The sequence below is a fragment of the Melospiza melodia genome, chromosome 4 (assembly GCF_035770615.1).
Source record: "Melospiza melodia melodia isolate bMelMel2 chromosome 4, bMelMel2.pri, whole genome shotgun sequence".
NCBI classification, from domain to species: domain Eukaryota; kingdom Metazoa; phylum Chordata; class Aves; order Passeriformes; family Passerellidae; genus Melospiza; species Melospiza melodia.
In genome coordinates this window covers 70594043-70816880 of record NC_086197.1, presented here as the reverse complement: position 1 = coordinate 70816880, position 222838 = coordinate 70594043, and the positions used below count along the sequence as shown (strand labels likewise).

The 222838-nt window shown below is 41.6% G+C and overlaps 1 protein-coding gene and 1 long non-coding RNA gene across 2 annotated transcripts; one reads left to right on the top strand and one right to left on the bottom strand.

Annotated features, from left to right (window-relative positions):
• Positions 1–86935: 86935 nt before the first annotated feature.
• Positions 86936–106247, bottom strand: LOC134418084 (uncharacterized). The gene is made up of 3 exons (XR_010027683.1): positions 106141–106247; positions 98787–98962; positions 86936–89694 (listed from the first exon to the last, which is right to left on the bottom strand). It is a non-coding gene; the product is annotated as an uncharacterized LOC134418084 (long non-coding RNA).
• A 3703-nt stretch (positions 106248–109950) lies between these two features.
• On the top strand, positions 109951–220994 carry HMGA2 (high mobility group AT-hook 2). The gene is made up of 5 exons (XM_063155119.1): positions 109951–110755; positions 113583–113669; positions 121760–121810; positions 197971–198003; positions 217787–220994. The coding sequence occupies exons 1-5, from the start codon at positions 110645–110647 to the stop codon at positions 217832–217834; spliced, it is 330 nt and encodes a 109-aa protein (XP_063011189.1). The 5' UTR covers positions 109951–110644; the 3' UTR covers positions 217835–220994.
• The last annotated feature ends 1844 nt before the right edge of the window (positions 220995–222838 follow it).

Sequence of the window (222838 nt, the reverse complement as noted above, 5' to 3'; positions counted from 1 at the left end):
TGGACAGCACACACTTCAACTGCTTGGTTGGTCCCACATGGCTCTGATTTCCAACTCTGCACAAGCAACAGCCACCAGGCCTGGAAGGCAATTACAAATTCTGTCAAATGCTGCCAGTTGCAAGGCAGCGTTCTGCTGAGAGCGTGGCCTGGTACTGATCACTACAGGCTCTAAGCCCAGCCTTTTTTTTCTTTTGCTTCAATTACAGGGCCTTGAAAGCATCTTGTGTTTCCAGTTGCGATTGTCATCACACTTCAATGCAGCATGTGCCATGGCACGTGTGTGAGCACAGCTGGGTTTCTACACAAAACCAAAGATATTTTGCTCTACAGGCCTGTGCATACAGTCCCACAATCTGCTAACAGCCAAATGTGTTGGGCTACCATTTCCAGTGGAGGATCAAAGAGTGTATTTAAGTGTTTCTAATTCAACATCCAAGTAACTACAGAAAGTCGCAGGCAATGGGGGTGGCACGGGAGTGGAGGAAAGGAGGTGTTAGAAGAGCATCTTTGCTGGGTGCACATGTGCAAATGTGGCTGCATGTGTTCTCCTGCCGGGTGTGGGACTCACTCTGTGGGTACTGCAGCCAGGGAGAGGGGTGTTCCTCCTGACCAGACCAACCCTCCATTCCTGCTGTGTGCCCCGGGGCCCAGCCACACACAGGAGAGCCCATGCTGCCTGGCTGGAGAGCAGCAGGGATCCCAGGTGCCAGAGACTGAACTGGTTAATAGCTTAAACATTGCTAAAATCACCAAAATACTTTTGTCCACCTTAGCAAACTCCAAGAAACAGCTGCTCATCTACGGAAGCTCACCCCTCCCTGAATATGCCTACTGATTTGGACTGCAAAAGGACCTTGATAAGATAAGGGGGTACTATTGTCCAGTCATCCAGGTCAAACGAGAATGTATCCAGAAGTGTAAGAGATTGAATTGCTAACATTTGACCACCTGCAGTGACCGCCCAGGTGTGGCAAGAGATTGATGCTCATAGCTCAAACAATCTGCGTGCTTTGCTCCCGATGCAGAGCGCTCTCCCAGCTGCAGAAGGGCAGCCACACCTGAGCTTACAGACTGGGTTTCAAGATTAGGGGAGAGGATTTTAAGAGGCAGATCCTGATAGGTGGGATAGTCCTTCTTATCATTCCAGCGTCCTCCCTTACATAATGACTCAGCTGTGAAAACTCTCCTGGGAGCCCCAGGACATCCACACATAGCCTGAGCTGTTCATCTCGGATGATGGACCGTAATGGGTCCCTGATTGATTCAATGGTGTGAGAGACAGCTGGAACGTCTTAGAAGGTGTCAAAGGCTCATTAAGTGTTCCTGATTCATTATTACATCATCCAGGGGAGGTACTGGGGATGTTTCCACCTAGCCCCTGAGCAATTTAAGCCCTATGAAAGCACTCTTTTGTGGATTCTTTTTTCCTACCACTTAATGCTTGCAGTCTGCAACCACTGATAAGACCAATGGGATGCCATCAGAATCTTTGGAGTGGTGATATCTTTTTTTCTACTTGATCTGTTTCTCTGTCACTCTCTCTCTCTTTGCCTTCCCCTTACCTCTCTCTACCACTCATTTACTTTTAAATAAAATCCATGCTATTGACTTCAGCATATGGTTTACATCTTAATTCAATCAGAGTCATCTCACAATTTTAAAAATCCGATTGTAATACCGGGAAAGGGCAATTTGTCTCCAAAGGACATAATCTCTGCAGCACTCACATGCAGGCAGGGTGGGCAAGCCCTGAACCTGCCACACTTCTTGGTGCCCCACACAAGTGTGGGCAGGTTTGTCTGGGTGATGACCTGCCTTGGCTGGGGACTGGTTTGTGCATAGGCAACGAAAGAGAATATTTCTCATCATATGGGGGGAAAAACCTCTCCTTCTTGCTACATGGCTTCTCTCCATTCAATCCAGAAAGGTTTTGCAGACGCCAGAAAGGCTCAAGGCAGAGTAGCAACCTGCCATTTAGGAGAGAGAGGCTGGAAGCTTTTTTCTGCTCATCTTTCAATCTTTCCTTTTTATGGCTTTGTAGCAGGAGAAGGAAAATATGCTTCCCTTCAAGTAAACAACAACAGATAAAACACCTGAAAACAATAACCTGAGCAGATAAAAAAGCATTACATGGAACAGCCTAGAAATAGCTCCAGGTCTGTCCCTGCCCTAGCAAGTATGTTACATGGGGAGGTAATGATGCTAAACATGTCCTATTTGTTGTGTTATCCTTTCACATCTATAAAACAAAGCACATGTAATGACTGACTCCTTGGCTGATGTGTTGATTTTTTATAATACATTAAAGACTGTATTAAAATGACTACATACCACAGCAAAATCTATGGAATGTATTTGCTGGTATAACTTATCTGAAAGCCTAAAGATTAATCAAACTCCCCAAATTCAAGAGTATCAGAGTGGCATGTTTCAGTGGTCCAGTGCTGACTGGTCCTGATCCCAGCTCCAGCTGCAGGTGTGTCCTGCAGAAGGGAATTTTGGCTCCTGAGTTACTGAGATGTTTTGGTGCAGGTGCTGACCTGGCACAAACTGCTGCAGGTTGAGCACTGCCACCAAAGCTGGAACAGGCAGTCTGGTGTGGGGACACCCACAGTGCAGGGCAGCTGTGGCTGGGGTTATCCTTGCTGTTATCCACTGTCAGCCCTTGATGGATGTGGCTACTCCTGAGCGGGGCTGTTCACCTCTGGTGTTCTTGAAAAGATTTAATGTGCTATCCCTGGTTTAGCTGAGCACACAGCACCTGCCTTAACTTGGATTTTACTTTGTTCATGCTATGCTTGTGGTGTTCTTTTAAAAAGTTTTCTTTTTTGATGCATGAGCAGAATAGAAATTTTCCAGGTCAGAAGGATTTACTTTTGTCTTTCTTAATATCTTTTGAAAATAAAATGTATCTCTTCTCATCTAGGGTTAACCTCATCTTATGTAATAGCCCTGTTTCCTGGTAGTGATGCAGAACAAGGGAGAATGCTATGGAATAATTCTTTCCATTCAGGAGTTATAAGCTGATTTCATTGTTGGTAGAAGATACAGGACTGTAACAATTATCATAACTTTAACCACTTTTCCACACTCTGTGGATTTTCCTCTGATCTAGGATATGCCTAGCTGGAAAGTTACAGCTAGCTACTGTACCTGTCAGATTGTATTTCAGCAAACAAGTTGTACCAGATTTATGCTGTCCTGGTAAATGATACTTTTTGCACACAAAATAGAATACTCACATCAGTCAAAAGCTCAGACTCACCCCTTTTTGTCCAGGTAGCAGAACTTGACCAGAAGCTACAAAGAGAGTTAGAAGGTGGTCAGTCACTGAAATGTTGGAGCTTTCTCTCCTTAGCACACCACTAGGTGTAAGTAAGTGGGTGATATCTTCTCATGTTCATTCTGACTTACTAATAATTTGAATTAAATAATCAGAAATACGTGAAATTGACACTGAAGAGCTGGTGGCTGTCTGTAGGTGTCAGTGAGCTGTTTTGAAAGCAGTGTGTTTGCAACAGTGATACACCCTCTTTCCTCTGGGCTCTAGAAAAGAGCCTGGGGACCTGTGCTACCCACACAGGCAGAGGTGACTCTGCCCCACAGTTCTGCAGCCCTAGCATGAACTGCTGAAAAAGTGGGAGGATAGCTTGTAGTCAGGATGGGATTAATCCAATTCAGGATAATTGCCTGCTTAGCCACACTGAAGCCAGTGTCCATTAAAATACAACCAAAACATCTTCAGCAATCTGGACTTGAGGATCTGGACTCCTTCAGAAGTAGAACCGCAGAATCATTCTGATTCGAAAAGATCACTAAGATCATTGAGGCTAACCCTTAGCCTAGCACTGCTAAGCCCCCACTAAACCGGGTCCCTAAATGACAAATCTACTGATATTTTAGTACCTCCAGAGATGGTGACTCAAGGACTTCCCTGGACAAGAGGGAAGCAGCTTTGTTCCTCTGCCTGGAGATGCCTGGCTGTGTAGGCAGCCTCTCTGCCCTCCTGCACATAGGCATTTATGATCAGAAAAACATGACATTTCATAGAAATGGTACCAGGTAGTGCCCTGCCCAGCTTCATCTATTGGCAAAGGTGATGGTGTCCTGGGCTGGACCAAGGGCTCCTCCTTCAGTTTCCCCACCCACTTGTGGTGGGGAGACTGCCCAACAACCACACCTAGTTTCCTGATTGGTTTTGTTGTGACTGTGAAAAATTAGCTGTGATTAAATAAAATTTTATCTTAGGATCATGCATTAGCAGAGGTTGAATGATTAGAAAAAAACTAATTTTCTTTATCCCACTGTGCTGAATGCTGATATGCCAGAGACTACCAGGAGACATTTCATTTTCAGTTTTTCTCTTGGAGGTGTTGAAGAAAGGCCGGGTACCGCACCAAGAAGACTGGGAACAGACGTGCAAGGTGTGTTTGTGAACTTGTGAGGGGTGTGTGTGGGATGTGAGGGAGAACAGTGTGGGTGTGGGTGTGAGGCACATACACCTTGACCAGGAACGGTGCATTTCTCTGCAAAAGGACATCAGTGCAGTGCAGTGCAGAGAGCAGGGTTGCAGTGGGGCAAGGGGCCACAGCCCAGGACTGTGACTGGGGGTGTGGGAGGCCACGCTGCCCCTTGGTGCAGGAGGAGCATTTCTCAGCGGCAGCGCTGCCGTTCGTGCCCTCTCCTCCACATCCTCAGGCTCCTTTTCGTCTCACATTGTGCAGCTGGACCCACAGGAGCCAGCTTTGTAAAGATGCACATTTACCAATCAGCTGTAAATTAGGCACCCGCTTAGGATAGGATCATAAGTACTAAATAAATGACTTCTCAGTCAGTTCTCTTAAAGCAAGTTAGTTAACCTAGGATATTTTAAACCAAGTATTTATTGGTTAATGACCAGGTTTGGGTTGCTCCAGGCACCATCAATTGCTGAAGCAGAAAAAAAACCCAACAAACCTTCAAAGATACGAGTCATGAGAAGAGCTGGGATATATCAGTAACACGTAGTTGACAATATTTCCTGCATCGGTTCACAAGCCGCCAGCATGTCCCTGGTGAGCTATACACAGTCCATCGTGCTCTCAGGGGGCACATGTGTGCTGTCAGTCATTGGCAGCATAGCAGGGAAACCAACAATGAAACAAAAGCCTCAGCACACCCAGTGGAGGTTGCAGGGTGCTGGAAAACTCCTTGAACAGCTGAAATGCTGCCACTGAGCAGATGATCCAGAAATTAAATTAGAAACTGGGATGCAGAAGGCTGGCTGCTTTTTGTGTGAAATTCTGTGCTACCCCTGGAAGGACCCCCCTCTGTGACCTACAGAAAGGGGACTTTTGGTAAGAGAAAAAACTGTGGGGTTATGTTGGCATTTGAGATTTTAAACAGAGATTTGGGAGAGAAAAATTCAAACTCCACCTAAATACATTGAACTAGAACATATTTCTGGAGAGAGAAAGAATAAGCAGGAAATTTGAACTTTTTAATACAGTAACATTGTAATGAACTCCACTTTAAAAAAACCTTACTATTTGCAAAGGTTAGGGTTTTTTCCCTACAGTGACATGCAGTGAACACATAATATTGCAGAGGTTATGTACTGACTGATATAACATAGACGTTACGTGCCATTGGAAAAAACATATTTTTATTCTTTTTTTGAAGCTTGCTTTTGCTGAACAAAAACTGCAATGAGGAAGGTTTGAAGTGGTCTCCAAAACTACCCATGCTTGCCCTCCTTGAGCCAGCCACCTTGCAGGATGCCCTTGGATCTCATGGCAGTGAACAGCTGTGCTGCAGCACAGCAGCTAACCCCTCTGAGAGACTTACCAGAAAGCAGATCCTTTTTTGGGATAATCCTCCTGTTAAAATAATCAGGATTGCATCTCCTGTGTAACACGAAGAAATACTGGTAGAAAGTTCCACCATTTTTCTTCTAGAAGACACAAAAAATGAGTTAACAAGATTTTAAAGTATTCATAACAGATATCCTGCATGGTTCCTTCAAGTTCCTTCAGTACAGCACATTAATATCAACACAAACAGACTGTGGGATTTCTCTTCTTACTGGGGTTATATTGTGTCATTCCTCTCCAAGACTTGTCCTTCTCTTCAGTAATGTACCTACTCATGTTTCTGCTGATAGAGAGCTTAAAACGTTTCTCCTAAGCCCTCAAAACCCACAGGCTGAACATGGCCACATCAATACCAACAGTGCCCCACATGAAAGCCCACAGGTGTTTGACTCCACTGCGAACAAAAGCTTATTCACAGAAATATTCATGAGAAAGTAAGCAGTAAGGTTCATCTCCACCTTTTAAATGTAGACTGACGGCAGATATGAAAATGGCTTTTGTTTTCAATTTCATTCCATATGATTCTTGAGTGGTTGCAGGATCAAGCTATTTGTATCCAAAAGGGGACATTCTTTCTGTAAATATGAAACACCCAAGTATTTGCAAAACTTAAATTTTAAGAGAAGTGAATAATTCTGATTTTACTACCTTTTCAGCTGTCCTGGGAATGTAGACCAGCCTGCACTAATGAGTTCCATTTCAGGAGTCCTTTTTGTTTTGAAAAGCAGATGCAGAAATTCAGCCTATATCCTTTCCAGATAAGAGAAGGAAGCATGTTCTTATGCACACCAATATAACACTCAGTCAGTAATTTGCATATGGATACTTTACATGCACATTTAATGCCTGTGTCATCACTGGTGTATTTGATGTTGGACATTCAATACTTAGTTACCACCTGAAGTGCATTTATCTTTGCCCTGTATCATTATTTTCAACCTCATTCTAATTGGAATCCTATGAATATGATTGTTAAAATCTTTATTATATTAAACTCCAGAGGAAAATGCAGTTGGCTCAGGTTTGAGACACTTGGTTCTGCAGAGATAATGAGAACAGTCCTATCTAAATTCAACTGGATTAAGATAAAGATATTTCAGTCAATTGAATCCAACATCTAAAACTGGACCTCTGACAAGAAAATGTGTACAATTTTATGAAGTTGGCTATTTAATGTAAAGGAAAATCTATTCACAATTTAGCATGAATGGGAAGAGCCCTTTATGTCAGAGTCACACTCTGCCTGGATTATGCTTACAGCCTCCAGATCCTCACACCACATCAACTCCTCCCCATCCAGTGCCCACCTTCCCCTCTTTCTCCACTGTTTCTCTAGCTGGGGCCAGAGGGAGCTTCCAAACTTCCCCTTCTCACCTGAAGGTTCATTTTGAGGCTTTCTGTGATGGGAGAAGGAGAGGGAGAAACATGGATGCTGAAGGGTGGTGGGAACCTGTCAATCATGATGCTGACCATGGCTCTGGGGGCCTTGGGCATCCTGGGGAAGGTGCAGAATGAGGAGAAATGCACTTATGCAGGATACTGTGAATTCCCCCCCACCCCGAGTCCTTGGGGACACACAGAGAGGCTGTGTGGGCCTGCTCAGGCTGAGAAGGCTGGGGTATTCCTTGGTTATCCCATGCACTGGTACAATCTCTATCTGCACAGAGAATCAAGAAAGGAGTGAAGAAAACACAAGGTGATGACTGTCAACCTGATGGAAAGAAGAAAGGAAGGATGATGGAAGGATGCTACTGTGACACTACCCAGGATGACCAGCCAGACTCAGAGTTCTAATCAGACAGTGACTTTCATGGCAGGAATGTTGGGTGTTAGAGCCAGCTGCAGCAGTACACTGGACTGGTGAAGCAAGCAGGGAGTGGCACAGAAGGGAAAACACAGTAGTGCCAGAGGTTGGTGCCAGCTCCAGAAGGACCTTTCTGCTATTACCCTCAGTCAGTCAGGAGTAACTATACCATGTGAAAATGTGGAATGCTGTCTGCTCCTCTATCACTTGTCTAGGATCCAGCCAAACTTCTGGGCGGCTGCAAGCAGTGACCCTGCAGAAGACTCAGACATCCCTGTCTCTGCAGTTTCTGAGTCTAGACCCACACCAGCCTCATTCCCCTGGCTAAGTGCTGACCTCTGAGGAGTTGCATACATCTTTCCCTGGAGAAGGTCCATCAGCCAGTCCCAGTGCTTTGCTGAAGCAGATAATGGTGTCTGGAAAGACCTTCATTATCTCTTATGCTGTCTGGAGGCTGAGGCTCCCTCCCAGCCTGGCCTCTGAACTGCACTTGGCACTGTCTGCTCACAGCCACATCTGCCATCCTCTGCCTCACAAATCCCTCTCTCGAAATTATTGTTTGCTTTCTTTGGTTTTTTGTCTTCTTCTAAAAAGTGAGGTGACATAAATTTGCTCTCATAATATGCATCAGGTGAAGACTGTCTGTGTTACAATGTGCTCACTTCACATGAGACATGGTAATAGTTTTTATGTAAAATGAAACCCATGGGAGAGGGAGACCTGCATCCCCCTTCCATCCCCAGGGGCTGGCAGGCTCCAGAGCCAAGGGCTGGCTGAGGTGGACCCTGTGGACTTGCGCTCTGAGGACAGTGAGAGGACATGTTCACTGGTGAGCAGACATACACATGCTGTGTCCCAAAACACCTTCAATTGGCAGGGTGTGTGCAGCCCTGAGAAGAGTCTGGCAGCTGCAGCCCTGCCTGCCACTGGCCCTGATCCTGGTGAAGGTGATACGGGGCCCATCTCCTCTCTCTGCTTACACCAAACATGTCTTGAGCAGTCAGACTCCTCTTCCCAGGTCTGCTGGACCACAGCTCCCATAACCTGTGGACCTGCTGGAGGGGGGCACTGTGGAGATGATCAGAGGGTTGGAACATCTCTTCTATGAAGACAGGCTGAGAGAGCTGGGGTTGTTCAGCCTGGAGAGGAGAAGGCTCTGGAGAGACCTTCCAAAACATAAAGAGGTCTACAAGAAAGTTCGGAGGCAGATTTTCCAAAAGGGCTGTAGTGACAGGATGAGAGGTAATGGCTTCCAGCTGTAAGTGGGTAGGTTTGGATTGGATAAAAGGAATAAATTCTTTACTTGTGAGGGTGGTGAGGCACTGGAATAGGTTGCTCAGAGAAGCCTGTGTGTGCCCCATCCCTGGCAGTGTCTGAGGCCGGGTTCATTGTGGCTTTGAGTGGCCTGGTGGAAGGTATACCTCTGCATGGAAAGGGGATTAGACAATCTCTAAAGGCCCTGCCAATTCCAACCATTCCGTGATTCTATGACCAGCTGCAGCCAGGACACCTAAAGTGGAAGCCTCCAGCAACCCGTCTAAGGCCACAGGGGAATTGCTTTGCACAACTTTAAAAAGCAGATGCCCAGCCATCTCCCAGTCCCAAAAGCTCACTAGACAAACAGTGCCAAGAAACAACCCCACTTTTTTCTGCCTCTCATCCAGGACCTCAACAATCTTCATGCCATGATGAAATCCTGACCAAAACTGAAGTCGGTAGATGAGCCATGAAATTCAGTGGGACCAGAATGCCACTAAAGAATATGCAGATTTTAGTCATGCACACTGCTAAAATATTATTGAATCTGACTAACTTCATGCACCAGTTGGGGGTGACCTGCTGAGAAAGCAGATCTGTGGAGAAAGACCTGGAGGCTGTGGTGGACAAGCTGTGTGGCTGTCCATGGCTCATCAGGAAGGATAATGGTATCCTGGAATGCATTAGGAAGGGCATTCCCAGCAGGTCCAGGGAGGAGATCCTGCCGCTCTACCAGCCCTGGTGAGGCCACATCTGGAGTGCAGTGTCCAGTTCTGGGCTCCTCAGTACAAGAGAGACACGGTGCTCTGGAGCAGGTCCAGCATAAGGAAACAAAGATGAGTAAGGAACTGGAGCATCTCTCATATGGGGACAGGCTGAGGGAACTGGGCCTGTTAATCCTTGAGAAGAGACAACTGGGACCTCATCAATATCTATCAGGATCTGAAGGGAGGGTGTCAGTGGAATGGACCCATGCTCTTCTCAGTGGTTCCAAGCAATAGCACAAGAGGCAATGGGCAGAAACTGATGCACAGGAAGTTCCACCTGAACATGAGGAAGGATTTCTTTACCTTGCTGGTGACCAAGCACTGGAACAGGTTGCCCAGGGAAGTTGTGGAGTCTCCCTCACTGGAGATATTCAGGACCTGTCTGGATGCAGGCCTGTGCAATGTGCTCTGGGATGACCCTGCTTGAGCAGGGAGGTCGGACCAGGTCCCTTCCAACTTTACCCATTCTGTGATTCTGTGACAATGTGATTCTCTGATTGTCTGCTCAGAGAGCATTGTCATTTGCAGTTACTAATGCCCACAGCCACTATCAGCACCCCTTCCTTTCCATTATTTCTTGCCATGTGACTTTATTCCTGTAACGCTGCTCCACACTGAAATCTCCCTAATCCGTTTCAGGCGGGCGATGGGTACCGACACCCTCTCGCATTGCTTGGTTGTGCTAGTTCCCAAGGATTACAAATGAGGGCCATCTGTAGTCCCTACTATTTGTGGAGTTGAAAAGGAGCTTAACTTAATGTATTTTGGCAGAGTAATAGGGAAACATCAATCACTGGGTGACATGTTAGTTCATATGCACCAATAGGCTCATGTTTGTAGCTCGACACATTAAGTGGATCTGTTTCTTTAAAGATGAGTCCATCACTTGCAGACAGACATTTGGAGCTCTAGCATACAGGACACTTTTAAGAGATACTTGATAAAGAGCTTGAAAATGTGAGTAGTGACACGAAGCTAAACTCTGTCTCATTTTCTTCAGATTCCCTGTTAGTATGAGCCTCATAAAGTTGAAATTGGGGTCACTTGGACAGTTATTTTAGTTAAAACAGATGGAGTTGTGGTGGCTGCTCCTAAAGAAGCAATTTTTACCATAAGTTACCATACACTATCTCTGGGATTAATATATTTTCCTGTACTACATCATTTGGGACTGTGTGGTAATTACTAGACCAATGCTGATTTTTTTAATGGCAGCCATGCTAGTAATTTACTTTTAAGAAACCCTATTCTGAGATAGTTCACAGCAGTGAAAAAAACAGCATTTTCCTTGAAAATGCCAAAATCAAACTGTTTCTTAATTTATTACAGGAGAAAAATTGAGAATCCTCTGAATTACTATTTTCTCCATGTAACAAAATATTCTGCATGAAGAAGGATTATTAGACCCCCTGAACTTCCCTTGCAAGTAGAGCACAGCTGTGCGAACAATTCACAATGTATTATTTATTGGATGAAGTTCAGTACTTTTTTGACTTGTGAACTCTTAAGGAGCAGGTCAGGACTTTCTTGTTATTGATTCTTACGCAAAAATTTTCAGTAATTTCTTCAGGAATTCCATCTTCAAATGGTTCATGAAAAATGTATTCCCATGACTTACATTCCAAATTAATTTTGTATCAGGTCAGCAGCATAACACAGGTGAGGCGATTATTGTCCTTTGAAATCACAACACATAAGATCATGGATTAATTCCCATTTTCTGTAGTGGATATGCAATTTCTAAAGAAGCAAAGTCCTCAACATACGTAAGACCTGATTAGTCGAGGAGCAGAGTTGCTACTTGTTATCACTACTTTTATTCACATTTATTAGCCTGCAGAGCGACCAGGCCTGGGGCCCCATCCAGCAGATGCAGAAAGGAGGCGGAGGAAAGCCATTTCCCAAAGAGCTTACGGCTGCAACCAGGACCACAGGTGAGGAGGTGAGGAAGGAATGATAGCAGGAAACATCATGTTAAGCTATTATGATTTTGAAAGGTGGTAACATAAGAGGGGGTAAGTTACAAAGGGAGAAAAATGGAAAGAAGAAAGGGTGCATCAGAGGCAGCGGCATGGGGTAAGAGGACCAGATGTGCTGTGAAGCTTAGGTAAAGAGGTCACGATGAAAAGGAATGGGTGATTTCTCTTCCCACGTAAGCATCAGCCTTTACTTGCCAAAATCAGGCGTGCAATAGGAGCTGCCTCTTTAAGCGTTGTTGTCATCTGGAGATCTGGAAAGGGAAAACCCATCAGCTCCCAGTGCTGCCAGGAACAGCCCAGGCAGGTGCTGCGGGAAGTGCCCCACAGCTTCGCTAATGCATCTCAGGCACGATTCAAAAAGCCTCGGCCTTCATTACTCTTGCAGTTCCTTGAGCAAAGCATGCTATTTGTACTGAATAGTGCCAAGTCTTGCAATGAGAAAAAGATGTAGATTAGCCCAGAGAATTCAAGCTTACTTTGGTTTAAAGCAGAAAAGAAAGGAGCCACATTTGTGATTGAAACTCAGTCAGCTCTCGATCACCTGGGAACAGTGCATCCAGATTGGAGATTAGCTGTGCCCTGATGAAATATTCCCAGCTATCTCCCCACCCTCTTCCCCCTCGATGTTCATTCCTCATCATAACTTCATTTTTCAAAGGTAAATATACTAAATATGTTCTTACAGTCCAATTTACATATGTTCTGTATTAGTCTATTGAGAATAACATCAAGAGTTGACTGGACATGTTAAAAATGCAGACAACTTCAGTGGACGGTACCAGTGACTTTTTTCCTCAGTGCACATGAAGGTGAAGTCTAGAAATAAACCACAACTGATTTTGATTAGCTGGCTGAAAAGCACTTATTAGCCTTCCACATGCCCAAATGTCAGCTAAGAAATCACTTCTCACTGAGGCAGGCTCACAGCACTGTGACTTCTGGGCCCACCATAGGAGGGTGATGGGATGCACTTTTACAGTTCATTTCTTTGTGGTTTTCTTCCATAAGTCCTTTTGCAATGGGCACGCAGTACAAAGCAGGCAACTGCTAACCTGCATCTGGTGAACCCCAGGGAGGTGATGCTGATGGTCTTTGAAGCTACCACAGGCAGATAACCACGGCGAGGAACCTCACCAGCTGGGTGAGTGACAATGGTAGCAGTAATCACGTCCTCTCACCAGGATGCTGAGTCAGGACAAGGGGCACAGCAGGAATCAAAAAGACTGAAGCAGATCACTATCCTAACATCTGCGCTGGTGGAGGCCTGGTAAGGTCTGAGGGTGAGTGGTGTGGGGTGGTCTGCTGAGAGCCAGCCTAGCAGTCAGCATAGGAAAGCTAGCCAAAACAAGCAAGCTGCGAATACAAATTGGAAAAGGAGGTATGTCTTTAACTGAAGGCCTGTTTGCAAGGCAGGCAAACTCAAACTGCTTTAAATCAGCTGAATCACAGTTATTTTTATGTGGGAATTAATAAGACACCAGATACTTAGCAAGAATACATTTTTGGGTGCGGTGATGTCAGGTCAATCAGAAATCTATAAAAAATGTCAAACCTGATAATAGGAAGAAGCTGCTGTAGGTCCTAGTAACATAGGTAATTGATAAAATTGTAGCAGTACAATGTGTCTTTTAATGGTCCGTCAAAACGGCAGCATTCCTGGCTTTTTAAAAATTGTGTTTTATTGGTTTTGGAGAAGATCTGGAAACACTCTCTGAGTTGGGCTGAGATTTAATAATGGAGTTACTGCTGCATGCTTGGGCTGTCATGGGACTGAAATGTCAAGGATTAAGTGTGTCTGCTCCTTCTGCTCTTCTGTTGGGTTCTGTCCCACACTGCACTGGGACAGCCTTGGAGACAGTGCATCCAGTGCAGTGAAAAGTTGCTGGTTATAAAAGGACATCATCTGACTGCTGCATAAAACCATGTACAATATACTTTCCAATTAGTTTAAAAATATATTTATTAAGTGTCCCGGTTTTGACCTTTCACCAGTCTTGCAAGGCTATCCTTCATTAGCATTGCAGGAATTAATAATAAGATTAGTTAATGCTGAGTAATGCTGTGAAACTCACTTTCTGCTGGCCACTTCCTCTGGCTCCTCCTTGAGTGCTCAGCTCCCCAGCCAGGGCTGGGAAGGGCACCATGCTTTAACCCGTGGGCTGGCAGCTGAGGATCCCACTGCCCTGCTTTCTCTCTTCTCTGACTGGGAGAGAAACTTTTCAGTGTTGGGCTGACACCCTCACCCTTTTACCAGATCCTGTACTAGCCCCAGGAGTTGCTTCATAGAATAGGAGTGTCTGCTGCCTTTTATGGACCATTAATTTTCATCAGTTCTACAGAGGTTCTACAGTGAGGTCCGTGAGGAAGTGCTGTAGGGTTGTATGAGTCCCAGTTGTTGTTTCCCTGCAGAGGAGCTGGGCCTCAGTTTGATCCACACAAATCTCAGGCTTCATCAGAAATACTTGTTATTATTTGGTTTCCAGCTTTCAAAATATGCCATGTGATTACACAAAGTTGTCATCTGTGATGTGTTTCTTCATTCTCATCCTTGTCTTCTTACTATGCATCCCCTTTCTTGACAGCAAAAGTTGTGCTTAAGAATCCAGGGGAATAAGTCTCTCTAGATGAGAGGCTATTGAAATTACTTGAAATTTATTTCTCATCATTTTTTTTCTTAAGGAAAAAAGGACACAGCTTCCCCAAACACTGGGAAAAATCAGACTTGTCAGTTTAACTTCACTAAAGGGAAAAGACTGAAACTCCTTTAAGGAATCAAATAGGGAACACTTGGAAAAGCAGAGCTTGATTAAAGACAGCTAACATCAATTCAGGGAAAGGAGATCATGCCTAACTAATTTGTTGGAATTCTTTGAGGAAATTACTGCCCTGGTGAGGAAGGGGAAAGGATATTATAGACTCCGTTTTTCAGAAAGCATTTGACAACATTCTCCACTGTTGGTTAAAATGTCTAAGGTCTGAAGTCATGGAATAGAAGGACAATGAGCATATTGGACTGAAAACTGGCAAAAGAGAAGGAAAGAAAGGGTAACTATGAATGGGAGCCTTTCATTTTAAGGAGGGGGATGTAGGAAGGATCAGAGAAGAAACCACATTTGGAATTTGAGAACAAGACTTCCTTAGGTTAATGAAGACACTCCTGAAGCTTGGGAAATACAATTAATAATGAGGAACCATGCAGACAGATTGAGAAAGAAATGGTTTGTTTTACCACAGTATCTTGGAGAGCAGGTAGAAAGAGGAAGACTTTCCTGACTGCTCCACTAAAACAAATCTCACAAATCTTCAATGGTAATATTTGTTAAATTCCACAGACACAGGAAAAGACACAGAATTCCACACTGCAGATACTAAAGATGATCCATCTTTCCCTTCTTCATGTTAATGATTGCTCTCAGGCACTTAAGTCTTGTATTATTAAGAATGATCTTACCATGCGCAATTGTATGCAAGCATTATTTTTTACGGTCTTCTTGTAAGGCAAAGACTCCAGGTTCATCCTATCTCATTAAATAGCACAGAAAAATGATTCTGCTTTTGAGTCTTTCATCTAGGGAAAAACCAGCTGCTACTAACTACTGCTAAGGGCTTCTGAGTTATTATGGGCAGGAGCACTTCTCTCTCCTGATTACATTGTGCTTGGACAGGAAGCAATAGCTGAAGTGTTGTGATTACAAAACTGCTTCTGATGGCTTTAATGTACATGGGAGAATGTACCTTCTTCTATCTGTGAAAGCTTTAAGTTAGGAAGTTTTTGTCATGCACAGAGAATTTATTTCATTAATAGAATCTTACAAGCCTCCATTTTTCTACAGAAATTGATTTAGTGTGTGCCCTTGGAAGCAGCATTGTTTTCCCCTGTTTCCTCTCTTTCCACTTTGAAGTACAAAAGGCACTAGTGAATTTTGCTTGGTTTGGTTTGGATTTTTACATACTTATCTGACCAGAAGGAAGCAGGATATGCAGCAGTGGAACTACACCAGGAAAATACATAAATTCATCAGCATGTCTTACTGTTTGTCTTCTTGGGCAGATCTTCTTCCCCTTGTCTGCATCTGTCTGGGGATATTTATATACGTGTAGAATGGAATTTGTCGCCAAAAGAAGTATTTCCCTGCTCTTCCCCTCCCTCCCTGGCTCCAATTCTCACTTGTTTGAAGCACTGAACGCTCCTGACTCCTGCCATTCTAGTGGCTGCATGATAATTTTTTGTACCTTTGTATTTTTTGTGTTTACTCATTTTCAGAAATAGTCCTTTCATTCTTCCCTCTGATTTGAAGGACAATTAACTTCCACAAGCTCCAAGATGACCCTTCTGTCCTGCACACGAGAACAGTTTTCATTGTCACTCAGATCAGGAATAGCAGAAGTCAGAAGCATGACCCTTTTTGACACCAAAATACAGCTTTTGTTTTTTTGCAATACAGTGGATCTCTCGATGTTGGTTCCCTTACAAGCCAAAGAAGGAACCACATGTAGGAAATAGTAGTATCAGAAAGTAGAAATAGAAGGCACATATTTTATTTTAACTCTGGGCCTTTTGCTGATAGTACAAAAGCTGGCCTAGAGAAATTCTCAACATTAAGCCTGTAATCTTTGAAACACCATCTTGCCTCAGTCTTTCCTCTTACATTAATTTTTTTCTGATGCTTTTTTGGCAGCCTTTGTAGTACTTTCCCCTAATACGATACTGCAATTCTGAGCATCTTCTGGGGAGGGGGAAACCTTTTCAACAATTCTAATCTACTCTAAGCAGATCTCCCTAAGCTATTTCTTTCTAATTTCTGCTTTGTCAAAAGGTCTCTTCTCTGTGCCCTTGGGCTGATTATTAATAGACATGATAACAAATGTATAATCCTACTCTAATTATTCTTTATTTTCAGGCAAGGGAGGGGGGGAGAATTGTGTATTTTTGAATGTTAACTCTTGTCCCTCCTCTTATCTGGTTAATTGGACTGTGGCAATATCTGACTGGATATCCTGCCCAGAGGTGATTTAAAAATGGCAAATGTCAAGAATATTTTTTTACTTAATGCTGGAATGTGGGCCTTCTTATATAAATTATGGTGGTTGCTCTTGTCTCAGTGACATAGGTATTTCTTTAGCACATGTTCTTGGATAAACACCTACACAGCTATAAGAACTAGGACTATGTGATTTCACTACAACAAAGAAAATAATCTTCTACCAGCCTTATGGCCCTGTAAAGCCCATTGGTAGCTGGCCAGTTTTGAAGATGTCACCATCATGCTTACTTCTTGCAATTAGCTCTGAAGTGCTCTGCCTGGCATCTTTTCAAAACAAGTCTTGGAAAGTGCACAGAGTAATGCTTTCTTTCTGGAGCCCTCTGAGCCCTCCTAACTGCACAGCTGCCAATTGCCCCTACAGGGTTCTTGGGCTTTTTTCCCCCTTTTTCTTCCTCATTTTCAGCAACGTTTGTCCTAGCCTAGAAGTGCTCACCTCTGCCCATCCCAGCCTCAGCTGTGAGATGTGGGGCAGGGAAGAGCAATTTTGGGACAGGGGCTGGCATGGGGCGAGCAGTTGTTCCCTGAGCTCAGGGATTAGTGCCCATGGTGTTGACAACCTGTAAAAGTCAAAGTTCTTGAGCTGAGCAAACTAATAAGCAGTGAACATGGAAAGACAAAACAAGAAAGAAGGAGTAGTGATTAAAGAGGTGGCAAGGCCACTTTTGTAATGAGGGTATCATCAGCCAGGAAAGATTTTCCACTGTGGGAGAGGCCATTTCTTGGCTCTCTGGAGGTCAGATAGCGAAAGGATGATCTATTCTTTCAGGGCAGTGGCCTTGGAAGGGATTCCTGTATGATGAGGACCCAAGGGCAGTGGATAAGAGCAAGTACTTTCATAGGCCTTTAGGGGCAGCTGTTGCTTGAACTCAGAAACACTTCAGCTCTGCTGACACAGGCAGAGGGCTGGAACCAGGGCTCTCCAGGTCTGACAGCAGACAGGCAACTGACATTGAAACAGTAATTGTGGCAGGAGTTTAAGACACAGATTTGATTTCTCCTGTCAGAGGTCATTGCTAAATAATTTGGCAGCTTTTAGTTTAATTGCACCAAGAAGTATTTTTACAAGACTCTGGTATCTTTCATGACACTAGAGGTAGTTTGTTGCTGTCAGGGTACCTCCTCTTCAGCAGAGGAGGCCTGTATCTCTTGTTTCAGGTTTGTATGGTTTCTCGGTTTTGTATCAAATTCAACAAGGAGAAAAACCTTGCAGTGACTTAAAGGAGATCACACTGATCCATTTTGCTTGCAGTGGAGAAGGTGACTGCATTGTGCTTGGTCAAGCAGGATAGTTCTTGGCACTGCCAGAGTACTCATGTTATCCCAGCTCTTGTGGATGAGGTAGATTTATTATTTTGCCTGTATTCAATAAACTTCTGTTAATCCTGTCCAAATAAATTCAGAGAGCTTTGAGTGCAATGTAATATTAGATAGATACAGAGCATTCCCTTTTTCATCAGGGAATCTGAGAGCTCTCTGTTACGATTTCAGAGAATTAAAGCTTCACAGTATTTCCAAATTATACCTGGAGGAATTATTTCCCTTAAGCTGAGTGAGCAGAAAGATGGATGTCCCTTCCTCATGCTAGGCTTGGGATAATGGACCCAGTGACTTGGCAGCTGGGGCTCCAATAAGAGTCTCCTTGTTCTTGTGTCCACTGGCTCTGCGGTGGCGACTGGCCCTGGGCACCTCTGATGTGCCCTGAGAGATGCACAGTGTACTTGAGAGCACCAGTCAAAACCTGGAAAAGGGATCTGGAAAGAAATAGGCGACACTAACAAAATGGTAGGAGCTGCTGTATTTTGTGAGTTGTTTTAAATAAAGAATCCATTTTAATCCTACTGGCTTTTTGCCTGCTTGCTTCATTCAAAATAAAACACACACTCCAGAAAATGATTTTACACAGCCCAGCCAAGTTTCTGGTAAAGGCTCCAGACATCCATAATTCATGAGCAAGGAAGGGTGTGGATATTTTGTGGGAACCAGATCCTCTGTGAACAAGATAATTTTCATTTGCTGATTATGCTGTGTAAACAATATGCTTTTAGGATTCAGAGGTACAGAACCGTGCATCTAGCAAAGTCAAATTGTTGTTTCATATGCTGGAAACAAAATAATTAACCTGAAGCCTCTGAGTTAACAACAAATATTAAAAGGAGGAGTATGTTGTCCTTCTAAGGTTACTTCCCCAAGTTTTAATTTCTGCTACATATCTTTTAGCTGTTGAACGATCCAGATGCTGTTCAGCTTGCAAAATACTCACACTTTTCATTGCTGTGGATACTATGGCAAGCATAGTTTGAGTGTTTTAAACCATTCAGAGTGTTTATAGCTGAGAAATGGCAGTAAATAAATTGAAATGTCTGACCAATTTATGCTTGACACAATGGTATTGTGAAAAGGACACAGTGGATAGCCACCAGTTTGCCTCATGCTCATAGGTTTTGATTCCATATGCTAAAACCTTATCCCAAAGGTACATAAGTGATACATAAAATCCCTATCATCTGTAGAATATGATAGATCTTTTTATTGTATGTAACTAGTTCTCAAGAGCATAACTAATTGCAAGCATGGTTGTCAAGTGTGCTGCATTTATACTTTCAAAGCTCTACATGTTGGATCCACAAAAGCACTTGAATACAATTTTTTGCCCTTACTCTCATAGGCATTTAAATATCAAAACATACTTCCCAAAGCTTATTTCCCAGTTCTCACCTAAACATAAAGCTGTCAGGATCTGTCACCATTGAAACTGCCCTTCATGTTTCTCCTGCCATTCTCAGAGGATGCCTCTAACTAATATGCATAACTGAAGGTCCTTCTCCACAAAGCTGCTTCCCATCAGGTCAGACCCCAGCCTGTGCTGATGCAGGGGTTTATTCTTTCCCAGGTGTAGGATCTGCATTTCCCTTTGATGAATTTCAGATGGTTTTTCTCTGCCCATCTCTCCAGCCTGTCAGGATCCTTCTGGAGGGCTCACAGCACTCTGGGGTATTGGCCAGTCCTCCCAGCTCTGTGTAGTCCATGAACTTGCTGCTGAGGAGGCCTCTGTTCCTTCATCCAAGTCATTAATGAATACATTAAACAGCACTGGGCCCAGTATTGAACCTTGGGGGACACCACTTGTGACTGGACTCCAACCAGACCCTGTGCCACTGACTGCAACCATCTGGGATCTGCTGTTCAGCCCATTCTCAATCCACCTCACTGTCCACTCATCCAGTCCACACTTCCTGAGTTTGCCCATAAGGATATTTTGAGAGATGCTGTCAAAAGCCTTGCTGAAGTTGAGATAGACAACACTCACTGCTCTCCCCTCATCCACCCAGGAGTTGTTTCATTGTAGAAGATCACCAGGCTGGTCAAACATGGTTTATCTTGAGTGAATCTGTGCTCACCACTTCTGATCACCTTCTTGTCATCCCTGTGGATAAAGATGGTTTCCAGAATGAAGCACTCTATAACCTTTCCATGACATTTCCAGGGATTCAGGTGAGGCTGGCCAGCAGTTCCCTGAGTCATCCTTCTTGCCCTTTTGAAGACCAGGGTGACATTTGCTTTCTTCCAGTCCTCAGGCACCTCTCCTGATCTCCATGACATTCCAAAGATGTTGTGAGTGGCCTCACTGTGGTGTCCAGCAGCTCTTTCAGCACTCATGGGTATATCCTGTCAGGGCCTGTGGATATTGAGCTTGCCTGGGTGTTCCCTAAGACATTCCTCCTTGACCAAAGGCAAGTCCTCACCTTGTGCTGGTTTAAGAGGACTCTGAATCTCTGTCCTTTAGACCTAATTACCTTTTTTTCTAGAAACTGTATCCAGATGTGGAGGCCACTCCACTCCTTATGGAAATGTGTGAAATGGAGCAATAGACTTGATTAATTCCTGGGCCTATATAGAAACTAACCATGACAGAAGGCAAAAGTTATTTTGGTGCCACCTGGTTTATTGAGAATAACCACAGTGCATAATGGCTTGCTGTGGTGAAAGACACCATGACAGGCTGCCAGTTTTGTTGGAGCTCTACGCTTTTAGCTTCCCTGGTGTCCTTGGGGATACTGGGGAGATTACAGCAGTAATCCTTGAGTGCTATCCTAAGAAACCAAAGGACAGTGGGAAGAGTGAGGCTGTGGGAGATGACAGCTGAGCTCCAGAGGAGGGTAGCATCAAACTGGGATCTCACTGTGCAGTGGCTTCCTTGGCCAATGAAGGGTGTCTGGCAATGTGCATTTATGAACACAAGGACTCTGCATCCTACAGCAAGAGAGATTTATACTTTTCCCATGGTGTGGAGGCTTCCCTTCCTCTTTCATGGTAGGACAAGCAGTAAAAGCTACCTGACCAAGGAGAACTAGAGTGTTCAGAAAAACACATCTACAATGGGACCTTTCCAAGTCCAGCATTTTTAGAGCTGGATGTGCAGAAAAAGCATTAAACAAGGACAAATACAGCCATGTATGAAAGGTGTATTTTTTATCCAGCCGGCACTAGGAGCTCTGTGGCTGGCACTCAGGGATATTAGAACCACATGACAAACCTAACCTACTTCTGTAAGAGTCAACAGCCATTTATTCAAACAGAATAAGAAAATTAGCTGCAGCTCTCTCCAGTCTGAAGCCATTGTATTCACCAGCAAACTCCTGAGTGAGGGAGATAAATTGAAACAGAAAAGAGACCAAGGGAAAAAAATCCTATACCTTACACAGACATGCATATTGAGCAGAAGTGGAGATTTAAATCATACTTGATGTCTGTGGTGCTTTATTACAGACTGGCTAATGGGAAAATGAAAGAAATAAGGTGCCCAATTCATTGGCCCAGCTGCAAGTAAAGGACTTACCCACACCTGAGGGAACAGGAAATTCATTTTTAAGACTGCATTGGGGATCATTCAGCTGGTTTTAACCCCAGTCCTTTGGGTATTTAAACTGCTCCTAGACTGGACATTAGAACTTTTAAGGAAAAGACAAATCTCAAATTTTCAGGCAGCAGACAAGAAGTGCCTGAATTTTCACAAGATAGAGATACATGCTGTACCTGGAAATATGTATATGCTGGCACCAAGGTGAAATACACCTGCACAAATGGGAAAATTGTATGGAGTGATCTATTTTGCATTCAGAAGTGTGAAATTTCCAGCTTGCCTTTATATCAGTATGCTTGATAAGTGTGTTGCAGAGGTTTGGGACAAAGAGCTGTGCACAGCACCAGTGTACAGGGTCAGAAGTAGGAAGCTGGCTCTCAACCCTTGTGCCCTGGCCTGACCTAGAGCTGACTTGACCCTCATGAAACTCAGGAAGTTGTTGTTATCAGTTGTCAGAGGTCTCCCACTGGCAATTGATAATCTGTGCCCTCCATGGGGGCAGGTGTTGAGACTGGGGGCAGAAGCTTGGCCAGAATTACACGTAGGAGGGAGCCAGGATGCCTGGATGTGACCGCTTGCTTCAAATATTTGCTTCAGTCTCTGTTTCTCCAGCTCTCACTTTTATAGCACAAATCCCCAAAGTCCCTGCTCCATATTTATTCCTTCCTTGGCAAAACCATGATCAAATTAGTGGAAGTTTTGACTAAGGAGAAGTCAAATTTATACCCTGGTCCTTGGCCACCTGAGGATATATATGTGCTGGTGTGAGGAAGGGGAGGGGGGTAAGGGGACAAAAGGATCATTCATGGCTACTCCCAGCCTTGGACCCACACTCCTGCAAGGAGACTGGTCCTGCCAGCAGCCTCCATGTCATTGTGAGCACAGACACACAGATTACCCTGAAGCCAGCAGCCTCAGTGCTTTGGCCAAGATGATTGACACAGACGTGGTGTCAAGGTCTATCTGTCTGAAACCAATCCTCTCCATCACCATACAAAGGGGGTGGCTCTGGAGGCAGCCATCTTCCCAAAGCTGCTTCCTGTTGTTTCCCTGCCTTGTAGCACCATGTACAAGTGACAGCCTTCAAAGAATGAGACTGTGACAGGGTATCACCCTGTGGCTACTGGGGACTGATGGTCCAGCCTCACAGGCCAGCCCCACAGTGCCTGCCAGCCATCTCTCACTCCCAAAGCTGGCTCTGTCAGTACCCACCATCTGGGTGTAATAAAGGCTTAAAACCCCTATGGCACACCCTGTGGCACAGTGGTTATATCCCCTGTTAAGTGAAATTGAAAGAGAAACAAGGAAAGTCTCTTCTGTCTGAGCTGAAGCCACATTTCCTCCTGGCCATTGAGGCAAAGAGGAGTCATTTATAAGCTGAAATTCTGCTTGCAACTGAAATCTGTGTTTTTTAAGCCTGGGAGCATGGGTTTCTAGGAAGTGTGTTAAAAGTGATGAAGCAAAGCGTGTTCATACGCGATGCTGCCATCTACACACGCGTCATTTCTAAAACGGCCTGCACATCTGCTGGAAAACATTTGTGAATGAATCTGCAGATTGCAATGAGCTAAATGAACTCCCAGCCTTTGTTAGCACGAGGCTGGGCTGCTCGGGGCTGGCTGTAAGAAGTGCTTTGTGCATTGAGCTGTGCTTGGGCCAGCTGATGGATCCCAGCATTCTCAGTATGGTGGCAAGCAGTGCATCACTGCATCAACCCGTACAGCACTGATGGGTCCCAATACACAACCCTCACACAAATATTTCAACATGTTTGGAGACAAAATCTAGTCAATATATGAAGTCATTTCACCGCAGTGTGTAGCCATTAGGAAAAAAAATCCTACTAGCTTAATTTTGGAGGTTAAAAATAGCATATATGTGTGTGTGTATGTAAGATCAGTAGAAACAGAAATGAAAAAGACAGAAGCAAGAGTATATGCTGTTTGCACTTCTGAGCCACCTGGAGCTGGTCCCCAGCTGGGTGGGGGGGCTGATTTTCCTTTTCCTTGGACAAGCACCCTTTGTTTAATGTGATTGGATCAGGGACAGAGGGCTTGTCAGTCCCCCAGTTGCACCCCTCTTCTCTCCATGGGCACAAAGCACAAGCTCATGTACTACTTCACAGGGGTGGCCCAGCATGGACATGTACCCACTGAGTCCTTAAAAATAAGCCAAAGCAGGACAGTGACTACCAGGGTGGTGGGAGTAGCAGCGCAGTGTCAGCGGGGCGTCTGCATGTGCAGGTGTGCAATCACTTGTGATCCACAGAGCAGAAGCACAGCTTTGCCCCTGCTCTCTTGTGGGGTGCCCTGGCACCCTGACCTGCATGCTGCATGCTGGAGCATGGCCCATGGCTCCACCACCAGCCAGTATCTTCCTGTGGGAATAGCACAGAGTCCTCCAAGCAATAAATTTCCTAGAGGGAGATTACACTTTTTGGCAGCCTAGTTTTTGATGTTACATCTACTCTGCAGCACTCTGCTTTCACTTATTGTGCGCAGTGTGTGATGTGGATTTTCATATAACATTGGTGCGCTCAGTTTGGAGTTGTGCAGCACCAGATGCTGCCCGTGGGCCCTCACATCTGGTGGAGGTATAGGGGCGAGGTCTGTGGGGCTGCTTTCCCACAGATGCACTCAAGCTCTCACAGGGTGTGAAACCCCTCCTAAGGTCAAGATTGTTTTATGAGCCACCTCTTGATCCCATCTGTAACCCTCCAGCCCTCACTGCAGCATTCAGATTCGCTCATGACTAAAATAATACTGCAGTAATATTGCTGTGTTTATTCCTGCCTTTAATGTGATGGCTGTCTGCATGTGTAATGGCACCCAAAGTGTTTCTCTGATCTCAGGGCTCTGCAAATATTTAAGCCAACAAGGAGAATAAAATATTTTTCTTATCAAAAGCTTGCCTTTCTCATGCATTGTGCTGGTGTGTCAAAGGCAGACATGAAAATCCTTCCTTTTTCTGGTTTCTGTCTGCTCTTCACCCCACTCCTTCTGTCAGTTTCCTTCCCCCCTTCTTTCCCCCTCCCCATCTTCCTGTCCTGACTTCAGCCTCTCAGCCCTATCCAGCCTCATGCTCCCTTCTCAGTGAAGCAGGGAGGCATGGGGAAGAAGATGTCCTGGCTCCTGCTCTGACACATTCCTCAGTCAGCCAGTGTACAAAAGTTGTGTGGATCCTTGCTCCCATGTACCAGAAGTTTTCTCCAAACCTGTGGGCAGGAGGACTGCCAAACTTTGGCTACAGATTAGGGAGGGAAGGGAAGGGTCATCTAAAGCTGTCCTCCCCTGTCACTACTCAGAACAGTGGTGTCAACTCTGCACCAAATATCTGCTCCTGGCAAGGTAAGAGAAAAAGGATGCTCAGCTGTGGCTTTTTATTCATCTTCCAAAGTCCACATTGTGAATGCCAAAAACCATTGTGCTCTATTGGAAAAATGAGGAAAAGGGACCTGTGCCCCTGCCCAGACCTCTTAGATGAGCACATATTTCTAGGCTCCAGTTCATGTGAGCAGTGTTTAAGTTTTCAGTGTATAGCCACAATGCACTCAGAAGAGGCATATTTATGCTGCTGTACAAAGCGCATTCAGTCATTCCATCATTTAACAGGCAGAACTAACAGATTGCTGTTGTCTTTCATTAACAGAGGGTAAAGTTTGGGTTGAGGTCTGTAATCTTTGACTGCAAATCACTTTTACCAAGCATGATTTGGGAAAAGGGACCACTGCATCAAGGGTGGAAAAATTTGCTTCTCCCCTAAAAGGCTACCAGGTCTGTGAATTTTTATTTTGCAAATTAAATGTAGGAGTAAGTCACAGAGCTTTTTCTACACTAAAGTCAGGAGCATATGGGGACAATCCCCTGCAGAGCATAGGGTGATTTTCCATCCCTGCTGATGTGATAATTTTTTTACTTCAGGTCCTGCAAGAAGAGCTTTCTCACCTCCTGGAATAGAAGATTTTTACCAGCTACATCTTCTCAGAAACACATATCCCACCAAAATGACAAAAATAGATGTTAAAATCCCCAACTGTTACTGTAATTTCTCTGTTATACAAAAGGCCTAGCAAATGTGATACTTGTATGCACTTTAAAGATTGAGTGTGAATAAACATTTGGAATGTTTCTACATGAGGAAAAAGGTGAACTCTGGTTTTCCAAAGCAACTTGACAGCTGAGTTCCTCTGATTTCCAGTGAGACATTTGAACATCCTTGAGACAAAGACTTGGAGTTCAGCTGTTCTTATGCAAACCTCATCCACCTCATGCCTCCATGATGGCACATTGAGTCAGACCCTCTCCACAGTAACCAAAGCAGCTCTGGTGAATTTCATCTACTGGCTGTGCTGGGCAAATTGCAACCTCCTGTAGAGCAGCTGTAAGATACAGCTCAGGAAAGAAGACTCTGGAGAGTTTCTCCTTTCTCAGCTCCTTTACAGTTCTGGGGAACCTCCAGAACAGGACAAAGATCCTCTTTCAACGAGAGAATGGTATGCTGACCCGGACCACCTCAGCACAGACAATCTGAGGGGCTGGATTTTTTCTCCCTCCCCTAGCTCTTGGCCATGTGCTAATGTGCTAGCTTCCTTCCACATTTCTCCCTAGTGGATATTTCATGTGAGATTTACTATCTCCTTTTAGTTATGCGCCGAGGCTCCATTTTCCTGAGGAATTTCCAAAGAAATTTGAAGTAATATTAGTGAATTCCCTTAATGCATTATTCTCTTGCACACGGAAATTCTTGGAGTCTCAGGCAGATCAAGCTTTCTGAGGTTTGCTTGCTTCTGGTGACCTAGTTCAGGTTTTGTCAGAGGGACTGAAGTTTCCTTCCCTCCCTTACAGTGGCAAAGTGGGTAGCTAATCTTTGGGGAAATACCTTTGATAGTTTTTCAGTTCCTTGTGCTGTTGTTTAGTCTGTCTGGCAGTCAACACCACAACCTGAGTCCTACTGTTAAATCCATCTACATTGCAAGCATAGTGCTGCTACTCCTTTGCTGTGGTAACATCTTTCAAAAATTCCCCAAAACTTCCTTTCTGTTGTAGACTGTCAGCAGTAGAGGAAATCTCTAACTGCTGCTGCTCATACAAAGAGTTTGGAAGTCTCCATAAAATACTGCTGTTGATTCTTTATGGGGTTGAAGCTTGGCCTTGAGTGCCTGTGTATGCACGTCTCATGTTTACTGCAGGGAAAATCATCTGACAGTAAAAGATACGACTGGTGTGAAAACAGCTCTTCAGTATCACAGAAGGGAAGCTTCAGCATAGAGATTTTTCTTCAGGATGGTAAAATACTTCACAGGGTAGAAGCAAAATGCATGTGGGTGCATTGCTGTGTTCTTTTTGGGAAGCACATTCAAGGAAGAATCAATTTGCAAACAGAATTCTTATAGGAAGGCAGAAAACACAGAGCCAGAGGCTCATTTGGTGAAAACTGTCCCTGCTCCACCAAAAGCAGCATTGGTTTACACCATCTGAGAAAGACAAGGTAGATGCTGGAGAAAACACATACCTGCCTTCTAAAGGGGGATACTCTTGCCTTCTCGGGGCTTGGTTCATATTAGGAATCTCCCTAAACTTCGCTCCCATGGAAGAAATAATTCAGAACTCATTATTTCTTTAATCAGACACTAAAATCCCTGTTTATTTAAAGCTCGGCAGAGATAATCGGAAGTAATAATCATGTGTAATACAAATGAAGACATTCCTCCCTTATTAGTAGGAGCCGATCTAAACCAGTTGTTCTCCAACTGAACTCAGCTGGACTAAGATGAGTTTTCTGTACTTGTAGTGATTGTTATTCTGTCACTAAAGGGATAATGGGAGGAGATACTCTGTTTTACAAGGCAATAATTATATTTGCAGGAAATGAAACATTCTGAGTCTGAGTCATTAATTGTATTTACAATGGAATGAACCATGAGGAAAAAAATCTGAGTCATTTATCTCAGCAAAAGGAGTGGATTATTCCTGCAGATGAGGCATTATTTCTATTCTAAGGGAAGGGAAATTAAAACATGTACTATGAATAAAAACTATAGTCACTCCCTCCAATCGTGTTCTACCCTCAGATGCATTTCTCTGGGCTAAACCTGTACATGCTTCCACTCCTTAACAAAAATGAGGAACCTTTCCAGCAGCTCTCCCAGTTGCATCCTCTGTTGCACAGAATGAACAGAATCTTTCCTTTCTTTTCCCTTTGTACTCCTAGCTGTCAAAAGCCAAGCTGAGCTGGCAGCTTCAGTGCTGAGTGACCATAGCACCCAAGATACTCAGGAGAGCACTAATTTGTTCATGACTCTGGCTGGCACTTCAGGGAGGCAAGGAGAAGGTGAGATCAGATGGAGCCAACATTTGTATAAGTAAATATGGGAACATTCAGACTGATTTGTTGTTCCAGAGATATACAGAGGGACACCAGAGAGACATATTCAAATGCTCGTAGGGAAGGCTATCCTCTTCACACTCTTCACAAATACTGCCATTGCTAACGATGTTGCAGTATCATCTTGGAAACTGTAGCATTTCAGCTGCTACCCCAGAAAAATGGGATATGTATTTCTTAAGGAGATAAAATACCTCAGAAGTAAACACAGAGAGAGAGAGATTACAGAAAAGTGCAAAATAAAAAGCTGATACAAACCTTTATGAAGAAAGGCAAATCTTCCGTTGGAAAATTTGTTTTAGTAGAATCAAATAATCATACCATCATCTGCAAATGGCTGAAATTACAGGACACATGCCACCACTGTGGTTCAGATAATCCATGGACAACAAGGACGGTGTAGAAACCATTTTCCATGTCTGCTGCATCTGCAGAAGAGGACCTGCATCACAACGTAGAGCATACATGGTCACATCTCTCTTCTACTATTTATTTTGTAGTTAATACCATGCATTTCACACACCAAGTAACATATTTGTCAAAAAGTCCTGAAGGAAAGATCATCATCTTAATTAGCCTAAGTTCTGCAACGGAAAGGGGGAAAACCTATGCACATTATATTGGTACGTCTTTTAACAGCTTCATGGAGATTCCCTTTGCACTGGTGCCTTAAGTTTTAGCTTTCATATTTTTCAGATTCTGTACTGCTTTAGTGTGTGACTCTGATCTTCATATAAAGTGTTAGCAAGTTCTCTTCACAGTTTAGTTAGACAAAACAAACCTTTTCCAGCCTGAGAACCAAGGACACAGTTGCAGCTTCCAGCCCCGAAAGTGTAAACAACAGGGAATTGAGGAGAGAAATCTGGGAGGATGGGATTTCCTAATCTGAAGCTGTAATTGGGCAATTAACCCCAATATGTAAATGGACCAAAACTTATAAAAGTGTAAAAACTCATGATCAGTCATCCATCATGCATCCATCCAGGGTCCATCTTGGGTAGAGCCATGGCTGGACTCTTGTACTGCTCAGGGTGTATCTTTTAAAGGTATTTTAATAAATGCCTACTTTATTTCTTTAACACTGTATAGCCTCTGTTCCAGGTAGCCTCTCTAGGTATCAGCACCACAGCTGGAAGGAGGAGATATCAGTGATGCACTTTATTCATCTTGCCTGATAACTGCCAAGTGGGGGAGGTGCTGGAGAGCAGCACTGCACAAAGGGACTGGGGGCCCTGTTGATGGCAGGTTGAACATGAGTCAGCAGTGCCCTGGCAGCCAGAAGGGCCAAGAGTGTCCTGGGGTGCATCAGGCACAGCATCACCAGCCAGGGTGAAGGGAGGATTGTCCCACTCTGCTCTGCATTGGTGTGGCCTCACCTTGAGCGCTGTGTGCAGTTTTGGGAGCCACAAAATAAAAGACATTAAGATATTGGAGAGTGTCCAAAGGAGGCCCATGAAGATGGTGAAGGGTTTGGAGGAGAAGCTGTATGAGGAGCCACTGAGGTCACTTGGTCTGTTCATCCTGGAGGAGAGGATACTGAGGGGAGACCTCGTTATAGTCTTGAATTTCCTCATGAGGGAAAGCAGAGGGGCAGGTACTGATCTCTTCACTCTTGTGACCAGGGACAGAATTCAAGGAAACAGTATGAAGCTGAGTCAGGGGAGGTTTAGGGTGGATATCAGGGTGGGGACTGGAATAGGCTCCCCAGGGAAGTGGTCACAGCCCCAAGCCTGACAGAGTTCAAGAAGTGTTTGGACAATGCTCTCAGGGACATGATGTGATTCTTGGGGTTTCCTGCACAGGGCCAGGAGTTGGACTCAATGATCCTGATGAGCCCCTTCCAACTCAATTATTCTATGATTCTATGTCTACATCAGACATCACATGGAGCAGTAGGAGCAGCTCTGTAATGCAAAGCCTTGTGTGCACAGGGCCTGACATTCCCGTCTTTTATTTTGGACTAACTCTAGTCTGCTCCTCTGGACTGAATGCCCATCAGCAGTTGGAGCACATTTGATGGTCCTCTGGAGATTGTTTCCTGGCTTAGTTTCATCCAAAAGGAATTCAGTGTGTGCACTCTGAGAGGGCAATACAAGGCGTGTAAAACTGTGGCAATTAAGAGATTCACTTCAGAAGTAGCATCTAGATCCAGCTTGAAACACTGATGTAGCTGCAAACCAGGAAACCAGCTTCCCTATATAAATTTCATCTCCAAGAACCTCTCCTGTAGTTTTCTAAAAAGCAAAACCTGATAATAACCTCTGAAAGGCAAATGTGCCTGCAACATTTTGGTTTGGAGTCATGAAGAAAACAGGAGTTTCTCAAGAACTTTGCATCACCTTTTCCCCTTTTCTTCATACAGATTAACATGCAATCAGCCTCAACATCCTGATCCCGGCAATGCAAAAGGGAATAATAGCAATGTGTGCTTTTACAAAGATTAATAATACATCTTGCACATGTAGTGGATTACCTAAAACTCAGACATTCACAGGCAACTTGCACGATTGCACATGCATGAGGTTTACTTACCTGGTGAGCTCAAAGGATCTGAAAACAAAAAGGGTTTCCCAATTAAGCATTCGCGTACAGAAATATTGGCAATGCTAGCTAGTGCTACATTCAGTGGAAGGAGAGTTCATTTACAGATCCTATGTAAATTTTGGGATGCTTGGCTCATTTTATGTCAAGTACTCGCATCCATTCTCCATACATTTCCATCTCCAACTTCACACTATTGCAGAACTGTCTATGGCATACATGGGGAAGAGCATAATGCACAGGTGGCTGTGCAGCTGGTAAGCTATATAGACTGTTCATGCCATTATATATTGCCTACATTACACCTAACAGTATGGAGTATGCCATCACCTCACCACCCAGCAAAATCCTGGCCCACAATTATTGCCTGCTTCTTACTGCATCTTTAAAGGAAGCCTTTCTATAAGCTTACTACACTTTGCTTATGCTATAGAAAAGTCGTTCCTTCAGTTGATCAGGAGCAGTGAGCATGGATTCACTCAAGGCAAACCATGTTTGACCAGCCTGGTGACCTTCTACAATGAAACAGCTCCTGGGTGGATGAGGGGAGAGCAGTGAGTGTTGTCTACCTCAACTTCAGCAAGGCTTTTGACAGCATCTCTCAAAATATCCTTATGGGCAAACTCAAGAAATGTGGACTGGATGAGTGGACAGTGAGGTGGATTGAGAATGGGCTGAACAGCAGATCCCAGATGGTTGCAGTCAGTGGCACAGGGTCTGGTTGGAGGGAAGTCACAAGTGGTGTCCCCCAAGGTTCAATACTGGGCCCAGTGCTGTTTAATGTATTCATTAATGACTTGGATGAAGGAGCAGAGGCCTCCTCAGCAGCAAGTTCATGGACTACACAGAGCTGGGAGGACTGGCCAATACCCCAGAGTGCTGTGAGCCCTCCAGAAGGATCTTGGCAGCTGCAGACACACCGTGTGTAGGGATGAAGTGCGGGCAATGCTCCTCCCTGCTGAGGCGACTCCTGGCAGGCACCTCTCTGACTTTTTAACCTCTATTCCTTTAAATGGCAGTCCTGAGGGTAGTACAAGAGGCGTTTCAGGTGTGCAGCCTTCCTGAGCACAAGGGCTCCCTGTTCTTTCCACAGGAGCAGGATTTGTGAAGAATGGTATGTAAGAGGCCTCAGCAAATTTTCTTTCCTTTAGGACCTCCCTCTGCTGGCAGGTTTTTTTCAGGGTTGGGGTACTCCCCATCTGTCTTGACCATCCCTTGAAGCAATGCTGAGCACCTGCTATGTCCATTAACTTCAGAGGGAGTTGCAGGTACTCAACACTTCTCAGTGGTGACTCATCCATGGGCACTGTGGGCACTTAGCACCTCACAGCTGGTGTGTTGGGGATCAGGCCCTCAGAGAGGCTCCAGGAAAGTCCATGACAAACTGTAGGACACATGTACTTCTGTTAAAGAAACTAAAAATTGGACTTTTCCAAAAAATACATTCCCAACCAAGACTCAAGGGATGTTGAAGTACTAAGGAGCTTGTAGTACTTTCTTGAAATTCACACTATTCTGTTGACATAAAAAAGGTCTCTTGTGTACAAATTTTAAGAGACTTGACTGTGCTCTTCAGAAGAAGAAAATACACAATACCATAAGTAAACATATAAATCAGTCAGAGAGCCTAGAGATTAAGGATTGGGTTCATAAAGCTTTATGTCCCATATATGGAAAGTGCCAAAAGTTGCTCTTAATGACTTTGGAAAAGGTATGTGCTTTTTCTGTAGTCCTAGTTCTTTTTCCTCTTGTTAGCAAAAGGTTTCATTCTGCACTTGAAAAACTCACATGCCAGGAAAGCGAGAAAAAAAGATGGGTGGAATTTAACCAAAAAATAATAAAAATAATTCGTGGTTCAAGTGCTCAGCCTAAGCTATATTTATTCAGTTGACATTTTTTCCAAAAAGACCAATGTGTAAATTAATGCACACATAGGCAGGTCTGAATTATACCCTGGTCATTTATAATATGCAAGGTTTTATGTGACTTTTTACTCCCTTGTTCAATAAAACAATAAGTAGTTATGCAGCAGCCAGAGTAGCCAGTGATTCACTTACTTCCACAGGATGCCAAGAATCTTCTTAAGGGAAAACACTCACCAATCTGTAATGAAAGCCTTTTGTACTTTCTGTGGTGCTTCAAGGCTTAACAGAATTCCCAAAAACAAAAGATGAATGAGATATAGTAGCAAGCACCACAGAGGCCAGGTTTAGCCCGGAGGTGACCACATGCAACACAATTTCTCTGAAGCGTCACAGCAAGAGTGCTTTGCCTACATTGTGGTAAATACAGTCCAATGCTGCTTGGCTGCCAGATTTGTTCAAATCTGCTCCTTTGGCTGATTTTGTTAATGTCACAGAAACCATAAAGAAAAAGCTTAACTCTGATGTGTTCGTTAAAGTGTGCTCTATGTGCATGCCTTCCTCTGTGAGAGACGCAAAGTTTCTCACTGTGTGTGTTTTAATGGATGGTAAAAAAGGAAAATCCTGAAACCAGGAGAGTGGGAAATTTGTGGTGAGATTTGCTTCTCACCACAATCAAAAAACAAGAGGTCCTCAATGAACTGTCTGGACAGAACAAGACTTAAACCAAACAGATCTCTCCACCCAATTGCACAGTGTGCTGACACAAGGATGTCATGGTGACTTAATGGATATGTAGGTTCAAACCAAGGTTAGAACAAATCCATGGACGTCTGTTGATGGTTACTCCATGATGACTGTCCAGATGGACATTCCAGGTCAGGCTGATTGGGGCCCTGTACAACCTGGTGTAGCTGAAGATGCCACTGGTCATAGAAGGTGGTCAGACAAGATGACATGTAAAGGTCCTTTCCAATCCAAAATATTCTTTGGTTCTATGAAACCTGCAGATAAAGATGCTCCTCAAACACTGCCTGGAATTGCAGAGATTTAATTTCTTATGATGCCACAAAGTATCCTTTGCTGGCCTTTTCCAGGTGAGCTAATCAGCAGTGTGATGCACTGCAGCAGTTCTCTTAGTCTTACACAACAAATTCAGGGCAGGTGTGGCTTAAAATTCTGACTTTAGTTTATGGCAGCAGTGTCAAAACTGATTCCAGTCAGACAGTAAAATCTTCATAATTCAATAAAGAATTAATTTCAAATAATGGAAAATGCTAGATTTTCTTCCATGTAGATACCCAAACAATATCCAGTAGACAGTGTGAACTTTTGGACATTGCTGCAGTGTTTTCTCTGAATAATCACAGGTCTTGGCTGCGGCTGAAGACACTGAGAGAAGGATGTACTGAAGAAAGTTGCTGTCATTATCGTTACACCAAACAAAACCTGAACTTTATGTATTTAGGGGGACTGAAGAGACAGATAAGTGTAAAGATACTACCAGACACCACCTGCTCACCCTGAAGACCAAGATAAACAGCCAGTCAGTCTCTACCCACTTACTCTTCTGTGTGTCTGTGAGGGTCTACAATCATTTGTACTGATGTCTAATGCTGCATGCAGGACAGGATGGCTTTCCAGTCTCCTGTTTTCTTGCATTCTTCTAGAAGTGCACATTCCTAGGGGAATGAACCCAGACTAAGGAATTCTTTAATATTTTTGGACTCCACATATTTCCAAATGGACCTGGAAAATAAACCAACCTTTGGGTGATAAATCAAAGATTAATTTATGTCAGAAAACAAAAAAAATCTCCTCCGATCATACATGCAAACAGTAACTTATCACACATTAAATTCTAGATGTCAGAAAGTAGCCGTCACAACCCAAGCATGCTGCAACTCCCTTGGAGAGCTGAGTGATAAATCTGTATCTTTTGCATGAGATGAAGCATTATCATGCCCTGTGGATTGACTGGCTCTGTATTCATGAAAGGCAAATAAGGAGGCAGTGACCCTGGAAAAATCTCGTACTGGTCATTAACAAACAGCCGGTAACATACCTGTAAGACTTGTTTAATGCTTACTGATAAATGCTAATATATATTGCTAGCAAATTCTCTGAAAGGGATCCAGACCTTGAATGGACTATTTCCTGTAGAGACAGTCTGACTGGGATTTTCATTCATAGGCCTTTGAGGTTATTCCAATACGTCTGACAGTGCTATACACACCAGAGCTTCATTCTTCCCTCTCCTACACCATGTATATCAGAAATAACTTCCAGACACAAAGAATTCTCACTAAGGAAGTGTTGAGATGTTGGTATGAAAAAGTGTATTTTGTAAAAATATTTTTTTTCTCAGGGTTTTCACTTGTTTCATATTATTTTTAATAGAAAGTGCATTTGTTTAAAAATGTTTCTGCTTTTCATGCTTATGGTAAAATATTTTGAAATTAGAATTTTGTCTATAAGCCAAAAAAAATTAAAGAAAAATCTGTTTAAGAAACTGAGCAATGTTCTGGGTTCTTTCTTAAACTTTTGGCAAGGAATCTTGAAATCAATTAAGTATTTTCTTGTTTCAATTGACTTTTCAAATTGTCTCATAAAGTCTTTAGGCTTGCTGAAATAAAAACCAGTCTTAATGGTACCACATAAATAACACTGCAGTTACCGCATGGATTTGCATATGACTCATCTCCTACCTCCCAACATAATAGCAATTCCCTGTTGTCCCCACTAGTGATTTTGGAGTTTCACAGAGAATGGGAGAGGCAAGTGGACTCATGGTATTAGAGGTTTTGGCCTTCAAGGCAAGCAGATTTTTTGGGGTTTTTTGGGTTTTTTTTGGTATGGAGGATAGACCCAAAGTGACAATTTAACCATTTAAACTGTATTTCATGCAGGCTCTGTACCCATCTTATTAGATAGCATTTGTTGGACTGCCCATCAGGCTTTGGCCCATGGTCGCCTCTTCCAGCCTCTTGGAACTCCCCTCCTGCTCAAACCTGGGTCAGCAGAGAGTTCAGACCTGGATGTTCAGGGTTTTGTCCTGTTAGGTTTTGAAAACTTCCAGCTACAGAGATTTTGAGGCTTCTCTGGGCAGTCTCTTCCAGTGCTTGACTCTACTGACAAATGGATTTAACTTTCTCATCTGTCTAGGAAAGGGCTATCATAAACTGATCCATTAATAAGGGAAATATTTGATTTATGAATGCTATACCATACCCTGTAGCCTCTCAGTTTCTGGGAAACCATTGATGTTCAAGGGAGATATGGAACATTTGCATTACATTCTTCAGAGGAAATGGCTGAGAAGCATCTTGGAACTTGATCCTTTGTTGGACTTCACAGGTATCTGGGGTGTGAAGCAGGGCACAGGACTGAAGCTGGGACATAAAAGTGGCTGTTGCATTCCTTACTTTTTTGGGCAGGGGGAGTGCTTGACAGCTGCAGCCCTTCTAATAAGTCTCCAGTTTAGGAAATACAGTGATTCTTCCAGTTCAAGGGATAGTGATTCAGATGCTGTTACATCATTTAGTCTTTCTTTGGAGTCAATACCTTCATGAGAAGCTGTAAATTGTTTCCTGATAATGTAAGATTAAAATCTTCAAGCTACCTTGCTTATGTTGGACTTCTTGGCTGCTAGTGATGTATCTGATCACGGACAGTTGCTTCATCAGCCAGGGATATTGCTGTTTTAATTGAAGCAGCTCTCTGGTGGTTCCTTTCAGAGTACTGGAACATGCTCCTGGTGATGGTTACTTGGTCTCTTCACTGAGGACTCTGAAATATGGGTCATCTTTGCTGTCTGTGTTCTTTATATAGCCAGATGGGGAGAACATTACACAATATAAGGTAGAGTATATTTGTATTTCATGGGGACACTGCAAATTCAGTCTAAGCTATGGAGTAATGTCTGAATGTTACTTCATTTTGGCTGCATTTGGGATGTCTTGTCCTCAGCTTTGGAAAGACAGAAATACTGATGCTGGATATACTGTCCTCTTGGCTAGAAGGGGCTTATCCGGAGACTGTGAATAGCTTAATAATACTGGCATAATTTTAGATATCTCCATGCACTTGGAAAGCCTTGAGCTGGCTATAGAGCCAAAACATGATTTCCAGCTATGTGATTTGCTAAGTCCCCCATTTATCACATGATAGTGACCCCAGCCTTACAACTTGCTAACAGTTCTGTCCTGTTACAATACTCAATCTAATTGTGTCTTTTGAAAATATATATTGGATACCTTTTAAGACACAGTGAAACTTACATGAGCCTTTGTACCATGTGAATTTACAGCCTAAAAGTAGCCTGATTATATTCAGGCATATGAATCAATTTGTCCATTTGGTAGATTTTTCAGTCACAAGCCCTTTGGCCAAGATCTGTAACATTCCAAGAGCCCAGAACTGTGTGATTTCCTGTTTCTGAAGTCTAGCTTGGTTTTTTCCTGCTTACATCAAGAAAGGCTTAAAATGTGAGGGGTTTTTTTTCTTTCCCAGGGATGAAATTGCTACAATCACTATTGCTGTTCAATAATTTATTTTTATTTCTTTTATTTATACTTCTGCTTTAGCTTCTTTTGTTGGGAGGGAGGGTGGGGATTGGAGTGTCCCTTAATTGCAACAAAATTGGTGTGGGAACTATTACTGAGTGTCCTTCTGGGTTTTGGAGAGGCTATGTTTGCACTGCTTTTTAATACTGTTACTTTAATTCTTATGAATGTTTAACATTCACTCCTAAGTATTAAGTCTGGCTTTGTCTTGCACCTATGGATGGGGTAAGAGGGGGAGCTCTATATACTTTGGTGATTTCTCAGGATATACTTGTTCTAGCCTGACTGGAACTTGTGAGTTTTACTATAGTGGCATTTATTGCACCTTCTTTTCTCTCTTTCATGGAACCTTTTTCCTAGACCAGTTTTTGTTGGGTTTTTTTTTCGAATCATTCACTGATACCTGCATCATCTCCTGAAAAAAAAAGCATGTTACCATTGTTACCTATTCACCAGCCTGAGCAAAGTCTATCTGCTATTCCCTCATAGATCATGACCCCTGACCTTTTCATCAATTGTGTTTCTGGATTTTAGGTGGCCCTGGTTTATCACTAGCTCTTCTGAATCAAGGAGCCCAGAACAAAACAGACTCCATAAGTTATGGGCTTGGAGTCAGTGGGACTGCTGGTATGACTAAGTGCTCACCAACATGAGCCAGGATCTCATGCCTGAGTTCTGAGTTGTGAAAAGGGGAATGCTTTATGTCACTGATTTACTCAGGTTCCCTTGGAACATGTCCAAACATAGCAATTTGCTTTTTTGCACAAAGCATCCTGTCATGCACTCATGATTAATTTATATACCGTCACTGCCTGGTCTCTTTGTTACTGCTCTCTAGCTGGGGTTCCCTCATCGGGTACAGTGTTTCTGCAGGTATTATTTCCCCCTAGCCTCCTGTCAACTAGTGTAATAACTACAAATAAGTAATATTGCCCATATTGGCAATCCTGAAAGAAAACTTGGGTTTTGTTTTTCCTTGGAACCCTTCTCGGCATGCAGAGGTCAAGTTTATGTGTTCAAACACATTTAATGGGAAGGCAGTGGAGCACAGCATGGAGTGGTGGCAGCAGGGGAATTTCTCCCAGGTACTTAGGAAGTTGAATATTGATTCCTCTGCTGAAAACTACCCCCTTTACCACCCAGTGTTTCACTAGGGCTCTGCCATGATAACGCACAGGCTTACAACCTGCAAAAACACTGCTGACATCAGGCCAAAACAGCCTACAGGGAAGGAGCAGTCAGAGTTTTGTTGGTGACTTCAACATGAATGGGAGCGGGCCTTTCTCTACACAAGTGATTTTCTTTTCCAAGTGACATATTCCCCATGTGCTATTTTGCTTTAAATATAATACAATGCTCCCAGTTGCTACAAGTAGCACCACTCTGAATGGAAAGTGCTGTTAGTCGTGTTTATTTTGGCCACAATGGTTGTGTTCCGTCGTACTACCGCTCTCCAGGACTTGTGTATGTATTATTCCTGGACTCATTACGTGTAAGCACCAGGGGAGGTGCAGGGGCCAAATGTGATCCACAGATGTCCAGGATTTCCCCAGCGCCTCCCTCTGCTCCACCGCCGACCCGCATTGCTGGCTGAGGAAAGCCATGCCGGTCCCTTGGGCCGCTGCCATCCTCCCCACGGCTCTGCGCCGGGCCCTTGTGTGCAGATCAGAAGTGGCCATCAGCTGCCTGGCAGGTCACCAACCCCGTGCTCGGTTGAGCAATATTTGGGAGCTCTTGGATGTTGTTTATTGCAATTACCACTGGGCAAGCCCTGCGGAGTTTGGTTTGTTTGAGCGACTACAATCAAAGCTGCGGGGTTCAGCTTTCAGAGGTTAGCGCTTGAGCAACCTCTCTACATTTACTTGAAGGTTCAGGATCTATTAAAAGGAACCATTCTGCTCTTTTGTCTCCTCTAAGCTGTATCACATTTGGCAGGAGTGAAAGTACAATGGTTTCTTTGTATGTAATATATTGCCTAAAAAAAGGTATGCGATTGGAATGAGAGAGGTGCTGGCTGCCGTTACTGCCTGACTGGAGTGGGATGTATTTTCTCTCATGTAGACCCATTGTGCAATCCATAGAAATGGTACAAATCAATTGACACATTGCACATAAAAATAAATTTTGTACTTACAATTCTTTGCTTACATGGCAGATAGCATCCTGGTAAAAAGAAAGTGCTCTACAAATCCAGTGTATGTGTCATTATCTAATGTGACTGTCTTTCTAATTTTTTTTTCTATCACATTTCTTCTTATATTCTGGATACTGAAAATCAAAATCAAAACCTGACTTTTTAAAAATAGCCTTGTGAGAGGTCCTAGTCCTTGGGGCTGAGAAGACCATCCCCATTTCCTTCCAAATTATTTTTTAAATTAATCTTTATCACCAAGAAACAGTTGATTTCAAAACTTTAAAAAGCTGTTTCTCATAAAATGCACATTCCACAACATGTCTCAAAAATCTTGACTGTGAAGGTCAGTTGAGCAAACATTTCCTTTTCTTTTGTTTCATGTTGCATTTTCATACACAATCATAGGACACAGGATACTGAGACTGGGAAAATAGATTTAGTGTCATCTTCAATATTCAGGGATCTTACTTATAAAGTAAAGATGGAGTATGGGACAGAACTCTATTACCTAACATTGTTGAAGCTGGACATTAACTCATATTAAAAAACAACCATTTGAAACATTACCCTTTTCAGTATATAAATTCCCATTAATTATAAATACAAAAAAATATTGTACATGATTTGTTTCTTCATTTCTTGAAAACAATTCTTCTACAGAAGCTGTAAGCTGTAGGTCACAAATTTTGTCAAGGTAGACTTCAAAACTTCTGCAGTAGTTGAATCATGACCATCCTACTCAAAACTGAAACCATCTTTTCCTTTTATGCTGAGCACAAGAATATTATTTCTCAACATGGATCTTACTAAAATTTTACCAACTACACCAATTCAGAAAGCAGAGAGGATGCATTATGGCTAAACGTAGAACACATGTGTGTGTGTGTGTATATATATATATATATATATTATAAATTACAATAATCAGAAGTACAACCTCTTCTAAATAATAAAGTCAAAGCAGGGATCTTACATAACCTATGAACTAAGCTTTAGCTTCTTGTCTTTATCTTATCCAGCTTCTTCTGCCTAGAATTTAGTATCTCAAGACCACATGCTTTGAACTGTATCTGTAATATCTCTATTTGTCTTCTAGAAAATTTCTAGCCATTTTGCAAGAAGGGAAGCAAAAATATCAATTCATTTTATGGAAATAAGAGGCATGTCTCATTGAACACATTTCTTTTACAGCTTTTTTTTGGGAACTTCAGCATTTCACATAATGACATAAGCTTTATGATCATATCTTGGGTGTATATTGATTATAATTTGTTATTTCTGAGTTAATGAGACCATACATTTTCTTTTCTCAATGTGCACATTTGGGCTCCTCTCTCACCTTTGATATCTTCCTGGAAACTTCATTCACCTTTAAAATTCAATTATTTCACTCCCAAGTTTCTCAAGGATTTGTTCCTAGAATAACTTGTATCTGATCTGACACATGGACTGAAATAAAATTTTCCAGGTAATAGAACTTTTGTGACCGTAGCAAATGATCCATGCATTTTCTACTCAATAATTAAGACTTTCTAAATTCTATCAGTATCAGTTTCTTTGGATTTTCCCATCTGTGTTGCCATATCACCCCTCACTGAGCTCTGGTTTCATTACATTGCATTGCATACTTCATGGTTGCAAGGTCGCAGCTCGCCCATGACAGCATGTATTCAAGGGCTGTGGCTCTTTTTAATGTCTTCGGGTTGTCAAACAAAAAGAGCATAGAGTGATCCATAATAGCAGTCAATATTCTGTTCTGCAGATGACTCTGACTGCAGATATAATTATCTCTGCCAGTCTATAGGCTATCTTCCAGCAAAACCTTCATGAGCATTGTGTCACCTATGTACTGCAAATATAAATATAACCATCCTTCATTGGATAAGTTAGGTTTTTATCTATCCCAGCAACAGGCCACATTCCTAGAAACTTACTGGAAATACCCTTTACTACTAGGCTTTCTTTTTATTTGTTGATTTTGAGTAAGAGACTTAACCGACACACACACACACACATCCCCTTTTTCTTTCATGTATATGTACATATATATAGCTATATATAAGAAGGTGTGTCTTTTTATACTGAGTATTACAACAGGAGCAGGTTTCTGATAGTTCACTGTTAGCTCTCCTCAGTGGATACATTAACACACCCTTCCAATGGTCCTGCCTGTCTAGTTGCTACCTAGTCAGTTACATTCAGCATCTCTTCATATGACAAGTACTGACTCCTTAATTCCCTAGGGAAAAATGCATCCCCAAGCAGGAACTCCCTTACCATGAAAGCAAGCTCCATGTGCTGGTATGGGGCTAAGTCCTGCTGCTTCTCCAGCAGCCTGGCTGACTGCTCCTCAACGCTTGGTTTTCAAGACACCATCCACCTTTCTTGCCTGCCACTCAAGGAGTTCTCATCCCTTCTTTCTGTGTTTGTGAGTATGGTGCCTGTGGAGACATGCTTTGAGCTCCTGTAGGGAGAATGGGCAGAGATGGACAAGAACAGTTCCAGCCTGATCTTGCCAGCTCCAAGGTGTGAAGCTCTGCACACCTCCATTCCCTTCCAAGCACATCGTGCAGCTGCTACTAGGCTGACCAGAGAGCACTGGCTCCTCCCTAGTATGGTCTCAGCATTGCTGGCAAAGGGAGCTGCTGTCTCAGGGAGCTCAGGCTGCTCCATGTCTTGTGGGTAAGTTCCTGCATGTGGCAGAGGAGCGACCAGACTTTGCTGAGCACCTGGGATGGGTGCAGGTCCCAGCTGCCCATACTTTGGAACAGCTTCTTGGGTTAGTCTGTGGTTCTGCTCCTCTCTGTCCTGTGGATTTTCCATGAGTTCCTTGTGCAAAAGGAGGGGAGAGGCCAGAGAAGCTGGAGTTTCTGACCCCAGTGCAATTAGCCCTGGGGGCCAAGGGGCTGCCAACTGGCATCTTATTTGTCTCATCCTTGTCAGGATTCTTGGCTGAGGCAGGAAAGCAGGGGTTATATAAGCAAAGTGCAAAAGCAATTGTTTTCTGGGCAATGAACAGATCAGGTGAAGGCTATTTCCTTTCTCCCATCCTGCTGCGTTGCAGACCCTTTCAGACAGAACAAGTGGCTGCACAAAAGCCAGGGGCCAGCTACATATTTTAGTATTGTGTGGATCTAATTCTTTAATCCTGTGCCATTCCAATCCAAGTGATCACTGACTGACTGAAAGGAAAAATCCTAAAGTATAGATTTTAAAAGTGCAGAAATGGAATCACTTGAACCATGTCTGATTAAAAAGAAGGAGACCAGACATTCAACAACAAGTGGATCAAATTTAGCTGGTTGTAGGATTGACATATCTCCGGTGTCGTCTGCAACTAGAACCAAATACTAATTGCCTGATGCTATTAAACACCTCATCCACTGTGACTTAGGGCTCTCCCTGTGCATGACTTCGGAAAAACAAGCCTGCCTTTATGCTTATCCCAGTTTTGTGATTTTCAGTGGACCTATTTTTCTGATGCTAATGGGGGTAATGTACTTTGTTGCTACTGTTTTGCAAACTGCTTTTGATGAAGCACACAGAGGAAGCTTTCACACAGTTTGGATTCACTAATTGGAAAAAGACTTGAGACAAATCTGAATGGCACCATGTTTCTCCATGTCATCACAAAGCTGTTGATATGCTTCAAAAGACCACAAGGAATGGTGGTGACATACTTCATTTCAGAACTTTCAGAACATGGGAGAAAACAGGAAGATTCTAATAAAAATGCTAAGTACAATATATTATCTTGCCAACAAGAACTTGCCCTGTAAAGGCATTATTCAGAACAAGATGAAAATATGAAGAATATGACCACAGTTTTTTCAACCTTTTTTTTTTCTGAAGTGGGAATATTATCCCAAGATTTTTAAATGGTTGGGAATCAAGTCAAATTCACAGATTCTGATGTCCTGCTTGATTTTTCTATTTGGGGATAAGATAAGGACTTGAGTAAACTGCACAGCAAGTCCCTTCACATTTTTGTGCCTATTTTCTCCCATAGCCTTTGACTTGTTGGTAGAACAAAAGTTTTTTGCCAGCAATGGCTCTGTGCTCCCACTACATTTACAATTCCGAGTGATCTTATTCACATTTCATGATGCCAAGTAATTTCACCTACTGTAGTTCAGCAGGGTGTCTGCTCACAAGCATTTGTGTAGTTCACACAAGTAGAACTTTGACACATAAAAAAGTTAAGGATGAGATTATGTCTTAGTGCAAAAATGAAGAATTCTGTTCCGTTCCAATCCCTTAGTACAAAAGGTTGCTCTTAAAGCAAAGGGGAGCTTTGGCAAAGATTCATCTGGATCATGAAACACAGCAACACCCCTGTGGAAGCATCAGTACCAAGGAGTCTTTAGAGACAGAGAAGGTGATGGAGAGCTGTAAAGAGAAGGCAGCCACAACTGCAAGGATTTTAGCAGCCTCTCAACACCTTGAATCTATTGAGAAAGCTGCTACTGCTTGTTGGGAACACACCAGGTGCCATGGAAATTATGCCAGATTAGCTCTACCATCCCCAGAACAGTCCAGCAGTGAAAGGGTACAGAAAAAGTAGGTAAAAAAAGCTTTTGTCAGCTGTGCATTGTGCTGCTTAGATGATGGGTCTTGCTATCCAAGCACACGCAATATTCAAAAAATAATCTAAGGAAGCAATAAATTTTCAATATCCCCCAAAAGCCCAAGATTTAACAAATGTATGGTCTAGTTCTCCTCTTTTAATGCTTCCTGTGTGGCTGCAGTGAGGCTCTTGGACTTTCTCCCAAGCACAGCCTGCATCAGGTAGACATCAAATAGAAAACAACATAAAGAACAAAGCCATTACATAGTTAAAAATGCCCTTGAACTTACTCTGCAGGCACAGAAAGCCACCTGCTTTCTCACTTCCATTGTTGCACACATATTATGGGGGGACTTTCAACTCATGTAGAGTCTGATCCTGAAATCCTATACAGGAAGCTCAGCTGCTCAGCCCTGTCCAGAGTTGCATGCAGAGAGCTGTCATCTGGGAGCCTCTTATAGAAAATGTTGGCATGTGCTCTGGGGGACAGTGTGCCTCAGGACAGCTTTTAGTTTCAGTCAGCCCTGTCACACTGAGATGGGTTTGTAGTACAGCCTTTGTCTGAGAAGTGACAAAAATGACACTTCTTAGGAAAAATAACACTTCTTTCCCCAGGAAGTCTGCTCCCTATTAGGCACTACTTTAGAAATTGGCGTAAATCTCATTGCAATATTGCCTTCTCAGAAAGTTGTGGGAAATTATTTGGGTCCTTTACATATTCAGCTGACTGAAGGTATAGGAGCTACGCTGCAACACAGGCACAAGTCCAGGTACAAAGAAAGCCCAAAGTCTGAGCTCTGTAACCCAGAGAAAACCCCAGGCATTGGGAGAGAAAACACAAGGTCTAAGGCCTTTCCAAAGCTGATAGTCAGAAAATCATAGAATGGCTTGGGTTGAGAGGAACCTTAAAGATCGTGGAGTTCCAACCACCCTGCCATGGGCAGCAATGCCGCCCACTAAACCAGGTTGCTCAAAGCCCCATCCAACCTTACCCTGAACACTTCCAGGGATGGAGCATCCACAACCTCTCTGGGCAACCTGTTCCTGTTCCTCACCACCCTCACAGTGACGAATTATTCCTAAGCACATGCACCAGGGCCTAGCTGCAGCCATTGCACTCACAAGCAGACCTTCAGCTTTTGTATGAGCAAGGCTGCCTGCATAGTGCCTGAATCCATCCACAAACTCCTGCAGGGTTCACCTGGTGTAGCAGCTCAGGTGACCAGGAGGCAGCACTGCAGTGTCAGATCTGTCACCTACAGGCACTGCCCCCCGTGCTGTGGGGCAGAGGAGAGGGGGCTGGAGCTCATCCCTTGTGCAGGTCCCTGTACAGTGCTGGCCTTGCAGCACAGCTCTGCAGCCACAGGGACAATTCCTTACATTTGTGTAACCCCATGAAACACACTGGAGTTTTCATAGGTGTAACTGAGGCACAGCTTGGCCCTCATAATCTTTATTACTGATGCTGACGATGATGATGATGTGTGAGAAGGAAATAGCACAAAGTTGACCTTCACAGCCTAGGGGGAATTTGCAGAGCTGGCAGACATAAAACCCCTCAGCTTTTCACTTGTGAACTGAGCAAATTTGTTCTGGGAATCATTAATACATACATTAATACATAATGCCATTTTGAAGCTGGTGTTTTGAGTAGAACTGCACGTTTGATTATCCAAATCCTTCTGTCATCCCCACAAAATTCTGTAACAGGGCTGGGACTAAAGGAAATCAACTGTACTTCAGAAATTACAAGCAGCCAGCCTGAAGTATCTACTATTAGGCGTTTTCAATTCATAATGTGGTTCTACTCTCCTAGAATTCATTAGGTAACCTAGATCCTGAGATCCCATTCCTGAGTTCATTAATTCTGAATGTTTCCTGGAAGTGCTGTAAGCTCTTGACTCCATCTAATGGGACCTGAAAGAGGTCAGCGTTGGCCCACACCTGTCCCTTACAGCTCTTCAAAACATTATGAGTCTGTTCCCTTTCCTTGAAGGGATATAATGACAGACCTAATGATTCCAAAGGAAAAGTGAAAATACCAGACCTGAAGTTAAAACTGAATGAATTCATGATCACTTGCACAAGCCTCCAGTTAACTTATGCTCCAAGTAAGTGCTGGACATGAACTGGCAAAAGACTGTAATCTCAGCCAGGTGTAACAATTTAGAGATCAGTTGCAAGGCTTTTACTCATGTGCCTAATCTTAGCACATCTTTACTGTTGAAGCTTTTTCCATCCCCTTCTGTCATACGTTCTTCTCAGATGAAGACCTTACAGCAGATAGGAGAGGACAGCAACTCATCCAAATACATCATTCAGACTGGAATTTCACACAGCATTTGCACTTTTTTGCACATGAGCTCTACGAGCACTGAAGGGCTTTGATGTGCTTGGAGCACAAGCTCTCAGTTCTGGTGCTCACTCTCCTTCATTACAGCTCTGCAGACACATCCGCTCGGCTCACGGAGAGGAAATCACATGACACTTTAATTTACCGAGGTTATTGTACTCACTCCATACTCAGGCTAAAATTAAATGGAGGGGAAAAGCCTGGGCTGATACTTTGCTACAGATGAATGGTTAAAATCACTAAATGTTGGGAAATGCCAAAGTAAGGTTCTAATAGCAAACTGTAATTTAGCTGCACATCCTCTGTATTTTGGAGTCTGGATTGAGCCCAAATGTAAAATAATAATACTTTTGGCATTTAAATAATGAAAACAGGAATGGAAATCTGTCCCTGTGTGGCTGACTGAATATTCTCCTTGACAGTGCAAAGCCAAGGCGGGTGCATGAGTTCTGCCAATGCCGCCTGCACTTCCCCTCCCTCGCAGCTGGGAAGCAAAGACTGCCAGAGCCCCAGCGCCTGTTCACCATGTAGAGCATGGCACTTCACTTTACTCTGTTGTTCTCACATGGGATCTTGCCTTGGTTACTATGGGTTTACCCTTTAATTACACCCTATTTTTGAAGAGTGTGTTTCTCTTCAAGCCCATGAACAGCCCTGCTGAATCATAACTTTCTTGCAAGTGAGAGATCACATCTATCAGCACCATGCACCTGGATGCTGTCACTTTTTCTATTTGTATGGTTTGATATAGAAAAATGTTTTATAAACAAACTAATTGCAGTCAGCTCACAGAAAGAAGTTCAAAATTAATATTTCAGCTGGTTTTGCTCTAGTAGTGCTCAGAAAATCACTTATCGTGGGAAAGTGCTGCTTCCTTTTCTCTACTGTTCCCATAAGTAAAAAAAACCTGAACAGATAATTCCCCTATTTTAAAACTAATTGCAGTGACTGAGAATGGACAGTTTCCGCCCAAAATTGATTTTTCAGAAGTGTGTAAGACTGTGAAACAATGGAGCTATGATGGAAAATGTTTATGAATTTCAACTGAAGAGTCCACTGCTATAACACTTTGTAAGGCATTACACTTTGAAAGATCAAAGAGCAAAACAGAGCTGAAAATATATTACTGTCTTGTAAAATGGGCTTGTAAGTCTTAAACATGAACACTTAATGTTGGTCTCTGGGAAAAGAAAGAAAGAAAAAAAGGCAACACAGAAAATATAATTAAGATAATAAATGAAAGGCCTTTCTTTTAATCGTTTCTATAACTACCTTAAATATCTGCTGGAAATGATTATATCAGCAGAGGCTGGACTATATTAAAATAATGAAGAGTGAAGTTTTCACTGTGTTCCCATTTAATCATCACCTCACAACTTCACATTTTAATGTCTGACCTTAGGATATCCTCTTCCACTATCACATTAAGAATGTTGAAAGGAAACAGGAAGGGCCACAAGGGCTGTAGTTTCCTCAAAAGAACAGTGGCTATCAGCCTAATGGATTCTGAGTTCCTCAGACAAAGAGGAGTAGCAACTCAGCCCACAGTCATAGTTATCAAATGTTCACAGAATACAAGCCTTCCCTCTAACTTAGAGAGTTGATTTCAATGAGGGTACTACCTTTTCTTGCATTAGGAAAGAAATTTTCTCAAAGGAAAAAATTCAGTTGCAAGGTGGGACACAGTATACAAATAATCTGATTAAATGCAAAAGACATCACCACACAAAACAATAACAAAGTAGGAAAGAAGACCTGACAGAACATCAGGAATTGTGTTTGGTACATTGTGTCTCATCTGTAATTCAAATTCTAGAATTCAGTAAACTCTTGAAGTCATTAGGAAGGTATATAGCAGGTTTCTGGATGCCATTTTGTAGGGAGAAGCTCAACATTGCAAACTCAAGTACAGGGGAAAAGTCAGACACCAGCTGATTCCTAAAGGAATTTGTATCATTTCAAGAGGGGCAGGGGAAAAAGAATTATAATGAAGGAAAACAGAAGATGAGTTATAAATCATAGCATCCTTTCAGCAAGCAGATTGACATTAAAACTGCATGTTCATGTAGGGAGTGGAAAGGGTGAGGAGGAGACTGTCCATCCTTATATACATCACATGGGGCCAAATGGCTGCAAATTCTTTGATATTGTCTTAAAGCAGTTCCAAATGTGAGAACTGTGCTTGTTTCATGGGATCCTAAATGGATCCCACTTTCTAATATAACCTACAGGAAATCAGTTTAATGTGGTTTTCTCAGTGAGAAATAGACAAGGATCCATCTAGGGAAAAGAATATTCAAGGAGTAATTTTGCTTTCAACAGCCTCTAAGTTTGGCTGCTTGTGGAAAGTGCAAGGCAAATGAACCTGGAGGGACGCACGTTCTGCAAACAGAAGGAGCTACAGTGTGAACTACGGATCGCAGTTCCCAGGTCCTGTCATTTTTAAATGGATTTTTCTTTGGTAATATCAGGATGTTTGTACTGCATTCATGGAACTCCCTCTGGTGTATGACTTAACACATGAAATTTCTTGCCTTACTCTTTTCCAAACAGCCTATGTAGCCCAGTGCGTGGAGAGGCTGCTTTCATGACAGCACTGAAGATGTTTCTACTACAAATAGAAAGAATGACCCCTTGACAGATCATGGCCACAGTAGGGTTGGAAACTAGGGAAAGACATATCTGTATGATGTGACCATTAGTCCAAAGCAGCAAATGTCACTTCAGGGTTGGGTCTGTGGCCTCACCAGCAAAGATGACAAGCATCCCTAGTTCCGCTTCTTTAAAAAGGACCTTTCTCTGAAAGACCTACCAAAATTTAGCCTTGAAACCACGATATTAAGGAACTAACTGGCTTTTTATTCCTTATCTTTTCTTCTCAAAATTTTTCTCTCTGTTCATCTTATATTCAGTGCCCTAAAAAAGAAAAGGAAAACACCATAAAAACCTCAATCTCATTCATCCCCAACCATGAATGACGAAAATCATATGGAAAGAAAATGTATGTTGATGGTAAGGATTGGAAAACACATGGCCTTGCAATAAAAAACTTTGTTGTGGTAGGGTAAAGGATGGATGGATGGATGGATGGATGGATGGATGGATGGATGGATGGATGGATGGATGGATGGGCGGGCAACTGGCTTTTGTTGTTTCTTGATAGGCAAGTGACTCAATATCCAGCTGTTCATTTTCTTTTCTTTATTCTTTTCCCTTCCCTTCCTTCTTCCCATCCTTCTTTTCCCTCCTGGCTTTTTCTCTATTTTTTTTTTAATTCTTTCTTTTCTGGGAGTGTGTGATATGGTTTTTCTTAGGTGTACGTTAGAAGATTAATTGAGCAAGGGATTCCTTTATTTTCCAGATAACAGTTTTCAGTGCTCCAGTCCACACAATTTTCATACTCAGTATGACAAAGCTCCCCTAAAAAATGTCTGGAGACAAGTACCAGGCAGAAGGCCTCCTTTTGGTGCTCTCTCCTTTGATACTACCTTTCTTTGCATACCATACAGAAGGAAGGGAGGAGGGAAAGTACAGGGTTATTTCAAAAGCACCCACTAATTAAAACTGAGAGTCCATTTTCTTCTGCTTACTCTGGAAGCTGACTGTAAATAAACTAACAGCAGATCAATCTACCAGATTGAAATTTCCCTTCAGTTCGCATGCTGACATAAAATATCAGAAAACTGATATTATTTACATACTGTATTGTGTAAAAGAGTGACCTTGCTTTCCCTCCTTCCATATTACATACTGCAGATGTCCATAACAAAGGATGTGTTGCAGGGACTGAAGGGTGTGTGAAGAAATTAGGTTTATTTTTATTTTGCTAATAAGCCTTTGGTATTAAGGCAGCTTTTATCTCAGCAGTTTTAGTTGACTAAAAGCTAGCTCTTCAGCTCTGTTTCATCAAGGGTACCTCTAAGGAGTGATTCATCTCCTGTACCTTAGTAATACTGCTTTCTGATGGGCCTTCCTTTAGCAGTGCCCTGTCTCTAGCCTTTGATCATAGATGGTCTGAACTTGGGTACCTAGTTTTTTTGATGGCTAAAGTGAAATGAGTCTTAATCCTCTGAGTCTTTCTCAGTTTCAATGCCTAAACCATAAAAACCCCTTCTTCCTACATCAATAGTCCATTATGTGACAACATATACTGTGCACCCTCAAAATCATTGGACTGAGTTATGCCAGCTCAAAACTGATCTTCTCAGAGGACTTAAACTACAACCTGAGAACCCCAGCCTCAAAAGGGATCTGGGTACCTGACTCCCATAGAGGATGACATCTGAGTCCTACCACTCAGGGCAAATTAGAAGTTCTATTTCCTAAGAGGAAACTGTTCTCAATTTTAAAAAATCAAACCAAATAGTTTTTATAGTGTCTGGGACATACTATTTCACTCTAAATTTTCTCAAAAGGCCTATCCAATTTGCTTGAAGTAGTTCAATCCAACACTGGAAACGTGCATTCCAAAAAGGTGATGTTTAACATAGTTCTAAATATCTGAAAATGAGCTTTGAGGATGAAAGCATATGTGTAACTTCATCTGGGGGAACCAGCATGGAGTCTCATAGGAAAAACAAACTTAATGATATTTTATGCTAGACTTTTAATGGCTCTGTATGGATTCACAGCTGCCTGATGTAAATGCAACACAAATACCATACACTTCACATTTAGCTGTTAGAGATAACCATGAAGGGAGAGCTCATTCATAATTTCACTTTATTTTAGTACTTCCGAAGTTTGAAATCATTCTCAATTCATTAAAAGGAAAACATTCACTTTCAGATTAATGATCCCCATGCCCTTTCTCTCATTCACAGAAGTATTCACATTAAAATCATGTGCACCCTGTTGTTACATGACTGACATTCTTTTAACAGAGCGGTAATGTCCTGGCGAGGCCAGCTGCTGAACATAATGGCAAAATTTTCAGACAGGGCATGAGGATAGCTCGGTTAAAGAGAGGTGATGCTGCCAAGAAAGGATGAGTGCCCAGAGTCTCAGCAAAGAATCTTTTAAATCCCATACTGAACTCCAGCCAATGTGATGGAGTAATTTAATTTCTAAAATATTGTTGGTTATTTTGACCAGTCTTTTGCTAACATGGGGTATACCAATATAATTACATTAATGGTATTTTCAGCACTAATTTTGATTTTCCATGGGTTTTTTTTTCTACAGACAACAAAGTGTTTGGTTCCACTGAGTAAGTCCTGGTCCCTGCCTTGTGCTCCAACAGGCTGCTGGTACATAAAGATATTGCATGCAGTAATGTACATACATTACATACAGTAATTGCAGCACTAGTGGGGCTCCAACAGCTCTTATCACTGACAGGACTGGAGATCCTCTCTGACAGGACTGAAGCTGTTTCCAAAGGTAGGAAATCATTACAAATATTTCCTACTCTAACCAACAAAACTCCATTTTGGCTCCTATAAAATAATGTTCAGCCTTTCACAGAGGCATTTGGAGGATTAGTTGGTGTCTCTCTGTTCATCACTGCAAATGTAACACACTATGTAAGTGTTATTATTGGGAGCTGACATTTGTGAACTACAGCATGTATTTTGAATTCTATTATTAAACCAAGGAAAATCAAGGAAGCAAGAACTGACCATGTGTAAAAAACACTTGAAGACCTCTTTCTTGTAACTGTTTATCTAAATTTTTAAAACCCTGTTTACATTGTAGTAACAGCTGTGTTTAAAGGGGACATGACAGAGCAGACTAATTTGTAAAGCTAAACTTGATTTTGAAGTAAAAAAAAGCTAATGTTTGAAAAAACACTTCAAAAGAAGACAAAAATTATTAAAATAGACATAACCATTTGTTTAAACCATGACTTTCTCAAGAAAAACCAGGCTAATGTAAACTGGCCTATGCATAGTCCAAGCAGCTGTTCTGTGTAGCTGTTACACAAAACCCCTGCTGTTGGAGGGAGGGGATAAAATTAAGACAAAACAGGTCATTCTCAAATGAAGGATCCAAACTAAAGGCTGGATTACAAGCCAAATGCACATACACTGATGAGACTTGCCCCAACCTGTCAGAAGAAAGAAGCCAACTTCTTCTTGACCTACTTCCTTCAAGTGTGTTTTAGCCATGTATATCACATTTAATGTGTTTGGGTTTGTCCACACCTTCAGCAAACCCAGAGCCAGCACTGGCTGAGTTTAAATCAAATTGCTCAATTTCCTATTGTAGGCAAAGGATTTCTTAGGGGTTTTATAGAATTTCTTTATGGGATGCTTAAATGCTACTGAGGTAAATGAGATCTATATATGTCATGGGAACTACTAGGGAGAGATTTTCTGTGTAGTTTGGGCAGTGGGAAACATTTTAATCACCTGTGCTGTAATCATGCTATTTCTAAGAAAAAAGCACTTTGTAAAGAGGAAGATGTCACATGCCCAAGCACTAGTCATACACCATTAAATCTATCTTTAAAATCTCATTAGATTTTCATAAAATGTTTTCTGTATGCTTGATTCATCCGAGGTTTTGTAAGCTGTATTATCTTTGTGGAACACAGCTGAACTGAGTGAGTCAATGTGAGATGACTCAAAGGGGTCCTAAGTTAACTTTAGAGTCCTCTAAAAATCAAAAGTAAAAACTGGAAACAGAGAACAAACCGCACAACAAATCAGTGAAGGGGTAGAGAGCAGAAAAATAGAGGGTTCATGGTAACCTGCTCCACTGAGGAGAACATGTTAATTTGCTTCTGGATCCAACACAGACAGTAACTGCAATAACCCAGCCTGGACAGGATGGACACAAACATCCAAGTGCTCAGTCTCACTCTGCTCACCAAGTTTTGGTCTTCTTCATGGGTTTTTGCCAGGTCCCATTTAAGGGGAACTGATGTCTCCCCAGTGAGGCTCCCCTGTCATGGGTCTAGGACAGCATTTACTCTGGACAGCAGTTGGCAGTTTCTGTGCAGACCTGTGACCTTCACCTTTATCAAAGCCAGGAGACAGGGAAGTGCACACAGAGTTCAGATAACTGTGTTCAAGGTGCTTGTGGCAGGACAAGTGATGACATCCCTCACAGCCTCAGTGACTGACAGTTGATGATCAGTTCTTGCCACTGCATAACTCTCAGCAGACTCTCTAGTCTGTGCTAATCAGTGACCATAGATGTCTAAGATGCAATTGCATTGCCAGTTTGGCCTCCATCCCTGGCAGCCTCCCTTAGCAGGAGCTGCTGTTGACTTGCTAGAGATGTTTTAAAATGGTTTTGAGAATTCAAACCCAAGGACAATGGGAATGAGAGGGAAGTTCAGTTTTCAGTTGCTTCTGTTTCCAAATATGCTCATTTCTTGAGTTTTAATCTAGTAACAAAGGGATCGACACTGAGATGTCAGTGCTTGCCTTAAAATTCTTTCATTGGAGCTCTCTGCTTATGTTTTCAGCATGTTTAATGGTTCCTAGACCTTCTCTGTCATGGCACTCCAGCTACACTGTGAGGCATTACTTTTCATCGTGGACAGAATTTCCTGAATGGAAATGTGGTTCCTCTGGTAATGCAGGTGATAAATACTCTGGCAGGAACAAAGGCATGCAAAAGGTATGATCTAGTAGTGTCCTCTAACCACTTGGATGCAAAACCAAGCCTGGCTGGCTGCTCCATTTTCCCATCTTTGGTCGCACATGATGCTTAAAAGGCACATTTTAGTTTTTCACCTATGAAAACTATGGAAAATTATGGCATTGGATTGTATTGGAAAACAGCAACTGAAAGAGATTTGCATTGTCTAGGCAGTGCAGAGGAGCACAGTGGAAACACAAAGTTCTTATCTGCAGGCAGGTACTATTTTCTCATGACATCTTTCCACAACACTTAGCAGAATGAGCTCCACTCCTCTGGGTATCTGGGAAATGCCACAGTGTAAATAATGCTAACAGGCTATGGGCACACGGAAATGAGAAACATTTTCCCCATTCGCAGGGTCTGCTGTGGCTCAGTGTAATCTGCTTCTCAGGGAGACTGTGGCTATTTTTAAGGCAAAATGATGTTTTTCTTGGTCTTGTGTTCCAGCTAAAGACAGTGTAATGGAAAGGTGATAGATTATATACTCAGTTACTGGACACCCACTGCAAAGCTCTCAGCAAGTTCAATCTTTGTATAGAATACCAAGGGAAATGTTTTCTAACATTTGCATTTATTTACTGTTGTATTTATTTACTGCTTGGTCAAGAAAATAATTGTATTATTAACTAGTCCTCTGGATTCTCATTCTCTTTTTCACAGAATGAAAATGACACATTTCATTTTAAAGTTTACTTTAAATTTAAAATAACTTATAAAGATGAACCTGCAGTTTGAGGATACCCTTATCGGTTCATCATGTCAGCGCAATACTTGAGTGGGCAAGAGCTAAAAGAATACTATATATGCATACATACATACACACACATGCACACACACCCCTCCAAACAGATAACTGACTATAACTCACTAATTTCAGTATACTAAGCACAGTTTCATCTATAGTGACAAATTCTCCTTCCAGCGGCACTAATCAATTGATACTTATCTCACTGGCTGAGCTTATAAATATAAATATAAATATAAATATAAATATAAATATAAATATAAATATAAATATAAATATAAATATAAATATAAATATAAATATAAATATAAATATATAAATATCCCTATAAATATATAATGCAACATATTTTTCTTTGGGTTAAGTGAACATATATGAATACTTGACTTGCATTAATTCTTTATTTCATTTTTACATTAATTTCTAAGACTAAAAAGAGTCTTCTCAGCATGAGAAGTGATGTCATTTGACTTTAGAACTGACCCCAAATAGGAAATGGAGTACTTGTGGCATGATACTTAATGCAGTGTGTCTCATTTTCCAGGTGCATACATCTGGTCTTTAATGGCCATTTTATCAGGACTGCATCATTTCATCTCAGTCCTTTCACCACAAATATTTGATTGTAATAAGATCTGACTGTGGGATGTGTCATCTGCAGCGCTGAATATAGAGAACTGCTTGGGCTTACTATTTCTATCTGTTTCCATGTGCTGTTAGGGGCGACAATTTTTTCGTGGCAAAACATTGCTGACAAGATATTGAGCAATGAGATTTGCATGACCAAATATCCTGTGAGTAGTGCAGTGGTTAGGGTAGGAAACAGAGAGTCAGGATGGCCTGGCTCTGTTCCCATTTTACATACTGACTCACTTCATGACCCTGGGGCAAATCGCTTAGGCTGGAATTTACAAGGGGGCTGAGATGCACTGCTCCCAGGGAAAGCCAAGCAGAGCTGGGTGCCTGACTCCTTTGTCATTTAGAAAACATCATGTCTCAGCTGTTTGGCATCTCTGTTTGCCCACATTAATACAGGAACAAGGTTTACAAAGATATTTGGGTCTTCTGGAAGAAATTGTTTAATAAGGAAATCATAATCATGGCATAAATATGCAGTCTTTACCAACACATCCTATTTGGTAGGTAAAAGCAGATAAACAAGTAATTTCCTTTGGTCCTTGAGACAAGTAATGTAGTTTGTTTCTCTACTCTTAAGACAATGAGTTTAAAAGACTTACAGATTATCATTTTTCCAAAAGTATTTTGCCGACAAACCAGCAGCTACAGGACCTTCATAACAGCAGAGTAGCAGCTCTTGGTCCTCCACAGGCTCTTTGTCCATGCAGGCTCAAGGAAGCATGACTTTTTCTCTACTCTGTCACTAGACTCAGTCTAGGATCCAAAACTGTTCTTCCCCACCTTACTAAAACACGACCAAAAATTTACCCAAGCCCTCACATCCTGCATTGTCCTCCCTATCCCGCTAGGGAGCACCTAGGGGTACTCTTGCTGTTCACCCCACCAAACATTTTAGTCTGCATCTTTCCATCACCTCCCACTTTGCACTCTCTTCTCTTATTGCCCTGCCCTGCTTTTATGTTCTATGAGGAGATTCAGGTGCTGGCATTTGTGGGGCTTTTACAGCAGCCACTAAGGCAATAAGGTATTCCTTATCTGCTTCTGGATGCACAACAATCAGAGTGTGAATGCACTCATGTCAGACTGCACATTTGCAAAAATTGTATCAACCTACACTGCTGGAAGGTGTCTGCAGACCTCACTCTAAAGCAGCTTGCACATCACCAGGAAATCATGATGTGAGAAGGCCCCTGGTAAGCCACTGGGTTTGAGTGGGCACACTTCTACATAATGCTTTTTCCCTCTTAGGAGAAAAGCAAAATGTAGTAATATAGGATATTTTTACACACAGGGTGAATTTATATGGGACCTTTTCACACACAGGGTGAATTTCAATCAATGCTTTTATTTGGAAATAGAGAAAAAGAAAAGAGATCTCTTCAAAGCATTGTAGTTTAAAATTTCCCTTCATAGAGAAGTGCAGGGTTTGAGATAGCCTCATTTTTTAAATATTGGGGATATTTCTAAATTTCTGTTGGAAAATGTGAAAATGCACTCAAGAATGGCCATTTTCTAATTGGAAATTGTGATTGTAATGAAACCTTTACATAGTTGGTCAGCTGCAATTGAAAATGTATGGTGGACTCAATTTGGCACTGAGCTTGTCTAATTTCAGGATATCATTTCTGAAAAAGAACAAAACTTATCGAGGCACAAGTCTTCTGTGAAGGCAATGAGTCACTTCAGTTGACACCAACAAAGGGGTAAACAGACAAGTTGTGAGCTTGCCTACCTATGGCATCTGGTGCTTGTTTAGGTATGGAAGATGTCTTCTCTAGTGTTAAGCTGTGATTCTGGAAAGTGACAGGTCTACTTTAAGCCTTCTGTCATAGCTGCCAGCCCTGTGTATGGGCACCATGGTGTAAGAGGGCACTGGACACCATGTTTATGGCCACAGCCACTTGGTCCTCTATCCTGGAGTCCTGCCTGTCTTGGGAGCAAGGTAAAATGGTGTTGAGTCCTGCTCAGCAGTGGCTGGGAGATTGAGTGTTTGTGCATGCATGGCATTGCTCAGCCTTGGGAGAGATGCAAAGAGAAAGGAAAACATTAGGGTGAACAGCAAAGAAAAAAATGGAAACAAGGAAGTTTGGCTCAGCACTGAAAGCCCTTCACATGAAGCCAGCCAGGAGTGCAGAAGGGGAGAGATAATGAGGTGCAGGAGGTGGAATTTGGCACTGAAATAACTTTTAGCTCACATAGAGTGAATTTCCTTTTATCACTAGTAGCCTGGGTCATGAAGACTCAGAGGAAACTATCCCATTCCAAATGTTTGATACTGAATGTATCTGGCTGCCTGCTACTTCCACATGTGAGTGAATCCAGTTTGTATATTTATTTAATAACACGACTTGGCCCTGCTCTTCGCTCTCACACCAAAACCTGGAGTACAACCTAAGCACATCTTTCTGTCTCTCCAGCTGCTGACCTACACACTGCTGAACAGTCTTCGGGCACATGCTGGAGCAGTCTAGAGGCTGCTGTCATTTGTGCCAACCCTTGGTATTTCCAAGAGGCTACTACTGCATCAGGGTCATGCAGGTACCAAGGTGCTTTCAGACTCACCCTTATCATGACATTTGCACTGAGATGGCAGCAAGAAACATCACTGTGCCTCCCAACAACACTCAGGGAACTCCTCCACTCAGTCTCCCACTGCCAGCTAGGCCTGTTTTACTGCAAGCTTAGAGAAACAGAGCCGTACAAATTTGCTTTACATCAAAGATGATTTGGCCTCATCTCAAAGGTCATTTTTTATAATCTCTGCTTTCTCTGGTTACCCTGCCCATCAGCATTACTAGGCTCATGAACTCATGACCAAAGAGAAGCTGAAGCTCACTCTCACCCCCCTCGTTCGCATGCTGCCTGTATCGCACCCCGTCCAACAGCTCACTCCTTTGGCTTTGAAGAAGACTCAGATCAAGTAGTATGAGGGAGGCAACTGGGACGATAAATTATTAGCACTGCAGCTGTGAGGCATAGAAGCTGAGAAAACAGTTGTGAGTACAAAGAAAAAAGGGGGTGACTGTGTGTATTCTGCAGATAAGATTAATCCAGAATGCTACAAATTCTACAAATCTCTTGATACAGTGAACTCATCTCCTCTGGCAAAGATTTGATGGAAAGGGAAGCATTCTTTCTACTGGAACATACATATATATACACACACATACATATTTATACATACATATATATACAATTTTATTTTATTTGCTATACACATACATCTGTTTGCTGCTTCTATATTTGCTTGCTTGCAAATCACAGTGGGCTTCTTCTGAAATAATTTTTGCTGTCTACAAGTAAAAACATTTAAAAAATAAAAAAAGAGTTATCATTATTTATGTCTTTGGAGAACAGCATTAAGACAGCATTTTTCTGACAAGGATAACAAGCAGCAAATTAAGAAATGGGAAAACCTTATTAAATTCAAGACTTAGCAAAACCTCCAGTGTGCATGGAGAATTTGCGTTGCTGCTGACAACTGTCACAAATGCTTTTCCCCCACAATTGTACTTCGTTTTTTATAGGCTTCTGAGTTTGTGTATTTGTTTCAACCTGTTGTGTTTATTACAGCAAAGGGATGGGTTTGGCTGCTTTTTAATACTAGTAATGTAGCTACAAGACAAGTAGCTCAGTGGAGCTGGTTCTCTCCATACACCCTTTTGCGTGTGTGTGCATTTATTCTGTTTCTTTCTATACAGAGACAATCCCTCTGTTGCCCAGAGCAGCTGCGGATATCTCTGGAAGTGTTCAAAGCCGGGCTGGATGGAGCTCTGAGCAACCTGGTCTAGTGGAGGGTGTCCCTGCCCATGGCAGTGGGATTGGAACTAGATGATCTTTAAGGCCCCTACCAACCCAAAGCACCCCGTGACTCCGAGATTCTGTGTCACAGCCGTGCCCTGCTGTGCCCACCCACACAAACGCGGAATGTAATGCGGGCACATACATCCGTACCCTTCCACTCTCCGGAGCAGACGTTTCCTACCAAGCCGCTCCCGCCTCACTGCTATCGGTCCTAACCAACACCGGGAGCGAAGCAGGCAGAACCCGCAGGTCCCAGCCCGTGGTGCGGGGGGATCGGAGCGCGGTTCGTACAGGCCCGCGTGTGTGGGGCAGCGGCGGCCGCCAGGGGGCCTCGGGCCGAGCGGCGGCGGGGGCAGCGGCCGTGCCGGGCAGCGCCCTCAGCGCCGCGGCCCCGCCGGCCCGGGCCGCCCGCAGCCCCGCCGCCCTGCCAGCGCCGCACCCGCACCTTGTTCCGCAAGTGACCCCGGCTGCCGCTCCGGGAGCCCGGCACCCAGCCCCGGAGTTGCGGTGCGCGGTCCTGCCGAGGCTCCCTAGACATAATCAAGAGCCCGAGGAGGGGCGCCCTGACCCCCCGCCCCGCCACGGCCCCCGGGGTCGAGCCGAGCTCCCCGGAACCCCGGCCCCGTGGGCGAGTTCCGGTTACCGATCGGTCAGACTGAAAGACAATGTTTCTCCCAGCTAAAATAAAGCACCAGCTACTCCCTCCCCAGGAAAAGTATTTTTATTGAGTGGTATTCCACATCAGTATGAAGACACTGGCAGCACTGTACAAAGAAGTTCCTATACATCAGTCCGTCAAATAGTCTAAACAACTACACTCGAAGTTTTCCAGCTTTGCCCAGTCAATGACCACAGACCTATTTGGAAAGCAATCATTAGCAGGGGCAGCACTGTAATCCTGCCTCCCTGCTCTTCTCTTCCTCGGAGCTCCCTTGGGGGACATGTACATGTTAGTGGCCTTGTGACATGCACTGCTGGGAGGTTAAGTGTGTGTTTAACATGTGGTTATCGCACCCGGAGAACCCATGACACAGCGCACAGGATTGGGTTTTATGGCTTCAAAGTGTCACGGCTATGTCACAGTCACAGAAAATTTCTGCAGCACTTGAGAAATTGCACTCAGTTGATTTATCACTATGAAGTTTATAAGTAAAGCGCATAATATTAGTATGTAACTCAATAAAAGTCTTCCATGCATGTCTTTTTCATGGGAACCTTAGGACTGTTAGATTGCAAGTGAAGAATTACAACGGCAAAGACCTAGGCCTGTGTCTCAGTTTTCTTATTGATACACACAGGATAAATCTACAAGACTTATCTTCCAAACAGATTTATGTGGAGACAAAATGTATGGATTTGGAAAATGCACTTGTATTTTCAGAAAGTGGTAAAAAAGTGTGACATAATGTATTGGAAAAAAGTCTATAAAACAATATGCTGATGTATGTCACCTAATTAAAGCTGACAAATTTTGCATGTGTCAACATATTTAATCAATGGGTTATCAGCTATCCTGAAATGTAAAACCAGCATAAACGCAACTTTTCCCTAAGTGATATCATACAGATACTGGTAGTAACAATACAATTAGATTCATTGGCTTTACAAGGTATTTAGTGGTGATAAAAACAAAGAAAAAAGTAAAGTTTTGGGGTGGAGTTATAAAGTGGCTGCTGGATCTGTTCATAGCAAACTTTCCATTTTGGAAGCTATCCTGCATATACATTATAACCCTAATGATTATTTGTGTACAGGTATTCAGACTTGAAAATGACAGGTGATACTGTCTAATGGATTTGGGGTTTTATTCTGCAGGATAAATGGGGATGTGTTTGAAAGTGTGTGTGCAGGTGCACACACATGCACGTCTATGTGAGCCAGTAACACTGAGATGGTTCTTGAAGCTTCTAATGAGGACGAATTCCACAAATGGGTTTTTCATTAGCTATGATTGTCACATGGACTCTAATCTTTCTTAGGCAGAAGAAATTCATTGGCCTAGGCCATGTCTAGTTCCCGAGAAAATCAATCCTTTCATGTACACCTTCTGGCTTCTGCTCACACATTCTTGAATTAATTCTTCCCCTCAGAAATGCTGACAATCATATGAATGTATCAAAAAGCTGGAGGTCCCCTCATTTGGAAAAATAGTGAAACGTACAATAGTTTGGGTTGGAAAGGACCTTCAAAGTCCAACCCTCTGGAATGAGCAGGGACAGTTTCCACTAGATCAGGTTGCTTAGAGCCCCATCCAGCCTGACCTTGAATATTTCCAGGGATATGGCATCCACTACTTCACTGGGCAAACTGTGCCAGTTTTTCACCACCCACACTGTAGAAAATATCCCTCTTATATCTAGTCTGAATCTACTCTTTTAGTTTAGAACAACCAGCCTTGTCCTGTCACAACAGGCCCTACTTAAAAAATTTCCCCCATCTGTCTTGTATGCCCCCTTTAGATACAAAAGCTGGAAAGTTGCTCTAAGGTCTCCCTGGAGCCTTCTCTTCCTCAGTCTGAGCAATCTCAACTCTCTCAGCCTGTGTTCATAGAAGAGGTGTTCCAGCCCTCTGATCATTTTTGGGGCCCTATGTGTAGCTGATAGTCTTGATTTTGGCACCCTTTTTTTTTTTTTTTTATGATATGTAGCTCTATATCAGAATGATATCTACTGTAATTCAAAATTCTTAACCTGCAGCAGACTCACTTCATCCAATATGAAGTAAAGATAACAGAGACCTCCCTGTTTCCTACTGCTTGGCTGCAGATATTGTATCCATTATTTCTCTACCCTCTCTAGACTGTATGTCTAGACATACACAGCAGAAAATCCCCTTTTGAATGTATTGGACAGCATTTGGTGTGGCTTCTGCAAAATGAAATTTGGCCAAAATTGTTCAGTGTAATCAATATCTTGACACTTCACTGGGATTGTCACAAAGCCTCTGATTTCATCACCCCTCAATGAATGTGGTTGCAGCAAGTTTTCTTAATACCCAATAAAATTCCTTTACAGACATGAAAAAGCTCTCTTCCCTCTGGCCGATACCAGGAATTTGTGGGTAGGGCTTTGCAGACTTGCAATATAAAAATGAAGCCTATAGACAAAACAACAAGATATGTTAAAAACTTATAATAACATGGTCAAAAACCACATAGCTCCGCTAAAAGGCAATTGTGGAATTTAAACAGCAAAATGCTTGTGCAAGAAGGTGCTTGAGTCATAGGGAGATACCTTATTTTGTATAATTACTTGTAGCACACCTGAATACTTTTAGCACAATCTCACAATTTAAATAGTTGCATTTCTCCAAACAGCAGCATAGATTAGCAAACAGATTAGTGTGTTTATTCAGCTTTCCAACAAAGTGTTCTCTGAAGTCAGTGGACTCACTTTCCATACCATCCTGTTTTTCATGAAATTATAGGTATGTGATCCAGAGCAGCATAGTTTTACCTGAATGAAAACATCAGTATATGGACTTTTTTTTTAAACTGTTTTTCATGTTTGCCCTTTTGTTTTTCTTTCTTTGTCAGCATCTTTTCTTACATCCTTCCTTGGTAAAGCAGTTGCTAAAATCCTAAATGACCGTAATAAAACTGAGCCCAGGTTCACATCTTTCCTAACAGACTAATTCCAGTTAGTGACTTCATGGTAATTTGTCAGGAGCTGTAGCACAACAGATAGGAACCATCCTCCATGCACGTACACACACCAGTCTGCCTGTGAAGCTGGCAGCAAAGCTGCCTGCTCTGCCTGCTCCTTCCCGTGAGCCCAAATCTCTGTCCTTCCAATGTCCTGCTCAGCTGTTGTGGCCTTAAGCCTGACTAGAGATAAAACAATGCATAGCTGCTTGCTCAGCCTCCCTCTCTTCCCCCCTCCTCTCTGGTGGAATGGGGAGGAGAACTGAATCAGTAAAATGCATTTTACAATTAAACAATTATTGCCTTTGCCTTAGAGGAAGTGGACTAGCAGCCACAGGTATCCAGGCAAAATCCATGAAAAGGTGTACACTATAAGTCAAAAAAGTTGTCTTCAGGAAAATATTATGCATTTCCTTATGATGACTTCAGCAAACCAGAAAAAGGGTTCTCCAGCTGAGTCTCTGTTGGAGCTTTGCTGTTATGGCTCTACTGGGAAGTCTCTATAGCCAGCTCTAGTCCTAGTTTAACACTCCACTAATCTAAAGGGCTTCCCAGCCATTCATCCTCCTGATGCTCTGGAGACACAGAGAGTTCAGCAGCATTACTCAAGCAGTGCAATATGAGACACGGAGGAGAAGGAGGATAAGCTGACCAAGACCCACAGGCAGCCCATGGCAGACCCCAAAGTAGATCTGCTCTCAGTTTCTGCTTGCTCTTTTTAGACCTTTCTTTTCTTTGGCGCACCCACAAACTCATCCTGTGGTTTGTGAACCTTAACAAGCCTTTCAATAAAGCTTGTCTGGGTTTTGGATTGGTAAAGAAATTTGAAACCAAGGCAAGGCTTTGTATTGGTGTGAGCTGTGCTGTGAAAATTTCACATGGCTGTTTTTCACCCAACTTGTTCAGCCATAATGGCAAGTCACAGTGGGCCACAAAGCTACACATCTCACTGAACAGCCCAGTTTATATGAAGGTGGTGAGAGTGGTGGGTATGGAAAATGGGTTTTCAAGAGTTTATGGAAGTTACCACTTCCTTTGGGAATACACATTCCTCACAAAATCTATTCCCCTTCCCAGCCATATATACCCTTTGTTTTTACTGCAGTGTACCCAATAATTTGGTACTGTGTATTTGTTAACGGACTCTTCATGCACAGTTTGAACTACTCATAAAGTCCTGCTTTCCACAATCTATATGGAGAAATATGGAGTAACTAGGTTAACTGAATTCAGGGGAAGGCAATTTTAAGTCTTTCATTAAGTTTTAAACAAGAAAGGATAAAAGGCTCAAACAACAGTGGTTTTAATATGTCTCTGCTACTGCACTCTTGAAACCAGTTTGCAAGTCAGTTGTGAACATGTCTGAGACACCTTTGCTATTTTCATGGAGACAACTATCCTGTTAATTTTCATCCCAAATGTCAACATATATTGCAAAAAGTGCACAGGCTGTGCAAACTCTTGTTCAGCACAGTAGTCGTTATTTATTCCCTTGGGGCATTTTACTGCTACCACTAAAGTCTATGGATTATTAGATTAGTGGGAGCAGAGTTAAGACTTGTACAGGAGACCAGGACCTATGCTGCTGTTCTGGAGGAACCATAGCTTCTTAGACCATTTGTGTTGTGTTTTAAGAAACAAAACCCAGTGTCAAACTGCCATTTAAAATTTTATTGTGACTACCCAAGCTGTGCTGAAATGGAAGGTAAGTCATCTGCCTCAGTCACAGAGTTGCTGCAGTTTTCATTTTCACAGTGCAGTGGAGGTGGTTGGCAGACATCTGCTTTCAGATATAACTGTGCTGACCAAAGAATCCACCATCTCTGCCTGCTTCACATTTCCCCCCATCTGTTTAGCACTCCCCAGTTCTACCAGTGGAAGAACTTGAAGGGGAGTTTAGGCAACACACTGCAGACAACAGCTGCTGGGAAGGCCCAATCCATTTCCACCAGCCATCTGACTTGAAGGAGACTGAATCTCACTGCTGTTCTCTTTTGCCTAGCTACCTTGGTTGGTCTTATAAAAAACAAAAACAAATACCCCACTTCATGCTATAGAGCATGGCTTATCTTCTTATTCATGGCTACAAAAATGTTATATACAGGTAGGTAGGTGAGTGGCAGGTGAGCAGAAAGATAGATAGATAGATAGATAGATAGATAGATAGATAGATAGATAGATAGATAGATAGATAGATAGATAGATAGAGTAATGCATACATAAATACATACATACTTTTTTTTGCTGTTCTTTAAAGATACAAACATAAACCAAAAGCTACTGCACAGTTACACAAGCAATCCCATTTCCTCACACTGTCGACATTTCTCTTGATCTGCATCTAAACATCCCAGAAGAGGTTGGGACTTTTTTGTACAAGGAAGCATGTCCATTTTCTCCATCTCTGTCTTTCAATTTACTGAATGATTCACATTCCATTGCTTCTCTAGAATACAGCAATAGGAAGAAATAACTGTTACAGGGAGTCAAAATAATCACTGGAGATGTGTTTATGTGTGTTGAGATGATTCTGGCATGAAACCCATTGATCTGACCACCCCTTTTGTCCTGTTTTCATTCTTCTTGAAATGTGTAATGCATGGTTAGCACATTCTGCTTCACGTTTCTTGCTCCCTTGTTTTATCTCCTTCCTTGTATGAACATAGCAGTTACAAAAAAAAATTCACCACTCGTACCCATGTTTGCTGATAATTTTACTCCTTTTAGATCTTCCTTTGACAGACACTTTTTGATGGGCATCTTCTGGGTAGCTCTGCCTAAACTGAACATTCTGCTACATAAAATGAAAACCACAACCAACAGCAGAGGGAGATTCCATCAGCCCAGCAGGTCAGATAGATTTTTTCTTAAGTCTTACCAACTTTCTGACTCCAGAAACATATTTTTATTTTCTAAGGATATCTGTAACACTGGTTACAGATATCAGTTCAACTCTGAATATTCTGTCAGTGCACAATTCCCACTCTTTCAAGTGAAAAGACATCTGAAAAAAAAATATGTAAAATAATAAATTAATAGTAAGTTATTGCAAGGCGTGTTCAGAAATGGTAGCATTAACCACAATAAATTCTAAGTGGGTTTCTTTTCTTCTTACAAAAAAAATCAAGGTCACACATAAATTGACTTAGTGCGCACATAGATTATGTCTCAAATTTTGTTTGAGTTATGATTTTAATGTGATTTTTGTGACTTACAATGCCAGAGCTGACTGCGATGGACAAGGACATAGAGGCTTGTCTAAACCTTTGTAAGTGTGCTGAAAGTTTCTTTTGTTTAACACACAAGCTAACTTTTTGATTAGATAAAGACCAAAAAAAACCCCTATGCCAGAGAAGATGGCAATCAAATGTGGAAATCTTCATTGTATAGAGCACCCTGGGGTTTGTTAAATATCTGCAGATCTGCTTGTTGTAAGTGACAATGTTTATTCTTGCAAGTGAATTCCAAGATAGCCTGGCTTCCTTCGGGTTTAATCTCAGCCTTTTTTTGTTTCTCTGATTAGTTGGAAACTGTAGCAGGTCACCCTGGCTCTTTGAAGAATGAAGGGTCTCATTCCAGGGTGAGGCCCAACGAATTTGTGAATGAATGAAAAGTTAATTGAGGAAAAGGGTAGAGCATACTTCAGTCATAGTTAATTTAAGCAAAGCTGATAAGTTGGTAAATAGAAACACCAGTGTATTCTTTCAGCTAGAATTTTTGCTCTTACTGATATCTTAGGTGCTGTTTCTCTGGCCCTTTTAAAGATTGGTCCTTGTCATAGACACTTTATTATCTAATCTTCTGCCCAATGAGAGATTCTGTAGTGTTGAGTAATTACAAATAGATTGAGCTCTGTTGGAAAGTGCATTTGCAAAAATAAAAGGAAAGCCATGCACTGCAAATGTGACTTTTTTACTTTATCTTAAGAGGATTTTTTTTTAAAGCTAGTAAATACTGTGGGAAAAAAAGACATTAAAACATCGTAATTTTTTAGGAAGGTGAAGGAAACTTGAATCCTTCTGGGTTTTTGTTGTATTTGAAATATCTTTTGTAATCACTTCAGAATTGTGGTAAAATACAAAAAGTGGCTTAATAAAAGCCAGCTATTGGACATAAAATTGTCATTTTAAAACAAAAAAATGCAGAAAGTTTATATGCAAGCAAATGAAAGGCATTCTTTCTTCACAAGTAGAGAAGTTGAAGAAAAAGCTGTTTTACTAGAGGAACTCTGCTTAAGGAAAAGGTATAACTGTGAACCATGGCATGAAAAAAGTGCAGCGAAGATAAAAGCAGGGGACATAGGCAGGAGCTTTTATAGTCTCTATGGCAACATTTTTTAGGAGTCAGAGAAGCTGCAGCAAACAGCTGGAGATGGAATCATACATTTCTTCAATTTTAAATACACTTTGGACCTTCTGCCCACCCATCTCAGAGCACCTTGCTCATGCTAATTCATGCTAATGAATTTAGCCTCCGACAGTCCTCAGAAGATGAGTGCTATTCTCACTGGGTAGTTTGGGAAAATGGAGCCGGAAAAGGTAAAATTATTTGCCATATGTTATGCAAGAAGACAACAAAAGAGTTAAAAATTAAAAGATGCTCTTAAAGACCGAATATTGGGAATATTGCCCTGGCAAATCTGAGTGGCAAATATGCTTCAGTGCAGCCATGAGTGCCAGAAGCTGGGGACTGGATGGAATTTCATGAGCTACACCCATGTTACACACTAAGGTGATGTGAGTGACCTCCATCACTTCATAACTGTTCATGTGCACTAGCTAATCTGCAACAAAAATTTGGGCGGGGGGGCTCCACTCAAGTAAAAACATTACAGCCACCAATTCTTTTACTAAAAGAGGAGACATTTGAGCCATTAAAAATCCACATGACAATGGTAAAGATTAAAGGCACAAGCCCACTGCTTATCTCTACACAATAGCTACATGACAAGCAATCTAATTGAATTAATGTATATTCATACAATAGCCCTTGCAACATGATCTAAAGATGCTTACAGTGATGGAATTATTTTCTGGGACAAGAAAACAGGCCTGAGTTCCTAAGCCTAGTTAGGCAGCAGGTCAAGACATGCAGAGCTCAGGAGGGGGAGGGGGAGGAGGAGGAGGGAAGAACCAGTGCCTCCATCTCTGCTCAACTCCATCCAACATCTCAGGTAGTGAGTCTCCAACTGCACCTTACCACAAGTATGAATTACTAAAAGCCTTCAATATACCCTATTTACCAAGTTAATCAGTTTAATTCTGTGCTTGAAGAATGCTGGGCACAGAAGACACTGTCTGTGCCATCAAGTACGTATTTGTCCTACAAAAATAGAAACAAGAGTTGCACTCTTTCTGCTGATACCAAGATATCATTGTCAGCAAAATAATCAGAAACTGATTAAATAAGTAGTTGAAGTTTTAGTTAGAGAGGCAACTTCTGGCAGCCTTAGGTCTTGTTCAGTTTCAATAATCATGGTCAGTCCCTTGCATAGCCACAGCTAACTAGTGTTGATTTTAATCATTTTCACCATGGATACAAAGTACAAAGGTTTGTGTAAAAATATGCTGGTTAAAACAGGAGTGAGCCAACTTCAAAAGCCTTTTCAAAACTGCATACATGAGTCCAGAGGGGGAGAAAAAAGGCACCCAAGGGTTGCACGCTGTAGTGTTTTCTTTTTAAGCCCCTGACTCGAGAGTGCAATCCAAATCACTTTTAACTATGATGTCTGCTGCTGCTGCTTCTGCTCCGGGGAAGCAATTGCTTCCCTGGGGACCCCACACAGCCTGTCAGCTCAGTGGGGAGCTGCCAGAGGTCAGCAGAGCATCCTGTAACCCTGGGGAGGCTGCTCTGCCCTCTCGCTGACTCCAGAAACAAAAGGAGGTCTTCCCTTCACCTGGAGGTTGGTTACTAAGCCAGGGCACCAGTATGTTATGGTTAACACAGTGGAGGTTAGATCATTTACCTAAGGCTGGGACACTTAGGTTTAATCCCTTCCTTACTGTGACAGGATTTATGACCATCTCCTGCCATCCAGCCTCCAGCCTAGGATCAAGAGCCATCAGGGAAAGACTTCAGCTTCCTCGCTGTGGGGTGGGCAGAGCCCTGGTTACTAAATGGGACCAGCTGTTGTGGTAATGAGCCCACGAGACTTTTATACCTGTCAGACCTACCCCTTCCTCTGCTGTTTTGGTTTTGGAGGTCAGTAGGGGTGTGGTACATGTGTGCCAGCCAGGCAGAGTCCTCCTGAGAAGCAGCTGGTTAAATTTACCTTCCCACTGTGTGGCTGGGACCCTGTATGCCTCCACAGAGGTCAGCATGGGGGACAGCCCCACAGATGGGGGGACCAGGCTCAGGTTGAGCAGCCTGGAGCAGTGCCCCAGCTGTCTCCCCTTCCCCGACCCCCTCCTTGGCCCCCAGTGACTCAAAATGAGAAACTCAGGAAACACAGATTTGGGGAGTGGAAGAAAGGCACATGGAGAGAAGATGCTTAGCTGTGTTTGACGCTGCCTTTTGCTTGCCTTTGGAAAAGAAAGAATCTTTCAAGCTTTTTTAAATTCCGCATTTTCTTTCTCCTTTTAAAGGTTTAATCCATATTTCCATAGCTTGTCTGCTATCCACTGCACAGGTGTGCTCTTTCTCTATGTCTGGAAAAAAAGTATTTTATTTATTATATCTTAAGACACTCAACTTTTAATTTACAAGAATTCATTTCCCTCCAGTTTTGTTTCCCTTCTGAACTGCCTTCCTCCACCCTGTCCCCTAGCACCACATTCTCTCCTGTGACAAATACCCACTGTGGCAAGGAGTGATGCTTACCCTGGGTCAAAACCAGCTCCATTCCCCTCTCCCCTTTGCTCCTCTCCGCTCCTCTCCTTACAGGGCTACATCAAGCAGGAGCAGGAAGCAAGGCAGTGGGGGCAAGGGATGTGCAAGGAAAGGACAGCTCGACCCTTGGTGCATAATTCAAAGACCCCACAAAGCATCCAGCTCAATATAAACTTTGACCTTTTCCCTTTCTCTGCTGTGCTACTCAACAGGCACTTACCAAACCCAAGCTGGTGAAATAACAGCTTTTTTAGTGTGCGTTTTGTTTTGGTTTTACTAATGATTAAGCTACGCCAGAGGAAAAGTCAGCCTTTTCGATCTTTCATAAAGCCAGCAAATACTTCCATGTTACCAGTTCATCTGTGTGAAAAATATTTAGAGGGTTCTATTTAAAACTAAATAAAAATAAAATAAAAATCGGTGACCAAGTTTCCTTCCACCCTCAAAAATAATAAGCCATGCCTTCCATTAACTCTTCTTTAAAAGTTTTCTTTTTCTTAGGAATAGAAATCTGTAACTGTCCCTGTGGAATACACTTTTAATAACAGCTACCTCTTGGGGGTTTGTTTTTAATTACATATTCATTACATACTAAAAAAAATAGTAGTTTAAATTAGTGGAGTTCTTTAATTACTTTAATTTATTTTATTTTTTAGGTATTTTAAAAGTCAATGGGATATGCTTTTTTATGTCTCCTAGTCAGTTAAGGAAAACAAATGCCTTTCCTAGTTGACAATCTTTAAACTTCAGTGATTTTGTTATTTTAACATCTCTTAAATGTAAAGAATTTTTCAGAATGCCAATTCTCCTATGAATAAACTTAATTAAGATGTACATTTAAATGAAAGAGATAATTAATTCACACCATTCCATTTGCTTATTACTTGACAATCAGGGTGTATTAAATGCTCAGATGTGTGAAAAGAAAACATGGAGAAGGAGGCAGAAATAAAACAATCAGCATCAAAATATCATTTTCTGTCACCATTTTCCTATGTTCCTATAATAAAACTGTCAACCGCATGAAGTTATTTTCTGCTTTTTAGGAGCATGGATTATCCTCACTTTCCAGTGAATAATTTCACTGACACTGTAAATTTTTGTTTGTGCTCTTTTTTCTTTTTAATTTTAGAAGTCATGGTAGTTATGACTATTTCTATATTTAAACAGCCCCCTCACCCACACCCCTGAATCGCTGCCTGGACAATCAGTAACTTTTTCCAGTAAATTCTGTAAAACAAGTCACTGTTTCCTTTGTTTGAAAGGTGATTTTTAGAACCATTTACTTACAAACAGGGATAATACACATTTAATCATTATAAGTTTCTTCACAAAAAAATCTAAGCCATTTTGGATTTTAAATGGAATATGGCTTGTTTCAACGCAAACAAGTCATATTTGTGGAAAGACTCATTCTTATGAAACCCCTCTGTTCTTGTTTAGGGGGCTGTGTTGATTGGGGTGCAAACACGCTCTGCTGAAGCCAGGCAGCACTGTCTGTCTGTCTGTTCTGCTGTCTGTTCCTCCAGACATATTCCCATATCTGCTACCACCACACATGTTGGTGTTGCCAGTACCTCAGGCCCCCCTTGGCTCTGCCCAGAGGCACCTTCAGCAATGCAAGTGGGCACAGTGCTGCTTGCCTGGCTCCCACCTACTCACCAGCTGCTCGCAGGTCTCACACCAGTGCTCTCCCTGCCTCCCCAGAGAAAATCAAAAGCTTTCCAGAGGCTGGAGTCGTGGCCTGTGTCTCTGCCAAAGCCTCACTCTCAACCTTCCTAGACTTGCAGATGAGGGAAGCAAGCCGCAGAAGCTGAAAAAGCCAAGAGCAAAGCATCACTATTGGCCAGAACATCATGGAGAAGCAGAAAATGTCACTTTGGTGTTTGGTAGGTTGCTTGTTTTGGGGAAAGAGAGAGAGAGAAAGAGGTTTGGGCACACCCCTCCTGCTCCCCCCTCCACCCGGGGAAAGTAATGGCGGGTGATAAGAAATCTGAGCTTCTGGACATCTCCTCCTTCAACTCCAAAGGCAATGGGTAACCCCTCCCTGGCTGGCTTTTCAGGGAAAGGCAGGTCAGATTACTGGAAAGTGTGGTCTTGGTAATAGCCTAAACATCTACGTAAAGCCTCCTTTATGAAGCTGTTCTTAGGAAGTTGAGAGAAGTAGCTAAGCTGAAGAGCCTTTGAGGTACAGGCTGTCTTTGGCAGTGTGAACACAGCTGATCTGTACTTGATTGCATGACTGGCTAGGAAATTTTGACTGCAAAGACAGCGTGACTGTCGAGAAAAAAACCACATGAGTAAAGGACAAAGGCTATTTTGGGCATAACAGCTAGTCATTCTGAACACTAAGGAAATACATACACACACATCACAAAACATTACATATATGGAGATGCTATGATAGCTCAGACTGTCTCATAATTTCCACTGAAAAGTTTCAAGGATTTCATCATTCATGCATATGCATACACATTTACCTTGGGGTAAAACCAGACATAGAGCATACCTTAAAAAATGGGAAGAGCTGAAAAGGCCTAATAGTCAAACCAAGTAGTTTGATGCAAAGATGCTATTTTATTAGCAAAATTTCTAAGAAAAAGTGGCTGGTAGTAAAATAACACACTTTTTTTCTGCATCGGGTCCTGCATTTGGGTCACAGCGATCCCATGCTGCAGACTTAGGGAAGAGTGGCTTGAGAGCTGCTCAGCTGAAAGGAACTTGTGGGTGCTGGTTAACAGCTGGCTGGATATGAGCCAGCAGTGTGCCCATGTGGTACACAGCATCCTGGCCTGGATCAAGAACAGCATGGTCAGCAGGATGAGGGCAGTTATTGTCCCCCTGTCCCCAGCACGGGGGAGCCTGCACCTTGAGTGCTCTGCTGTGCAGAGAACTGATGTGCAGGAGCGTGTGCAGAGCTGGTGAAGGGTCTAGAAAGGAGGACCCACTCATATGAGGAGTGGCTGAGGGAGCTGGGCCAAGCCTGGAGAAAAGGAGGCTCAGGGGAGATCGCCTTGCCCTCTCTAACTACCTGGCAAGAGGTTGCAGCAAGGTATGTCTCAAGTGAAAGAATGAGAGGAAATGGCCCTAAGTTGTGACTGGGGAGGTTCAGATTAAATATTAGAAAACAAACTTTCACTGAAAGAGTGGTCAGGCACTGGAATAGTTGTTCAGGGAGGTGGTGGAGTCACTGTCTCTGGAAGTGTTCAAGAGGCATCTGAATGAGGCACTCATGTTGGGGGGTTATGGTTTAGGGGTGAGTATGGAAGTGCTCGGTTGGTGGTTGAACTACATGATCTTGAAGGTCTCCTCCAATCTTGATTCTGTGATCTATACTTTCAGAGACCATAAATACATTGCATTCTTTTGGCATTCCACCTCCCAATGGGATTTTGAAACCATTTACAAATGTTAATTATTTCACAGCTGCTGTCAGGTAAAGTATAAATTATTCCATTTGACACATGAGGAAACCAAAGGCCAAAGAGACTCAGCTTTGTGGGGAAACTAATGGCATAAAATGATACAAGTCCCAGAATCAGTAATTCTCTAACTTCTTTCTTTCAAACATCACCTCTTTCTTTAGGTGCAGGTATAAGTTTCTTTGCCATTGCAGCAGCAAAAAAAGAAAGGCAAAATAATTTGATTTTTACTGTGATTTAGAAAGACACTACAATAAATTTCTACTATATTGCCTTTGAGACAGCTGTACTCAAGGCTTTTGTCTGTGCAGTGATTGATTTGTCATAACAAAATAGATATATTGCCACCCTGGAAAACTTGAACTTTACTCTTGAAGGTAGACAGAGTAATGGATAAGAGGTGACAAAGTTGCACAGGTTGCAAAGTATTAAGTCAGTATCTGTCCTGGGAGGGAAGGACTGTTAGTCAGTCAGTAGTTAGGCAGTACCAAATTACTTAAGAAAAATAAATTAATTAAAAATTAAGAAAAAATCAAGCCCAACACAATCTTCCCACCCCAGGGGATTTCTTTAAAGCCATTAGGATGCATTTCTCTTACTTTTTCATGCTTTTTTCTTTGCTCCCTTATCTCTACATGTAAGTAGAAGATCATTAAACTCCTGGAGCTAGAGCTTCAGAAAAAATGCACAAGTAATGGAAAATACTAAACATTAGTTTCACATTTGATGGGCTTGCATCCTCTGATGCTGCTTAAATAATTTCACTTCTATCAAGCTTGTAACCTCACTTCAAACTTTTGTGACCCCACTTCTGGTCATGACTTTTAGTTTCTGACCTGCTGCTGGAGATACTGAATTTGAGTTTGAATTTGGAAAAACTGATTTATTTCAAACACTGTGTGCAGAGCTGCTAACCCCCTGTCTCCCCAACAAATAAAAACATCAAGAGTCATACTCCAAGAAACTTGTGGAAAATTTTTAAGTATGGTCATTCAGAGCTTTTTCTTTGGGCCCACCTTTCTGTTTTAACACCTCCTACCCTTCTGCAGGGTGCATGCGTGATAATGACAGCCCTACCCTGCTCATTCATAGTGAGCAAAGTGATGGTGACGTCCTCTGGAAAAGCTGTTGTAAAAAACAAGTGAGACACAGAAATCATGTGCTGACACTGTTGAGAAACCACAGCTTTTCCTTAATGTATACATTCCTGGTTATTGATGCCAGTCTGGCCCAGTCCACATCTTCCTCTTTCTCTGGATGAGTCTGCAGCAATTCCCTTCACATGGAAGCTGTGTCCAGTCCCCTGCTCCCTGAAAATGTTGGGGAGGGAGCATAGGGCTCAGAAAAGCGGCTACCCCCACTCCCAGCTCCTAAATTTGAGGTGAGTTTACTTCCTACATCTTTCCATACAGCCAGCCATGTGTTATACCTGCAGACCTTTTGTCTCCAATTTTCTTGAACAGTGCTGGGATCAAAACTGGGCTGGTGGATGTGAAGAGAAAGTAAGCCAGACTGAGAATGGGTTTTTGCAGAAGGAGGATCTGTCTCTGTAGGAGAAAGGGTTGTGCTGTTTAGAATGATACAATGGTTTGAGTTGGAAGGGACTTTAGATATCATGTAATTCCAAGCCACCTGCCATGGACAGAGACATATTTCACTACACCACATTGCTCAAAGCACCATCCAACCTGGCCTTGCCTACTTCCAGGGATGGGGCATCCACAGCTTCTTTGAGCAACCTGTTCCAGTGCCTCACAACCCACACAGTAAAGAATTTCCTCCTAATATCTAACCTAAACCCACCCACTTTCAGTTTAAAGCCATTCCCCCTTGTCCTGTCACTACAGGGCCATGTGAAAAGCTCCTCTCCAGCTTTCTTGTAGTCCTCTTTAGGTACTAGAAAGCTGCTGTGAGGTCTTCTTGGAGTCTTCTCCAGGCTAAACAGCACCAACTGTGCCAGAGTGTGTTCATAGGAGAGGGGCTCCAGCCCCTGAGCATCTCCATGGCCCTCCTTGCTCCAAAGTCTATGTCCTGGTTATGCTGGAGGCCCCAGAGCTGGATGCAGTACTCCAGGTGCGTCTCACAAGAAGGAGGCACAGGAGGAGAATCACCTCCCTTGCCCTGTTGGTTTCTCGGTTTCTCTCCTTCCCTGAGCAGTGGCAGAGGTGCAGTGGGGTAGGACATTTGAGCTAATTAGAACCCAATTTGCCTTGACCCACCAGGTGCTAAGGCTGAAGTTTTCAGTTCTAATGGTTTTCCAAATAGGTTGGAGGATTTCAGAGCTTTTTAAGGGTTTTAAAAGGAAAATACAGTTTTTTGGTGTCAGTTCCATGACTGATCGTTCTTTTTCTCCTACCTGCCAAAGGTACCCAGCTTGTTTCTTTAATGGACCAGGTATGCTCCTGCTCCTGCTCCTATGCTCCTGCTCACCACTCACTACTTCACAAGAGGAGGGTGACACAGTAAGAGGCATAAGTTAACAAGAGTTAAAGAAACAGCAGCAGCTAACATAGCTGCTCAGTAATGAATGCAGCTAGGATAAATTATGTTTGGAGGAAGGAGAGGTGGATAATTAATTTTGGAGGCTGCAGAGATGGAGGAATTTTGCTCATGAAAATGAATCTGTATTTATACAAGAGAGTCTATAATTTTGTTTTGGTGTAGGGGATGGAAGCATTCCTGGAAATAACTGGAATCCATCATAATAGTGTCTAAGTTTTCAGCTTGCTCTGTCACTGCCATGGGTAAAGCCGGGAGTTGGAATTGTGGCTGTAGGATATAGAAACTGAGGTAGAAATTAATTATTCTTTCCCCAAGGTTGTAGGACTGTGTACAGAAGCACTGCCCTGGGATTTGGGGCAAGTGGCAAAGCCCAGTTTGGTAATTATTTCTTGTAACAGTGCTATGAAGAATTTCGTAAACACAACTCTGACATTATTTCAGGGATTTCATTTTGAGTTGTAGATACCAGATCTGATCACTACCTGGTCCTTGTGTTACATGCAGTTAGTTTTTCTGACTTGCTTCATCTATCATGTAACAGCTGTTTCTTTGTTTTGCTGATTAAAGAAATATTTGTGGAATGGAAATGACTTAAATATGGAAACAAAGCCTGTGATGCTAACTCTGTGGCCAGACCATGTCAATGGAATTGTAAGTTTGCTCTGAAAAGTCTCCCCTTGCTTTTCCCTAGCTATTTCACAGTTGCTCTATATGTTAACATGTTCCACACAGGGGTCAGCAGTAGTTAACCATAATGAGGTAATTACAAGGTACATTGAGTACAGATGTATGTTAAGGGACATACATTAAGGATGTAGACTAATGGTGTTGTGGTGACAGCATGTTCAAGTCTTTTGGTAATGTTCTGTACATTGAATATCTTTAATATCTCTTCTTTTATTAAAGTAGTTTTTATGAGCTTCTTTTTCTGACTACTGTGTTTATTTCTATATGTATATTTACATCTGTGTGTGGAAACTAACAGCAGATCAAGGATACCAATCTAATGACTCAAAACAGGTAATATATGTGTTTATATTTTTTTGGTCCAAACTTTCTTGACAGATTTAAAATTACCCCATTACCATTAAATGAGAAAATATAATTTTGTTATCTTTGTGTGATTTTGAAAAGCATAGCTGCAGAATTGGTGAAGAGGAAGCAAATTGCTCAACTGAAATAGCTGCATTGGCCCCACAGAAGAGGAGTAATATGTGAAAGGACTTGAGAATGAAGAAAAAAACATGTTTTACCTTAACTGAGGTAGTGTGACTCCTGTCAGGAGACACTCTGCAGCAAGCTGCTCAGCATGGGCTCTAAAACTTGCATCACCCTTGCTAAACTCTACCTTGGGTGGTTGATGTGTGCTGAGCAAGGTCCTGCTATGCTATGTACTAGTAGCAACACCCAAGCTGGGGATTTGGTACCAGTCCCCGAGCTACTGTGACACAGACCTCGAAACTCTGCAGCCAAAGGCACAAAGGGCAAATTTTGAATCTTCTTTTGGAAAGAATGAAGAACCCCACTGCGGGCAAAGGATCTCAAATTTGAGCACTGAGGTGAAGTAGTTGCACTCTGGGTCTTGGGATGGCTCAGTATTTATCAAAAATCTTATTCCACAAAGATGCTGCATAACTTTATTAATATTTCCCTAGCAATAAGATATTATGATAAAATATTAAGAGAAAAATCTCATTAACATATTCTGCATTCAATGTGAGGTTTGAATAGCATGTAGTTATCAATACAGGAAGCTCCATGCTTGAGAAGGACAGCAAAACTATTGAAGAGTTTAACAAAAATCATCTTATGTTTTGAAAGAAACTGCAGGAGGAAAAAAAAGTATGTTAGTGTTTAATTAAAAGACCATCACCAAGATGGAAGATGAATTTTGAATAAGCTGGCACCCTTGACTTAGGTATTTTCCAAACTGTATGCTTCTATTTTACAACTCGATTAACTTGGGGTACTTCTCTCTTCAGTGATGTAGGTATTTAATACACATTACATATGATATATATTTTATAATATACATTGTGTATTATGTCCTACTGAAAGTTAAAACAACCATTATACATCTTCACACAAACCAACTTAATAGATTTTGTGTGTGACTTGGTTACCTGTTGTGACATACACACAGATGTACCAGTGCACACACATATCAGGGAGGCAGAGTAATGCTTACATAAATGCACACATTCAAAGTGGGACTGTTATTTACCTTGCTAATGTAATGAATAGCATGAGAATACTGGTTTTGTAACACTTAAGGGACATTATGAAATTAAACCTGCTTAATATTACATATGTTGAAACGGTCAACCAAAAAACAAACCCAAAAGGGAACAGGTAGTTCTCCACCACGTAAGGACAGGACTTTTACAACCGAAAGGAACAGAAACAGTTTCTTTTTAAATGGCAGCTTCCTTCTCAAGGCAACCCCAAGCGCCCTAAGGGTTTGGGTGCAGCGCAGGGGAGAGCGGAGGGACCCCGCTTCCCGACACAGCGGTGTCCGGCGGGGCAGCTCCAGCCGGCCCAGGGAACACCTGGAAGCAGCGACCGAAGCGTTTGCAGGACGGCAGCGTTCCCAGGAGCCGCTGCCCACCAGCACTACCTTAGGGATTTATTTACTTCCCCGACACCCCATCCCGCTTCCGCTCGCCGCACACCTCAGGCGCTGCCGCGCTCCCGCTGCCGGCCCCTCCTTCGGTCAGGCCCGCTCAGCGCCGGGTGGTCCGGCCGGGGACCGGGGCGGTGGCGACCCGCACGGCTCGGGCAGCCCCCACCGCTTCCCCCTAGGGCAGCGTGCGGGCGGGGGGCGCTGAGTCAGCGCTCCCGGGGTCGCCTGGGGAGGGGGCGCGGCCGCCGCCCACGTGGGACGCTCCGCGCCCCAGACAGGGAGCGGGGGCACGGGGGGACCTCCCCACGTCACCTGGGCATGGGCCCGGTCCTCCCCCGGGGCGGGTTTGTGTGTGACACCGCGACCGCCGGCCCCGCCACCCCCTCACCCGCGTCCTGTCCCCCGAGCAGGCGGAATTCGCCGGCCGGGGGTGAAGCGAGGGGTGGAGGGAGGGTGGGTGAGCCCTTGGTGGCTGTGCAGCAGCGGGGGGCCATCGATCTTGTTTAGGAGCTGGTGCGCAGCTAACACTTCCTGCGGTAATTTGTGACCGTGGCTATTGATTGTCCGCGTCCCGTGCGCCCGCCGCCCCGACGCCGCGCAGTCTGGGGAGGAGGGGCCCGGCCGGCCGGGAGGGGGAGGAAATCCCCCGCCGCAGCCGCCTTCTTTGGGGGTCCCTGCGCCCTGCCGCCGCTTCCCTTTCTCCTTTTTTTTTTTTTTTTTTTTTTTTTTTTTTTTTTTTTATGAATGGACTGGATGCCCGGTGACACATTAACCGCGTTTTTTCTTCTTGGAAAAAGCCAGCCGGCGTGCCATGGGTTCAAACCGAGTTTAAGCAGCAGTTCTCTCCGCTCCTGGCGGGCCAGGGAGGGAAGAGAAGCCCGTGTCCCCGGTCCCCGTCCCCCCGCGGGCCGGGCCGGGCTGGCAGGTCCTGTGAGAGGGGGGCAGAGGGGGCGCTGAGCGCTCCCCGAGGCTGGCCGATCTCGCTGGCCGGGAGGCTCCAGTCCCGGCGGGTGGCGGGCACAGGGGAGAGCCGCCACAAGGGCCCGGGGGCCAGCTGGAGGAGCTTCGGGGCTGGGGGATCCCCCAAGGCGCCCGGGGAGGGGCATCCCCGAGGGCTGTGCCAAGGCAAGGTCTAGAACCTCCGGCCCTGGGCTGGACGGAGCCGGCTCCGCTCGCCTCGGTAAGGCATTTAACATCTTTGCTTTGCCCTTTAGAATTGTGCCGGCGCCCCCGCCCTCATCCCCCTCCCGGTTTATAGACTGTCCCAGCGGTAGCCTCCCTCTCTCTCTCTCACACACACACGCGTTTACCAGGCACAAAGGTACAGGTTTGCCGCGCTCTCCGGCACGGCTCTGGCCGCAGCCTCTCCCGGCGCCGCGGGCGCGCTGCCGGGCGCTGTGAGCCCGCCGGGTCGGTACCCAGTGCCCGCCGGCCTGCGCCGAGACCCCAGCGCCGCAGCAACCCGAGAAGGAGGCTCTTGCTTTGCCTCTCGCAAAACTTTGCCACTTATCCATGTTTTTTAATTTATCTATGCTATAAATGCGCCTCCCCCCCACAGAACTCCCAATACTCAACACCGACTTTTTTTCCCTATTTCCTTTCCAAGACCGAGACTGTGCTACTCGCCCTTTAGTTGCTTCGTTCTTAAACAACGTGATTCAATTTTGTAATCTGCCCCCCAGCTTTCCTAAGTGACGCGGGGCGGGGGCTGCATGTTTTATGAATGGTGGCAAGGAGGAGCATAAGGGACAGCGGTGATCTCGCTGCTGTCGAGCTGGCTGCCCCGATCGTGGGAAAGTGGCTGCACGTAAAGCAGCAGATTCTTTGTCCCTGTTGTTCTTCTGTAATCGATCTCACTTCAAGTCGAGGGGTGGAAAACTTCAAAGGCAGATCAGGCTGTTGGAGGTCGGGGCAAGAGCACAATCAGCTCGTAATGCACCCACTTTGCCTCCTCCCCCTCTTACTCCTCCTCCTGCAGGAGCCGGGGGGTTGGATGGGGTGGGGGTGAGGGGAACAGCCAGCCCTCCGATCTGTAAAGTACGTCCAATCAATAAATAAAATGCAGACTTTGTGGAAGGACTGAGAGGGAGCGAGGGAAGGAAGAGAGTTGTGAGCGTTAGTACACCCAAGTCAAACTTACAGAATCCTAACTGCACTTTTTCTACTTTTTCTGTCTATCCTGTCTATAGATGGAATAGTTTCTGGCTTTTTTTTTTTTTTTTTTTTTTTTTTGTGCCTCTCTAGGTCAATTTTAGGACTGTACGGTTTGCTGGGTAAGTTACTGTAGAAGAACAAAAATCTCTTCGCTGCAGCTGAGGGTTGTAGCCCAGCGCAATCTCTACTGCCGCACGCAGTTTTAGCAGCGGAGGGAGGGGGGAGCCCGGCTGGTGCCAGGACAAAACAACTGCGCTGCGGACATCTGCCATTCAGAGCCAGCTGCGGCTGCGACTCCGGGCACATCTGCCAACACGTGTGAAGGACATCTAGGAAGGGATATCCGAAGTCACGGAAATACACCCTTGCACTGAGGCGCGTTACGTTAGAATGCCCATTTGACAGACGAGAGTAAAAAACTTGCCTAGAGTGGTTTATGAAATTTCCTAAAAAAAAATGTTTGGAATAGGATGTCAAAAAATTGCACACAATCAAATCTAGATCCACCCCCATACACCTCCCTATCACCTTTAACTTTTAAGTACTGTGAGAAAGTTGAATTTAACCTTTTGAGATCAATGATTTTGTTACTTTGTACTGTTTTCTGATATGCCTTGTGTAAGCATTTAAATACACTTTGATTCAAACATATTATTTTTCTCTCCTAGCTAACTGCAAAATTGGAAATTACAGAATTTGATGGGTAACTTTTTAGTAAAGTCTGGATTCTTCCTCTAGCTCCAGTTTGTGCCCATGTCCAGTACAAAAACACCTAAGAAATTGCTAACCAGGACTCTCTCAGAGCCTATTTTGGGATTCCCTTGCCATAAAAACCCCCTTGGTAATATACAGCAGTAGCTGAAGCAAGCTATTTTAAATGCTAGGTTGTGGCAGCAACAGGAATTTCAGGTAATCCTGGAGCTGCTGTAGCTTGTGACAGAAACTTGATTAGCCTCAGACAGAGAAATGAAAACTGCAACTCAGTTTGGCCCCTTCAGTAAGTTAGGTTTCAGTTTATATATGCTAAGGACAGGGGTTTAGTCATTCTCTGAGTTTTTGAGTAATAGTTCAGGGATTTTTAATAAGTAATACTATTTTAGCATCTTCCACAGTCAGAATAACCCTTCGGATATCTTTCCACTCATAGTCAGCTTCAAGTATTGCAGTAGTAAAACAGCAACTTATTATATTGCACCCACACAGTACAGGTGAAGCTTATAGCAACACCCTGTGCTTGTATAGGGACATTATAAAGGTCATTCCCACTCAGCTGATTGCAGCCTTTCAGTTATTCACCCTTTACATTGTAACTTTTGGGTTTCTTTCCCAGAATTAAGTTTTTGGGGGCTATTTCAGAAAAAAATACCCAGCTCTGTTTAAATACAAAGAAAATTTGAAAACTGTGAAAGCACTTGCTTTACATTGTAACCATATTCTCAACAGGGTTGGCTTTTCAGTCTTGTAGGGTAGAGAGTTAAAAGTAGGAAGGAATCTCATTCAATTAGAAACAAGTATTTTTAGTGAAATAGTTGTGCTTGGTGTGATCACTGAGGCTGGATTTTTATCAAATGAATGGGTTATTTAAAAAAAAAATTCCTTACATCCAATTAACCCAGCCCATGCAGGCTAAGAGAACTATCGTTGCATTGTACATTTGCACATGGAATAGGAACCATATTATAGGAATAGGGCTACCATACATCTGACTTTTTTTCCCTTTGGATGACAGCTCTCCTTCCCCTCACCCGCCCTCTGGGTCCCATCTGGATAACCTTTTCATAATTGCACTCTGTGTTTTAAAATCTCTGCCAGAGTGGGAACTGGGACTTTTTGTTGTGTTTTCTCTCTCCCTCTTTTTTTCTTCTTTCTGCTTTGTTTTGCTACAGGGAGGACTAGGCAAGGGCTTGGCCCTGTGTGTGGTATCTAATGAGAGTGGTAACAGAGGGGAGAGGCAAGCAAAGCAATAGCAGCAACATAGAGGCACTAAGTGGAGCAGCCTGCTATTCCAAACCTCAGAAAGGAGTTTGGAGTTCACACTTAGGAGAAAGGATGCTCTAGGTTCAGAGAAAAAGGAGAATAATGCTAGTGCTTGAAGGGGTTTTGGGTACCAAGGAAGTTTGGAGTAGTGTTCCACTGGTCTGGGAAGTGTATGGGGAAAGATACAAGAGGTTGAGGTTTGACAACCCTCTCAAACTTACAGTTTGACAATTTGTGAGTCAGGAAAATTTAGGATTATCTCCCTGGGTACTTCTAACAAGGACTTTGGCTTGTGGTAGAGAACACGTTCAGGGCTATTGAAATCATCTCCCACCATGCAGGCAGTAGTGGTGGGTGTATCATATAGAACTTCTACAAATACACTGCAGAAACAGGGACAACCCACCAGTACTGTGATACTACTAAACCTGCCAGACAGGTCAGTAAGGTCTGAAGGGCTGTAAATGGGAATTATGCTCTGCTTCTAGCTCTTTCTCCCTCCTTCCTGGCCTTCTTTTGCAGACTCTTGCTTACCAGTCAGTCTTTCTGGAGGAGTAGGATTTATTCCTTGGAGACTCCTATGACAAAGGCTGAAGTTCAAGTTATGCTGAAGGTGCTCAGAATGGATATTTGCACACCTTATACCTCTGTCCACATGCCCAGCATTCCTGCTCTGGCACTTTGCATAGTGTGGCATAATTTGAGTATAATTTTGCAAGATATATTCACAATAATGCAAGATTCCAATAAGATCATGCACATATTCCAGCTAATAATGTTAAAGTTTTATCAGCATGTTTGGATACATGCTGAATCATAATTCTGGAAACACCTGTCCTTTGTCCATTTCTCAAGGTACACTTAAATCTGAGCCTGAAGTTCCATCAGCATAGGGATTTCCCCCCCTTTTTCATGTTGCTGTTGAATTCGGACATACTCCATGCTCCGTACCACACTGCTGTTACAGAGGAATTGGTATTTCTATTTTGCAGATGTGATACCAAAGTGAAGAAAAGCTCTGAGTAAAGCTTGATAAACGTGCACATTTTGAAATGAAATCTCAGGGTCCCCCAACTCTAAAATACCTTCCTGCCTCCCTCTCCTGTTTACATTGAATGCAGATTTACCATGGGATCTGAGCTCTCCATTACCATGGTGTGATACAACATGATCTCTTCTATCACATGACAGAGAAGAAGAAGCTGCAGTACAGAGCATCATTCCTGAGTTCCCATGCACTCAGCCTTGCACCAAAGCTGTTCCATGTGTGTTTTGTGGATCTTTTTAATACAGGAATGTCTTTTTTTTCCCTATTGTAGGTAATTAGGCCTATAAGGCACTTCTTACCTTCTTACCTGTTCTGTGACAGTGGTTGCAGGCAAAGCTGTTTAGTTCTCAGGGAATAAGCTAAACATATTTAGTATAGCTGGTCAAAGAAGTTCAGTGGTCCCCTTGAAAGTCACCTTAATAGACTATTTTTGTCATTTAAAAGTCTCTGGTGTAGCTGGGAAGTGAATCCAGACTTCCTCAGTTTTCCTCCAGCTTGCTAAACATTTGCTCTGCTTCACACTTAGCAATACCACCCATTCTGTTTCCCTCCTTTTTTTTTTATTTAATCTCTCCCTTTAGCACTTTTCTACTCCTTTTACTCTTCATATTCAGTTTTCTTTTACTTTTCAACTTCAACTTAAAATGCTCTGTTTAAAAAGGTAGGGGCCAGATCCTCAGAGCCAGCCAAACCACACATGGTGCAGGCCCAGGGTCTAAGGAGGGGGAAAGTGGCTCTAAGCCATTTTTCATCTCCCTGGATTCTAGGTTGAATTGATGCCAAAGTGGCCCCTGGCATAACTGAGAGCAGGAATGCTCTAAATTACACTAGTTAGAACAGTTCCCAAGGGCCTATCCTATGCCACTTGCTCCTTTCCGCCTTGGCCACCTATGAAGGCCTCCTACACTGCCTTATTTTGTGCAGGGATTTCCTACATCAGGGAATGCCCAGCTGCCCTGTTATGGTACAAAGGTGATAGAGAATCATTCCCTAAGAATTTCCAGAATAAATAAAGCAATTCTGTTAAAGAAAATTACAGAAATAACATAGCATTAGAATTTGTCATCTTAATGACTTTGCTTGAACATCACATTTTTCCTTCAATGTGCATTTGACTGGGAAAGGACTTGTTTTGAATTAGTCTGTAAAATCTTTAAGGAGGGGGCTTTTTAGGTTGAAAAAAGAATGGTCTGGAGAACAATACTGAAAATGTTTTATACCATCAGAAAGATCAGCACCTTTTTTTTTATGTAAGAATATTGTATGTAGTTCAAGTCTTGCAATTTCCCATAATGGGAAGACTGAAGTGAGACTGGAATTATTGAAACATATCCATCAGAAGACAAATAAGAGGGGTTATAATAAAAAAAACGCCAAACAATTGTAAATATAATCTCATATTAGTCTGGGAGCCCTCTTTTTGCAAGACCAAATTTGCAATGAAATTTTCATGGCAAACTGAAAATCAGCCCGAGAAAATGTTTTCTTACCCAAGGAGGATAAGACTGTGACACTTGAGACTTCTCCACAATCTTGAAGCGAAGAATAAAGCATAATATTCCAAGTGAGATAAACACAACAACAAAACCATCACCTGTTCTAGTTAATGGTTTTCAAGATGAATAAATTGAGTAGAGAATAAAACCTGCTACTTCATCCTTCATTATGACTTACAGTTAAAGACAGATTTTTTTAGGGGTTAGAGTGCAATTTCATGAGGGCAGACTATCCCACAGCTACCTAGAAAGGATTTGTAGCAGCTAAGTGACAGAACCAGTTGACATAACTTCTTGGGCTAGGCAGGTCTCAAGTATAGTTCTGCACAGCAAAAAGAGGGAGATGTAGGGAGATCCAAATCCTTCTTTGGGCTCACTGAGTGCCCTCCCATTATAAACAACTGTAAAGTTGATCACAACAAATATAGTCAGAAATCAATACTGGGACACAGTGGAATGTCAGTTGAAAAACAGGAAGACAGTGTTAGACCTGAACAGAATATCTGCAAAATGTGTGGGAGAGTTTCAGTTTTTGAAGTGGCTGAAGGCTTGAAGTAACCTCTGAATTTTAATTACCAATGAACAATATCTTGCCTTCCTCTTGAAAGTGTTGTTCTTCATGCCCACATCTTCAACTTTTAAGACTGTAAATTTTCAAAAGGACTGTGGTGTGGTCTGAAGTTGGCAGTTTGAACACAAAGCTTTATTAATGTGCTCTTGTACAAAGCAACTAGAATTTGAGCTAAAAGGTTTGAAGTGGCTTTGGAAGGACTAATGTATATTCTGAGCTGCCTCAGCGGATTCTGACAGCCAGCAGGATTCTGTCTGTTTCTTGTGCTGTTACATGTATCTTCCACCTGTATTTTGAGCACTGAGTACCAAAGCTGGGGTTCTGGCGCCTACCCTGTGAATGTTTCACTCCCTGGTGAATCAGGAAGGCATACAGCCTCCTCACATGGAAAGAGCACTTGGAAAGTTGAGGAATAGAGGTAGTGAAATTTTCCTCAGTGTTTTCACGGGATTCCTTTTTTTAAGAAATGGATTTATGGGTGGAGATGTGAATTTTGAATTCCCTTTGCTTTCTTACCTCATCTAAGCATTGTGAAGATTTACAGGGTAGGAAATTCCTCTTGGATGTAAGAACTGTTAGTAGGAAAGATTGTCTTTCTGCCCTTTCTGTGCACTACTGCTTCAATCAAAGAGTGTTTCCTGGAAGTCCTAGGAACAGACACAGTAATAGCACATGTGAAGGAATATCTGTGCAGTGAATTACCATGCCAGACGTCTCCTTCTGAGCATGAAGAGAAGGACTTGTCTGAGTGAAGGGATCCTCTCCTATACTTCTTTATTCAGAACAAATTACTCCAATCACCTGAGAAATAAAAGATTTCCTTTTTTCTTGTCAAATACAGGAGATCTCATTCTTTGAGTTCTCGAGCTTCCAGTACTGTTTTTTGTTAACAAGTGCAGAATTGCAATTTTTTTGGCCAGGCTCCTAAAGGATGTGTTTTGGCAGACAGACCAGATGTCCTTTGAAGAAATTAGAGGTAGATCCCACACATAGGACTTTTCCCTTGGTTTCACTTCACATGAGTGGTCTTGTGACCTCAGGCTTTGTTGCATTGCATTTTGCTTCACATTGTCAACTTTGAGAAATCAGCAAGATGCTTCCTTGCCTAGTGGATTGATTTTCTAGCTATCAAGCTACAGACAGCACCACACAGCCAGTGTACCAGCTTCTTGTGGGTCAGTCAGTGCTCAGTTTTAATTCAGGGAGATTTTATGGACCTGACAAGCTATTTAGAACATGCACATGCTGAAAGTTTAGCAAAATCACGCCTACTAAACTTGCCTTCTTTCACAGGGCAGTTTGTGAAGAACTGCAAAACACACAGGTAGCACATTACAGTGTCAAGGCAGGCTTCTGAACTTACTGCTGCCACTGACCCATAAGAACACTAAGAGACTTGAATAGCTTCTTTTTTTTGCAGATACCTTAAATGATCATGTGATGGGACTTTCAAATACCAAAGTAATTTTGTCATGCTTTGGGGCAATCTTAAGAAAATTGATAATGTTTGATGACATCTGTGCCAAGCTATCTGCACACAGTGTGTTAAATCTGCAGTAAGAAATGGTCTTACTGGAGATCTTATCCCCCTACACACAATTTAGTCTACAATATATTTGACAAATAGACACAATTCTGATTTTGTAAGGGCAGAAACTGAGTCTGTACAATTAGAGCAAAGTCTTGAGGGCTGTCCCTAGCACAGTCCAGGAAGAACTTAGATTTAACTTTAACTACAGATTCAGAAAAATGGTGTGAGTTTAACTATCTTGAGAAAAACCGATTTAGAAGGGAAGGCATGAAGTGGTCGAAACTAGCGTTCATTAAATTGAGGCTGATGATATCTCTGAACTGGATTCTTCTTTGGATGTCTAGTTCAGCTGTAGGTATGTAGACAAGGACTATAAAGACAAGTAGGTCTTAAAACCAGTATATCACCCATGTTTATTGCATGTCTCAGAGGGAGATGGAATAGCATTGAATGAGTTGTCTTCATCTTACAAATTCAAATTCACAAAATGAAATAAAACGCTTTGCATTCTAAAATCAAAATTAGTTACATAGATTGGAGAAGGGAACATTCATTCAGCAGGAGACTCCAATATAATATTTTGATGTGTGTTTACAGCCAGAGCAAGAATGAGATATTAAAGCTTTTACTGAGCAGAATTTTCCCTGAAAGCTGTTATTGACAGTATCAGAATACTCAAAATTTTTTATAGAGTCCAGACAGGATCACATGATTTGTAAGTCTAAAAGTAATGAGATTTTTGGATTATGTCCTACTGGAAGAAATAACTTTATTCTTTTTACATTTATGACTTTGAGCAGTCCAACTGGACTGAAAGATGGCAGTGGGAATACTCATGGGATGAGAAAGAGTTGTGATCAGAACCACACACAGAGCTGCCACTATTTGCAAGGACTTTGCCCACGTCTCACATGGAAGTATCGCAGATAAGAACTTGAATGCAGTTATAGCTGTATGTGAAAGCTTGAGGAGTATCTTCATGCAGTCTTTGAGTTGTGCTGGTGTGGTTTGTCCTTTGCCTTTATATGCACCAAATTCAGCCACAACTTATTTTAGATATAAAAGCATTACATATTTAGTAGTCAATTTGAAAATATTAGACTTCTCAATTATTATTACATAAAAGATTTTTGAAGAGGCTAATCACCATTATGGACTGATTTTATAAAATCAGCTAATTTTCAGCTACAAAACAGCTCCCAAACTACAACTGGCTTCCAACTCTTAAAATGGCCTAACAAATGTTCTTGAAATGTGCTGAGAGCAATTTGTACTTACTGGGAAGTCTGGTGTAAAAATCATATATGTCTGACAGGCAGTTAAACCTCTGTGGGATGGGAGAAAATCCTGTTTTAATGGAATTCCTCGGAAGTATCCTATAGCACTGTTCTATTCAGTTTTCATACAGCTTTGCTTTGCTTCCTTTTTCCTCGTTCTTCTGAACCCCTAGTGCTGAGACTGCTTCCAGACATTTATCCTCACACTCACTTAGTCTCAAGGGAAATTATGCTTGTGGTTGGTCCACATATATTTCTCATTTAATACCAATTTTCTTACCCTGCACCATCTTCGTCTTCATTGCATCATTCTCAGAAAATTACTGTCCCCCATTTTCTCAATGCATTTATCAGCCTTGATATTCTTTGCTAGTCTGTGGGAACCACAATTCCTCCCATAGTGGTGTTGCTTCAGATACACAAGCAGTCTGTATTCCACCCTCATTCAGATTCTGTCCAGATGCATCCACCCTAATCTTTTGCTTATCTAATGCAGGTCCTTTGGGCAAAGTCTGAAATGAGGCTAAGAACTCAATGACTGGAAAGGTGCCAGCATGCCTTCCATTCTGTAGTAATTTATCACAGATTTTAGAAATGAAATTTTCCAGCATATAATTATAGAGATGGACAGTATCCATTTATTAGAAGTCCCATGCTCTGGTCTATCAGTTACAGGTGTTGCTGGCTAATGCTATTAAAACATGCACCTGTTATTGCCATTTTTCATGCTATGCCTTTTCACTAGTAATTCCAGTCCCCTTCTCAGGCCCTTGTGAAATGATACTCAAACAAAGCCACAAGTGGTGCAGTTTGACTTTGCTCCACAGCCTGTGTACAGCTGAATGCTCATGTAGGTTTATTTTCTCTGTTCATTACAGCAACTCTCCTTTTAGCAGCTTTAGAGGGTTGCCTGTTCTTGCTCACTGCTAATCAAATGAGGATCGTGCTTTCAAAAGAAATGAGCAGAACATAAGAGTCAGCATATTCAGGTGTCTCCCAGTTTTCTGATGGCTTTGAGGGAATGGCCATGAGAAACTGAAAGGCCAGAGCTGGAAAGTGGAAGATGCAGAAAGGGTAAAAAATTGTTATTTGGAAAAACTGTTGATTGTGGCTTTTCCCATGATTACCATGTGTAGGCAATGAGAAGAGTGTACTTCCTGACAATATGGTTATTTTCAAAAAAATTCACAAACTGACCAATTTAGCAATTTTCAAGTAAACATAAAGAAATCTGAAAAGAGGACACTAACATAATACCTTCTGTAAGAAGAAAGCACTATACAAAGTAACTTTTTTCTTTATAATCCTTGGCTGTGAACTGCAGGCTGTTCAGCGCCACAGCACATCTGTACATGTGTAGACACTTTGGTATAATCCATGACAAAAATCATGCAAATGTGCTTGTTTTTTAAGGTTCTACCCTTCCACTAAGGTATGTTAAGCAATTAAAGTGAAGCCACTGATTGTTTATAAGTTTATTGTTGGTGGCTTTTGTGGAACACATTAAGTATATAGATTACAGAGCATGATTTTTTTTTCTTTAATTGTATGAAGGTCTCAAGTGGATGAATGTGGCTTAAATTAATATGATCTCACTTATTGCCTTTCAAAAGTTTTTCTAGTCTAGGCAGTCTCTTGTCACTGTGGCAAAGTGGGATACACTACAGGTATGTCAATTACCAGAGTATGAAGAGAATATAAACAGAGATTAAGATTCAATAAATTTAACACACATAGAAAAATATTGCGGTCTGCCTGCTGTAATTTTTACAAAATAGGGAGAAAGGGGAAAGATTCTGGGTCTGTAATTTTGGTAAATCCACTATTTTTAGAAGTCTTCCAGCTGTCGCATCCACTTGAGACAGCTAAAACCACAAACAAGAAAAGAAGAAGCAAAATCAGTAAATATTTTAAATGTGAATGGGTGGCTTCTTTACCTTGACAAGAATAATTTTTGCTCCTCTAAATCTTCCCAATTGCTTCACATTTTGCCAAATGTTTTTAAGATCTTCATAGGTCCTCACAAAAGTTCTTTAGGAACTGCTTCTGACTTATTTTTTGTCTTAAGAACTGAACCTTCAAGGTGCTTATCATCCTCAAATTCTGCTGAGACCAGGGATTGGTTACTCTTAGGTTCTTGAAAGACTGGGCCCTATAAGAAAACTTCTTTGATTAGTTAAACTGGTGCTCTACAAGTTGCTGAATTGTCTCCCATTTTGCTTTCTGCCAATTTCAGTACAGGATCACTCTTTACAAATTGGTAGGACCACATTCAGAGCCTTGAAAGAAATTATCTGGTTGCCATGACTGGTAGATTTGATTTTAAAATAATATATCTAGCCAAATAGCTGGCAGACTCTCAAAAGCATTCGTCCTTTTCCAGCAATGGCTTCTGGTTCAAAAATCTCAGTTATCTGCTTTCAGTTTTATGTATATTGATGTTATTTTTTACTCAGTCAATATTTTATTCAGTCAATATTTTATTATTTTAAGAGGAAGTCTGGGTAATTAAAACTATCATGGCTTCATGATCATTAGTGGTGAAACACATCTGTTGACAAGAATTTGTCTCCTTTTTTCACTATTTCAGCTGTTTCAGAAATGCTGATGCTTTTCTTCTGTGACATCAGTGTAGTAGTCTACTACTGTAGTCTGTTAATAAGGGCTGGCTGAAAGTGTCAGATACTCACAATTAAATTGGGCAGGCCCAACTGAAACCACAAACTGCTGCCTGCTTTTTCTGCTTCTTGGCCCTTTTTCTGGAATATAGAAATTCTCAACTATTTCATCTTCCAAAATATTTAGTTACAGCACAGGAGCAAATGTAATATGCTGTGCTGTAATTAGTTTTTATTTCAATATCAATGCAGCACACAGCTTTGAAAAGCAATCTTTTTCATATTAACCTGGCTAGCAGTAGTCACCTTGGACTGCTGGGTTTGGAAACAGTACTCACTTTCACACTGACTGGTAACAAGTGGTCACTACCTTTTTCTCTGTAGTGGCTGCTATGTAAAAAGAGAGTGTTTTCAACCATTCAGGAATGGGAATGCCTGGTTATATGGCCATGTCTACTGCACGATCTTCTGCCTAAATATTCTGGATAATTTATGATTCTTTTGAGGAAACATTTCTGGACTAAACCTTTTCTTTAAAACTATGTGAATTAAACTAGGACAATTTTGCAAAGCTCATATTGGTTAAATGATGGTCTTGTTGACATTTCTGCGGTTTTGCTGGCAGAGCTATTCCTTAAAAGCAGATTAGAATAGAAATTATTTTTTTCCTCTGTTATTGAACCTATTAGAGCTTTGGAGGCTTGATTGTTATGTTTTATATTCTATAATCAACATATTCTTGGCAGGGAATTATCCTGATTAGATTCCTGGGACACATCTGTGATCTGTCCAAAGAACAAGATGAGCTGGCTGTCAAACTGACTCAGCAACCATGCTCATTCTGGACCCTCAGGTCTGCCTGTAAATGTAACCCCATTTCTGCTCTTATATTCCAGTTTCTGTTCGTGGGGCTGAGCATGCTATAGAGACACTCTATGAATGTTTTGAGCTGCAGGATAGAGAGGACAACATCTGGCAGTGTGGAATGATGCTGTGGGTGGATAATGGAACTCTCAATACTTGGTTTGGGGCCTCCTTTTTGCCTTACATCATAAGCATAAGGTGGGTATTTTCACCTTGCTCAGCAGCTAGCAGAGCTACCTGGTTGTACCACAAACCAGACAGGAGGGGTAACAATTTGGCAGTGCTGACAAGAGAAAGGGTAGAGGGAATGAATTTTGGCTGTGACCATCCCTTTCACACAAAGCTGGTAAATGTTAACAAACCATTCAGTGTCAGGGAAAAGCAGAAACATGCTGTAACATAGGTCATCTGACAGCTGGCCATATGCTCTGAGCAGTGATTTCACTTGGCAAGTATGAATAGACCTGTTTCTGGGAACTATTTGGGAATTCATTAAATTAGAATTGATTAGTAGATTTTATCCTTCTTAAACAGAATGTCCCTTCTTAGTCCTTGCATGTTAATGCTTGAGCTGGTCACTAACTGAGATGGAAGTTCCCCATTGGCTTCAGAAGAAGGGGGATGGAAAAAATATTGCAGCTGGATAAAACTCCATTTTATGCATTTAAAACTTAGAGTTTTAAGTTCAAGGCTTGTCTGTGTTTGTTTTCCACAGAACCTAGTGAGAGTGGTTTGCCAGGTGGCTTTCTCTAGGTTTTCGAAAGCACATGCATTTTCTCTCCTTTTCTTCCTCAATAGAGAGTGTCTTCTGTGGATGTAGTGGATTTAATTTTTTAAGTCTTGTTCACGTACTGATACTTCATAGATGGCTGTTCTTTAAATCTCTGATAGTAACATGATATTATGTATTGGGATTCTCATCAGAAGGAATATGCAGACAATATGGTCACTACTGTAACACCCCTTTATTTAAGCCACAATTGCAATTTATAAAATCATTGCAAAATAATAAAAAAATATGGTTGTAAGATAAATACCTTAGATACAGTCCCTAGAAACCACATCTCACTTTAATTGAGAGCAGATGCAATATTGCAGAAGCCTAGGGAATGTTGCAGTTTATATTCTCCCTCCCTGACTCCTGCTAGGGGAGCACAATACATTTTGACTAACATACATCCTGGAAAGTTTGCATGCAAATTTTTTTCTTAAATATAGACCAAAATGAATTTAAAATGTCCTTGCACTCAGAAATGGTGATTAATAGATGCTATTTTCCTATTTCCTTTGTTTCCAATGAAACATTGCCCATACTTTGGGTTGTGCCTTTAAGATTTCCAATTGAATAGGGCATCTCAAGGGAACTCAAGGGAGCACTTGCTTTGCCAAAAATTCACAAGCACAAATAGCAGTGAATTGGGAAATGTATGTCTTTTATCTGGTTCATCTTCTAGTTCAAAGATTTTGTTTGGGCTAGCCTTTCATGTTACTTCTTTATCATTACTTCTGGAAAAAAAAAAACCCCATGAAGTCATACAGTGCTCCCAGAACTCATATCTCTATTGAAACAGGCATTAGAAAAAAGAAATAGTAAGAACCTGGTATTTTTCAGTCCCACTTGTTTAACTGATGAGAGACTATAATATATCCTTAGCTTGAAAATACTCCTGTGTGCATTTTTGGAGACAGAAACCAGGTACTAAGGAACAGAGGGACAAATAGCTTAATAGTCCAGGTGCACAACTTGCGCTTTTAAGTCATTCTCTCACCCACACCCATATAAACCATTTTATTCTTCTGAAAGGCAAGTCAAATGCACAACCCAATATAACCATTTTAACAGCATCAAAACTGCCTTTGTGTAGCTCTCCTCTCGCTAGCTTTAAGGATTGCCTAAAGCAAATGCAGTTCTCTGGGGGAACTATCAAGGTTTAGAAACCTTCATAACAGTTGCCAACCAAACACATTCAATTCCTGCTCAGTCAGCTGATTTGAGATAGATTTTATAGTGTAACTGTTTTGAAGAAAAGTGCCGACAACAAGATAGCATCTGCAAGCAGGATACTGCACATCATACAGAATAATGTTAAGGATTGTGTTTACAGGCTAATCCTTGTTCTGTGTATTGAACTAGCAATTTGGAGTGTGGGCCACACTTACTTTATTTATTAAAAAGTCATTGCTCCTCCTTACAAGATTTTTATAAATCCTAGTAAATTATCTCTCCGGATGATTCTGGGAGGCACATCACTGGCATTAATTTATTTTTATTTTCTGTGGAGAAAATGAGGCACAGCAGCTGTACCTCTCACCCATGATCTTCTAGATAATCTGAAAAAGTAAAAGCAAATAAGTCCAGATCCCACTTACTTGAAGCCTCTCTGTTTTCCACGTTAATATTCTGTCTTGCTCTTTAATATTTCAGATTAGTATAGTGTGTAGGAAAAGAGTTCATAATGAGATAGTCTTCCATGGAATTTTTCCAGGGTTCCACCTAGACATGGCATTTTTATTTATATTTTTACAGAAGGAAAAGGTCTCCCTTTCCCTTCCCCAGACCTCACAAAAGTTTCTCTGATGAAGAGATGGGACAACTTGGGAGGTCTGTGTGAAGAACTGCATTTTGCTGGATACACTCCTGCTGTTAGCAAATTGCTCCAATGGGAGGACTAGCCAACTAACTCAGTCAACCTACTAAAATGGATTCCCTATTTTATAGAGATAGATCCTCTCAGTTAACTCATCTGTAGGATTGTAAAAATGAGGGACAGAGAGACAGAGCACCTACTACATAGGAGGAGTAAACAAAAGCTAATGGGAAAGGTTTTGTTAGCTACCAACAAAGACTGGTAATTACCTGTTTGCTGTTTGCTCTACCTCGGTTTTCATGCTTTCCCTGTCTCTCCTCAGATTCTGATTTTGATTCTCTAAACAGAAACCAGTTCAAAAAGTTCCACAGGGAGCAAAGAAAGAACTCCTTGCAGATTACTGCCAGTATTGTCAAAGAGAAAAAAAAGTACATGCAAACCCCACAAAGTATTCTCAGGAGACCCTCATCAGTGTTTGCGTTTTACCTGAGTTCTGTGAAATATGAATCCACTGCTCTTCACTGCTACCTGTACAAGTCAGAAACTGCCCAGGCAACTGGAAAACTTGGTCCTAAGTTACAGGCTTTGACTGGATGTTTCCTTCTGTCAGCTTTGGCAGACTATGAAAGTATACTGACTTTTGGAACAGCAAGTTCATCACAGGACAACCACACTCTTTCTTTAGAAAGAGCAATGTGTAATTATAGTTGTGTGGCTTTTTTTTCCTTTATTGTAGCTTGTCAAAGTGACTGATAGTTTGAGCAAATCTAAATTCTGAGCTATAAATGCAAGAAAGCGGGGCACAGATGGGTAATTCTTTGGAAGGTCTGTCAGATGGGAGATCCAGCTAAGGCAAATGGCAAGATAGGAACTGTTTATTGTGTCTTTTTACAGGCTGTATGCAGTAGTGAATAATGCTGGGAAGACAAATATGATGCTTACTCTCTCAGTGTAACTGAAGGTTACTCAAATGTGCATGGATTTTGCAATATGACTAATGTGGTAAACAGCTAGGTAAAGGAACTGATTGTTGTAAGTTTCAGACCATGAACTTAGCAAGCACAAATAAAGCAACCATATGGTTAATCCATATATATTCAGTGTAAAACAGTAAACAAAGACTGAGAGCTGTAGAAATACAAACCCTCATCTTGTGAAGCTGAACTTATTCTATTGGAAGTTATCAGTGGTTGATCTAAACAATTAAGCACAAGGAACATTATATGCCAGTAAACTGACATGAAGCTTCCTTCTGTTTGGGTTTGTAATCCTTCATCAGTCAGTGACCTTTTGGGGGATGGGACTGTACTCCACATCAATATGCATGTTGCTTAGTTACTTTCTGATAATTTTAAAGCCATGGTACAGCAGTTCTTGTCAATGTTTCCAGCAACATCACTGACATCACTGAAAAATGGCAGCCTATGATGCTAGTATATGATTGTTAGCTCTGTAATGAGTACAGCTATCCAGGGCTGGAGTGGGATAGAAGAGACTAGTCAATGTTTCATCTCAACAGCAAAACAAGAAAGAAGGAAAAAAACCCCACTGGTATTTTCTGTATTCTTTCTCTAAGGGTTGTGCAATGGGAAAATGTAAATAAGAATCTAAGGTCAAGCATGACTTCATTCCAGTGGTAAGGAAGTTCCACTTGCTGTTTTCAGTACAGGTGCTGTGGTCTAGGTAAGGACTAGTTGACATTAACTTAGAAATATGAATGGTCTTGACAGACAAGATGACCACTCAGTATTTCTCTCTCTGTGCTTGTTTTAAATTATTTACTTCATTTCTAGCCCTGTTAAAGGATAGCCCTGTGCATCTGAAAAAGCAAAGTTTATGGCTTTCCCCTGGCACAGAAAGAGGTGTCCTATTTTTTTCAGTTAGATGCAGCTGAGGAGAGCTTTCCAGGGCCATACGTCTGTAAGGACAATTAGTTTGTATTTGTAGTGGCTCCATGTCCTTTTCAAAGCTAGGCTAAAATGGAACACTGGAATGAGTGAGGCTCCCCAGCAGACCAAGTTCATGGCTCTGTGGCAGGCTGCAGGATACCTATGGTACTGAAAAGTGCCTAGATCTGAAAGCAGATCAAATGTCAACCTGATCCATATGTGCAAGCTTGAACTGGTGTGTGGATACCCACATGTACCAAATAACAATCAGCAAAATTAGACAAAGTCCAAGGATAGATAATTGAACAATAGACTTGTTATCCATCTTTCCATCTGCTGTGATATGCAGACATGTTAGTGAATTGTCTTTTCAGTTCATATGTCTGTCTCTAATTATATTAGTATAACTCCAAATGGTCTAGAAAGAGATGGAGTGCAAGGAGCCTACAGTTGTCACCACAAACTCACTTTATGTCCCATCAGAATGCACACCTAGTTTCCCCTGGAAACAAAATTAAAATAACTATGTCCTCTGAGACCAGGCACAAATATCTTCATAAGGGACTTCTACAAGAATATTCTATTTGGTATTCCATGCAAATTTGTAGAAACACTTAACTCAGAGTTCGAATGTCTCAGACTTTTACTCTGTTTTGGTTTCACAGCGCTTGTCAGATAATAGTGCTAGACATTACCATAAGAAGGACAGCACTGCTCTTCCATTAGGCATAAATCTGAGGCAAATCCATTGGTGTCAGAAGTTTTAGCCTAGATTTAGTTTAGTATACACAAGAACAGAATCTGTATCATAAGTCTTATTTTTCTTTTGATATAATCCAGCGTATCCGGAAATAAGAAAGCCATATCAAGCCCCAAATCAAGTTTTTAAAGATATCAGCTTTCTTTTACAGTCTGGGTGGCCCTCACCATGTCTGGGAAAACATGAACCCAATGGCCCTGGTAACGCATCACCTGCTTTTTTCCAGACTGCTGTAATCAATTTGTCTTTATCCACCACATTACCAAAAGACACTATTAAAATTCGTATCTGTGTGTTCTCCCCAGAGGGTAAACCATCAGAGATCCCCAGGGTTTTGGAGGTTTTGTGGAGATGCAGAAGGCTTTAATTATGCTTAAAATAAGATCAAGTTTCTTCCCTACAGTAATTTCAGATACTTCTACCAGATTCCTGTAGGGCTATTTTGCACTCTGAAAACTTGATCAATTATCAGCCTCACAAATTACATCTTTTGTTTACATTTTTCTAGAACATCAAAGAGTGTTGCTTTATAACAGTGTTCCCAGGCTTAAATAATGATGTTTCAGTTTTTTGCTTAAAGACTTATGATGATCTCTCCTGTAGACTCTGGAATGGTTTCGGCCTGAAGGATCTTACTTGCATTTAGGATTATTTTTAAGATACTTGGTATTCTCTAAGAGTTGAATCCTGAGGTTTTTCCTCAGGCAAAACTGTTAAAACAAATGGAGTTCTACCAAAGGAGTGGAAGAATAAGAATCAAGTTAAAACTTTAAATTTTGGCCCCAAGATGTTAATATCTTCTAAACTGTCAGGAGAGGAAGTATTTTTTAATCTAAGGAATTTATTCCACTGTTCTAAAACCCTTGGCAATGCAAGTGAAGGAAGGAGACTCAGTTCTTCTTGCAGATGCCTCTCTCTGCAAAAGAGATAAGACAAACATGCAAAAGAACATATCTTCGGGCTACCATTCCTCTGATTGAATTTGAGGCATCTTCTTTAAAAATAATATCTCAGGAACATGAGCAGCATTCCAGAAATAAATAAAAGTGTAAAACTCATTGGAAAGGGGAAACACGTGTTAATACTAAACATGAAATGAGACGTGTAATGAAGGATTTGCTTTCAGAGCAGAGCTGCCAGTAACTCTGCACCTGTGTCTGTCTACCTGTTTACTATGTGTACTTGTCCATCATATCTCAGAGTATTGTTCTGTGGAAATCCATGAGAACACATGATTGTTGTTTCCAAAAGGCAATTCTTAGTCTTCAAACACTGTAAAATTTCTTAGAGGAAATTAGCACATAAACGTGGTTTGGCTTGTCTTAATATTCCATTTTAATAACTTCCTACATCTCCTTTTAATTACTTTTTGAAACATCATATTTCTTGTATCTAATAAGTGTTTCTTCAGTGCGTATTGTTCTATTGTTTTCAATGTGAAAAAAAAGTACGTTCTATTACTGGAGTTCCTACCCATGAACACCGACCACTTGAATCCCATTTTGCCTCATTCATACTGTTTCCCACACTCTCCTGCTCTGTTTACTACAGGGTTCTGTATTTCTCCACCTGCCCTCTAAAGTCTTAAGTGACAGCTAAATTGGGAGCATCCATATGCACTGTTCTAAGAGTATCTAATTAAGCCTGAACATACGCCCTGTGAGTGTTGATTATCCTCTGGTCTTCCTCCTCCTTTTTGCTGGGAACAGTCCCACATTTGACTTTCTCTACCAGACAAACAGAGGAGTTTTGCAGCACATTTGGAAGGTGTTCTGAATGACCAGCCAATCATCTGAAATTATTAGATAAAGGGCTATCAAATACACCTGAATTCTGCCAAACTTTCCTTCTTTTGGAATATTCTGTAGACCTCCCTTAGCTATTTGTAGGAGCCTAATTATTTTCTAGATTTTGTTCTTTCGAGTATGGTTGAAATTAGTGGATTGTTTCCTTAGAAGGACAGGCTTAATATCATTGCTAGTGGAGTGCCATCTATTTTTTAGGATGTAGTGGAGTTTCTTTTAAAAGCATACAATTCTGAGAAGGTTGTTCTTCCCACAGAACAAAATCAGTTATCAAATCATGACATCAGAATCAAATTATCTTTCCCAAATATCCCTGTATTCTGCTGTCTTCCCCACACTATCCCTGTATTGAGATTACAGAGTCCCTGCAAACTTAGCAGAGCCATGCAGCTTGCCCTAAATGTTAATGTAATGCAATACAAATAGCACTTACCTTCAAAACTAAGATGGTTTCAGTTGATTTCTCTGATGACTGCAGCAGTGGCAGAATGTTGCAAAAATAGTCTGGTAGTCACTTTAGGATCAAAACTCAGATGAATTTCAACTCCTTATTCCTTGTTTCATTCGTTTCCCTCTTGATTCTACTTTTCAAATCTATACAGCCTGATACTGCAAAACAAAATTCAAAGTGTCAATATATGCAGCCTGCTGATGAGACTCTAAAAAGAACTGGAGTATTCTGCATTCTGTCCATCAAAGTACATAATCTCCTTCTTAATTTTAGGCATGTGAGTAACTCCACTGAAAAGAACAGAATTACCTACTCAGCTGGGTCCTGGCCAAAGCACTGAGCCTACGAAGTATTGAATTCTCAGTGAAAATAAGCTGTCTTGGTTGGAGTGAGAGAGACTTTTGGAAATAGGAGAGTATTATATTTCATGCAGCTCTGTTATTCCATTATTTAGTTATGCCAATTAATGCATGAATGTTCCATCAATTTTTAATTATTTTTTTTACTTCACACAAAGTTCATGCATTTAGGAAAGTGTTCAATCTGTCAAACAGTATAATTCCAGATAATTATATTCTGTTTTAAAGGACATACACCCTTGCAATAAACCAACATTCAAACATCTGGCATCTAGATTTTTGGGATTTCTTTACAATTTACACTCCAAGAACCCTGCTCAATTCAATGGAAGCATCTGTACTGATGTTACTGCACAAATATTACCTTATATGTTGTCAGAAATCAAAATACAGTTACTACTTCTCCAATTCTAATATGGATGTAGCACCTATTCTAACCTTTGGTAAATATAAGATACTCTGTTATAAAATAATTCTATATGAAATTGTGACTTTTAGGCTTCTATTTAAAACATTGATTACTAGACTGACAGAAGTTTAAACCTTTTGCTTTGAGGATGAAGAAAAAAATCTAACTTTCTGTTTTTTAAATTCAGAGTTCATATTTTTGTAGAGATATTTATCTTTACAGACTATACATTTAGACACTAAAGATTGTGTATGTCGAGTATATTTTACCAGTTCTTGTTTGGAGTGGCTTGCTTTTGGCTATTTTGTAAAATATAAAAATGTGGACCAAAATCAAGTAAATATATCCTGGAAACACCTTCCCACATTAAAACATTTATCTTTTTCCATAAATATGGAATATTGTCTTTCAGTGGGTAGGATAAACAATATTCTGCCTCAATCTATGTAAAATTTCTGGTGTCCGTTTTAACCCATCAGGTAATGTAGAATTTAATTCTACAGGTGAGCTAAGAATCAATATGGCATTATTTGTTATACATATTCAGTCACACAGAAATATACCCAGGAACTGCCAGTGGTCTTGTGTGTATTAAATTGCTATATAGAAAAGCTATTTTGGATAATATGAAGAGGATTATATTGTGTTAATATGTGGGAATTTTTTCCTTCCATCAGTAAGCAAAATAGTTAGGTAGAAGGATCCATGGTACTAAGTACTACTTTAAAAGTGCAAGAAAAAGTCCTTGAAAAATATTGTTAATAAATTCCAAGTTGTCTCATAAGTGGGATAAATGACACAATTTTCTGCATTATGGACAAGATAATTTTCTGTGAAAGATTTCTTCAAAGCCAGCCCTGGAGCTAGTCCAGGAGGGCAGTCTGTTCAGGAAAACAAACCTGAAGAAGAGAGAATTATGAAACATATAACTGGTGCACCACCTCTTGCCCTTTCTACCCATACACTGGAGTCAGTTCTGCATCAAAGGAAAAAAAAATCCTAAGGAAAGTAAATAACTGCTTTTGCTTTGGGAAGTTCTGGAGATTTTAATGCCTTTTGCTGTTGAAAGCAGAGGAAGGAATGATGCTCCAAGGACAGACTACAAAGTTTGGCCTAATAAATGTGAATGGATATACAGGGCTTGATTGTTCTTTCACACCAATGAAACTCCACAGACTGAAATGAGGCACACTAATTACACAATATACTTCTGTAAATGGTTTGTAACTCTGGAGTGAGTGAACTGCAATATAACCTAAGGCACAATGTGCATGTGCAGCCTGGCCCCTCAGGCCTGGTGTTAATAGTAACACAGCTTGTCATCATGTGTTTTTAAATTTTTAAATCTAAATAAAATATAACACTGCATGTAATAAGTACTTTAAATGGCAGATGTGTAATAAACATCTCTATTTATGACAGACTTAAGCAGCAAAACATAATGAGGTGTGGTTCTGGTACAAATTTTGCTTCAGGTTCACTTTGTACTTTTAACCACCTTCATTAATTACACAGCTAAGATCGTGCCCTGGAGAGCTTTAATTTTCTTGTGATTATATAATGGTCTCTTACTGATATCATTATACAAAAAAATAAATAAGAGATTAGGAATGTTTTCAGACAGAGCTTTTAAGTATAAAGATTTGTTAAACATATTTTTACCAAATCTGAGCGACAACTGAAAATATCTAAAGATGTTTCTTTGCCTTAGGTAACCATGCAACTTTTCCTCTGTGTTTGCACTACCCTTTCTCATATGTATGATTTTTGAATGACTGCCATTACCCTTTTTTCTGTATACCAGAAATGTCTTCATCTTCATAATGGCCCTGGAAGATAGGGAATACTCACATCTGTGTTTTCCTGATAGGGCACAGATTTTCATTCTTGCTTGGCTAAGTGGGAGGTAGGTATCCAAACACTTCCAAGTTGTTGTGTATATGTGGTTTGCCCTAGGTCAGGCAAGAATGAACAGGAATTGTCTCCATTTCCTGAGTTCCCAACTGATGCTATAAGCCCTGGACCTTCCTTTGCACTCCATATATGCACATAGGGGAGGTGGACAAAAAGCAACGCAATTATCAAGCACAACAGGCTTGAAACATGATGACTGTACACTGTAGGAAATAGGTTCTCATCCTCTGGAGTGCCAGCTTTTGTGGCAGGTGGGACAATTTATCAGGCCCACAGCCTGTTCCCATAGCCTCCTTCCCTGGGTACAGCTCTGGAGCGTGTAAGGAACGGGCTGTGTGTCAGATGAATTGTTCTGGCAGCAGCCACAGCTCCCACTCGGCCCCAGCCTTTGCTGATGGCTGCTTGGCTGCTCTCCCATCGCACAAGGGTTGCACGTCTGGGATGTGACAGCAAAATGACCCTGGGCTGGGAGCAGCTGCCATTGCTGGAAGCACTGGGGTGCAGCCGGCCCTGTCGTGGCTCCTGAGCCATGCAGGGAGCAAAGGCAGTGAGGCACAGGCCAAAGGGCTCTCTCTGCTGCTGGGGCTGCAGCTCGCTCCCCGCAGCCCTGTTCACTGGGCACTCAGAACTGGGTGCAACCTGACTGCGCCGGTGTGCAGGGAAGCCGGAGCAGCTGGAGCCTGGGCATGGAGCTCCTGTGCATGGAGCTCCTGCGCTGTCCTGCTCCCGCTGCAGCCCATGATGCAGCACACCTGGCTGGAACCACAGGCACCTGTGTGTTGTGCAAGGTTTTGGTTAGAAAGACTACACGTAGTGACCAGTATACGCTGCACCTCTAGATGGGGACGGGTGTCACACAGCTGGCAACCCCAAATCTTCAGCTGCTTCTCTGTTGCCACTCCACTGGCCAGTCTGTGTCTTTCTGTTCCATACTAGTTTCCCTCCTCCAGGCTTCATTTTGTTGACAAATTTGTTTTGTTCTAGCCATATTATAGTGGTTTTAAGGCTTCAGTGGGCAACATAAGATCTTAAGGGTCTTAGTTTTAACACACATTCACAAAATATCCATTAATTTAACTGAGAATGCTGAATTTACCACCTTTTGGAATACGTACTAAGAATTTACTGTAGTGTAAATAATTTACTCCATACTTTGTGAAAGTAAGTATAGTGGAAAATTATATTTAGCCTCTAATTTCTAAACTAAAACAGCAATATTCTTCTCTGGTGTAATATATTTTCCAGTCATGTGATGAAGAGAAGCATTTTTTTCAGCTGAGCTCACTTAAAGTTCAAAAGATAAATATATCACAATGACAAATTGCAAAATGCTATTCATACATTTAGGTAAAAATGGTTCCCTCATTTGTTTGTATTTCACATAAACTGTATTACTGTTATTTCCAAAGAAAATAGAGCACAAAATAATTCCGATTAAGAATACAAGTATTGTTAATGGACCGAAGCAGAAATTTATCTTAGCTTGTGGGGGGGAGGGGACAGGACGGACGTAGAAACTAAGTACACTGTCTTTGGGTGAGATTAATTCCAGCAGAAAATGATATCCTAATCTCCAGCCCAGGGCCCTAAAGGGTGGGACAAGAGTGGAGTTTTCTGCATCTGTTACGTTCTGTTCAGGGAGGTTGAGAACCTCTCCACATGGGAAAGAGGTCTGAATTTACAGCACTGACAGGCTGTTTTAAGACTTGTCCACAATGAGAAGTTGAAAGAAGTTTGAGAGCAAATTTGCTCCACTCTTGAGACTCCATAGTGGGTCTGGGAGGATGCCCAGCCTGCTGTGAGCATGAACTGGTTTATCTGATGGGCTATGAGGTAGGGCACACTTGCTGGGCACAAAATCAGTCCATGCCTGTCTGTTTGTCACTTAAATGCATCCTCTACATGTGGAGTAACAGTCAAGAGTCAAACACCCACTGCAGCAGGGCTACTGATTTCAATTTTGTCCTGGAAGAGGCATTTCTCAGTTACCTCCTCTTAAGTTCTAGCCACACATTGGGACACTGTGACTTTTTGGAGTGTTTTGGTTAAAGCTTATGGTTTGGCAAATGATGCTTTTCCTGATTTTTCCTTAGATCGCTTATTTATCCATATAACCTGCTGAAGACCCTACAGAGAACGTGCAGGTCTTCAGCAGGCAATGAGCTTTTGGTATAATGGGGTAGGACTTTCTCCATGCAGCTTACCATTGACTGACACAGTATGACTTAGGTCAAAGGATCTACATTTAGAATACAAGTAAAAATGAGTAAGTGTGACAACAATAAACCTGATCTGTAAAATTATATAGCAACAAAAGTGGAATGAATGATATATTGGTAGAGTATCTATAATAGAGGAACATGTTGGGATCAGAAATACTACTTATCACACATAGAAGGTAATGAACTGAAGGTCTATAATGTCAGTGCTCAATTATTTTTATCACTTTTATGTTATCAGTTCAGAAATCCCTTACGGAATTGGTATACCCTGATTTCTCTTTCCAAGCAATTCTAAACACCCTGTCTTGCTTCCAACACATATGCATGTTCTCTCTTTCTCACACACACACACAAAGGATTCTATAACAACAGGACCATTATAGAGAATGATCTAAAACATGTGGACTGCAGCCAATATTTAGATATGGTATAGTAAATTCTGGAAGGTATAAAAAGGAAATAACTGAACTCATTGCAGAGAAAAATGAGCTAGTCTTAAGTAGTTTTAATCACTAAGTTTCATATAAAGCCATATGCAATATTGAAGGGAAAAGGAATAGGGGTAAGGGAGAAGAGAAATCCAATTCCACTGGGATTTGGGATGGGAGTTGTTTAGCATTTTTGTAAGAACCCTTCAGGAGATTAACGAAAACCATTTGAGCAAACATATAAACATGTTTATCAAGCTGTAAGACAACTGTGATCTTACAGCCTTACCATGCATCCCCACAGCTCAACGTGAGCTGAAGTGTAGTCAGTATGCGGCTGCTCCTTCCTTTCACAGACAGCTGTCACACCTGCTTTGCAGGCAGTTCAGTTACTGTGCCCACTCCCTTTGTCCAAAGGGATCTCTGGGAGCGAGAAACAGCCATCACAGCAGTTATCAGGAATGAAGGAAGAGTGAGCCACTTCCTTTCCCCTTTCTCAAAATACTCAGCTGTATCCAAGTTTCTGCCAGATCAGTTTTGTTCAGCATCCCAACACTCTGAGCTAAGCTCTGGTGCTCACCACTACAGCTGGGAGGCTGTGGATTGCATCTCCTCTGGGGCTGCCCCTTTGCCATTTCCCTGGGTGGGTGTGTTGAGCCTCTGCAGATATTCACAGGCACATGCAGTTGCCCAGAATTCTGCAAATAGCTGTGTTCTGTATTTGCATAAGATGTCATGCATGAATTGAAACCTGCTTGTCATTAATCAGAGCTAGAGTTTTTCACTGAGATTTTTGCTGAGCCTAGGTTTCAACATTTTCACACTTGCAAACTGCACTTAAGTAAACCTGACTGCCAGCATCTGTCTGATAAATATTGGTTCAAAAGTGTAACAAATGCCAAACAACACTTCCATGTTTTAGTTAGTGTTGGACATGTATGTAGAAAAAGGATAGAGAGGGGCTTTTTAGAAGTATTAGTCTTACTCAGCAGAGGGCGAAACACCCATTTCACCAGCCTGTTTCATAACTGCTTCCTAAAGTACATGAAAATAAGTGGGACTGATTCTGCCAACTCTGCTTATTCAAAATAGAACTTTACTCCCTCAGAAATCAGTTTGAGTCTTCATGGTGCTACTCTGCACCAAAAAGGCTTTACTTGTTAAGCGGGGAAAAAGCAAAATTCCTAGTGAACTGTAATTCCAGCCATAAATTAAAGAACTGGATCTGCATAAAGAAATTAAATCCAAAAACAAATTACAAAGTTTCCACACATGAAAGCCCAAATTTGAATTACTGAGTGTATGAATCAATGAAGAGACTAACAGAAAACTGACTCTTCCAACACACATCTTCAAGTCCAGAGCCAGTAAGAGCTAATGAGCAGAGGCATTTCTATGCGGGTGATAGGAACACTAGTTTTCTGACGTGAAGTACTGAGTACTTAATACACAAATGCAAAAAGCACCTTCTGGTCTGAAAGAAATCCCATTATGAATGGCAACAGCATGGGTGCATAGCTGTTGAGGTGCAGTGGAAGTGTGTTTTGGCCCATTAGGTGGCTGTGTTGCATTTTGAAGCAGTTTCTAGGTTGGAGAATTGTTACCAAATAATCCCACGTGGACTGATTCCACTGCAGCTGCACCAGAGTTAGCAACAATGGGAACCTTAGTATAGACAGCTTTCAGTTCCAGCAGCCGTTTTCAGCACTGTATCAGTTAACCCTGCTCTGAGGAGGGTTAATTGACACAGTACTGCAAATGGCTGACTAGATGAAAACTCATATATTATGCCTCCCAACATCTCTAACAATTGTGCAGCTGCATTCATATTGGCAATGGTGGGAATTTGGAGGAGGGAAGAAATTCCCCAGTGCAGACAAAGCCTGAGAGCCTTAATATTCTTTTCCGGGTCTTTTTTGTCAGTCACAGTCATGCTTCCCTAAAACATTCTCAGAGCCATCTCCAGGTTGCTGATTATGAAGCAACAGCCACGGTTGGTCCTACCAGCTGGATGAAAAGAGTGGAAGAATGGTGATACAGCCTGGCCCATCTCATAGGTGCACTCAGGGTTCATGTGCCTGCTCTTCTCTCTCTTCCATCCCGAGAGGCAGCACATTCTACAAGAACCAGGGAAAATCACAAATTAACTTTTCCCACAAATGTAGACAGTGTTTGCAAGATGTACTTCTCCTGCACTGCCTGGTTCTCTAGCAGCACAGTATCAGTATTCCCAGGTCCCTGAGTACCCCTTTAACTACATAAGTGTCTTTGGCCTCTCTGGTTAGCCACAGAAGTGGAATACCTACACTAAATACAACCCATCAGACATGGCAGCCTGTAGCCCTGGTAGGCCAAGGCTGTTCCTCTAAGGAGTTTTCTGAGGCAGTGCAGAGCTGTAAGCTTCTTGAAATATGGAGGAAACAGTCAAAAAAATTCTTCTGAATTTTACCATCTGCTCTCCCATTCCTGGCAAGAGATCTCTTTCAAAGTTAAAAAATTGCTGCTTTCTCTGAGCTAAGGCCTTAAACTTACTAACACTGCCCCTTTTTGAGTAGTTTGCACTCCAAGAGAACGAAGGTGGAGGAAATAGGACCTGCTAGAGCAGAACATAGGGGTGTCCTGACTCTGCCCTCCTATGTATGTACACAGTGAGCAGGCATTATGAAGTTGGGGACACACTTCCTATCACACATTTGGCATCACAGACCTTCAGCAGCAACTTGTAAAAAATAAAGAAGTTCTCTCCTTGTGTAAAAGCACTACCAGACTGGTGGAGTTAGTTGTACTTATGTATGGACTATGTTAGGTTGCTATCTATAGGTGACATCTCCCTGTGACCATATAGCATGGTTTCTTCTGCATCCCTCAGCTTCTGAGAAAGGAAACAGATGAAGAAGTGAGCAAGGGAAGCTATTTATTGCTGCTATTTATAATCTCCAAGGCCTATTTAACCTGTATTTTTCTGTCTTTCTAAAAGATACTTTCTTGCAACCTTGGTTCTGATGCAAAATTTTACTGCAGCTATTAGAATGCACAATTTAAAAAATCTCCCCTGAGAAGAGAGGCCAGTGAAACCTCTACAAGCCATCACGCTGATTACAGAATAACAAATGGCCTCTTTATAAGTGTTCTGGGTTAGGTAGCAAAATCTGCACATTCTTTTTCATTGTCTTCTTCTTAATTTCCTAGGAAATTACTCTGATTTCTTTGGATATATCCTGAGTTTAAGACTCATGGAGACTAGAAATCAGGCTAGATTTTATGTCTATAAATTTCCTATACTATTATGAATGGTTCTAGAAAACAAAAAAATATAACCACTGATAATTAATACTTCTGTTAATAGACTAAAGCTTAAATCCCAGACCAAAGTTGGTGGAAAGTAGGTCATGTCTACTCCAGTGACTTTGCAGTAGTCCCTTTGATTAATTATAAAGTTGTATTCACTGGTGTTTGTGTTGAATATTGTGCAAATACAGCTATACTGTCAGAGAATGGATTGGAACAGTGGAAAGAACCGCTACCACATCTGTTTTGGGAAGGAACCTGGAAAAAAATGAAGAGCTGTTTCTGGCTCCTCAGCTTCCATCATTCACTTGAGGAAGTCAGGCTTTCTAGGTTCTGGATGTTGTGTTGCTTACCTGGGTTAAGGTACTCTGTATGTAAATTACATAAGAACAAGTTTTTTGATGAGTCTAGTCAGCTCTGTATCCACAGAGTTGCCATAAGGCAATGTCAGTATCAAGGAACTGATTTATTGTCTAAGCACTTTTATTTAAGGAGGGAATCAGGATAGTTTCAAATAAATGAAAGACACATAGTTGTTTATAGATAGTTTAGATACTGGATACTGATTCTTACGATGGTCAATTTGTAGTCAGACTGTAGAAAAACCCAAACTCCGTTGTGCTGGGCACAGTGCAAGCATCAAGGATTTTCTTGTCCAGAACAGCTTTAAAACAGTGAGCTTAGGAATACTGATCTCATGTGAAAATTATTTGCTTATGGCTGTATGTAAAAACTCTTTGAACGATAGCATTTTTACTAGAACTGCTCAAGGGAAGACTAGTGGTACAATTAATAGTCTATATAGGATGATTCTGTAGAGACGGATTTACCAGTTGCATGTAACACTTTCTTCCAGAGAAATGGACACAGGAATATGCTTTAAAGAGATTAATGGATGTTATAAAAGTTATGTGTTGCTGCACTTTAAAGACTCCACAACCTCCACTTGGAATCCTGATCACATACAGCAGCTTACTCTTTTGATGTACAGAATAGATGTAGGACTCTGTGGATTTCTTCATGGTGTGATGGGAACCGAATATTTTACAAAATGCAGTGGGACTACAAGGCTTTTCTGATAGCTGTTAGATTGAACAGGTGGACTGTGTCTATCTTCCATAGCTGGTTGCTTTTGGGGATGGGAGTGAAGCAGGCTTTGGGATTCTTGTGATTGGATTAAGAACACTTTGGCAATATTTTCAGCCTTAAGAAGTGTTCTAGGATTACTCTTTCTTTAGCCCATCTGTCTGCAGTGTACTTTTTCTATTCCATAGAAAATAACTCAGCTGTCTCCTCAGCACAGTCCTTGCTGGTCAATGACTGCATGTGTTTGATTGTAGTAAGTTTCTGCCTGTTCCCTTATTATTTATCGGTGGACATCAGAATTTATAAGGTGCCAAGAAAACTGGCTGTATTTCGATAGTTTGCATAAGGAGTGTTGCAGCAGTATCTCTGCCCTCTTCAGTATTATATACGATAAAGCAACTTTTCATTCTGAGCGCTCTCCTGCGCTTGTCCAGCCAGCCCCGAGTAGGGGAGAAAGGATGTCACCAGACAGTTACTACAGGGGTGGCTGTCAGCCAAAGGGCAAGACCTTGTGAGAGGAGTGGGGCTGGAGGAAATGCCCAAGCTGCGCATGAAGCCCAGGTGTGAACATTTTTGGGGGGGACGCACAGACAGGGGGGTCCTCCCTGGCCATCTCCTTGTGGCCACAGTGGAGGGGCGCCTAACCATGGCTCGCACGGGAGGGACCGAACACCGGCGGAGGGAGCGGGCTGTGCTGGACGTCCTGCCTACGGGCTCTGCGAAGAGGCGCAGCCCGCGGCCCCGCCATGCTCGTAGGAAGAACAATGTCGGGGCCGGGCTCTCCGCAAGGTCATTCCCCGTGCCGTCACCCTCCCGGCAGGGCAGCTCCGACCCGCCGTCGGGTTGGTTATACCGCCCACATCTTACCGCGGCGGCGGCCGTCCCGCGAGGCGCGCAGCCCGCGCCGCGATGGCAGCGCCCGCACCGCCGGCGAAGGAGCGGCGCTCCCGGCGGCCGGAGCGCGGCGGGCGCGTCCCGGGGCGGCCCCGGCCCGGCCGCCTTTGTTCGGCGGGGCGCGCACGTGCAGCGGCCGGCAGCCCCGCGCGGTGGCGGCGGGCCGGTGCGGGCGGCGGGCCCGGCCTGGCCCTTTAAAGCCGCGGCGGCGGCGCGGCCGGGCCGGTGCGGGACACGTGAGGCGGCGGCGCGTTCTGCCGCCGCTGCCCCGGCTGCCGTGCTGCTCGTGTTTTATCTGGCCGACCGCCAGCCCCCCATCGCCGCGTTTTCGCTCTGCCTCCTCCTCTCTCTCTCTCTTTTTTTTTTTTTTTTTTTTTTTTTTTTTTCCCTACAGCCCCCTCCTGGTTTTTCCACCCACGGGTAAAGGTGGCTTTTCTTTTCTTTTCTTTTCTTTTCTTTTCTTTTCTTTTCTTTTCCTTCGTTTTTGTTGTTGGTTTTGGGTTTTTTTCCCTCCCTTAACCCTCATCCTAGTTTAGTCCGTGGGCAGGACTCGCATAATAATATTTCCAGTCCCAGGAGCTCGCATCACAGACACGAACCCAGGACCGCCCCCCCCTTTTTTTTCCCTCCCAATCTCCCAAATCGTTTTATTATTATTATTTTTAAATGATCGCTCCTTTTGCGCGCTGCTCCCGCTGCTGCCGAAATCCCCGTCTTCCCAGGGTGCATGCTTCTGGCAAGACTGTGCAGTGTTCTCAGTCCATTTTCAGTGTGTCTTATCTTAATTTGTCCTGATCCGATCTAAGCGCGATAGCCACCACTTGCTTTCAATTTGTAGGGCTTTTTTCCCTCTTCTTGGTTTGCTCCCGACTACCCTCGGACTATTTCCCTCTCTCCTTGCATTTCCAGGGCTGCAATTTACTCTGCCTTTCCTTTTTTTTTTTTTTTTTTTTTTTTTTTTTTTTTTTTTTAACCTCTCCTCTTTTGAATTGCTTCATGTTACTAACCATTCCTAAATTGTAAGAGAGATTCATTCCCCCTCCTCTTCCACCACCACCAACACCACTACCACCATCACCTCCTCCTCCTCCTCCTCCCCTTCTCTTCTCCTTTTTGGCAGCACCAGGACGTCCGGTGTGGTGGTGGCAGCGAGCAGCAAAAGCAGCAAGAGCTCGTTTTGATTCCCCCCCTTCAAGGTGCTTTGGAGAGACTGGTTTCAGGCTGAGCAGCAGAAGTCACGATGAGTGCACAAGGTGAGGGACCCGGTCAGCCTTCCACTGCTGCCCAGGAGCAACCTGCAACCGCAGAGCCTCAGAAGAGAGGACGAGGCAGACCCAGGAAACAACCACAAGTCAGTATCGTGTAGATACGTAGAGCCGCAGATGTATAGTGTTATAGGCATGTACATGTACGTATTGTGCTGCAAGGAGTCCTGGCGACGGGGCGGGGGGGGCTTTGTTGTGCGCTGCTCCCGGCGAGGCGGTGCAGACGCGTAGCGAGGGGCTCCGGCGGGCGCCCCGGCGGGGGAACCCCGGAGTCCGGAGCGACGCGGCGCTGCCTGCCCGTGGCTGAACCGCGGAGCCTCCTCGGGACTTTCACTATTGTGCAGGGAGCGAGCTGGGGCTTTTCAATGTAAATGGGGAACATGGAGCAGCGCGGCTCCGACCAACCAGCGCTCGCTGGGTCATTTCGAGCTGATTTTGAAATTGCGAAAGCGAGGAGCAGGGATCGGGGCTCTCCTGTCTCCCTCCTCTCTGAGCCCTCGCTATATCTCAATCTGTGTGCGCGCGTGTGTGTGCATGTGTCGGGTCCCACCGGGCGCTGCTGCCGCCTCCGATCTTGACCAGCCCAGCCCCTGAACTGCCCCTAGATGCTGGGGCTGGGGGAGAGGACGGTGACTAGAGAGTCGCATAGGCTTTTTTTTTCGTCTTTTTCCTCCCCCCCCACCCCCGGATTCCCCCCCTTCCCCACCTCCCCCCCTCGCCCCCCTCATCGTATGGAGAGAGGTGCCCCCGTTGCCGATGGAGATGGGGGAGGTAGCCGGAGGGGGCTTGCCCTGTATTTGCAACACCTTTTGCCTTTGCTCCGGCGCTTTCCCAAGGCAGGTGGAGGCGACGGGAGCGCTGCCGTGTCTGGACGCGGGGACCGTAGCCCGGTGCTCCTTTCCACCCACACCCACAGCCTCCACCTGGGTCCCGACACGAACGCGCTGGGCTCCCCTTTTTGACTCGCAAGATACGAATTCGCGCTAAGGTCGCTAGATCCGTGTGTTACTCCCACCCCCACCCCCATCCCTTCCTTTCCCGAAGTGCCATTGTCGCATCGCCCGGAGCTGCCCAGCCGCGCTCAGCCCCTGCCGCCGGGCGAGGGGCCCGGGGGAGCCCCCGCGCTCTGCAGCCCCTCCGCCGGCGCCGCCGAAGGAGCATTTTGCCTGCGGATGCAACTAATTAATCCCGCAGCTCGGCGGGGGCAGCGCGGAGCCGCCCGCAGCCTTTTCCCTGCCTCCCTCGCAAGTCACGATTGAGAAGCAGGGCTGTCCGTGGAGCTCATTTTAAAGCGAGCGTCCGCGGGCTTTAAACGTGTTTACTTCCCATTCATTTGGCATCTGCCCCACTGCCACGAGAGCCTTCGAGGGGCTCGAAACGCGGAGAGCGCTGAGCAGCAGAGCCCCGAGCCGGGGGAAACCCGGCTGCTTTGCTTCCTTCCCCTCCCCCGCCCCGATATGGTCCTGTAAATTTCACAGAAAGTACTTTTTTTGGGAAGCCATAAAAGCAGAGCTCCCCGTTACCTCGCTGTGCCCCTGGTGACACTCGCTGCCATCGGTCCGGTGACTGCGGGCTCTGTACCCCTTCTGCTTCACCCCCTGATTGCCCTCGACCAGCCCCGGCAGCCAGCACCCACCGACCCTGCTGGCTTGTGCCCGGGCTTTTTCTTTTTCTTTTTCTTTTTCTTTTTCTTTTTCTTTTTCTTTTTCTTTTTCTTTTTCTTTTTCTTTTTCTTTTTCTTTTTCTTTTTCTTTTTCTTTTTCTTTTTCTTTTTCTTTTTCTTTTTCTTTTTCTTTTTCTTTTTCTTTTTCTTTTTCTTTTTTCTTTTTTCTTTTTTCTTTTTCTATATTATATTTTCTTTTTTTTCCCTAATTTTTTTTTCCTCCTGTAGCATTTAAATGTGTGGAAATGAAAGAAAAACGCGTCTCCTTCAACGTGCTCAGCCAGATGTGCAGTGCCTGCGGGGCTCGCCACTGAGCTGCAGCACTTGGGGAGTCCCCTTGCCAGCCTCCCTTTAACCTACCCGGGAATTATGAAAGCTGAAGGGCTTTAAACTGGTTTAAGTTAACAAACTGCACTTAATTAGTTCTACTGCATCCTGTAATATGAACGAAATGTATAATATTCAAGACTAGAAGAGTTTTATAGTGTTTATGATTCACTGAATAAATATTTGGAATCTGAATTCTTAGTAATTCATACCCAGTTTTAAGGACTGGTTATTTACTGGCAGGCAAAGGAACTAGTTAAGAAAATAGCTAAAATAGTCAGTGTCGACTCATTTTCGAGTTGGGGTTTTGTTTCAAATTTTTCTTTGTTGAGTTTTTTTAGGCTTATAAGTGTTCTATACGAAGAAACATTTAAATTTGCATGTTAATACGAATCAGTTTTCTTTAGAATAGGTGTGAATATAATGCCGACTGCAGAACAACAAAAACAAATTGCCCCCTTGAGAGAGTAGTCTCATCTTACTTAACAATATTCTGGTAGTTAACTTTTTCCCCCCAAAAAGCTTGTGCTAGAAACTACATGTGATAATTGTATCTTGCTATAATGCAATGCAATTGAAATTAAATGTGTAACTGTTATTTTTTAAATAACTGCTCTTATATGAGGGAAATCATAACCATCTTTAAAAAATGTGTTTCCTGCTATAACTTATGTGTTAGAATATTCACACTTTCCCAAGTTTTTCTATGTAATTGCAAGAGAAGTAAACTTATTTATTGTGCAAAATATATTTTTCCTTTACCTGGAGTTGCTAAATTGTTTATGTTGTATTATTAATATTATGTTATTTAATAACACTGTTAATTCATATGTTTTAAGCAACTTCTCAGTTTAATTTATCCTTCAGAACATCTGGGTTAGTTGTGGCCTCGTTGCTACAATAGCATGTTTTCCTGTATTTAGGAACCAACTGGTGAACCATCTCCTAAAAGACCAAGAGGAAGACCCAAAGGAAGCAAAAACAAGAGTCCCTCTAAAGCAGCTCAGAAGGTGAGATTAATAAAGAGAAAAAATTAGTAATGCTGCTTTTTTTTTATCAACTGGTAGCAAAAAATCCAATAATTTAGGTTGTGAAGTGTGGGATTGGAACTCTTTTGATAATGGAAGCTACATAAAGCATGAATTTCACATTTTTAAAATTAGAATTAACATCAAGACCCTAAGTACAGAACTTATAAGGGCATCTTTTTTAGTAGTCTAGAGATCAGTGAAATAACAATTTCATGAGGAACCATGAGATGTCCTGTATCTAGTAAGGAAGTCAAGGATATTATTTTCTTCATTATGATTTTTGTAAGAGGAAGATTAATTTCTTGCCCACTTACAGTTGTTACTACTACAGACCAAATCTGTATATTAAAGCTAAGTGCTTTGTCAAACATAAGTTAATTAGGAGTAAATCCAATTATGTGTTGATGGAAATAAGTGCATATATTGAAATTTACAGCTTTAAAATGTGATGGTAAAGTAAACTTCCAGTTACAGTAAAAGCCTGTTATATCTTGTTTAGTAATCAGTTTCAAAGAGACTTTTACTGGAAGTGCTTTTAGTCTTCTGAACCACTGTTTCTGCTTGGTGATGGGACCAAACTTTATTCTGGTGGTTCTGACTGCCTTCAGCTACAGGAGAAGCTCCCTGAAGTCATTGCATTTAGTGCATGGATTTTACATCACAAATACAACATGAAAATTTGTCTAAATTTTATTTTAATTGGGGAAAGCACCCCATTAAAAAGCTGTGTTATCAAGGCAAATCATGCTTACCCTTCTGTAGGAAATATTTTAGTGAAGGCAAATTGTTGTGTATGAGCTTGAAAACAAATATGGGAGATTTGTTTATGTTGTTGGTTCTACAGGAGTTAGCACTAGTTTACAGATACTAAATCACTAAAGCTTACAAAATCTGGGAGTGAGCTGTAGTGCTAAAGTGTATCAGTATCTTTTAAGGAGGTGGGTGACAAAACGTGTGGAAGGTATTTGTGTCCTTATCTAATTATGGTTCATTTTTCAGTATGCCTATGGTACTGACCATATTAAGTTTGATAGTTTTCAGTGTTATAAATTACTATAGCAACTACTGATAAATATTAAATCATTAAAAGGTGACTATGGTTTCATGTCTGTTTTGTTTAAAGTGTTTTCAACATTTGTTTGAGGTACTTTTCCAACTGTCTTTAAATTCAAAATTTTAGTTGGTTTTATTTTTTTTTCTTTATGGGCTGGAAAAAAAGCAGCATGTTCTGTCAAGAAATCCATGAATTAGTAAAAAATGCTTTACAAGTTTAGTATTAAAAATCTTTCAAAGCCATTCTGCAAGGTATGTGCTTAAAATGTTGATTTTTTTTTTCTTTATACATTAAAGTATAAACACAGTAAAAGCATTTCTCAGATTCATGTTAAAATAGTTTATATGTCACTCTTCAAAAGAGAGGGAGAAGTTTTTTATTAGTCTAGCAAATCCAAATGTGAGCTTTAGTATTTTAAATATTACTCCTAGGAGTGTTGGCTTTCCTAGGAAAACATTTGTAGTAAGATAAAATTTTAAATGATTTGTAGAAATGTTTTTAAAAGATGCCTCTGAAAGGAGTATTGCCATTATTTCATTTACATAAGTGATTTGGAAATGAGTATAAATAGAAAATAATTTAAAAACATTCATATATGTGTAGGTTTATCAAATCAAGAATTTTCCAGATGATTCTGGTACAAAGTTATGCTTTCCCAGTCTAATTTACAAACTGAGTAATTTCATTGTAACATTCTGATTTTCAGAATGCATCAAGTTACTGCTCTAATTAAAGCTTTTGGGTGTTGCTAATGTAAAAAATTGACCAAAGACCACATGTCTCTTTTTGTAATAGAAAAAAACCCTTTGAGGGGTATGTAATTACAGGTCTTACTGGTTTCTAGGTTTATAGATAAAGTATGTAAGTGTTTGATAAATCCTCTAAAACATAAAACACTTATAAAGCCTCACTAGAAGAATGAGACTGGTATCACATTTCAAATAAATATTTTAGCCCCTTTTCCAAATTGATAATTAGGCCTCTCTAAAATAGATCAGCTTTTCACCATGTATCTCAAAGTATCTTTTAATGCAATATTATTTCCAGTATTTTTTCTAACTGTAATATGGATGGGAATGTTTTGGCACTGCAAGAAAGCTTCATTTGGTGGTGAGGGTATCACCTCTAAAAGGAGTGAACTATATGTTCAGTTTTGTGGTACACATATTTACACATACATATGCATACATGCATTCATTAAGACTTGCTCCAGCCTGTCTCAACTCCCAGAAAGAGCACTGGGTATCTTAGCTTAAGCCTCTCTACATGTGAACCTGGGCACTATACACCCAGCTGGAATGGGCTGGAATTTCTAAAGAATAGTGCGTGCCCTGTGTGTCTCAAAGGGAGCTCATTGAAATGCTTCAGAGTGTTCACAACATGTTAGATAAACGGCAACCAGGAGAACCCACCGAGCAGCCATGAGAAGGCACTCATGATTAATTGATTGGGTGTTCTCTTGCAAAGCATTACACATCACAATTAAAAATGTATTGCACAAACTGGCAGTGAGATAAAAATACTCCAGAACTGGGGCTTCGTTTTGTTACATGTCAAAAAGGAAATACCCTTAAATCACTTGATGGACAATTTTCCCTGGAATTGTGGTTGTGTTGTATATTTAAAATTTCTTGGTTCACAGTATTTTAAAAAAAATTTGGTTTGGTTTTTTGTTTTTTGGTTTGTTGGTGTTTTTTTTTTTTTCTTTTTTTTTTTTAGCTTTAAGAGCTTGTGTTTGGTCTTAGTAAACTGGCCTTGGGGCATCTGAAAACAAACTGTGCTTGTTAGGAAATTAGCAATGTGAAACTTGACAATGCATACAAAATGTTGCAAAACTAACTGAACAACTAATAATGTGGCAATTACTCTAATTTTGGGTAATATACTTTCTTTCTTCCTTAAAGCCTTGCATATCACACATGCCTAAATTTTTATAAACTAGACGGAGAAATAAACTGTGTTTTATAGAAGGCCAAACCATTTCTCCATTGTTTAATTTTCACAAACAGGAGGAACACAATGTGTTACCAAATAGATAAAAAGAGGTAGAGACAAAAAACTCCTGATCACCTTGCACTTGAGTCCCCATAATTAGGTTGTTATTATGCAGTCTGCATCTTTAAACAAGTTATTCTGTCATTAATTTAAAAATATTTTTAAAAAATGACAATATGTGAATTTGGTTTGGGTTTTTTTTCTCTGTAAAGCACAACTATTTTTTTCAGGAAGATCATAGTGGGGAATCTTCCTTTTTAATTTCCTGGGTGTTTTGTGGTTGAATTTTATTTGTTTGGTGAGCTCTGTTCTGAGCCCATCACATTTCCCTTTCTAGGGCTTGTTTTTTTTTGTTTTGTTTTTTTTTTTTTGTTCCTATAGTTTGGCTTGACAAAAATACTGTGTAGGCATAAATACTTTCCTGTCTGGGAGCAGGAAACACATTTCTGACATTAGAAAAAAGAGTAGTAGCTATTATATGATTGTCGTTACAGGAATTGTCAAGGGATGTCCCAGGAATATACAATGGTATAAATTCTTCAGTAAAATTTACCTTCTGCTAAAATACGTTGAGTTTTGTTGTAGTTATTGGTATAGTGAGATTCACTGAAAATGCCTACAGGGCTTGTTGCATCATCCTCTGAAAACTAAAGCTTATGGTCCTGTGTGTTTCTACACTTGCTATTGTCTCTACCTTACATGGCCAGGTTGGTATGTAGAAAGGCATGCCCCTGGGTTAAGCAGTCCAAAGGTAAAAGAAAAAAAAAACAACAAACCAGAAAAGTGCATGTGATGAGGACTCTGCCCTGAATTGGGTCACGAAAATCTAGTTGGCTTCTCCATGCTTCATTCATTTTCATCAACACCACTCATTACAAGCTTAAAGGGAAAACAAGATCAAATTTATCAAGTGATTGTTATTGCTCTGAAAAAATAAGAGACCTCAAAATCAAATGTTTTGACCAAGATAGGAAAAGCAGAAGACTGATTTTTGTTTAGCTTTAAAAAGGATAAAACAGGACATGGAAAGTGTGATGTTTTTGTACTTAGTCAATGCCTAAAGATTTTTTAGGAGTATTTTTTGACTAAATAACTTGTGTGGTTTTTTTGAGAGGGATATATTCCTGGGCTAGGTCTTTTGGCAACAGTGATCTTCCTCCTGCGAGCTATCACTTATTTTACCTGACTTACAGCTCTGACACACTTTATCTGAGATCTCCAGCAGATCATTTTGCAAAGTAGATAGAGTTCTTCAAATCTGGATTCTGTTGCATTTGAGGTCTTCCTTGACAATGCATGGATGCCCAAAGAGCACTTTATAGCCGTTCAATTATTTATACTTGTCTTGTCTTGTTCATTGCTTTCAGTAGTACAGCCTTGGTTTCTGGCTGGGTACAGCACATTTTTGTAATAGGGAGGCAGAGATCCTAGAGTCCTAGAGTTGCTGAGAGAAGCTGTTTGGAAGCAGGGTTTGATGGCCCTGTGGTACAGGGCTTAAGTGAATTGCACAGCTTCCTGGGGACTGTTAGCTCACTTCCAGATGGCAGTGACTGAATTATGATCTTTCTCACCTGTGATAAATAAAAACCACTTCCCATGTAGATCATGCTTTTAAATGTGAGAAAGTGTAGTTCTGTTCCTCAAATGTGACATTGCAAAAATGGTGTGTTCATATTATTGTTTATAAGAAATTTCCTATTTTTAATGAAATACACTTTGTGTTTGATAACATACCTGACCCTTGTTTAAGCTTTGGTGATTTCATGTTTTAGCTGTAAAAAGCAAGGTCATGCCTCATAGCATAGTAGCACCAAATGTTAAAAACCCCCATACCAAACACCATCTCTGGGTGGCCTGGAGCTCTGTCAGGATTTGCCCCTAGCTTCAGAGGCGACGCTTCAATTAAAGCCAAGAGCCAACAGACTGGAGTGTTTCTGATGGTGCAAAAATCTGTTCAAGGGGAAAGGCAATGTGCTTTCATGGAGAAGCAATGGATTACCTAGCTTATACACAGTAAAACATTTCTTCCAGGCTTCAGTTAAAAGAAAGTCTAATGCTATTGGAGAAAATACAGCACTTAGCTAAAATACAGTATTTTAGCAAAATGCAGGCTGAAAAAAGAGGGAAGGAAGTGGAATATTTTTCTGAACTTCATGTATTTATCATTACCACTGTGCTGCTACTGCTCCTTTCATTTATTCTCAATCTGTTTTGTCTTGCTCTTCTCTTGAAAAGGAGATTAAAACTTCCACTTTGGAGGTTCTTGTCATTCATTTTCTGCAGTTTAATCTGTGAAAACCTTGCTGTTTACTTACAGAATCTCTCTGTACCAAAACATCACCTTTGGCATGCCTGGCTGTTTGCTCAGCTCACCTCTGGGAAAGATTTGGTTTTGATAAGAGCTATGGAAATGTTTTTCTTCTAACATGAGGTGGAAGTCATATACTGCAGGAATATAGTGCCTTTCAATCTGCACAGTCCCCAAGCACTTGACAAACCATTACCCAAACTAGCCAGCAGGAACACTGGCCACTTCTGACATGGACCTTTGGTGGTGGTAGAGCTCAGCACTGCTGAGCTGCATGGGAAGCGGCCACCCTGTGTGACAGTTTATGGCAGGAAGCAAAGATTAGTTATTCAAAGAAATCTCTCATGTTCATGATAATTTGAAGCTAAAATTTGTGTCAGGTTTGTAGGGACTTTAATTATTAGACCAAAGTACTTTTTTACTCAAAAAGTTAATTATTTTTTTAATAGAGTTTTGGAAAAGGATCTTTCCTTCAGATGCAGTAATACACACAAGAAAATAAATAGCCTTAGTGCTCTGATAACATGTCAAGTGTTGATTAGTTAAGACCAATTATAACTGATATTTCTTTTTAAGATTTATGCCCTGTGTTTCATGCAGTAAACATAGAAGCAGGTTATCAACACTAAACCATATCTGGTTTTTTGCATCCTTCAGGTTACAAGGTATAAAGAAATTGACCGCTTAAAGGAAACAAAACTCTGAAATAGACAGCTACAGGATATAGTAAATGCACTTTAACAAGTATTCTCTTAAGAGGGTTTCACCTTACATGTAACACCGGTATAAACTATTAAAGCTCAAGTTTACTCTTTTAACAAGTCTGAGTGATAATTTTGCCCTTCAGGAGTGTGAATTTTATTTTTCACAGCTTTCTTATTGTGAGGTATTTATTTCAAAGTAATTGCATTTAACTCACAGGGCAGTTTTTTTTGTAGAGATTCCTCCACTAGTTCCTCAGCTCAAGTTCTCTTTTAGAGAGATCGGATTTGCACAGCATTGGGTTACAGCATATGTTACAGTGATTGACCAGCAAGTGATTTATTTAATGGCACAGTTAATTTCTAAGGGCAAATCAAATATACATACAGTTAACTGGGGGGGAAAACCAAAGGAACACAATTCATGTATACTGAAAGTCTTCTTTCTTGGGGACCTTGTATCTGGCAAATCTTGCCCTGACTACAGGTGGTGACAAAATCTTGAGTGGAACAGGATAATTTACCCGGTGGAGTGTATGGATGAACCTAGCCTAGCTAGAGAGAATAACCGGGAATTTTCATTTTAAACTCTGTAAATTTTTTAGTGTACTACTAAGTACTGTTATTAGTGGTAGTATTCACAATGTCACTCAGTGGAATTAATGGAAGAGCTTATAAAAGGACCCATATTTCCTTTAAGCTGAGCTCCAGGAGCAACTGCTGGGCTTACATAAATACAGCGGTCACTTCTAGGGCCTCTTCCACTTTGTTCCCTTAAACCTGGACAGGGAAGGTGTGTTTTGGGCCATAGAAGGTTTACTTATAGCCTAAAGGTGTGCTTTTACCTGGAAAACTTCATGTGAAAAGTAGAGAAATTGTTTCCCAATAAGAACATAGACATGTTCATGGTGATATTTTGTCCTAATTACTTTCATGCATGAACATAATGAGACTAAAAAATGAATTGTAGCTGCTGTAAACTGCTTTGATCAAACTTGAAACAGGCTGTATTTTTAGTTTAGTATCTTCAAGTACTTTTTGATGGCATATGAAAGACTAGATTTGATGTTCTTGGAGGTTCCCAGGTTTCCCAATTGCCCTGTGTCCCCACCATCAGCCTGCATGTTGGGTGACTGGCCAGGGCACCTCGGCTCTGCAGAGGGCCCTGAGCAGCTGGGGCTGTGTGGGCACACTCCTTCATGCCCCTGACACAGTGTGGATCAGGGCTGGGGACACCCTTGGGTGCAGCCGGGGCTGTGTGGGCACACTCTGCCACGGTCCTGACACAGCCCTAGCTCTGCAGAGGGCCCTGGGCAGCTGGGGCTGTGTGGGCACACTCCGCCATGGCCCTGCCTCACACTCCCTGGCTCTGCAGAGGGCCCTGAGCAGCTGGGGCTGTGTGGGCACACTCCTCCATGGTCCTGACACAGCCCTAGCTCTGCAGAGGGCCCTGGGCAGCTGGGGCTGTGTGGGCACACTCCGCCATGGCCCTGCCTCACACTCCCTGGCTCTGCAGAGGGCCCTGGGCAGCCGTGGCTGTGTGGGCACACTCCTCCGTGGCCCTGCCTGACACAGGGTGGCTCTGCAGAGGGCCCTGGGCAGCTGGGGCTGTGTGGGCACACTCCGCCATGGCCCTGACACAGGGTGGCTCTGCAGAGGGCCCTGGGCAGCCGGGGCTGTGTGGGCACACTCCTCCATGGCCCTGCCTGACACAGGGTGGCTCTGCAGAGGGCCCTGGGCAGCTGGGGCTGTGTGGGCACACTCCGCCATGGCCCTGACACAATGTGGATCAGGGCTGGGGACACACTTGGGTGCAGGTGAGGCGCTGCCTAGGAAATGTCAGAGAAAAGGAGCATAGTCACACATTCTGCCAGAAAACACACGGCTTAGCTGGGGGGCCTGGTGCCACCCAAGAGGTATGGTTGTAGCTAATGTTACAGGAAAGGAGTTCCTAGTTACTGAGGCTGTTAAGTAATGCTGAGGTATAAAATATGTTGTGTTTCTTTTACAGAAAGCAGAAGCCACTGGTGAAAAGCGACCTAGAGGCCGGCCCAGAAAATGGGTAGGTATTTCACTTCCAGATTTATTTGCTGTGTTATGAAGCATGTTATAAATGTAAAGCACGTTATAAAGTCCGTTCCTTTAGAGAACAGTAATTTCATTTGTAAGAAAAGCATCTATCTTCTGTGTCTCTTTGTTCTGGTGGATTGACTAAAGGGTTAAGAGAGCAAAGAAGTTGATCACTGCTTCCTACCTTTAGACTCTGGTAGTTTGCTCAAGACACTTTACAATTGAATGTTTGCTTGAGTGAATATTTATGCCTATCTTATCAGCATGAAAAGAGGCTCAACTCTTCCTTCAAAAGAGAGTAACAATGAGATAACTTGTTCAGTAATTGAGTAACAAAGGTTATAAAGGGGCACTATGGGACATCAGAGGGGTGATAAGACTCAGATGTAGGGTACAGGAGATAAAGTTTAAAAACCAAAATGCTTTTGTTGTACATTGCCTGGAAACATGCATATTTTCCTTAAATCCAGTGAGAAAGAGCACAGATGAACAGCAGGAGACTTGCACTGTAGAACTTAGTTTTTCCACTCACAGTCATTTTCATGCCTCATATAATTGTAGTGACTGGTAATATATTTCATTAAAAGTTTCCACCTTTCCTGACCCCATTTAGTCTTTAGAAGTGTCTATCAGAAGTGTGTTTTTATTCTTTGGCAATGGAAGTATTTCATTCTTAGGTACTTGAAATTTTGTATCCTCACTGATGTTTACAGCTAATGAGCTTGGTGCACCTCTCCTCTGCATGTTTTTCACTTGTGTATGGGCTTTCCCATGGGGTGTCACTTGGAAAATGGGATTGAATATTAGATGATAAAAAGGTGTGGCTGTGTACTTCATCACAAGTTAATATTTCTGATCTCCTTTTTCCAGTTTCCTTTCCCTGCTCAACATTTTTCTTTAAACTTCCGTTTCAAATCCACCCCCACCATCTCAATTTCAAACCCTAATTTCACTCTGTATTCTCTTTCCTCTTATTAGCCCCCCTCCATTTTGTTCAGTTCTTTTGCATAGCTGTTAAAAGAGTTGTACAATATGCTTGCAAAATCTCAAACAGCACAAGAAGGTACTGAAAACTACAGCTAAGGTTCCCCAGAGTATTAGCCACTAAACACGGGAAAGCTGGCTTTAGCAGTCTCTTTAAGAACTAGTTCTAGTGCATTTTCCAGTGAATGTTCCACAAGATATTTCTTTGGAGAAAACAAACCACTGCATACTAGATGAGTGGTTTATACCTGTAGTTTTTAGGTCAGGCACTTTTCAGGTACATGAGGAAGCTTACTGGCATTGAAAAAGTGACTTATGGAATGTATCTGTGCTGGTGATCTCATAAGCAGCTTGGGGAAGGCAAATGCCAGATGCAGTAAAACGTGGGTCAGTTTCTCTCTGCTTCCTCCCATTTGGCTTGAACCTTGCATATCTGGATGCTGAGTATTGCTTGCTTGATCCTCACCTTGGGTGCAATCCCTGGGAAACAGCAAAAATACTTGGTTTATGAGAGTAATTAATTTATAATAGTCAAGCCATCCCCTCTGAGTTAGCAATGTGTGACAGGTGAATAGTTGAAGAGTTTGGGGAAAAGGGAAAAGGCATCAACTTGACACACTAGAAACGTTTTCTCTTCCAAGTACTCATTGTCAGAAACTAAACTAAAGTGAGTTTTCAGTAAAAAAGGGCTAATACAGCACCTTTGGCAGCTTGTAGAATGTTTCCCTTCTGTGTTTGTGTTTTTATGGGGAAGAAAGAATAGGCAGTATCAGTGGAGCATTCAGTATGGAATGGGCTATTTGTCAAGTCAAGAATCTGATTTTCAGAAGTGGGAATTACTGAAATGAGTTGTATGCATTACTTTATTATGAGACTAATACTTTCAAGACTCACTCTTTAAAAAAAAAATTAATGCATATTTTGCAACTCAGTATTACTTTGCTGTTGCACCTGTTGAAAGCGTAGTCTTTTTTACTTTGTTATTCTGATGATACTATTGTTTCTTGTAATTTTTAGAGATAATTCTCCAAATCTGCAGCTTGCATTGAGATAATGGCATGTTTGATTCTCATGGTCTGAAGAGTTTGTCCCCCTTCTCTTTTTTCTCTCCAGTTTAAATTGAGTTCATGGGCTCCTTCTAGCTCGTAGTTGAACTCAGGGGAGGAGTCTGCCTGAAAGCAGCTGAGATGGTACAGCATCATCTTTTGTTTAGACCTCCAACATGTAGTCAGAAAATGTCCCATTTTATCACGCATATTTCAGTTTAATCCTTAATGATTATATATTTCCTTAATCCAATTTATTTATATGTCAGGCCTTACTGATGATGGTTTTAGTATCTGTGCAAGTAAGGAGCGTGTAGGGTTTTTTTGTTGGAGAGGGCAGAATTCTACATTTTCATAAGTTTATAACCCTTTTTTTGGGAGTCTAGAGGTTCTGTGTCATATGTTGTTCATCAAATTGTAAAATATTATTTCTGCTGTTTCCTTCAATATGCACATGCAGAGACATACAAGCTAACAGACCACTGTAGAATTCCGGTAGCTGGTCTTTCTGCTGGTTCAAATTAAGTATTTAATGTTTGTGATTCACAGTGTATTTATTTATATATTAATTTTTAGAAGAGAAGTAAATCTTTTTTGACTAGTATAAAACTGAGAGGGGGAGGGAGAGCCCAAGTGAAGAGGGCAAAAAGCCCAGTATATCACAAATGTATGAGACATCAGATGATCTTTTTAATGCAATAATGTGTACTTTACAAAGCTGTCAAGGGAAAGGAGACCCTATAGAATAGATAGTCAAGATTAAACAAAATCTTCTGAAAATAAAATATTCAACTACATAGAAAAGCTTTCTAAATGTGGAGGGCTAATTGAATGAAAGTCCTGAAGATAACAAGGTCAAACAGGTGGGAAATGAGCATAGTTGAAATCAGAAACATAGTGCTTGCTGCTGTAAAACTCACCTTCACTGGAGGTTGCTGCACCCGTGTGAACACATTGAAGGCTGTGAGTCTATTACCTATTAACCCTCTTCATGGGGGCCTCAGTACTCCTTAATTTTAGAGGTTTTATTTCACAGACATATTCTAAGCTCCTTGGATGCATCTGCATTAGTGTGTTAGGTCAAATCAGGAGTATGCTTCGGAAGTGCAGCTCCTGATTTTCCCCACTTACTGTATGCATTGTGTAGCAGTATGCAGTGTCGAGATCATTGGTAGGACTCCTTTCAAATGGAACCAAATTGGAAGATGTGCTGTAGAAGTGCAGTCTGTTAGACATTCAAGCCACAGGACTAGGCTAGAGTGAAACAAAAACCTCTTGAAAGGTGTGTGGTTTGGACCTTAGGTCCTCAGCACCATCCTGCGGTCCATATTGTAGACATAGCCTTTGATGCTTAAAAAAAAGCCTATGAAGCAACCTGGTTTTTATTTGCAGAATTATTTTATGTAGCACAGGCATAAAGTCAAATTCACATTCGCAGGAGTCAGTGAAAGGTTTGTCATTAACTTCATCAGGGGCACGTGTTTGCCATTGAAGCCTGGTGCTGCTGCTCATGGACTCAGAGACTGTTTTGCTCATGGCTTCATGTAGTCCTTTGTAAAGATCAAAGGTTTTTTATTTTATTCATTTCATTTGTGTATGCCTATAATTTGACTGAAAGGAAGGGACTGAAGGTATATGAGTAGAGCAGTGGACTACGTAATCAATTGTTTTGCTGTTTGTTCCAAAGAGCTGCATTGGAAGGCCCTAAAAATTCCATAGTCTTCTAGTGCTCTCAGGCATCAGTTTAATGGAGGAATCTGAAATCCAGTTTGGAAGTTGATGCAGAAAAGGGTATTCATTTTTAATTTCCATTGTTTCTGTTGAGTCTTTAGGTAGAATTTTTTTTGCATTTCCAAATTGTTTGACTTGAACCATAGACTCTCTGCATAGAATGGCAGAATTGTTCCAGGGGAACAATCCAGAGCTTTTTACTGCCTTGAGCAGGACTTTGGTGAGGAGAAGAGATGGCTGATTCCATGCCATGTAGTTGTTCTAAAAGATGGATAGATGCAATTCTAGAATTTGTGTGATTGTAACAGCAGAAGATGGTTGGTGACCTTCTGAGCAGGGATATGTGGGATGTATGTGAAGCATCTGCTTGTGTGTCTCATCACTGAAGCCTAAGTAAGAACTGTGACTTGTTCAGAAAACTTCCAACAATTTTGTTTGCTTCTAGACAGTATAGAGAGCATATTTCAGTTTGGTAGGAGATAAGAGATTATAAGAAATTCATTTCCTTAAGCAGATTTTTAATCTGATCCTAGTCATGATCATCTAGACAAGCTGAGAGAGAAGGGGCTGTTAAGCCTGGGGAAGGCTTCAGACAGACCATAGAGCAGCCTCCCAGTAAGCAGAGAGAGCCACAAGAAAAATGGAGATGGACTTCTTACAAGGACCTGTAGTGACAGGGCAAGGGGAAATGGCTTTAAACTGGAAGAGAGTGGTTTAGGTTAGATAGTAAGAGGAAATTGCTTACTGTGAGGGTGGTGAGACACTGGAACAATTGTTCAGAGAAATTGTGAATGTCCCACCCCTGGGAGTGCTCAAGGCCAAGGTAGAAGAGGCTTTGAGCAACCTGGTCTAGTGAAAGGTGTGTTAGCTTATGGCAGGGTGTTGGAACTATGTGATCTTTCAGGTCCCTTCCAACCCAAACCATTTGATTATTATATGATTGATGATTATAGTACTTTTTTAATAAGGGAAGAGTTTCATTTTATACAGAATGCCAATTTAAGCAGTGCCAAACCACATTTAAAAAAAAAAATACAAAACTGCTTTTTTATAGTAAATTTTCCTTCTGATTATTTCCAGTTCAGTTCTGACATAGCTGAGATACAAAACCTTGAACATGGAATTGGTGAGATTTTTCTATGCCAGCAGTTCCTGTGTCAGGGGAAGAATTTCTAGTGCTCATTAAGATTTTGAAAATGAGGTTCTTAATTTTGAAGAAATACATACCAAAAAAATCCCATTGCCTCAGAGGACCTATCAATGTTTTGAGGCTATTTCTTGCCCCTATTAGCTCATTTGGTCAGAGCATGATTTTAGTAACACCAAGGCTGTGGCTTCAATGCCCATACAGACATTCACTTGAACTTGGACCTGATGATCCCTGTGGATCCCATTCAACTCAAAATATCCTGTGAATATGTGAACACTGAGCCTTTCCACACCTAAGTCAAGTTTCTAAGTCAAGTTTCTGCCTGATAGTGACATACTCTGTGATGTGAAGTCATTTGACTAGTTTTTCTTACTTCTTATGCAGACAGTCTTTTTTGTCTCATATGAAGTCATGGTCTAGGAGATGCTTAAATTCATGCAATCTTATTCACTGGGTGATAGAGAGAGAGAAGAATGTTCTGAGATCATAGTCCATCCTGCTCCAAAGAAGGCTTTGTTATAGCAGTGGTGAATTCTCAGCTGGAGATATTAATCTTTTGATGCTATTGAAGACAACCTAGACAATAAAATAAGACATATAATTGGCTCTTAGGTAGCAAAAGGTTAGTGTGAGACTTTCCCCTCTCTGATGTGGTGCTTACTAGTGTATCCCTAAGCTAGGCTAGAGATTCTGCTGTTAAGAGAACATGTGTTTGTTTAAATGAAGTACTACTGGGTCCATTTGGAGCAAGAAATGGCTGAGATAAAATTCATATTTTGTATATTGGATGATGAATGAAAAGGTTAGTATTTATGTAATTACAGAAGATAGCACAGATAAAAATTCTGTTTCTTGTTCTTGGAAGAATAATATAATTTCAGTTATTTTGATTCTTTACAACTTTTGACTACTATATCTGTGGTGTTACTGCTTCGTGTGAAGCACATAGTGAAAATTTACATAAACTGCGGTTACTTTAATTTCCAAACAACCTTAGCTTCCTTCTGGAGGTCATAGGTACTGTTTTATAACTTGGTAATATAAAATACCTTCTTTCTTGAACATGTTCTACATCTGTGTGGGCAAGAACATCACCTGAGAGTGTTCATTGTTTCAGTGGTCTAAAGAGCCTGAAGGCATTTTATAATTATGAAAAAGGACTATTGACCTATCCTTAATTCCTAAACTTAGGAAGTGGATTGAGGGCATGAATGAAAAGCCTTAAAATCTTGATACCTATACACTTACTTTCCAGTTCAGATGACCTGTAAAAGAAATAATCTCTCAACTCATGAACATTTTGAAAAAAAAAGTGATTGTTAAACTTTTCTCCTCCGTCTCACAGATGCTCTTTTTGTTTTTCCTTTTGCCAATTTTTGGTTTTTTGCTTTTTTTACTTTTCAACTCAACATTTCACGAAAGCAATAAAATCCTTGTACCAAATGCATCAAAAAAATCACTAAAAATACATTATGTCTCCCCAGCGTTCAGACAGATATGTGTCTTCATTTCTTTGGACATTTGTCTAAGCAAATGATGTCCTTCCTTGGAATTTCAGAGTCCTGTTCTTTGTTGGTATAAATGGATGTGGCAACATTTATTTGAAAAATACCACAACAGAAAATTTAGCCATGATATTTGTTTTCTAAAATGCATTTATATTAGCAAACTGATATTTCACTCATTCTCTAATTCACTTCCACTTCTTTTAAGGTATATTGGAAGATATCATCTCAGCTGAAAAAGAATTTTGATTTCATCTGACATTTCAGACTACTTAAGGGAAAAATCTTTTGTTCTATATGAGGTCCAAAGAGGGAATTTTATCAGGTAAAAAAATGCACCAGGTAAAATCAGAGCATTTCTAGGGAAAGGCAAACTGAAATTCTTAGCAATTCCCTTTTTATGATCTCAGATAACAGGTGTTCAAGAACGTTAAAAATCAGTTTTCCGTTTGGCTGTGTACTTTGGCTTTAGAAGCCCCACTGCCCATTTTACGTACGAGGAAACTCAGCACTGAGGTTGTTTGTGGCAAGATCAGGAGGCATTTTTGTGCCTGCAGTGTTTGAATTCTTAGGGTTTTTTACTAGCTCAGTTATCAGCAACCATGCATCCAAATACCTGACAGAAAATCAGGTAAAGAAAAGTACAGGCACTCATTCTTGCTCGTGCACTTCCATTTTCACCATTGAAAATGTTATGAATGCAGAAAGAGAAGCTGGGCCTCACCTCCATTGAAAGTGTACTCCACAAGGTTAATTGCCTTGCCCAAGGAAATCTGTAGGAGAGCCAGGAATAGAACTCGGATTTCCTGGCAGCCTGCCCTGTGCCTTCAGCTCAAGGCCATCCTCCTCCAGTAAAGCTTGCTTGAGCGTGCATTGGATGAGGCAGGAAGGGAAACATTTCACTTTTCAATCCTGAATTTTAAACCAATAGATTTTTTTTACGTGTTTCTATAAATTCAGGTGGGACAATTTCAGTATCTCTGGTGTATGTCTAGCTGGTGAGTAGTGAGGGGTAGTGCGGAGTAGGAGTAAGGTATTTAAAATGTATATATATCATCCCTCCAGATATTTGAAAGACGTGTAGATGTGGACCTTGGGGACATGGTCTAGTGGTGGGCTTGGCAGTGCTGGCTTAATGGTTGAACTTGATGATCTTAGAATTCTTTTCCAACTGAAATGACTCTGTGATTCTGTGATTCCATATACAGGATAGAATGAAGAGATTCTGGACTCTGAAGGGTTTTGAACCAATCCCACAAACAAGCCTGAAGGATATTAGATGCATAATGATGATATTTTTTCATCTTTGTACCTTGCTTGATTACTTAGAAGTCTAATACTGATTGATTAAATGACAGACATAGTCACAAAAATGAGGTGTCTGGTTCCTTGAATATTTGAAATATGGTTACTTTCCTTTTGAGCATTAGCCAGTCGTGAGTCATTCCATGTCACCTCATCTATTTCCATTCCCTGTCCTCTTGAAAGATAGTGCTGCAGAAGGAATGAAAACTCATGTTTTAATGTGTGATCCAGAAGAGAAGATTTGGAGTCAAGACTCCTAGGTTTTCTTAAAATTTTTGACTAATTGTGCCTCTCCTTTAACACAATTTATTTAATTTAATTCTGCTTTATACTACAAGCCCCCATAGTGCAATAGCCCTACAGGAAGATATAAAATTTCTTCTCTGCAATAAAAGGCCATCTTATAAATGGCACTCAGTCCCTGTGTGAGTGAGTTTACTCCTGTCAATTAAAAGTTACCATAATAATTAAAGGCAGGTAATACTTTCAGCTTTGTCTGCATTCTGTACAGATCCAAGCAGGCAATTTGGATGCCAAAGGAATGCCATGTTGATCCTCTTTTGGAAGAGTTTGGGGGAGACTGATACTGTGATAATTAATATTTAGAGATTATTTTCAGGTGTTTGAATGAAAGTCATTATATGCTTTTAAGTGCAAGTATTGTTATTTCCTCTTTCTTAATCCTGACTCTAAGCCTCACTTCAAATTACAGTTCAGTATTACATTTAAGGTATGAGGCTAGATTTTCAACAAGAAGATGGGCTTCCTCCATTAAATAGCTGCAAAATATCCTCACCAGGAATCGTCTTCTAATTCTGTAGCACGCAACACTTAGTGAAGAAAACTATTTTCTCTTTTTCTTTTCTGTTTTGAATTTCTTTTGTGGTAGTTCCCATTTAAAATATAAATGAAGCATAGTTTACAATAGCATTTACAAGTCCCTAAGTGAGATATTCATCAGACTGCACAGGAAAACCGAAATAAAAGTAGAGGGACAAGACTCTGACATTTGAAAATTGTGCCTTCACAAGCTGAATTGCTTGAATAGTCAGATTGGGATATGTAGTTTGATGAATCAAAGATGCAATAGTGACACTGCTGCTAGAAGAGGAAGAAATCTTTTCAGGTCCAAGAGAATCCAGATATTTTCAGTCTTGGGGAAAATGGGAAACATGGAGGCCTGGGAAGATGACAGTCTGAGTGAAAAAGCCATATGTTGAGATGCATGTAGTTGTGGAGTGGAGGTTTATAATGCTGTCAGCACTGTTTGTTTTGCATTTCTGTGTTGCTCTCTGATCAGAATGGTTCTGGTTGCACAGAAGATGCTAGTTAGCCTTGCTGTTACTCTAGGCTGTTCATAGGATATGATTTCCTTCTTTGCAATACAGTGAGACAAGGAGGCTGCTTCTTGGTTGTTTTGATGTTGCAGTGATTTCATTTCATTTCATTTCAGGAAGGAAGGAAGTCTTGCTTCTGCTCAAGGGCAGCTACCAGCCACCCTGTGCTGATGGGAGGGGAATGTGTATTTATCTCTCAAATGCAGGCATCTCTGGGTTTCATCCTTTTTCTTTCATGGCACAACATTGCAGGGAATCCATGTCACCCAAGCTACAGCCTGTGTCACTAGCATTTTAGGTTCTATCATCTGTTCCCTTCCACGACAGGCTCCTAGAATATTTAAGAAGTCTATGTATTATCTCCAGAGATATTAAGAAAACATACAGATGTGGTCCTTAGGGACATAGTTTAGTGGTGGACTTGGCAGTACAGGATTAATGGTTGGACTCAAGGATAAAAGTCTTTCCCATCCTAAGTGTTGAAAACTGCCCTAATTAGCACTCAAAAATTGTGTAGCATTTTCTCTGCATGGCATTTCAGCTTCAAGAGAAGGGTTGGAGAACACTTCTCATCCAGGAGAACACAGGAGCTTGTGGTTGGGACAATTATATGGGAGGTGTGGATGTAAATCTTCATCACATTTGCTAATAGGTAGACCCCCTGTGAATGGTCTTGCTCACAGATGCTGATGCCCAGGCTGCACCTGAGCACTGTGAACAGTGCTATGCTCTGTCTGGGTAATTTGTAGCTCTGAAGGCTTCCAGGGATGGAGCTAGATTTTGGATGGCTGTTGGCTGAAACTTGAAATGGAGTGGAGTTTTAGTGGGGAGGTCAGGCTAGCTGCCTTAGATTATCAGTTTTGCACATGTTCACCTAATTAAACATAGGGGGCTTGAAGGTTAGTAAGAAAATACTGGGCAACTGAAGAACTTCCAGAGATAGCTGCAGAGAATAGATGGATCCAACCCCACTCTAGTGAAATCTTCACATACATAAGATATTATTTTTGTGTTTTATAGCACAGATGCTAGAATTTAGCTGGCAACAGCTTGCTGCAGTTTATTTGCATGTGACATTAATTCCTTCTCTTGCCAGTTTAAATTGTATTCCCTGTTATCAATGTAGGTATTGTAGAGTTTCAGGGGTTTTTTTCGCAGCTCAGTTATATATTTTTATAAGTGCTATTTCCATAGCAGTTTTAGGAAACTAGTAATGAATAATGTATGTCTTTATTCTGCTTTTTCTTTTCACTTCTTTAAAATAAAATCTCTATTTTCAGTTTGTTTTATTCTACTCTGTCAGTAGAATACTACTCTGACAGCTGTTGAACTATGGAACTGCAGGGTCAGGCTTTGGTGCTACTCAGATGATTTAAATAATAGTACTGATAAGTTAAATTTGATTGTATATCTGTATTGGTGTCAGTGGGAATGGCATTTGGTCCGCAGAGGTTGGTTTGCTTTGATTAAAACTCACTTGCCCAGGGTGGCAGTCTCCATTTTGGAGAATCAAAGATAATGAATGAATTGGCACAATTTAGGGTTTTTACTTCGTGTCTGTTCTGAATAACTGCTGAGGGCTTGAAAACAGTCAGATTGGTAGTTTCTGTATGGAGCAGGATTCATGACTTTACCTAATATATTACCCAAATCCATTTTGACTGTTATCAATTATCCTAATAACAATTGGAGCCTTTTACAAGATGTAATAGGAACACATATGTAAGCTTCATTCTTATGATCTTATCAAAATTGCATTGTGTTAACATATTGTTGGGGCTTCCTTAGTATTCACAGAGAACCCATTCAGGTTCTGGCTGCTTCTCCTGCTCAGTTTTCTGTTAATGATGCTAAATGCCTGAGAAATCTGCTTGGGGACCCTCCTTCCATGTTCAACTCTTTACTTGGGTTTTGAAAATACCATCTCACACAACTGATGAAGCATATACAATATTTGGATCAGAGCATTGAATATGTAGAGGAGACAAGGTGCCCTCTGTCATGGCATGCACTGTTGCATTCATTAATGTGCATTAACATTCATAAACTATTTGGAGGTGTCAGAGGTGTATGAAGTTTTGAAGATACTTCTGCAAGCTTCCCATTCAAGTCAAGAATGACTATTCAAGCAATTGTTTCATCAAGCTTTACACGTAAGTCTCTTTGAGGTAGGTAGACTGACAAATGGTCTACCAGTGAGACGTGATGCCCCTGGTCTAATAGATTGAATATGTAGCAAGGAGATGTGTGATAAAATATTAGGTTTGTTGAAGTCAATGAAATCACTTGCCAGGATTTCAGCCCTTCTCCCTCCCTTCTCCCGTCTGCCACTAATGTGGTACATGACTGTGTCTACTGCTTGGTTACAAGCTCTATAAATTGTGTGAGTTTGCATGAAACTGTTTGCATGAAACTCAGGTAATTTGAGGAAGACCATTTGTACATGTTTAACAGAAACTTTATGGTGACTTACATAACAAGCAGTATTTGACTAAATCTCTGAATAAAATAAATTTTTTATTAATGTCAGCTAAGTTTTGAGCAGTCACTGTGTGAGTAACAGGTGGACTGGACTTGTACAGAGATACATACAGAAGATTTTAATTTTTGCTTTTTAAATTACAAATGAGCAGCAATACTTCTTAAAAGGATAACTTCTTTCTTCTTTAATAATTTCTGTGAACTATTTGAAAACTGAAATATGGACAGACTTGTACTGTAACCTTAATTGAATTTTTAAAGATATATGAAGATGTGGTTTTGAAAATGCCTGAATTATCTTGCTTTTTCTGCATGCATAACTTTCTTTGAGCTGTGGTCATAGGTAGATACATACTGAGGGCATATTAGTCACTGAAAGAAATTCCTTTTAAGGTGAGTCAGTGTAAAGTAGTGCCTCCACTGAAGTGAGTCCAATAGCAAGACTCCAACTTACTTGGTTGAAGTCAGAATTTCTCCCTCCAAAGGCTTGTAAATGGTGATATATAAATTGGAAACCCTTTCCTAGTTATGATAACAAAAAAGCACCTATTATGGTTTTGAGTAAGGGAAAGAATTTGCCCTTTGATCTGCAGCATATCTTGAAGGAGAAGGTTTTGCACATTGTACTTTGTTTAAACTAGAAAAAATCCTTTAGATAAAGACAATATCCATTGCGCAGAGAACAACAAAGAGAAATTGTGCTCTGGCACATGAGCACAGAAATGTTTCAAAACTATATTCTTAATAATAATTTTGTTCCAAGCAGAAAGGTACTTTGTCTTTCACTGCTCATTTCAGAAAGTAGATCTCAGAACCTTTGCAGGCAAACCATATGCAATTGCTTTCCAAAGGAGAGGTTGTTAATTCCATTGTGCCAAATCACAAAAACGGCTATTTACAGGAGAAGTTAGAGTCATCATTATGTTTTTGCATAATTATAAATCACTGTGCTTTTCTTTGCATGGTTAAAATTTCAAATAGTAATTAAGTAATGTCTCAGAACAAGTTTTGTATATTGCAAAGCTCTGTACACCTTTCTTCATGTCCCTGAAACCATTATCTTGAGTATATAATAAATGAGAAGCAAACTCTTGTGATTTATTTAGCTTTCTCATTTTTTATGTGTTAGTTTTACAAAAAGCTTTTAGTGACCTTAAAACCAGAAAAAAAAAGTGAAGGAATTCTGTCCTTTTTTCTCATTTTTGTGAGCATTCCAGACTCCTTGTTTGAGTATAGAAGCATGGGTGAACATATCCATTCTGTGTTTGTCTTCTCTGGGTAAAAATTTGAATCCATAGCTTGCCTTTCCTCTACATTCAGGGCTACAAAAATGTCGTGGATAGAAACTTTAGAAAAGTTATCATTTTGAGTAATTCAAACTTGATCAGGCTGTTGAAAAATTGGAGAAGGCATTTATTTAATTTAAAAAATGTGTGATGGTTTATTTGGAAGATATCTAACAAAATAAGTGTCTAATCCAAGACTAACTATGAGAATATGAGAAATTGCAGGTAACCTTTAAGAAAATAAAACTGTAAAGAGTAGCTGACAGGCAAAAAGAAGGAACAAAGAGCCCAAGTCTCTGTAAGACCTAGAGTAGTGGGGGATTGTCACTTTTGGATTCTTAGATTGAATTTGATCTCACCAGCTGTCTGCTCAGTTGTGTCTGATGTGCTGGTCTCAGAGTTTTCAGTCCCAGATAAGTGAGTTTCTAAGTTACCCATTTCTTATTTTGCATGCCTGTCATAGCCCCTCTGACTCTTGCAGTCTAGGAAGCTGAAAGGAAAAATAATTTTTCTTCTTTCAGAAGGAAAGGTAGTGTTTAAAGCTCTTTTGTTTACAGCAGTTATGCTCTGTATATCAAGGCTCAGGGTAGCTCTCTTAGTACCTGGGTTAGATACAGTTTAGGAAGTTAACATTCCTCTTTTTGGATTCTCTTGCTCAGCCAGATACTTAGGGATCTCCCAGTAACTAGCTCATTATGGTTATCTTGCTTTATTGGAGACAGAAAAGCCAGACCCCAGGAACAAAAGCCATGTCAGGTTGAGGAGGAGGGCAGAATCATGGGAGGTTTGAAGGCCATTCAAAATCACTTCATTCCCTTCATATCCTGTCTTAAGCTGTATGTCTGATTTTTCACTTCCAGAGAGTGCAGAGTTGGACCCACAGCTTGTGATTTAAACTGCTGCTGACATCAAGATTGAATTTGGGTGGCAACACATCAGCACCATGAATGACTTATGAATAAAACAGAAATTTTAAGGGACATTTTCATACTTGGCTTGAGTGAAAAGTAGAGAATATTATTTGTGCAGATGGAAATGTCCATGCCCACTGAGGTGCAGTGTTGTCTTTGCTAATCTCAGATATATTTGTGTTTGAGTGTGGATTTTCTCCTTTGCACAGTGGTTCTCCTTTAGCCAGTCTGTCAGTGAAGTCATAACCCCACAGCTGACCTCATAGTCTGTAATCATGGAAAGTATTGCAATCTCATAAATACAGTCTCTGGACCATGGGAAAATGAGCTGTAAGACAGGAAGTTGCTGTTTAAACTTGAACCAACAATGGCAATTATCAGAAACAGAGAAAGTAATAAGACAGTTCTGTGGGGCCAAACTGATTTTTGGAGTAGTACTGCTGAAGGCACTTGAGTTACCCGAGGGAAGAACTTACCCTCTGTGTCTGGAATGACTTGATGGCAAGCATAGAGGAAGTGAATTTATGCTCCAGTTTAATACATTGGAAAGTTTCCCTTGTCTGAAAGTCTTTCTTTATCTCTGAATTTCCTGGCTTCTGTGGATTTATATTAGATCTTAAATGTTTTTTCAATGTATTTTTTCTGGTGTTTGATGTCTTTTGAGTTGTTTTTACAGATATGTATTTAATGAAAGAAAAAGCTGTCTTCCATTAAGGAGGTTGCAAAGCTTTCATGAATGCTGAATAGCTACCAAGTGCAAGGTGTCTCTTTTTTTCAGATTTGTGGTTGTTACTTGTATGGCTGAAACACCTATTTCAATAAGAAGATGCAAGTATTTCTTAAAGAACATTTTAACACCTCTTTTCCAAGGCTAAATATTACTGCAATTTTTACTTTTTTACCAAAGGATTGCCTCACCAACTCTATATGCAGAGTGTTTGTAACCTCTTAAAATCAGTGATCTGCAGTAAAAAGAGAACATCAATACATTGAGCTTGCCACACCTTGACAAATAATTATTTGTAAGAAATGTAGAAAAAAGGAATAAGTTACGTGTTGTACCTATATGTAAGTTTCTCACCCTTATTCAGAAGATATCACAAGTCCCTGTCAGTCAGGCCATGGGGAGGGGAGGCTTTGAGGGTGCAAGTGAATGAAGGGTTTTATTTGTGCACAAGCTAAATTCCCAACAGAAACAGAACTTGGTTTTCCCTTGCTTGCACGGTCTCCTGAGTCCATGGTATTTCCCCAATTGTGCCATGGTGTAAGAGAACAAGAGTCAAAGGCCACAAGTTTTGGCAAGGGGAGTTCCCATGTAGTGAGGAAAGGAAATCCACCAGAGAAGGGGGTAAGCAGGGGACATACTCTGTAGAGAGGCTGAGGAATCTCCCTCCTTGAAGAAGGCTCAGGCCAACCTGATCTAACTTCTGATTTAGAAGTCACCCTAGCTTTAAGTAGAAGATTGGATGAGATAAGCACCAGGCACCTTTCAAAATAAAATTTAGATGCTTTTGTGCTATACCTGTCAACGTATTTGAACCTGTTGTATCTCAAATATTTTAATGACTGAAAATGCCACCAAGGTATACTTCTTTCTTCACCAGTAGTGAAATGGCAGGTATTTGAGCTTTGACTACTTACAGGTTTTCTTTTGTGGCAGATCAATCCTGGAATTAATAGCAGAATGGCTTCAGCTTTGCTTTAGCTGCCCATCTCACACCGTGCTAAGTAAAGGGAGGAGGACTATGAACCTTAATTCTGGAAAGTCCTGGTGAGAGCCAAGGTGGCATCCCACTACTGTGTATGCTCTTTGCTTTTGAGAGGAAGAGATTTCTCCCCATTATTAAATGGATTTTTACCCTTGTGCTGAGAATTCTCTGCTCTTTGTCTTAAGCAAAGGTGAAAGGCAATTTCATCTCTGTTTCTGATGTGTTACATAGAAGAGCAGAACCAGGGACAGAATTCTATCCAAGCACCTGTGCTTGTTTTGTGAGTGGCGAGGCAGGACACATGGCAGAGAGCTGTGCTCTGCTGTCTTACGGGAGGCCTGTGAGGGGAAGAACTGGGGGCAGCCCATGGATGGACTGTGAAAATAGGAAAGCATCATGGATCTGTGCCTGCACAGCCCATACTGGTCATGCATAGCCACAGCCTCCCTCCTCTGCTCTGACCTCACCTGCTACAGCTGACTGAGGGATCTGCCACTCCACTGCTGCAAATGGCTACTGCCAGACCGGGACAGGCAGGTTGCAGTGGTCAGTGATCTGATGGGAAGGGTCCTTCCTCAGGCCCTATCAGGGAAAGGTTTCATCTGAAAGCTTATGTCTGTATTGCCATGTTGACCCTGCAGCTGGCCACCTTGGCTGTATCCTGTGACTTACTGCGCCCAAGTGACTTGCCAAAGAGAGTTCACCAGTCTGAGCATTAGGGTGTTTCGTGGCAGAGACGTGTGGGCGCCAGTTGTTCTGATCAAAGTTGGAGCATATAGAGACCACAAGGAGCTGGTTTTAATTTGGTCCAAAGTCCATCAAGGAGCTTATTTTTACTACATGGCCAAATGCATTGTTTTCCAGGGAAAAACATTATCCATCCATAGATTAGTCACAGAATAGTTGTTTTGTTCACTTTTTAGAAAGAGAGAGAAGCATAAGGTTCACAGTAGTTTGAAATTAAGGTCCTGTGTTGTGTATCTTATCAAAATGTAGCAAATGTATTCCTAGCCAGTAGATTTTCCAAATGTTGCCCCTGGACCAAAAGTCACGAAGGAAAATTCTTCTGTCCCAGTGTGTCAGCACTGCGTGAACATATGTCATAGATCAGGTCTGGAGGAAAGTTTTGTTTTCCTTTTTTTTTATTTCTGTGCATACTTGCAGTAAAACTTTTTTAACAGTTCATCTGTTCAATTTGTTTATTCCCTACTTGCAGTTTTACTAATCCTTATTTTTTGTGACATCATAATGATTTCCACAGCAACCAATTGTGAGATTGCAAACAAAGGGTTATGGCTTCAGGTGCAGAATGAACAGACAAACTCTTAAGAAACAGGTTTTCAGACAAATGACCCTATTAATAAAGAATAAGAGGGTTGGGTAAAAATCCCCAAACAGATGAGGTGCAATACCGACAGAGGTGATTCAAGCTGAACCATTGTTAGGATTTCCTGCGAGACTATAGTATTGTTTAAAGACCATAAAACCACATGAATCTGCAAGAAATTATTTTTTCATCTCTTTAGAAATGCATAGTCAAGGTGCTATTTAAAGCTGCTGTGTTTCTCAGAACAAAGTTACCTGTGTACCTGTGTGTTGTTACAAAAAAAACACAAGCCCCTGAGTGATAACTATTATTGAAAAAGACAGAATTGATTCCCCAAGGACTTGGTTGTGAGTGTGATCCATGTATAGGTGAGTTTCTTGCAGAAGCTTCCTCAGATTATCAGCAGCAAACATTTCTATTGAACTTCATTGCATTCACAGTTGGAATGAAGGGACATGGTGGAGGAAACTCTACTAGCAGTAATTGTATGCTTGACGATGTTTCCTACATCCAACTTCACTTTTGTATTTACAGCTCTTCTTCCTGTTCTGCTGCTTGGTGGGCCTCATAAACCCCACTTAAAAGAGCAAAGAGTGCTTCTCAGTGTTGAGGACCGTCCCTGTTATGTTCCCACCAAGCAGACAGATTATTAATTCCTCCCCAATACACTGGAGCTGTTAGTTTAAACAAGACAGGAGATGCAGGAGTGAGTCCGTAACAACAAAGTAGTTTCTGGGGCTATGCTTTTGTGTTCATATTCCTGTAGTCCTTCTGTAGTTCTTCTTCTTGGCTTCTGACAGAGATGGAAACCTGTCTGTGTCCATGCTTTGGCCTTGGTTCAGGACTCTCTGCAGAATTCATGGCCTCGGCTCACTTCAGATGGGTGCCTGTCACCCTTCAACACTTCATCTCCCTGTGGGAGCAATCTTCTCCCCCCACCCTGTCTCTGGGCATTTTTATCAAAATGTACCTGAAAAGGAATAGCAAGTTTGTGGAGATTGCATTAAATGGGCAGCATATCCTGTGTGGAGCTTTCCTCTCTTCATGCTTTTTCTTCAGCTTCTTCACAAATCAAGCCTCAAGACAGGATTTGTATTTATTGGTGTGTCAATTAATACAGTTTCAGTAGGTCTGGCTTTATTTAAGTGTGTTTGTGTTCTTCAGGCATCTTTGTCCTACCCTTGTTTCCCTCATCTAATAACAACAGGAGGGATTTCTGTGTGGGCCACTTGTTCTAACTCTAAATACTTTCCAAATTTCCTTTCCCTTATAGTTTCCCACAGGCACTATTTCTTAGTTTCTCTAAAATACTTCCCCTAGGATTTGTCTCTTTTTTCCCCCTAGCATTTCCAAGTTTGGACAGGGATTCTCTGCTTCCTGGAGTTTTAATAATTACATCCTCTGTGCCCAGCCATGGCCTGTTAATGGAGTCATGCGCACTGGGTTTCTTACAGGAATTTTCTGTTTGCTGCTCCCAAGAGCACAGAAAGTCTTCTCACAACTGGTATTGGAGTAAGAACAACAAATACTTTGGGCTTTTCCTGAGCAGTAGAAGTGGCTGGGAGGGGCTGCTAAATCTTGATTTCTCCATCCTCAGGAAACAGCCAGTGTAGGTTTGCTCTTCATTTCGATGAGACGAGATGAGAAGAGTCATTCTGGGGAGTGGGATGTATTGTGCATAACATTAAAATCGTATTTCTTGTGTAAACCTTACAGCTTTTGTCAGGATGATACCTTTTCTCTTTTGAAAAGTAAGGCATTTTTGGCAGCTTTGTCCCCAGTACCATTTCTTCATGTGCTTGAAAATTAAGTTTGTATGAAGGTGAATGTACTGGATTGTTCCAGACATACTGACAGCTTTTCAGGGACGTGGAGTGTTTTCAGTTTGTTTGGGTGACATTCAGCTAACTTGGATAGATTTGCAGAGATTAATTTCTTTCTTCAATGAGTAGTGAGTCAAGATTAGAGGTGATCAGCCATCCCTTGAACTGTCTCTGTGGTCTGAATATAAACCATACCATGAAGAAATTAGGAGATTAGTTGTAAGGTTCTTGTTCTATTCTTCTTACCCCTGTTGCCTATCATGTTTTCCCTTTTGTCTTCTGGGCCAGGCCTTCCAGGCTGATGCAGGTTGCTGTAGGCCTCTCTTTGCAGCTCTCTTTCAGTTAAGCAAATCTGGTGTATGGGAATGATGCTCCTAGAAATATTTACCCTACTAAATACCCTGCTTTCCCTGGGTCTTGTAGACAAAAGAGCAAATCCTTCTGCTTTGAGAGGAAAGGTACAAACATCAACAGTTGGTGTCTGCTGAGGTTTTTGTATGCTAGAAAGAACAAAGTGGATTAAAAAAACCATATGCATTTATCAGATACCTAGAAAATCCACAGTTGTCGGTGGATAAATGCAAACACGCACTCTTCACATTCCTGGTTCACAAGCACTCTGAAATCCTGATGGAATTCTTGTGAAGTCACCCACCTTTATACACACTGAGCCATATTTCAGTTGTGCTGTGGGTGGTTATTTTAGTCTCACTTTCACAGTAACTGTACCTGGAATGATTACCCCAGCAACAATGTGAAACATCTTAATGCAAACAGCAGCAATGGGGGGAAGTAGGCTGGAATCTTCCATACCCCCACCTGTGCTGCAGCCCTGGCTGCACATCGGGGCTTCCCGCAGCTGGGAGTACTTAACTCACAGCCTCCAAGTAAGTAGCTACTATTTGATTTTGAGCACCAGAATATCTCTGCTAAAATAGAAACTGAATTTCCTGAAGCTTGTGGAGCTAGGATTGGAGACAAACACATTCACTAGGAGTCTAAGTGTTAAAAAAATTGAGATGAGTCTCATGTTCTGGGTTTGATTTTTTTTTTGGTTGTTTTTTAGTCTCTCCTTATCTGATTTTCTTTCTTCAATGAGTATTTCATTCCGTTAGCCTTGGGGAGGAGGATCTTCAGAGATTGATGGGAATGTGTTTTAGTTTTCATTTTTCATTCAGTTAAATATTCTTCAAATGTTACATATGTAAAACAGCCATGGCTGAGAGTGCCCTATAGTATATTTATGTAACTTGCAAAAATACTTAAGGGCCCTCAGTCTTTTTGTAACACCTGAATAATGCCTTTGTTTGAAGAAGTCGGGAGGTTATGAGTGGCTGTGGTGAGGAGTTGGGTAAGAGTCAGTCAGATCTCATTTGGTCAGAATGAAATGGCGAATGAGAAATCAGAAAGAGATACCCTTTGTGTGAATTGGATGCCATCTGAGAAAGAACAGATTAACCAGTGTGTAGCTTGAGAGATTTTTTGAAATGCCTGTATTTGAGCAACTTTTATACATACAGAAACACTCAGACATTCAAAACAAAGAAGTTCCAAGGCAAACACTTCTTAATATTGACAGTAGAAAATATTAATATAACAGAAATAGAGAATACTAAATTATGCATAAAATTAAATTTTATTTAATTGTATACAAATAGAAAATATTAAATAATATAGAAAATAATATTGCAGTTAAAACATTCCAATTTAATGTTTTCAGTTTTTTAAGAACAAATATCTGGAAATTCAGCTTATGTTTGGAAAAAGATCCCCAATAAAAAACTTAACATGTGAAAAAAAAACATTATTTGCCAAAGCCGAATAACTATGTGAACATTTACAACAGTCAAAATCAGTTGGCTTTGTCTCCTCTCTTCCTGATGTCCCTTTCCTCACAATCAGAATTTTAGTGACCTTTCTTGTAGAGACTCTGGAGAAGTGACCCCTAATACTAACACCATTTTTTTCCATAAGTTACTTTTCATTACAGCTCTGACAGACATCAGTAGGGATAAAATGTTAACTTCCCCAATTAAATCACTTGGTTCTTTTTCTCTTTTTAATGGTGATATTTTTCTTTTTGCCATTTGAATTGTGATTTTCACTTCATCCTCAAATAGCTTATCTTTGAATCTGAAATGTGTCCAGGGATATCATTTAAAGAGAGCTGGCCAAGCTTCTGACTTTATTTCATCTGATGGATCATGTTTTGTCTGTTGGTGCCCAGCTGTGTGAGGAGCGTGCTCAGGTCTGGAGATTGAGTTTTCTGTGGGTTAAGTTCAGCCTGTGAGAAAGGCATCATTGTTTAGTACCTAGTGATAGCCAAGATACTTGATTTCATATTTATTACCAAAAAAGGAGTCCATCTTGCTCCTGAAATCTTACACAACCAAAAAGCATTGATCAATGATTATTTCTGGGTCTGTAGTCACCAAAATGTTGTTCTTCTGAATAGAAAATGATGTGAAATAAATTGTTAAATTATGAAATAAATAAAACAGAATGTTATGTACAAAGTGAATTAAATGTATTGAATGCACTAAGAGCAATATTTGATGATGTTGCACACAATCCCACTCTCCCCGCATGCCAGCTCGGGCTGCATTTAATGTGGCATGTCCTACATGTGGTATTCAGCTCCCTGTGACTTTTCCATTTAGTTCACTGATATATGCACTGGTTTTCTTGAAGTGCTTAGGAAAAGGAAGCTTTGCAGCAACTAATCTCTTTCAGGAAAATAATGGTAGTGTAGCACTTTACAAAACAAATATGAAAAGTAAATGTTTGGCAGGGTTAGTGAGAAGAGTTAAGGTTAGGTAGATAATAAAAATAGAATAATACTGTCTTTTACTTGTTTGCATACTTATAGTACTAATTGCTGCCTCACTTTTATTTTAAAAGTTGCAAGTTGATATGCTGCTTTAAAGGCATGAACTTATCTAACAAGTGAATGAGCAATGATACACTTTCCAGAATACTTGTTAAAGAGTCATTTCCTAGTACCACAAACTGAGGAAGTAATTTGAAATGAGTAACTAGTCGATTTAATAAGTCAGCTAATGTATTCTTGAAAGGAATGGAAATAATTTAATATCAGACTAAAATATTTGATAAAGAACCTATTTTACCTTCATCTCTCGGGCTTGAATCAAGTATTTAAAATCTGTGGAAGTGTTTTCTATGACTTTAGTGTGGTAAATCAGATTTTTGCAAATATATCAAACAGTTAGATTGGTTGATCCCTTGCAGCGTGGTTCTTACAGGAGATTATGTAGATAGATGGTAATTTTGACCTTTATTAACACTGATGTCTGTGGTGGTCAGTGGATATTTGTGAATAGTTTTGAGGTGCTGATGTAAAATTGTCAGTTTGCTATTACTACGGAATGTCTCCTTCGTACTAGAATGCAGTTAGCAGAGCTGAACAGTAAAAGCTGTTTGTTCAGCCAAAGTCCCAAACTTTGATTTTAATGTGTTTGACAAGGTCTTTCACAAGAAAACCATTTCCCTTCAGGCAGACTTCCAAGTGGTTTTTTTTGTCTGTTTTTAAATGGCATTTGTAGGTCAGACAGAAGTACTGCCAAGCTATCTTAGCCTGTTGCAATTATAATCACCTCCTTCACAGAGCAGTAACAGAATTGTATGTCATTAAAATATTTTTTAAGTATTAAAAATGAGTATAACAACAGAAATAGATGGACTTGTAGTAGTGAGTCATAAAATTAATGCAGAAACCTCCCAATGGATGTGTGGTTGCTTTTCAGTACTTCCTTTTCCATGATTTCTTAGCAGTTCTTTCCCAGATAGGACTTTTGCACATGCCAAATAAGCAGGTCTGAAAATTGACTTTCATTGGAAAATCATTATTGATGGATTGTAGCAGAAATTGGTGCAGCTATAGAGTTTAATGTTTTTTTGCTTCTTTAGCATTTTTTTTCTGCAAGAACTACAAAAAATAGAAAAATACATTACTTTAAAGTGTAATGTATATTACAGTAGCAAAGACACAATAATTTATTTGTTTCAGACACAATAATTTATTTGTTTCACTAGCTTTGCCGGTTTCTTCCTTTTGCTGCTATTGGTATTTTTTTAACAGCAATGGAATTCATGGTGCAAAGATTTTTGTAATTAAAGTTGGGGTTTGTTTCATCAGGGGCTTGAGAGTAAATATGCAGAACAGTATCTGGAAAGCTTTTTTGCCTTTTGCTACCTGTCAGTTGCTCCCCTAGAAGCATGCCACCGGCGCAGTCCCACAGGTTCTCAGTCGAGGAAGGCGCCTAAGCACTGTCTCAGCACTGCCTGAGGCTCTCCTGGTCCTGCAGCTGGGGCTTTTCACAGATGTGGAGCCAGACGGCTCCTACAACCATGGATCCCCCTTACTCTTACTCTTTCTCAGGTTTGTGATGTCCCAGAGGGTCAATCCTGCTGGCAGTGTGACATTCTCATCACATGCTTTATGGAAGAAAATGGACCTATAAGAGTTTGTAAACATAAAGATGCCATAGCGTATGGAGACCTAAGTAAAATAATGAACGTCTGCCATATTTCCCTGCTTCAGTTTCTCCTTAGATTTATGGGAAAAGAGAATGTAAGAAGTCTGTTGTGTCCTTTCTGGTGCTTCTGTTCTCTTCGGATCATAGTCACTTTCTTTTTGTTAGTGAATTTCTGTCTGCCTTAGCTAGTTCAGCAGTGAGACTTCCCACCCCCCCTCGCTAGGAAAGCATGCTTCTCTTTCCTGCTAAAGCCTCCTGTTTGTGTGAGACCTGTCCCTGATTCCCTTAACTTCTTATTTCTAAGAGCTGTTCCCAAGACTTAGTTTCTTTGTTACATTTCTTCTTCAGATCTGTGTTTCTTCTCAGAAACTGGGAAAAAATCTGACAGAGAAGGAGTGAAGTAAGAAAGAACATCTGACAGTGATTATGGACTGGTCTGAAAAGTCCATGGACAGTAGAACTAAGCATGCACAAAAAGAAAAGAGGCGAACAGGATTGTGCTTTCAGAGAAAGAGGCTGAAAGGATAGACAAAGAAAGAGTTGTGCTCTTTAGTTCAAAACCAGAGGAAAGTGTGTAGAAGTAATCAGTGTAATACTTGGGGTTCCAGAGGCTGTTCCTCTGTGTCTTTGATTAGGAGACTGAGCCCCTGGGTATGAAGATGGGATGGTAAAATAGGATTGAGTGGGAAAGATTTAGTGTGAGAAGATGAGAAGAGAAAATGCAGGGGTAGCATAGAAAAGGCATCACAGAGAGGAAAAGCAGAAATAACAGGTGGATGGAAAGTAAAGAGGCAACAGACACTAAGGAAAAATGGAAAGAAAGACTATAATCTGTTGTACAACATCAAAGAAAGGAAAAGTGGAGCAAAGCTAGAAGGGATAAGAAAAACCAAGAGATTACATTGCATTATACAAAAATGTATTAGAAAATCTTTGGGCTTTCCTGCAATCAGGAGGCTAGATGAAGAGAGGAATCTTCCATAGTGCAAATTCTTGTTTTGTGACACTTAAGGAAGCAGAATGAGGAAGGCAAGCTCAAAGGAGGGACGGATTAAATTGCAATTTGAGAGGCATTAAAAGGCAAAATTCTACAGGAAGTCTTACAGTTTATGAGTAAAACTCACACAATTATTGTGTTTGTACTTGTGCATTTGAATGGAGGTTCAGTGAAGCTATCCACTGTTTAAGATTATTTGTGTGGGAAGCTGTGCTGAGCAATCCTGAAGACAATGCTCACAGCCTGACCAGGAGCTCAGTGTGGTCAACAGAGCTGTCCCACTGTATGTTGGCTTGTTTCCAGAGCCTCTGACCACTCAGCCCAAAAGGCAAATGCAGAATTTTGCCATTTCAATTTGGCAAGTGTTTCTGAAGCAAAGGAAGTAGTCATGAGCATGTTTTGCCCACTGACCCGCCCTCTGACTAAATTGTTGGTGTAGGAGGAGAACTCTATATGAGAGCAATGAGACAGAATATTTCTGCTATTAGTGTCCCTGGTTAAGGGGCAAAGGAAATAACTCAGAACTTGTTCAAGCATCGTCACCCAGCAAACCACACATGAGTATCACTCCGGGAGTGTTTAGATGGCATTCCTATCTTAGGTACTCAAGAGTGCAACATACTTCTGTCCCTTAATAATGCCAGCTAGAAAGACAGACTAAGAGTCTAAAATTTTCCAGTTTTAATTTGTTTCCTTCCCTTTCAATAGAGATGGGTTGATTCTTAATAATGTGTTTAACCCTAGTGGATACCAGATAAACAACAATTGTAAGCAAGTTTGGGTCTCTGTAACTAATCAACAGTTGCTAAAATGCTGGCATTCCTTGACCATATCTGGTATGCTATGGGTTTCTACCATCATTTGATCAGTAAATTACTCTTCACGGTCTTTTCTGAAAGAAGACTGTATCTGTGTTTTCACATACAAGCCCTCCACCCACTTGTGCCATATGTCCCATTTAAAGTTCCAGGACAGGAAGTATAGTAGAGATACTCCTCACTTTCACATCTAATTGCAATTAAGTGCTTTACTTTGAGTCAGACTTTCAATTTTCCTGCTCCAGCATTTCACAGATGAGACTTTGTGTTAAAGAAATTAAAGTTAAAGAGAGCTTTGCCTCTGTATTCAAGTGTTGATTCTGTAATTTCCTTTCATTACTATCCAAGGCAAAACCAGGTAAAATGCCTTTTGTTTTTTGTGGATTTTTATTCTCATGGAAAGATTTGTAGAGACAGTTTATTGTTTTAAAATAATCTAGAGGTCAGTGTTACTCTGACCTTCTGTTGGCAAAGGTGTTAAGTTATGAGCAGAAGCCAGATTGTAAGTGAGTAGAGGTAGAGAAGGATTTGCATAGGATTTCTTAGCTGCAGCAAGCTGCAATACCTCTGATAAGGTGTTAAATTTTATACGAATTGAGGATTCCAGCATGGAATTTTTTAAAATTCTCATTATTTTAAAACAGTATTGGTTTTCATGTTTTGGGATTTTTTACAAGTTGGAATAAATCATCAGAAAACTGAAGAGCAACAATGCTGAGGTCTACCAGAATTGTAGTAGGTGCTACTGGCAGGGTCATTAGTCAGTTCCCATAACCAAACCTCATTTTTTTAGGCGTCCTGATGTCAGTGCAAGGCATTATGTCATGTGCAGCCCAAATATCCTGTAGAAGGAATACTGTAACAGACTGTCTATATATCTGATATATATGACTGTATTTGTCTATCTTGCATGCTCTTTGCTTTTTGTTTTTTAATCTACGGAGTATAAAGACCTGACAATGATAGGCCAGACCTTATGATGCTGTTGAAACTGCCAGGAGTTTAAAGGGAGTAACTCAGAGTAGCATTTGTCCCAGAATCTTTGTCTTCATGGACTTAGAAAAAGTGAAGACTGCACATTTAGTCACAGTTTTACATGCAAGAGACACCATGCAGTGAAGAACAAATAGGCAAACAGATCTGAGCTGCATTTGCCTGGCTTTGTTTTTTTAGTCCATAGTTTTGAAAAGGCCAAGCCTAAAGTAATATTTATCATCACATAACATTTACAGCTTCATTAAACATAGCCAACAGCTAACAGTTATGAACCTAGCCTTTGCCACTTTGGATATGATACCTCTAGGTATCCTTTAGTACTGCTGAGGATGCTTTTATCTACAATTAAAAACGCATTTCTAGTATGGTTTTTAAAAATGGCCTTCCTTTTTCTTTTCCTGCAAATTCACTTCAGGAAATAATTGTGTTTGCCATTTATGGTACTTAGAACATGAAGTACCTGATCACATCTACAAATTAGACAATTAAACATATAAAAACTAGAAAATTAACTCCTGAAATAATCCTCACAGCTATTCCTGGAAGTAGAATTCCAACCAAAGAATTTATTAGGTCATAGATTTTCAGTAACAGCAAAAAGCCCAAAGATACTAAATTAATTTTCTTGCAAAACAGTTATTGCCACAGTTTTTGCTAGGTGAATGATGATACAAATATTTGACTATTATAGAGAAGCAGTGACCTAAAATGGTGATTAATAGTATTGACAAAAACTACAGTTGTTTAGAGAATAGATATCTTAATGAAACTAATGATTTTAATTAAAGGTGATGGATAAATGGCTTCTGAAGTAGTATTTTGCAGGGAAATAAAAATTTGATCATGGCTAGAAGAATTGCAGGTTGTTTCACACTGCTTCACTTGTTGAAGGATAGATTTAAGTACAGGCTCTGGAGACTTTTCTCTGAAATCCTCAAAAATGTGTAATTGAACCAAGAAATAGTGTCCACAGGGAGCTGAACTTGATGCCATGGACTCATTTAATGGGAGGCAGCTAACCAGTGTTTAAAGCCCAGCAGTACTCAGTCACTCTTCATTTGATCTGTATGTGAATGCACAATTCCAGAGCAAGGAGCATTTTATTTGTCCTTTGGAGAAGGAACCTCAAATTCTCTTATGTGAAAAGGCCATTTATAAAATTCATGCAGCCATAGTCATACTGGGCAAAGATGTCCTACAAATCATCCCTGTTCTTCTACTTCACTGTAATTTCTCTATTGTCATATCTGAATTCATAAGTAGGTACAACATAGCACTGAGGTTAAAAGGAGGGGTCAGTAGGGTGAAGTGACTTTCACTCAGCAAGAAGACTGCTTACACACATCTTAAGTGTTCCAAATATGTATATACCAACCATCAAAATTACTTAAGAAGGATTATGAAGAGGTTGCCATTTTTAAGAAGAAGTAGTAAGCTTTTCTTGGAAAGGAATTGTGTATCACAAACCTTTTGGAATTCTCTGAAATAAAACTAGTAAGTATGTGGCTCAGGATGGTTCAATCAATGTGATGTGTCTTGTTTTCCAAAATAGTTAATTTCAGCGCTATTCATGGAGTTCCTTAAAGGAATTAAGTGGTCAGGGAATGAGAGAGATCCTGTCCTGGGGTGTTTTGACAGTGGAGGAGAGGTACCTTTATATTTCTAGCAAGACTCGTGATGGGATCTATGCTGCTTAAAATTATTGATATTGAAACAAATTATGCAAAGTCATGCATTGGTGATGGTAAAAAAATTAGTTAATACTTAAGTAGGTGGTGAGCAGATGAAGAAGGAGCTCCTGGTACTGAAAGGCCTGGCAGTGCAATGGCAGGCAGTGCTTTGTGTTGTGTTCAAGGGGATGAGAAGCAGCTCTGGCTTTGCAAAGGGGAGCCCTGAGGCAACTATTGCCAAACAGGAAAGAGCACTTGGAGTCATGATGAGTAGTTCTTGCAAAATGTCAGTTTTGTGATGGCACTGGTCAGAAGAAGGAATAAAATATTAATCATAGTTACAAAAGAGAAAGAGGACAAAATGTCTTTTATACTTCTGGCATGGATAACTCAGTGGCCCACTTAGATTTTAATGGATTTGAATACTCCATATCATAATGAATCTGAAGAAGTGCAGATGAACATTAGATTTTTCAAAGGTACAGATTTATTTCCCCACAAGGGGAGATAAGCAGACTGGGTCTTCTCAACTGAAAATAGGAAAGAAACTAAGAAGAAACAGGACCTAGACCTGTACATCTAATTAATTCTGTATAGAACAGGAATGAAAAATAATTATTTTTCATTTTCTGAAATATAACAGCTAGAAGACCAACAGAAATTATTTAGGTAAAACAAGCAAAAAGAAGGTTTTTTTCACACAACACCTTTAAATTGTTGAGCTCATTATCATAAGTTCCTTATGTCAGATGTGTAAACTGGCTTACAAATCTGTTGGACAAAAGAAAAAAGTAAGATACAGGAGAAGGATTTTTACAGGCCTTGTACAGAAAGTGTTTTTAAACTCAGTGGACTTAATGCCATCTCCCACTTTAAAAATGCAGGAAATATCATTCCATATTTGCCACGTGTTTTTTCCTCAGCAGCCATTATTAGCTGCAGTCTGAGTCGGCAGCACTCTAGAAATAGATTTCTATTCTGACTCACTGCTCTTAAGGTCTTAAGTTTTAGTTCAGTATGCTTCTATATTATAGTTAATATTTAAATAAGAAATTTCAGCTGAAATAGTATTTCTAACATATCCTACAGTAAAGAATATGTGTTTTGATGGCTATAAAGTATCTGGGACCCCCATATTGGAATTGTATCTCCCAACTTTGATATCTTTTTACATGACACAAATCAAGAGTATAATTTCTGTCATATGCAGAGAAACTTTAGTTGTTTCTGTGTGGGTTTTGTCTGTTCTTTATCTGCTTTAGATATGCCAGTATATAGTAGTGTGCTGCTGGAGAAGTTTTCTGAGCACTGAATGGAAATGTTAGTATTTTTAATGAACGTGAGTATAGGATGATCTATCCTTAACAGCACATCTTCAATTCCATAGCAATGGATCTATAGCTCTTTTTCCATTATCCTACATATATATGCACCTACATATACGTGTCTGTGAGAGAGATCAACCCTTACTTAGCACACTGAAAATAAGTTCTGCAGGTGAAAAGCTTTTTGTATTAATACTCAAACATTTCCAAATGTTGAGTGTTAGATAAAAATAATAAAGTGTACTTATTACATTGAAAGACTTGTGGACATGCTGAATTTCACGTAGTGTTTCAGTAGAAATTACACTAGGATTCACTGAGTTTCATCCCAATAGCATGAAGTGTGGTGTAATAAATACAGGCATAGCAAGAAAATACCTTTTGCACTGCTGTCTTTTATGATTAGACTCGATGATCTTAAAGGTTTTTTCCAACCTAAATGATTCCGTGACTTTATTCTTCCTCTCACAAAAGCAAACAAACAAAAAATCAAAAACCCGTCCCAAAACCAATGCCTGGGTCCCCAGGCAGATGGAGTGGAGAGATGTCTCTGGGATATCTTTCCTGCAGGGCTTACAGGGAGGGCAGCAGCAACTTCCCTTGCAGAGGCTGAATCCTGCTGGCATCAGGGATGGCAGGAAAGGATTGCTTAGAGCATGTTCTGCAGTAGGGCACAGTTTCTGTCCCTGCCTGATAGGAAGGTTGGGTTTTTTTTCCTTTTTCTCCAGTTTTTGTCAGTGGAAAGTTGCATGAATTAAAGATGGTTTCTAACATCTACCAGGCCCTTTATGCCATATAGCATTTGAAAACATAGTCTTTACCTACTGCAATAAAGTCTGAGCACTTCTATAAGAGCTTGTGACCTAAACTGGAATAGATACAAGGCAGTAATATCTCTTTCTGTAGTAAGCAAAAAATATGTTCACTGTTTTGCTCAAAGGAGTATAGAAGGTCTTAAGCACAACAATTAACAGCATTGAAATCTATCAGTCCTGCTGCCTACAGGGTCCTTCCTCCTGCATCTACTTCTCCATCATAATCATGAAATCTTGTGAACAGTTGTTTTTTGAAACTGGGCACATGCAAAGGTAGATTTATGTAGTATTTTACAGAGGTTCCAGATGAAGTTGGGGGACCAGTTGCACATTTTTAAAAATATGTTTATAATCAGGTTAATTCAATAATTAAAAACATTGCCAACACTGCAATGCCTGCCTATGTCATGTTCATGTAGCTCAATGGTGGTTTAATTTCCCCATTTTTTTCCTCTTTGAAGAATGGCAGATGTTTAGTGGACACAAAAATCTATCAAGTGCCCAAATCTGCCCCAAGTTCTTTGCAGAGACAATGTGATGAAAGTGATTTCATTTTCACCACAAAATTCTACTCCAATTCCAATTTAGGTCCAGTTACTGCAGCTGTCAGAAGGGAAACCAGATCCTTCAGGCTTCTGTCTCCTTGGCTGAAGGGGACAGCTAACAGCAGGAAGACTGTGTTACCATTTGACAGATCTTGGGTTTCCCAAAACAACTGGAATGTTGTGATGAGCAATTTAGACAAGCTCAGGGCAAAGGTGTGTTGCTGCAAAACTAATTTAGCTTTGCTTAAAAAGCAAAGTAGCCATCAACAAAAAATAATAGTGAGATTATGTACTCTTCATGCTTAACAGGAGTCTTGAAAACTCTGGTAACTCAGTGAAACAGTCACAGGGTGTATTTTTTTTCTAGTTAATCCCTGTAGATTTATAAAGAGATCAAGACAAAACCTGCATACCTGTCCCCAGTTTTGTCTTTTCTGCCCTGCCTTCTGCAGATTGAACTTTTGGGGAATCCAGGGGTCCCAAGGAAAGGTTGCAGTTGAGCAGATATTTTACAGAGATGGACAGAGATTTGGTGTGTGGCAATTCCAGTGTAGCTGTTTCCAAAATGTGCTGTGCTCTGTACAGTCACAGGAAAAGGTTGTGATCAGCAAGCCAGAGGAGAAAAGACACAAAAGGAATCAGTCAGCCCCAGGTTTCAAGCCACTGCTATATAGTTTATGCCATGTTTGGGCCAAAGTTATGTGACTGACACAAGGAAGTTGAGACAGCAACTTCCTTGTGCATGTGCGGAAAGGGCATACTGGATTTTTAGGATGCCTGAGTTCGCACTATCATTGGAAAAGCATCACAGCTCCATTGAGTTATAAAGGACAAAGTCAGGGTGACTTTGCACGTGTTGCATGACCTCAGACAAACAGAAATTGTTACTAACCCAAACAGCTGGAGGTGTAGAGTGAATTTCAGGTGATGAATCTAACAGAGCAGTGCTCTTTGGCCAGGAGGGAAGATGATTGTGGGTAGGATGCATTTAGGGAATCTGACAAATCAGTAGTAGCACAGAGAAAGGGAAATGTTTATTCATTCTTGTGGTGGCAGAACTATGAGTCATTTAATGAAAGTAGTACCTATTAGGGCTGAAAGAAACAAAAAAAGATGGTGTATCATATAAGGCATATTGAAACACATTATGTTGCAGAAACTAAAAGTTTTTATGGAAATTCAAAGATTAGTTGGTAGGTTCGAAGAATGTGATTTTTGTCTTGGGCTGTTCAATACCACAGCTTAGGTTCAGGAAGTCCCAGAGCCATAAATATTTGAAAACTGAGGTACCATTATGGGAGGTACCACTATGTGCTCGTCTTACTGATATGCTCTTCCCTACCTTGCCCCCACTTCAGAGGGATACTGGCCTTGATAGTGTAACAGAAATGCCCATTCTCATCTTTTTAAGAAAGAGGTAGTGGAGAAAAAATAGTATTTGAGATCTGAACTATGACGCAGACATTTTACTAGTGACAGGATACTAGTAACCAACTAAACAAGGCGTTACTGTAACTGGGAGGATCAAGCATACCATATTAACAGCCACTCATTTTCATTATGAGAGACCTTTGCAGCCCTGCTCCAACTGTTTGGAAGCTCTGTGAGGCCCTGAGCTCCAGGTGCTTGGTACAGTGAGTTGTCAGTGAGGCAAGTCCATCTGAGAGCAGAGTGATTTCAAACTGGCAACAAGCAGGATTCCATTATTCATCCCCCTTCCTCTCAGATGAAAGCGCTTATTTAGGTCACATGGAAAATTAGTTTCTCCCTTAACAGATGCCACAAAATGAGCACATGATAAACTGCATACTGAATTTTGTTAAATGTTACTTTGGAGTTGTAATTTTGCTAGGTGGTCAGTTGACTTTTTTTGACACCATTTCAGAAAGGGAAAGTGGCAATTATCCATACTGCATCTTTTGTTTATAATAAAAATGTGCATTTATTTGCTATGCAAATATTTATTTAAGTAAGATGCTGCAGCAGAATATGCCCATGTTAGGTGCAGGAGGTAATGTTCATGATAGGAGGTTACTTATTACAATTCAACCCCATCCTATGACATCTGCTTTTTTGTCATTTGGAGCCTTTCTTGAACTGGGAGATTTGTGCCAAGCTGAGAGTAGAGGATGCCAAAGAGATCTCTGCTTGTAATATGTGTTAAGACGTTGTGCAGTTGACGTGAAATGGATTAACATACTGTCTGTTAGCTAAAATGTCCTCAGTGTTCTTCAAGCTAGATATAGAAAAAGAAGGGATTTAATGGAAAGCTGGAGCTAACTTCAGGGGAGTTTAGACTCTTTTTGCCTTTATGTGGTGTAGATTAAAAATGAAGTTAGGTCTGAATTACAGTTTAAAGGCAAAAAGGAATTGAGTACCATACAATTATATATTTTACTTTAAAGGGCTCTATGTTTTTGTAATTTCCATTTAGCTGTGCTAGCAGACTGTAGAGTAAATAGAGAAACTGAAGGAATATAAAATATAAATGTATAGGGATTATGTACAAACTATGTTCTTTGGTTATTCTCTTCTTTGACCTTTAGTTGTAATTTCTCTTAAAACCTCAAAAGGTCTCCTGTATAAACCCTATAAATGTAATTTTGAAAGGTACCTTGGTGCCTTTTGTATGTAATTTCTGTACAGAAGTTCTTCTCAAAAAGAGCATATTCACTAGTCTTCATGAGAACGGGTGAAAATCATAGGAGACCAAAAGGAAAATCATAGGAGACCTTTAATATTTACCTTCAGGATTTAAAACTTTGCCTTTAGAAATAATTTAATGGTGATGTATTTTAACATTTTCATATATGCATTTGGCTCCAGCATCTGTGGGTTTAAGAAACTCACCAGGTACCAGGTACTCACCAAGTGCAGGACCCATCATGGAATTTAGTGCACCAGTCTTTCAAGGTGGCAGCTCCCAACTGTTCCTCTATCAGCCTCCATCGCCACCCTTTCTCCTCTTCAGCACCCTGCACACTCCCAGACAGAACTGTTGCCTTCATAACCTACCTTGCTGGCCCCAGTAGCACAACCTTTCCTCTCTTCCTCCATTTTCTGCCTCTTACCAAGTCCCACCAGAGCAGCATGGAGCTCAGCCTGATCACAAAAGGAAATGAGCTTGAGCTCTGTGCCCTGTCTCACACCTGTTGTTGCTACACCTCACCCATCAGAAATGCCACATTTCTGGAATGACGATGTTGATTGGCATCATCCAGCAGCATTCTTGTTCATGAGTATTTCCAGGCTTAGATCTGTGCCTACAAGTACTACTCCAGTCAGTGCAAGTGGCAAGGTGAATGTCAGAAGGGAACACTTCTCATTCTACTGGAATCATTTTTACATGGGAGTGTCTGAAGAGGACATTTTCCTGACCCATACAACATGCACAGCAGACTGCAGGAGATCCAAATAAGCCATATCAACCCAGCATATAAATTACTTGCTTGAATGCTTTGGTATGTTGTACAAAATATGAATTTGGGGCAGGGATCTTTTTTTAGGGGGTGAGGGGAACATATGTGTGCATAGTTTAAAAAAACTGCTTCTTCAGTTATGTGCAAGTCTGTCTGTTAAAGGTGGAAGACAAAGTCCTGCTTCAACCAAAGGCATTTTAAGGAGTGTGCAGTAGGCAGGAGCCACACATAGTGCCTCTCTCCCCATTTGTTAGGAAAAATGTACTACTCCAGAGCCATACTATGATTTCTCAGTACAGAGATGTCAGAGTGTTTTCAGTACTCTGCAGCCCATTTGCTGATGCATTATCAGGTACTTGCACAAGTAATAAAAGTTCATCTGAAGAGCATCGTGCTTCATGAGGCAGATATATTTGTTCATCCTTACTGTGTTTCTTATTCAGTAGATGGCAAGTACAGCCAAATTAGACCTAGCAAATCCAGCCAAGTCTGGTTGCCATAGGCTAATAGCAGGATATACAGTGGTGCTTTCTTTTCTGAGGGTACACAGGCAAGACAGGGATGCACAGATGTAGTGTACCTGCTGTAGCTGGCATCCCAGTGGTATATATATGGTGGGGCAGGGGGTAGATGAGGTAGGTGATGGGGCAGGAGTAGTACTTGAATGCAGGAGAGTTTGCCAAGCCGTGCATTTCCTGCGCTGAGGTGATGTAAAATAGCAAAAATCCAATGTGATGAAGATGCTGTCTGCATCAGTGAGGCTCCACATCACAGTCATGTTGAGGAGCTGCAGGCAGACAGCACTCAACTATATAAACATGAAAAATTTTGTTGGTGCTGCACCTGGAGCAGACAGGTAAGGCACAGGGTTGAGGAGGTATGGCAAATCCACACTGCCAAGCTGTAAGCCTTTATTTTGTTCTGCCTTGGGTGAGAACAGTGGTGCAGGATGGTTGCCAGTGAGGAGCCTGGGCTCTGGCAGGTGGGTTCCCCCTCTGCGGTCAGGCTGCGTTCCATCCACACTGAGCTGACCCCATGAACAACATGCGAGTCTCAGGTCAAGAAAAGGGTCCTCAGTGTGAGCCATTTTATACATTTTATACAACTGTTAGTTTTTTGATTGTTTTGATGTTACAACCTTAGTGACACATCAGAATGTTTTATGGAAAATAATGGATGGCTGTATCAGAAAGTTTGCTCCCTCTGACCAGAACTATGCTCTACATACCAGCAGTTGCATCCAGGCTCTTCCAGAGATCTAGCCAGTGCATGCTGCCTGCACTGCTGAGCAGCTCCTGCACATGCTGTGTGCCTGCATGGGGCTGGGAGCTGCATCTGTGCAGTAGGAATGCACAGGCAAAACCAAACTAAGGAGCTCCTAACTCACAGCAAGGCTGGGCACACTTCACTGGCTGTAAAGAGCCCTTGTGTGGGCTGAGCAGTTTAGAGGCTTGCCATTGTGTCTGGGCTGTGAGTTTTCACAATCACGTGTGTAATCTATATGAAACAATTGTAATTTATTCAGTTTATTCAGTGTTGGGCATCATGTGAATTCTGGTGAGAAGGCATATTGTTCAAGGAAGGAGCAGAGACATCTGAATCCTTGCACACCCAGAATATGCACCTCCTAAACTGCCTTTTTATGACTGAATTTGTTGGTCATTCCTCTTTTGTTTTCCCAATCAGACTAGTTGACTAGGAGATCAGTGTTTCTTTGTAAAAATGGAAGATATATACTAAAAGGCAACCAGACACAGTAACTTCAGGTTTATTTTACAAAACTTTAGTATGATCTTAAGAGAGCCAGACAATTATTTCTGAATGTATTTTTTAAAAAAATTTACTCCCTGGCTGACAGCTGTGTGCACCAAGTTGTTTTCAGTGAGGCAATTGTAAACTTGCATATGGGGGGTTTATAATGGAAACTGCAACTCTGCCTTCAGCAAGGCTGTGTAGACACACCACTGTAATTTTGATTTGATTTGATGTTCAATCAGTTATTCCTGGTGGTAAAAGCAAAGGGCATGAGGCATTTTAGCATTACATGTACTACTAATATCCAGGATACTTGGCAGGTGAATATCTGAAAGGGAGAACTAGAAATAGAGTCTCTAAGCTGTTTGAATCCCCTCCTTGCACCATGTTTGTGAAGTGATTTATTGGAGTTGCAGCCTATAGACCATACATCACCTTCCTGGTTGGCTTTGTTGGCACCTTGTCACATTCTTTCGGGCTTGAGGAATTCATTGTTCTTGTTTGAACTGATAAGAACAAAAAAGGATTTTCTGCCGAGACCTTGGGAAAGGCAGAGGGGGAGGAATGTTGACATGAAACAGCAGGGCTGCACTTTCCCAAGCCTTTCAGCCGGCCCAGCAGCCTGCATTCTTCCCTGGCTGAGGAGCCCGGGTGGAGGTGTGATAAGCACCATTTCCTCGCTGCTACTGCCCAAAAGCATAGCCCTGGGGTAGGATTCCAAGCTGCTGCTGCCCAAAAATGTGGCCCTGGGGTAGGAACTCTTCAAAGTCAATCTCTCATAGGAGCAGGAGGTCAGATTGCAAGGGTGAATGTGTAGCATAGAGTGTTGCTTGATATCACAGAATCACAGAATGGGTCAGGTTGGAAGGAACCACAGTGGGTCATGTGCTCCAACCTCCGTGCTCATTTGTTATTATTATTACAAGGAGAGCTGGTATTATTTCAAGGACAGCCTCTGTATCACTTTATTTTATCCTCTCAACAAGACAGCTTTAGGAGGCTTCCTAAAGCTGTACCTGGAAGGTGTAATACAAGCTCAACACTCCTCTGTGCACATAGCAGGAAAAAAGCTTTGGAGCAGATGATTATCTGCTCTGGAAAAATTGTGGATTTAATTGGTACTTCTGTATCTCCCTGCTCATCAGTACAAATACAGTTCATACTGGCACATCTTTGTACGTCTCCAGCCCTTGTGGTGACATTTTGTGCTTTCAGGACAAGTAAGGTAGCAAATCTTTTTCATAATGTTGAGGAAATTTGAAAGAAATCATCAAAAGTTAAGCTATAACTTTTATTGAGGATAGTGACCCTAGGAGAGTGATGAGATACTGTGTCTGTGACAGTGCTTGTTACAAAGCCTGTTAGAAGCAAAGCAATGCTCTCAATGACCACATGTTCTACCTTCAAGGAATGGTTCTGGAACCAAGAACTCAGTTCACCTTCCTAAGTGGAGCATTGAAGGATAAAGTGGAGGAAGAAGGATCAGGGTGGTATATTTCCCAAATGGCACACACAGAATAAGGTGAATTTTGGAGGACTGACTCTTCTCCTGGAGCAGGTCCTAGTGGAGGGCTACAAAAATGATTAAGGGACTGAAGCATCTGTCTTAGGAGTGTAGGATGAGGGAGCTGGTCCTGTTCAGCTGTGAGAAGAGAAAGCTGAGAGGGGACTTCATCAGTGTCTGTAAGTGAGGGAGCCAAGATGATGGAGCCAGGCTCTTCTCAGTGGTTCTGAGCCATAGGAAAAGAGATAACAGGCAGAAACGATGCCCAGAAGTTCCAGCTGAACATGAGAAAGAACTTCACTGTGCAGGTGACTGAGCCCTGGGGCATACTGCCCTTGCTGGAGATATTCAAGAACTGTCTGGAGGCAGTCCTGTGCAGTGTGCTCTGCTTGAGCAGTGAGGCTGGATCAGATGACCCACTGTGGTCCCTTCCAGCCTCACCCGCACTCTAAATTCTGTTATAGCTCAAATATTGAGGCTGAGCTAACAATGCGTTTCAGAGAATATAATTTGTGTGATGTGTTGGATGCTCTGTGGGGTTTTTTTTCACTGTTAAGAGCAGGCTTGTGTCTTAGCAGACCTAGCCGTCTGCCTCTGCACATCTTTGTGTGAACACAAAGCCTAAAGAGATGAGTTATGATTTAAACTAGCTTGTGTCACCCAAGGAGGCAGCTCTCACTAGTTAGGGCACTGTGGGGAGCACTGAGTATGAGCATCCCCACCAATGCTGCTCTCACAGGAGGGTGGGGGAGAAATGAGGCACCACAGGGAGAGAGAGCAGGTTGATATTGACAGGACAGAAGGGAAAGAGTAAAGTAGTGAGGGATGTTGAAGTGGCAATGGCAGAAAGCCAAGATCCTATGATAGGCAAAAAAGCAGTGGCAAGGTGTCCTGGTGGACAAGCAGTGGCAAGGTTGGGAAGCATCAATGTACAGTGCAAAGGCTGCCTGCCCAGCTTCAAGTCCTCAGTCCAGATAGTGTACTTTGTGTGCTTTAGTTTTCATCATAGGTAAAATAGGAATGGTAACTCCATAACCTTTCACTTTATGAAATATTTTGGCACCTTTAGATGAACAGCCAACCATTTGTTTTACTAGCACATGGGATAGGAAAACCTTTCTATCTGGGAAAGCCTTCTTCTAGGGGTACAGATCAGTTCCTTTGGGATTGGATATGTAAGGCCATCATCTACCTGTTGCTTCGACCACAGCAGTGAAATCTGTAATTTAACATTCAGTACCTTTTATTTCCTAAGAGGGGTTTGCATTTTGACTTTATTAGCAGTAGTGGCTATACAGAGATTATACACAAGGATAAAATACACGAGGAGTAAATGGAGAAGTGCCAGTGTGTGTGAAAGTGCCTGTGCATATGTGTAAGTCTGTCTTTGTAATACATGAAGCAGCTTTATACAGGACAAAGATTGAGACAAGCTTGTTGGGTTTTTTAAGTCAGTATTGTCAGGTCTAATAAAAAAGTCTTTTTCTGCCTGCAAATCCTGCCTTGCTCATAATTTGAGCTGGTCGCGTTCACTGTGCATTTCAAACACAGTTTGTTAAGAGGTGCTCTTCTCTTGGCTGCCTGGCATCTTCTAAATGTCACTTGAACAGATATATCCATTAAAAAATGGTTGCCAGAGTATTTGACACTAATTTGAACGTGGATGGAGTTTGTGGTGCAAATGCTCCCTTGCACTGGGCTTATAGTGCAAAATGCTGCAAGGATTGCATCTCTGATCTCAAGTGAGTATTCCTCCTGAAGTGGGGGCTGCTGGCTCAGGCAGTGCCTTTGTAGGTGTTCTTAATGATTTTCTCTTCAGATAACCCCACACTGTCATCTTTTTCTCCAAGTCCAGCTCCTCTGACATTCACATTGGCAAGCTTGCCAGCTTTGAGCTTTGCCTTTTCCCCAGCTTGGAGCTGCCCTGCCTTGCAGCGCTGAGCTCACTGACAGTGTATCACTGCTCTCTGCTGGAGAAGCACTCAGCTGGGCCGGCCCTCTCTGGGTCTCCAGCTGTTTGTCAGGAACGCAGGTGTGATGGCCAAACTGATAACTTCTGAGCCTTCAAGGGCAAACTTAATGTACAGCTTATTCCTGCTCCTCCTACAGCACAGTTTAGGGCCTCTGTTATATATACAGGCTGGAGACAAGAGTTTTCAGAAAGATGAGAGAGATAAATAGGGTGATACTAGGTGAGCACAAACATCTCTCTCTTTGGGAGTGCAGTATAACAGATACTGGTGTCATTTTCACAGGTTTCTGCTCTAACCTGGAGTGTAATTCCCTGTTGTATGTGCATATAATGATCCATCTATGAAATGTTTCTTCAGGTCAGATGGAATGACCAGTTATGAAAGTGTTTTTCTACTCAAGTAAGTATGAGGTCCTAAGAGTTCATGTTGAAAGAGACTCACTTTGGTCATCTTAATCCAGTTTTGGTAGTTGTGGAAGTTATTCTGGCTGTTGCATTGAGGCATTTTTCACAGGACCATGATCGGATCTTCCCCACAAAATGAGAATTATTTGAACTAGTGCCTCCCATTTGAGCCCACACACAAACACATCTATATCATGTACATGCACACATGATACATCTTCTAATTTCATATACTTTTGTAGCTCTGGCATCCTTCTTGCTGGAAAACCACTCAAGCATAAATTATAAAAACGCAGCTTTACAACAGCTTTAAAGTGCTTTTATATTCTGCAGCATTCCATGTGAATTATTGCTGTGCTGTCAAAGAAAACAAAAACATTTGGGAAGGACTGTTTATTTTACAGTGGTTGACCAAAAGTATGCTAGCGGTTATAAAAAAATGTAGACAGCTAACAATGGGAGGTGCCATTGCTGATTCTGTAACCCATTCACAAACCTTTGACACTGATTTTAGATCACCAGAGATAGAACTAGGGACTTCCTGCAGGAAAACACACACACGTCCATGTCACTCAAGTTATGAAAAAACCACACCACTCTCCTCTCTGTCAGTCCACCCTGACTGTTCTTCCCCACCTGCCCACATAGCCAAGCAAAAAGCATGGGATTTCTGCATGTGTAGTGAGGCATTTTTTCAGCCAACTATTTCTTTGGAGTGGTTTCCACTACAACAAAGTAGTAGTAGAGATGTGTGTTTGAATTTGTCTTGTCTTTCAGAGAAACCTTTTTATTAAGGTGGTACCGCTTCCTGTGCTGTAGGGTACCATTTCCTATGATTAGACTCCCCATGTGTTGAGCTCCCCTACAAATTATTGCATGCAAGCTGAAGGTAAGTTGGAGTCTGTAAGATACTTTGCTTCTTGTTAGAAATAAGACATGTGCTTCCAGTCTGCTCATACTAGAAAGTGAGTGGTAGAACAGAAGGCAGCTCAAAGGGTGACCAAGGAGATTGCCATATGAGTGGCTGGCCTGTGAGGAATGACTGGGTAAGCTGAGACTCTTCAGCCTGGAAGAGATTTAAAAGAGTCTACAAAGTCATGAGAGGCATGAAGAGTTCTGGTAGGGATTGGCTCTTGACTAGTTTTTCTAAAACTGGAGTGAGTGGAATCAAATAAAATCAGCTCTAGCCTGTTCCAGAAAAAGCACAGAGTCCCTGAATTGGGGACTTTTGTCTTGCTTGGTCCCAGTGTAAATGTTGGGGTGGACAGAGAATCCTTTAAAGCAAAGAGTAGTAGTCATAGTCGTAGTCATAGTCATGGTCATAAGAATAATAATAATCATAATCTTAAGAAAAGTTTATTTAAAAAAAAACCAATCCTGCAAGTATTTCTTGCAAAGTGGTTGAAAATTCAACCTAGGTCTGCATTACTTTTTAGCTACCAATATCCTGCAGGACACTAAAAAAGAGAATGAAAGAGAAAGAAAACTGTTAAAACAGTATTGTCCACTCTCTGCCCTACTCTGTACAAGTTCCATGCTGTTGCTAATGAAGATCTGGTGATGAAGAAAGGATGTGAATCCTAGTGAACCTGCCTTTCATAAATGTGCAGGGATTACTGTGTCACTACTGTTGACACATTTCCTTTCCCTGTAGGTGCACACCCTTTCCCATGCGTTTCTGCAGTGCATGTAAGTTGGTCTGAATAGACCTCCAGTCATGCCTCTTATATGGAATTTTTTTTGAAAATTGAGGTGGGGACTGTCTGCGAGCTCACTAGCAGCTGATCAGTCCTTTAGCCCTCTATTTATTACCCTAGTAAATCAAAAGTGCCAGAGGCTGTACAGTATTACCTTGCATGGCTACATAATTAAAACTATCTTCCCTGACCAGAGGGAAATAAGCATGCAAAAGCCTGCTGCTGTTTGCCAAAAGGAACCTTAGTCAATGGGAGAGAAATGTTTTGTGCTTGGTCTTTTTGCTGCTTATATTAGAATCATGCACTGCTATTTCTAACTGTTTTGCCAATTGGCATCAATCCACCTTTCCTATTCATGCTCAAACAGTCAGGAACACCACAGCAGGAGAGGAAGCCCCTTCTCATATGTTGCTGACTGAGCTGCCAATGGCTTGTATTTGTAGTGGATCCAGCAACAAAACAAAGCATAAAGCAACCCATCACATCAGCTGTGTGTGCTAACGAATGGGTTCATTGGATAATTTTGGAGCAGATTCCCAGACCTTCCCTTCCACTTCAGTTGAAGCAAAGGCATTACATTTATTGAATGCCCAAAGCAAAAGTGGCATGTTTCACTACACTGGAATAGCTATTTTGTTAGACAAAAAAACCCCACACAACAAAACAAACAAACAAACAAAAAATAACCATAAGGAAAACCCTGAGGTGCTTACTACTCAAATGTAGGTGGAGATGAATGAACTTAATCTGAACAGATCAAGTTGATTAGATGGTTTAATTGAGCTTTGGTACAGTAGAAAACTAGATATGTCTTCTAAGCAGGAGATGGTAAACCATCTTATGAACAGCCTGTCATGAGAGAATCTTAGTCATTGACTTGCATGTGCAAACGGCATATAGACTTACGTGTCTCATGCCAAGTTACAGCCTCAACAGAAATAGTTTTACAGGGACTGAATAATAGTTGGGAGAAATAGAGGGGGTAGGGAAGCAAGAAAAACAGCCAAGTAATTGAAAACATCCTCCAGAGATGTAGCCAAGAAGTGACATTTGGGATGCTGAATGTGAGCTGGCAAGATGAATACAATTCCTACCACAGAGACGTTTTGTCAAGGTAGTCATCATTTTGGGATGGGTTGATTTGACAGGATACACTTGCTGATAGAAAAAGCCTTGTCCTAGCCTTCCCCATGGGTAATGGGATTTACTGATGCTGGAACTGAATTCTGCTGTGGGTGTCTCACTGAAAAGTAATCTTTCAGGTTTTTTTCCACCCACTCATTCTGAACTACTGAATTATGTGATCACCGTGGGGGTCAAGGTATGCCCACAGTGCTGTACCCTGTGCTAGCCCTGTAGAACCACTGGCAGGCTTTAGTTCACAGACTCAGATCAGTCTATTATGTTTTCAAGCCACTTGCTATTAAGAATGATAGAAGGGAATATTTTTAACATAAATAGTATGATCTTGTTGTGGTTGGACACTTTTATTTCCAGAATTTATTGGTACCTACAAATAATGCTTTCTCTCATTAAGACAGAGGTAACAGTGGGGTTTTTTTCAGCTTTGTGAAGACTCTAGAATAGGATAAAGTAATGTAGATAAGGAAAGTTTATAGTCATTTATTTAAAATAAACTGACACACATTTTGAATAGTTTCCATTTCTTCTGAATTCACTGATATTTTTGTTCTTGGTCCTCTGGACCATTCATTGGGGAAGTACTTCTTACAAAAGTGAAAGATGGAATATCTTCTGCATGTACCATATTTCTGATGTGTAAATCCTTTGGGCATTATATAAAGGAGAATGCTGTTGTCCCATATAGGAAATTAGGCATCAGAAAGTGAATTGATGGCATATCCCCATGCTACATTCCCTGGCTGGAATAAACTTTGCTGTTTCTGTTACCTATAAGTGTGTTTCAGGAGTTTATGTTTTGTTTTAAAACACATGGTGTATTTTCCTGTTGTTTGCAAGAAAAACAATGCATTTTGAAAAGTTTTATCCCTTAGCTGGGAGATTATTGTGAAGGCGTTTCAGAAACCAGCAGCATATTTTGTCAGAGTTTGTCCTTTTTCTTATGTGCTGAGCCAGCGGTTTCTGCCTCGGCTCCATACTAAGGAGTACTTTGAAAATGGAAAATCTAGTCAACGGGCTGCTCATGTTACAGAAAAAGAGCAAGAGTTGACCCCAGGCGTTTCACATGTTCTTATTCAGTATCTTTTCCCTGCAAAGCCAGTTGGAGCTGTGATCATTTCTGTGTGTTTTTTCATAGAGAAAACTCAGCAAAGGAGTGGAAGCTGGGGTTGGTTTTGCCTGTTGGCTGACCTGCGGTAGCCAGCCACATGTGCACGGTTGGCTTGCTGCAGATGGAAGGCAAATGGCATCACTTAAACTGCTATCAGTGGGCCAACATGTGGTCAGTAACTTGACTGTGTGCCTGCAGTTCCTGTTTTGAACTGACCCAGAGGCAGTCTACTGGTAGTAAAAACCTACCTGAGAAACATTTGTCAGGGCAAATTTAAGATAGGGGTATGTGATGTAGGTTTTAAATTTAATTTAAAAGATTATGGTATGGGAACAGGCTTCGAAAAAATGGGATTGTTAGCATAGCTGCAATGACTGGGAAAGGTGGACATTCACTTATGGGATGTCCCCAAGCCAAGGGTATCTGGGTGTGGGAACACTGCATACACAGAACAAAACACTGGAGCTCTGAGATTCCAGAGTTTAATATCCCTTGGTGTGTTTTTCCTTCCTTGCTTTTTATGGACAATGAACAAACCTGGGAGAATAATATAAGTCTAGATTTACTGTACAGATTTTAAATCTCATATTCTTTACAGCACAAGGTAGGCTGTAAAAGTTCAATGTTTCAGCTCTGTGTAAACCAGTGCAGTGCCATCAAAGAGATTGCAACAGTTCTTGTATGTAAAAATCAGGACAGAATATTTTGGAAAAAAAAAACAAACAACCTAATTCAGCATTACTGAACTAGATACGTTTTCATTACCTTAAAGCAAGTAAAAACATCCAAAATTAGCAAATCTTTTCCTGTGGCTGAACATTCATCTTGATCATTTTCCAGTCATTTAGGAGCAAGCTGGTAATCTGTAAGGCCAGTGGAAATGCTTTCAGTTGTGCTATAAACCCTTTACAGTCCCGAATCTCCAGTTTTGCTCATATGCCTGGTGTTCCAGGCTGTCACTGTCATTCTTCATATGAAAAGGAAGTATTCTCTCTAAGATGGGCATTGACTTTTGCACTGGTAGATAATACCACCACGTTATTTGCAAGGCACTGAAAGGCAGGGTTCTTTTTCCAAAAGCTCTGCATTAAGGGGTACATGGATTTTTTTTTTTTTTTTTTTTTTTTTTTACCGGGAGTATTCACTGTATTCTTTTCTCTGTAGTTACTCAATAGCAGCTAGTGGATACATTCAGCTGATGATGACTTAGAAGTGCTGTGTGTTACCTTTTTTTCTTTGCTTAAAACCCTATTTCAGGATTTTATTGTCAACCCTGACTGCAGTTCCTGGATGCGTTCTGCCTAGAATCAATGCCAGTAGGAAAAACCCTAGAGAAGGGCACAGAACCTCTCATTCATCTCTGCAGCTGAGGTAAAAACCTTTGTTAAAAGCACAAGTTTTTCAGCTGGTGGCTAGCCAGCTCAGGTGAGGCTGTGAGAGATGCTCCTGCACCTTGCTGAGGGGGCTTGCTGTTCTTGGAAGATACCCTCAACTCTCAGTGACAGGGTTGACAGCTTCTGGAAATGAAGGACAAACTCCTGTCTTTGGATCTGCAAGTTTCTGCACATGTCTGCTGCTTGTTGAAGCATCCAGAAGCTCATGCACTTTACTTGCAGCATGCCTTCCCTCCTTCACAAGTGAAGTGTATTTATTCTTGTCTCATCTGTAAGAATGAGCTTGGCACATGTAATAGCATTACAAGATAACCTCTTTTCTCTCCTCTAGCAGAGTGAAATGTTATGACCTATGTGCTCACGTTCATCGGACTCATCTCAGATAATACCTTTCTTCCCACTCTCCCGTTCCCTGTAGACTGGGTCCTGGTGGTACAGAAAAATAGCTCACAATAGAGTCAGGCAGCCTCACAGTGCTGTGTGGTCTAAAGCAGTGCTGTACTGGTGGTGGCAGGATGGACAGATGAAGAGTGTGTCTCTGAGTGGGTGAGAGGATGTGCTGCTTGGCCACCTCACAGTGCTATGCAGGTTGCAGTGTCCAGCCAACTTCACACATCTCCATTTCCCTCTCTCCCTTCATTTCAACCTCCTCCTTGCTCCTTTTCTCCTTGATTTACTCCACCATTTATTTAGCTAGTCCTATGACTAAAGGTTCTCTAACTCTAGCTGCTCTTGCTTGTGTCCTCACAGGAGAAAGAGGAAGAGAGAGAGGGAGGGAGGGAGGGAGTCCCGTCTCTCCCACTGACACTCGCCTCCAAGGTCTTGGCTAGAGGACAGCCACTGCTGGCAGCAGTCTGGGAGGAACTCACAGTGGTAGCAGAAGAAAAGAATTTGGCAGGAAGGTGAACCACATGATTGTGATTCATCCCACACTCTTGAAATGTGGCAGGAGGGGTAGGAAAGGCTTCGTGTGCCAGCACTGAGAGCAGAGATATTCACATTCAAGCATCACATTCTTTTTATAGTAAGGCATGTCTCATAGGAAAAATATTGAACTTGGCCTTCCAGGATGAAGAAAATAGGCCTGTGGTTTTACTGTTTGAGTCACTCACTTAATCAGTTACTGGTTGCATGTAGGAAGCCTTCTATTAGGCTGACTTGGAAAAATTGTTTTTCATTAATTAATAGTGACACTGAGCTGTTTTTCAATTTGCTCAAAACTGCTTTCATTTGTAGGCTCCCTTATGCAAAAACACTCCTAATATACCATGGTCCAGAATAGTAATCACCTTAATTCAGTCACTTGATATAGCTGCCTTCTAGATAAGGCTGTAGTTTTTATCAGGAGCTAAAAGTTTGCTGGAGAGGTGAACAAAGTTCTATGGGAATCATGATGACTTGTGGACCTGATTTTTCTACCTTCCTCATATGGGATAGCCCCTTAGCCCTGAGTTGCATGTGTGTCCCATTCCCATACCACGGAGGAATTAAAGCAACAGAAGATGTCATTTAACGTGCATGGAAGTACATGGTGGTGGTTTGAAGACCATGTAATAAATCAGTTCCAGTACAGCTTAAAAATTCTGGCTTTCATTTTGTAAGCCACATTTTTGTGAAAATCCAGCATAACAAGACCATCTCCTTAGCCTTATTTTGGCCCAGCTCCTCTTTCCAGCAGGAGGTGGTTACAAATGCAGCTGTGGAAATGCAGTTCAGCTGAGGAGCACCACTCTGCACATTTCCACACACTCATGAGCCCCACATTGGCTTAAAGGGTGCTTGCTTCCCATGCACCATAAATCTGCGTTTGCATCCAAAAATGTGGAGGCCACAGTGTATGGAAGTTCCTTTTCCTCTGTGTGTTTATGACAGATTTATATTGATGGCAGCAGTGTACACAGCCACAAATGTCTATTATATTCAAGCTCTCCTAACTCAGTCCCTGTTTCCTGCTGAAGGTAAGACAAGGTCCTGTATGAATGAAGGGTGAAATTACAGCTGAACTTTCTAATTGTATTAGTACAGGAGAACTTTTAAGAAATAAAGCAAGACCTTTTGTGTTTGGAGCTACCCCTGCCCCCCTCTCTTTACCAGTTCACTTTATGTTAAGTTCACATTTTTTCCCCCTACAAAAAACTAGTAAATGTGTGCCTATATATCTCCCTATGTTTACGAAGGGTATTTGAAAGGAAGGTCAGAAGTGCTTTGATTCTTGAAAAAAGCCAGCCAGTTTCAGCTACACAGAACTTTCAAAGTGTATACAAAAATACAAACGCTGGTAACTGTTATTTCAGGCCTCAGGCTTAGACATGATAAATTAACACTGTCCAGATTTCATTTTGGAAGCAGTGCCTACTCCTGCACAGACATTCATATCCTGATGAACTCCGGGGCAGCTCAGAGGGGCAATCACCACATCCTCTGTCTGACCCTGATGGTGACTGCTTCCTCCTGCCTCCCACGCTGGGCTGAGCAGATGAGTCTGGGTGTGAACACCAGCCACAGCTATGAAAGCCAAGCCAATGTCAAGTTCAGCTCTGCAAGAGTATTATAGGACCAGATACTTCTTCATCTCGTCCTCCTTCCCCTCTGCCCTCTCCCTATTTCCCTGTGACAGAAGAGGAAGAAAATTCTGATGTTTATAGTAAGGGTTTCAGAGGTTGCCAGTGCATTTTAGGAGTGGTACCACTGTCTTTGAGGTTTTGAAGAACCCTACTGTGAAGCTGCTCTGATAAACCATTAGTCCTCTCCATGGTCTCATACCAATTCGACATCACTGTTTTAATTGGAATAATTCCTTTTCAATTCTAAGTCTAAATTTGGAAACAGGAGGCAATGCTGAGCTTTAATCAGAAAGAGGCAGTAACATCTTGCCCATTCCACTCTCCTCTGTAAATGTTTCTGCTTTTTGTTTGTTGGACAAACATCCTTTCTATTCAACTTGTTGGCTCTGGTTGCTTTGCCAAAAGTCTGGAGGAGAAGGATGGACATGAACAAAACTTAGCTCCCTAAAGAGACTATCAACGAAACTGAATCAGTCCCAGAAATCATGGGGTGCAAAAACGCCTCCAGGGTGCCTATCCACTTCTCTTTTCACCTGTACCAGCTTCTGAATCTAGGCTGGTCAGTATTTCTTGCTTCAATTCTTTTTTCACTAGAAGATTTAATGGCTTATGACTTAATAGTTGTTTGCAGTGGTAAATTGCTCTACCTTTGATTGAAAGGAGAGTTCAAAATCATCTGAACCAAATCTCCTCTTTAAACAGCCCAACTCTGTAGCAAAAATCACTGGCATGTTATTGTCTGTGTTTGCCATGATTCACCCATCAGGTGCCTCGTGCAGGGTGGTTTCACATTGTTTCTGCCCAAGCCTCTGTCACCTCTTGTGCCAGAACTTGTGCTTCTGGCTGAGCTGGGGCATCTGGCTAGTCAAGGTGTCTGCGCAGGTTTTAACACACGTTTTTGGGCTGACATGCTACTGCAAACATCTCTCTGTGCCTTTAGGTTCCTAACATGTCTTTAAATGCCCTGTGTGTATGTATCTTCCCAAAGACGCAGAGGAAGTCTGTGGTAGAGAAGGAGCTTGTCCCAGGGGGAGGGACAGTGACCATGCAGAATAGTGAGCAGATCTCCATGTCCTCGTTCGTGGACTTTTTTGAAGGGAGCTGGAATCATCATCTAGTAAAAGGAACATGTGTGAGATGATGTCACCCTGGCTTCAGAGGAAGAGCCCAGGGCTTCATACTGTTCTGTGGCAGTGTGACAAGTCAGGCTTCTAGTGACAGTCATTTACCCTACTAGCCTGGATTTTAATGGATTGTGGCTGAAGTTGTTACAGCCCAGTTGGTTGAAAACAAACAATCAAATAAACAGACAAACAGATCTCTAGTTTTAGGAGGCTACTTTAAAATGTCAGCCATCTGCTAGGCAGAGGCTCAATAAATCAAGGTTGCAGGAGGAGGTTAGTGCGCACACGTGTGTGCCTGTGTTCTGCAGGCTTTGCATACTTCTCCAATGACCAGTTTTCTAAGTTGATACTTATTTTGCAGAAGATGCTCGTAGGATTTACGCAGCTGGTGGCAATTAGAGCACTACGCTGGGGAGATTGTCTCTCAATCTGTTTCTTTTTTCTCTATAGCCAGCTGTCTAACCTTGGAAGGTGCTGAATAGCTGCACTTCTCATTGCATTTAATTTTCACTGTAGGTGTTGTATACCTTTGCCAGAGGAATGATATATCTTCAGGTCTGTTGTTTCACTCAGTGTCTTCATTAAGGCTGTGTCTGGGGTGGGGTGGGTGGAACAACCCTTCCAGGCTGTCTGCTTTTAAGCCAGTTTTGTCCTCAAAGCCCCATTCTCAGAGCAGCTCACCCATGACAGCAGTGTAGTGTCCTACTCTGAGGAATCCCATTGAAGAAAACAGGCCAGCATGAATGAGAGTGAGAGACTCCAGCACTCCTTTCCTATAGATAAGGAGATACTGTTCCAAGTTTGCAGTCACTTACAGAGGCAGTGTTCCCACTGATGCTGAGGTAAGCTAGAGCCCCTAATCAGCTCCCTTGGGGGGATATTCAGGAGAGGGCAGAATCTAGGTTAGCAAAAAGCTTTGGTTACTTTCATTCAGTAAAAAACAAATAAGAAGAGCTCTTCTAACATGGCTGCTTTTTTTTTTTTACACATGACTACAGAATGTGGTGGTGCTGTGCCCAGCCTGGCTTGGTTTGTACACCCAGGTCTTTATCCCTTTGCTGCCACTGTGCTGCCATATGGATATGAACCCCCTTGGACCAGTGAAAGACCATTTAAAACAAAGAGGAAAATGAGCAGCATTTGCAGAGCAATAGAGGAAACACCTTTGCAAACAATTTGCTCTCATTTTGAAAACGTTAGAGTATCAGCCTCCAAAGTTGCAAATAATACTTTTGTTAGATTTCAGATGCACACACACACAAACAAATGCAGCATATGCCCACCTACAGAGCACACTTCCATCTGCATGAATATTCCTCCCTCCTCTATCATCACAGCAAATTCTTTAATGCAGGACATAAGAGCAATTAACAATGTTTATGAGGAAGCATATTTTGTTTAAATGCACATTGTGGGGAAAAAATGGCCTTAAGATTGTTCAGAGCATAGGAAGTAAGGAGGGAGGAAATTGTGTTTGTTGAATGTGTTTGTGTGAGGATTACATGCAGTTTATGCAATACAAGATTTCAGAAGCAGATAAGGTCTTTTAAATCAGCCATAAAATTTGTATCTGATTTTTCACACCAAAGAAATAACAAAAAATGGTTTTGTTTTCTCTGGAGGAAAACAGGCTGAAGGAGGCCTAGGGCCAAATTCTGATCTCACTTTCACTGGTGTTCAGTAAAATTGTTGGAAATATGCTGGATTTACACTGATGTAAGCGAGATTAGAACCTTGCCAGTGGCAGACAGAATGTTGTCTCTGTACATCTAGTATGGTTTGGGGCTATTTTAATACAAAAACTTTGTTGCTGTAATGTAGTTGAAGAGGTCATGGTGAGCAAATACAGACAAATGTTATATAACAATTTGCAGCTTTAATATAATTTTGCTGCTATTTGGCGGAGTTCTTTGGATCATGGTGTGGTATAATTTTGCTGGTTTAAATGTGTTTCTTATGAACAAGTTATTAACTTAAGAGAAGTAAAAGGCATCCACCGGGTGAGTCTGAAATGAATCAACACCCACATGTCATATCCCTTTCATTCGCAAAGTGGATGCTTGTCTTGTCTGATCTTGTGGATTTAATTTCTGCCAGGATGTGTTTATACTCTTAAAATGAATCTATCCAAGCAAATCTTTCATTCCACAGCACAGTCTTAGCTGCCCCTGCATAGCTTATAGGTGATTCATATTTGTTTGGCACAGACATGGGACATCCCACAAGACGAGATGAATCAGAGAGGAGGCCTCAATCTACCTTCTCCACTGACTGTAGGCCCATTCTGCTGTTTGGGTGCATTTATTATATTTTACAGGCTAAATCTGAGGTCAAATGCTGTACTGCTGTAAGCCTGGCAGAGATCCTTTTATTGCAGCGGATCTGTAGCAATTTGCACTGGCTGGGAATTTGGACCCTAAAAGCTTGTGTCAACAAAAGCTTCAACTGGGGAAAAAGCGGTAGAAAAAACTAACTAAGTGAAGCTGTTGCTGCGCAGAGACTTTTCTATTATGTAACCCTAAAGTAGTAGTGTTTCGAGCGTAGCCCATTTGGTCATCCTAAACAGAATTAGTACAGTTGGGAAAAGGGGGGAGGTGTGAATGTTTCAAGGAGGTCTTTGAACGTTTCTTCAAATGCTCATTGCATCTAAGATTCCATTTTTTGTGTGCCTTTATTTGCTCCAGAATACCGCTGGACTGCCAACAAAGGAGGGCTTGTCCTCCCAGGAATTTTCTGCATTCCTCTCTGGAGTAGGCATTTTTCTCAGCTACAAAGGCCCTTTGGCAAATTCCCTCTAATCATTGGATTTACCCTGGGCTCTGATAGGTGCCATTCATGAACTTGGTCTGCTGTTTGATGGGGCTGAAGCATTAATGGGATCTTTTCATGGTAAACAAAACAGAGTAACATTACTGGAGGAATCACAAAGCTGCTCTTGTAGGGCAATGTGGTTCTTTCTCCCTCTGTTCTCTCTCTGTTCCACTCTGTTCTCCATTTTCCTTTCATTTTTTTCTTATCATTTCCTTGCTTTTATGAACATGCATTCTTTTTTTGTCTGTGGGACCATTTTTAGTGGCAGATCTTCCCAGATCTCTTTACCTCAGGAGACAGTGGGCTAGCTCGCTGCCTGTGCTTGGCCCCAGGCGGTACAACAAACCCGTGCAAACAGCCAGCTTTAGTAGCTTGGTGTTTTCTCCGAGGGTCTTATACACTATCAGAGCAGAGACATCCATAGATCCTAAATCCCATCTTCACTCCTGTGGGTTTCATTCCCATCAATGGGTTTCACTTCCATCAATGAATGAGCGGTGTTCAAATGAGGGGAGGGGAAACAAGTTGTAGAAGGACTCACTTTTGTATTGAAATAAAAGCCAAAGTTGCCTTTGCTTTGGAAGTCCATTTGTAATGGTGATTTTGTAGTCTTTTAGACAACATACGTGCAGGTTGTCACTTCTAAAATGTGCTGTACTGTCCTAGAAATGGATATGTTGTAAAAAGCAACATACACAGAGGTGATACAACAGCTTAAAAAAAAAAGGTCAGCAACCAAAACTAAAGCCAAACTGCATCTTTGTTTTGAAGCTGTTTCTGTTCTTTGTGGGGTGATGGGACACAATAAAATCTAAACAATACACTGCTCTTTCTGCCACCATTCCTTTCACTGAAATATCTCACATGCCTTCTGATAAAGTATCACACTTGGGTTAGGGTGAGCTCCTCTTGAGAAAATAAAAATTGCAAGAATTTTCTTTAAAAAACCCTTTCATTTTAAATTTCTGAGTTTGAAAAATGCTACATTTCCAATTGTCAGTTTTAAACCAAGTAATTTTCACTTTCACCACTTAAGTTGTTAAATCATCTGTATTTAAAGCTGATAATGAATCCAGTGAACATAAACAGCTGGTTTTGTTTCAGAATTTACTCAAGTTGCCCAATCTATTTTCAGAAAAAATATTTTTTGCTGGAATCTTCTTCCCTAAAAGAGGGAGGAATTAAACTGAAGGGAAATGACCGCATTTTCTTTCATGCGCTGCACGGAACTTCTCACACTTAAATCCTGCTGAACAGTGCTGTGTTTGCAAAGTGTTGGCAGGGGAAAGTTGGATCTACTGTGAGTGTATGAGAGAGCTTCTTAAACTAAGGTCAACGGGCTACATGTGAAGGCATTGCAGTCAATTACTCCTCTTTTTGGCACCCTGGAGACCCTCCTGTGTTTTTCAGATAAGAGCCTTAACCTTAAGCACCTGAGGGAATTGCTTAGGTTGAAGGAAACATATTTGCTGATCTGGCCTAGTTTTAGCTCTTGTGAGGAAATTTCTCTAAATCTTCCTTTGCTTCTCCCTCAGTCCATCTGGTTATCTATGTATCCATCTCCTTGCAAAACTATCAGGGAAGGCAGGGCTTTTCTCGTGTACTTGGGAGACAAGAAAGGCTGCTGAGCTGACAGGCACTGGAATGGAAAGCTCTGGTAGATGCAGCTGACAGCTCTGAAGGTGGAATGAAGGTGAATGAGAGTACAAGGTTGCCTCTTTGGCAGATTAAGGGAAAAACAGGCTGAGAATGGCTGTGATGCTTTGTAAGCTAACCAGGCTGGGTAGCCTGGATACCTGGTGGGACACCTGCCCTGGTCATGCCACAGCCAGGACCTGTTTTGTGTGTTTCACTATCTTCCAAATGCTGTGTTTCCAAGGGCACCACACCTGTTGGTGTGTGCTTGTGGGAGTTTGGCAGCTACAGAGAGTTGGGGACTCAAGGCATTGGTTTGACAAAAATTCAGTCTCCTCAAGTGTAAGGAGACAGAAGATATGAATGGCCTCAAGGCCCCAGAGCCCCTCAGCTCTTCCATATCAACTTCCAAACCTGAAGTGCAGGATGTTTTATTAACAGTTGCTGTAACTATGAACACTTACTTGGCTCCAGTCACTGTGGTGTCCAAGGACCCTCGTGCATTTTAGTGAATTAATTAAACATATTACAGCGTTTAATGCCCACGGTGGGAGATTCAGCTGCGGGCCATGGGAACTCAGAGTTGCATGGTTTGAGTGGGACGCGTGATTAAAGGGTGCATAGTCATAATTCCAGTTGTGCACTGACAACTTTATTTTGTATTTGTTCTCTTTTTAAATTCACCTTCCAAAACACTCATTGCCAAAAATACCATAGGGATAATGAAATAATGTGAAAGTAACATTATGTTCAAAATTGCATGTTTCATACCTCCTGAGAATAACTTGAATGGTATAGCAATTAGAGCTACCTTTAAATAATGGAGTCTTTTTTTCTTGAAGTCTATTGGTAAAAATTAGCTTTGCTGTCCTCAAAGAACTAGTGCTATAAAATGCCAATCATGGTTTAATTGTGATTCGGTATGTTAATTCCGTGTGACAGTCTAAAGGTCTTTGAAGTCTCCTTCTTGATTGTGTCTAATAATCTGGGGGTTTTATAGTGTTGAACTTTAAGAAATAGGCCTGCAGATAAACTGATGCAGGAGAATGTAGTTGTGAGGTCACAATTAACAGTGATTGAAGGTGAAGTCCTTCTAGTGTTCACTTGAAGACTAGAGTCATGAAGGGGTCACTCCAGAGGTCAGTTTTAAACAAGCTCACATTTTTTGCAGATCTGTTTTCTATGTATTTGAACCAAGAAAGGGTAAGAATAAGTCTTTGAAAACTGTGGTGACTCAAGTAAAATGCTTCCTTCTTATAGGAAATTCTGACATGAGGAGGGGGAAGGCTGTGCCTGCTTGGGCCAGTTGGCCTCTTTGAGCTCACGGAAAAAAGGTGATGGACCTTTATTTCTGCTGGATGGAGTGAACTAGCAGATAAAGGTCTGCTGAAGGTCTTCTCCATAGAAAAACTCTTGAGTGATCTGATTCCTCCAGGTGAAAAAAAACTTGAAGGAGAGTGTGTAGGAGGTGAGATTTACACTGAGGAAACCCTGGCGTTATAGAAAGAGCACAATGACAATTGTCTCCTTAGATCTCAGTGATGCTAAAGGGTTGAGGTCTTCTTCAAGGGAGGAATAAATGACAGCATACATAAGTGCTTCATTCCAAGTTAAGAAAACAAAAGACATGCAACACTTATTTCCCCCAGAAAAGGTGTCCCTTACTGCTCATTTCTTCCTTCCTGCCCATGGCTGCTGCACAGCTGGGCCGTGAGCTACCCTGTCCCACCATTGCCATGAGTTCACAGCACCACCTCTCCCTTTCCTCTTGGTTGCAGAGGTGTAGTTCGTGAGCTGAAATACCGACTGAAAGTAGAGATGTTCTCCAGAAGGTGTTCTCTCTATGCTACACATGGAGCCATGATTACAACTATAGCAAAATTTGAGATGCACTGGTGTGGGTTTCAGCTTGGTTAGGAGTTTACTAGAGCTGGTTTGGAATTTCTGGAGTTTTTTGTTTGGTTTTTTTTTCCAGAAATACTAAATTGTTGAATCAAAAATTCATAAGATGAAAGGTCCATTTCAAGAAATTTCCCATCTCAGTTAAAACCAATGGAATGAGAAATTCCAGCTGATTAATTGAATTACTTGTTTTTTTTCATGAACCCTTTATGTTTTACTTTTAAAGGACTTCTACTAAACTTTTCTTCCTCGGTCTTTGAAATAGCAGTTGCTGCATCAAGCAACTTCCACTTCTCTGATCTTTATAGCCTGACAATTGTCAAATTGCAAGGCAAATTCACTCCGGCTTTGTGTCAGCTGCACGTCCTCTATCTGGGTTATTCTGGAGGAACCAGAGCTGGACCTGGAAAGCTCTTTGATATCTTTCTAGTCTCTTAACTTCAGGAGCTGTCTTTTCAGCTCCAGCTGCTTGGCAGGCAAGGAGTGTGGTGGCCAGGAAAGAGCCGTGATATTGTTAATATCATGGTGACTGTTGCAGATGTACCTTATGCAAAAATCATGCAACTTGTCAAGTCCATTTCAGTGTTTAGAAGGAAGCAGTCTGAAAAGCTCTCATAAAGCAAGGGAAAATGTTCTTCTTGTGCTAACTTCTGTATAAGATCTTCCAGAAAGATAGTATAGCTTCTTGTACAGAGTTGTAATAACCTCATAAAACTGACAAGAGGTTCATTCTTCACCTTCTGCCAGAAGACCAAAATTTGGCTCCTCATCCTTTGTGTTTTCAGTTCCCATGTTCACATGAGGTATACACAAAGAATTAAGGCAATTGATCATGAGAACAGCTTGCTTAGGGGATGTGGTGAATTCTTCAAGACTTGCAGTCTTTAAATCACAGTTGGATGTTTTTCTAAAAGATATGCAATATTTCAACCTGAAATTATGATGTTGATGCAAGAATTGTTGGGAAAAGCTCTGTGACTTGTGCTGTGGAAAAGGTCAGAGTAGGTAGTAGCAATGGTGCTTTCTGGTCTTACTGGTGTCTCTTGGGTGGGTTTGAGGATTTATTAATCACTATGACGTGTGTGCTGCCTCAGTTCAGTGTTTTATACAGTTTGGTGTTACTATTATTACCAAAAAACCAGTAAAAATAAAGAACTCCTTGACACCAATGTAGTATTAAGAATCAGGCATTCTTTATTTGGCCAGAGGCGCCTGGCAGCACCAAGAAGACTGTTCACATTGCTGTGGCAGCAAAAATTTACCTGAAAGCAAAGCTTCTTCCTTTCCAGAGCTGCATACTGGCCAGAGCTGATTGCCTGGGTACAGAGAAGGTGGGGTTGGTGGAGGCAAGAGGCCAAGTAATCCTAGCTGGCCATTGCGGGTGGAGGAGCCCACCTAGTTAAGCTGTAGGAAGATGAGGAAGATGTCCCCATTGAGCTCCAGCTGTGCTGGTGGAGGAGTCACTGCCCGGGCTGCTCGTCACAGCCTCCCAGCCAGAGGTTAGTGACCTCGCCCAGCTGCAGCCAGGTGCTGTCTGTGGGTGCTTCCTAATCTGCTCCAAGCAAAATCAGCCGGATTAGTTCAGTCAGTGTAAATGGTTGATTGGAGCAGGCCTGGCCGCTTTTGTCCAAAGCGCTGGGAGTGGCAGCTCTCACATTCTCGGCTGGAAGCAGTGCTGTCCTGCAGGAAAAGAATGCATGTCCTCAGATTCAAAGTTGGCTCTCACTTTCCCTCTCCACTGCTCACTTCCTACCTTGGACACTGTCTCATCAGGAACAGATGATTAAGTTTCTCTTATTCCATATCTAATAATCCTGTAGCATGAGGTCTGTTGTTGCCATATTTGCTCACACTCGGCCCCTCCCCGAATTCCACTGTAATTGTCTTGACTGCACTGCTACTCTATCAAGCCCAGATTATAGGCACATCGTTTTGAGAAAGACTTGTTTTATTTACTCATCTAGGAAACAGAAGTTCACATCCTGTGAGTTGTACTAGCCTTGTTTTTCCTGCTCATTTCTGTTACTACTCTGCCACTACTGCAAAAATCTGTTTAAATTTGTGAGCTCCTGGCAAGCAATAGTTGCATTATCTGCTCTATCAAGTTATCAGTGAACCTATAAAGCAGTGTCTTTTCATGAACCCCTATGCCTTGCAGCCTCAGTGTTTGCAGTGAGCACAGATGAAAGAGATTGCTGGGGCTGGCATCAGTACAGACTTGTGCTGAGACCAGCCTCATTTAGTGCAAGTTTATTACCTGTGGAATTTAAAAAGGATGTTCAGTGTAGCATGTCCGACAGGCAGGAAGCAAACTAAGGCTTGATTTTTAACTCTGGTTAATATCCAAGTATTTTGTTTTACAGGAACTGCTAATTTTTGTTTACTCTTTTCAGCAGCTACTGAGCCAAAGGCAGCTGAAGTCATAACTTCAGTAAAGAGGCTGAGGTCTTGTGTAGCCAGCAGGGATATTCTAGGTTTAAAGGAGTGTAATCTTGTCAAATGAAGAGGCAGTCTGGTCTAGCGTTGGTAATTTCTGTTGATTTGAAGAAGATGCATTGGTTTATAAATTCTGCCATTGTGTGGGAGGAATTTGAGGATAGCAGTCTTCGAGAACTGACAGCAGGCAGTCCACACTGGATTAATTTTATTCTGAGCATAATGTTAGTTGGCATGTGATGAGATCAGAGTTTCTATTAGATGTTAGCTGAATTTATTACCCCTGCTGGTATCCTTTTGGTAGAAGTCCTGTCAATGTTTCTGTTATAAACTTTGTTTATTAGTAATAACTCAGCCATAAAAGTTCTCTCTAGATTGAAATGTAGGGAGCAAGTTCTCAGCTAAGATCCAAGAACATTTCTCTTTTCCCTAAATTTTGAAGCAAGTTGTTTTGGCTATGGTTTTGTTAGAATAAGATAAAAGGATTTGGGGCATATTTTACATTTCTTTCACTAAAACACAAGCAAACATTCTATAGGCAATCTTATTCTTTACTGTTTTTTATATATAACAAAACTAAGGAAACAGACAGTAAAAAGATTTTGTGTACAATTTAACTAGCTCTCCACATGTGAAAATATGACATAATTCCCCATCTCCTCAGCAAAGGGATTATGTTTTACAGTTGGCAATGACACTATTGTTACTGGCCTGGTTTCATCTGGGATGCAGTTAATTTTCTTCCTAGTAGCTGGTACAGTGCTGTCTTTTTCAATTTAGTATGAGAATGATGTTGATAACACACTAATGTTCTAGTAGTTTCTGAATGCCTGCCTTGAGTCAAGGACTTTCCAGCTTCCCATGCTCTGCCAGAGAAGAGGTGCACGAGGAGCCAGAGGGAGCATGGCCAGGACAGCTGACCTGAACTGCTCAAAGGGGTATTCCACACCACAGAGTGTCTTGTTCAGTATATAGGGTGGGGGGAATTTGGACAAGCAGGGCTGATCACTGCTGGGGGACTGGCTGGGCACTGCTCAGTGGGTGCTGAGAAATTGCACTCTGCATCACTTGTCTGTTTGATGGAGGTCTATTTCTCTTTGTTGTCGCCCTTTTCATTGCAATTATTATTTAAAAATTATTGTTATTGATGATATTGTTATTGTTAATATTCTCTTGCTATCTCAACCCAGGGGGTTTACCTTCTTTCTGATTCTCCTCCCCATTCCACTGGGATTAGGATGTGTGAGGGAATGGCAGTGTGGCACTTAATTTCTGAAGGGTTAAACCACAAGTTGCACTCTGCATGTAACATGTAGGCATCTCCTTATTAAAAAAAAAAAAAAAATACATGTATAATATATTTTTATATCATGAGTTCACAAATCTAATGTCCTGTATATAGTAGTCCACACCAGAAAAGGATGCAAGCATTCTCCTTATAGTCATTAACACGGGAAGGCTGCAAGGGAAGATTCAGTCCAGTTTATGGGCCTGTAGTGCTTGTCAGATGTCTTGAAAAACAAGGATGAAGATGTCAAATGACACTAATCTACTTTTTTGTTTATCTCCATTCTCCTTTAGTTTCTATAGCTACTTTGGATAATTTAATGTAAATAAATGACCCACAGGTAGGATGATGCCCCCACAGACCACTCTAGCTGTAGAGCATTTGGGGGGTGCAGTGGTGACATGGTCTAAACCCTGGAACACAGCAATATTTGTGAACAGACAAATCTGATGGTTTAATTTGAGGTAACCTCCTCTTTGCTTAGGTGATGAGAGAATAAAAGCAGGACTGTCAGGCATCCAAGTGTCCATCCATGGACCTTGTTGAAAGCCAAAATGTGTAGGGATTGAGAAAGATACAGGTTTCAGGAATGGAAACACAGAGAGGTGAGTTGTTACAGCAGAGTATGAAACTTTGTTAGCTTCTGACAAGGAATATTTCTGTTGAAATATTGCCATCAGAAAATAGGGTTTCAGGTGAAAATTAAATTTTGAGCTGAAACTACTTGTTCACTTCAGAAGATACTTTCTTCATGGAAAAACCCAAAATGTAATACTATGTAGTCCATGATGGGTTAACATATCAATAATCAGCTTTTCCATGAAAAGATGACATTACCTCTCCTTCAGTGAAAAGAAGTGTCTGTGGGAAGTGTGTGTGCAGCAAGGAGAGGAGACAGAGGTGCATGTGCATTTTCCAGCTGGATTGAACTGCCCAAGACCTGAACCAAATCCAAATTTTTCAGTGGTGTACTGAGATACAGAGCACTAACCTGTTCACAAGTTAGAGATGAAGGGCAGGAAGGAGGCACTCACAGAGATACCACACTCATGTGAACCTTGCAGGCCAGCTGTGGAACTGGTGTAAATTGGTCTGGCTCCAGTGACCTGGAGCTATGCTAAGTATGCATTAGGGGTTGGGGTGCCTTCAAGCATGTCTTGCTTTGTTTGCATTCATTCAGAAATTGTGCCAGTATCCAAAACATGACATGAGCATATGTATTAGGACTTAAAAATATAAATCTGGCTGATTTTAGATGTGCTGGGGTTTTTTTCCTTTGTGTTAGTTATTTATGACACTGGAAAGTAGAAATTAGCATGGATCCCAAGGAAGTGTTTGATCTAAATAAGGAAAATTCCTTTAAAGGGGAATTGTTTCAGGGGCTGATTGTTATTTATTTTATTAAGCACATAAGGGTTGTTTGGATTTGTGTTCTGCCTATAATTCCTGTGTTTGGAGCAGAGCTGGTGGGAAAATGGTACCAGCAATTTATGAAAGGTGATACTGTGTCAACAGATAGGCAATGGGTTAGGACATGTGACAGTAATCTTCCATGGCATTCAGAGCATTCAGACCATATGCTTTAAAACATCAGCAAAATACATGTCAGAACCACTTCCTCTCCATGCCCTGCTCCCCAGGACCACAGTGGGGGGACACCAAGGAGTGGAACTGGGGCGCTGCTTTGCAGTCCTCAGCACTGGGTGCTCTCTAGAAACGAAATGGGCTGCAGGAGGGTGGAGGGGAACTGCAGGGCCTTGTCCCAAATGAATGAATCAGTGAAATTCAGACATGTGAGTAGGTGAGTGGACAGGGCAGCAGCCATGTGACATTAGCAGGACCTGGTGGGCTGCTGTGAGATTTGCTCATGAATATTTAGTGCCTGCTTTTTGTAGGGTTTTCTGCAGTGAACTCATGGAAAAAAATGGCAGAAGCATTGCCTATTGTTTCTACTCCTGCTTTTCTGCACTATCCTGGTTTTCATCTATAGGTTGTAAGGGGCTTTTAGAAACACTGCATGTCTTAGTGTATATAGTTTGCAGAGAGAATAAATGCTAAAGAATTTTAGAGAAATCTTTTTGTCTTTGGAGGCTAGCATTATATTATTTTTCAACTCAGTAAAGTTCCTTGTCAAGACATCTCATCTCTACCTGCTGCTTTTGCTCAGTGAATGCAGGGGTTGCCAGCACAAACTCAAGTAAAAAAGTTCAAGAGAATAATTTGGTATCCCCAACAACATACAGCCTGGAGGATCATGGGAAACCTCCTTTGTACCTCTTAGGCTCAGTCTGGAAAATGGAAAGTTCAGACAGGAGGAAGCACCTCAAACCACAAATAAACTGTTCTATCCATTTGAAGGTAATTGGCCAAAACCCGGTATTTTTACTGAGGCAGAACTCTCACTGAAGTCGTTAGCCAGTTTGTCTGAGGAAGGGCAGAAGGTCTTGCTCTGGTGTTATATATTAGGACGAGCATTTCTGAACCTCCCACTGGTAGTTCTCATCTGCCCAAAAACCAGACTTCTTGGGAAGGGAGCAGCAGTGGAGTCCTGTGTGGAGGCTATAAAATGGTCTACATTCTGTATTAATATTGATTTTGCAATCATAAAAGGAACATAAATGTTTTAAAATTAAACATTTTTCTGTTTAAATATCAAACATTGGGATTTCTCGTCTCCTGATTTTTAAATAAGCCCTGCAAACTAGTCAGCTAGTTTGCAGTCATTTCTTGCCATGTCTTCTAGGCAGCTTTTTAGTAGCACAAAAGCTTCCAGGCAGGAGAGGGTACCAAATAACTAATTGTATTCACAAGGTTTGTTTTCAAATGTGCGTCACTGTTCATTCCTGTTGAGAGGTGTTCCTCACCTTTTGAACTTTCTGACTGGCAGCCCAGGTCATCCAAAGTGTCACACAGATTGATATTTCTGAGTTCAGCCCAGCACAGAGAGAAGATACCCACTCAGGCCTCCTTGAAAGTTCAGTGACAGCTTCCTTAATTGAGTAAGAGGTGACTCCATGTTTTATAAGCATCTCTCAACACAGTCATAAGTTTTATCAGTACGAAGTTCTGAGAGACAGCCCTTGTACAAACAACCTCTGAGTCAGTGCCAGCTCACAGCTCACTTCTGCCAGCAAGACCTCACCACTGACACTGGCTGCTGAATCCAAACACATGGGAAGGACTCCCTGGGAGGGGGGACTTCTCAGCTGGTTTGTGATAGTCCCCATATCTGGAAAAGGAAATGGTGACTTTATGCCTCTTTATATTTTCCTCTTCTTGGGCAAGAGGAGCAAACCAATCTCATGCAAGTTTGGAAAACTTTGGAGCTGCTTGTGCCAGTGCCTCATTGACAGCTTTGACCTGCTGGTGTAGCAGCAGCTTTCAGTCTTGCCCCTGCACCGTGGCAGAGGAGCCTGGATTACCCCTGGCACTGGGTAACACCAAGCTCCCCAGCAGCAGGATGGCTTGGCCATGGCAGTGCCGCTCCCCAGCATGAGTGAGGCTGGTCAGTTGATGCAGGGAAGCTGGTGGTGACTGCACTCCTGCCTACTTTGCGCCTCATCTGTGTCTTTCTGTGCAACCAGCCATAAAGAAAGTTTCCTTTCAACCAGACAGTAATAATTGCTGCCCTCCCTCAGCAGTCTCCAGTTCTGCTGCTGGAAATAGAGATATGCCATGAAACACTCATCATACAAAAAATTGCTTCGAGGCATTCCTCCTAGAAATGAATTCTCTGGGATATATTTGGTCAGCTGAGAAGAAGCAAACTGTGCAAGAAAGTTCCCACAGTCACACTTCCTCCTGAACCATGGAGCAGGATTTGGACAGACCTTCAAAAATAAAGCCATTTTTAGGGATATTTCTGCGGTTGCCTCTTTCTCACTGTTAGGTGTGTTTCTGCATGGCAGGGCAATCAGCTTGGGAGAAGTGACGGGCAGTTGTGGATAAGCCTCTGCCACCGACATGTCAAGCAGCGCATGCTTCCTGACACGTGCATGAAGGGATGTAACGTGCAGCCTCACCGCTCACTACCCCAGCTGTGGCTCCTCAAAGCAGTTGCTGCTGTTCTCTACTGGGCATGGCTCTTCCCCACCAGTATGAGCCTGGGAGGAGAAAACAAAACAGCCAAACATAAGTTTGATGTGGTGGGAGGAAGGTTACTAAAGCTGAATGTACTCCATATTGTGTCGAAGTGGATCAGAAATGTGTCGGATTGCAGCTTCCCTCTAACCGGTCTCCTCCTTCATGCCCAGCCTCATGGCTATGCTGAGAATGCTAAGGGAATGGAATTGCTGGGGTTTGAATTCGTGGTCACCTCAAAATGCCTGTCTGGAAGAAAAAGTGCAGAAAGGCTGAAGTTTTCTTGGGGGTACTTGCTACACCTGTTGTAAATGTGGCAAGGCTTGCAAGTATCTAACTGGGGGCCTTTCTTTCCCCTGCTGATGGTCCCAAAATACTGCATTCTCACACACAGTGAATAAAAGGGTAGATGGAAGACATCAAACTCCCTGCAGAAACCATCAAGGTTGCTCAAGCATCCTGTGTTCCTTCAGAGGAATAAATCCTCTGCCTGCATCTACCATCTTCAGTGCTGTTTGTAGAGGAGGGAAAGATGCAGTCAGGCAGCAGCCCCACTACAAAGGAGGGCTGGCAAAGCAGGGGTAGACTGATGGAACAGCTGAATTGCTCTCATACTCCAGAGGAGGTGACAGGGAGGGCTGGCTGTGAGGCACACATCTTTCAGCAGTGAGTTGTTTGTCTTCTCACTCTTGATTGTTAATGACCATGAAAAGCTAGTGGGAGGCCAGCCAGGATGCCCATTCTCTCTCTTGCTTTTAGGGATCCAAAGACTTTGGGATAATTAAATAAATGTTAGGTTGTCAGTCCAAAATAATAACACTTTACAAAGTGAAAATGCAAATTTCCTGCAATATCCCTGAATAGCAGGTGTTATTTCCTGAGGTTTTGTGTCTGACCTACAGGGGAATTGATATTATGAGCTGACTGAGGAAAATGATTATGGTATCAAGCTCCAGCCATTAAAATAAAACAATGAGAGTATAGTAAACTAAATAAAGGAACAAGCAAAAGAAGGCTTGGATTTTGTGTATTCATTGCTGTTTTTTCCTAATGCTGTAGGCATTGAGTGTGGTTAAGATGCAGAAATCCTCTTTTTACAGAAGAGGCAGCAGCAGAACAGAAATAGTAGAAAATGTTTAAATTCAATTGCTTTTAAGGGCATAAGCAAATAATATGTAATCATTCATAGCATTAGTATTATTAAAGAAGTAAAAAATAGCTGGGTGTTAAATTAACTAGTACTTCTCTATGTCTAGCAAGCGAGACATTTACTCAAGCTGTTAACATGAGATCAGGAACAAACATGCCTACTAACTAGATTTTTCTTTGGAAATAGGACAATCTGTTACTGTCAGTCAAAACTCACAGTTTGGTTTCTGATTTCCTATAAAAGAGACAATCTATTAGGTTTGCTGGTCTGCACTTCATGCAGTGTCATTTGTATCTCATTTGAGTGAAATCCATTTAAAACGATCTTATGTACATGTTTCCTCAAGTGTGTTCAAAACCAGCACCTACCTAAAGCAAAGACTGATAACTGATTTAAAATTTATTCTGAACATGCATTGCAGCATATTCCTACATTATATACAATTTTATAGCTGAAAGATATATATATTGACTCACATTGTAGACCTCCTAGATTTATTTTCTTCTACTGCCACAGCCCTACGCTCTCTGCATGGAGCTACTCATGTTACCAGCCCAATGCATTTGAGCTCGGTCCACTTCTCTAAGATTGTTCAAATAAATTTGAGAATTCTAGTTTTGTGCGTCTGCTCTTGGTGGATTTTGTATCAACTTCTTCAGCTTTTCTTGCTCAGAACTTACTGTTTGATTTCTCTGGAACACTCCTGTGTGGATGTTCCTGCAGAATGGAAGCAGTGCGCTGTTTTCTCTGTACACCAGGGATGCGAATGGGGATGTATGTGTCCTCTGGGCTGTCAGATTATATAGGCTAACTGAGAAGCAAAGTAAATACCCCCAGGGATCCCTAGCTGCTGTGCTGGGAGATGCTCTTTTATTTCTGATTCACTTAGAAAGAATGATTTTGCATGGTACTCAAGAAGGCATGGTACTCGGCACTCGCAGGTATTACTGGCCAGTGCTACAAGTCATGGTGCAAAATTTTAAGTGGGCTAACTGTTTTCTAGGGGATGGTAGGTTAATCTAAAGCTCCCTAGTCTGGATCTTCCCTACCAAAATTCTCAAAAGTGCAAAATTATCCTGCATTATTTTTTCTGAAGGCCCTTTTCACTGTGCCTTACCTGCAAGGATGTGTAGATTCTGCTCTTCATCAGACATGTGATCTGATGTCTGTCAGTTGGTCCAAGCACAGACATCATCATGTGATGGGATGAGCATGGATGTGAAAGGTTTGTCATCATGTATTAAGTCATAGTTAGAGCTGCGCCTCCAACTATGGTTAGAGGTACCTCTGTGAGGGACCATTCAACCAATCCCAGCCCAAGAGTTGGGCCCATCACACTTAGGAGTAAGGAGAGGAAGGACACTGATGCTTCTAAGAGGCCTGTGGAACTTACTTATTGGGTAGGTTGTCCCTGAGAGACAGAATATTTATTAATAATATCCCAATGTGGAGATCTCATGACAGTTCTGGCTGTCTTGTCAGTCTGGAAGATGTCTGAAACTGTGATGATACATCTGGAAGAGTCATGAAATCGTCTGGTTTTGGCTTGCAAACCAGTTTACAGTCAGCAAAGCATTGTCTTTTCAACAGAGAATAATTTTTTTTTTTAAATAACCTCCCCAGTATTTGCTAAGTAAAATAGAGCTAGACTATATCACTTTCATGAGCTATTTATTTGCTTATCTGTGAAAGAAAAAACTTCAATAGAGGACAATTCCACAGTTCAGAATGAGGAAAATAACCACAGATTGCAAAGGGCACATGTCAGCAAGGGCAGGCAGAAATTAGAGTGAAAAAATGTGGCTGAAAAGGCCACACATTTACGATGTAAATGCATCTAAATTAGCCCCAAACACAGTTGTTCCTGAGAGGTGATGAAAGGCAAAGTGGCATGGGCAACTGCTTATCCCCTCACTGTCTCCCACCCTTTTTAAGTGCTTGTATAATAAACAGTGAATATCCTGACTGTCCTGTTGCCAGTGCCTCCAGCCAAAAAGCTGAAGCAGACCCTCTCCTGCACAGACTGCTGTGCTGAGAGATGGCTGGAGTTCTTCAGGAAGAGCACATCCTCCCGTGGATCCTTCTGTCATCGGCCTTGCAGCTGGGGTAGACTCCTCTCCAGGGCAGTACAGTCCCAGGGCCTTTGCATTTCTGTTGACCTGTTTTGTGATCTGAGAAGACAAAGCACTACCATAAAGCCTACAAAAATGCATCTGATCCTAAAATCTGAAAAACCCACTGGTACCTAAGAAGATTCTTTCTAACCAGACTTCCCAATTGCTCTCTTAGAAACACCACAAAACCCTCAAAATATGTCAGTAATGCACATGCTTTCATAGCATGGAAGAAGCCAAAAGTATGACAATAATACAGCCATCTAGTGAGCTTGGTGGACAAAAAGAAATATGAACAATCTGTTTCTGTTTTTCCTCTCAGTTCCTTGCACATAATGGCAGTGCAGAGAATTTGTTCCCATTTGTGTGTAAGCAGAGAAGGTGGTATGTGTTTGGTCCCACTCTTTCTTGCCATCTCTCCTAGCCACTTTTCATTCCTTCTTCCCATCCCTTTGCATCTTTCCTGCTGACTGCCAGCAGAAGGGCCTTGCTCCATACCATTGCCCTTACCTGTCAAAATGCAGAGTATCAGAGTATCCTTGGCCACATCGCTGCCAATGCTAGAATAATCTTGCAGCTGCTGGTAAGTGATCTGGTGCTGGTATAATACCTGATCTCACCAAGGTGGATTATGTTCAGCTGCAAAACAAAGCCCCATCTACCCAGCACACCTAATTCCCAGAAAGGGTGTGCCTCTCTGTGCCAACTACAGCAGCATTTGGAGGCCAGCTCTCCTCCTCCTTCTTTCATCCAACAATCTGCTTTCACCTCTGCTGCCAGGACCACCTAGCCACAGATACTACCAACAATTTTTGGCATGTCCCAAACCACAGAGGTTCAAAGCACAATAAAATGTAACTAACTGGAAGATGTTCAGTAGACTCTGGAATTTAGCAGAAGAGCAGAATTTAACCAAGGAGAGAATTTAGCTATATTTTTTGTAGCATGAAAAATTAGGTTTTGTCACTTCAGCAACAGAGGCAACAAATTACGGGAGGGTTTTCAGGAACGGAGAATCAATATTCACCAGTCCTATTCTCTGCAACGACCTGCATTTGCTAAAATGTTCACAAGCCCTCCCTAGCAGCCCTAACATGTAAAAGCAGGCTGCTCTCCAAGTGGCAGCTGATGGAGCTCTGTGAGCAAGGAAACCACGTTAAGCTTTACAAGGGAGTGGGGCTGTAGTAGGGTGCTCCAGGCACTGCATTCTTGATGTGGTGTCAGCTTTCAGTACTATTATGAAAAAATCTGCAGGGGATTTGCATGCATACCTTACACACATACCTTTGATGTTCACATTGTTAGATCCCAAGCAACAAATAGGATCTTTAGGTCACATGTCACTTCCAAAAGGCTGTTAAATAACTATGGCTAGACAGTCAGGTCTAGCCATAGTTAGTCCTGCAAAATTACAGTCAAATTCTTCTTTCCTAGATTGGGTTAAATTCAGAGTCTGTTCAGGGTTGTAAATCCAAAATTACACCAGGATTATAAAGAGCAGGATCTCTGTCTTCCTCCCTCTCTTCCCCTTTTTCACTCTCTTTCAGATTGAGGGAAGCATATGTACTCGAACACTATTCATATTTCTGCTGCTGTTGAGAGGCTGACAGTAGGATATTGACAATAGGATAGATGTTGAGTTTGCAATCATTTATTAAATGGGTTCTGACTAGATTTTAAAAAAGCTGTTTGCTACTGTCTTTAAAATACATTATAGTGTTGCATAGATTTCATAATGATGCATGTGATGAAATTGCTCTTAAATGGTGGGGTTTTTTTCTGCTTTGCATGATGGACCTAGGAATCATTCTTTTGGACATAATGAATGTAATTTCCATTTAAAAATAAGAATATTAATTGAGTTCAGTATTTAACATACCACACACCAGAATGATCCCAAAATATATCAAGCCAGGAAGTGGATTAATTGCAGCAACTCGCCACCAAGCCCCTGGTATATTTCAAGTGCGTGGAAAATGTATTTCTATTTTGGACACTGACTTCTTTATGAAATTATGCCAGAATGTTAGCAATCTGCTTGGACTCTGACAGACACTCGTAGCTGCATCAGTGTCCTGGAGGCAGTAATAATTACCAAATCTATTTGATAGACAGACAGCTATCAGACATCTGTATATCCCAGACATACAAAAACATCCCCAGCCAGCCATGTGGCTACCAATGAATCTGCTCAGACAAAGAAGTTCAAGAGAAATGCCTCAGGCTAGATCCTCAGCTGCAGAAAATCAGCCAGGCACAGGCGATTTGCCTTCCTTGCCCTGCATGCTTTTCTTTGGAGGAAAACCCTGTCCAAGCCGTCAGAGGGCAATGGGAGGTCAGGGAGGCAATGGGTTGAATGGGAAGGGGAAGCTCCTGCAGGAGCCAAGGGCTGTGCCTGGGGCTGACCACATAAGTTCTTAACAAGATGCTTTATATCCCTGAAGGACTAGAAATGGCTGTGCAAAATGGCTGCCTGAAGTTCCTTGTACCCTTACCCTAGTTTGTGCAGATGAGGGGGCAGATAGCTCTTCCTACGAGTGCCCAGTGCCGTGTCTGTGCTCAGTGAGCTGAACCGTGCCTGAACACAGGCAGTCTCCAGCACTGCCCTGCAGTTGTCCATGCTGTGCAGCTGGGATTTTGCTTTCCTTCCCCATCTTGTCCTCTGCCACGTGAGAGATGTTGTTTTGGCAGCACCACAACCCAGGACTCTTCCTTCTAGACAGTCTGGAGGAAAGGTGGCATAGAGATACAAGCCAGTCAGAGGTCCTGGACTGGGTTGCTTTCTCCTGTTGGTGAAATCTGAAGGTTTTCTGGGCTGATCACAGTCTGTTGCACCTGCCTTCCCACAGTGCCCACTCTGATGCTGTCCTGCTCTGGCTGAGATGCAGCTCGCTAAAGCAAGAAGCACAAATCTCTGGAGGCAGCAGTTCTTGTAGTATGCAGCTAAACTGCAGAGACATGCCACAGACTGCCACTGGGAAATACCCAAGGGAGGTCACAGACTGCTTGGCTCAAATCTCACAGCCTTCAAGGTATCTTGAACGGCTGCCTTTCAGAGTGGTGAAGGTGCCCAAGAGCCAGGGGAAGTGCATAGGTCCAGGCTGTGGCATGGCCATTGCATCATTGCCGTGGTGGAGGTGCATAGCCAGGGACAGAGTTACCACCTGATACTGCTGGGACACTGCTGTAGTCGCAGGTCTGCCCAGTGGAGCAATTTACCTTTTGTTTTCAATCACTTCTGTTCTTTGTCCATTCCTGTTTCTAGGCTTGGACCAGTTGTTAGCAGAAGCTTTCATAGGCCTGGGAATTTTTGATTGATTGTTTGTATCTATGCCTACATTGTGGAAAATGGGCTGCAGGTATTTCAGGTTTGTAAATGACACAAGGACACTGTTTACTGAATGAGTTCATGTCTTTGTGACCTTAAAATTGAGAAGAGTGAACATCAGTGGCCATTGAGGGAAACATTACCTGACAACAGTTACATTTTGAGCAAAACCACTGAAGTTCACAGTTCACTTTCCAAACAGCAGTGGATTTTGCAGCAGATTGGCTTGTTTGGGACTTCCCTATGCTATTTATTCCGTAACTTCACTGGAGATCAATGCAAAGGTCAAGAGTATTCGGGAGCTCCTGGCAGTCAGGTCCAGAGTTGAGTCCACTGCTGATGGTCCTGCAGCTCTGATCAGCTCCATGCCGTGGTTCCAGTGGGAATGACCTCTGCAGCAGAAAGTGCCCCGGGGTGTTGGTCTGTATGGCAGGAGGTGCCTGGGCAAGAAGAGAGAGAAGACTTTAAAACCAAAGTTGGAACCGGATTGTAATGTGAAACAGTGCTTTCCACCTCTAGGTCATCAATTCAAATCTAGCCTGTTTGGCAGTGACCAAAAATAATTTCCACATGGGCCAAGAAAAACGCATGGTGAACACAGGAGTTCCTGTATCCAAACAGACAAGATAGTCTGGAGATGAACAGTTGCACAATAGTTATTTGTCTGGACAGGTCTGCAAGGTATAAAGCTAAGCTGTTTCCTATCAGTTTATCCCTGAATAATGAGGGCTTGGTTTCTTTGCAAATAACTTATAATTTATTTCTGTCTACTAAAATGTAAGATTTTTTTCTTTGAGCTGTAGCTAAGAATGACTGAAACCTCCCCTCTGGCTTTCTCAATAGTCTGTCTGTGTAGGGAGTTATAAATAGACACATATGACGTTTGCCAGACAAAAGAGACAGCTCATGTTTCCTTAGGTGTATCTCAAGGAAAACCTCAATGCTGAACTGTGTGCTAGAATTATTCTGAGACAGAAAATACTTCTTAATGTTTTAGCAGCAAAATGCATAGGGTGCCAAACTAAACTTAAGCAAAATGCATCAGGAAAGCTTATCAAGTGTGTGACAGATGATAATGAAGTAACAGGGAAACCCCACAGAGCAGCAGTGACTCTGAAGAAGAGCAGTCAGCAACAACTTCTGCTGACGAGTTGTATTGATTTTAGATAAGAACACAGATTTAAACTTTGCTTATTGTATTGAAACACAGATACAAGGTCCATTAAATGGATATTTCATAAGCTGCACTGCCCTAAATATTTTATGGAAATGTAACTAATACTGGCTATCATTATAAAGCTTAGTAACATCTATGAAGAACATTGAACTAACTGCCACTGTGCTTTGAATTTTCATTATATCCTTGACAAAATCACTGGAATATTGTTGTGCTTGAACTAACAGTTCAGCTAGCAGATGAATAAAAGTGATGGGTTTTCCCTTCCTGTTCTAACCATTAAATTTGTTCTTGTTAAGATCTGTAATGGTGGGAGTAAGGTTGGGTCAAAGCAACTGAGAAATAATGGATTATATGAGCATAAAAGAAAACAGAATTGGATTTTTAAATACATTTCTTTCACTCTTTTATTTCTCCCAGAACATAAAACCATTCCAAATGAAGCGGTTTACAGATATTTTGTAGTGAAGGTAGCTTTCTGTAAACAAAATATATGAAATCCTAACCTGGAAGTCAGTTTCTTGACTTCCATTGGATGTATACATACGTAACTGGATATATGTACCACTGCCTGAATTTTAAGACTACCAAAAGAGTCATTTGAAGCAGCGTGCTTTGAATTTGCCAAATTAAATATCATTTTTTATGCCAGTAAAATAACTACTAAAAGTCACTCTGTGTACTTGGAAAACTTTGAAAACTTGGGGGAAAGCTCTCTGCTTTCCCCAACAAGTGGAATAAAAATACTCTTTATCATCGACTGACTGGTGCAGTTTCTGACATGTTGCAGACTTTTCCAGCATCAGTCAGGGAAGGTCAGTTTAAAAGCTAATAAATATTTTTGCAATTATTTGACTTTGTATTAAAAACTCAGAGGAGTGCCAAGTAGGATAGAAAATAAAGAATAGTTTCACAGATTTTGCCAGAATTCTCCACAGATTACTATTAGCCTCATTTATGAGACTGCACAGAGAACTGTGAAATCTCCTTTGAACTCTAAGGGCCAGATGGTTTTGCTGTTAGATTCTAATGACCCACAGCAGTGTGCACACACAGACACTACGGTTGCCAGTTGACTGCAAGCATGTGAGCGGGGCAGGAGAATTCATGACCTGTACTTCCAAAACACAAGTCCCCTCACTGCTGATGGGATAAAAAAGCAGTTCTGCTACTGCCTCAAAAGGGAGATTATTCCTAAAGCAAGCCATGAGCATACCTGGACCTGAGGAGCGAATGGCAGGCACATCGTCCCATGCAATTTCAGGAAGATTTCTACTGATGATCAGGAAGCTGCAAGTGGCTTTTGCTGGGAGGTGAGAGTTTCCTGGCAGGCTGTGTGGGCCACTGGTCCCAGCACTGTATCATTCTGTGCTGGAAGAGAGAAAGGCTGTGCTTAAACCAATTAAAGCTGTAGGGCAGAATGGTAGTTACTCTGCTGTCATATGGAACTGCTTGTAAGACATGATTTATTTTGGATTATATTGGTTTCAACTGGTATAATATGAACTTCCTGATTTTTCAAGGGTATGTAGACAAAAAGACCAAATATGGTTTTACTCATCTTTTAATTTAGAACTACAAGTGTTTGGATGACCTATGAAATTATTTTAATGATCTCTGCACAACAGAGAGCTGTCAGCACTATAAATGTCATCCTAACTGGGTATTAGTTTCCATCATGGCCATTTAGTCTCCCCAGCAGAGCTACCTCCATGCAAATCTCTTATCTCTGTCAAGCTGTTGGAAAAACACAAAGAGTCACTGTTGCCAAGAAGCATCAAGCAGACATCTTCATAACACTCAGTTTGAAGAGGAAGACACGAACAGAAAATCTAAGAACGCTGTGTGTGTGCAGCTTGCCCTTGGAGCTTCAGGCGTAGCAGCCAGGGGGTGATTTGCATTCAAACCAATGTTTTTATTTCTGATCATTAAAAATGTGTTCCAGCATTGCTCATACTAGGTGATAAAGATTTACCCTTAACTTTCCATTTTCCTTCCTTAGCTTTGTGGTGCTAGGAAAAGTCACAGGGTAAGAAGTACTCCTGTGAATGATAAGTGTGACAAATTGAATTTGATACAACTTTAGACTGCTGGTACAAGATGAATATGAACTCATCACATGAGACTGCTCTTTTGTTCTCATGTAGAAAGCGAAGAAATTGTTTGAGCAATATGAGCTGTAAGGATATATGTATGATATTGACATAAAGCAAATCAACAGAATTTGAAAATAAGAAAACAGAATGAGGAATGTGTGACTGAGGAGGAGTGGAAGAAGTGTAGAAGATAAACAGTTGGACTTTTAACATTCAAAACTTACACCAAAGAGAAAACCATCAAAATTTTGTGTATTCTCCTTTTCAGGCATTTTGTGGGGTTTTTCCTTTTCAAAGTTAGGAATATTATCCTCAAGTTTTAAATTATTATCTTCTGCCTTAGCTCACATACTCAATATTTTAAGCATGGCAAAAGAAATACTGCTGCATTTTGGATTTGTTCTTGTTTGATAGACGTTTAAATGACCTTGTCATAGGATTTTTCCAGCATTGTAGCTTGTTCTTTCTGTCTCATACATATTTTATAAAGATATCTAGTGTTGACTTGTACTTGCATATGATGTAAAAAACCCTGAAGTTTGCTTTTGAGTGTATGGAACATCAGCTGGTGCACATGCAGTGTACAATAGCTGTTTTTCAAACTTAGGATAAAAATGAAATGTGAAAGCACTGTGTTGTACTAATCTCCTCTTAAGATGGCTAACATAAGTGAGAGAGCCTCTGACACAGTAGAAGTTCTACCATCTTACTCTGCAGGCTCCTAGCGGGGGCAATACATAACAATTCAGAGCTCTCCTTTCTTGCTTACAACTTTATTTTTGCCTCTTGTCCATGGCTATCTTATAGTTCCAGTCTTTTCCATAACCAAGGCAGTTTGTCTTTCTTTTTAGATAATTGAACATGCAGATGCAACACTTGTGAATCAGAGGTGTCACTTTCAAAGCCCTAAAAAGATCTTTTAATGCAGTAAACACAAGGTTTAGCAAGTTGAAGCATTAGTGTGTCAGAATGGTTCCAAAGGCATCGCATCCACAACAGTTAAAGAAACTAAAGGGGTGCTTGGGAAATTTCTTGTTATTCCTGAGCACCTCAGGTCTTCTGGTCAGGGCGCTCTGAGTCAGCAGGCACCAGTCCTCACAGGACTGGACCTTACAGGATTTATATGTCCAGCCACATTCCCACTCAGCCAGGCTGAAGCATGAAAAGCAATGCCTTTGAGAATTGGCACTTGCAGTGATTCAGCTGCCACCAGCCGGAGCCCTCAAAGTGACATGAGTGGGCACGGCTCCCAGCGTGTCAGTGTGTGTGCCACTCACACTGGCTGAGGGACTGAGCCCTGCTCCTGGGCTTGCATAGCTAAACCTCTTCCATTTAAGGCAGCAAGCATAACATATGCTGAGCTCCAGATCCCAAGTGCAGGGAAACCTAGCCGGCAGTGAGCAAGCCCTGCCAAGGAACTCTCGACATGAAGCACTAGGATAGCAAAGGTCTTGAATGACTAAAATTCTTGAAAGCCTTGGTCAGTATCACAGACAGTTTCCAACTGGGCAAAGTACAATATTTTCCCTCTGCTTTTTATGAATGGCTGGATAGGGTTGTGCTGGAGTCAGAGTTCCCTGTGGAAGCCATTCATAAAAATAGCAAAACAAAACAAACACATGCAAAAAAATCTTCAAAGGTCCAGTCCAAAGCCACTGGGTGCCAGAGGCTGGGAAAACATGCTGGCAGCTCAAGCCCCAGCTATCACTGAAAGTATTCAAGGGGCTTTTTGGTGGTCTGAAAAGTATGAACTGCTGTGTAGAAGGGCAGCTGGTAGAATTACTGTGACACATACTAGGCAGAAAGCCAGAGCTGGCCTTGTTTCAGACATTGTCTTTCCTCTCATTGAAGTGTCAGGACCTAATTCATGGAAAATATGGTGAATTGGCAGCTCTTTCAGAAGGTTTCATTGAGTTACAGTGAGTGAGAGTCACATGAACATAGAGTGCACAGCCAAAAATATATGGGGCTTTCTGAGCTGGAGAAAACAGTCAGCCTCTAAAAATGTCTGTGGATTTCATGTGGTTTGGGAGCAGACACATGTACAGGTGTAATCAACAGGCAAAAGAAAAGAAAAGAAAGTGAAGAAAAAAATTGACAGATTACAAAAGAGCTCAGTGAGTTCTATAATTATGAGAGATTCCTTTAAAACAAATCATTCCTTTGTTCAAGAGCAGCAAATGTCCATTAATGAGTTCAGGGCCTGCAGTCCACCTGGAGAAGGCATCAATAAAATGTGTGCCTTGATAATAGTTTCTCCATTGCAAGGGAATTTAATGGAAAAGGAAAGGGTCCGCCCTGAAGTTTAAAGACAGACCTAGTCATCAGATTTTTTTTTTACTCTCATATTTATTTGAGAGCAGAACTTGGAGACTGTTATATACAAAAATATAACAGCAGTAGGATTCTACTGAGTTAGAAAAAGACTGAAAATAAACAAAGCATCTTTTGTTAAAATGGGACACTTGTAGTGGGCAGCCGAATTTAATCAGTTACATTTAATTTACATTTTCATTGATCCTTCCCACTGAAATATTGCTCTAAAAGGCCAGTTACACTAAACTGCTTATTCAGAAAAATTCCAGTTATTTCCTACTACACTGTCGTGAAAATTAGGTTTTTGGCCGTGCAGAGGGATGGCATGTTGGCTTCTGCCCAAGAAAGGCACTAAAATCATGGCTGGGATTAGGAAAAAGCAGGAAGGAAGGGCAGGAAGAAAATCATTGGGTGCAATTCATAGACTTTAAAAACAGAATGTCTGGGGGAGGGAGGCAGGCAGGCAGCAACTTTGTCCCATTGAAGTAAGAAAAGCCTTTTTGTTGTTTCTGTATCAGGATTTCATCCTTTATCTGTGGTCTTATTGTTCCATGCTGCTTCCAGCATGCACAAGGGTCATCCCATCATCTGGGCAATGCTGGTGTATTTTAAGCATGTCTGTATTTGTTCATTAGTTGGTACTCCTCTTCTCCTGGGTGGGGATGGAGCACACTAGCACCTTGGTGGGTCTCCTGACTCATGTGAGGACTGTGTTTCCCAGTCCTGCGTGGAGCCAGCCAGGAGAGAGACTTGCTGAGGATCCATGGCGGTGCCACCAGGTCCTGCATAGGCAGGTGGACACACCCACCCTGGCCAATGATGGGCATCCCTGTAATCACATGAATAGGTTTGCAAGGGTCAGCACAGCATCAGCTTCATGCAGCTGAAAATCTCAAACCAGAACTCAAAAGGGCTGGAACCACTGTCCATGCCAGTCTCCTTGGTTTTGGCAAGGGTGGCTTTGGTCAAGTGGGAAGCCGTGGCTCAGGAATGGGGTTATGTGTCCTTCACCTCTCTGCCTGAGCTTTGACCCTGCTTGTGATGAATAGGGAGGGCTCCCCCTCAGCAGGACACTCCACTCACAGATGAGAATGTTGTAAGAGAGCAGCAGCGGAGACAACAAAATCTATTTCGAAAATCGGGTCACTCTCATGGTCTGCTAAGTTAAGGCAGCAGTACCATAGAAGAGCAGAAAGATGTAACAAGCTAAATTGGATTTCACTTTGGTTTTAATTGTACAAGCTTAACATACTCCTCTTTATCCACACTGACGTGAACAACTTCAGAGCAAAGTTGTAGATAGGTATAGGAGAGACTGGGTGTGAGAGCTGGTATGTTCATCTCTCCATTTCTGACTGTGGGCTTTTCATGTGTTTCATTTCTATTGCTGAAAATATTTTTCCTAGTACTCATGAAATCACAGTTAAGCGTTTTCTCTTAATTTTGTTTCTTACTGTACCTTTGTTTTACTTTTCAGCCTCAACAAGTGGTTCAAAAGAAGCCTGCTCAGGTAAGAAAAACTAATTTAAATTATTTAGACTACTTTAAATTAAATAATATTTCAACTGGCCTCTTTTATGGTAAAGAAAGGAGGGAGATGCATCAATCATATGAGCTGGGGGACAGCTGCTGGCTTGCTGGGTACAACCACCAGAATAAGTCATGTGGTGGCCCTGGAAAGAGAGGAGGAAGCAGGGAACAGTGCCTGCTCAGAACTGTTCTCCTGCATTGATCACCTTGCAGTGATAATGCAGACCCACATGCACACTTCTGTGGTGTGAGTCCAGCATGCAATAAATATCTCTCTGTGGGATAGATGGGAACTGCATTACAGCAAGAAGGAGCATATGCATGAAACCCATCTCTCTGATTTTCTTAATGTTGCATATAGGCAAAGCTTTATAAAATAAGGGCCTTTGTGAAATCATGGCTCAGGCCTGCTACTTAGGCTAAGTAGAAGGGAACTATGGGAGAGTGACTCAGCTGGAATAGGGGTAGAGAGATGTGAGAGATGTGAAAGACATGAGAGACATTCAGGGTGATGGCCACGTGTCCACATCGTGGTGTATAGTGGTTAGTGGCCTTGGGCTTTTTGTGCCTTAAAACTGTGCAAACTGGTTACCCGTTAACTGCTTAAAAAGACCTTGGTTTTGCCATAAAGCAGCTTTCCTTTGCACTGCCTGGGGACTCTGCATTGCTCTGCATCATCACACTAAAGGATTCTGTAAATCCACAAAATATAATAGGCTGAACTTGGTAACCAGATTGGATCCACATTCATAAACACTAGCACATTGGAACTTTTTGGGTTGGGTAGTATAATTCTTTTTTAACACTTTGAAAAAATGCAAGCCGCAAGGTGTCATGAAACCAGTCAAACACTGCAGTTAAAATCAACATAATTTTCTTCTTCCAGCCTGCCCTGTGTTAAAAACCCCAAGAACCTAAAACTAACACTTTATTATATGTGCACCAACAGAGAAAGACCTCTGGGCATGGGAGCAAGTCCATTACTCTTGGCAGAGTCCGTGGGCTGTGCTGCTGTACCTCCATGAACACGAATGATAACTTAGTCAAGAGCATAAACGGTCCATTGCTCTTCTGGAAAGAGGTCTGCTTTTAGAAAGGAATAATACTTCAATTTTTCCACCTTATGGTTCTAATACATTATTGTACAGTGTACATCATCATACGTACAGCGTACATCGTCAGTGTACATTGTCATGTGTACAGTGTACATATGTACAGTGTACATCATCATAATATCAACTGCAATCTGAATTAGGAACTGTTGCATACCAAACAGAAAACATCCAGATACGAGTTGAAGGGGTAAAATGATGTAACTCTCCAAAGCATGTGCAGGAATCAGATTTCTACAAAAGAAATCAATACAGTTGTAGCAATGATGAATCCATAGCACAGCTAATAGTGTCTCTGAATGGTGGAGGTGACACACAGCATGAATGTAGCAGTACTTTCAAGTAAGGTTAAGTTTTGTGAGGAGAGGTGATGTCTTTTGTTTAGGCCAGCTTATGCTAAAAACTGCCTAAGTCCCCAGCGACTTACTGTCTATGATCTGACTGCACCACACAATTCAGAACACACCAAGCTCTTCTAATAGAAGAGATTTTCTCTCCATGTCTTGCTTATATCCTTCAAATGTTACTGCTACAATCAGGCTATTCCTGCTACAACATGGTAGTAAACCTGCTGGTGGGCATAAAGCCAGCTCTCTCCTCTGTGGCACCTGAGTGACAGGGAGGCTAAGCCCTGCTGCAGAGAGGAGGCAAATCCAGGAGGCAGAGACTCCCAGGCAGCTGCTAATGTTGCCTTTTCCTCTGGCACACATCAGAGCTCAGTCCCACTGAGGTCAGCAGGAAGAAGGGGTCTGCAGCTGATGGCTGTAGCCTAGCCTAGCAGAAACCATTCCTGCCAAGGGCCTTGTGGTGCTGCCAGGTTTCCAAGATGCCCAGGCACTGACTCCTGCAAGTGCTTTGTTTGTGCAATAACCATGTGCAAGCCTGGATGCAAGAAAGGAAGAAAGATCTGGGATTGAAGCTGGGCTGGGATGTAGGAGGACAAAGAGGAGACCTGGACTCTGTTGTTTTGTAGCAGAACAAAGTAATGACAGATTTAATTGATGGCCAAATGATGTAGGCATTTGAACTGAAGCACTAGCATTCCCCATATGGATTTTCCTGACCGTTTGCTGAAGCAGTGATTCTGGTAGGGATGCTGAAGCGTGTGTCAACCAGCTGGATGCCACTGCTGCTACAGCGGTGCCTCAGCACATCTCTGTAGGCAGAGACAGAGAAAAGAAAGCCTTTTGACATTCCCATTAGTAATGGAAGTGTTTGTGTAGAAAGTGAGGAGCCACAGAAGAATACATGAAAGGAGAGAGAAGTCTGTTTAGATCTCTCCAGTTACCACAACTGAGTAGTGAAAGAACACCTTAAATTATTTATATGCCATGCCTTTCCACAGACAACATTTCTGTTTTTAATCTTTAGACGAAGGGATGTTCAGTGAAATCACTGAACTTATCTTCAGCCCTTCCTGGTTTTAACAGGCCACGCTCTCACGCTTGCAGTACCACACCATTGCAGTTCTGCTGTTATGGGTGCATGGCAAGAACAAAAATTTATCACTGTGAGCAAATGCTCAGGACAATGTCTTCCCGAGGCTGAAATAAGGAGAGGGAAAACAGTGTAATTCCTGGGATGATCAATAACTTCATGCTGCTGGGTTTCACTCAGGTCTGGTTGCCTTTCTCTGATTTCTCTTCATAGTACCTAATTTCCCTTTAAAGTAGGGAGGTTCAGACTCTGAATTAATAACAAGAACATGAGCTCATGCAGGCTTTCTAATCTGAGCTGTCTAAGGAAATAGTGATAAATTATATAAACATGGGGACTACATGGAAGTTCATGGAGGATAATGTAAATCTTATACTACATTCAGAGGAATCTCTTCCTTTTCCATCTGTTTCCTTCAAAATATCCTCCCAGATGGCTTTACCATGTGGCAGTCTGGATTAAGTTACAGATGTGTACTTTCTTCATTGGTGGGGACTGTGAGAGGTTACCGTCAAGAACTGCTGGTTGATGGTGAGCCTTCCTTGGTAAAAGTGGCAGAAATTCCTGCTCACATTTGGTCCCTGAGTGGTCTCCTGTGCTTTGAATTTCATGTGTATTCTGAAAGATTTCTTATGAGTGTTAGTTTACATCACTCTTAGTCTTGTTCTTGTTGCTAGCAAGTATGTCTCTTGGGTTTGTGTCACTTTTACAAGCACAGAAGCAGTAAGACCAGATAAAATTCTCATTTTGCAAAAAACAGCTCTGTTCCTATTACCATTTTTCAGATTTTAAGCATCATGCAGGGCACTGCCATGCTCTAAATCTCTTCATGGGTGCCAGCTGTCCAGTTTAGGGCCATACAGATGTTTATGTAAATTTCTACAGTATCTTTAAACTTTGCCAGAGCTCTGAGGATTTACCATCACACAGAGAGTAAATAGCAGCAGTAAAACCCACTGGAAATCTACACACCCATGTCATTAATATGAAGCTTTGAATACTGTGGTCTGTTCACATCTTTGTGATGAGCACTGATGCATACTCTCACACTTCCTTGGGGAAATTAAGAAAAGAGCCAGCATAACTGTGTGACATTGGTAAATTTAGCACTTTCACATAGATATTTGCCTGAACCTCAAAACAAGACTCTTTGAAATCTGCTCTGTCTCTAAAGAATGTACAGCTGGATCTTACAGTCATGACATGGTAATATTTTTACTGAGGTGTGCAAATACACAGTCCAAACAGAAATTTCTTCATTTCCTCATTTTAAGCAATTTGTACCAGCTGTTGACTCAGCCATACGGGGGAGTTACACTCCAAAGTAATAGGAAGGAAATAGATGTTCTTAGGAGAACACAATGAAAATTACCAAAATTTTCTGGAAACAGGACATGTTTATTTTTTATCATAGAACAGCCCTTTGAAAATTTTATTATCTCTCTTAAAATCTCAAATCCTTGGAAATTCTTTATATCTGAGTCTGAAAGACAGCATACCACTCAGAAAGACGGTGTGTAGATCAGAATAAAAGTGAATCAGTCAGAAGAGTACACGTAGAATATACATAGAACAGTATACACAAGAAATTGTACAGAAAACGTACACCAAAAGAACAAGTAAAGCATACTTCCCTACCTAATGCTAAATGTAGTAGATGTTTTTAAAACAATGTCCAAAATAATCAAATCCAACAAGAATAAACACTAAAAAGTGTAGTCTTATTTCGTACAGGAAAGAAGATCTGGATTTCCTGTATTTTTTCCTGCTACTCATTTCTCAGCGTCAGTATCAATAAAGTTATGCATGTGAATAATTTTATAGATATAGATATAGATATAGATATAGATATAGATATAGATATAGATATAGATATAGATATAGATATAGATATAGATATAGATATAGATATAGATATATACACACACCTCAGATTGCATCTATTGCTTATGTCTACTCAGTGTAGGACACAGTAAATGCTAGAAGCATCACACAGGCTCTGCAGCCCAGGAGCTACACCTGTGGGTCGCACATTCGTGTGCAGCCACAGAGTTGCAGACTGTGAGCCTGGGGCCCCTGGTGGGTGTGTGGCGGGGCCAACGTGCTGGCAGACCCCGGCCAGTAGGGCCAGGGAGCACATACCTCATCACCTCTCTGTGCCATGCAAAAAAGCTGCACTTACACCAGCTTCAGGCCTTCTGTGTATCTGCTAGCCACCATATGTGAACTCGTCCTTTTCCCTTCTGGGAAATGGCAGACAGAAACATGGTAGGAATACTCCAGAAATCCACTTTCACAGGTTGAAAAGAAGCTTCCAATGTCACAGACGGGATGGCACTAAGCAGGTGCACATACACATCTGAGAGAGTGAGTGCCATTGTCCAAGGCCACCCTGTGTCCTGTGAACCTAGGAATGCTGCAGTCTGAGCCTTGACTGTAGAAATACTGAATAATCTCTGCCCTGGAAGTTGACCTAGTGCCCTGGGGTCTCATTGCTCTTTCCACTGCATTCAGCAAGCTGCCTTGTGTCTCATGGACTTTTTTTGTGTTTATTGATAAGGCGAGTCAGAAAGTTCCCAGGGGAACTCCCAAAAAGTTGTATCCTGGAGAGGTAAAACTTTCTTTTCCAATAATGCATGTAATTTTGTACTTTAGGACAGGATAAATGTGCGTGTGTTACATAGGCCGCTCTGGAACGTCCTCTAATGTACTGTAGGCTCTTGGTACCATGTGAACACATCCTGGGCAAACATGTATTGTGGCTTATGGGAAATAAGGAGAGTCTCTAGCTTTCTTCATGGATGCAGTAGATGGAATTTCGTGGAGGGTACTGGGCTTAACATCCTTACTTTCTTTCTCTTTTCAAGGCAAAATGGTGGAAACTGGTGTGGTTTCCAAATGAAAACATATTCAGTCTTCCTTTTTTTTTTTTATAAGGGGTTTCTTGTGGCAGGGAGACACTGAATAATTTGTCTGATGACTTAAAAAAACCCAACAAAACAGCTGTTTTTTGAAATAAAATAAGAAAAAGAATCTGGCAGAAAATATAGAAGTTGCAATTACTGCTTCAATGAACAGATGAAGTACTAACCTGGGCTAAAGAATGATGGCTAGAAAGAGAGGTCAGGTGTTTCTGAAATAAAATATTTTCTTACTTACATGACATAACTTCTGAATAGAGTCTGAATAATGTAATTCAATGATGCTATGCCTGAATACCTGAATCAGTGTAAGACGGAGCTAGCTAAGGTTTTAAATATTTATGATTGTCATTTACTACATAGCTATGATAGAGGAACATTTTTGAGATGGCTACTTCCATAAATTTGTCTGTAAATAAATTAAGCAAATTGATTGGATTAAATCAATGGATTAAAAAACTCTTCAAGAACAGGAGTATATTTAGGCATTCAGTCACTTTTAAAGACTCAAAAATTGGAAATACCTCAGCAGCAGTCCCATTTCCTATCCTAGCAAGCTCTCCAGGCTGCCAGGAGAGAAGTGTTCCTAGTGCTGCTCCCTAAACCTGAGACATGGTGCAGCTCAGGATTTGAAGGTCAAAGAGCCTGAGTGATCAAGCAGGAGAAGCATGATTTGATTTGGTTGAGTCCACAGATCTGTTAAATTCAGATATGTAATTCTGACAGTAGATGCTGACTGTGTTTTACATCCCCTTGCTTAATGCACCTGCGGTCCACAAGGCAGGCTAAGGTGCCTGTCACTGTGCCCCATGCAGTGCCTAAGGAACAGAGGTGCTCAGTCAGCACTGTGCCAGGACAGCACAGCTCCCTTTGAAACCACTATTTCTGGGAGCTGTGCTGTGTAAATTCCATTTTGGGCAAGTGTCACAGTGCCTTGATTCCCCTTCCACTAAAACTGAGGTGCTTATGCTCCCTTCTTGCATAAGGGAGTGATCAATGTGCATGCATTTATAATTTGATGTGACAGAAAAGGAATCAGATTTAGCAAGATATTTTTTTTCTTCCTGACTTGTGAAGGGACTATCTCAGGGATTCAGTCTTGCCTGCTGCAATGTGCCACTTGAAGATGTCATGTCCTTGTCAGCCAGTTTATGAGTCAATTGAAGAGCAGGAGTGCTGTGACTTAGTTCAACATAACAGGAAGCTTCATCTCTGAACAAGAACAATAATGGATTCCTGACAGCTCAAACACACAACATTTATTTCCCTGAGGCAAACTCTAGGGCAGGAGGCAGCTTTCTGAATGAAGCACTGGTCACGCATTTGCCCATTCAACACAGATACACTTTCAGGTCCCTGCTTTTTTTTCCAGTATGCTGGGCAAGACCTGATCCTAAAAGCAGGGATGTAAAACTTCAGGGACTACAGCTGTTGAGCCACTCCTTGCATAGCACAGGGAGTGGGTGTTGCAGTTGGTAGTAGAAGGCCAGAGTATGCAGGGATGAGCTAAAAGATTTCTCTTAAGCCAGCAACACTCCTCTTCAGCCTCTCCCTACCTATTCCCTCCCCACTCCTTGCTTGTGGAAGAAGCCTGAGGTGGTCAGGCAATATCTGTGGGCAGAGTGGCTGTGTGTTTGACCCCACAGCTGTGGCCACAAAAGGGGTTTAGGGAGGAACTCCTTCCAGTTCTGAACTTGGCTCTGATTTGACACAAACTGAAGTCTCACTAATAGTAGCCAGAAGAGAAGGGCTTGTGGTGTGTACTTGGGAAACACTGTTGAGGAGCATAGCTGAGCAGTGTTTAAAAAAGTGTCAGTCAGGAGTAAATGAAAGTGCTACTTTTGCATACACATTCTACATATTGTGGCTGAGATTTTCAAGAGTAGCAAGAGTCAGTGCTGCTAACACTTGGGTATCTTACTTCATACAAGACATGCGAGACATACAGCATTCTCAGCAGCACATGGCTACTCCCAGAAAATAAGGATTATTTTAAGATATTTCCTGTCTGATACTCAGAAAGCTGAAACTACCAGCAGGATCACTCTGTGGACTTACAGTAATAAAAATAATCAAAATGCTAATTAGCAAAGATGTGGAGCAGAAGGCTGCACAGGAGGAAAGTGCTCTTTGGTGAGAGCTTGGTTCCTGAGCTTCTCATCAAGGGCTCTGCATTTTCAATGGTCTGCATTGTTGTTGCTCCTCCACATCCAGGTGAAGCCACTGAAAGATGCTCTATTCCCTGACTTAAATATTACTACAGATACTTCAGGGTTGTATCCTTGCTCATTTGCTGCACTGAAAAACATGGGAAACAGACCTATGTAACCATTGCTCTATCTTTGCTGTTCCAATTCAGCATATAAATTCTGTTGCAAATTTTATTTTAAAGATTAAGTATGGTGTGATGCATATGTAATAAGGTAAGCGCAAATAGAATCAAAGTTAAGGTCAATGAAAATACAGTTTTTGTCTGTTAAATAATATGCTCAGATAGATAGTTACAGTCTTCACCCATCAGCACTAATAAAGTTTGGCTAGGAAAAAGAGCAGTATACTCAGTCCTTATTACCATATTTAAACATGTTATGGAAAGAAGCAATAAGACAGTATTTTTTTTTTTCTGGATAAATACCAGGGTTACATAGTATTTTGTGAATTTAGTTCCTTGAAATCAATGCTGCCATGCTACCCCTGGGTGACATCTGGCCTCCCTGGGCAGTCCCTCAGCTTGTGACACCTGTGCCAGACATTAAGGCTAGGATGGACAGGCTGAGCCTATGAACTTGCCTCTTCCCTTGCAGTTCAGAGAGGACAGCTCAGGTGAAGGATTCATAATCAGTGTGAAACAATTGTGATAGACACTTTAAAACCATTTTTCCTGGTGGAGCTTCTATTCTATAAAATTTCTATTGATGCTCTCACTGTACTGTTCCTTCTGTTCCTTAGTGCTGAGATGGAGTGAAGCAGCGCAGACAACAAACAGTCCATGACAGGCTAGGTGCAGTCTGGGGGCACATTCAGAGCTCATGGTCATTGATTGCTTCTTGGATATTGTAGGCATGTGACTGCTGTGACAGTGGACAGTAAGAAGTATAGGAGTATCTCAACATCATGTTAGACCATGCAGTGAGAATTATGGTCCTAGGCACTTCATGTTGAACGCTACAGAAGTATGTAGGTGGTTTTCAGACATCAGCACTTTGCCAAACAGTGCATGAAGGATCTAAATCTTTGCACAGTCTAATGTTTGTGAGCATCTTGAGCTCATCCTTACAGGACCTAAACAAATAAATTTTCCTTTCTCAAACTGAGGAAGGAAAAAGCCCTTAAAAACCCCTGCCTGACTGTTGGGCATTGTAGCAGTCAGCAGTCACATTACCATAGCAAACTGTCTCTCTTTTCATTATTATCCCAATACAAGAAATTTTAAATTTTTTATGAAGTCTGCTCCAGCAGATGGTGAGCATCAGTGTGATGAAGTTCTGCTGTTGATCCCACTGTAAAGCATTTCTGGAAATTCCAGAATGTTTTCAGAAAACGTTGGCTGAAATCTCTCTTTAGAAATGACTAATGATTATATTAGAGAGGGATATAATATTGCCAGTGTAGTTTTTGCTTTTCTTCTGCTCCGTCAATGTAGTCACATTATTCAGGGCTGATCTCTGATCTCAGGTTTGAAGAGTTACTTGCCACACAACAACCACGGGAAAACAGAAGGAAAGAAATAAATGAATCACCCACATTCTGCTTGAATTCAGATCTCAGATTTCCCACATCCTGGTATTTAATTTCTCACAGAGTTACCAATGGTTGATCTCACGGCAGGATTAGGGGGAAGAAAAATGAGAGCTCCATTGAAACCAGACTTGAGTCTGGAAAGAAAGAACATGTGAGCTCTAGGACCCCGGAGATATCAGATTCAGGGTAGTGAATGGCTTCCACCCCCTCCCCTTCCCTGATTCTCAGGCTTATTTTGAAGCAAATTCTGGAAACTGGATTCAGAATAGCAAAGACACAGTTACAGTAAGTTGAGGGGCTCACACATCGCTTCAAGTCTCCTGAGAACTGTGTTATATAGTGAGGCATTAACTGTAATTTATGTTGGTATTTTTTTATGTTTAGGCAAGAGAATAGATTAACATTGAAGTATAAATGGCAGTAAATCTGTCTCAGTTGTAAAATAAACATGTTTTGAACATACATTTCCATCAGGATACCTTCTCTGATTTGATTATAGAATGTATATGTGTTCAATTGGAAAAGAAATTCCCACAAAAGATTCTATAATCAAAAGGAAATCATCAGTATCTACTAAATTTGAGACCCTCAGTCACTTTGAATCAGGTTATCTTGCTTTGAGAAATAAAGAGCTTTGTCCTGTGGATTGCTGCATAGACTGGTCTAGCAAAGTTGTGTCGTTGCTCTGTGCTGAGGAGGCCAAACTTTCTCACACTTTCCACCAGATTCAGAGTGTGAGATATTCAAGAAGTTGAAAAAACCTTTAAATGCATCACTCTAAGTCCTTTAGGAGTTGAACATATTAAGATGACAAGAAGAGTTTGTCATTAAACTATAACTACCCTTTTTGGATTACCTGGTATTTGTAGATTTATTGGCAAGGTGGCTTAAATTAGGGATATATTTTTAGCCTGCAGCATTACATAATAAAATAGCAGCTGAATTCTTGCAGTAAAAAAGGGAAGGGATGGGGGAAGTTTATTAAAACCAACATGAACGTCTCTGATTTTGCTTTTTCGTCTGCACGAAGAGGTGCTCCATGGTTACACAATCAGTAAAGTTTGCAAGAGAAGCATTTCCATTGCCCCATTGTGCTCAGGAGCTGTCGCCTGCCTTTCACTGCAGACCTGCTGTTTAGTCTGAAACTGAAAATTAAACCCAGAACCTCAGCTCTCTAAGTTAAATACTCTGCATTGCTGGAAGCACGCAGCCTTGCCAGTGTCTGTGTGGCAAAATCCATGATCAAAATTTTCAGACATTTTTGAAGCATTTTACAACTCTGTTAAGCTTTAATGTTTTTGTTTTGATTTGGCTAGGGGTTTTTGTTTTTTGGTTTTGTTTTTTGTTTTGGTGCATTGTAGTTGTTAAAAATCATGTTCTAAATTGTAGTAGAAAGTCTCATATGAACTGTGCTGAACCAGCTCAGGGAACCTGGCTCGCTATCTTTAAGAAATATGTTTCTCATTTTGGAGGGCTATTCTGAGAATGGCCAGGGTAAGGTAGAGCCCTGTATGCTAAACTCACTCGTTCAGAAACAAAAAAGCAAGGGATGAGAAAAGCCAGGGGAGACGTGGAGAGCGAGGATGGCGGCGGCCGAGCCCACGCGCCCTGCGCGGCCGAGGCTGCACGGGCAGCGTGGCAAGGGCCGCTCAGCCCCGGGGCTGGCGCTCGTTCAAGTGTCACCGGTGCACTTCCACTGTGAAAGGTGCTTTTATCTCCCCTTCCCACAGCCCCTTTCCAGAGGGTACGTGGGACTGGGCCCGGCGGCTGCTGCTTGGCCTCCCCGCATGGCTGGACCCTAATGAGGTGTGTGCGGCTCTTGGCTGCAAGTTTTCAATCTCTTTCTTATTACTTCAAAGCTGCTGCTCCGAGGTTCAGACAAGTTTGATCACTTGGCAAAATCTCTCAGCTGGGATTCAAAAGGGAAGAGGCTTTATTTTATTATTTATCACTGTAGATAGATAGCTCTCCCCAAACTGCTCTTGCCAGTGGCTTCGTGGTCAGAGCCGCAATGTTTTTTTAAGTGATAAAGGATTGAAGGTGAACAACTTTTGGCAGTTGCTTCCTGTCTGTAACAAGTGGTTGTTTTTAGGGGGAGAAAAAAAAGAGATAGAAATATAACAGGCCTTACTTTATTTTCTTCTTTATGGTTTATATTTGGTGGGGGGCGGGGGGGCAGAGAGGAGCAAAAGGTAATTATGTGGGTTTGACCTCCATTTCAAAGCCTCTCAAAGTAGTGTTGCCCTACCCCATTCTGGGAGACCGTTGCTGTAATCCTTCCTCTGCCTCTCAGCATAAAATATGCAGAGAAACTGGTGCTGTTTCAAGTATTTCAAGGGCTCAAGGTGAAGGCAGATTTGCTCAGGTTTACCTCTGTGGGCTCCAGTAGCCTTTTGGGCTTTTCCATCTCCAGTGCCACGAGAAAGTAGAGCTAACACAGTCACCCACAGCATTTCAGTGAACTAGGCAAGTCTCAGAATTTTTAAGGTTGGCATCCATCTTCTTTCATCTAATTATGGACACAAATATTAGTGATTAGAGACTATTATTAGAGCCTCTGCTTGCCTTATGCTCCAGTCTGGATTTTGGCTGTGAATGCAGAGCAGTTTACCATTCCTCCAGTTTACAGCATCCACAAGAGGTTTGTAAGAGCAGCTTCTCAAAGTTGGGGTCAGTCCAGCTCAGTTGTATATGTTTCTAACAGCACCGCTGCCTTCTTTTTCTTAATATTTTATTTCCTTCCCACCAGAAATGTTTATATATTGTAGGGTTGAAGTTCTCCAAGACAAAATACATCTCTGTCAGTGTTGCATAGCACCTGCAATTGCTTCAAGCACCATTTTCACTTTAGGTTTGTGCTTTGCAGACTTTAAATGCTGTTTCCTGTAAAATTCTTCTGACTAGTACTGAGATTTTGCTGAAGATTTTCAGTCTCCTTTTAATCACATGGGGAACAGATTTTTTCAAAGTGTTTTGACCTGCTTAGGTCAAAAAGGCACTTGCTGTAGTCAGATGCCAAAACGCGTTTAAGAAATCTGGCTTGACGTAACTTAGACAGCTGAGTCTCAATTTCAAAAGGCTTCAGCCACACAGGCTTTGGCACTGAGTGACTTGCTGCCTTGCAGGAACCTCATTGCTGAGTTAATTTCAGGGCTGCTTTATAATCCATAGCAAAGTTGGCCACCTAAAGCTGAGGTCCATTCAAGATCATCTGTAAGAGAAATTGAGAGGCAGAACCTAAGGCAGGTACATTTAGGTTTTAACTAAATGTCAGTCAGACTAATTCCTGTTTCTGGAAGTTCTCAGTGTGAGCCCTCCTGGATTTAAAACTCCTGTGTCAGATAAGCCCTTTCTCTCAAAGTAACCAGAGAGATTCCTTATCATCACTCCATTATATCAAACAGTTGTCCTAGTGGGAGATAAGCTAGGAGATGGAGAAATGTTTTTTATTTCCCCCTTAATCTAACAGGAAGAATAGACTTGAATCTATATTTTAAGTAAGCTGTTCTAACTTAAAGAGGAATGTCCTTTCCTGTCCTGTCCTATGGGAATCCTCCTAAGCAATGTCTTGGTCCCCTCCAGTTATCTAAACTTGTTGCTTAAGGACCAAAACTTGGCCAAGCCTGGCAAGATACTTCCTCCAGCAGAGGAAGGGGATCTGTAGTAGTGGTTTCTGTGTGTGTTAGGATGGTTAACTCTCTCTGACCTCTACCAGCTGAGTCCCAGCACAGCCCCAGCAACTTCACTCAGCTGCCTCAGCTAGTTCACTTCCTCCAACAGCTGGGGATGTGTATTATCCAGAAATCCCCATGAGCAGCCTTTTTGCTAGTCAAGCACTGCTATTCCAGCCTTAAAAGGAGAGGACGCACTTAATTTGCTTACTAACTATGCTGCTAAAAAACCACAGGCTGGTGACCTGCAGGAGAGAGTCAGGTTTTGGCTTTATTTTTCTACTCCCTTTTTGTCTTTCACAGAATAATTGATTTTTTATATAAAAGTGGACTGATTTTAACAGAAGAAAGATTCTTCTTCCATACACAAAAGTTTATGGGAGAGCCATCTTCCTAGAAGTTAGAAAACCCAAAACCCATCTTGAATACCTGCTTCAAATCAGAGAGCATGGGGATTTCAAAACAAGTCCATGTGTGAATTTCCAATACAGTGCTATTGCGTACGTGTATGCAATTTTATTAAAATTAAAAAGTCTTATTTTTGCTATCTATTATACATTGCCTTCCCGAGTGTGAAAACTTTGAGGAAATCACTAAGTCAAATCAATCTTTAGGATACCTTATAGCCCTTAGACTGCTCACAAGAGTATTGGGTAGCTCTGCACATGCCCACCAGCAAGCACTTGGGCATTAGGAAAGTTAAGCAGCAGCTCAGCAAGGCTGCTTGCTGGCATCTAAATATTGCTATGCCATCATGCTATGGCCAAATCTGTGCTCTTTTGAAGGGCAACATCTTTACATAACAAAGTGGGCTATTAGAGGCTAGGTCAATAGGAACTTACACATTTAAATCAAGAATGTTGGTTTCCAGTCCCTGCATCTCAACCTCAAGCTGCATCTCTCTATTTGTCTCTTTCTTTATATTTAATGTCATTAAAGTACTGAAAGTTGTACTTCCTTGGAGGGGAACCTGCCTGCTTACAGCTCCCAGGGCTGTCCCATGACTTAGTCAATGATTGCAGAAACAGTGGTAGGAGAAGGCAGGGTGTCTCAGAACTGCTCTGTAGCCAGAGTTTTTGACTGTCCTGTTAGGCACCAAGCTAAAGAATTTTTGCTCCTTCTAGCATGCTAGCAGCTGCAGTGCACAGCAATTGCTTGCTTGAGGTCTGGTTGACTTATATGTGTTTAGAGACAGAGTTTCTCTACTGAAATAATTCCTTAAAATATTTTTTAATCCAGCAGTTGGAAGGGTTGTATGGCCTTTTCTGTATATGGTCATGGTGATCTGTTCTGCACTCATAAAGCCTTTCACTGTGATGTGTGAAGTATACCTGCAACACTTTGAGTTCTGAATCCAGCTTTTGCAGTTAAACTTTGCCTTACTGCTGAGTGACACCTGTCACTGAGCTCGCTAGTGTGCTTTGCAGAGAGTGCAGAGCTCGAAGCAGCAGATCCCACCCTAAGCTTCACACAGAGCAAACCTGTACTGAGTGTCTGTTAGTGCTGTAAGAATTTCTAAAGCAGTTTGTTGCTTTGGCTGTGGAGCAGTAGGGATGGGACTGTCTCAGCTGGGCACAGTCGGGGCCCTGGCCTCTGCTCTAGAAGCCATCTATTCCTATCCCTGTATTTCAGGGACTCCTCTGAAAATATTAGCTTGCATGCCAGGGGATTTCAGACATGTTAACAGCAGACAATGGTCCACAGTTTGCAAGTTGCTCTTGTCAGCAGTTCTTTTTGACATATCTATTCAAGCATACCCTCTTGGGCTTAGAAAGCAGCCAGCAAAATCTGTGCCAATAGCTAATACTTCATTATAAAATAAAAGCTGTAGCAAATTCAGAGGCTCCATATGCAGCATTACTGTGATCCTGCAGTTCAAAATGGGTTTTAGTTTTTTTAATCTGCAGGTCAGAAATTCATGAGCAGAAGGTGAAAAAAGTGAATTGCCAGTGAGTTTCATGGGGCCAAGACTTAGAAGTTTTGTCTAGGGTATTAGAACAGAACAAACATTTTTACAAAAATGCCACAGTTACCTTGCTACAGGTGGGGAAATGCTCCTCCCAACAATTATTTCATCATCAGGTTTTGCTTTTATCAGTTTGTGGGTGTCCACCAAAAAAAAATCACAGAGGACATACATTGACCAAACTAAGTATGACTGTTCTTCAGGCCACTAGGATGCTACTGGCTGCTTGTAATTTCAGGAAAAAATAGCCTGCACCAGCCAAATCTGGATCACCAAATAGAGGTCTTGGGCAGCAGGTAGAGTTACATTTCACCTACACAGGATGTCATGGGAAAGAAGTCTATTGGGATCAGGGGGTGACTTTGATCTGAAAAGACGTTGACATTTCAATACAATCGTTTGTGGCACATCTCCATTCTGGATGGTCCCACCTCTGAGGTTTAGCAATGAATAACAGAATTATGGAATCATTTGTGTTGGAAGGGAGCTCTGGAGATCATCCAGTCCAAACCCCCTTCCAAGGCAGGGTAACCTAGAGCAGGTGACACAGGAACATGTCCAGGCTGGGTTTGAAAATCTCCAGAGAGGGAGACCCCATGACCTCCCTGGGCAGCCTGTTCCAGTGCTCTGCTGCCCTCAGTGTGATGAAGTTTTTTCTCATGTTGAGGTGGAACTTACTGTGGTTTAGTTTATGGCCATTCCTCTGAGTCCTGTTGCTGGGCACCATTGAAAAGAGTCTGGTACCAGTTTGTTTTTCCACAGCGCTGAGACTTCCAAAGGAGAGATTCAACTTCATAGTTCTGGAAAGGGTTCATGGGTCCACACATCTTGACACAGTTGCTCTGTGCCGGTTTCCCAGGGGTTCACAGGGATGCACACAGAGAAGGAGGGCATGACACAGGAGACCAGCACCTTTCTAGCTTATCTTATCAGATTAGATGTCCAGGGCATCGAAAACAGCACCAGGTGCTGTCTTCAGGCAACCATATCCCACTAAGGTTTGTCATATTTCAAAATTCTGTGTTAGCGAGCCCAAATAAACATACTGGCTGCAGACAGCACTTCTAACTGAAACCTGCTGTCCTGCCTCCTGTTCCTTTTTTGTTACCTTCACCAGTTAAATCAGGGCTAACAACAGTGATCCCAGTCTGCTGCAGAGTAGCCCTTCTGAAGGCAGATACCTGCTGTGAGTCATTGCAAAGTTTGTCCTTTCTCTCCTGTGGGAGGCCAGCCTCAGTGAGAGATGAGATGTGGCAGTGTCCACATCTGCCAGTGCCTTGCCAATGATGCCCCTCAGGAAAAGGCTCCTTTATGAGCTTTGGAGAAAGCCACCTTGCAGCTCTGTTTTGGGAGAGACACCAGCTCCCTATCTGCCCTGTCTGATGGGGCAATTACAGCAACTAAGGGTGGATATGGCTGAGTGTGCTGCCTTTGTCATAAAACATCATGCTATGTCCAGGACAAACATATCCATTTGTGGGACCCATGAATGACCAAGTGTGCCAAGTGAAACTGCCTCTTGCACACTGGTCCCTGTGCCAATCAGCCCCTGCAGATACATGTATGGGGATGTACACATGGATGCATGGGAAGTCGCCTAGGATATTGTCATAGCAGCAGGAGTAAAGCCTGAGCTATGGATATGAATACTCACCCTGTTCTTCGACTATTTGTCCTATGCTCCCTGAGCTCTTCATGGCTGTGGCTTCCCTGTTGGCCAGATCCAGCCTGGTTTGAAGCTTTGACAGATTTCTCTTTGCAGTCTGCTGGCCCAACCTCTCACTAGTTTGCTGCAGCAGAAAACAAATAACCTGGGAAGCAGCCGTTCAAGGCAAAACTGGGTCGATGCACTTTTATGGTCAATTTACACCTGTCACCATTCTGCCTCCACAACTAAAGTGAATGCACCTAAGTGAAAACACCCTCAATTAAAGCTGCTGTGCAACCCAAAACTTTTGCTTGGAGGGTGCTTACTACTGGTAAGCATCCTTCCCCTGAGGTGTCCAGTGCCCTGACGGTGCCAGCACTTCAGTGAATCTCTGGCTGAAGTGACTCAGCACAGAGCCGGTTTTCAACTTCCAAAGGTTACACAGTTTCCAAAATGCCTGCTCCACCCTCCATCTTTTGGAAAGTGTGTGTTGCAGGGGTGGTGGGCGCTGTAGAGGCGGAAGTTGGGTTGGAGATCCCAGCTGCACAACCTTCTGATATTTGCAACCAGTTTATCACAAGTGCAAAAAGTCCCTCTCTGTTCCTGCAATATACATCTATACTCAGTCTTTCAGAGCCTCTACTCACTTCTTCCTTTAGGTGCCTCCCTTCATATATGTCTGATTTGTAGTATCCCTTTGTTTGAATTGTAAGCCTTCAGATCAGCAGTAATGTTTCCATCAGTGTCTTGACAAGAAGCTTACATGATAGGTTGGCTTAAAACACTCATCTGCAACAGAGGCATCGTAAGCTTTTGCAAGGAATGAACAATCTGATTCCTTTGAAAAGCTTTTCTTCATAAAAAAAAGTATTTCCCAACAGTGATGTGATTTTGAAGTTTGTCAGTCTCAAATATTTTTTTAATAATTAGCTTATTGTTTACATATTGGGGGGGGTGTTAGCTTTATTTTTAGTTTCTCATCCTTCCCAATACTACAGGTACCTATATTTGCACATACATGTGCAGGTGAGAGAAGCTTCCTTCATTAAATGAACACATATAAGTGTATGAAGGAAGAGATTCTCATTTATTTTCTTGGTCACTGCAGCAAGGGTTACTAGGGAAAAAATACTGTGAGATTCATAGTAAAAATCACTAGAGTGGACAACTTTTTAACTAAAAAGAGCTCTCTTGTGGCCACCCTGGCTGAGCTTTGAAGTATGTCCTTTCACATACTTTGCCTCTCCCCCATCCTTCTTACTTTGTGATCGGAAGTCTACCTTCATGGAAAAATGATTTCATCAGGTTTCAGTAGTCTCCTGACAAGCCAAGCATAAAACAAAAGAGATCTGCCGCTCCGCACCCACACGTGTGCTGCCGTCTTCCAGGAAATGATAATCAGAGGCTGACCACAGCATCATCAAATACCAAAACACGTCTATCTGTATTATGTTAAGAGTACAGAACCCACAGTAGTAATTTTTTAACTGAAATACTTGGCTTGGAGGCAAAACTGGGGTTTGCCGCAATCCTTCTGAGTTCTGAATTACCAAGGCTCAAACCGACATATTTTCCTGTGTTTCTCCACATGCAGCCCACATTAGCCCTCCGGTAGGTGCCTGAAAATACCATTTTTCTTCTTGACTGAAATGTTGTAACAGTCCTGCTCTGCACAGAAGATAAGCAGGAAAAATGCATTATGCATTAATGGGATTTGATGGAGTGTGAGCTCAGTTTCCCCAGTGCCACCAGAGACAGAGTAAAATTTGCTTGATCATTTCATGAGTTGAGAATCATTTTTGTTCCAGTGCTGTGAATATTACCCAGCTACAAGTGGACAGTAGTTGTTGTGAGGAAAAAATTGTTCATCTGTACGATAGATCAGTGTCATCTGGAATATAAGAATTGAAAATTCAAGGTCAGAGGGCAGCTGACACTTGATTTTGCTCTCTTTGCTCTATCCATGGCTTTGATCATGCTACATCTTTCTTTGTGCCTGGTGCTCAAGAGAGTACCCCAGGGTTATGGCCTGGTTCCTTGTCAAGAGGTATCAACCTACTGGCCTAAATATCTGAGGCCCAAGCTTTAGCAGGGGTGGGGGCATGAAGGAAGAGGGGGGGAGCATTTCCTTCATGCTTTTCACTTTTCCCACATAACCCAAAGCAGACTAAACAAAACCAGTGTGAAATCTCATGGCTTGATGCTGCTATGGTTATATTTTTTAAGCTGTCATCCGTTCATTTATAGTTATGTTTATTCCCTGGATTTACAGCTTTCTTTTGGCCTTTTCTTGCAGGGAGGTGCAGGGGGAGGTCGAAACCTTTTGAAAGGGGATTGCAGTAAGCAGTGGCCTATGATTAAAGCACTGTGTTTTTCCTTGATGCCGCTCCTCTGCATCAGTGTCACACATGGTAGCATTTAGGAGCCCTTCACAGCTGAGGTGTTTCAGACACTAATGAATGGAAGTTTGGTCGTATAAGGCAGGCAAGCTTTAAGGCAAGCTTTGCTGAATGGTGTACTGTAGTGGCCTGGGAAAGGAAGGGAGTTATAAATTGTGTCAGTTAGCCACCCAGACAAAATGAAGCCATGTGGAAAATCAAATCTATTAAAGTATGAAGACTGTTATAAGCTGTTTTAAGCTGGTCATTCTTCAAAGGTCTCAGTTGGCTGAGGGGGTGAATTCCTCTTCTTCCTAGATCTTTTTCACGTGCTGTCTTAGGGGATGATGTTCAGTGTTTGATAAAAAACAGCTTTTCATTGACAGCCCCTTTTATTAGAAATGTTAGTTGCCCCCAGTTCACCAACCATGACCTGAAAGGTACTGAACATTTGTTTAAAAAAGCAGAATAAGAACATCACATTTGGGCAGGCTTGCTGAAGGCAAACATGAAGCAGCACTAGGGCCAATGAGGAGGAGAAGGCTTCACAGAGCAGCTGCTTAGGATTGGATATGTGCTCAAAATGCTTTCCATTTTCTTGCTGCCCATGTCTGCTGGCCATAAGAGGCCTCTGACAAAGCATGGCACAGAATGCTTTTTCTTGACATCTCCTGGAGTAGAAGAAAAACCTGGCAAGGCAAGGTGGGGGGATCAGAGAGCAGGGTACCTTCCCTTCCTCCCCAGGGTGGCTTCTTGAGACATCACAGGAACTGTAAAGGGCATTTTATTAGCTCAAGAGGTAATTGTCAGCTGTGTGAGGGACAGCTGAACTGGCAGCCTAAGATGCCTGGTCACCACGGTATTTATCCTTCCTATTTGTGTTTTCTAGGAAGAGACTGAAGAAACGTCCTCACAAGAATCTGCAGAAGAAGACTAGGACATCACACCATGCAATTTCTACCTCATCAGCAGTTGGGTCTTTTGAAGGGAGAAGACACTGCCTTGACCACTTACTTTCTATTGCCATGGTCTTTCCACTTTTGCCTGGGGGAAAAAAAAATCACATAACCTTAAAAAGGATTTGACTAATCATCTTCTTTGTAATCCCTTCACAGTCCCAGGTCTAGTGAAAAACTGCTGTAACACAAAGGGGACACAGATTAACGATGCAACTTTTAATTACTGTTTTCTTTTTTCCTAACCTACTAATAGTTTGTTTGAGCTGCTAAGTAAGGGTGACTGGGTCAAGAAGAGCTCCAAATCAGGTTTATGTCATTCACTGCACTGCGTGTAAACAAGAAACTTTTAACATAGTCATTGTAATGGGCATTGAAATAGGAAAGGCTGGGTGTGTAACACTCATGCCTTGCAACACTTCCAGCAACCCACTCCCTACTTAGTGAACTCCCTGTTTTAGAACACCAAAGATAGGGGATAGATACTATTCTTTTTCTTTTGTAACCTTCTTGTAGACTTTTACTTGATTTTTTTTTTAAGACTTACTATTATTTTGGGAAAAAAAAATGAAAACTGATTTTTCATTTCATTCAGCTGGTAATCAGAAGAAAGAAATCAACATGAAAAAGGTACTTTCATTTTGCAAAAGGGAAGAAAGACAAAGATACGTTGTATAGTTTTAGATACAAACATATCAGCACAAGCAGTAGTAAACCAAATGAACAGACCTTATCATCTGGATAATAGGGAGCCAAGGAGTTGGCTTTCTTAGAGCCAGGAGTTTTCCATGGAAATAAGAATGACTGACACCACTCTTAAGCCATTAATGAATAAGTCTTTATTGATAAAAGTCTTTAAAAACATACAGAAAGGTACCTAGAAATTAATCATAAATTTATCTGAAGAAAAATAATCCAGATTTTTGCTTAGTTTCTACTAATTCCACTTGCCCTGTACCAGTATTTTGAAAGAATTGAATCTTTCCTCATTACTCATCAGTCACAATGTAAGAATGAACACCATGTACCTCAGCTAAGCTCGTGCATTACATTAAGCAATGTATTTTGACATAGGATGGTTCACTGAGCACCTCTGTGCCAGCGACATTTCTCCATCTTTTCATTCAAAGCAGCACTTTTAGCACCAGATGCAATATTACCCCACTATTCAATACTACCTCTGATTTTTACAAATAACCCAACAGACTGATAAATACATGCTGCTATACACATTCAATGCAGGAAATTTTTACTGGGTAGATAATCATGAGTATCTGCATTTTCCCCTTATTTCTATTTCAACCTTTTTTGCAGTTAAGGAAGCAATGTCTTTTTTGTGTTTCAGCATGACTATGTGTTTTTCTTTCACTTGGTTTGTTTGATTTTTCTCCCTTTTTTTGTGTGGGTTTTTGGTTTTGGTTTTGTTTCATTTTATTTTATGTACTTACTCTATTCTCTGCTAGACTTCTGTGTAATGTACTGTTAACTTGAATATATTTTTGTATTGAATTGCTGATAGGTTTGTGAGGATAATTTTCTTCAAGGACACTACATGACAGAAAAAATTTAGCTGTAAAGTTTAAATATTACTGTCCAAGTTTGTACCTCAAATGAATTGTTTAAAGAAATGGACTAATTGATTGACAAAGACCTACCTCCAGACTTTAAATGGAATGAACTTGTTACTTTCAGCATCAGTTTTGAGACGTTTGAAACAGTTAGGACTGCAACTAATCCCTAATTCAAAATTATTTTTGTAAAATAACTTGTGGAAAATGAACACATTTTAAATTACTTTCATATTAAAAATATTAAAAAATGAACAAAAAAAACCTTCAAAGAAACTTGAAGCTTTGTAGGTGAGAAGCAACAAGCTCAGCTTTTGCATAATGCAATCACAAATATGTGTTTTTTTAAAAAAAAATTAGTAGATTGTAAGAAAATACTTGACAAGTATTTTCGTGTATTTTACACAAATGTGATTTTGTAATATGTTTCAGCCAGATTTATTTTAAATGCTTCTTATGTAGAGGTTTTTTATTCTCTCCTCTCTCACTTTTGTTGTTCTTTCTCTCTCTCTCCCCCACCTCCAATTTCATTTTCTCTATTTCTGTTTTATTTCCCTTCTTCCTCTCTTTCCTAGTCAGTACTTTGTACCATTGTATTAATAACTGGGCCAGGGGTAGTTTCTCAGGAAGGCGTCTGTTGGTACGGCTTTAGCGAGGAGCCAAGGGCAGTTGAGGATAACGGGCTTCCCCCAGGAGGCAGTGTCAAGGAACACGGACCTCCACGAAGCACCGCGCGGGGTTCAGCGGCTGGGAAAGAGCTGGTTGGAATATTGTAACTAGACATGATAATATCGAGTGAAAGAGAAATAATCCTAGCTATAAGTAGCTCTAACAGGCCAAATCCAGTGTCACTTGAAGGCAGTAATAGGAATTTTGCTGACTTCAAAGGGCATCAAATCATGCCTTAGCAAGTCCCTTTTGGGGTCTGAGGGGTTTTGTTGCATTTGTTAAGCCACGGTATTCAGTGGATGACACAGAAATAATTGCTCTCTGTGTGTCACTCTTCAACCTCTAAGAGACTTACCACTCTGATGAACTGAGTCTTACATTTTCTATATATTGTAGTACAATCAAAACACATTACTACCTCTTAGGGCCTACTATACCTCATTTTTTCAGACGGAAAAATTGCATGTGGCCATTGAGTCAGTGAGAACATCATAAAATTTTTTTATATATATAGTTTATTTTTGTGGGAGATAAATTTTATACGACTGTTCTTTGCTGTCATTGGTCACTGCTAACTATGACTGGACATGTAACTCTTCTACCATTTCTGCAAGAGAGGTGTGTTTGCAGGAAAAAAAATTGCTTCGAGATGTTGAACTACAATTTGCTTTTCCTTTTGAGTGTCTTCTAACTTTTTGCTTTGTTCTTCATGTAGAGTTGCTGTCTATGATTGTACTTCAAATCGCTTGCTTGTTGAAAATGTTTCTTTAATGGTTTATCACAGTCTGTTCAGCACAATAAACATAATAGCCTCTGTGATCCCCATGTTGCTTGATTCCTAGACTTTGTCACAGTTCCATAAAATGGGTAATAAAGTTTGGTCACGATGACCAAATTTGTAAAATCTTTGCATGCAAATAGTCTTTTTTTTTTTGTCCCAGGACCACAGGCGTGTGCCTGAGAAGTTAATTTGCTGTTAGGGGCCCCAGGGGTAGGCACTTAGCAGAAATACACATCTTAAGGAGGCTCCCCAAAAGGTGACACACCCATTCCTGGCCCAGGACTCGCTGTGCTGAGCTAAGGGCTAAACTGTGCATTTGGGGACCAGCAAGTACCCGCAGGACAGAGAGCACCATAGCACAGGCCAAGCTGATAGGGGGTTTTTGCCTGGTCCCAGATCTGCCTCTTGGAGGTCCACCAAGATGATGAGCCTTCTCTTCTTAAGGAAGATGGCAGTTTGCATCCCAGTTCATGAAGTTTCCATTATGCAGGCATTAGGTTAGAAAGAGCAGGTACTCAGAGCAGCAGACACAGGGATATGTCTGGGTAATGTCTGGGGCACAAATTGAAGAGTTTGAGAAACTGTATTAAAACCAAGCTGCCCCCAAGATTCCCACAGGTAAGTTGGCAGGATTCTTCTGTCTGTTCTTCATTTGCTCTTCCATGGTCTCTTGGCCTGTTACAGTGAAACTTAAAATTATAGAATCATAGAATATCCAGAGTTGGAAGGGACCCACGAGGACTGTCAAAGTCCAGCTCCTGGCCCTGCACAGAACAGCCACAAGAATCACACCATGTGCCTGAGAGTGTTGCCCAAACACTTCTTGAACTCTGTCAGGCTGGTGTTGTGGCCACTTCCCTGGGGAGCCTGTTCCTGGCCTGATCACCCTCTGGGTGAAGAATCATTTTCTGATATCTAACCTAAACCTCCCCTGACTCAGCTTCATGACCTTTTCTGGAGTCCTGTACCTGGTCACAAGAGTTAAGAAATCAGTTCCGGCCCCTCTGCTCCCCCTTGTGAGGAAGTTGAAGACCACTGTGAGGTGTCCCCTCAGTCTCCTTTTTCCAGGCCAAACAAGACAAGTGACCTCAGCTGCTCCTCATACAGCTTCCCTTCAAGGCCCTTCACCATCCTCCTGGCCCTCCTTTGGACACTCTCTAACAGATTTATATCTTTTTTATATTATGGTGCCCAAAACTATGTACAGGATTTAAGGTGTAGCCATAAAAGTGCAGAGCAGAGTGGGACAGTTCCCTCCATCATCTGATTAAGTCTCTGTGGTGCATGTCCATTGATTCATATTGGCAACCATTCCTCTCTCACCTAAGGGGATTTTGCAGTTATTATTTCCTGAGATGTGTAGGTTTACACATTCTTTGTATTCACTTGTTTGCAGACTCTCCACTCTTAACCTATGTCTTCCCAAGGGCTTCATGACACGTTTCCTTTGGCCTCAGTTACTTGTAAAATAACCAAAATAAGATGACAAAAAAAGCACTAAGTAACAACGCCCATTCAGTCCTGAGTCAGATGTGAGTAATTGCATTCATCACATAATATGTCCTCTTCTGCTTTGTCACCCTGGTTACTGGTATTAAAAGATCATTCCAGTGTTCACTTTTCCTGGTGGTCATCTTCCCTGTGTGTGCCATCACTTGGCTCTTCCTGTTATTTTATCTGATGTGATACTCCAGCTGCAACCCACTCACCTGATGGGTCAGCCAAGTGGGTAGCCAGCTTCTGCTACTCTGTGTTTAACTCCCCCCTACTTCTTAGTCATTCCTCCAGCTTGCTTCACTTCCACTTCCCAGGGAATAAACTTCCCAATAAACTTCTGCATGCTTTATTCCACAGTGAGACTATTTGTGTGTACAAAACTAATTGGCTTCTGCCAGATCAAGGCCTGCATTTGTCCAGCAGCCAAGAGTGCTTTATCCAAGATGCCTGTGGCAGGTGTCATATTAAGT

What these genes read in the sequence shown, in the direction of transcription:
- HMGA2 (XM_063155119.1), top strand. Translation starts at nt 110,645, where the DNA reads ATGAGTGCACAAGGTGAGGGACCCGGTCAGCCTTCCACTGCTGCCCAG. An exon ending in CCTCTAAAGCAGCTCAGAAG is followed by an intron (nt 113,670 to 121,759) that starts GTGAGATTAATA and finishes TTTCTTTTACAG; the next exon opens with AAAGCAGAAGCCACTGGTGA. An exon ending in GAGGCCGGCCCAGAAAATGG is followed by an intron (nt 121,811 to 197,970) that starts GTAGGTATTTCA and finishes TTTACTTTTCAG; the next exon opens with CCTCAACAAGTGGTTCAAAA.